Consider the following 288,358-nt stretch of genomic DNA (forward strand, 5'->3'; position numbering starts at 1 on the left):
ATCTGAATCCTCTCCAATTTATCACCATCCTTTTTGAATTGTGAACACCAGAACTGGATACAGCATTCCAGTAATGCTTTCACCAGTGCCAAATACAGAAATAAAATAACCTCTCTACTCCTACTGTTTATTCACCCCAGGATCATGTTAGCAGGCCACAGTGTCCCATTGAGAGCTCATAGTCAGCTGATTATCCACTATGACCCCCAAATATTTTTTAGAGTCACTGCTTCCCAGGATAGAGTCCTCAATCTTGTAAGTTTGGCTTACGTTCTTTGTTCTTAGATGTATACATTTACATTTAGCCATATTTTAAACTCCTATTGGTTGCTTGTGCTCAGTGTACCAAGTGATCCACATTGCTCTAAATCAGTGACTTGTCTTCATCATTATTTACCACTCCCCAATTTTTGTGTCATCTGCAAACTTTATTAGTGATGATTTTATGTTTTCTTGCAGGTCATGATAAAAATGTTAAATAGTGTAGGAACAAGAACCAATTCCTGTGTGACCCCACTGGAAACAAATGTTTCCCATGGAATGTTCTCCATTTACAATTATGTTTTGAGACCTATCAGTTAGCTAGTTTTTAACCTATTCAGTTTGTGCCATGTTAATGTTATAGCTTTATAGTGTTTTAATGAAAATGCTTTACAGAAGTCTAAGTATATTACATCAACGCTATTACCTTTATCAACCAAACTCATAATCTCACCAAAATATATCAAGTTAGTTTGACAGGATCTATTTTCCATAAACCCATGTTGATTTGCATTGATTACATTAATTACATTAATCTTTAAACTTCTAAGAATTTGCTGATTGCGGGGCAGCTGCCATCTTGTGAGGCTCAGCAGTAGTATGTGCAGAAGAGAGGAGCACTGCTTGCTTTCTTTCATGGAGACTTTGCATATCTTCATCTACCACACAGGGAAGGGGAAGAATGTACTTCACTGCAAAAGCCCTGGGCCTAATCCTGCACACTCTTGAAAATGTAGGCCAATGCTTTTACAAGTATTGATACGGATAATTACAAAGCATGATACATTTCTTAACCATTCATTTCTCTAAAAACGTAGCAACTCCAGTGCTGCATTAAATATTGTTCCTTTAAAGCTTTGACTGAAGTATCCAAATGTTGCTCATGTGTATTCCCCTCTGCATTGTGTCTGCCTCAGGGCAAATGGTGCTGGGAAATGGGAAATGTTGCTGGTCCACAGTCCTTCTTTACCCTCCCATATCAGGGCAGTAGGTTAAAGCCACCATTTAGCCATTCGTATGTCCAGTGCTAAACGTAGCACCTCATATTTTCAGAACTTAACAAGCATGGAAAATAATGGCAACTTAACAAACCTTCGCTCCATTCGAGAAAACTTTAAATAGTGTAATACATTTCCAGAAACCTCATTAAATAGTTATACTACTTCTGCATTGCCTTTCCTTTCCCATCATTGCTAAACAATTACCCATGAATTTGTGTGCAAGTGGGAGCATTATCCTTTCTATAATTATAGAATGCTATAATTATAAAAGCCTTAAATAGATTCTAATCAGCCCTGGGTAGCCAACTTTCATATCATCCCTGACAGGGGCAATAATTTATAGTACATTTCTGGGAGAGAAAGAGGGACATTCTTTTTTCTCTAATCAAATTAAATTTGAGATCATTTGCCCCCTAGTCTTGCAGGTCTTGGTGGAGTGTGGGGGGAAGACCTACAATGATCAGAATGAGTGGCAGCATGGCCTATGATTTATTTGGTGAAGCTACAATATTAGTGATGTCGCCTCATTTCCTGAAAAGAGGCAGCATTGTACACTGAATCACTGGGAATCAAGATACTTGGGGTCTATGCTTGGATCTGCCACTGACCTGCTGGGTGACTGCCGGCAAGCCACTGCACCTCTATGCCTCAGTTTCCCCGCCTCTAAAATGGGAATAATAATTCTTTCCCTTTCTTTCTTCTTTAACACCAGATTATGGATCACTGAGGAAGAGAAGAGGTGTTTAGGAACAAGAACTTGTATTTATAAACACTGTAAACACTACAAGAAAAATAAAACGCCAAAAAGGTAAATGACTGTTTAATGGGGTTTTGATAGAATATTATGTCCCAGAGTGTGGCTGGGATTCTTTTAAATCTAATTAAAATCTTGCACTTCTACTAGGCTGCCATAAGATGTTATAAAATCTCTATGCTCTTTTTTGGTAGCTGTGGCTGCGGCTGTTTGCCAGTGTGACATAAGCTAAGAAAATGAAAGATGTAAGTAATATCCTGAAGTAAAATGGAAACTTTCCACCAAAGACCATAGCAAAAAATTCCCCATTGCAAGTGCTTAATTAAACATCTTAAATGAAATGCAATTATCAGTGAAGAAAAGTGATCCATAGAAAAGATTTTTGTAAAAAAAGTTTAGTTTAAACCCACTAATGCAAAGAAATTTTTTCAGTAAATTTTGAAACTCTACTCCACAGAGACCCTATTGTGCCTAGCTTTTGCAACATACAGTGCATCCCACTTACAGTTGTCTGTGACTTAGTGACGCAGAATAAAAGTCCCATGTTTCAAAGCATTGCATTATACAAATTGAAATTCTTATTATGAGCTCAAATCCTGCTCTCTTTACTCCACTGTTCCCACTGAAGTCATGGGCCTTATTTTCGTACTCACTAGTACACTGCGGTGTGTAGTCTCAGACTCATAGACTTTAAGGCCCAAAGGGACCATCAGGATCATTTATTCTCACCACCTGCACATCACAGGCCACAGAACCTCACCTACCCACTCCTGTAGTAGGCCCATAACCTCTGGCTGAGTTACTGAAGTCCTCAAATCATGATTTAAAGACTTCAGGTTACAGAGAATCCACCATTTACTCTAGTTTAAACCAGCAAGTGACCTGTGCCCCATGCTGCCAAGGAATATGAAACCCCCCCACGGTCTCTGCTAATCTGACCCGGGGGGGGGATTTTTTCCTGATGCCAAATATGGCGATCAGTTAGACCCTGAGCATTTTGGCAAGACCCAACAGCCAGACACCTGGTAAAGAATTCTCTGCAGTAACTCAGAGCCCTCCCCATCACGTGCCCCATCTGCGGCTGTTAGGAATATTTGCTACTAGCACTTGCAGATGTGCCACATGCCATTGTAGCCAATCACATCATACCATCCCCTCCATAAATTTGTCAAGCTCAGTCTTGAAGTCCGTTATGTTTTTTGCCCCATTGATCCCATTGGAAGGCTTCACTCCTCCAAAACTTCACTCTTCTGATAGTTAGAAATGCTTGTCTATTGTCAAGTCTAAACTTCCTGATGGCCAGTTTATATGCATTTGTTCTTATGTCATTATTAGTGCTTAACTTAAATAACTCCTCTTCCTGGTATTTATCCCTCTGGTGTATTTATAGAGAGCAATCATATCTCCTCTCAGCCTTCCTTTGGTTAGGCTAAACAAGGAAAGCTCCTTGAGTCTCTTCTCATAAGGTAGGTTTTCCATTCCTCGGATAATACTAATAGCCCTTCTCTGCACCTGTTCTAGTTTTAATTCATCTTTCTTAAACATAGGACACCAGAATTGCACACGGTATTCCAGATGGGGTGCCTTGTATAAGGGCAATAACACTTCCCTATCTCTACTGGAAATACCTTGCTTGATGCATCCTAAGACTGCATTAACCTCTTTCACGGCCGCATCACATTGACGGCACATAGTCAGACATCAGGTCTTTCTCCTCCTCTGTCACTTCCAACTGATAAGTGCCCAATTTATAACAAAAATTGTAAGTCCACAACCTTGCACTTTGCACTCTTAAGTTTCATCCCAGGTCTTTTATTTCAGTTTTCAAAGTCTTCCAGATCTATTGTATGATATTCTGGTCCTCTGCCATTTTGGCAATACCTCTCAGCTTTGGTCATCAACAAATTTTATTAGCAAACTCCCACTTTTTGTACCAATATCATAAATTAAAATGTTAAATAAGATTGGTCCCAAGACCGATCCCTGAGGAACTCCACTAGTAACTTCCCTCTAGCCTGACAGTTCACCTTTCAGTATGACCCACTGTAGGTCTCCCCTTTAACCAGTTCCTTATCCATCTTTTAATTGTCATATTAATCCTGATATTCTCCAATTTAGCTAATAATTTCCCATGTGGACCTGTATTAAATGCCTTACTTTGTCTAAAAAATCAGTTATCTTCTCAAAAAAGAGATCCCATGATCTGGCACGATCTACCTTTTGTAAAACCATGTTGTATTTTATCCCTATTACCCTTTACCTCTGTGTCTTTAATTACTTTCTCTTTCAAAATTTGTTCCAAGACCTTGCGTACAATTGAGGTCAAACTAACAGGCCTGTAGTTTCCTGGATCACCTTTTCTCCCTTTCTTAAAAATAGGTTGTGATGGGGTGTATCAGCCCCGCACTGGTAGAGCAGGTGTTAACCGTTCTCTCTTAGCCGGGGAGGCCACCCTACCCGCAGCTCTACTGGGCATGCTCCAGCTGGAGCCAGGGTATAAAAGGCAGCAGAGCAGCTCAGTCTGGGCTGACTGCCGGCAGGGAAGGAGGTGTGTCTCTAGCTCCTGAGGGAGGACTGCCTGCACTCCAGGACACGGAGGGCAGCCAGTCAGAGACAGACCCTGACACACCGGCTTGGGACATCGCGGAGAGGGGAAAGACCAGAGAATCTGAGGCGGAGAACCCCAGAGGGTCAGGTAGGAAGTAACCCAGGAAAGCTTTGCGTGGAAACAGTTACAGAACTGAACCAAGGCTCAGTGTGTTTCAGTAGGAGCCCTGCCGAGCTGGTGGCAGGCAACCCCACCACCGATAGGGCCCTGGGTTGGGACCTGGTGGAGAGGGCGGGCCTGAGTCCCCCTATCCTGGCCACCCACCCCGGGGTGGTGGCCCCACTCCAGGATTATGGACTCTGGCCGCTAGGCTGCACTGCCCTGAAAGCAAGGGCTGTAGTACTGACTCTGGCCGGCAGGCCGCACTGTCCAGACAGGAAGGACCATATTCCTGACTCTGGCCATTGGGCCGCACTGCCCTGAGAGCAAGGGCCGTGTCGTTGACTCTGGCCATTGGGCCGCACTGCCCTGAGAGCAAGGGCCGTGTCGTTGACTCTGGCCATTGGGCCATGCTGCCCTGAGAGCAAGGCTTGTGTTAAGGACTAAAGCCACAAAGCCGTGCAGCCCCGAGACACAGGGCAGCCCTTCAGACCTGACCGCGGGGTTGTGACGCACCTCTGCCCCGCCCCCATGGGGTGACGGGATGTATCAGCCCCGCGACATAGGTACTATATTAGCAATTCTCCGATCAAGAGTTCGACCTCTGAGTTTATGGATTTGTTTAAAATCCTTGCTATTGGGCTTGCAATTTCATGTGCCAGTTCCTTTAATATTCTTGGATGGAGATTTTCCGGGGCCCCTGATTTGGTCCCATTAAGCTCTTTGAGTTTGGCTTCCCCCTCAGATGTGGCAATTTCTACTTCCATATTCTCATTTTCATTAGCCGCCCTGCCACTACCCCTAAGCTCCTCGTTACCCTTATTAAAAACTAAGGCAAAGTATCTGTTTAGGTGTTGGGCCATGCCTAGATTATCTTTAATCTCCACCCCATCTTCAGTGCTTAGTGGTCCCACTTCTTTCCTTGTTTTCTTTTTTCTTTGTATGGCTATAGAACCTCTTACTATTGGTTTTAATTTCTTTTGCAAGGTCGAACTCTGTTTAGCTTTTGAAAGTTCTCATTTTCCCCCTTCAAGAGGTAGCTTTCCCATCTTCCATTTCTTGTAGTCTTTCTCTTAATAATCTGTTTGAGATGCTTGCAGTTTGGTCTGCAACCTTCTCTACCATTTTTTTCCTATTGCTTGTGATGCAGGCTTCTGATAGCTTTTGCAACTTTGACTTAAAATAATTCCAAGCCTCCTCCGCATTCAGATCCTTGTTCTTCAGTCCAGTACACTTCCCTGGGCTTGGCCATCATCTCTTTAGATTTCTTGGCCCAAGTGGCCCCTGGAATTGCCTCTCCTGGGCAAGTTCCCTGCTCTGTGCAGGAGCTGGGCTCACTTCTGGGACCCTTTCTGAGTCTAATTATCTCCAGTCCCTGGCACTGTTTCTCATGTCCAGCTACTGAGCAATGACGGAAAGCAGATGTCCAGAGCCCCTCTCAGGGCTGCAGTGTCTGTCTGCCCTAAACAAAGTGGGGGAGAAGGAAAGGCTAATCATTGCCTTAGGCTTGGCTCCCCTGGCTGATGGACTTCCTCATGGTCTTCAGCAGCATCTTTTTTCAGGTAAATCTCCCCCACTCCCCATGGCCAGATTCACCTCGTATAAGCTCCCTTCTCCAGGCAGGGCATGCTCTATAGGTGCGCCTAATTGGCACTGCCTGAGTGCCAGGATGCTCGTAGGCTTGCTGTCCATGGGATGGGGGCGTGTCTCATCACAGGGCGTAAACTGCCGCCCACACTGCCACTTGGGGCCACTGCACTCAAGGGCACCCTGACGCTAATTTAAAATTGCCCTCCCCTGGCCAAACCAACAATGGGAGAAGTAGGGTTGGTTCTTGGTTTCCTGATGTCCACACTCAATCCAGGGAACATAGGCACTGACTCTGTGGGTGCTCTGGGGCTGGAGCACCCCTGGTAAAGAAATAGTGGATGCTCAGCACCTACCAGCAGCTCTGCCGATCAGCTCCTCCCCCTCTCCCCCAGCGCCTCCCGCCTGCCAGTGATTAGCTGTTCAGCGGCGTGCAGGAGGTGCTGGGGGAGAGGGGGAGGAACGGGGATAGGAAGAGGAGGGGGAGGAATAGGGTGAGAAGAGGCGGGCTGGGGGCTTTAGGGTAAGGGTGGAGTGGGGGTGAGGCCTGGGGCAGAGTGGGGGTTGAGCACCCCCAGGAACTCAAAGTTGGCATCTCTGCCAGGGAGTATTCATGGTTGAGTTTCGAAATAGCCACTGAAAAACCTGAGGTGGAAAGATAATACAAATTTTGTGCCATTTAGTCAGAGGCATTGTCCTCATAGATGTTGTAGTGTGTCAAGATGATGAGCCCTGAGAACTTCATCACCATGTCAGTCAGCATATCTTAGCTCCTCTGGCAGCATGTTATGTTTGGGGATCTGTAGGTGAACAGGGTAGTTAGTCTGCTCTCTGGACTGTCAGATCTAGTGGATGCCCTTAAGGGAATCTTTGGCCCAGCTGGGAATAGAATGCCTATTCCACCTCCAGACTTATCTTCACCCTGTTTGGTTCTGTGGTGTACACAGAGTAGCCTCAAGAGATGGAAGCCAGCTTGCACTGTCCATCAGATTTCTGTGATGCACAACAGGCTGGATGACTGGTCAGCAATCAGATCTTGAATGGTGAATACATATTGACCACTGATCATCTGATCAGCATGATGCTGTACTGTGTCAGTCTCTCTTCCTCCTCTGAGGACTAACTACTTGTTAATTGGATGCAGGGTACATGTTTTGTCTGTTTTAATTCTCCTTAAGACTTGCATTGAAGAGGGGATAGGTAGTGGTGGTCAGCAGGTGGAATGCTGGATAGTTAGAGGCAAGTTTGCTCATCTTGACCAGGAATTGTGTTTAGGCTGTGATGTGACTGTATGAAACCACTAGGGTTTGTCCACAGTGCCTTTATCTGTGGACTCCTTTAGTATGTGGGTTATGAGGGTGCTAACTCTATCTGTGCCAGAAATCCTTATATTTTTGTTGGAAAAAACTTGTGTGGAACTTCATTTCTAAACTGAATAACTCATTTACAGTATATTTAGATGAGCTGATATAATCACTTACTTTTATATAATCTTATCATAAAAAAGCTTATGTAAAAGCATCTCTTGTTACAGCATGGTAGAAAAATTTTCTCTTTAGCTGTGACCTTTTACATCAAGTTTCAAGCCAAAGGGAAGCGTGTGTGTATAAATACAAAAATATAAGGATTTCAGGTGTGTATATATATAAAATACACAGACATACAGCTGACTTACAAACTCCTGGAAACAGTGACTAGTAATGTTTTCATTATGAACCTTTGAAAATAGAAGCACTAATTGGTGCCACTTCTCTGAAAAAAGGGAGTTTTACGAGTGTCTATCAGACCAAACAAAAAATACCCAAACCACACAAGCTGTGTTTAAAGCATAACTGAAAGGAGGAAATGGTATTAAAGTTCTTTCTTTCAGGGGGAAAAGTTTTCTGAGGCTTGCTTCTAACACATTTTCAGTAAGATCAGATGTTTGTTAGGGAGGCAAGAAAACTGGCTTCAGAAAAGTGAACCGACTCATATCTTTCTTTTTAATCTTGGAACACTTCAACATATGTACAATACAATATTGAAGATATGGGAAAGGAGATGAGCCCTATACACAGTTTTGATGCTTTTGATATAACTTAAATGTATGCTTAACAAGGGGAAGAAAAACTAGTTGCAACATAATTGAACTGCAACAATACTCTAATATGACCTAAGCCAGGCAAACTAAAAGCTAAAACAATCCTTTCTCTCTTGCCAACAATTCACCACTTCCACAAAATTCACCCCCATTTTCAAAGGCTGGGGGAGGTGGGGTGGGAGAGTGAGCATTGCAGCATGCCCTCAAGAATCAGTTTTGAATCAGGAGTGGGTGAGAAAATTCCAAAGCTATGGGGGACTGCCCATGAGGCAGCAAGCCCAGGTCTGCCAGAGTCTGTGGCAATCAGCCAGATGGACTAACCCAGAGTAAAAGACTCCAAGGTATCTCCTTTCATGGAGAACTTCAAAATATGTGTGTGGGGGGGTTGCTGTTTCAAATAGGAACAAAATGAAATTGCAGAATATCAAACAAAACGAAATTGCAGAAAGATGTAATTACCTTTCTCAGTACAGCTCTAGTTAAAATCTCCTGGGTGTATGTAAATGATATCCTGCACCCCTTATATTCCTGAATTGTCCCACTGACTTAAATTTAGTTTGGTGCCTTTGAAGACCGCCCAGACTTAGTGAGGCTACCTTGTAACTAAGCACTAGACAATCAAATCCAGAGTACTCTGTGACTGAAACGTAGAGGGAAAGTCATATTAAATACTCACCCATATCTGACCACTGATGTCAGCAAATACAAATGGTCCATATGGCACTTTTATCCATCAGAGGTATTAAAAGCTGAAACATATTGTATATTATCTATTCTAACAAGGAAAATTTCTGTCAGTTTTGGGTTCGTGATTCATGTCTCATGTTTATTTACTACTTGTATTATGGTAGTGCCAACAGGCTTCAGCTAAGACCCAATTACACTATGCACTGTAAAAAGAAAAGGAGTACTTGTGGCACCTTAGAGACTAACAAATTTATTTGCGCATAAGCTTTCGTGAGCTGCAGCTCTCTTCATAAAAATGCATTGTCCTTTCCCCAAAGAGCATATGGTCTAAATAGACAAGATAGGCAAAGAGTAGGAGGGGAAATGGACATACGGCGGTGAAGTGATTTGCTCAGGGCCATACCAGAAGCTAGTGACAGAATGGGAATAGACTCCAGGTCTCCTAAATCTAGTCCAGTGCTGTTTCCACAGGAACATTCCATTTTTAAATATAAAAATGGGTGATAGTCCTCCAATATTGAACGACTATGTTCACGCAGGCACTGAAAAGACTTCAGAAACCAAAGTACCAAACATCCTATGGAGTGGGCTTTTTTGTGGGTGGCTGCAGCCTTTACGGGAGGTGGAATCAGTAGATCATAACTAATATTTTTGGAAGAGCTGGTGGAAACATGCAATTTTACTTCTGTGACAATTTCAAATGTTTAAAATTTTCATGAAAAACTTCAGTTTTTTGAGGTAAAAAAATTGGAAACAAATTTTCAAATAGAAACTTTGTTTTTCATAAAAAGAAAACATCAAATCAAACTGTTTCATGAAATATTTCAATTTGGACAAAACTGCTTTGTTCAACTGAAATTTTTTCCAACCTGTTATTTCTGATTTCCTTCTCTGGAAAACAGAATCCAAGGAAGAGCTTTTAAAAGCTGTATTGTGAACACTGTAGTATGTGCCGCAGAGGCTCAACCAAACCTGAAGCTTTTGTAATGACAATCAAGGTTACTTTCCTGGACCTCTGAGGAGAATCCAAATAGTTGATACAGAAGATTAAAAAAGCTTTCTATCTGATAATTTAGAGCAGGGGCACCCATGTTTATATTTTGTCATGGGTTCAAGGTCTGAACCTAACTTGTACACAGTGAAACAGAATATGGCTGCTCTCATCTCTCCTACAACAGCATGTGTTGCAGAAATTGCAGGCCCTATCAGGGAAGGCACTCTAGTTCGACACTGTGCATTGCATGGGAGGGCCTGTTGTCTCCCCAGGACACGTTTTTGAATTGGAGGAGGTTGGTTATCAGCCATATTTTAGGATGTGATGGACTGGATCTGGCCCATAGCCATACTCTGCTACCCTTGAATTTGGCAGACAAGTGATTAACGTTAGCAGAGCCTGAGGGGTGGTTATTTTAATTTTTGCTCTTAGCATTTCTCAGCTGTCAGCAGCAGTAGGCCATTATTATGTCACAAAGTTGCATTCTGTTAGTGTTATCACTTAACTGTAGCCTTTCCAATTTTGTTTAGGACTTAAAAACAAAACCAAACCAACCTCATTTGACTTTGCACTGCATTAATTTATTTGTAAACAAATGGAAACTGACACATGCTTCTTCAGAACACACTGCTATATGAACAAGTGTTGGTAACAAGGGCTGAAAGACAGTCTGGTGCCACCGGGCCCAGCTGTTTCTTCAGTAGTTACTATTGTGTTGTCTCTTTCATTTCAGCTTGGCAAGCACATTTTCAGCTAGCCCCACATTTTGCCTCCAGGGAACTCTATCTTTGGCATTGTTTGCAATAGATGAGTCTCTTTACCAGTGCTGAATGCAACTCTTTTGTGTAGACTTGATCTTTGGTAAAACAGGTTCTTCCCTGCTGCATACAAAATTCACTGCACTCCATGCCAACAAATATATCTGCTGTTGGCCTGGTAACTTTGTTCCATTGAAATAACACTTGTCTTCTGTCTCCACACTCTGCTGTGCTGACATGCTAAGCAGTGCAGTTTTGGAGAGAGGAATTTCTGTTTGTACTTTGTGAGGACAGAATACACTTAACCTGCTGAATGTACAGTCAATAGAAGACCACCTTGATTAGCTGACAAAGAACCATTCCTAATACAGGCTGAATGGTGCAGCCTGATTCACTGAAGGATGAGCATCCTGGGGGTGCTGAACTATGCTGTGGCGCATTAGAGTTTTGTAGCACTGCGACGGTACTAGGTTCTGAAGCAGCATGGAGCAAATAAGCAAATGACAAATGGGCTGAGCAAGCACATGCTGGAAATGTGCCTAATGGTATTAGATTTAACCCTGTAGCTGATGGATTTTTCAGACTGTGAGAGAGTTTCTAAAATCTGAATTTTAATGGGCTTTACTGGGGCTCTCTGATGACTATGGTATCTGAGAGTACGCCTACACAGCAAAGAAAAAACCCGATGGCAAGGAGTCTCAGAGCCTGGGGCAGCTGACTCTGTCTTGCGGGGTTCCTGCTCTAGGGCTGAAAATAGCAGTGTCGATGTTCAGGCTCAGGTTGGAGCCTGAGCTCTAAAACCCTGAGCCCATATGTCTACACTGCTATTTTTAGCCTCACAGTGTGAGCCCTGCAAGTCTGAGTCAGCAGACCTGGGCTCTGAGACTCGCTGCTGAGTTTTGGTTGGTTTGTTTATGGTTTTGCTGTGTAGACATACCCTGGGTGTCTTCCTGGGGAAGGCACATACTCCCCCATGCCATGTCATTTTAAGATGTACCCCTAAAAATGTATAAACCCTGGAATCAAATTAAGCCTCATTTGCTAATTGTCAGTTTGCATTACAAATAGCATTTAAAAACAACATGAAAGGGAGGGAAGCCTGCCTGCTATTCAGCTCTGGCTTGCAATCTACCGCATTCTCAGCAGCTGCATACCCACCCCACATCGTGCTTTGGAAGGATCATACCAAGGGGAAGCTTTTAGTATTTGGCTCTACTACCTGTTACCAGAGCAATCATTCTCTATGCTACTCACCAGCTAAATCAATGCTTAATCCTTTGCTGAAAGAGAAAGATAATAGTTGAGACACCCACCCACACCAAACTTTGTACCATGTCTTTCCCCTTTATTTAAAACATCCTCCACACACAAACTGTCAACATTTATGAGATTTCAGAGTAACAGCCGTGTTAGTCTGTATTCGTAAAAAGAAAAGGAGTACTTGTGGCACCTTAGAGACTAACCAGCTGTAGCTCACGAAAGCTCATGCTCAAATAAACTGGTTAGTCTCTAAGGTGCCACAAGTACTCCTTTTCTATTTATGAGATTGACACTGGCCAGTATGAAGCACAAAGAATAACCTTGGCTGTGAGTATGCTCTTAAAGCAAGCTCTTCTGAAGCAACGTTTTGAGTTTTCTTTCCTTTATTTCAGTCAGAACCAGAAATATGCAAGGTGTGGGCTGCATTTCAGTCTCTCAGTGTTGCAAAAGTAACAGACTACATTTCTAAAATAACACAAGTGAAAGAGAGAAAAGGCTGATTAGATCATCAAGTTCATTTCCCTGCTAGTGCAGAATTATTTCCTACAGTATATTGGCTAGTATCTTTTTATAGATCTGGCAGAATTAATTTTTTATCATTTTGACAGATAATATTAATGTTTGTTCTTAAGTATTTTTATATTTTTATTGATCTGAATTTTCACAATTGCACAAAATTATGGGGTGGTCATACAACGAGGGAGTGTCAAATAATCATTAAATAACAGTAGATGTTGAGATTCAAAAGTTAAAGCTTTATAACTGTTAAAACAAATTGTCAACATCACACATCAACATATAAAAGGAAATATCCTTACATCAAACTCTAAGCTCTCAAGCAGCATTTTTCTTTGCCTATCTGTAAATTTTTATTATTATTGTTGGAAATATGGTTTAGTCAACGTGTGTGTGTGTGTTGAAACTGACATTTACAAACATTTACTGATAAAAATCCTTCCAAGCGTACGTAGAGACTACTTAAAAAGTTCCTAACAATGTGGCTTCTGCCATTTCCCTTGGGAAACTAGCCCTCAGTTAACAAATCTCAAATCGGGAAGTTCTTGCTGATCATCCTGAACTTTCCATTTGTTGTTTTCATCTCACTTTTTTTTTTTTTCATACCCCAAAAGTTTTAGTAGTTTAAAACAAACGTGCATGTATGGCAAGTAATCAGTATTACTTCTTGCCTGAAAATGAAAGTGGGTTACTTTTGCCATTTACAATATAATCATGGCATTGCTGTTCCAAGCCTGGTTGAAGATGCCCTAGTGTTCAGTATGGGCCTGATTCAGAGCCCAATTGAAGTGAATAGATTTGGGATCAGTCTTTGACCACAGTCTCACTGTACAACAGATGAGCGTGATGCAAAACTGATTGCTCACTTGAAATTTTAAATAACTTTTTAATAACCCTGATCAATGGCTCTGCTTCTGAGAGAGCCAAATTATGGCTGCATTTATTGTGTCTGACTGCAATAAAGGAGAGTAAATGTCAGCTCATGCTTTAAGCCTTTTTATGGAAAAGTTGGCTTTGAAGGCATACTTGGAAACATCATTATCCAGGTTGTCACCACTTGTCCTCAAATTATTTTCCAGTCTGAATTATTTTTGAAATATTGCATTCTTCTTAACAATATATGGCAGACTTAAATTGTAGACCAGATTCGGCTCCCAGTCACATCAGTGGAAGTCTCAAATAGCCCTATTGACATTACTAGAGTAACTCTGTATTTACACTGGCAAAGGTGAGATCAGAATGTGCCTCTCCTCACTACAATCTCTTTTTAAAATAGTATGTAACTTTAAACATATCTTCCTTTTGTAACAAAGAGTTCTTGATCCTGAGCACCATGTACTTACTGTATTTCTCTTCCCTTCTTCAAATATCTCCTATGTTGCCTAATACAAATAACACAATTTTATATAAATCTTGTCCTCCTTCTCCTCATCCCCATGTCTGAAGCCACCATCTTCTATGTCATGCATATATTATTGTATCTCAGTTGTAAATTCTTTGGGATTTTGTTAGTTGTCTATAGAGTACCAAGTATATCTGTGGTGAAGTATATAAAAATGACCTCAGATACTCACCAACTTTCACGCTTGGGCCCTAAGTTTTGTGACATATCTCTGGATTCCCCCCTTTCAGTTGTGTGAGGAATAATCAGCTCTGAAGCTCCTGAGGTGCTGTGAGGAGCAACTAAATGGAGGAAAAACTTCAGGGCACCAGCAATTTTAAATAATGTCAGCTGACAAGAGGCTCTGAACTTTGCCATCTGCTCTCAACAGGTAGACAGTGGAATGTGGGATATCTTTCTGCTCTCGGAACATTAGTACTTGGTTTGGGAGTAGGGTTTTATGGGCAGGTTGAGATATTTAGGGTTAGGGATGTTTTTAGTGATAAATTATAGTGTAACACAGGACATTCTAACTAAAGGACCAGTTTACTCCACTACAGGAGTAGCTAACAGGACAGCCTGTGAGAGTACAGCCACAGATCATGGCTTCTTCAAGAGTTTGGTGACTTTCAGTACCAAAAGACTCGAATACCGCTCAGTGTCTAGGAACACTGAAAGCTTTGGGTCTATGGGATCAGTCCTGCTGTGATTACTCCGCGAAATCTCCAACTATGGGAGTTCTTTTCAACAGAGCAAGGATTGCAGGATTTGACCCTGATATAGCTTAACTCTTTACCATACTTACCCATTTCACGAAAAGCACATTAGTTTTTTGTCTCTGTTAATCTCCATTTTAAAGCTCTTTAAGTTTCTTTCTTGTATAGGTTGCGTGGTACATGATCAGGCTTACCCTTTGTGTTGGCACTGTTTTTCTTAAATTTGATTTAACTTCCACATACATGTTGTGGTGACTTAATACCAGTCAATAAGGCAAGCTGACAGCTTCAGATGACCTTGCCCAGAGCTGTTATACAAGTCCGCCAGTAGAGGGTACAATATGTGCAATAAATTCAGCTTCCATGTCCCGTGCTTTGGATCATGTCACCTCTTTCTGCATGACCATCCAAAGTGAGTCCAGAATCCATGCCTGAATAATGGCAGCACGAAGAGAGCTCACTATCGGGTTACTGGGCTGACAGAATGCTTCGACTATCAGATTTCAGCAACATTTTGCAGGTAGTGCACTGTATGTTCTCCCCACCATTAACATAGCATCATTCTTATACCACATCCTGTGGATACATTTGAGCTGCTGTAGAAAACTGATGTGTCTAAGTATATTCTCCCCAGTCCTAAACTATCCACATATATTTATTTACTTCTCTTGCTTTTGGCTCTGAGTCAATATCTTGAATCTACCCGTTCTTGGGTTTTGTTAATGTGTGATCATGAATTATTTATATACTGGCAAATGACGCAATGAAACAATCAGGCATTAACTACATACCGTAAATCAACCATGAATGTAGATATTTGCAAACTGAATATATTTCAAGAAGGTTTGTACATTCATGGATCGTGAGCATCTGGAAATTAGTTTGCTGACTGAAATAAAAATGAGTCCCATTGGTGATTCATGGTAAACGTTACAGGGGGTATCTGAGCCAGGCAGTGCCAGTCATCTTTCAGATGTTTCCATTGCACTTTGGCTCTTGGGTTAAACAATGCTACACTTAGGTAATCTGGCAGGTATATAGTAAAGGTTCATCCACTTAACTGGTAAGATTCTGGTTACTGTCTAGCTATAGCTTATAAATACCTGGGCCAGCTGGGAAACAACTAACGTTTCTTTATGCAAGATAGTGGGGTTGTGTTCTTATAGCAGCCATCTTTCAGACCAGGCACCTTGTCATAGGCCCATTTAGAAGGAACTGCTCAAGCCCATCTCTCCTGTGTTAACAGCCTTGAGTTGAGAGGGCCTAATGGAGGACAGGTGTCCCCTCTAAGATCAGTGGGAAGCTGGAGAGAGGGAGAGGCACTGCAGGAGGCTCCTATAAGAGTCCCTAACTGAGAGAACGGTTTGGGTCTGGAGACTAGAATCTGAGGTTTTGAAAAAGGCTGAGGGCTAGAACAGTAGAGGAACTTGAGTGCTGACCTCTCAAAGCTGGAGAAGAGACTGCCCTGGGAGTGAGTTGGACCCTTTCCTGGAGAAGATAGAACTCTGGGTTGGAAGACTGCAGAGTTCCTGCCAGGAAGAGTGGGAAAGGACTCCAGAAGGGGCTGAAGTAGCTGCTTGATAAAAAGCAGTCTGGGAGTGAAGAAAAGCCCTGGGATGGGCAGATCTGAATAGCTGTTGTGTTGATGTATTTTGGGACTTTGAAGATAGTTTGAATTGTTTGTTAATAAATCCAGACCCCACATGGGTGTATAATTGGCCACAAGAAAGCCTTTAGTGAAGTTCTTCTTTCAGCCTGAAGACTGAAAACAGAGGCAGGGCAATGGAGACCCAACCCTGACCACAAAGGGCTCTCAGGAGGTGACTGAGCCTGTTACACCCGTGAATGCATTTAGCTCCTTGAGGCTCCATTCAACCAATACTGGTACTGCAGTGTGGCCACATTTAATCCTTTTCTCTCCTTTCCCCTTTTTAGGTGGAGTGGCAGGGGAGGGTATAACTTCTGAAGTTTTGCGCAGCCTTTCAAAGGGATGCATTTTCTCTGACATTGGTCCCTTATGTTATGACACAGTTTGGGGCCAGGAAGAGTAATGATAATTCAAGCAGGAAAAGACTTGGCTCCTAAAATAGGGTGAGATGTGGGGGGGAAAGGGGCATGTTAGATGCTGCCCTACAAGGACTTTGGCCCAAGGGACTGTCATTATGGGGAAGTAAGAGATTGTAGGCCTGAGCAAACCTGGGTACCCCCAGAAGCAGATGCCAGGAGGCAAGCTTCAGGAGCAGAGGTTGGCCATGAGTTTTAGACTTCTCTCTCCCTCCCCCATGATCCTTGCCAGGGATGCCTTGACTCAGTCCTCAGCCTCAGAGCATGAGGGTGACAGGAGCTTAAGTAACCTGATACAGCAGCCTGAAAATGACCCAGTTAGCTTCTCTGAGGGGCAGCAAGGTTCCTGCACTGGGGGAACCAGGGCAAAGACTGACAGGAGGTCACAAGTTCCAGGCATCTTTGGGCACAGGTGTGATAAGGGCTTTGATGATGATATTGGACAGTTAGCCTGCATTTGGGTCTGCAAGTTATCTTTCTCACTGAAACTAGCTGAGTAACATGGAAAAAAAGCAGAACTAGAAGACAGGCAGAAAGAGCTGGTTGTAGAGAAAGAGAACCCACGTGGTTGTGACTAAGCTGAAGGAATGAAACAACACATTGGAAAATGAACATGCTGTCTTCAGGAGAAGATCCAGGTTAGCGTCCAAGAAGCCCCACAATTAAAGAAGCTCCAGCACCTGTGTGAGCAGATGTAGGCTGAAATGAACCAAATGTAGGAGAAACTTACAGCTGATAAATGTGGAAAGTGCCAGGCACTTCACAACAGGGATGGTCTGATGGTGGGACTACCAATTCTCAAGGTCAAGAGGCACTAAAGAAGAAGCAATGCCAGGCTCAGCTGGAGGAGGAGCAGAATAATGAGACAGCGAACAACCAGCTTGAGAAATATAAATCCTCATGTCAGCCAAGTAAAGACAGACTCAAAGGCCAAGATGCAGGAATTGGAAAGAACAGTGATATCAGTGATGTCATACAAGTACTAGTCTTTCCTGTGGCCTTGGAAATAAGGATAGCCCAATGGGAAAAGCCAATGGATTTGTAGTCCAAGAAATGCCAGGCTGCTTGCCACCAGGAAGCTGAGGGGGAAAAGGAGTTGTACAAGAGGAAATCTACCCAGGAGTTGGAACTGGAAGAGCTTAAACAAGCCCTACAGCTTGAGAAGGAGCAACTCCAGAATGAGCTGCAGGCCAGGAGTAGGGCAGTTAAAAGACTAGAAGAGTGTGTACGGAGACTTGCAAGCCTGAGGCTCTGATTAGAAGAAAGTAAGTAACCCAGAAACTATGAAAACCGAAGCAGGAAAAGACTTGGCTCCTGGAACAAGTTAAGGCATTGGAAGGACTAACAGTGACAACTCTGGAGAAGACACAGGTATACAACAAGAGCACTGGTACATGCAATATGGTGGAAAGCATGGCAATAACTCTATATGGTAGAGTGGAGTGATGACTTGTATATTCAAGAAGCCTGTTCAAGGGGAGGAGTGGATTGCCCATTGAAAGGCATCAACAGACACAAATATGGAGACTGTGACAATGGAAGCTGCAGTAACGGTGATACCATCTACAACTGCCTAGCAAAACTCATCCACTAATAAGCTGGAAAGAATTAGAAGAGAAGGTTATTGCAGCTGAGAGAATCTTGGCTGACATCCGTGCACAGATGAACACTCCACAGGCCCCAAAAGCAGAAGCCTGGCAGGAGCTGGAAGAGAGAGTCTCCTCCTGGGAAAGTGTCTTGGCTCAAGGCATAAAAAAGGAGCAGGAGTTGGCCCACCTGAAAGCCACCTGTTGGAGAGAGACCAGGAAGAGCTTTGTGAGAATCCTCCAGCAGTACTAGATCACTGATGCTCAGGATGAGAAGGTGGAACTACTGGAAGTGGAGAGGGCAGCCCTGAAGATATTCCCCAGACCTTAAATCTTTCAAGTGAAAGTTGGGCTGTGTGGTGAAGTGTTTCAGCCTACTGAAAGGAAAAACCACCATGTTATTAATGTAGCATCACCTGGCCATGAGAAAAATAAAGTAGATGAGAGAGACAAAGGTTTGCTCCCCACCTGGAGGCCTGGAGACAGCCGCATGGAGCCCTAACCGGAGTGGGACTTAAAAAAAATTCCATCCCCCCCGAAAAGATGTGCCAGCCTACAAGGGGAGGAGAGTAAAAGTGACTCTCCAGTTGTTAACACTACACACAACGTAGCCTGGGTGCAAGAGGATTGGAAATAGGCTCTCATATGTCCTTTACTAAAGACCACAGGAAAAAAGATAGTCAGACATAATTAGAAAACCAAAGTGGGAGTTGGATTGGATGAGAAACTAGTTTCACTCTGAAGTGTGCATCTATCCTGTGAGGCTGCTGTCAAAGAGACTGGGAAGCAGCCTCATGCCAGTTTATGAATGATGCAAGCCCAGTGCTTTTGATTACTTCCTGCTATGGCCAGAGGGCTCACCTTACAAGGTGTACAGTTTGTTTTGAATTATGATGTGCCAAAGAGGAGTTTGTTCATCAGATGAGCTACATAAGATGTTGGGGAACACCACTCCTGGTCTCTGTGTATGTCAGTAATGAGGATAAAAGTATGGCCAACAGTCTTGCAAACTTTCTTGGTGACGTTAAGCAGGAAGTGCTCCTTTGGCTGGAGGATAAGCTCAAAAGAAGGTGGCTAGGTCAGCAGCATAGTGAGGTCAAATTGATTGTCCTTATGGAGTGCAGAGATACTCCATGGACAGACAGTAGAACTTGCTCTAGGGCCAGACAAGATTCTAGGGGGCAGAGTCGTGTAGGAGTGCACTACCCTTTTAAGGGATAGGCTGGAGTGTAAACTGAGCAGGAGAAACTGAGCAGGGGTGGAAGCTTTGCAGGCTGCAGTGCATGGTGGTTGCCTCTCAGGCTCTCGAAAATGGGCCTAACTAGAGACTTTATGAACTTCAAGTTTGGGAGCTAACCTAGGGCCCTGAGGTGAGGCCCTTATAAACAGTGTATTGTACTTTCTTCTGTCCTGAAACCCTATTAAAAGGAGACATGCCATTTGTTAGTGTATGTTGGCTTCTCCTTGCTCCAGGCTGTTAGAGCAAATTTAGGCTGCCCCAGTGGGTGTGAGAAGGAGGGAACTAAGGTGGGGGCACGCCCACAGCACCACACCAGGCCACAAGGAGGTGTGCAAGCACTGCCCACACCTTTACAAAGATTCACAGGGAGATGAGCTGCCTCCTCTGGTAGGATTGACAGCAGATCAGAAGGGAGGGTGACTGTTGGAGAGGCTGAAGAACCACTGAGAGCAGGGTGCTGCAGAAATGGACTGGCAGGAAGCTGCCCAGGTAATTGGACCTCCAGAAGAAGAGGCTCACGGAACATGTGTCTGCGCAACAGTCTACAGGAGAGGTGAAGTTAGAAGCAGTAAGGGATTGGAAGGAACTGATTCCAGCTGCTTCACACAGGGTACCTGGATTGGAATCCAGATGAGTGGGAAGGCCTTGATTCCTCAGCCTCTATCAGAGGGGTTAGTACAGCCTGAAGAACAAAGGCTGGAGACTGACCCTTTGCTAGGGTTAGCAGTCTCCTGACCCATCAAACTCTTTCCTGCCTCAAGAGGAGAGAGACTACTAACAATCCAGCCAGAGGGCTGGAGCAAGAAATTACCAGCCATGGAACTAAATGGTGTTCCTCTAACAAAAGGGAAACTGAGGCAGGCTTGCCCTAACACCCTGTGAAATTGCAAGGGGGCCTAAAAGAAGCTCAGGAAGAATTCCTTGAGCAAATTGGGGGTTGACTAATCCTTCCTTTTGCCCTAGTTTGGAAGTAAAATATTGCTCCAGGTGTGCGTCACCTAAGGGCAGGAAAGACATGCCCCCTGCCCTGTGTGCTGCCTATGGTAATGGTATGACAGTCAACAAACAGACAAACATTAAGTACCTATCAATGTCCAAGCGATTGGAAGAACTTCCAGGATCCAAAACAAAACCCCCACCCAAGTCAGGTTGAAAGGAAGATAGAATAATTTGTGTGTAATTGTCTGCTTGCCTTTCCACTCTTTTGACAGTATTATGGGTTTTATCCTGCAAATGATCTGTATGTAAAACTCTCCTTGAAATCACTGGTGTGGCTGCATTGATTGCTGTAAGGTCAGGGCATGTGCTAGTTCATATACAGCTGGCAAAGCACAGTACTGAGTGATCACATGACCCAGCCTGAAGTGTCTGTGAAAGGAAAAAATCTGTACCCATGTCAACATACTGACCTCGTTCATGGCTTGCCAATATGAATTCACACCATGAGTATGTGTTCTGAAGACAAAAGAAATCACGATATATTAGACTTTGAACTGTTTTTTTGTTGTTTGTTTTTTTGAAACTCTACTTACCCAACAGGCAACTTTTGTTTCATGATAACATGAGTGCCCTGCCCCCAGTGTCTGTAAAATGGAAGAACTAGATATTTGGTGGCTTATAGAAGAGCTGATTGTATTTACACAAAGCTTGTTATAATGACCACGAGGTGCACCAAGGCCAAAGTCCTCTAAGTAGCAGGAAAAAAGGAAAGGAGGAGGATCCTGGGAACTACAGGCCAGTCAGCCTCACCTCAGTTCCTGGAAAAATCATGGAGCAGGTCCTCAAGGAATCAATTCTGAAGCACTTAGAGGAGAGGAAAGTGATCAGGAACAGTCAGCTTGGATTCACCAAGGGCAAGTCATGCCTGACTAACCTGATAGCCTTCTATGACGAGATAACTGGCTCTGTGGATGAAGGAAAAGCAGTGGACGTGGTGTTCCTTGACTTTAGCAAAGCTTTTGACACGGTCTCCCACAGTATTCTTGCCAGCGAGTTAAAGAAGTATGGGCTGGATGAATGGACTATAAGGTGGATAGAAAGCTGGCTAGATTGTCGGGCTCAACGGGTAGTGATCAATGGCTCCATGTCTAGTTGGCAGCCGGTATCAAGTGGAGTGCCCCAAGGGTCGGTCATGGGGCCGGTTTTGTTCAGTATCTTCATAAATGATCTGGAGGATGGTGTGGATTGCACCCTCAGCAAGTTTGCAGATGACACTAAACTGGGAGGAGAGGTAAATACGCTGGAGGGTAGGGAAAGGATACAGAGGGACCTAGACAAATTGGAGGATTGGGCCAAAAGAAATCTGATTAAGTTCAACAAGGACAAGTGCAGAGTCCTGCACTTAGGATGGAAGAATCCAATGCACTGCTACAGACTAGGGACCGAATGGCTCGGCAGCAGTTCTGCAGAAAAGGACCTAGGGGTTACAGTGGACGAGAAGCTGGATATGAGTCAACAGTGTGCCCTTGTTGCCAAGAAGGCCAATGGCATTTTGGGATGTATAAGTAGGGGCACTGCCAGCAAATCGAGGGACGTGATCGTTCCCCTCTATTCAACACTGGTGAGGCCTCATCTGGAGTACTGTGTCCAGTTTTGGGCCCCACACTACAAGAAGGATGTGGAAAAATTGGAAAGAGTCCAGCGGAGGGCAACAAAAATGATTAGGGGACTGGAACACATGAGTTATGAGGAGAGGCTGAGGGAACGGGGGATGTTTAGTCTGAGGAAGAGAAGAATGAGGGGGGATTTGATAGCTGCTTTCAACTGCCTGAAAGGGGGTTCCAAAGAGGATGGCTCTAGACTGTTCTCAGTGGTAGCAGATGACAGAACAAGGAGTAATGGTCTCAAGTTGCAGTGGGGGAGATTTAGGTTGGATATTAGGAAAAACTTTTTCACTAGGAGGGCGGTGAAACACTGGAATGCGTTACCTAGGGAGGTGGTGGAATCTCCTTCCTTAGAAGTTTTTAAGGTCAGGCTTGACAAAGCCCTGGCTGGGATGATTTAATTGGGGATCGGTCCTGCTTTGAGCAGGGGGTTGGACTAAATTACCTCCTGAGGTCCCTTCCAACCCTGATATTCTATGAAAGAGCAATAACTGTTCTCCCCAACCCCCCTGCCTCTAGTACTGCTTTGCCAGCTGCATAGATAGTTGTCATATTCCTAACCTCACGATCTGCTTAAACCATTTCAAAGCACACACCTTTCTTGTAACGATGAAGACAATGTCACACAGAAGAAAGGGTGATTGTTAGTGGCTATGGTAGTGTCCAAAAGCCTCAGTCAGGATTGGGGGCCCTATGGTACTGAGTGTGTACAAACATAGATCAGGACACAAGCCATGTCTTGGAGGATTTACAGTTTGAAAGGGACATTGTGCTGCAGCAGACCCACTTTGAATGCAAGTCTGTGGTTCTTCTGTTTTGTGGTGTTCGGAAACTTTTCTCGGGGAACTCTGGCTAACAAGGCAGTCATGTTGGGATTTCATGGCTAGGTTTGGCCATGGATACCCCAAAAGGAACAACAGTCTCTATACCACTAGCATGCTTTCATATGGTCTGTCCCAAGGGATACAAGTCTAGCATCATACAGCCATCCCCATTAAAGAGTCAACATTTGGCAACAGTTCCCACACAGTGGTATTTGAGATATTGCTATTAGTTCCTGCTCTACATAAAGAGTGAACGCTTGATAGAAATAGTGATGATTTTTTTTACCCTTCTTAATAATGATTGCTGTAGCAAGTTGTCTAAAATTTGTCACGTTGAGGTTTTCTCATGAGTTTGTGCATGGCCCAGTAGACAAAACAAGGTATTGGGAATAAGAAGACCTGGGTTATATTCCTGGTTCTGCCTCTGATTCACTGTATGGTCTCGGGTAAGTGCTTACCCTCTGTGCCTCGCTTTACCCATCTGTAAAATGAGGGTAATACTTGCCCATTATAAAATAGTGCAGCTATATTTCTCCTGTCTCTTTCTGTCCTGTAAAGCCTGAGTTCTCAGACAGGTGTCAAGGGTCATGACCACGCTGCCCATTCCATATTATTAAACATGGAGCTATGAGATTCCAGCTAGCCCCTGGTAGATGATAGGGGAGTCCCAATATTGTAAAGATTGAGAACCTTTGCTGTAAGGATCTCTTCTCCCTATTCCAGTATGATTCAGTATAGAATGAGAGGGCACTGCACTGTGAAATAGGTTAGGTGCAGCACTTGTTCATATACTTCTACAACTAGGGAACACATCCCCATGGGCGTCAGTGTACTGGTGGAATTTTATCATTCGTCAATGATGAGGCCAGTTTGAGACGTAACAAAGGTGGCCATGACACTCTGGCCTTTGTACGTGCTTATGTCAAAGTTGATTCTGTATCTTGAAATCTGCCAGATCTTGCTCATGGAGCCTCATTTTGCTTTTCTTTTAAATCAGTTTTTAAAGCCTCACCATCTAACAAAGATTTTGCTGTGTGTTTCAATAGCTCACTTATAATCTCCCTCATTTAAATTGTGACAACTGATCAGTCCTAGATGTACTGACACACCCAATTTGTAGCAGGAGAATGCTCCTCTTTTAAGCAGACCCTGTCATCTACAGTACATAATGGAGCCTGAGTTCCCTGGCAAGACCACTCTAACTAAAAAGACCCCAAAATTTCAGTGCCATCAGAGCTCTGACTGCCTCTACCAGAGCTGATGACCTGTGGTACCACACACCATGTGAACACACTGTTCCAGTTTTCCATTCTCTCTTTCAAGCTGCAGCCACCTGTACCCAGACACTGGGGGCAGGGAAGGCCACTAAAATATTTACCCATATCTACTAAAAACAGAGCACTCTTTGTGTAATGCTCTCTGATGACTAGACCAAAATTGTAATTGAAGGTGTATACACATTAGTCAGTTTTTTATGGGAGTGCTAAGGAGTCACAAAGATATTTGAATGACCTGTTTACAAAAGAGATTTTCAGGGTGCAGCCTATCACAGGCTCAAATGAAAAGCTATGCGTAATTTTACAAGGTAGTATAGGCTTCAACAACATAATTAGCTTTCTGAAACAATAATTATAGCTTATTCACTAATTGTAAGACGTCTTAAGGTAAGAGCAGGGTCACTTTACTTGTGTAAGGACAGTTATATGCATGTTCAGGTTTTTATCATGAGACACAGTGTGCTGGGGAAAACAATACATTTATGTGCTGGCTAGCCCATTGTTTAAAACTCTTCTTATAAGAGAGTTAACTTGGGCTTTTAATCAGGTGTTAAAAACATTAGAATGGCCATACTGGGTCAGACCACAAGTCCATCTAGCCTAGTATCCTGTCTACCGACAGTGGCCAGTGCCAGGTGCCCCAGAGGGAATGAACAGAACAGGTAATCATCAAGTGATCCATCCCGTTGCCCATTCCCAGCTTCTGGTAAACAGAGGCTAGGAACACCATCCCTGCCCATCTTGGCTAATAGCCATTGATGGACCTATCCTCCATGGACTTATGTAGTTCCTATTTTAACCCTGTTATAGTCTTGGCCTTCACAACATCCTCTAGGAACACGTTCCACAGGTTGACTGTACATTGTATGAAAAAATACTTCCTTTTGTTTGTTTTAAAATTGCTGCCTATTAATTTCATTTGGTGACCCCTAGTTCGTGTATTACGAGACCACCTTTTCAAAAGGCAAAAGTGGGAAACATGCAGGAGTCCTGACCCCTGGTCAGGCCACAAGCCAGAGCCAGGCCAAGGTAAGAGCCACTCAGGGATCCTGGGCTTCTGTGGGGAGCACCAGACCCTCCACCTGCCCTGGGTAGAGGACCAGGGTGCCCGAGAGCAGCCCCTGTCCCGTGTCCCCACCATCCAGGGCACACCGCCTAGGCCAGGTGAAGGGTTTGGGGCTCCCTGGGCAGCTTACTACTGCCTGGCTCCAGCTTCTGTCCTGGCCAGGGGGCTAGGACCTTGGGAGGGGTCGGAGTGGGGGAGAAGAGCTGGGCGGGGGGGCTAAGGCCCACCTCAGCCTCCCACCAGGAAGAGGCTAGCACCACCCCTGAGCCTTGGGCAGGCGCGGAGCTGCACCGGAGGGAATCCGGGACAAATGCAGTCCTGGAGTCATTCAGCATGGGACTGGGACTTGAACTCTGCATTTCGGGACTGTCCTACCCAGTTCGATATGGTAGTCACTCCACCCTCCATATACATACACACCCACACCCCTTTACTCAAGTTTGTTGCTTTCAACCCAGTTAAGCAGGCCTGGCAGTCGGTGTGAGTTAGTACTTGGGTTCTGCTTTCACTTTGACAGATAAACTGTTCACTTTGTAGTGATGACACAAACTAAAGCACTCAAGCGCTGATAGTCCTCCTCCACTGCCTTTGTGTGTCCAGAAGGACCAACAAGTTGTCCCATAATTCACAAAGAAAAAAATCAGAGTAGCTCAGTTTACTGCAGCACAAAGAACCAGGGAATATCCCCGCAGGAGGCCTAGTGACACACCTAATCTCTCAACTTAACTCTGCAGTGGAAATCTCCCAAGTGTCAAGGAACCTGCACCAGGTAAGCCCTGCAATGAGGCTGGACAGGGAACCCACTTCACCACAACCATATCACAGGCGTGTTTGTGCTAGCTCCAATTATGCAAGCAAGGAGGAAGCCATTTGCTGAGGCAGGGAGTATAGGATCCACTCCTATCTGAGTCCAGTTACTGAAAATCCTTACATCAAGGAGGGGAGGGGTGGTGGCTGCTGTTCCAACTTGTAGGCTTAGTTTTAAGCTCTTAACCTGGTTTTCAGAGCTGCCTGTAAAGTTCTTAACACGCTATTGCCACTACACACTTAATAAATAATTCGGGCTGTAAAAGGGCTGTGTTGCAGCCCTGTAACTTGAAGGGTGAATTCCACTCCTGGTCCCACTTGATTCACACACAGCTTGAATAACTTCACATTATGTGCTGGGGCAGTAGGAATCCTTCCTCAGAATTAGATGCTTTGATGGAGATCATTTTTTGTGTTGGGACAAGCTGGGGCTGGATGGATTTCCCTACACTTGGTTACTGCTTTATGAATAGCTGTATTGATAAAGCCTTTGTGTTTATGTGTAACTTCAAAGAATGCTCATTGCTATATGAATCCGGATCAGATTTCAGGGGCTGTGTTAGAATACAGTAAGAGCCAGATGTCTAACTGATTGAAGAAAATCTTTCATGTTTAGCTTAACCTCCCCCATCCCCAACCTAACAGCAACGTTAGACCAGCTTGTTCTTGGAACCATTGCTCCCTTTTCATTTTCTGTTCTGCCATGAAATGGCACTTCATGTAAATGAACAGAATTTGAATCCATCCCTTACAATTGAATTCCTGCAAGTGCTTTGCTCTTCTCTGTCAGTTCCTATATATTGTGTTCCCTTTCGATAATCTTTGGGTGGTATTGTTTACCTCTAGATGAGCCTAGGGCTATCCTCTCTCAAGTGGCAGGAAGAACCAGCAAATCTTGTTTGGCAGTTTTACTTAGTAAACAAATGATCCAAGCTGAATAGACAATTGTACTTTGACTGTAATTATAAGTCCCATGAGCACCACCAACACCCCTTTCCCCCCAGCCTTATCACCAGCACACATAACAACGCCACAAAAACAAACAAAAATCCTTTAAGAGCTCCTGTTGAGTCGCTCATCAATTTCAGGAAAAGTTCATCTTTTTAGAAACAACTAAATGGTGGTGGTGGGTGGGGAAGTCCCACTGCATTCTGTTTGTTTACTGGCACAATGCATTTAGTAAACTACTTGTTCATTTAGAAACCCCATAAAATCAGCTGAGGGTGGTTAAAGAATCTGGAACAGGCAGGAGAAGAAGTGAGGAACTGAAAGATTGATATTAGTTTTTTGGCGTTCTTTTGTAACGAGGAGGGGATGTCAGGGGAGGAGATAGTGATATTGTGGGTGTGGGGGGCCGTCGGGGGGGGGGGTATTCTCTTGTGGAAAAGTCCCACATAGAATTTAATAAGGATGAAGTCAATAGGCTTCCAAAAAAAAAATTAAGGGTGCAATAGACATTACTTTAAATGATATAACTTCCTTTTAAAAACAATTTTTGTAGAAAACTGTAGCAGGGTTATATATAATTCTCTATTAAATTGCGTGTGGCTTGTTACAAAAATTTCCTATACACCTGTTCCACAGGGGTTTCCATAAGGTTTTAAAAGCAAAGGGCAGAGAGATCACAAAGGTGGTTCTCGAAGATGCTGAGATTTAAGCATTTTGACACTTGTGCTGTTATCTTATTACAGCTGAGTGAATCATTTGCAATGAATAATTCATCAGATGCATCGAGCTGCTGCTGCTTCTTCCTTTTCAAAAAAATTTTTTTGGCTCATGGAATATCCATGAACAGATGCTAATTATTTTCCCCATAACATTTATTTATTTGATATGATTTTATAACCTTTAGGAAATTTTTTTCTCCTTTCACAGGGTGCAGGCCAGGAGAAGAACAATTTGTTAGAGATTTTCAAAGCAATCTAGTGGATTTAGATAAATATCTAATTTTAATAGAAGATATGTCTAAATGGCCTAGACGGCTTGGAGAATCTTCACTTACATAACATATGTTCCTGAAGACAAACATATGCAATTGGATTGGTGGAAATCCATCTCTAGTTCACAGGCATGTTATAAGGCTAAAATCCATTAATGATTGTGAAGGGCCATGTAAAAACCTCAGTTGTGTTGCAACACTTTTATCTTTGTTTCATATGAATTAAAATTTCTTTCAGTGACTTTAATTACTAGATATTTCCCCCACTGAATATTCAGAGGTGGTACTCCAGCTTTTGATGTACTTGGTTTGATTGTACCTTCAACTGAAAAAAAATCCAAATCATGTGTTCAGACCTTTGACTATCTTATATGTAAAGCACTGGGATAAAATCCATCAGTCGTAATGTGGTGTAATGTTGTTCACATCTACAGTTCAGAAGACTGAATAGGAAAATCTAAACTACTTCTTAGTTGTCAAATGATCTGTAATAAACTAGATCTTTTCACTGAGCACTGTACTTTAATCCTGCAATTTTTCATTACAAAAACTGACTCTGCTGTACTTGGCCACTGTTTTGTATCTTCACAAAAGAGCAGACTAACCAATCCAGCGTGTTGTTGTCAAACACAAGTTTTGAAGTAGGGTAGCAGCCTTGCTCAACCAACACACTCATTATTTGTCACGTTTAGGCAATTTACCAATCAGTCTGTGCGTTGTTTGGGTGACAAACCCAGAAGTTGTCGCCATTGAGTACTTGATGTGTTGCCTAATTTCTGGACTTCAGTTATTCTTGACCTGAACCACACATTTTGCAATTCTTTATGGACTTTTAAAACCATATATGCATCATGAGAAAATTGCATCTGTTTGCATCATGAGAAAATTGCATCTGTTTGCATCATGGTTAGAAACCTGATCTTTGGATGCTGATATCAAGCAGTGCAATAGGAATCGCTCTACACTGAACCGAATCATACCAGAGCCTGGCTGATGGTGCACAGTCCTGTGATTTACAGGCTGAAACAAGTTCCAGCTCTAACCTCTCCAGGCTTTCTGCTGCAAATGTAATCTCTATATCTCGCTGAAGTTGAGAAAGCACATTAATCAACAAGCTTTCCCTGAAGTGATGTGTTCTTGGGAAGAAAAAAATAGGAGTGTTGAAATCAGTTAGGTCAGTTAAAGGTTCCTAAATTTGTCACATGCCCAGTAAATCTACAGTGATTCAAACACACACATACTTAAGCATATGTGAACAAATTCCCCTACTCCCTCATTTGCATACATACAAGTATACATGCAACTTCTGGAATGGAAAGTTTTTATTAAATGATACTAAGCCGATAAACACAGACTTTGGGTATCAAATTGAATGCCAAAAAAGTATGTTCATGCAATGTTGTATGGTTTTTAAAAAGATCAGATCAGAAAATGAATGTGCCCTCCTGTATAGAAGTATTACCATAGTTAAGATTGCACATTTCCTGATTTTTGATTAACCATACAACCTAAATATTGCATGAACAGTGTTTTGGGGATTTAATTTAAAAATATTCAGGAAGCATTTTGTATATGAAAGGCTGCTGAATACTTTCAGTGAATTATATGCATGACTTGAGAAATAGCAGCTTATGTATTTAAAAACTTTGTAATGCTCAAGGGGGAGACACAAAGTCTCTAATTATATAATATATTATAAGAAATATAATTGAAAAGGTTCTGCAGCCTTTGACATATGTTGCTTGTCCCAATATTTTTCCTTGCTTTCTACTATTTCACTGCCATAACAGTCACTAATTACTAGACCAGTGTGACAGTGATGCTAATGTATATTTATAGACGTAGACATTGGCTGTGGAGGGAGGTGGTAGGTGCTCTGTGTTGACCACTGAATTAAGTGCCCAAATGTGGGTTCAGGGTCCAAGCCTCAGGGGCCCATCTTGGATAAACTTGGCTATTGTCTTGTAAAAACTCTTTTCCTTGTTATTTGTTTTGCTTATTTTGTCAGCATACCTTCATTCTAAACATTTCTCTTTTCAAACAGCATCCTGACCTTCCTAAGTTGCAATTGAGGGGATGAAGGAGTATTGTTAGATACTCATGACAACTTGTACACCTTGGCCATTTCAGCTGTAAGTCTGTTCCAATTAAGCCTTTATATTATATTACTCTTTATCAGTGGGAAAAGTGTATTTTTATTAACTGTTTCTTCTTGTTCAAATAGCAAAACCAGCTCAAATGCTTAAAAATAACTTTTTACCTTTATGGGTAGAGACCAATCCCAAGGCAATTGTTTCACGAAGTATGAGCATCTGAAAGTCAGGGGTTATAATGGAAAGTGGTTTGAACCTTAATTGTAGTGATTGTCACTTCTCCGGCTATAATTCTTATCGTGTCTTCAGACACACAACCCCAGAGTCAGTGGTGTGTCACATAAACTGGGAGGATAGCTTATACCTTCTTCTAGCCACCTTAGTGTGTAAATTCCACACACCTAGGCACAAAGTAGTCCAGTCTCACTGTTGTAAATTGGTATAGTGCTATTGAAATCAATGGAGCTATGCTAATTTATACCACCTGAAAAACCTGGCCCATTCACATGGCTGGATTCCCATATATTCTCACCAACTGGTAAAATTTACACTTCACTGATGTGGGGGGAGGGGAGAAGATTGTCATAGGAGACAGCTATACCAGCTCAAAGCTTTCACTATGCAGAGGGAATTCCTAGCTGGGGAGGTGTGGCCAATTTCTGCTTCTTGGGTGCTGGTGTGGCATAAAGGGAATAGAGCAGGGGTCAGAATCTGGACAAGATTTGTGGATTGAGGGGGAGCAAACTGACCTTGCTAACCCCTCAAACTGCAGGGGGCACAGGGTGGCAGCCAGCCACACCTCTTCCCTGGAAAGAGAGGTTTGCAAGGTATTTTTGGCTCTTTCCCCGCCCCCCCGAGAAGATGTGTCTCTTGAACGGTGTTCCTGGGGCCGTTCAGGAGCCAAAGGGTTTTGGAGGTTCAAAACTAGCCGAAACTGAGTGTCAAATTCTTCTAATTTTTCATTCTTGGGTTAACTGGAATCTAATACCTCATCAGCATTCAAAGCACATGAAATCACAAGAGGCAGATGAGGAAAAGACATGGCCAAACCTATTGCAAAGCAAAATCAACTTTTGTACGGCTTTCTGCTGAATTTAAATGGGAGTATGAGTAGCGGTGTGAACTATGTGTTTGACAGAATGCGTGGGTATAATAAGAAAACTTATGAAAAGCAGTTACTGTGCCTGCGCAGGATCTGCCCCCCGCCATTAAATAACACAGCTGGCTTAGCTTTTCATTGATAATACTTTCAGCTGGAATTTTCTCTTAGGATCATTCATGCTCTACCATCCAATGTTGTCCTTTTCCATTTTCCCCTCACCCTCTGTTTTCAGTGGAATTGAACTTAATGTGCCTCTTTCAGGTTTTGTTTTGGTTACACCTAGAAGGAGGTCAGCTGGTTTTGAAGTCACCAGGACCTAAAGGGAACCCTTGTCTACTCTTCACACAAACCCCAAACCTCTTCTGAGCTTTGAACATGTTTAGATTACATTTTTTTCCTCTGTGAGAGCTTTTATCCACCACTACATTTTCTGCTTTCAGCCAAACCACTGAGGGCAAGATATTAAAAAGAGAGGGCAGCTGCAAAGCAGCAGTTGCATAAGGGTCAAACCGGCAATGAAAGTGGAACCTCCTTTTGCTTCCCCCAAATACGTTCAAACCTGCAAAGTCAAATGTTTGGTGGCTTAAGGACTCGGTTTCTTTATTTTCTTGACCATCCCGCAGTAAAAGTGAGTTCATTTGGGTCTCTCTTTAAAGGATCCAAAGGGCAAAAAGTACCATTGATTTTTGGACAAGTCTGTGTGTCAACCAGGCTTTTGTTGGAATAATTTTGTCTTATTATGATGGTTCCAATAAAAGAAACCACTTGCACTTTCAGAGGGAGGAGGCTGTGCCTCGTGAATCAGAAAAAAATCTCATGTATATTGCCGCCAGTCCCCTGTATTCCACAACCAAGCCAGTGAACGGCCAGCCTTGTTTGCAGTAATAATTCATAGCATGTAGCACTTTACATCTTCAAAGCACCAGACAAAGATTAACCAATCAATTGTTACAACAGCTTTGTGAGGCAAAAGTTATTCTCCGTACATATAAAGAAATGAAGGGCTTGTCTACACTTAAAACGGTGCAGCTGCACTGCTCTAGTGCTTCCGTGACGATACTACCTATGCTGATGGGAAGGGTTCTGTCATCGCGGTGGGCAATCTACCACCCTGAGAGGTGGTTGCTAGGCCAACGGGAGCATCCTCCTGTGATCTAGCGCTGTCTACAGCAGGGGTTAGGTCCGTTTCATTGCATCACTTAGGGAGGTGGATTTTTCAAACCCCAGAGTGATACAGTTATATCAACCAAAAGTCCTAGTTTAGACCAGGCCAATGAAAAGGAGGTGAAGTTACTGGCTCCAGGCCATGCAGGGAGGCAAAGGCAGAGCTAAGGGGATTCCTGAGTTCCAAGTCTGTATCCAGCCCACTTGACTTTAAACATTTTTGGTACATGACAAGTCATAATTTTCCAAAGACCTACCATGTTATCAGCTATTTATAAGAAAATGTAAATAAAACGTATTGGGCATTTTTTCTTATTAGTTTTTTTTTCATGTCAATATTTGCAATCAGAACTGAAGGAACTGAAATTTATATTAAAATAAGATGGACTATATTGCTGTCACCAAGGATATGATACTAAAACTTACTTATTTGAGATCTATCTATATTCTCCATTCAGTACGGGACATACATCTTACCCATTCCTGCCCTTGTTCGTGTTACACTCAGATGCTGTGTAGTGTCTAAAATTAGGATACAGACTAACATGGCTGCTACTCTGAAACCTAAAATTAGGCTGTTACCTTTGAGAGAGGGGTCATATTATGCTTTCTTGATTTGCTCTGTAAAGTACATAACATGTCTTGGCACTGCATATAAATCATTTAAATCTGTTATTCTTTCTCTTGATGCCTTGGATGAAATCCTAGGCTCAGTGAAGTGAATGGTAAACACCTATTGATTTCAATAGGGTCTTATATTTAACGGAATTATTGCTAGGGGGACACTTTTCAAAAATACATAGATCCAAATCATAGCTGCTTTTTTATGTTTATTATAGATATACAAGGTGGGTGAGGTAATAGCTTTTACTGGACCAACTTCTGTTGGTGAGAAAGATATTACTTACCTACCTTGTCTGTGTAATAACCTGGGTCTGACACATCTACAGCCACACTGCATGTCATAGAAATGGCAGTCTGGACCAACCGTTCCACCTCGTACAATCAGAATGGTATTGCTACCTGCTTCCTGCTTGCACTCCTCCAGTTGAGAGGCTCTGCTTCAGATCTACCAGCTGCCCTTAGTAGCTGTTCTGTATTTCACTCTGTATGTGAATTGGGCCTTTATTGCTTTTAGGGAGAGCTGCCTGGCACCTAGTACTCCCCCTTGATTACACAGCTGTCAGCATCTTTTAGCAGAGGCTTTTATTTGGATTTTCTCCTAATTTATTTTGCTTTGATTGCTTTTCATAGTGTAGCTGAGCCAAGCCAAACCCCTCTTCAGAAAACATCAGGTCAAAATAAGGATGAATAGGTCATATTCATAATGTATTCCTTGAAATTCCAATCAATCCGACATCTACATTATCTGGTAAGTCTGATCTGTCCTGTGTTTAAAAAAACAAAACTCCTCTGCTTCTGTTGATTCTCCATCAGGCAAGAAATCAAGACTCTAATCCTCCTCCTCATGCACTGAGAGGATATGGGGTGGCTGCAGCAAGCAAAATATTTCCTCTACTTTTACAATCTGAAGGAAATGCAATCTGGGATTTTTTCCCTCTTCCTCCAGAAAAACATGGGAAAATTATCCACCAACAGAACAACTGGCAAAACATAACCAGTGTATGTTCTGGCTGGAACTGGCTCTCCAAATTTCCACAGGGAAAGGAATAAACACAGTTTAGATGTGTGACAAAAGAAACCAGATTTTTGGTGAAGAAACCATCTGACAGAATTCAGATTCAGAGAGGGATACAGGTGTAGGTTCCCCCAGAAGCACCAGAGCAGCGATCAGTGCAGGAGAAAGGAGGTAGAAAACAATGGTGGCTTTACACTGCATTTCTGCCCCTTGATCTGGAGGGATACTGTGGGCTGAGCCAGCCCCAGTGTAAGTAGGGTAACCCAAAGGCTGCTTTAAAATGTATTGCAGCGGATAGTGGCCTGCCAAGGGACTTCACTGCTGGCCTGGATGGCCAGAGCGCATCAGGCCATAGGATATTACAGTTAATAAATACCGTATTTGAAAATGTAGCAGTTAAAGTTTGATTTTAAGTAACTATTCTCTGTAAATGTTTCTATGGTCTACAAAAATGGGGTTGTTTAAAAAACTTGGCATTTCTACCTTCCATCCAAGATCTGAAATCCCTTTATAACCTTCAATGAAAGAAGCTTCACCATGTCTTTCTGAGATAGGTAGGTATCAGTCCCATTTTAGGGACAGGGAAATGTAGGCAGAGAGAGCTTGAGGCTTGCTGAGGCAGTCTGAGACTGGGCCCAGGAATAAAGCCCTGATCTGCTGACTCCCAGTCCAGTGCCTTAACTGGATTTTTCCTTCTTACACTAGTTTTCTCTAACAAAAAAATGATGCTAAAATCATGTTGCATGTTAACACATTAGTGTAATAGATTACATCTGAATCTGTCAACCATATGAGTCTAGCACAAAGCCTGAATAGGCCCAGACTGTCACTTGAGATTTCACATACTTTTAAACAATCAAGCTATGGCATTATTTAGTGCTAGGTTTAGTATTCCAATATCCTTGAAATCAACCTCATTTTAGGGAGGGCCAGGAAAAGTACCTAGCCCTTGCACAGATGCACATGTAGGGCACAAGGAGCCTTCCTTCTCCTTCTCCTTCATACCACCGGTGCAAGAGATAGGTGTGATATGAGTGCCTGCACTCAGGGAACACTGAGATTGTTGTTCCCTTCTTGTACTCCTGGGCTGTAAATCACCAGAAAGGGGGCAGGGAAGAGGCAGAACACAGCCCACGCTCTCTTCTCTGCAGTGGCCCACAGCACTGGCCAGGAGTGCTAATAAATTTGTTTAGTCTCTAAGGTGCCACAAGTACTCTTGTTCTTTTTGCGGATACAGACTAACATGGCTGTTACTCTGAAACCTTACATTTCAGTATATAGTGTGTAGAGCAGTATAAACAAGTCATTGTCTGTATGAAATTTTAGCTTGTACTGACTTCGCTAGTGCTTTTTATGTAGCCTGTTGTAAAACTAGGCAAATATCTAAATGAGTTGATGTAGCCCCTGGAAGACTTCTGCATACCCCCAGGGGTGCACATACCCCTGCTTGAGCACCACTGATGTAGAAGACACAGCAATCAAGCTCACACCCTCAGCCATCCCCTCCCCAAATGCCTGGGGAAATAGAAGGCACTTGCAGCACATTAAGGAGTTAACAAACTTGGGGTGGGGGCCAGTAAATTCCAAAGAAAGGGTCCCTCACAGAGACTGCCTGTAATGTGATGGTACCCAGCAGCTTGCCCCTACTTTCTGGTTTAGCCTATTCTTAGTCGCTAGCTAATCTTAATTTTTGGGTCTGATTGTGCTCCCTAATTAGGGTGAACACCCACCCTTTATTTTAAGGGACTGTCCCTTATTTTATTTGTCCCTTTGGGTGACCACCCACCCCTTATTTTAAGATGTATTCCATTGTATAAAATGGTACTTATCGGTTTTAAAACATTTCGTTGTATAGTTGAAGGCAGTAGAAATATACACTTGAGGGAAAAATACAGGATATGCTAAAGGAAATGGTGTTTCCCTAGAATGTCCCTTAAATAAAGAGTTGTCCCTTATTTTTCACATGGTTTTCCCTTATTTACAGCCAACAACAGTAATCACCCTATCCCTTATGGGGGTGGTGTGGAGTCACACTGCACCCAGGGGATCTCAGAGAGATTGGGCCTCACGCATGCCCATCCTCAAGTTCCCCAGCATGCAGACTGCACCATCATTTATTAGCGCATAAACTCCACGAAAGCTTATGGGCTCATAAATTTGTTAGTCTCTAAGGTGCCACAAGTACTCCTGTTCTTTTTACTGAAATGTAAGTACAATACTTATATTCCAATTGATTTGTTTTTTTATAATTCTATGGTAAAAATGAGAAAGTATGCAATTTTTCAGTGATAGTGTGCTGGGACACTTTTCTTATGTCTGATTTTGTAAGCAAGTAGTTTTAAAGTGAGGTGTAATTTGGGGGTACGCAAGATAAATCGGACTCCTGAAAGGGGTATAGTAGTCTGGAAAACTTGAGAGCCACTGTTCTACATAGCAGTCATTAGGGGTCTTGTTTTCAATAGATCTCTTTAGTGGGATGGGCAGTCCTTTGTGTACTACTCTGGAAAATTAAAGACCAGATTCACTGGTTTAAGCCAGGTTAATAGCTGCTTTGCATCATCATAGTTGTACAAAGTGGCTGGAGTTTATCAGTGAATCTAACCCTAGTTGCACAAAGTCAGTAGAGCCTGGCTGCATCTCTCTCTTACTCTAAAAAAAATCTAAAGAAATAAGTATAACATGAATGTTTATGGGGGTGAGCAGAGGGTGATGACGGACAATCTAACAGCTGTTTAGTGGACTATGTGAAATGAATTCATGATCCCCATCTGGTTTCTAGTGGACAGCTGGACACAGTAACTACTACAATCTGGCAACTGGAGCTGGGTGGGAAACGTTTTTCCCATTCCATTAATATTTTAAGAACATAAGAATGGCCATACTGGGCCAGACTATCTAGCCCAGTATCCTGTCTTCTGACAGTGGCCAATGCCAGGTGCTTCAGAGGGAAAGAGCAGAACAGATAATCATCAAGTGATCTATCCCCTGTCATCCACTCCCAACTTCTGGCAAACGGAGGCTAGGGATACATCCCTTCCCTCCTGGCTAATAGCCATTGATGGATCTATCCTCCATGGACATATGAAATTCTTTTTTTAACCCTGTTATAGTCTTGGCCCTCACAACATCCTCGGGCAAGGAGTGCCACAGGTTGATTGTGCGTTGTGTAAAGAAATACTTCCTTTTGTTTATTTTAAACCTGCTGCCTATTAATTTCATTTGGTGACCCCTAGTTCTTGTGATATGAGAAGGAGTAAATAACACTTCCTTATTTGCTTTCTCTACAGCGGTCATGATTTTATAGACTTCAATAATAGCCCCCCTTAGTCATCTCTTTTCCAAGTTGAAAAGTCCTAGTCTTTTTAAATCTCTCCTCGTACGGAAGCTATTCCATACCCCTAATCAATTTTGTTGCCTTTTTCTCTACATTTTCCAATTACAATATATCTTTTTTGAGATGGGGCGACCAGATCTGCACACAGTATTCAAGAAGTGGGTGTACCATGGATTTATATAGAGGCAATATGATATTATCTGATTTCTTATCTATCCCTTTCTTAATTATTCTCAACATTCTGTTAGCTTTTTTGACTGCTGTTGCACATTGAGTAGATGTTTTCAGAGAACTATCCACAATGACTCCAAGATCTCTTTCTTGAGTGGTAACAGCTAATTTAGACTCCATCATTTTATATATATAGTTGGGATTATGTTTTCCAATGTGCATTACTTTGCATTTATCAACATTGAGTTTCATCTGCCATTCATTTTGTTGCCCCGTCACCCAGTTTTGTGAGATCCCTTTGTAACTCTTCACAGTCTGCTTTGGACTTAACTATATTTAGTAGTTTTGTATCATCTGCAAAGTTTGCCACCTCACTGTTTACCCCTTTTTCCAGATCATTTATGAATCTGTCAAACTGTACTGGTCAGAGTACAGACCCCTGGGGGACACCACTATTTACCTCTCTCCATTCTGAAAACTGACCATTATTCCTACCCTTTGCTTCCTATCTTTTAACCAGTTACTGATCCATGAGAGGACCTTCCCTCTTATCCCATGCCAGCTTAATTTGCTTAAGAGCCTTTGGTGAGGGACCTTGTCAAAGGCTTTCTGAAAATCTAAGTACACTATATCCACTGGATCCCCTTGGTCCACATGCTTGTTGACCCTCTCAAAGAGGGATGGTTTCCCTTTGCAAAAACTATGTTGACTCTTTCCCAATAAATTGAGTTCATCTATGTGTCTGGTAATTCTGTTCTTTACTATAGTTTCAACCAATTTGCCTGGTACTGCAACCAGGCTTACTGGGCTGTAATTTCTGGGCTCACCTCTGGAGCCTCATTTAAAAATTGGCATAACATCAGTTATCCTCCAGTCATCTGGTACAGAAGCTGATTTAAATGATAGGTTACATACCACAGTTAATAGTTCTGCATTTCACATTTTAGTTCCTTCAGAACTTTTGGGTGAATACCATCTGGTCCTGGTGACTGATTACTGTTTAATTTATCAATTTGTTCCAAAACCACCTCTAATGAAACCTCAATCTGGGACAGTTCCTCAGATTTGTCACTTAAAAAGAATGGCTCAGTTTGGGGAATCTCCATCACATCCTCAGCCATGAAGACAGATGCAAATAATTCATTTATTTTTTCAGCAATGGTTTATCCTCCTGGAGTGCTTCTCAAGAGTTTGGTTGTTTTCCTGTTTTCCATCCAGACTGAACTGAGACCTTTTGAAATAATTTGAGAGCCAATTGCCTGGCGATTAGGCTATTCACCTGAGTTCAAGTCTCTGCTCTAAATCCAGCAGAGCAGGGATTCAAATCTGGGTCTCCCACGTCCCAGCTGAGTGCACTAACCACATGATTTTGGGCTCTTCTGGGGTTTTGGTCTCTGTCTCTGGTTTTGACCACAGATTCTGTTCTGGAACTGAGAAACCTTTCCTGATGAAAGTTTTCTCAAATCCCTGGTACGTTCCCATTAACAGTTTTGGTTTCAACAAATCAACATTTTCTGACAAAATTTTAATGTTTCAATGAATCTGACATTTTCTGTTGAAAAATTCCAAACCAGCTCTACAGGCAACCTTCTTGTCAGTCTCATCTCAAAAATGAGATGCCCCGTGAACGGGGCTGAAGTGGGGCACATGGTCTCTGTTTAAACAGCCAAATTCAGTTTCTGGTGCTGTCAACCCAACACTTTTCATCATTACTAAAGGTGTTCTAGTTTTCTTAAATCAGTTACACACTAAAAAAATACACAATTAACTTTAGGTCTTAAAGTAAACATATATAAAGTATGCAGTAGAAATCCTGACCACATTTTTGCTCTGTTACACTTGTAAAATCCCATGACTTGTAAAAGCAGGATTTGCCCGCTGTATGTTAGTTATGTATAATAAATAATCTGATTAATGAAAACACATTTTCCCATTTTACATCTTTAGGAAATATCAGATATAGGGCAGAATATGCACGATTCAGCAGAATAGTCACAGGTTCACCTTTAAAATGTGCCCTCAGAGCACGTTGGAGTTGAAGCAGACAGGATCTTGATTTACAGTTTCATCTTAAAGAAGTTATTTCCTGGCAGTCTTTCCCTGTGCACCCTATACTTCCATACATGGAAATGCTGTTAGCATAAGTCCAGACTCCCTCATGAAGGATTAGAGTCCTCTTTATCACAAAAAGAAAAGGAGTACTTGTGGCACCTTAGAGACTAACAAATTTAGTCTCTAAGGTGCCACAAGTACTCCTTTTGTTTTTGCGAATACAGACTAACACGGCTGCTACTCTGAAACCTCTCTTTATCACAGGAGGTCAGCACTACTTCTTAATGAGACTCCTCATTGAATGTTCAATTATTCAGGTGTTCATCAATATGATGAAATTAGTTTTTATGCTGAGAATACTCTGCAGTACCTTCGTGAACACATTAATGGTAGGGCACTAAAAGGAAGATTATACACTGAAATAAATTAAGTTAAATGACTGTTCGATATTTGTGCATAATGCTATTTGCATGTGTAGTGCTTTACAGAGAGAATCAAGAGACGGGTTACAATTTCAAAAGCACCTCTATGATTTAGGACCCTAAATCCAATGGGATTTACAATCCTAAATCATGGAGGTGCTTTTGAAAGCTTTACTTATGACCCTCTACGCTGAAGAGTTTGTAAGACTGGGCCTCTACATTGCAAATTCCTATTCACATAACTGGTCCCTAATTCAATGTGATGACTTGTGTAAATAATTTATGACCTATGTTAGATCGAACAACAGAGTTCACATCAGGCAACAGGGGAGGGAGGTTCACAAAAGCGAGGTTATGAGGTTTCTTTTTTTATGACAAATGTATTGCATTAGCTGTCTTTTGGTGTGGTATTAGTTTCAATATCCTCAGGTTGGTATTGTAACCATATGAAAGTGCTAGCAGACACTTTCAGGCAGCATACTGTTTCCTGGGGAGAACTAAATGGGAAGGGACACCTCCTGGGAAATGTCTGAGAAGCCATGAGGCTGAAGAAGCCACAATAAAGCTGGAGTTTGTTAATTAACCTTGTGTCAGGGTGAGATCTCATATGGCAGATGATCCAGACAGAACAAAGGGCTGTGGGTTACTGGTGGAGATATGGTGGAAGCTACTCTTGTTATAATCCCTCTTGCTGCATCACAGATGTGAAGTATTCACACATGAACATGTGTAAATGAGCTGGAACAATTCACCCTGTAACAAAGGGCAACTGACTAGCCCCAGGGTTACAAAATGGACAGGGTCCAGTACTCGCTGATACTCTTGCACGCCTAACTTTAGTAGTGTTATATACCACCATAGTGACCTATACAATCCAGCTGGACGGTGACAGAACTTCTTATTAAGAAGGTGCAGGTAGAGTTTGATCAGAGGGAAGCCGAGTTTCTAGCTCTGAAATGCTTTAATTATCTGGAAATTACTACAAATTTTTTTTAAAGAGTTGCATGGAGATGCTACTGCGGCCTGTTGGACACATCCTTCTCCTTGTTGAAACCAATGATTAAACGCTCCTTGACCCAACTGAACAGGACTGGGCTTCTGGCACTGCTCTATTGAAGTTATTGCTGTGTCCATCACCACTACTTTTTCTGTGAGATAAAAACTATTCACCTGTGAGCTGTTTGTAGTCCCCACACTCCTTGTTTTCGTTGTTGGAGTGAATTAAAACTATTGCCTTTTACACAATAAAGGACTATTTTTGCTCTCATTCACGCCAGTGTACGGGAGAGCAGAATTTGTGCTTACCAGTGTCCCTTACCCGCAAGACTTGGCTATCTGCTCAGAATCTTGTTTTTAAAAGTTCTTCACCTGTGTAGAAATGAATTCTGGTACAGAGCTGGGAAAATCACTTCAGTGGGCGTGATGCTGTTTTGCTCTGGACTAGGGACTCAGGTTTTATTAATGGGGTGCAGATGAGAAACACACACAGTTCAGTTTTGATGCATATTATACATGGTGCTAAGTTGACCCTTGGCATTTACAGTATCCGTATCATAGTCCTGAATCTTATGTCAATCACATACACCACTTCAAAGACTTGTGGCTTTGCCTTATAATTAACTTTGAACAGCGCTGGTTGCAATTTTGGATCTGCATAGAGGATTCAACACTGGATTTGTGAGCTTTCTGTGTCATTTTTTCCTCCATGTCTCTCAGCAGTTATCTCATTGTATCATCTTGTTATTTCATGACAATGATGCAGTTAAGAGCCTTGTGACTGGCTTTGGAAGGGGAAGAAAAAAAAATCACACTCCTGTTTCTGAAACTTCTGACGGGCAATATGGAAACTCCCATGAATTCTGCTGCATTTGCTTCAGAATGTATTTATTGGTCTGCTGTATTTAAGCTAGTATTTTATAACTCTCCATTAACACTTCAAAAATGTTACTGTTGCTTTAAGTTCTAAATTAGAATTGCTGAATGTTTCCTCACCCCCACTACGTGTCCCCCACTAGTCGAGATGAATCTTCATTTTCTTGATCTGATATTCCTTCCCTCACACATTGGCAGACTAGTCCTTTCCTAGGGTAAGTTTTGAGTACTCCTGCTATGTAATGGAGGTGCCAGGAAGTATACAACGGGCAGCCTGCCAATATGTTATCCACCACTTATTCTCAGGGTGCCTGGCACCACAGCTAAAGCAGGGCAAGACTGTGATCATGAGTGTGCATGAGAGTGGGGAAAGGGCACAAAAAGCCTGTCCCTCTCCTAGCAACCCTGCACAGGGACAGTGCCTGGAGCCCCTCCAAAAGACATGATGTTAGCAGCATGCTCAGCAGCATTGGCTTCTCCAAGGCCTTATCTTGACACCGAAATAGGTCGTGGTGCCTCCCAGAACTTTAACCGGGAATTGTTTAACACAATATCCACTGCAGCCTTTTTTCCGAGTCAAGCCTGGGCACACATGCGGGAGGGAAGGACAAAGACAGAGGTGTGCCCGTCCACTCCCTCCCTGCTCTTGCTGGCAGAGCTGGACCTAGGTGGGGAGTGCGCGTTTCACTCTTCGAAAGGGTGCAACAACAGTCATGCTCCCCCTGTGCACCTCAGAGCTCCGAGTGGGGCAGGGGAGACTTCTGTGCTTGCCTCAGACCTAGTGCCTCCAAATACTTCTGATGGGGTAATGAACGTCTATATAGCACCCCATTGAGTATCTGTGCTTTAAAAGCAAAATACCTTATAGTTGGTTGATAGTTGGCTAAATATAGCCATGTTCAGTTTAAAATATATAAATCTGCTGTTTCATTGCACTTGTGGGTTACCCATATTCCATGTCTTCTTCTAGCATTCTGCATCCACTGCGCTATTTGGAGCTACAAATCTTAGAAGTTTAAGATGCAGTTCTGGATGGAGGGAAATATCTCTCTAGATCTAGGAGTGAATTTTTTTTTTATCTACTCCAGTAACATATATGCCTTCTGGTCCATTTGAATTCTATGCCTAATTTATCCGGTGTCTTCAAATATTATCTCATTGATAGGAATGGACAAACCAGTTTATTTAGATAAAATAACCGGCCTGTACCTTCCTCCAAAAGTTGAACTGAGCACAAATCTCTTTTGAAAAGTGTTTCCCACCCCCTCATATATAACTGTTTTTCCTGATTTCGAGATGTAGGCTTGCAGCAGAAATACCTGAATTCTGCAACAAAGGTTATTCTTGTGGTGTTTCTGGCTAGGCTACAATCCAGGACGACTAGAAAACTTACATAAGATCCTGTTCTCAAGTTATTTCCAGCCTGGTTTTCAGACCAAGGAATGTCTGTTATATGGCCACATTTCTGGATGTTTATCTGAATCAAGGTCCTGGGTGTCTTGCTGTTGGCCAATATAATTCATAGTCCTACTAATTACATTCTCTTCAGCATAACGTCTGCTATTGCATGCATGCTCAATGTCCATGGCAAATTAGCCAGTCCAAAGAATGGTGCTGGTATCATTCTGGCCCCTCTTTTTTCCTTCCATAAGCCCTTTAGTCTTTGTTCAGCACAATCAGTCCGTGCTAGCACACTGTGGGTGTGTGACAAAGCAGAGTTGAGGCAGCAGTTCCAGCAGGAAATCACAGAGCTTGCTCTTCAATTTACTTACAGTAAATATAGGCGGAAGATTAATGTTGAGTAAGAGGTCAATGAGAGTAGTCAAAGATTTCAGATGTCTATCCCTTTCATCCCTCATGTTTGTTAACCTTGTTTTCTTTTAATCAAGGCTTCCATCAGCCTGTCTCCAGCTGGCTTGGTTCCAGAAGAACACCCAGTCCTAGCCTCTGAAAGGCATAATTTCCAGCCTTACAAACTTACATGCTACTTGATGGTACTTACATGCATTATGCCTTTGAAAAAAGTAAGTGGCACTGGAGACACATGCCAGAAGCAGCCCCTGTTCACCCTTGAAAAGGTGTAAGACAGCAGAGTCCGGCCAGAGCACAGGAGTGTGGGGAAATGTTTGTTTTAAAGTGTATTAAAGAATTTTTTTAAAGGAAAACTGGGAAATACTCATCCAGACTTTGCGAGCAGAGGCCAGAATAGCCCAGTATATTCAACTCTATTAACCTGGACACTGGAGAGCAGAAAGCAGAGGACAGCTTTGGAAAGGTGGGCACAAAGAGGGGTATGTACAAGGTGCAGCAGCTTTATGACTTGAGTGCCCCTCTCTCCATAATCCTTCAGAAGTAGAGGGACCATATTTCCCTATACTGAATATAGGACACCTGGTAAAATTACTCATATTCAAGTGAGTTCAATGGCAATCAGTCATACAAATGTTCATATTAACATCAAGTTGACTGAGCCCCTGTTAAAAAGAAATACTATGTAGTTGGATTCTTTTTATTTACCTTCTTATATATCACGTTGGGAGGGGTGACATATACACACACTCCCATACACCTCTCTCACACAGGGGGGTGAATGACCAACCCGATCCTCCCTGCCTGGCGCTCTCTGCCCTCCATGCCTGGCTGGGCCCTCGGAATGGACCCGCCTCTCCTGGTACCTGGGAATAGACCCACCTCTCCTGGTACCTGGCACCACATCTTCCCAAGGCAATACATGGGCAGGGGGCATGCAGGTTCACATGCCCCCCCTCCCCAGATTTCTGCCAGGGTTCACACCAGAATGTGGCCAGCAGCAGCCTTTCGGCACTGTGCAGGAGGGAAGGGACAGGTGGTGCTTCCAGCTGCAGGGGAGGAGGAGTGGGGAAGGGATGACCTGGCCCATGTCTTTGCAGAGCTTTTCTCTCTCTCTCTCTTGACACCGCCCCAACCCATGTGGCTGAAAACGGCTTGTCCCTTCATGCCTGCACAGTGTTGAACGGCAGCTGACACCTCCTGGCTGCTGCTGGCCACCGACATAACCCAGCTGCCTCCTGTCCCCTGGCTACAGCGTAGGCAGGAAGAAGTTAAGCCCTAAGGATGCATTGTGCTCTAGGGCCCAGGGAACCTCACTGCAGGAGCTTCAGCGAACCCAGCCAGAGAGGTGGCTCAGCAGAGGAGGGTTCCTAGGGGATGGAACAGTCCTGTCCCTCTGAAGGCAGGACCCAGGGCAAAGGGGGGCGTGAGAGGTGAAGAAGTTGCTAAGTCCATGCCACAGTGTCTGCTGTGGAGCCTGTAGGTTCAGGGTGTGAACAGGCAGGAAATCACTTCCCCTCCCCACCCTCACCACTCCAGAGCTTAGCTGAGGGGCAAGAGGTTTCCCCATGCCAGCGCTGTGAGGGGCTTTGGCACATACAGGGCTCAGCTCCTCCTGACCAGCGCCCCAGCCTAGAGGGTCTTGGGCTTTCCCAGGGCACCAGCCCAGCCAGTGGGGGAAGGAAGGAGCCTGCCGGCCAGGCTGTTGCTGAGCTGAGCGCTCCCACCAGGGGCTGGTTCTCCGCACAGCACTGGGAGTGGGACACACCCTGCCGGGGAGGGGGGGAGATAGAGGAGCAGTGGGGTTGTGGGGGTGAAGGGGCAAAGCAGGGAGAGGACAGCGAGCGGGGGAGCACGTAAAGGGCCAATGGGTGGGCAGCAGAGATGACACATAACTGGCTGCTGCCTGGCACCTGCCTACACTCCCCAGCCACTGCAGCTCGCAGCCAGAAATGGGATGGGGGGTGGGACCCTGCTGGCCGAAGGCTGGCACGCAGCGGGGGCTGTGCTGATGGACTGGCAGGTGGAGTGACTGGCCCTGCGCACTACATCTTCGCCCCACCACCAGCCTTGCACACCCACCCACATCGTCAGCCACTGGACCCGCCCTCCCACCCCAGGAGTGGGTGGGTGGCTGGTGAGCTGGTACTCAGCCAGCAGCAGGACCTGATGGGGGGTGAGACAGAAAATATGGGGCAATTTGCCCATTTTAAAGAAAAAGTCGGAGGGCTTAAATATGGGACTGTCCCTTTAAAAATGGGACGCTTGGACACCCTATTCAGAAGTCCCTGCACTCCATGCATGCAAAGATGGAGCTTTATAATGTGTGATGGAATGTGCTGGGGGGTAGAACCTGGCAGGGCTGGGGGAGCAGTCACACCAATTTGATGGTATCTGAGCCCAATGTATATCCAGGTGCCAGCTAATGCTACTCAAATGGACACTTATTCTCTACCTGCAGGGAAGCTTGTGTGTGGGTGCCTGGAGAGTCATTGTGAGCCTAGTGCTAGAGACTGGCACAGTAATGCAGCTGCTTTTCCCTGCAGGGCCCTGGAATCCTTGGGGCTTGGAGGTTTTGCCCTTCCACTTCTCCAAGGGGAACCTGGTGGTATTTCCTGGCCCCTTCCTTGGGATTTGCTCTAAGATGGTAGAATGCTCTGAGCTAGAGGAAGAAAGAAGATCACATTTCTAAATTTGACATATTCCCATTAAAATAAGAAGGGTAGGTCACATAGCAAGTAAAGAAATGGTCTTTTATTTATATTTTTAACTATTTATGTATGCTAAATCAGTTACTTCCCAGTAGTTTAATCAACAGTGCATGTAACTACCCCCTCGAAAGGGTGATATTTTTTTCTGTAACAAATGAATGTAGCTGTAACTACAGTTGCATTAAAAGCTTGGTTTGCAAAGGTACTAAGCACCCAGCGGCTCCTATATGCACCTCGAGCCTTTGAAAATCAGTCTGTATATTTCGATCTCTAAATATGTAGGTAGGCACTTAACTGGAAGCAGCCAGTTCTGAAAATCTTGGCCCTAAATCCCATGAGGGTATTTCCTAAGAAGATATCTAAGATTGGAAATTGAATTTCAGCTGGGTAGCAGCTCTTCTCGGAAGCCATTATACCCGTGCTTCAAAGTCACAGATAAACAAAGACTGCAATGGAAATAGAGATGCAAAGACTACAAGCTTTGGCCTTAAGATTTATAAGGTGGATTTATAGCAGCTGCCAGCCAAGTGAATTTAAGAGTCTCCTCAACCATATTGATAATTTTACTCAAGACACTCAAAGAATTATCGTGTGTTGCATGTATGTCAACATTCAATAAACTTGGTATCCAGACCATAAAAGGGAGGTTTTTTTCCTTCCAAGAAATAGGAAATCAAGCTCAAGTGGGACTGGTTCCAAATACTGACCAATTTTATCCATACTCCAATTTCACCTTGACCTTTTCTGACTAATACAAAATAAAGCTGGCTACATGGAGGAGTTTATGCGGTGTTTATACTGTATCAGACATGCTGACTCGAATTGATTGAGACTTGTGCTGTTCCATTGACCCACGTAATACAACAGATTCTTTGAGAGGATCAGTAGATGTAGTGTAAAAGGTCACTGAGTCAATTACTGTGTATGCCATGGGGATGTAGCCGAAAGGAGGGGTGAATTCATGCTAATCAAAAAATTATATTGCCAGATTCAAGAGGACGACTCAGAAAAAGGAAGAAGGGGCAAAAATCTGGGATTTCCTACAGGAAGACAAACATACTCAGGAAGCTCTAGGCACTTCTTTTTCTTTAATAATAAATGAATGTGTTTAAAGAACTGGTATTTTAAAAACCTTTGCGATCACTTGGGACCAGCCTGATCCATTTAGGGGACAAAATGTCAGAGCCTCCATCAGATATTTTCCTTAGGTTAGCAGGATTTGCACTATGTGGACTGCCCTGTGAGTTCATTCCCGAATACTATAATTTCCTTAAGAACCAAGTAGTTCTCCTGGGAGGTACTGGATACTGTCCTATGTTCACAACAGCGCAGCTCCCTCGGCCCTTTACTCTTCAGTGTTTCTCTCTTTCGCAGTGTGGAATCTCCCTTAATTAGCCACCAATGCTGCAGGGTCCCTAAGCATGTGTGTAACTTTAGGCATATGAGTAGTCCCATTGAAGTCAAGGGGACTATTCACATTCTTAAAAGTACATGTGGTTGACTACCTTGATGATTCAGTTAGCAGTAACTTGCATCTGTTCTTTTAGGGCTACTTGGGGACATAATGGTACAAAGAATAGCCATCTCCACAAGGCCTACCCACTCTTCATCTAAACTCCTGTGCAGCACCCATGGAGGGGTTCCGCTAGGTTTTAGGGGAAAGGAGTCAATATTGTGGAAATTTTATCCTGTACATAATAACAACAATTTGTATAGAGGTCAATCATGCACTTCTCTATACTTGGTAAAAGCAAAGGGAGCAACTGACTAAATTAAGAGACAATACATTTGCAAACAATAAATGAAAACCATATTTTATTTCACTGTATTATTAATCTGTAACGCTTGCTGCCACAGGATATATTTTAAGCAAATGTCTCAATAAGATTCAAAGAAAGATTAGACTTTTTTTAATAAATGATTTGCACTTATATGCACCCTTTTATATAAAGATCTCCACGTTTTATAAACAACAGTTAAGCCCTCACAACCCTGTGAGATAGCTAAGTATAAAAATAAGAAAGGAACAGCAGTTTAACTAACTAGAATAAAATTACAAGGGTTATTAATTCTCATGCTTCACATCATAAATTTACTTGCGAGGGCCAAGAACTTTTTTGCCCTGTGGTACAATATTCTTTGTAAAGTTTCCTACGCTGATGACAAGGATTTTTCACCTTCATTTGAAGCATTGGTTATAGGCCTGGGCAGTATCTAGTTAGCAGATTAAATTATATAATTAGTCTGTTCCGGTACGGTAGTTCTTCTCTTCCTAATCTGGTGTTTTAAGCAAACAATAAATTCACTTAAAAACAAACAAACAAACACATGCCTTTAAAGAATGAACCACTGACTTGCCTTTAAGTAATAATAATTACATTTTTCATCCCATAGGTCTCAAAGGGTGAAATCCTGACTCCAATGAAGTCTTTGGCAGTTTTGTCATTGACTTCAATGGGGCCAGGATTGTGTTCAAGTGCTTTGCACCAGAAGGTAATTATCACCCCCATTTTTTACATAGGGGAAAACTGAGGTGAAGAGACTTGTCCAAGGTCACGCAGCAGGTCAGTAGTAGAATTAGGAATAGAATTTGGATCTCTTGACTTCCAGTTCAGTGTAATAAATGGCTAACGAATCAGTCAGCCCCATTTTGGTCAAATAAAGTTCTTTGCATTTGTGTACTCTTGCAGATATTGAATGAAATGCTACCTCCACAATACTCACTTTATTTTATTAAAGCATCAACAAAACACGGTAGCTGCTGATAGTGGTCCTATCTTCCATAATGTAGCAAGCATTTCCCTTTCCGTGAATGGAGGTTTCCCCCAATTTGGACACAGTGCCTTTTAATATACTGGATCAGAGGTTCTCAAACTGTGGTCCATGGACCACCAGTAGTCCATGAGCTCCATTCAGGTAGTCCGCAGCTAGTTCCTTCTAAGGTGCATACCCAGGCGGCTGCATATGAGAGAATGAAGGGCTGCCCACCTAATTAGTGGAGCTGTGCAGGTGTGGCTCCACTAATGAGGTGCCTGGACCCTGGAGAAGATGCACATGTAAGGTGAGGTGGTGGCCTTGGGGGGGTATAGGCGGTAGGTGGGAGGGGGCAGTGGAATGAGAAGAGGGGGTAGGGAGAATTTGGGATGTGCAGGGCTGTGGTGGCCAGAGAAAGAAGCAACTTTCTCCAGCTCCAGGGCTGTGGCTGCCAGGGAGAGAACCCCCTCCTTCCCAACTCTGAGGCTGTCACAGTGGGGGAGAAACTACTGATATTAAAATATGAGTTGTGTGGTTTTATTTGTAGAACAAAAAAACATTAATCATTATTGCTTTTTTTTATATAGCACTTTTATCCAAAGCACTCTACAATAGTTAGTAATGGTACAAACAACATTTGGAAAGATCATTAAGTGGTCTGCCAAGACCCTCAGCAATTTTCAAGTGGTCCATGAAAAAAAAAAGTTTGAGAAGCCCTGTGCTAGATGACATAGAATCATAGAATATCAGGGTTGGAAGGGACCTCAGGAGGTCATCTAGTCCAGCCCCCTGCTCAAAGCAGGGCCAATCCCCAATTTTTGCCCCAATCCCTAAATGGCCCCCTCAAGGATTGAACTCACAACCCTGGGTTTAGCAGGCCAAGGCTCAAACCACTGAGCTATCTCTGCCCCTGTCCCTGAAAGTACTCAGCTCTGTTACAGAGAACAGAAGAGGCCTTGAACTCACAACCTTAATGCACCTAAGCTGCTTCTAACTCACTGCTCCCCCAGGCTGGGCCATGCACTTCTACATACACCGTTTGATATATTGTTTCATTACCAAGTGTAAATAAATCAAGAACTAAAATAATTTCACTTTGTAGGAAAGTGGCATGTTGCCTTGTGTTGACTACTGGATCTGTAACTTAAACTTGAAAAGAAACCTGTCAAGGTATTTTTCACAATTTTGAAAATCCTGTTTTTTTCTCACAGTTGTTTTTAATAACCTTTTGGAAGCCTGAAATGGAAAGTTGTTCCCGTCCTAGAATTTTTTTCTTTCTTTTTTCATGCATGCACACTGGGCTATTGTAGTTCCTGGCATTAATATGCTTATAGAAGAGAATTGACTTGTTTATTTCAGGAAATAAAACACCACCACATTATAAGTGTTAAGTGGATTTTTCAAACAAATGTACCGAAAGAGGAAAAAGGCAGGCGACCTTTTTGGCCAATCAACTTTGACAGCATCCTTTTAATATGCCATGTTTTTCTTTTGCTGCCCTAGGTTGAAGATTGAGTTAGAATTCTCTGTTGTGATGAGGAAAGCTTACAGGTTTGAGCAGCACTGAGTGTCAGTGTCAGGCTGGCACAAATTTAAAGTATCTCTTCTTACTCCTGCAGTGCCAGTGCACCAGCTTCATGAAATGGAACCCTACGGTTTCAATCCTCCCATGCAAGTGATGAGTCTGAACTCTTTCTGACCTTGGCATACGTTGAAGTCAGAAAGAGTTCAGAAGGACAGAATTAAGGAATTAAAGAAGAAGCAAAATCGCATAGTATCATGTCCTGGGTAATACTGTCTGCATTGCCATGCCAGTAAGGCCGAGTGTCAGCAGGTTCAAAGTTACCAAAGGACTTTGATGATTTAATAGTCTGATTCAGAAACCTTAAATACATGTTTTTGCTTTTCCTGAGGCTCAACAGGTTAGAACTGTTGCCTCTTCTGTTAAAGCTGAATACCAGGCACTCAGCCCTATCTCAATATCTCACAATGTGCTGACAGTGAATAACTTTAGCAGAGCCCTTAGACATGAGAATCTTTTTTTTCCAGGCTACCAATGCTGGCAAGAACTCTGGAAAAGGAAAGGCCGATAGGTTTCAATGTTTGTTCACTCCAGAGACAAATGGCTCTTCTGATAATGTTACCACACACCACTGGGGACTGACCTTAAACTGCCAAGCTCATTCCATTTAAGATATCAGTTGGATTAATGAGCATTCAGAGTCTGATCCCATGAGGTGTAAGGTGCCCTCAACTTCCCTGACGTCAGTGTGGGAGAAGGGCACTCAGGACAGTCCACTTCCAGGCTCTCTAGGAAGAATGACTCATATCTATGTTCAGAACATAGCAATTTGCAGCACTAGTTGAAGACAGTAAAATTACTGGTTCCCTTTTATTTATAGAAGAATCTTGGCCTTTTGAATACAAACAAGCCGATTAAACACACAAAAATCACTTGGCCAAATCAGATTTTAGCTTTTTCTCTGTCCTCGTACTTGCTTCGTTAGAGCCTGAAATGTTAGTTGATTCTGTGGGGGATGATTAATGATACATGGTGGGAACCCGTTGAACATTCCCCTCTCCTTTCCCAAGTAAAGCTCTTTAATGTATTAAATCAATATTTCTAAAAATAGAAATGAATGTGTAAGGGAAAAAAATGCAATTCTGGGGCAGAAAAAGGTTTTTAATCACTCTATACATATATATTTGCCAAATGTACAAGTATTTATCATTGAAACCTCCACTTATGAACTTTCCCCACATTCTAATAGGCTGTAGGAAGGATGTAGTAGGGAATAGAGGGTTCAGTGCTGCAAAGTGCTGAGTGCCCTCAACTCTCATTGACAGCAGTGAGCAGGAAAGGTGCTTTTCACTGGCAGAAGATGCTGAAAACCTCACAGTATCAGGACCTGTTAAGTTCACATTTTTTAAAGATATCATTGTCGCAGTCGCCCACCAACCTATTCAGAATCTCAGAGAAGAACAGACTGGTTATTCAAAATGTAATTAGGTAAATGGTAAATATAGCTGCTTGAATTATGAAAATCCTCTCGGCTGTTAAGAATTAACTACATAATTTTATTAAATAAAAGATTTAGTGGGATGATTAATTTATATTGCATCAGAGTTCTTATTTGCTGGTTCCTTTTTCCTTTTTGCTTGTGAGAGTTTAATGCAGGAACTTGGCCTTTTGATAGGGGCATTTGGAACTGCACCAATTTATAAAGAGGGGAGGTCTGTGAAAAAATGTTAGAATGGAAAGAAAAACAGATTGTCACACTGCTTCCGGTCTACATGTAAAATCATTAGCAAAGTCCTTAATGGATGGCATGGAGTCTCTAGCTCTTCTCCTGTTAAAACTCTGCTTAGGCTATGGGACTGAGGGGTGTGTGTGAGTGCGTGAGAGAGAGACAGAGCGAGCCACATGGCATCACACTAATATTTATTATCAGTACTGATATATTTAGCACCCGAATTGTGCTGGGCACTTTACAGAGAAGCAGAAAGGATTGGGCCAGATTCCCGAGTCTGGCCCAATTGCACTTGGTGCAGGACTGAGGGGGGAACTGGCTCCAAGCTCCCTTTCTGCTCTCCCAGTTCTGGGGCAGACTAAGGGCTGAACTGGGCTTTGGTCCAATCCTTTGGCTGCTGTGACTGACACCAAGTTACACTATGAGCCTCGGGACAGTCCCCTAGAGACCATTCCCCTGACTGAGGATCACCAGAGTGCAAAGTGCTTTGGCCATGCTCCTGACTGCTCCTGAAGCAAGGTGGAGGGCTGGGAGCAAGTGAAGTGGAGCTGGCTATGGTGGCTTCACACTACTGGGATAGTCCTCTATGCCAGGGGAATCTCTAGCTGCCTCATTAGGGCAGCTTTCTGGCTGCTTTGCTCTTCCTGAATAGAGTAAAGCAGCCAGATGAGGGGCCAGGGATCTGGCCCATTGTCCCTGCCCCAATAAGCTTACAATGTAATTTTAGACAAGATGCAAAATAGAAGAAATAAATGATGGGCAAATGAGGGGAAGTGAATACAAGGACGATAATAATGTCATATGACAACTTAGATTTGTTTATGTATTATGCATCTTCATTTAGATTAAATACAGATAGGGTAGTTTATGTCAGTTGTGTTGATGTAAAATAGTGGTTTTCAACCCTTTTTCATTTGAGGACCCCTAAAAAATTTAAAATGGAGGTGCGGACCCCTTTGAAAATCTTAGGTATACTCTGTGGACCTCCAGGGGGTTGAAAACCACAGTCCTATGATAACGACAACCTTTCGTGGACCCGTTAGATATAGTCTGTGGATGCCAAGGCGTCCGCGGACCACAGGTTGAAAACTATTGATATAGAACATGTCATGAGCCTGAGCCACCTCACACTGAATTCAACCAATTGACTTCCACTTCAGTGGAAGTAGAATCAGGTCCTCTATGTTTTCCCCCTCCAAAATAATACAGTGCATGAACAGATCTGATTCACTAAGTACCTGTATCATTTAAACATAGGCATACCTGATTCAAATCCCACTGAAATCAGCGAGTTTCTCTCTATTGGCTCTAATGGGTGCTGAGTCCAGGTTTTTGTGAACAGATGCTGTAGAATACTAGCCATTGTGGCAACAAATGGCTTCATTTTACTGAATCCCAGGCTCTTTGTTTCTTTTGATAAACAGCTTATTTTCAAATGCCACTGAGGGTGCCAGTACCTGACAATGGTACAATTTAAGTAAGATAAATGGGGACAGTTAAATATTTGATTGACTGCAAACATGAGAGCATCTTTTTAGTTTAATCTCCTGCCTAGAAACATATTAAGCTGAGTAGGGTTGGCAAATGAACAATTCACAGAACCAGTGTGCCCCCCCCCCCATCGCCTTCTGTGATGATATATGCCAGTAAGCCACGGGTGCCTAGAAATAGTAGGAGAAAGGGAGAGACAACAACATCTAAAACAGTATATATTTTTAATGCTGATTAGTTGTAAATTATTCTTTTGTTTACCTTCACCTGGACTAAAAGGGCGGCAGCTGTTCTGTCAAAGGAGTGAATGACAGGACAATTTTCAACAACCTTCCCAAGAGTCCCCCCTCCGCCCACACGAATGGAGAGCCCGACAGCTGTTTTAGGAAATACTGTCACTCAGGATTTAAATACTTTTACATAATCTGGAATGGAGCGGTGAATCCACGCTTTTCACTGGTCAAGTAGCAGGTGGGGAATTTAAGCTTTTATAATAGGACCACAGGCTCTGCTCCCACAGGAATTTTCTTTTACTGTCTGTTGACTTATTATAAGATCTGAAATAAAGACTGTGGGATTAAGAAGGGGGGCGATACAATCTGAAGGTCAGACTAGTGGAGATGGAAAGGAAAGTGGGTCTACTCAGCTGCAGCAGTCGCACCACCAGCAGAGAGTTCTGGATAGCCTTGTTTTAAAGTCTGCAATGAGGAAGAAAAACATTTAAGCTGTTAGAGTACCAAGAGGCGCAAGCAGAGCAGAAGAAGCAATAAAGTTCATTAGGGGATTTTTTAAATGAGTCTTTAAAAAAATTCTCTGTCCCTATTTTTTTTATAATGGACAATTTCATGCAATTTTAAAAACTTAAACTTGACTTCTAACGTCTCATTAGATTCAGCTATGTTCTATGACCTACCATGTCACCTGACTCTTAGATGAGCTAGGGCAGGTCCTCAGCTGGTGTAGCTCTATTGAAATCAAATGGAGTTACACTTATTTACCCAGCTGAGTATCTAATACAAATCTAAATCTAGTGAAAATGTCTCAATAGCTGCATAAGAGAAATCATGATTTAGAAATCGTAGCAGTAACTACACATGAAAGAGAATATTGAGTATGTAGTTTTATACATTTTATATGCTTGGTATATTCCAGATGCCTCTGAATAACAGCTCACTGACAGCTCAGAAATGTCAGCCTTGATCTAATATAATAGTACTTAATAGTCTTGGGATTAAAGGAAAAGAACACATTAGATTTCTTCTGCTTAGTTGGCCATCTCCTCTGTTTGCATTCACTGTGACAACAACCTTCAGGTGAAGGTATGTTTACATGTCAAAGCTAATGAAACTTGATTCCAATAGAGCTGCCCTTCATCCTTGCTCTTTCAACATATCACACTGGTTGTAGCTAGAATTAAATTGGGTTTTGCCTGTGTTTCAGACACATTAGTTATGAACTAGCTTTTACACAAAACAAACCTTCATTCACTGAGAACAGAAGCAAAATGTTATTTTGTGTCAACAGTGGGGAGAGCAGTAACCCTTTCATAGCTTCACTTACTTAGCTCTAGGCACTTTCTGCAATGCAAGTCATGAGGAAAAGAGTCTGCAGATTAAAAAAACTGTGTTTTCAAGCAACTCTGCAATCTACTTCCTCCTAGTCACACTATGAAACTTCTTTTATTTTAGATTAATATTGCTAATCTGCTTTTGTGGCTTGAGTGATCAAGTAGCTAGTTCATAATAATTCCTGATCTCCCACTGAGTAGACTATTTCATATATTTTTGTAATTTTCCTCGGAAATTCTTCTAATGATTACTGCCGCCTTGCAGAGGAACTGCAGGTACCTCCTTGCACCTGCTGCAGATGCTATCAGGTGTTCAGAAGATGGGAGGGCTATCTATGGGGAAGCACACAACCCAACTGGCCACACCCTGTCAGGGCTATGGAGTGCATTAGCTACCCTTCTCCCCATCGTACTCATGATATGCTAATCATATCCAACCCAATAAAGCATGTGCTTAAAGTTAAGTACATGAGTACTCCCACTGAATTCAAATAAAGATGTATGCTGAAACTTTCCAAAGGAACCTGGGAGAGAGCAGAGGGAGCTGCTGGCAGGAGACTTGAAGTCTGGAGCAGGCTTGCTAAATGAGCCAACCAGAGACACCTGGCACAGGGAGGGAACATCAGGTTGTTGCTTCCATGTGAGAGCTGAAGCAAGTCTGTGGGAAGTCTGCAAGAGAATCAGCTCTGAGCAGGGTAGTCACAAGCTGAACCTTAGGGTGGGTCACTGTCTAAGAACTGATAAAAGGACTCTTTGGCTCACCTAGGCTCTGAGGTAAGAACCAGGTCCTGGGACAGATTTTGGGGCCTTTGAGTTTCTTTTGTCTGTCTAAACCTAGACCCCCAATAAGGGGGTGATTGGATGAGCAAGTGTGTAGAGTCTATGTAAAAAGGAGAATGAAGAGCAGGGTAGTGAGGAGGCACCCTGGCCATGAGGAGGTGCATGGGGAGCAGCTAACTCATTTACTTCTGATACCTGATAGGGATGTAATCAGCAGTTCCAGTCTTTTGTGTGAGGGCTGCTGAGCAATCCAATGATGGTGTTCCCTACTGAGGGTCTCCCAGGGTCCACCCTAAACAAATTGACTAACTCCAATAACCCTGAATGTACCTGACAACATTTGAGTGGGTTGTGGCTGCCACTGGCTGGGAGAGGAGCTTCTGGGCCACCTAGTTTGCCCCTTATCTAACCTGAGAGGTCCATGCTGCTTACTGTGTCCTAAAGGCAAAGAAAGCCCAGTCCTATTCCACTCACTCTGAAGGCTGTTATATTGGTTTGACTTGGATTTTCCCCAGAGGTCTATTGGAGGAAGTTTCACGAGGAACTATTCCCAAAAGAGGGTTGCTCACTGGTCACCACCTAATGGTTCCATGATTTGGCCATTCATTGGCTGACCCTGGAAACCAAGACTGCGGGCAACCTTAGGGAGAACATTGTTCTGGAACAGTGTTTTAAAATTTTCCCTAGAGTAGCACAAGCCTGAGCCTGTGGGTTCTGCCCAATATCAGTCTTAGAGGCCACAGACGTGGTGGAGAGGTTTTTGGAGGCAGAGGCCTTGAGCATTGGGAGTGTCTCCCTGGTAATTCCAAGGTTGTTGGAGCTGGGACAGGTTTTGGTGCTCCTGAAACAAGGAGGTGCCTGCAGTACAGCCTACTTGAGGGACAGAACCCCTACCTTTCTGGAGATCTTCAGGGGTTGGTGCTCTGAGGTACCAGGCCCAAAGGAGTCTTTGTTGACCATTCAAAAGGGCTTAATCGTATGTTATCATTGTGGGCAGTCAACTATATGCCATGAAAGTGTGCCATGATGAAGTGACACCTGAGATAATTGCACTCCATCCAACAGGGTAAGAACTCAAACCCGCTAATGAGGGAGGCCATGTGACCCTTCCTGGTTCCCTCCAGATAGGACTAGGTAGAGGGGATAATGCATTCTGGCTGTGGCCAATGCTCCTGCACTGAGACTTCCTCCCACCCTAAGCCCTCAAATGTGACTGAATGGTCCAAATTTCCTGCATACCTGAGGAAGGGCATAATTACCCAACTGTTTCTGTTATCTTACAAATAGCCAACCAATTGAGGTGTCACAGGGTGGGGATAGCAGAACAACTTTCGTGGCCCGTAATCCTGGGTTGTGATTGGAAACGCCTCCCCTTGTTCCTGAATAGAAACTCTGTGCCTCTGTTCCCAGTCAACTCTCAAGGGCTGAGTCTGACTTGGGTCTAGGCTGGAGATGCCTCCACAGTTTGGGAAAGAACCCACCCCAAGAAGAGGATCCCTTGGAAGAGGCCTCCTGAAAGACTCCCTATCAACGTCTGCCCTCAAGTGAGACTGAGACTCTTCCCACCCTGGACTACCATCCTCTAGATTAATACAGTGTGTAGCCCAGTCAGTCCCAGAATATTAGAGAGACAAGGTTGGTGAGATAATATCTTTTATTGGACCAACTTCTGTTGGTGAGAGAGACTAGCTTTTGAGCCACACAGAGCTTGTCTTCAGGTCTGGGGAAAGGTATTCACCTTGCATTTTGCTGTGATAATGGGGATGCTGGGAATTTTTCCCCAGATCTGAAGACAAGCTCTGTGTGGCTCAAAAGCTTATCTCTCTCACCAATAGAAGTTGGTCCAATAGAAGATATTACCTCACCCACCTTGATCCTATAGATGATACCTTTGATCTTATTACTGCTCAGCACGAGGATCAGACCCTCAGAGTTTCAGCCAGGTAGCCATGATCAATGGGGAAACCACCTTGGGGAAACTCCCCCCCAATGACTTCCCCATTTTGAGTTATGCAACAAAAATTCTATACTGCATGGAGAAACAACCTCATACAGAAGAGCCAGATTCCCAAACTGACTCAGAGAGAACTGTTGAGACTAGCACCCTAGGTCCCAATGTCTGGACCTTTGGATAAGGCAAAGACACTTGAAAGACTACTGGCCCAATTTTTTTTTTTTTGGCTGGGTATATTTTGGGAAGTAGCAGACTTTTGTCTCCCCTTATGGGCTACCTTCTGGCAGTCCAGACAGGAATAAGGCTGGGGTCCCTTAATTCTCCCTCCCCCTCTTAACAACCCTGTCAGAAACAGTGCAGATTGACATTGTAGGCCTCCTAGAGAAATGCTCCAGCCACAAACTTACCCAGAGACCATTCCCTTGTGGGACACATTTGCTTGTACCCTCGTGCAGAAGCTACTGCAGATCTTTTCCAGGGTAGATATCCCCTCAGAAATGATCACTGATCAGGGGACAAATTTTATATTCCAAGTGCTTCAACAGATCTGGTCCCCCTTAGAGGTACGGTCACTCTGGACCTCGGTCGATCATCCTCAGACCAATGGCCTAGTTGAACAGTTTAATAAACCCCTTAAGTCTATGCTGAGAGGTTTTTTTGTTTTGTTTTTTGTTGGGATACAAGCCAGAAACTGGGATCAGTTGCTGCTATACCATTCATTTGAAGTATAAGAGGTACTGCCGCTGTCTACTGGCTTCTCCCCTTTCAAACTTTTCCATGGGAGACAACCCAAGGGTATTTAAGATCTAGTCAAGGAGTCATGAGGAAACCCAATCTACCTGCTCATCAACTGTCCTCCATTATGTTCCGCAAATGAGGGAGATGCTGGAGTGCCTCAGTCACTTTGAGTGGGCCAAACTAATCTGGTCGATTGAGGTTTACTACCCAGACTGTTAGATCTGCTTTGCTCATCTTCATGTGAATCTGCTAAAGCCCTAGAGGGCCCAGGAAAACCTCTTCTTCCATCCATTCAGAAGAAGGAGATGAGGATTTTGGACCTCAGCTCCCAGAACCTGTTGAGATAGTGGTTAAAGAGCTCCCCCTTGAGTTTGAGTTGTCTAGTGGCCAGACAGGGCAATTAGAGACTCTGGTGTGGGTGTAGCAGGATGTATCTTCCCCATTTCCTGGACAAACCTATAGTAACCCATCGGATTCATATACAACCTGGCACCCAGTCCAGTCAAAAGTTCTATCCAATCTCAAAGGGATTTAAGACCCAGTTAATACATGAAGTCCAGGAGACATTAAAGTTAGTTGTGGCTGAGGAACTGAGAAATCCCTGGTGTAGTCTGATGGTCCTTATCCCTACACAAGATGGGACTATGCGATTCTGCATTGACTTCTGCCAAATCACTGTGAACTCTGACTTCGATGCAGGTCCAATGCCCTAAGCTAATGACCTGCTCAATTGGCTTAGCCAAACCCAATACATCTCTTTGTTAGACTTAACTAAAGGCTATTGTCAGATCCTGCTCTCCTCTGATTCCCATGCCAAGATAGCCTTCTCAACACCTGTAGGCCTTTTTCAGTTTAATATGTCCTTTCAAAGACTAATGGACCAAGTGCTGCAGCCACATCAATCCTATGTGGCAGACCACCTGGATGACATGGTGGTCTACAGTCTGGATTGGCTGACCCACCTCAGGGACTTAGCCACAGTCCTTCAGTCCCTATGGGATGCCAATGTAACTGCAACCCTAAAGGAATGCACATTAGGGAAGCAGGAGACCACATATTTATGGTATCTGGTGGGAAATGGTAAAGGGTATGATAGGAGACTTGTACCCAGGTTTGCCTCTCTAGCAGCTCCCCTTATGGATCTCATTTTAAAACAAAACAGGTCCTCTGCAGGTCACTTGGTCTCCCCAGTGTGATGGGGGTGGGGGGAGAGGTGTTCCAAGAAATTAAATGGTTTCTCTGTAACAAGCCTGTACCATGTAGCCCTGAATTCTGTCAATAATTTATTTCACACACGGAGACTTCACTCTGAGTCCAGGGAGCGGCAAAGTCCCAGAAGTTCCATGGTCAGGAACATCCTATTCTGTAGACAAGTGAGAAACTCCTGGGCTATGAAACCCATTACACCTTTTCAAGGACTGAATATCTACCAATACAGTGGGTGGCGAAAGCCCCGCACTATTATTTGTTTGGGACTTCCCTTCTTCTTGTCACTGACCACACAGCGCTCTATTGGTTCCAGATGATGAAAAATTCAAATGCTTTGGTTACCTGTTGGTACCTCTCCTTACAGCCCCTTTGTTTTTGTATAGAGCCTCCCAGCAAAAATCACCACAATATGGATTTTCTGTCCAGGAAAGATGAAGATGGTGAGTCAAGCAGTTGGTGCCCCGACATGCCCACTCAAATTAAAAGCAATGGAGTGAGGGAGCTGCCTACAGGAGACCTGAAGCTTGAGCAGACCTGCTAAACCAGAGACACATGGCACGGGTAGGGAACCTCAAGCAGTTGGTTCCTCATATGAGAGCTGAAGCAGTTCTTGGGGTGCAGGTTGACTCGGTGAATTCTGTAAGGGGGTAAGCTCTGAGCAGGGTGTCATCCTAAGAACTGATAAAAGGACTCTGTGAAGGAACCCTTTAGTTCACTCAGACTCTGAGGTAGGAGCCAGGCCCTGGGACAGATTTTTTTGAGCCTTTGAGTTTTACTTTTGAGTTTATTTTGTCTGAATAAATCCAGACCCCAATAAGGGTGGTGATTGGATAAGCAAGCATGTAGAGTCTGGATAAAAAGTTCTGGGAGAGGGAGAATAGAGTGCACAGCCCCGCTGGTCACAAGGGAGTGCACAGAATCATAGGACTGGAAGGGACCTTGAGAGGTTATCTAGTCAGCCCCCTGCATGCAAGGCAGGACTAAGTATTATCTAGACCATTCCTGACAGATGTTTGTCTAACCCACTCTTAAAAATCTCTAATTATGGAGATTCCACAATCTCCTTAGACAATTTATTCTAGTGCTTAACCACCCTGACAGTTAGGAAGTTTTTTCCTAATGTCCAACCTAAACTGCACTTGCTGCAATTTAAGCCCATTGGTTCTTGTCCTATCCTTGGAGGTTAAGAAGAACAATTTTTCTCCCTCTTCCTTGTAACAACCTTTTATGTACTTGAAAACTGTTATCATGCCCCCCCCCCCCCGTCTTCTCTTTTTCAGACTAAACAAACCCTTTTTTTTTTTTTTTTTTTCAATCTTCCCTCATAGGTCATATTTTCTAGACCTCTAATAATTTTTGTTGCTCTTCTCTGGACTTTCTCTAGTTTGTTCACATCTTTCCTGAAATGTGGTGCCCAGAACTGGACACATTACTCCAGCTGAGGCCTAATCAGTGAAGTAGAGCAAAGAATTATTTCTTGTGTCTTGTTTACAACAGACCTGCTAATACATCCCAGAATGATGTTCGCTGCGCTTTTTTCTTTCTTTTTTTTTTTTTTCATGCAACAGTGTTACACTGACTTATATTTAACTTGTGGTCCACTATGACCTCAGGATCCCTTTCCGCTGTACTCCTTCCTAGGCAGTCATTTCCCATTTTGTATGTGTGCAACTGATTGTTCCTTACTAAATGAAATACTTTGCATTTGTCCTTTCTGAATTTCATCCAATTTACTTCAGACCATTTCTCCAGTTTGTCCAGATCATTTTGAATTTTAATCCTATCCTCCAAAGCACCTGCAACCCTGCCCATCTTGGTACCATCTGCAAACTATAAGTGTACACTCTATGCCATTATCTAACTCATTGATGAAGATATTGAACAGAACCAGACCCAGAACTGATCCTTATGGGACCCCACTAGTTATGCCCTTCCAGCATGACTGAGAACCACTGATAAATACTTCATGGGAATGGTTTTCCAACCAGTTACGCACCCACCTTATATTAGCAAAATCTAGGTTGCATTTCCCTAGTTTGTTTACGAGAAGGTCATGTGAGACTGTATCAAAAGTTTTACTATGATCAAGATATACACATCTACCGCTTCCCCCCTATCCACAATGCTTGTTACGCTGTCAAAGAAAGCTATCAGGTTGGTTTGACATGATTTGTTCTCGACAAATCCATGCTGTTACTTATCTCCTTATTATCTTCTAGATGTTTGCAAATAGATAGCTTAACTTCTGTACCCAGAAAGATAATGGAGCAACTAAATTAAGCAAACTGGTCTGTAGTTCCCTGGGTTGTCCTTATTTCCCTCTTGATAGATTGGCACTATATTTTCCCTTTTCCAGTCATCTGGAATCTCTCCCATCTTCCATGACTTTTCAAAGATAACAAGTAATGGCTCATATCTCCTCAGTCAGCTCCTTGAGTATTCTAGAATGCATTTCATCAGGCCCTAGTGACTTAAAGACATCTAATTTGTCCAAGTAATTTTTAACTTGTTCTTTCCCTATTTTAGTCTCTTCTGATTCTACCTCATTTTCACTAGCATTCACTATGTCACTAGCAGTCACTATGTTAGACATTCAGTCACTGCCAACCTTCTTGCTGAAAACCAAAACAAATAAGTCATTAAGCACCTATGACATTTCCACACTTTCTGTTATTCCCCGTCCCCTCCTCATTGAGTAATGGGGCTACCCTGTCCTTGGTCTTCCTCTTGCTTCTAATGTATTTGTAGAATGTTTTCTTGTTACCCTTTATGTCTCTAGCTAGTTTGATCTCATTTTGTGCCTTGGCCTTTCTAATTTTGTCCCTACAGACTTGTTTTATTTGTTTATAGTCATTCTTTGTAATTTGACCTAGCTTCCACTTCTTGTAGGACACTTTTGATTTTTAGATCATTGAAGATCTCCTGGTTAAGCCAGAATGGTCTCTTGCCATACTTCCTATCTTTCCTACCCAGTGGGGTAGTTTGCTCTTGTGCCCTTAATAATGTCTCTTTGAAAAACTGACAACTGTCTTCAACTGTTTTTCCCCTTAGGCTTGCTTCTCGTGGGATCTTACCTACCAACTCCCGGAGAATGTCTGCCTTCTTGAAATCCATTGTCTTTATTTCACTGTTCTCCCTCCAACCATTCCTTAGAATCATGAACTCTACCATTTTATGATCACTTTCACCCAAGTTGCCTTCCACTTTCAAATTCTCAACTAGTTCCTCACTATTTGTCAAAATCAAATCTAGAACAGTCTCTCCCCTGATAGCTGTCTTCACCTTCTGAAATAAACAATAGTCTCCAATACATTCCAAGAACTTGTTAGATAATCTATGTCCTGCTGTTGTTTTCCCAACAGATGTCTGAGTAGTTGAAGTCCCCCATCATCACCAAGTCCTGTGCTTTGGATGATTTTTAGTTGTTGTGTGTGGTGTTTGTGTGGTTTTTTTTTTTTTTTTTTTTTTTTTTTTAAAGCCTCATCCACTCCTTCTTCCTGGTTAGGTGGTCTATAGTAGACCCTACCATGACATCACCCTTGTTTTTTTTACCCCTTTTTTCCTTACCCAGAGACTTTCAACAAATCTATCTCCTATTTCCATCTCAAGCTGTACCCTTCTATACCAATATTCCAGTCAGGCGTATTATCCCACCATGTCATAGTTGTTTGTTTACTAGTATTTTGAGTTCTTCCTGCTTGTATTAGTATACAGACATTTAAGATACTGATTTGATTTTCCCCACCCCAGTTCTATCTTGTCTCTCCTTTATCCCTGCTATAACAGCCCAGGCTCCCTCCCATCCCCAAATTCTGACCTTTCTCCCAAGTCTCCCTGTTCTTGACTTACCTGTGGGCTTTGGTCACCTGCCCCCTTCTAACTTAGTTTAAAGCCCTCCTCACTAGGTTAGCCAGTCTGTATCCAAATATGCTCTTCCCCTCCTCGATAGGTGGACCTCATCTCTGCTTAGCAGTCTTTCTTCCTGGAACAGCATCCGATGGTCACGGAAGCCAAAGCCCTCTTGGCAACATCATCTTCGCAGCCAGGCATTCACCTCCAGGATGCATCTGTCTCTGCCTGGGCCCCTACCCTTGACTGGGAGGATCAAAGAGACCACCACCTGCGCTCACAACTCCTTCACCTGTACTCCCAGAGTCCTGTAGTCACTTCTGATCTGCTGACGGTCATACTTGCAGTATCATTAGTGCTCACATGAATGAGTAGCATGGGATAGTAGTCAGAGGGCCGGATGATCCTTGACAATCCCTCCATAATGTCTCATATACAGGCCCCTGGCAGGCAGCATACCTCCCAGGATGCCATGTCCCCCTCAAAAGAGTCACCAACCACCACTACCCTACATTTCCTCCTAGGAGTGGTGGCTGTGATCTTCCCAGCCTTGGGGGTACATGACTTCTCCTCCTCCGCCTCCACCTTTGGGGGTGATTCCTCATTGCCAGGGCAGCATATTGGTTTTCCATCACCATGGTGGGTGGGTGAGTTGGGAGTAGGAGTGGAGCATTGCTTGCTGACAGAAGTAACCAACAGCCAGTGTCCTCCCTGTGACAGAGCCATATCCTCCTCCCCCAGTGGTGTAACAGCAGTCCTCTGTAGCTGGATAGCTTCCTCAGCCTTGGATGCTTCCATATGAATACACTCAAGGAATTCCTCGTGGGCACGGATGCTCCTCAGCCTAGCTACCTCCTCCTGTAGCTCTCCCACCTGCTCCTGAGAGGTTCCACCAGCAGGCACAATTCACACTGGATGGTGTCTTCCTCCCCGCCCCGGCTTTCTTTGAGTGGGAAATGCAGGCTACAGTCTCTGCAAGTCCACACCAGGATCTGTGTAGAGGCATCCATGGTTAAGCTGTCTGTCTGGCTACAGGTGGAGGAGATAGGAGCAGCATTTGCACTGGCGATATGACCTGTTTGCGGTCCCCTGTTCACTAGCTCCCTTTGGTTGCTTAGCCTCTGACTTTTAAGGCCTTCTCTCCTAGGTCAGCCCTAGCCCGCCCATTAATCATACAGGGGGAGGGTGATGAGAAGGCTGATTTGAGGTTGATCAAAGATGATCAATTTGCAGACATAACTAATCACTTATTTTTCTTTGATGAAAGCTGCTTTCTTATTAGATACGATGAAACTTTTCTGCAGTGAATTACAGTCCTTACATTTAAGACAATTATAGGTGATGTATTACCCTAAATAGGAAGTAAGGCTGAATAATGCAAAGATAGGACAAGCACATTGTAGCTGCATACAAAAAATATACTATAGTTGGACAACTTATGGAATTTAATAGTGGAGCAAGCAGTGAATTATTGGTTCTGAAAGAGCAAAATATTATTTTTATGAGCGTCTGTCTATAACAATTCTGCTTGATACCTATAAAGCTACATAATTCCTGCTGAGAGTAGACACTGTAGTATCTTTAAAGTCTGAGGGTCCTTTAAGCTGACTGAAAAATCTTATTGAGAGCCATTCCAAGTCGTAAGCAATTGATCATACTACAGAGGTTTAAAATTAATGGACTCCCTCGTAGGCCAAGTGGATTATTGACTACTCTTATTGCTGCAATATGCTTGCTTATGAAGTGCTTTGCTGTAGGGCACAACAAGACAACAGATACATGTGCAAGTGTGCATATCAGAGTATGAATTAAATGATAGTACAATATGGTGTATGTCTGAGGGTACATCAGAATATGATGTAAATAGTGCCGGAAATTTGGGGAATAATACTTGCAACATGGATTTTAAAAAGCATTTGTCTGACAGTTGGAAACCTGGGAACCCTAACAAGTAAGAAATTCTCACATTTTTTTAACTAGAAATGTCTTGCAAATTATCTTCACAGTCGTTATTCACATTTGGCCAGGCCTTACCCAGACAAAATGCCCCTTAAAGTCCCGGGGAGTTGTGCCCAAATACGGCAATTTAAAGACACAGTGATTTGGCTTTGTGAATCCCATTATTCCAGGGGCCTCAGGGAAAAACTGAGTGTGTACTGAAGTAAATTTGCAGTTCAAACTAAGCGCTTCCAGATTGAGGGCTAAATTCTGTCTTTGGGTTAGAGGATGAGCATGCACAGCTCCCATTGACTGATGAGATTTGTAAGAGTGTGTGGGGGGAGTAAAATTCATCCCATATAGAACATCATTTTGACATTTATCTGGATGCTGATTGGTTTAAAAAAATTAAGTATTGAGATGAGACTAGAATAAACAATAAGGGTGGAATGGACTGGGGTTCAGAAAGCCAAGGTAGGGGCCCAAAGTGCACCCCTCTGGACTCCCTGGGTATCATGAAGGTCTCTATACTAGCCTTGTGTAGGTAGTATTTGGGATGCACCTAGGTGAGGCTTGGACCCGTCGTTCTATAGCTCCAGTGAAATTAATGTCTTGTACAGTGGTGGGGAGGGACTGTAGCTGTTGTTCTAGCTTTGTAGTTTTCAACAATTGTTTGTTGTAAATGTGCTTTGTAGTGGAGGAAGTTGGAAAAACAACCAAAATTTTAACAATAAACAATAGCCAACTTTTAACAGGCAGGATTTCATCAAAGTGTTGGTTTGGTTTTTCAAACTAACTTGCAAGAAATTTTTGATATTTTTACTGTTCTTCAAACAGCTCTAGGAAACATCTGTCAAATTTTAGAGTGCTTTGTCCTTGGAAGAACGTCAGAGCCCGGAAGAAGCCTACAAGGTTCTAAATTAACTATTGTAAGAATTTATTTTAACACTGGGAGTTGAATATATGGGCTTAGATCCTGTGAAGGGCTGAGTATCTCCTGCCATGTTGTCATTTGAAAGCAGGACCATTTTTGAGTGAAAATCAGCACCCTCTATTCAAGATAGGTCCTACTTTCAAATAGACAGGTTGTCTGTGAAATTAGGGCCATTTTCATGAATGTAAGGGAAGCAGGAAAACCTCTAAAATGAATTATAAAGAAATTTTCTTCTGCAAAATATAAGCTCCTGCTAAGATGGGTTTCATGGCCATTCATTCTCTGACAATACAGCAAAAAAGTATGTATCACTTGTAAAATATTATTTTACATATCTTCATTTTCCATAGCCATCAAACAGTACATTAATTTGTTTACTCCTATAAATATTTATATATGCTTAGGCTCACACATGGCTTTTGGCTTTTGTCATGTTTGACCTTTTCTAATTTAATACATCTGTTTGCCAAATTATCTCTCTCTGTCAACAAAGGTTATACGCTAAATGGAAAGACATTAGGGTTAACTGTACTTAGATAAATGGTTTAAGAGGAAATGCTTAGCATTTAAATTACATTCTTTATACATAACTACAGAAGTATTCTACTGGAACTGTACAGTCTTGTTAAACAAAGGCTGATTACAAGGATCTAAACTGGGATGAAGGGACCATTAAATTATTTTCCCAAAAACTACACTTTTTAGGACTTTATTTTAAAGAGAATTCTCATTGTGCCAGAACAAATTAGAGGATTGGGCCAAAAGCAATCTGATGAGGTTCAACAAGGACAAGTGCAGAGTCCTGCACTTAGGACGGAAGAATCCCATGCACCGCTACAGACTAGGGACCAGTTCTGCAGAAAAGGACCTAGGGGTTACAGTGGACGAGAAGCTGGATATGAGTCAACAGTGTGCCCTTGTTGCCAAGAAGGCCAATGGCATTTTGGGATGTATATGTAGGGGCATCACCAGCAGATCGAGGGATGTGATCGTTCCCCTCTGTTCGACATTGGTGAGGCCTCATTTGGAGTACTGTGTCCAGTTTTGGGCCCCACACTACAAGAAGGATGTGGAAAAATTGGAAAGAGTCCAGCGGAGGGCAACAAAAATGATTAGGGGACTGGAACACATGACTTATGAGGAGAGGCTGAGGGAACTGGGAATGGTTAGTCTGCGGAAGAGAAGAATGAGGGGGGATTTGGTAGCTGCTTTCAACTACCTGAAAGGGGGTTCCAAAGAGGATGGCTCTAGACTGTTCTCAGTGGTAGCTGATGACAGAACAAGGAGTAATGGTCTCAAGCTGCAGCAGGGGAGGTTTAGGTTGGATATTAGGCAAAACTTTTTCACTAGGAGGGTGGTGAAACACTGGAATGCGTTACCTAGGAGGTGGTGGAATCTCCTTCCTTAGATATTTTTAAGGTCAGGCTTGACAAAGCCCTGGCTGGGATGATTTAGTTGGGGACTGGTCCTGCTTTGAGCAGGGGGTTGGACTAGATGACCTCGTGAGGTCCCTTCCAACCCTGATATTCTATGATTCTATGAACAGAAATAAGTAATACAAAAAAAGTTGCAAAAGAGCTAGAGTGTAAGAAAAATAAGTGATTAAAGTAATTGGAAGCCAGTAATGTAAAGGGGAGTAATAGTGTGTCTGGAGCAGCACCCCCTTGGGGGACCTTCCAAATACCCCTTTGTGGCCAAAGGCCTTCCCAGGATGGGGAATATGTCTTTCTGTCTTTGGAGCTCACTGAGATGGGTAGGAGCCAGCCAGCTAATTGTCCCGTCAGTTTTACCCCTTTTCTGGATTCAGCTTCAAATGTTCCACAAAGAAAACCCAGCTGTAATTCAACACTTGTCTGTCCCTAGTCTTCTGGGAGTGGGATTGAGGGGGGCATCCTTGCCCTGTTGTTCAGGCTAGGTTCTCAGTCTCTGATTTGAGAGTGGCTAGCTCTTTGGGGTGTCTCAGTTCTTCCCCAGTGCCTGCTTCAGCTGGCACGCCTGCCTCTACAAGTGAAGCTCCCTCAGACAGAGCTTCTTCCTGGCCGGTCAGCTCTGAGCCAGCCTTTCTCCCTTATTTTTCCTTCCGGGCTTGGCATTGGCTGCAGGTATAGCAGGGAGGGGCTAGCTAGGCCCAAAGGCTCTCCTTAACCCCTTCTTTGCTGTTGTGGGGCCTCTCTGAACCACCACAAGGAGAAAATTAATGACTAAGCTAAGCAATGGAAGGGGGATCATATGGGACAGTTCACTTAACATGAACCTCCCAACACATGTCTTCACTTTAATACCCTATAAAGGGCAAAGAAATCCTTTTCAGGGAACACCTGGGAAAGGAAATGACCACAGTCCATCCAGTAACTTGGTGGCAGTGCTGTGTGGTGCCATCGGCAAGACAAAGGCACAGGTGCAATGCCAGGTTTTTCTCTCCTCACACTGAAGTGCAGACGTCACTCATTGTTTGGTGTGTTTTATGTGTCCTCCTGTGAGCCCTAGCCATGCGAGTCTGTTACAGGCCCAGCTTGAGAGCTTGACTCTTTAGCTCAAGTGTGCTGTTAACTCCTGAGGGCTTGTGTTCCAGTACTCAGTGTGGCTGCCAAGATAGAGGCAGTTAGAGGCCTACTGAGGAGATTAATACTTGATTTCCAGGAAAAGGTGACAACTGCTCTGCGTTTATATGTCAGGGGCTAGCTTCTGGATTATGATACAACATTGATGCCAGCATAATCTGCTGTCTTTGGGAGAGGAAGCACTGCAGCCCTCCAGATTTCAGAAGTGACTGTTCATCCAGTCCCCCAGTAGTTTGGTATATGATCTGGAGCAGGACACAGAACTGTTCATCTTCACAACATTGGGTCAAATCCACACCAGGTAAGGAGTGACCAAAAATAATTGTTGTACAGTGCTTAGCATAATGGGATCTCAAACGCTGATTGTTTACCCTATTGTTATCCAATACAAAAATAGGTTGTTACTCCCGGATGGCTGGACCACAGCCCTAACCAACCAGCTCACAGCTACCTTTAGACACAGGCCCTCCCTCTCAGTCATAGCTGCAAGTGTTGTGCAGCTGCATGTCTTAACTTACTGCTGCTTGGGACCAACTATAATTGTCCATAAATGTAAATTTATGGCACTTATGCAAATTATTTGCAAATAAGAAAATTAGTTCATCACATAGTCTGCATAAAATAGCTGCTCAAAACGCAGTAGCTACAGTTTTAAAGAAACTACATATATCCTCATATCTACTCTGTGTGTGTAAAAACATATATTTACACCTCTAAGTGGTGCAAAAATCTTGTAATACCCTACTTAATATCTGCTAGTTGGGTAATAACTTTGGGGTCCTGATTCTCCTCTCACTCACTCTTCTGTACATCAAAGTTTTGTATGTAATTTCCAAGGGTTTTATAAAACAAACTGAAAAAACAAGAAATTCCATCACGTGGAACTATATTGTTCCCTACACGGTCATAACCAAGATCCACAACTCAGACCTCTGTCACTGGAGTTAATGGAGTAACTGACTGAAACAGAAGGCTGTTATCCTCTATATGCACCAGCCACTAGTGGGGGATGACGCACACACTTTGCCAGTGGGTTTCACAATTATTTGCTAGGCACCAAAGGAATTTTGAGGTTGAGACTCAAAAATCCTGGGTTCTCTTCAAGGTTCTGGAAGGAAGTCTAAAATCTAGTAGCTATAGACCTTTCCTTCTCCATACACCCTGCCTGCCCCTGCTCTAGCATTTAGTCCTGTAGCCTGTATCTGTCTCCTGTGCCTATCACTCACATAGCTTATCCCTGCTCCTCAGCCCTCTGCTTTCTAGTCAGCCAGCTTTAGCCTTCTCCTGGGCATTCTCAGCATGAGCACTGAGAACACAGGATAGATAGTCTCCGTCCTCAGTACCAGTGCCTGGCGCCACAGTGGATGCTGACTGTAGAAGAAGCCATCACAGGCAAAGTCCCGATTAGCTGTTTAGCCCAGTTTGGATAGACTCTTCACAGGGAGGGGAAAAGGCATGTCCCTGATACTGTGGCAACATCCCTGCTTGAAAGGATGGAGGGATGACAGCTTCTTAATGAAACGTCTGTAAGAATTTAACAAGGGCAAAATGTTTTTCCTAACTTCAGCAAAAACTGTTTAGACATTTCTCAGAAAGAGATGTTTCAGAAAATGTCAATCTGAGGTAGACAAGTCAGCTTGGGACATTTCAGTCCAGATGGTTGAAGTTTAGTGAAGTTTTAAGCAGCTGAAAACTGTCTTATAATGGAGAGTGTTTGGAAATCTTAACTATAGACATTGCTACCAGCTCTGGATAAATAATGTGATGCTGCCTTCAGGATGTCTTTATAAACTGTGGCAATATTTAGTCAAAAAGACAGTATGCAAATTCTACACAGAAATATGTCTGAACAAATACAGCAAAAATAAAGTCTGAAGTGTTTTCCATGTACTGGTCTGTTTTCTTACAAAACTATTACCTTTCCATAATTGCATCATTCATGATGATGCTTTTGCTCTGAACAGAGCAGAAAGGAGTATGCAAACCAGGTCATTGATTCCAGAAAGAGCATTTATCTCACTTGTAGATATCAATTTTTCAGTGTGCTATCCAAGGGTGATGCGTCCTAGCTGTGTGTGGAGACAGGGCATAGGAGTGGGGTTCAGGAGGTCTGGGTTCCAACCCTAATTCTGACACTGAGTCATTGAGTGACCTTGAGTAAGTCATTAAGGTAAAGTGACCTTTAAGGGGATAGTGTTAACTTAAATATAATCCCTTCTGTCTGTAAATGTTTTAGCTGCCTTTGTTTCAGGTAAGACTTACGATGATTGTAGCTGGAAAAAAAAATTGCAGAGGGAAATTTTTCCCCCCCCCCTGTAGTTTGTTTTTTTGCTTTGTGCATTTGACAGCACTGTGCTGATAGGAAAAGTGATTATCTGCCTTGTGTGGTTGGTCAATTTCCCCTTTCTTTGTGTGGGTCTTTCACACAGCCACAGAGAGGGGAGAAACATTCTTTAAAATGTGAGTGTAAAAGTGCACGTGCGCGCGCACACACAAAGTAACAGGGGAACTTAGGGGCAGGTTTAGTGCTTGAAATTGCTTAATTTTTTTTTTATTTAACCAAATTTTGAACTGATGACGTCCCTTTAATTCTGATTTTTTTGATTGCCCAATTTGAGATACTTTAGGCATCAAAAATTGAAGCACTCAAAATTAAAGCCACTTCTGAAAATGTGTAACTTAGTGTTTTCAGAATGTAGCACTTCTGGTGTAGACTGGCCCTTAATTTGCATTGCTCCTAACTTGAGCCCCATCCACACACACGACCCCTTAACCTAAGCGGTAGTGCTCCTAGCAGGAGTTGGGTGGCCCGGGGTGCGGGGGGAGTGTGTTTGTGTTGATGAGTTGTGCTATTTCCCCTCACACATCTGTTAACATGACCATTCTGTGCAGCTGGAGTGTTGTTTCACTGTATAGACACTCTCACTGAGTTAGGTTAACTCAAGTGTAGAGAACTTGTGCTAACTCTGCAGTGAAGTGTGCCCACAGCAGTGATTAAAGCCAAATCTGAAGAAGAGGAAAAGTCACCATAACAAGGTTTACTGCCAGACTCTTCCTCTAGTGATGGATTTTGAAATTCTACTTTATGTCCTACTTTTCTGATAGTCTGGAGGTATGATACATGGCTTCACTATCATCCAGCTCTTCAAAGGCGTATCTGTCCCATTATCAGGGGAAAAACCCCAACCCAAACCATATGACAACATACTGACTTTTGCTAGTGGGATTTAAGGGCATGGTGCCCTTTGCAAAGGGCAAGTTCTTACTGTTTCTCTGAATGCAAAACTGTCAGGGACTGCAGGAAGTCATGCAACAGTGACAAATTTCAAATGATGTTATTTAAACAACGAATAACATTGAGCTGTACTGTATGTTCACAGGGCCCAGTCCTGCTCCAGTAGTACTTCAGAGAAGACACACTAGGCCTACAATGCTGTAAATATCAAAAGCAGACTTTTTCATGTAGCATGCTAAATAGCAGGGCTTCAAAAGCTCACTTGTGGAACCCGCAGAAGGTTTCGGTTCCTCCAAGCTGTATTCTTTCCCTCCTCCGTAGATCTACTATGTTAAAAGAATATTCTGGCATGACACTAGAAAAATATCCCCAAACCCTGCAATACCATTATTGACAGCTACTGTGCTTGGGGCTCATAGTATAAAGTATTACTGTGTATTTTATAAGAGCAAGGAATTTTACATTATCTCCAGTGAAATTGGCTGTGTATCAGAACCAACGCAGATGTTTACGCTAGAGCAAATCCTGCAAGACAAGAAGCATGTAGCTGCAACAGAGTACAGCTTATGGCCTGCAATAGTTCCAGTGACCCAGTGTGTATTCCTGCAGTTCATAAACTCCCTGGCTTACAACCTTGCCACTCCTCCAGTTTACCAACAACTTTCCCTATTCATTCAAGCTCAGCTGCTCAGTTCACCATATACATCCATTCCATACAATGTTTCTGCTGCATTATGTGCTTTCTGGGGTCCCTCTGCTGCCCAAGATTTCACACAAACCAGTTAACAGACACAATAGCTAATCTCCCTGCAAAGCACCAAGAATGCAGCAGTGTTCTGTGGAAAGCCCCTTACTTTCCCAATCCGTGAAAGTCAGTCATCACATGCACAGGCTTGTTGTACTACAACATGAGTCATCACTGGGAGTTTTCTATCATACACATCAGAGCAGTGGAAATAAGGGGATTTTCCTCTCCTCCAACACACTGTGTAGTAAAGTAATGGAAATATGTTACTCTTACAGGAACTATAGTGTTTAACTTATTTGCTTAAATGAACCTGGAACCTGACTTAAGGGGGAGCCCTTGTTGATCTCAAGGAATCAGTTAATATGTAGTGTCTAAGGAGGAGGAAAGAGTAACTTCCTTGTCAAACGTTAACCACTCAGGTTGTGATCCTAGTTAAGCAGAACTGAATCTTATCTTATAAATACTGCAATGTCTAGAATTGCAGTAACTGAACTCTGAAAGAAGGTTCATAATCATTTGCAACAATAAACATTGGTAAATGGTTACCAGAAAGCAAAGAACCAAGGGGAAGGAATATATTTCTTCTCCAGTTGCACAAAAGCTTCAACATATGAGGTGCCAGACAAAAACTGCAATACGTTGGAGGTAAGGAACATAGAATGTGTCAACACGTTAGGGTAAACTAGAGAAGAAACATTTTTCATCAGAAATTGCATATTTGTCTGACTTGAAATGTTTTGCAGAGCTGGCACAATTTTTAAGAATTTCCTATGGAAACCAGGCAGGATTCCGTCAGTATTCTGCCCGCCAGACAGATTTCCATTGGAAACTTGCTTGGTTTCCTGCCAGCTTGTCTGCCTCGTTCTTTGGCAGCCCACCTGGCAGGTTGCTGGGGAGCCTGGGTCACATCTCAATTCTGTCTTGTGGAGCATTTTGAAATTTTTTTTTGCGGGGGTTCCCAAACTGGAATGAAACCAAATTTTCAAATATCAAAATCTTCTGTGAAACAGAATTACTTTTCTCTGCACAGCTGTAGTAAACTGCACTGCAGGGATATTATAATTATCCCCAAACCAATCATCATAAACCGAGAAAATTTAGAATTAATTTCAGATTGGAAAGAAATCCAAATAGGTGAAACGATGGAAATGCACTCTAGGGCACCTGAGCAACCTTAACTCTGCCCTGTGGTGACACCATTCAGCTGGCTGAAAATTGGAATTTCCTTTCCATGGGAAAATCTGAGATTTGGTTTCATTTCAATTTGGGATGAAAAGGTAATCATTATTTCAAAATATTTTGTTTCAATCATATGAAAATATTTCATTATAATAAACATTGAAATGTTTCTACTATCATATAGCCTAGTGGGTAGAGTACTGGGCTGAAACTCTGGGTTCTGTTCCTGGCTCTGCCACTGGCCTGCTGACTTTGGGTAAGTCACTTTACCTCGCTGTGCCTCCATTTCCCCATATGTAAAATGGGGATAACATCCTGACTTCCTTTTGTAAATCACTGCTCTCTAAGGAGAAAAAGTGCTATATAAGAGCTAGCTATTATTTTATTAATAATTATGAGTGACACTTTAGTGTGTGTGGCCCTAGATTAGTCTAAATTGATTCTAAAAGACACTCATAAAATTTACAAAAATCCCTCATGTTATAACAGAGCAGAGTGGTTTGGGTGTCTTCAATTATTTCCATACCTTACCATGTGTGGATTTCTTTTAAGTTACGCCTTCGTTCTGAATTTCCTAGGTTTATAATACTTGTTTGGGAGACAATTACAACATCTGTGATGTAGTTTACCCTAAAATTATTGTTATGGACTCTCAACCTTAACTCTGTTTTTGTCTGGAAATATATATTTAGCAAAAGAGAAACAGAGAAATGCGTGTAAAAATACACACATCCTCAATCTTCAAATATGCATAAAAAGGCACATCCCAGGGGTTATATTTGAAATTCTGGTTGGTGTGTCAAACAGCTATCATTTTAATGACCATCCTGAATGTAGTACTTGACAACCCCAGGCATCTACAACCTCTGTTTATCCATATCTTCCTCCTCCTCAGAAACATTCAATCCTTTTATCTTCAGACCTGTTCAAACCCCAATTTGCACAAGCCTGTGCTATATATGGTAAATATTGTATCTGGAACTTATGGCAAAATCAGGGTAAACCATTCGCTGCCAGTGTTACTCATTAATACCTCTAGAACAACTTCCCCTCTGACAATAGTCTACAAATAACTGAAGGGTGTTAAACTCCAAGGGTGGACACTAGTGCGTTAGGATGTCATATGCAGGACTGTCTGAGAGGAAGGAGGCAAATTTATAGGGACAATTTTGGCTGAAACCCTTCCCAATGCTGTGATGCATGAGGTTGTGTACGAGTCTTCCTGAGAAAGTGTGGTGAAGCAGAGAAACTGTCCACCAGCACAGAAGGGGTTAAAGAGAGCCTTTGGGCCAGCTAGCCCTGTCCTGTTGTACCTGCAGCCAATGCCAGGCCTGGAGGGGAGAGAAAAGGAGGGAGCCTGCCTCAGTTTGGGGCTGACTGGTAAAGAGGCAAGAGATAGCTGATCACTAGCCTGCCAGTCGAGGCAGCCACCAGGAAGTAAGCCCCATCTTCCTGGCCAAAAGAGACAGTATGTAAGGGAGAAAGAGAAATTGCTAATACAATAGAGGGCTCTGCTTCTCGTCAAAAATACTTTCTAGTGTAGCACGCTTTTTCTATAATAGCTGACAGGAGCACCCGGCCTAAGAGGAACCCAGGTGACTGAAGCTTGGAGACCTTGTCGGGGTTTTGACCCTGCCAAATTTATGGTTGCCACATGTGGAGGAACCTGGGACTGCAGCAGGATGCCACCTAGGGTCCACTAGGGAGCACTACTAGAGACAAGTCACCACAGGAACTTGGACTTTTGGGCCATGCCCCAAACTGAAAGGGCAATAGTTGGAAGTAGCCCAGGGCAGTGGACACAGACTCCCTGCTGGGAGCTCCCCTACTCAGGGGTTGACTTACACAGAGCCTTGGGCTGGGACCTGGTGGAGGGGAGGGCCTGGGTTCCCCTATGGCCCCTGCCTTAAAGACTGAGGAACCTTGACCACAGAAGCAGGAGGCAGGAACACTCCAACAACTAGCGATGTGAGGCTTTGATAACTTGACAAAACACTAGCTAATGCGCTGTGGGGAATAATCTTGCATTAGCAAGGATGTAGAGGAAAAGCACTTCTTGACTTTCCACCTCTTTCCTGCTGTGTGAAAACGGGGGGGGGGGGGGGGGAATTAAAAAAGAGAGGTGAAGCAGGCAATATGAGAACATGTTCTTTTCTGATATTGCCATTAATTCCTAGTTCAGTCTGAGACAGCAAGTCTGCAAGAACAACCTTTCTAGTTCTATGTGACCTAGGGACCCCTTGGTGCCAACTGGCAGACATCTCCTGGTTCAGACATCTGCATAATAGTTCACTAAAGGATGGCATGTGAGGTCTGTACCAAGAGCTATAGCCCATTGGTCATTATAATCACTGTGAAACATATGTAGGGATAATATTTAAGGAGTTATGTATCTACATCTCTTGGTGACATGCCTTTATCTTGGAGAGGTTCCTTTCAGGCAGGAGGTAACTGACACTTATCTCCCTGTCTGGCCATCTGTGTCTGGTGTATTACATGCCTAGATGCATACTGAGTTAGGTGCCAATTGAGAGACTGTGAAATCTACAAGAGAGGAAACCTAGAGGAAGAAACAAACAGCAGGGGGATTTTCTGTTTAGGAATAAACGCACAGAATTGGTCTGGTATATCTTGGAGTGCAAAGGGACACACTGAATCCTTCACCCAGGAGGCAAACTGACTGCATGTCTGCATCATGAAAGGAGGGTCACAGCTAGCCTGTCTGTAAAGCACTACACGGATTCTGGGTTATCGGTCCTTTATTGGACATGAGAATATCCTGTTAATTAAGTCTAGGTTGTAGAAAGCATGTTATGATTTTATCTTATATGTAACCATTTGCTATTACCAGCAGGAGAGTGGGGTGGGGGGAGAGAAAACCTTTTGTAGTGGTAAACACCCATTTTTTCATGCTTTGTGTGTATAAAAAGATCTTCTGTACTTTCCACAGTATGCATCCGATGAAGTGAGCTGTAGCTCACGAAAGCTCATGCTCAAGTAAATTGGTTAGTCTCTAAGGTGCCACAAGTACTCCTTTTCTTTTTGCAAATACAGACTAACACGGCTGTTACTCTGAAACCTGTCATTTGTTTCCAGTACTACTACTAGTTGCTACTTGAATCACTATGCTCTGTTAAATTTAATTTATTCTTGATTTCACTATAAACATATCTAAGTGCTGTGTGTCAAGCTGAGCAGTGGTCTGAGGTAAAACTGGTAAACTGGGGTGTACTGCTTCTTTGGAAGTGGCAGATTGGTAAATACTGTGAGTATTCAGTGGGCCAGGGGCTGGACACTCCAGGGAGAGGGCTTGTGGGCTGGGGTGTGCCAATTGCTAATCTGTAGAGTGACAGCAGGGCCGGCCAGGCCTAGAGGAGAGTGCTTGTGTTGCCTGTGACCGGTGGAGTTGGGGAACTGAACCATGGCAGGCATAGACAAGAGTTCCTTATGCTAAGGGCAGGTAGTAGTGAGGAAGCATCACATGATGATATTGATGAAAAGCAGAAGTGTGTTCTCTTTCTTTCTCTCTTTTAAAGAAATCTCCAAGTTTCATATTAGATTCAAGGGTTATGTAAAGATCCTGTCTGTTTTCTTACTTTAGGCAAAACACTTTGGATATCCCTAATTGTTACTTGAATTTCTCAGTAGTTATTGGGTAAATGACACTGCATTGTGCTCCATTAAAGCAAATTAAATCAGTGGAAATATGTACTCTGGAAAGTTGGCAAACAGATCTCCTGTGTTTTATTAATAATCTTTTGACAGATTTCTAATGTGTTATTTGTTGAGCAGTTCTTTATTGTAACAATCCACTGTCAGGCTGAGGCCTGCATGTCAGGCATAATTCTGGGGATCAAGGACTACATGTTGTTGCAAGAGAAATTACTCTTGAATGAATTTTCGTCACTGAGGATGGCTCAATCTCATCACTTCATATTATTTTCCTATTTCTTTTACTTCCTTTTCTATGGTAACCTGATTCTCAGTTTCATCAGAATGAATAAAGTGAAGAGTAGGGCACTCAGCTGAGAATCCTGGAAACTCAGATTACAAGATTTACAAAATACATCAAGCCTGAATCTACTTAGTGAAATAGCAGTATGGCTGTAACCCCCGTCAGTGTGATCAGACACATGGGAGTGAGAACTGGATGAAACTTTTTGTTGTTGTTGCAAAAGTTTTTGTCGTGAAACTCAATTATTTGGTAATTTGACAATCAACTTTCCCTCCCACTGAGTAAGCATAAAAATAGAACCTAACCTGTATCTAACTTTTCCAATTAACCACCTCACTTTGGTGTTATTTTTTTGTGATCTTACATGGCAATTTTGAAGCATGTGTTGCAAAACTTAGATGCATATTTGCTTGCCTGCTAATGGAAAACCCCTGAGAAATGGCAATGGGCAAAATGGTTGTTTTCCCCCAGTTTTTCTCCTGGAATGGACACAAACGGAAGAAGGACTGTCATTTAAAACAAAGCTAATGAGGCTTTGTCAGGGAACGAAACTGACTGATACAAGTGTTGTTAAAAAAATCCCTGTTCTCTTCTGGATCAAGAACACACATGCTGAAAAAAAGTAATCTCTGTTTGCTGCTATACTGACTTGTCTTTTGCCTGCCTTTCTCCACTGGCCAGGCACACACACACACTAGTATATTTTGTGAATATTTAAAGGCCATCTTTATTTACAGTATGATACTCCAACATCATATCTTCTTGTTACTGGGTATTGGTTTTCTGGCGTACACTAGTTTAAATCCTAGGGCTACAATTTTCTTTTAAATTTAATTTAGTATTTTATTTTTTCACTTGATGCTGGAGCTGATGGGATGTTGGGTGACTGGATGATAGGGAAAACCCCAGATTGATACAACTTCAAGACCAATGTGCAATCAGTCCCCACTGATAGCTTCTATGCTGGGATTTCTTTGCTAGAAGAGGCAAATTTTACTTCCCAAGAAAAGAATATGTGCAAGCTAATTGTGTGTGACTGAGATCCTTGAAATGGGTTTGCAGACAAAGAATAATCATTTAAAGAAAATAACGAAAAAGGCAGAGGTCCTGATTTTCCTCTTACTAGGGTGACCAGATGTCCCGATTTTTGGAGCTTTTTCTTACATAGGCACCTATTACCCCACACCCCCTCCCAATTTTTATACTTGCCATCTGGTCACCCTACCTCTTACTTACATCAGGGTAACTCCCTGGACTCCTGATTTTCACTAGGATTGGTGAGAGGAGAATCAACTTCAGAATGGTCAGAGAATGTATTCAAAGACTAGCTGTTGTAGTTTTCGCTTGGTCCTCTGGGCATTTTGTTTCAGTTTTTTTGATACTGAGACGTAACAATAGCATAGTACACAAAAGAATCTATTATTATTTATTATTTTATTATTCAGAGATGTATTATTGTTAGTCTCTGTCACTTGTTCCTTAGCAACTAATAGCCTTAAAAGTTAAGTATAGCCCTCTGCTAGCTAATACAGAAAGAAGCCAATATTTTTGACTGGAAGCAGAACATTCTATTGTATGAACAATTACCCTTTCCCCCCTTACATATTGTCTCTTTCTTTATGTAATAGAAAACAACTGACTGATTCCTTCAACCCAGTATATTGGCCAAAGTGCTACTACCTTTCCAGTAAATTCTATGATCTTCAGAGAAAGAAGCTAAACACGAGTCATTTCACACTCCCCAGGCTCTTTATCCAGATAGCATGAAAGTTCAGTCATGCAAGCAAACCTTTATCTTTCCATTAAGTTAAGTGGTGTATCTCTTTGTGAGGATATATTTGGTGCAATACTTGATTGTACACTGCTAAGCAGCGCAGTGACGTGCTTCTAAAGTGTGGCTCATCCACATGCAGTGTATCTAGCAGATGCTATGCCAATGAACTGGGATAAGTATGGTTTATCATCAGGTCAGGTTTGGAAGTCTACAATTCCATGATAAATGAGATACATTTACTTCACTAATGCCAATTACTTCAACTCGATTTCAATCATGTTGTTTGTTAATTCTTTTACTTCCTTATTCCTCAAGTACCCATTCTTGCTCCAGCCTTTATGAGCTGAACATTTAATCCAGTTATAAACACAGAGAGCAAACAACTTTCTTTGGATCTTCTTGTATTCCCAAAACATCTTATTCATTGTTGGCAAGTTTCTCAATGTTATAAAGACTGAGGCAAAGCTAGTGGTTAAAGTTAATAAAATAGAATTCTCCTAATCCTTAACTTGTGATCTGACAAGTGGGCCCTAGGAAAAACTGGGTTTTCAAGCTATAACCAACAGAATAATTCACAAATAGCTGCAAGGTGTATTTGTACAGTCATTCTCTTTCTTTTATGCTCTACACTCTCTGGGATTTCACAGGGTTTTAACCCAAATACTGCCTTTTAATTTGGACAATTTGAATCCATCTGGGTGAGACTTTTACACAAATAGAGCAAGTTAGTTCAAGAAGGCGATGAAGCTCACCTCCTTTATACTTGGACATGGCTGACATCACAGAGCATACTTTATACAGATGCCTTTTTGTCTCCCGTTAGGCTGATCTGCTTTTGGCGATCAGTTCCTTTAGCTAAAAGTATTTGCACTACAGCCCTTTACCCTGCTGGCAGAATTCAGAAATATGGCTAATATAGACAATCAAGGCTAATCCATTTTTCCTCCTCCCTTCTTCTTTTCTTTTAACATCTTCATCTAAACTAATAACACAACTCCAGGATAGGATCCCATTGCGTATAAAGCTCTCAAGATTGAATTATTGATAGCTATAGATTTCATGGGGGCTATATTGCAATACCATCCGTTTATAATAGACACCGAGCAGTAATGGAAAACCCTTAACAAACATAGTTAATGTCCCATAAGACCCATATTTGATTCTCTCTCTCCTCTCTTTTCATTGATTTTAACCTAGAGAATCTTTGCCAGTGACTAACGTTTGCTGGAAGGTTACTGCTCTTGCTAGTGTTCTGTAGAGCAAAGGCTACTGAAGAGAATTAACTAGATTAGAAATAAAATAAAGGAGATGTTACAGAAGTTTAAAAATAAATGTCCAGAAGCTGTTGGAAGATGAGAGATCTTGTGCATAGTTACAGGTCTTACGGCTGACCTCTGCAGTCTTCACTAATTGTTATTGGTCTCTAACCCTAACCTTTTCTTGTGAGGGTACAGGCCAAACTAAATGTCAACTTCCTCTTTTTGTTTCCTAGGGAATTCCCCTCCCATCTGAAGTTTGAACGGAGACTTTGTTAACTGCTCAGAGATATGGATGAGTAATAGAAAGCTTTCAAAGCTGGAATTTTTCCCCTTTCACTTCCCACTCTCCATAAGAATCAGATAATTTTCACCTTTAGAAAATGACTTATCATAATATGTCCCATTCTGGGAAACTGAGGGGTGCTGATAAAACTCAGCAGCACTACACAGCATCAGGGCATATATGTTCACAATATAGTCTTATCACTTTGCCCATCAAAGATCTACAGTTACCTTCTGCAGCAAAACGTGGCAACTGTCTAAAGGTATGTCTACACTGCACATTATGGCCAGGATCTGACTCAGGTTTGAGCTGAAACTCACCTTTTGTCTACACACAAATCAGTTTGACTCAGGCCCTAGAACCCTGCTGGGCGTGGGGGTCAGAGCTGAGTCCCTCTGCAACTCAAGTCCAAGCCCTGTCATTTTGCAGTGTCAACACCGCTCAAGCCACAGACCCAAGTCAGAATGTCTGTGTAGTTCACTATGTATGCCTTAGCATGATTGTGAGATCTAAGTCCAGCAATTGTAAACCCAGGTTTACAATGCAGTCTGGAGGCTCAAGCGTGCGCTTTGAAACAGAGTCTATAAGCCCGGGTCCCACAGACCAAGGTTTACAATGCAGCGTAGACATACCTGTAAGAGCTTACAGCAGTACTGTATAATACATTTGGATGGAAAGTGGAGAATACTACCATGTGCAATTGAAGTAGGGGAACTTCTGATATTCAGAATGTAACTACTCAAAATGAACTTGGTATGCACATTGGGGTTAACGTCACAGCTCTTGCAAAAAGTGCCAGGAGAATTTCTGAACTTCAGTAGCTAAAATCCTAGTTCTACATGTGGTATCAAATTTACTAGTCATCATCTCTGGCCTGTATGCAGATTAATAAAGGCCAGCTGGGACTGATTTGATCAATTAGTCTGACCTCCTGCATAACACAGGTCATAGAACTTCTCCATTTGAACTCGAGCCTGTGTTTTTGAAAAACGTTAAATCTTGAATTTAAAATTGGCAGTGATGGAGAATTCACCACAACCCCTGGTAAACTATTGCAGTGGTTAATCACCCTCAGTGTTAAAGTCACACTGGAATTAAGCTGTACATCCGCTTCCAGCCATAGGATCGTGTCATATCTGCTAGACTGGAGAGCCCATTATCAAATATTTGTTCCCCATGTAGGTACTTATAGACTGTGGTCAAGTCACCCCTAAACCTTCTCTTTGTTAAGCTATATAGACTGAACTCCTTGAGTCAATCGCTATAAGGCATGTTTTCCAATCCTTTAATCATTCTCGTGACGCGTCTGTGAACCCTCTCCAATTTATCAACATTCTTCTTGAATTGTGGATGCCAGAATGGATGTAGTGTTCCAGCAGTGGTCACGCCAGTGCCAAATACAGAGGTAAGATAATCTCTTTACTCCTACTCAATATTTCTGTGTTTATGCATCCACGGATCACATTAGATCTTTTGGCTACAGCACCACCCGGGGAGCTCATATTCAGCTGATTATCCACCATGACCCCCAAAACTTTTTCAGAGTTACTGCTTCCCAGGATAAAATCCCCAATCCTGTATATATAGCCTGCATACTTTGTTCCTAGATGTATGACCTTACATTTGGCCATATTAAAATGCATATTGTTTCCTTGTGTCCAGTTTACTGAGCAATCCAGATCTCTCTGTACCAGTGACCTGTCCTCTTTATCATTTACCACTCCGCCAGTCTTTGTGTCTTCTGCAAACTTTATCAGTGATGATATTATGCTTTCTTCCTTGTCACATAGTGTAGGGCCAAGAACTGATCCCTAGGGAAGCCTTTAAAAACAAACCCACTAGATGATGATTCCCCATTTACAATTACCATTTGAAACCTATATAGTATCTAACAAGAAGAGATAATTATATTCTCCTGCCAGCTTCCTCTGATTCCCTGCAGGGAGAAAGGGTCACATGTGTTGAGTGGTGCATTGTGTGTTGCATCATTGGTCCTCAAAGTAAATAATTTGATGCTCATTTCAAAGTGAGGGCTTTGACAAATCCCTTTCAGAGCCCAATGTGTGAGGACACTCACTTACAGATACTGAAGAGTTAAAAAGAATAGGATGATTACTTGTAAAGTGAAATCTATCATAGGAAAACACTATACCAAGGTCCTTGTTTCAGCATGCAGGGATGCAAAATATGTAGATTTGGCAGAATTCAATTTTATTTTTTTATAACCTTGAAGAATAATATCACTGTTTATTTGTAAGCCTTCTAAATTTTTTAATCATTTAGAATTTTCACAGTTGCGGGATATTGTGGGGAGGTCAGACAACAATTATTAATGATAGTAGACATTCTGATTGAAAACATTAAATCTTTAAAACTTAAAACATCACATCTCAAAATATACAAAGTAAATATTCTTAAATCAAACTTGAACAAGTTCCCAACCAGCATTGTTCTTACTTTGCCTGCCCGTAAATTCTGATTATTTTTGAGGGAGATATTTTTGTTGGTTGTGTGTGTACAGAGCAGTCAATGTTCACTGACATTTACTGAAAAAAGACTAATCTTCACAAGCTTAAAAATATGCCAAAAAAAGAGGACAGGGAGAAGATGGGATCGTGGTCCCACCAGGACCAGCTCTAGGCAAAGCAAGCAGGTGCTTAGGGAGGCACAATTCCAGGGGCGGCATTCCGGCCACCCTCCCACCCCCTTTTTTTTTTTTTTGGCTTGGCCAGTTGCGCTCTCAGAGCTTGGGGCGGCAAATTGTTTGCTTGGGGTGGCAAAAAACCTAGAGCCGGCCCTGGGTCCTACCCACCTCTGTAATAGGTTGTGGAGTGGGGCCAGCACACAGGGACAAACAACTGCTTCATCCATTAGGAAGAATAAACCAGATTGTAGAACCCTTCTTTCAAAGAGCAGCATGGGGAAAGACTGCCTGCCTCAGGCACAATCTCTCTGGTCTTCCCTCTGGGATGACGCAGCTCTGTGCTGTGTTCTGCACAAGCCTGTGACCTGACTGCTATGATCCAGCCCTCAGCGTTCAACTTAAGAGGACAAAAGAAAAAGGGAAAAACGAAGAAGAATGCCACTCTGCTCATGCTTGAATATTGTGGGCTGTGTTTTCTCTGCTTGATGCACATCTTTTTTCTATCCCGACAGCAAGTGTAAGTTTGGCACAGGCAGTATGGAGACCAGGTGCATTTGCTCTATGGGAGCCTTGTGCTAGCCAAAAATATTGAAAGAGAGATTTGCTTCTGTCATTGTGGCTGTAATTGAGTCAGTCAATAGTGCTTTTATCTCCATAAAGGAGCTATCATTAAAACAATGAATTAATCCTAACCCAGGCATGGGGTCAAGAAGGCTAATCTTTCAATGTCAGACGTAACATGTTTTTGCCGTTTATATACTGTGACAAAGTTCCTGCTCTACCTTGGTGGGTCTTGCGCTTATTGGCGGATTTGCTCGCCTTGGAGCTTCACAGCAGCTTTCAGCTTGGCCGTTTTTCTGAATTCACAGTCCAGGTTGACTCCTCCTGTGTCCGACCAGGAGTTGGGAGGATTTGGGGGGAACCTGGGCCCGCCCTCTACTCCGGGTTTCAGCCCAGGGCCCTGTAGAATGCAGCTGTCTAGAGTGTCTCCTGGAACAGCTGTGTGACAGTTACAACTCCCTGGGCTACTTCCCCATGGCCTCCTCCCAACACCTTCTTTATCCTCACTATAGGACCTTCCTCCTGGCGTCTGATAATGCTTGTACACCTCAGTCCTCCAACAGTCCGCATTCTCACTCTCAGCTCCTAGTGCCTCTTGCTCCCAGCTCCTCACACGCACACCACAAACTGAAGTGAGCTCCTTTTTAAAACCCAGGTGCCCTGATTAGCCTGCCTTAATTGATTCTAGCAGTTTCTGGATTGGCTGCAGGTGTTCTAATAAGCCTGTCTTAATTGCCTCCAGAAGGTTCCTGATTGTTCTGGAACTTTCCCTGTTACCTTACCCAGGGAAAAGGGACCTACTTAGCCTGGGGCTAATATATCTGCCTTCTATTACTCTCCTATAGCCATCTGGCCCGACCCTGACACACTTCCTTTAGGCACTTTAATAAAAAGCACTATTTTAGCACTAAGTATTATTAAACATGGAGGAAATATCAAAGGAACAGATAAAAAAAGATGCCTGCAAAATTTGCATTAAAATTCAAACTCCTGAATAATGGAAAAAAAAAAAAAAAAAAAAAAACTTTCCCTGTTGCCTTACCCAGGGAAAAGGGACCTACTTAGCCTGCTCTCCTACTGCTGCCCTCTGGCCTGGGCTTTTCTTGCTTTTTGCCCCTGCTTTTGGCTTCCCCCCCGACCGGGCCAGACGCTCTCCCCCTTTCTTTTCTTTTTGTTGTTTTTTTTTTCTTTCTCTGCTGTTGCTAGAGTGCTGGCCAGCTGCCGGCTGGCTGTTAGCACCCCCCCCCCCCCGCCCGCCATCGGACGCTGCTGCCGCTCCAGCTGAACCCCCCCCCGAGAGAGGGGGGGCCTGCTTACCCGCTCCCCGGAGGGGGGGAGTGGAAGGACCCAGCCCACAGACCCAGACGCTTGCTGTTTGTCTGCGGACCCGTCTCCGGCTGCGAGAATTTCTTATCATCCACTCCGGCATCCCTGGAATGCGAAAAAGAAAGCCCGGAACAGACAGAGAAACAGTTGTCTACCGGAGGAACACCGCCAGGGGAATCTACAAATCGCCGTGGAGGGGGCCCAAGACTGAGTAACTTTCGAACTGTGCTCTCGTGTGGGGGGAGGCCTTGACTGCATCATGACTGTGTTTGTAGGGACACAGGGGGTGTGGCACGGAGCTGCCCCCAGATCCATCTGTGTCCCGTCCCCTGCACACTACTGTCCTCATCACTGCCCCCTCCATCGTCATTGCTGGCTGTTTAACATCTGCCTCTGGACTTAGCTGCTCACCCTGATTCCACCGTGTGGGCCAGAAGCACCAGCCAACCAAACAGGACTCTCTGGACAAGCGTATGGTGGTTCATGTGACCGCCCCAAACTGCCCATCCCACAGTCTGTGCCTTTTTACCTGACCCCAACTCCACTTAACCACCTGCCACTGCCCCCGCTGGGGCATCGGCAATGGAGGGCACCGGGGTGACCTCCGCTGCTGCTATGCCCACCGCCTCTCCAGACTCTCGGGGAGCCCCCCCCAGCCGGCAGGAAAAGCCAGGGCAAGAAGAAGGGGAAGGCCCCACTAAAACCACGAGGCCCTCCATGGCAGGGGCCACCCCCACTGCTGCGGACCCGCCACCAACCACGGCGTCCCTCCTCGCTGCCCCCTCCACCAGCTCTGCGGATGTCCCTCCCTCACCCCCTAGGATGTATGCCTGGGCGGCGGCAGCCCCCCCACCTGCTGCCTCGTCATCTCTCCCGCCCACCACCTCCACCACCATCAACAGCGGCCGGGGCCCCTTCCCCACCATGACAAGGAAGCATGGTGTCCGATGCCTCCTGGTGCCCACCTCACCTCACGTGGAGACCTACGTGCGGGCGTTGGTGAGGGTGATGGGGCCCTCGGCCATTGTGGCAGCCTCCAAAATGTATGGGAAGGTTGTCTTCTTCTTAGCATCAGAGGCTGCCGCCCAGAAGGCGGTGGAGAGGGGCCTGGCGTTGGGGGGGGGGGTTGTTTGTCCCCCTAGAGCCACTAGAGGACCTGGGCGTCTGCCTGGTCCTGACGTCTGTCCCTCCTTTTCTCCCCAATGCTGCCCTGTTACCCGTCCTTTCCACCCTGGGGAAACCTGTTTCTGTCATCAGCCCTCTCCCATTGGGCTGCAAGGACCCCACCCTCCATCACATCTTTTCCTTCCACCGGCAAGTGCAGCTTCTACTGCCATCGGCGGCGCATGACGGAGAGGCACTCGAGGGGTCCTTCCTAGTCCCCCACCAGGGGCCCCGTTACCGGATGTATTTCTCCATGGGGGAAGCCCGGTGCTACCTCTGCCAGGCGTCAGGGCATGTCCGGAGGGACTGCCCCTTAGCCCGGCAAGGAGGGGCACCTGGGACCCCCGAGACCTGGCAGGACATCGGCCCCATCATTGCCGACGCCCCTGGCCGCCCGATACCCGAACCCGCCCCCCCTCCTCTTCGGACCACCACTTCTCCCGCTCAGGCCCAAGGGGCACCTCCCCTACAATGCCCAGACGAGTGGGAGAGCCCCGTCCTCGCTGCTGACAATCTGGCGGGGCCTATGGAGGAGGGTGTGGCAGAGATACCACCAGGCATGGGAGAGAGCCTGCACCAGGGAGAATCCTCCCTCCCTTATGCCACCCCACCGTTCCCCCTCCCCCGCAAGCCCCTGAGCCATCGCCTTTACCCCCTGATATGACCCCTGCTAACCAGCCCCCAGATGATGCCATGGAGGGCTGGGCCCTAGTCCAGGGGAAGCGAGGCAAGCGGAAGGCTCGAGCTCCGCCTCATCTACCCGAGGCGGAGGTCCCCCGGAAGACCTGGAAGGGGGGCACCGATGCCGAACCTTCTGCTTTGCCCAAGAGTGCGTCCCATCCACCGGTGTCAGCTGGGAAAGATGTGGTAGCACCAGAAGGTAGTGTCTCCCCTCCACGGAAGACCCTCCCCTCCGAGACCCTTGAGGAAGCCCCTTCTGTCCTGACACTACCCGAAGCCCCCGTGAACCCCGAGGCAACCGTCGTGGCGGGTGCCAGGGGGGAGAACCCTGGGGTGACGGAAAGTGTCCTCTCCTCCATGTTCGAGGAGATCGAGGCCCTAGATCTGACCCTGGTCGCCCAGGGGGAGGATGACCTTTTGCCAGCAAACCTCGATTTGGGCAACCTCACTCCACCCCTCTTTTCCCCATGCTCCCTCCCCTTAACTGTTGCTTCCGCTCCCACCTCCGAGGAGCCCCTGGACTCCTCCATCGACCCGGCCGCTGATGGCACCCCGCTGACGACCACCGAGCCTGCTCAGGTGACAGCCGGCGCCATGCAGCTGGGACACGAGCTGCCAGGGGCACCCCCGTTGGTGCGGAGCAATCGATTTCCTTCCCGGGTGAGGGCCCAACAGAAGATAATCCACCTCCTGATGCTGTAGCTGCTAAATCCACCATAGAGCTCGCGCCCGGTATTACTGAGAGCTCCCTCCCCACCCCCTTAACCCTCAAGCCTGATCAGGAGGCGCCACCATCTAGCTACTTGCCTCCCGAAACCCAGAACCTCGCCTCTGCCCCTGCCCCTGCCCCTACCCCTATCCAGTCTACCTCCTGTGATGTTTTTCAAATCCTCCGGGCCACAAGGGCCCTCATGGGGGAAGGTTAAGGGATGGGGAAGCAGGATGTCGCGGCCTACTGGCGGGTCCGCGTCTTCCGTGACCAATTACTCACCTATGGGATAGGTCAAGGACTGTTGCGCAGCCCGCTGGGGGATGCAAGCGTCCCTGCCAGTGAGGATCCCCCCCCGGCCCTCCCCATGACACCTCTCACTATCGCAACATTGAACAGCCAAGGTTGTAGGATGGCTCTCCGCAGGTCCCAGGTGCTCTCCTTCCTTCGGGAGGGAGGGTACTCTGTGATTTTCCTGCAGGAGACCCATACGGATCCGACTGCCAAAGATAGTTGGCGGCTGGAGTGGGGGGACAGGGTCTACTTTAGCCATTCCACGATTCGGCAGGCTGGAGAGGCGACCCTGTTCTCCCCGACCTATGGCCTGAGGTGCTAGGGGTTGCCGAGGCCATGCAGGGTCGCCTGCTGCATCTCCGGGTCGGTATAGAGGGGCTTGTGGTTAACCTCGTTAACGTCTATGCCCCGACATCGCGCCCGGAGCGGCTGCAATTCTATCAGCAGGCGTCCGCCCTCCTCGGCACCTTAGATTCTCACGAGTGCCTGGTCCTGGGAGGGGATTTTAATACCACCCTCGAGGACCGAGACCACTCGGGGACCGAGCAGAGCCCAGCTCCCGCGGACACCCTCTGGGAGATAGTTGAACATCACTCCCTAGTGGACATCTGGCATGACCACCACCCGGATGACACTTCCACATTCACCTTTGTCCGGGTGGAAGTCCATCGGTCGAGCCACTCCCGGTTGGACCACATTTATCTATCACACTTCCATCTCTCACGAGCCCACTCCTCCAGCATTCGGCTGGCCCCATTTTCTGACCATCACCTAGCCACCGTGATAGCCTCCCTCTGTGCGGAGAGGCCGGGGCCGGCCTATTGGCATTTTAACAACAGCCTGTTGGAGGATGAGGGCTTTGTGACATCCTTCCGGGAATTCTGGCTGGCCTGGCGAGGGCAGCGGCGTGCCTTTCCCTCGGTGCGGCGATGGTGGGACCCGGGGAAGGTGCACACCCGGCTTTTCTGCTGCGACTACACCTGGGGCACCAGCCGACGGAGAAATGCGGCGACAGAGCAGTTGGAACGGGAGATCTTAGAGCTGGGGAGGTGTCTGGCCGCCAGCCCCGAGGACCTGCTCCTCTGTGGAGCGTGCCGGGAGAAGCGGGAGGAGCTCCGGGCCCTCGAGGACCATCAGGCCCGGGGTGCCTTTGTTAGATCCCACATCCGCCTCCTTCAGGAGATGGATCGCGGCTCCCGCTTCTTCTATGCCCTGGAGAAAACGAGGGGGGCCAAGAAACACGTCACCTGCCTCCTGGCAGAAGACGGCACCCCCCTCACGGAACTGGCAGAGATGTGCGGGAGGACCCGAGCCTTCTACGCAAGTCTTTTGTCCCCGGATCCGACCGACCCTAGCGCTTGCAGAGTGCTTTGGGAGGAGCTCCCTACGGTCAGCGCAAGCGACCGAAACCGGCTAGAGTTGCCTCTCATTCTGGCCGAGTTCTCAGAAGCCCTCCATCGTATACCCACTAATAAGTCTCCAGGCATGGACGGGATGACCGTGGAGTTCTACCGCGTGTTTTGGGACATCCTCAGCCCAGACCTAGTCACCGTCTGGGCCGAGTCTCTGCAGAGCGGGGTCCTCTCTCTCTCCTGCAGGCGAGCTGTGCTCGCCTTATTGCCGAAGAAGGGGGACCTCCGCGATTTATGAAATTGGCGTCCCGTCTCGCTCCTCAGCACAGACTACAAAATAGTAGCGAAAGCAATCTCACTGCGGCTAGGGTCTGTGCTGGTGGACGTGATCCACCCAGACCAGACCTACACTGTCCTGGACCGCAGTAGCTTTGATAACCTATTTATGGTTCGGGACCTTTTGGAACTTGGGCGTAGAGACGGTCTGTCGTTCACCCTCCTGTCCCTAGATCAGGAGAAGGCGTTCGATAGAGTGGACCACGGGTACCTCCCTGAGCACTCTGCAGGCGTTTGGCTTCTGACCCCAGTTTATGGGTTTTCTCTGGGTGCTGTACGCTTCCGCAGAGTGTCTGGTTAAGCTCAACTGGACCCGACCGAACCGGTCAGCTTCGGTTGAGGAGTATGGCAGGCTTGCCCCCTCTCGGGCCAGCTGTACACTCTGGTGATCAAGCCCTTTCTCTGTCTCCTCTGAAGGACGTTGACAGGGTTGGTGCTGTGGGAGCCGGAGCTGCGGCTGGTCCTGTTGGCGTATGCTGATGACGTGCTCCTCGTGGTCCAGGACTTGGGCGACTTGGCGCGGGTGGAGGCTTGCCAGGCCATCTATTCGGCAGCCTCCTGCACCCGGGTCAACTGGGTCAAGAGCTCTGGGTTGGCGGTAGGAGACTGGCGGCAGGCGAGCTCCCTCCCACCCGCGCTTCAGACCATCCGGTAGAGCGCGGGTCCACTGCTCTACCTCGGCGTTTACCTTTCTGCCACGCATCCCTCTCCGCCGGAGAACTGGGAAAATTTAGAGGGCGGGGTGATAGAGCGGCTCCGGAAATGGACGGGACTACCTCGATGTCTCTCCCTCCGAGGGAGAGCACTGGTGCTTAATCAACTATTCCTGTCCATGCTCTGGTACCGGTTCAACACCCTGGTCCCGGCCCCGGGTTTCCTGACCAACCTCCGGACATCGATTCTGGGGTTCTTTTGATCAGGAATGCACTGGGCCCCTGTAGGGGTCCTTCATCTATCCCTGAAGGAAGGAGGACAGGGCCTGAAGTGTTTACACACTCAGGTCCCTGTCTTCCGCCTCCAGGCCCTACAGAGGCTCCTCTACGGTGCAGGCAGTTCAGCGTGGAGCACACTGGCGCACGCCATCCTGCGCCACATCCGAGGGCTCCGATACGACCAGCAGCCTTTTATCTCCGTCCGGGAGGTCTTCCGCGAGACCTCTCCGGGTGCCGGTCTTCTACCAGGACCTCCTCCGGACTTGGAAACTGTTTTTAATGACCAGGTCCGTGGCAGCCACCGAGGGGGTAGATCTTCTCGCGGAGCCCCTGCTACACAACCCCCAGCTCCGTGTGCAGGTGCCGGAGTCCCGCTCGGTACGCCAGAGCTTAATCCTGGCAGAAGTCACGAGAGTCGGAGACCTCCTGGACTACAACTGGGGAGACTGGCTGGATCCCCTGACGCTCGCCTGGCGCATGGGGCTCTCCAGACCTCATACCCCCCAGTGCGTACTTCAGGAGGTGAAGGCCGATTTGCCGCCCGCTGCTCGAGCTTACCTCGACCGGGTCCTGCTCGAGGGCACGCCCCGCCCACCCTCTACCCCAGGCCTGCTGGACTTTTTAATTGGACCCCGGCCCCGCAGATCCAATCGACCCCCCCATCCCTTCACTGCGAGCCGGCTGCATGAACTGCAGCCGGTACACTTCCAAACCACGCCACGGAAACATCTATACACGCTCGCGCTCCACACCCTTCATGCCCTCACCCTAGTGTCCCGCCCCGACACAAAGTGGCGAGACCTTCTGCCACCCGATGGGCCAGCCTATATTCCACCTTGGTTCCGAGGCCAGTTGGGGACATCAGTTGGCGGCTCCTTCACAGAGCTCTGAGCATGGGCACGTACTTGGCACGGTTCACCCCCATCCCAGATACTTGTCCCTTTTGTGGTGTAAAGGAAACCCTGGCGCACATATATCTGGAGTGCGCCAGGCTGCAGCCCCTCTTCCAGCTCCTCACAAATCTCCTATGACATTTTTGGTTGCATTTTTCCCTCACCTTTTTATTTATGCACTCCCCATCCGTGGCCTCACAAAGTCGCAGGATCTCCTAGTTAACCTCCTCCTGGCCCTGGCTAAAACGGCCATCTATAAAACCAGAGAGAGGAGGTTGGCCGATGGAGTTTTCTGTGACTGTGGGGCCGTTTTCCGATCCTCGGTCTGTTCACGTATCCGGATGGAGTTCCTCTGGGCGGCGTCCACCGACTCCCTTGATGTTTTTGAGGAGCAGTGGGTGCTGTCCGAGGTTCTCTGCTCGGTGTCCCCGTCCGGGTCCCTTTGTCTGACCCTTTGATTGCGGTAGAGAGTAAGGGACCCCAGCCCCAGCCATTGCTGCTGCGGACACCACCACCCTAGAGGGGTCCTTTCACACGTGGGTGCATGTGCCCTCCCCCCCCCCCGGATTGTCCACCCCACGGCCTGCCCCTCTTGTTGGGTGCTTTCAGAGGAGGGAATTGTTGGTGACACTCGGGCGTGGTGCCAGGTAACTCGAGGGGGTGGCAGACCTTGAGAGTCGATGAAGCCCCCTCGCTCTGAACCACCAGATAACTCGGAAGGGTGGAAGACCACGAGAGTCGAGGAAACCCCCCGCTCTGGGCCTGGGCAAGCTTGAACTCTTCCCTCCCCTGAAGCTAATGAGAAAACAATTGTGATTGGTTGCTGTATTACACATTGCATATGCTGCTGTTTTTACTTTTAAGTGTGTTATGCAAATAAAAACATCTTTTGCTTCAAAAAAAAAATTACTCTCCTGTAGCCATCTGGCCCGACCCTGTCACAATACACACACACACTGAGTACATAAATTACTGTAGCTGGCTATTGCAGTAAAGCTACAGAAAGACATAGGTACCGTGCTTGTTACTGCACCCATACAACTTAGCTCCCCACCCCCATTCAAGACCCCTGCATGCTTATTTGTGGGTTTCATTCCCTGTGATGGGGGCTGCATTCATTAAGAAAAATCAAAATACTCACGCTTTAATGCATACTAGGACTGTGCTGCAGAGCATGCCTACTTCCAAATTCATAGGGCAAATGTGTAGGATGAGGAGCAGTGACACAGGGCAGGGTGAAAGGTTAGTGAGCTGAGTTATGATTCAGTTATGAACAAGAGCTAGCTAGCATAGAGTACTTTTTAATAAGGGACTGTGAAGGTATTCTAGATCTGACAGACTTAAACTGAAAACGGCATGTACCGTATCTGCAGGCATTTGACAATTTTCCTATGATGGCAATGATTATAGGATTTCAACATTTCCATTATAAACCAGTATTTTTAGGGGGTTCCCACAGGGGAACAGGATGCAGCCTGTCTCTTTAAATAGCACCAAAAGAAAACAAGTTGATTGCCCATAATTTTTGCTCATACTTATACACACATGGCAGGGAAGTAAACCACTCTGTCTTCTTGGTTTTGCAGATCAGCTGTTTGAAATCATTGTGTACCTAATTACCCACTAATCTGAGATCTCATAGCAACGTAAGTATCACTGTGGCCAAAAATAGTCCTGCCTTCATCAAACTTTTCACATCTTATCACTGAGCAAAAGCATGTGTAGGAAATGGTGTCTGTCAGATAAGAGCTGTTAATTATCAGAAAATGGGTGAATGCGTGATTGGCTTTCGTCAATGTCATCACATATAGTTAACACGTAGATTGTTTATATGTGTATATTGTTTGTACAGTTCATTGGACCCCATTAAACATTTTTTAAAATTGTTTCAGATGTGCTGAACCTACCTTACAGTGAAAAAGATAATCAGTACAGTTCCCAATTACTGTATATTTTCCTGTTCTTCACACTTCCTGTATCTGTCATATTTCACATAAACCAAACATTTGTAGGAAAAATTATACATTAGTGAAATTCCACACCTGTGAGTGTAAGGACACAGGCTCTGTAGATCTTCTCAGGCCAGAAAAAATGCCAAAAATATTCTGCTAGGAAACTTGCATCTGAAAAACGGAGTTTGAACACCCCATTACTTACTTTAGTTGTTAGTAAATTACTGAGAGATCCTGTAGGATTCTTCCAGACAGTAGTCTGTATGTAGTAGTTTATGTGCAAGCTGTGTAATACAGTTCCCTATGGATGAAGTCAATGGCAAAACTCCCATTGACTGACTTGAGCCTGAATTTCATCCTAGAACTACCACAACTTCTTATGCTTATACCTTTGTGTATAAAACATACAGAAAGCATCTGTTATTTTTAAGCACAGATATAATTTACTCATTTTGAAGTTGTCTTAATGCAATAATAATATTAATCAGTAGAATCATAACCCATAACTGATTGTTTTCGGCCCTACATTTATTAAAGCTTATTTGTTCATACAAGTTTGCACAGCTCAATGTAGCAAATCCACAAGATGCCAGTTAATACTAACCTAGTCTCAAAACTCTTGGGCTAGTAAACTCCCTGGTATATAGTCTTGCTCCCTTAAAATTCATCTTCCCTGAAGAAAGGGGATATCTTCTGTTACAGGAACTGATTGTTATTCTGTGGAACTCACCTTTCAAGTAAAGAAATCCCGTACCGCAGAGAATTTCGAAGGGATGGGGCTAGGTTCCAAAGGCCACTGAAATGCGGTAAGAGGAATAGAAAGTTCAGACAGAGAGTTGAATGCTGATTGCACAAAGAACCTAAAAATCTGTGGAGTACAACTGCATGGAACCAAAACTGAGGCTACTTTATTTAAAAAAAATAAAAGCAAGAAAGAAAAGAAACTAAGCCGCTGCCTTATTCTTTCTGTGAAATATAGACTAAATCTATTTTGTACATAAATATGTAGAAAATAGACCAGCTAAATCCCCTTCTGATGCGAAGCAACTGACCTAATGGAAATATGAGTTGACCTGGGCATCATGGAAGTAATGAACTACTGTAGAACACATATACAACCTAACAATTCAGTCTGTTTTCTGAAGCACGCTGTGGTTGCAAACCAAGAGTCTCTTTGACTTTTCATAGTCTGTATATGGCTTTTTAAACAACCAACCAAACAAATGATCCGCATTATATTGGGCCATCTTGAACAAAGTGTTCTTTGTGGTGTCAATGCTTTGGAGGAGACACACCGTCTATTAATAATGAAAAAACAAGTTGAGAAGGAAGAAAAGAGACAAATAAGGAAATGAACTAGATTTTCCAGGATGTAAAGCAACATGTGAACCAGAAGCACTGTGGGTCAATAACTGGCTGGCAATAAGAAGCAGTTTATTTATATACAATGGAAAGCACCAAATGATTTTTTAAAAGGGTACTTGCATGTTCTCTCAGTTATTGTAGTAACACTCTAATGGGCTTCTAAACGCTGAAGCTACGTCTCTATAGCTATTTCAAGAAGCACATGTCATTGCACTCTGAATGTCCATTCTAAGAGCTTGCGGTTAAAATTATTTTGCAGGAACTCAGCAAATTGCATGTCATCTGCCTGGTGCCTCTGGCTAGTCTTTTCAACATGGCTGGTGCCTCTGGCTATCTTTTAAACATGGCTGCCTGCAGCTCAGCAGCTGCCTAAGCAAATAGCTAGAAGTCTTTTGAAGACATAGTGTCACTATTCATGTATAATGCATTGGTCCAGATTTTCCTTTATTCACACATTTTTAAACCAGTGTACTTCCATTGACTTCAGAGATTCCACCGTGGTTATGAAGAGAGCTACCAGGCTTAGAGTATCACAAATTCTTTTCTTTGAATACATTATATGTGGGTCAGCATATTTGACTTTCCCATTTACTATCTACTATGTGGTCTATTGTATAAGGGTGAATTTCAAAATACACAATAAAATTCACAGTCCTACTACACTGTGTATGTAAAACTTTGCACGTGTAATTACCCATGTATAAGTACCTGTTTGTGTGTGTGTAATGGTCACCTATGCATTTTGGACTGGGCTTTGACAGTTGGTCTTATGTGCTAGCAGGTCCTGTCTGCTTTGAACTATGCTTTATCCGGTGAAGCAAGTCATAGATTTCAATTTTTTATTCAAAAATTTGCACTACAAAGCTGTCATATTCCTTCTGAAGAATATGTATTTCTGTGTGGTCTCGGTCTGGTTTCAGGAAGACCTGGGTCTATATAATATAAATGAGAGGGACACGGAGTGGGGGAAAATAATGCTGCAAAATCCAAATAATCTCTTGCTTGGAGAGACTTCCAAAATGTTCCAAACCCAGAACAAAAAACCTGCTGTCTGAAGTGGGGCAGTGCCTGACAGCCAGTGCACTATGAAGCAGTCCTATCCTCTACACATGGCACTGAGCTATGGATATGGGCCACCTGTCAGTGCAATGTCAAAGAGCTGCTCAGAGAAAGGAGGGCCATCAGTTCTGCTATCATAGGCAGAAATGTGAAGACAGGAGACGCAGCAAAAAGTCACACCAATTAGTTGGTGGTCAATGTGACAAGGGCAAATAGAATAAACAACCAATATATCTCCTGCTCTCTTTCTCTGTGTATTAAGAAAGAACCCAGATGTTTTAAAATTTGGGGTCTACAACTGCGTTTAGCCAAACTTTCATGTGCAAAAGAAGTCAGGAAATGACATAAAATGTCCTAAAATTCTCTGTTGGTAGGCCTGCTGTCTCCCTTCTCCTAAAATGCTTCTTCCCTAATTCTCTGTGGGATTCAGTGCTCCAGTGGCTGGTTCAGGCCTCTCTCTTGAGTTTAGGTCATCCAATCAAGGACCAGAAAATAATACTATATGACTTTATGTGTCCAGTCACACACAGTGACTAAGGAATAATCATAGGATTCTATTTACAGGTAATCCAGTGTCTGTAATTTGTTTGGATAAATGATTTGGTACATTATTGCAAATAAGAAATGTGGGAAAATTGGGTTAGTGAGAATAACTCATGATTTTATATAAATAGTCATTCACCGTGGTCTAGTATTTTCAGCACCTTCCCTTGTTTTTGTCTGAAGGTGATAGGTTTTTCTTTTTCAAATAATTCTTGCCTCTTGACCTTCAGAATCACAAATATTTAGAAAAAAAATTGCCTTCTGACAGACTACAAGCTTGAAAGCTTCATTTATCTTCCAAAAACATACTCAGTTAGATAAACATAACCCTCTTCGTGATTATTTTATATTAGTAACGCTATTTATACCTTGGCATCCTACCAAATGCATCTTGAGTCTGTTACGATGGCATGAGAACATTTCCAAAATAACACATTTCCAGTTTCCAGGAGAAAATATGCATCCCTTTCATAATCTTTTAATTCATTTATTAAAGCTCAGCCAATAAAAATAAATATTTAGCATGAACATGAAGGCCTTTTCATTTGCCTGGAACTCCTGAGAATATTAATAGCATTTCTAAGTGTAACTTGCATGTAAAATTTTAGGCCCTGATACTAGAAAGACAGGCACATCATGACATCAGACAGGCTCAACTTTCTACCTGTGAATAGTTGCTCTGATGCCAAAGAGACTACTCATGTACTAAAAGTTAAGCATGTCCATATGCTTTGTAGGAACAGGTCATTAGAACATTTTTGGTTTTTCCTTGTTCATGTATAATTACAGGTGGACCTAGAAGGTAAGTCCTCCAGTTACAAGCAAGTCTCCCTCTGCATTCTTAGAACCCTGCAAAGTTTGCTGTTGTGGTTTTTTTTAAGGCACTGTTTTGATACATCAAAGTAAATTATGATTAATTATTGATCTGGTTCATAACGATAGTTCTTAAAGACCAACCAAAAATGGGCCCCCATTATGCTAGGCCCTGTACAAACATGGTAGTAGATGGGTCCTGCCCTGAAGAGCTTACAGTCTAAACAGACAGTCTCCTTCCCCGACCCTAGCACACAAACTGAGTGAACAATGTGATTGCAGGAAATAGCATGTTAGTTCCATGATTTTTTTCTTGTTGCAGAGGATGAGGGGAGGTTTAGTCAGGAGGAGATAAGCTAACCAGAAAGAAAAAGGGAAGGAAGAAGCAATATGGAAGGGAAGAGGGCGAGGGGGAGAAGGACGGGGAGAGGAGGTTAAGAGAGGTAGGAGTGAAGTGAGGCTGAGGTGAAAAAGACTGAGAGAGATTGGAGCAAACAGCCCATCAGCACAAGGCAGAGAAAGTCCAGTCAAAACTGTAGAGAATTTTCTGAAATCATGGAAGTTTGAAGGGCTCTGCTTAGCCTTTGAGTTCTGCTTAGCTTCTGCTTGGCCTCCAGTTCTACTGACTGGCGTCTCAAGCTGGCTCCTTCCTGCAGTTTTTCCCCAATGGTGGGAGGAACACTGTTGCTTGAAACCTAGTATCCAAAGAGGAAACTGCATAGTTCTGAGTATGGGACATGCTGGAGGGCGGGGGGAAGAGGTTGCCTAAAGTGGGCCCCATTTCACATAGAATCATAGAACCATTGGGTTAGAAGGGACTGCAAGGATCATCTATTGTAACCCCCTGCCAAGATGCAGAAGGTTTGGCTGTGAACTTTCAGGGCAATATGAGCTATCTGACCAATACTGGAAGATGGGGAAAGAAGCAGAAAGTGTTGTGATGAATCTGCTAAGCAGGAAATTACTATTCCCATCAACCTCCTCCCCACTGATCTCTGTCTCTGCGAGACAGCCATGTGAGCACATCTCCATTCCCTGGCTGGTAGGGGGAGGGGCAAGCTGACCCTGACCCAGGCAGGAACCTGGCACTTGGGGAAATGGCAGCCACATGGCAAGCCAGAAGCTTCAGGGAATGTGGATGCAGGGAAAGCTGCTGGGGAACTGCGTGCACAGCAGGCTGCAGCAGGAGTGGGGAACTGCCTCTGGAACAGGGTGTGCCTGCCAGACATTGCTGCCAGACTCAGGTCTGTGCAGATCTCGTGGGGAAGCAGCAGAGACTGGCCAGGCAGCTAGTGCAGAGGGGCCCCAGTGAGACCCATCACTAACTGCTCCTGAGGTGGAAACCTGCAAGCTCCTATTTGTCTCTAGCAGAAGCTGGATTACGATTCCCAACCCTCCAGGATTGGCCTGGAGTCTCCATGAATTAAAGATTAATTTTTAATTAAAGATTATGTCACGTGATGAAATCTCTAGGAATACATCCAACCAAAACTGGCAACCCTATTGGAGAGGCATCCCAGACACTAGGTCAGAGGAGCCCTACGCCTCTCAGAGGACTGTCCTCCCTAGGGCCCAAATAGGAACTACAGTTGTTTTACATTAAATCGTAACTGTTTAAGCCCCTGTACCCAAAGTATTTGCAAACTTCCCCTATATGCCAGCCCTAGTAAAATGCCCCTGCATTTAGCATGTGTCCCAGTTGTTATTGAGACGCACCAGGTTGGACTTAGCATATGAATGCCTTCTGCTCCTGTCTCTGGACTAGTCTACACTAGAAGTGCTACAGGGGCATATTGAAAGAGATGTGATGTCTTTTGGGCTGATCTAGTAAACATTAGGAGGGAAATACAGATTGGTATTTAACATAGCATAAGTAACTGAATTAACTGGAATGAAAAAACTGTTTCACAATAGGCAAGAAAAAGAATAGATTGTTATTCACTAATCTGTAGTCCCCAGGAACAGGAAGCTCGGGACATTGGCCATTTTACAGATTGACAGAGTACAAAGGAGGCTTCCTGTAACTGATAGCTTAATGGTTTTATATTAAACTAAACAATCCAATACACTATCTACAGAAGACAACTGGCATAAAATCTAATAAACTGGATAATCAGTTATAGGTTAATCTACTGCACACAGTCTCCATTCGGGGTGGCCGAGGGAGGGCAACAGAGGCTTGTCAGACAGCTAGATAATGGGCTTGCCAATTCTCAGGCCAGTCGCTACCTCCATCTGTGTCACAGATTTGAGCAGCCTTAGGGCTACCTTAAACTGTATCCACTAATATATGACCCCAAACTGGGGACCGTTCACCCACTTAGAATTGTCAGAGCATTCTAGTCATTCCCTCACCTACCCGTGCCTACACTAGGGCTAGGAGAGGGCTTTGCGTAGAAGCTGGCTATGCAGGGCCTATGCCAGCTGAGGAATTCTCTGCTAGTAAGTTACTGCCAATATACAGCCCCTTTACACCAACAGAGCTTCATGAAGGGCCGGGATTGGATGAGAGAATCTTATCTAATATGCTTTGAGATAAGTAACGAGAATTGGTTTATAACTGGAGCACCATATATCAGAGGCCATAAGTGGCTACATTCATGGTGACAGATGCATTAGCAATATATGAGAGCAAAAAAGGGAGGGAGAGAACATGAGTGACGGTGATCTAAATTTCAGCCTGCCTATCAAGTAGTGATCATATGAAACCCCAGCCCCCTTCCTGCCTCCCCTGCGTAGTTTGTGGCCCTCTTCATTCTGCCATTGCATGAGACTAGACTGAAAATGCATCCGGACAGGGAACATATTTGCATATCTGAACTAGGAGGCACCAATCACACTGCTGAGTGCTATAAAATAATGCAAATAATACTAATATTACCCACACTTAATAATGGCAATGTCTAGTTTGTTTGGGTAAAGACTGCAGAATTAGGCTTGATATCAGTTTTCATCTGTCATATTTTTAATTATTCTCTGTGTGTATGTATATATAAAGTATATCAGTGAAAATGTATCAAACAATCTGCAGTTGCTGTTACAGTACAGTCAGAGCATGTATTAAGCATGCTGCAGTATTTGACATAGGGGCAAGGTAAAAGTATGTACATTGGTATCCAGAGCCTTATCTTTAAACACCTTGTGTTCAACATATGTGAAATGATTCTGAAGCTGGTGCCCTCCTGTCTGCCATATGCTATCACAATCAGACATAGATTAAAAACAGGGCATTTTAAAGGAGTCCCATGACTGATATACTGTACTTATCCATTGCATGAAAGAGAGTAGTGACTGATAATGACTGCTGGAACATCATCTTGTCAGATAATACTGGACCCAAAATATTAATCTTTCCTCGTTAGCTATAAAACATTTATTGCAAGGAGACTTGAAATTTGAACATTCAAAAAGCAAGCAAACAAACAAACCCACCAAGGAAATGCCAGTATTCTTTTACCCTGTTAAAATATAACTACAGTTGTGCGGCAAAGAAGTAAATGTTTGCTAGGGTACCGTTTGAATATGTTTATTATGGTTTGCATTGTAAATATAGGAAATACAAAGCCATGGTATTGAACAGTATTAGTTTACTCTTTAATGGCACCCATCGAGAAGAGGCTTGTGCCCCTGCCTTTTTAAATTATTTTTTTAATTTTGAAGAATTTAATTTAAAATCGGCTAAAAAAGTCTTCTAAAAGATACACTGCTGTTACAAAGTAATGATATTAGCCCAGGTTAATGTCTGGTGTAACGTCACTGGGTTTGACCCATTGTTTAGGTGGTTTTGTTATTTCCGTCGATAACAAAGCATGAAAGATAGTTTGATTGGGAACCAAAGCCGATGCCTTTATGTTGTTCGTGTCTTCATGTCTCTTTCTTCTCATTCTGAGTTTTCCTGTTGTCCTGTGCCTCCAGTTGAGTCTATCTGCATTCCTGTCTGTTGCTCTCCCCTCGCTATGAGGTGAAGACATTGCAAGTTGCCCGAGAAAGATTCCTCAGCCCTCAAGCCCTAGCAGTAATGCACTGTGAAAAGTGGTTCAGAAATGTGCTCTCCCCTCAATCATCATCCTCTTTATGTACATTCCATAGCAAAGATATTGTTCTCTTAGGGTGAAATTCACACCAGTGCACAGTAGGCACAAAAGGTAGTTTACATAGCGTGGTGGGCTTTGTACAGTGACATTACAGTAGCTTCCAGAAACCCACTATCTCTTGGCTGCAAATCTGGGCAAGAGCCAAAGTGGTTTCTGTTTTATAGATAGTGAACCAGAGAGGTAGGGAAAGCTCCTAAAGTGATTCACCAAAGGAGAAAACGGATGCAGTTTAGTATAAACAGGATTTATTTAAGATTTAAGCAGATATTTTTTTCTCCTTGGGGAAATAAGCTACCATTTAAATATCTATTTAAGGATATTTTACACATTGCTGCAATCACTTTCAAATGATTTAAACATATGCATAGTTATTGTTTATTCCGTCTGTCATCTCATACATTTTCATTCAGCTGCTGTTTATTTTGAAACTCCTTTGATGTATCTTGATTTTAGGTGTTGCCACACTGAGAACTCTTAGTCAAGGGAGCAAATACTTCAAAAAGACTTTTCAGCATTAAGTGTAGCCCTCCCTCTTCCTGCCCCTCTCCTCCTTAAGCAGAAGGGAAGGGAGAGGATTTAAATGCTGACCTCGCTTGTAGCAATATGTCAGCTTACCAAATATGGCTTTGCTTGCCAAATTTCTTTTAAGTACATATCTAAACCTTTCTGATCTCTGTACAGCTCACCACAAAGTTGTGGTCTTTTGCTTGGGGGTATTTCTTGCTGTCAGATACCATTACTTGTGTCTTGGGTAGGGCTCTTAGACATCCGCCCTTAGATGGTGTCGTTTTCTCAATTTGTCTAAACTAGGCAGCTCTGGCATTATTATTAGTATATTATTACAGTTATAATTTATTTTACAGGAGTTCTGGAGGCCCAAACTGAGATCAGGGCTCCATTTTGCTAGATGCTGTACAAACACAAAAATGAAACAGTCTCTTCTCTGAAAAGCCTGTAGTCTAAATGGGGAAGTGTGACAGAGTGGGAATTGTATGTCTGAATACTGTGTGTGCCTCAGTTTCCCCTATATGCTGCATGGTTAACTAGGTGGTGGGAAAAGGCTGTTTACTCTTGGGCAGACTACAACAAAGGTGTGAATGGTGCCTAGCTGCCTTAGGTTTGGGGTCCCAGGTCAGTGGAGGTCTATGAAGACAGTGGTAAATCCAATTACCAGGATATTTACTACCTAGCAACTCCCCACCATTGAGGGCCTACTCCCTCCTCAGGAAGCCAGCTGTGTTTGACCAGCTGGACAACAAAGGATTGAGGAGGGGCCAAGTGGGACTGGCCTGGGAATTGGAACTAAGAGGGACAGAGCAGGAATCAAGCGTGGACACTACTTGGCTGGAGCTCTGAGTAACCAGAATGGACTATTCTGTAACTTTCTTTTCTCGGTGCTAAGCAAGGACTTTCTATGCTATGTTCTAGACAGCTAGTAAACCCTACTGCTTTTACAACGCTGGGTAAGAGTCCATTGCAGATGCTGAAAGTGGGGATGCATTGCTCCCTTTGGGTGTACAAGTCTCCCTCAGGTGTCTAACTCAGGTGGACTTATTGATGGGAGCTCACAGTGTGAAGCAGGGGTGCTGAAGACTCCCAGGTTCAGTCCAGGGAGGCAGTGAAACCAAGTGGCTTACCCTAATGAAAGGGTCATACCCTAAGGGGGTCTGGCACCCTGAAGGGGTCCTCCCAGGCACTGTTCCAAAGCTGTCCCAGAGCACCAAGCCTGTGGATCCGTGACAGCAAGACAAACAAATTGTGGGAGGGAAAACAAAGAGGTGAAGAAACTTGTCCAAGGTCATACATACAGTAGGTCAGTGGCAGAACCAGGAATAGAACCCACGTTGCAAAGTCCCACTTCAGCACCCTACACTCTGGATGTGCAGCCTCTTGGAAGTGCTGGATGTCATAGGTTAAGGATATTTTTATTTCCAGTTTGTTTTCCTTTCCTCCATCTATGTTGTTTCCTGTCTGTTTCCTTTTGTGAAAGTTAAATGGTCAAATTTGAATTGCTGAATGAATAGTCACTAAAGAACAAGTCTGTCATAATTTGTGTCACCACAAAGAAGTGAACAGTTCTTAAACAGTTTGACAGATGTACCCCTTTTTTTGCTCATCAATAGACTAATTTTTTGCTAATTTGTATACTCTTTAAAACTGTTTGGCTGTTTAGGCTGAAATTTGGTTGCACAATGGATTGCTTGCTAACTGCATTCTGTGAGTATTCCTTTATTTGTTTTACGTATGATCTGTGTGATTGGTCACTTAGTTTGCGTAGTTTTATTTCTGTTCTGAGACTGGATGAACTAATGTTCATAAACTTCTTCTGCCTGCAGTGAATTTTATTTTGTGATTGAATATATTTCAGCTACAGACCCCAAATTCATGTTCTGTGAAAATTTTGTATGAACAAAACTTTACTCACACATATGACTAGAGAGGGGGTGCAAAGCAAAATTCTATTTAGAAATTAGCGTCGTGTTCCTGCATCATTTTTCTCAAAATTTCCTCAGGTCTAGTCACCACTCGTGATCTTGTTCTGGACTTCTTTGTAATTGGTGAAACAATGGTAAAGGTTCTGAGATATAGTTTTTTTTTTTCATGAGTTATTATTTTAAGATGAATTTCACTTAATGCAGGAACCTCTGCACTGGGATGAATTTCACCCCTAATGGTTCTTTTGTGCCTCTGGGGGTGGTGTTGGTACTGGAATAGTGCGTGATCTTTCACTTTTTTCATTTTATTCTTCTCTTCCATAGTTATCTTTGGAGAACCCCACACTTATCTGGCCTCTTACAGTTTTCAGAAAGTCACTTCTGAACGTTTTTATTGATGGTTTTTGTGTTGTTTGCAGTCTTGTTATAAAGTTGCGGAGACATCTCATTCTGCGAGCAATTTCTACATCTGCCTTGCTCAAAATGTAGCCCAATATTTTCTCCAGCACCTCAAATTTTATTCAGTACGACACTTTTCCTACTCATGCTGGAAAAATACATACTAGATATAGCTATTTCCTTTGACCTTCTAGCCTATGTTTGTGCCTTTCTCTTGTTTTCTTGTTGATGTCTCTCTTTCTGCGATTACTGTTCTTAATTATGACTTTCTTCACTATCTGGAATCTTTGAAATTCTTGCCATTGTTCATCATTATCTTATAAACTTCATAACATCGCCCAAAGAGCTAGTTAAATATTATAACTCCTCTCCTATGCACACACTAAATTATTGGTGTTGTCCACACAGAGGCCTAATCTTCATATAAAAGTTATATCAACATCACTATATTGCTCAGCAGTGTGGATTTTTCACACCTCTTACTGACACAGCTATGTGGACCTAACCCCCGGTGGAGACACAGCTGTGTTAATGGAAGAATGCTTTCATCAACATAGTTCCTGTCCTTCGGGGAGGTGGTGTTCCTACACTGGTGGGAGCTGCATCTGTGCTACAGGGTTATGTCAGCATAGCTACAGCAACACAGCTATGCTCGTATAGAATCCATAGCGTAGGCATATCCTCAGACACTTATCTTCATCAGCACCATGATCAGTTTTTTATGGGTGAGTCTTTACAGCAGAGTTAGCTTGGGTTTTAACTCCACTGTTACTGCTGATTTGAGTTCCATGCACACACAAAAATCTCCAGCTTGAGTTAAGTGGTACTTTAACCAGTGTGGGCTGAAGCTTGAGTGCTGCTGAAGTTTGAGCTAGTAATGCAAGAGTTCCAGCTGCAACAGCTCGAGTTACAACAACTCATCATCAGCTAATCCAATCACTCTGCTATAGCCGTATATTGAATCTTGAACAGAGTATGAGGCTGTTCCAGTGATGTTGGGGGAGAAGAATATTGAAGTCAAGATCCACTGTGAATATTGAGGAGTAAAATTTTGATTTTAGAAAGGAATTATTTGGCATAATGTGTGAGGAATGGTGGGTTCCCAGACAGTCTTCAGATACTACCACTCTGCAGCTAACTGGTACCAGCAGGAGACATGGAATGGGGGACCCTAGCTTACCAGAAGCACTGCCCACAAAGCTCCTGACTGGAAGAGAAATCCGGCCTCTCTAATTGGCTTGGACAGTGGTTCCCAAACTTGTTCCGCTGCTTGTGTAGGGAAAGCCCCTCGCGGGCCGGGCCAGTTTCTTTACCTGCCGCATCCGCAGGTTCGGCCGATCGCGGCTCCCAGTGGCTGCGGTTCGCTGCTCCAGGCAAATGGGAGCTGCTGGAAGTGGCGCGGGCCGAGGGACGTACTGGCCGCTGCTTTCAGCAGCTCCCATTGGCCTGGAGCAGCGAACCGCGGCCACTGAGAGCCACAATCGGCCGAACCTGCAGGCGCAGCAGGTAAACAAACTGGCCTGGCCCACCAGGGGCTTTCCCTACACAAGTGGCGGAACAAGTTTGGGAACCACTGGCTTAGACACACTATTTAAGCGAGAAGGAGTCACAGGAATTTGTCTGACCAACTAGGTGAATCCCTAGTTGGCTGGTACTTTGGACTTTGCCCTTTAGCCTGAATCCTGCCTTGTTGCTAATTCCTGTCTTCCTGTCCTATTCCTGGTTCCTGCCCTCCTGCCTTTTTCCATTTCCCTGCTTCTATGCCCTACCCTTAGCTACTGACTCTGGCTCCAACCCTTGGGTTCAGTCCTGCCTGTCTTTGGCTCTGATCCCAGTTCCTGACTCCCAACTCCTGCTCTGACTGCTAGGCCTGACCACCACTGCTCTGAGCACCAGGTCTGACCGCCTATGTTCCAGTCCATGACATAATATAGCTAATATGCCATTGTTTAGCTGTTAGGGAAGGACCTGGACTTGAATTTTCTTTGTATTCTAATGTCTTTCTCTATATTAATGAAATTTGGGTTGCAGAAAATGATTTCACTTCACTCTGCCAGTACCATGTACAAGGAAATAGTGACATTAAGGAATACAATTAAAGAAGTCGTTTGTGACTTTGCTTTGTAAAGTCGTATTTAAAAATAAAAATGATTTCTGTATTGTAACAGATTTAATTTCCATGATTCTTGTAACCTTTTGCTCCCATATTCTATTAGCTTAGTTGCTTAATATGCCCTCAGGCTCAAGTTGGTTATGTAAATGAGACCACAAGCTAGGACACCCGCACAGGGACTGTTAGCTACTAAAACCACATTTGCAATCAGTCTTTCATTATATTTAACCTTGGCCAAACACAGCTGGATGAGGTTCAGTCCTGAGTTATTAGACAAACAGAGTGAACAGACTGAATAAGTACGGCCCATTGTTCCGTTTTTATTAAGGTAACTATTTTTCATAACTTAATAGCTTCATGGACTGTACTTCAAAAGCCATTATTGCAGTTCAACTCATAAGTTAGTTTCAAACAAAGATTGTCAGTAGAATATAGTGAAATATAAAAAATGCCTTGGACCTCCCAGACCTAGCCAGATGATCCCAACTCAAGCTTCCACCAGTGACACTCATGCCTTTCTTGGACATTAGTCTGGTGTCCTAGAAAGCGGAACATCAGTGTTGCTTGCTTGGTTCAGAACTAAACTAGTGCCTAACAGCTCAAGGATCTGGAAGTCAAGCCACCTCTATCACCCTGCTGACAAATTGTACCAGGTGCCAAATGGCCAGTTCTGAAAATCTGGCCCAGTTCATCCCATAGACAAAATACCTGCAAAGATTTTGTTTTTTCCAAATATGTGGCTACTTACTGATCTATATTACAGGAAGGTTAATTGATACTTTGCTCTATATTTGGGAGCCTGTTTTTGAACCTCACTCCAAGAAGTGAATCCCATAAAAATCACTTCTGGCAATGAACTCTTAGAATGATAGAGTTCATGAGTGGGGGAACAGAGGGGCTTGAAAGTGTCTTTGAAGGGAGTAAATATTAGAATTTTCATACATTTATTCTAGTTTTAAATGTTCTTTTTCTTATAAAGGCTTTCAAGGAAGCTCTAGCATGTCTCATGTTCCAACATCTGCCTCCGATGTATTTGACACACTTCACTAAAGGATCTGAGCTCAACAGAATATTGAGACAATGCTGCCAAAGGCAACAGATGATATTTTAGGAGTTCTAAATTCCGGAATATTATCACTATTCATTGTGCTGTATGAGAGAGCAGCGATTAAACTTTCTGTCTCTTGATACAGTGTTTGAAGTCATCTGCTGATATCCCTGGAATAGTGTCAGATTGGATCTGCCGGACCCTGAGACACTAGTCTATGCTATTAGCCAGTTTCTCCACAGCTATTAGTGTGTTTCACACATTGTAGACTGTGTTCTGCATCTATCTGTCTACCTTGGGCGATTCGTTCTTAACATTTTTGTGCTGGTGACTTAAAGATTTAGTTCCACTTGCACCACTGCTGTGATTGTTATATTCTCTAAGAACTTAGAGAAAATGCAAATCTATTCAGCTGTTTAAAATACATTGAAATGTCATAAAGACTTTTATAACTCATATACATTTCTGCTTAGTTTTAGCTGAACTTGTTACAGGTCAGAATCTGAAGAATTATGGGGAAAATCTGGTAGCAACTCTTATATTTAGGTTGCCCAACACTTTCCTTTATAAAAGATTCGGGCAACTTTTTTTGAGGTCTATCATCTTCATTGTGTACCACAAACCTTTGAAATTTAGTAGGGAGAAAGCCCTCGGACTAAAGAAGTGCCTTTGTCCTTATCCCGTGTGATTCCATTCAGGTTTAGCTAAGATATAAATGGTTTAACATCACCATTTGCATTCTCTCACTGGTGTTCTTCAGGGAAATGTTGAGAGCCTGCCAGAATAATAACTGAACAAGAACATTAGAAAGTGCTGGGCTCATAATGCCCCCAAAGGTGCAGCCACAGCACGTGCGGCATTGGGAACTATAGGAACAGACAGCTTCTGTGGATGGAGGGAAGAGAGCACCTAAGCCTTTCTCCTGGCCTGCAGTCCTAGCACTTGGCCCTAGTAATCTAGGTGCCAAATACAGTTGGGCTTCTTGTATCAATGTGGCTGGAAAATAGAGAGGCTCTAACCCAGAGATCTAGTCCATGAGCAGTAGAACTGCAGTGTACCACCAGAGAGAAGTGAAAGAAGTGAAGCCCGCTACCTGAGGGGGGTGCATTTGAGCATAACTATTAAGAGGTCTGAGGTGCGCCCTGCATGGTAACTTGTTGCTTAAGTGGTGTAAGGCTGTGCTGAAGGTTCAGTGTTTGAACCATGGTGTGGAGGAGGAGTGTGACGCAGCAGGGAGGGGGGAGTGTTGACCTGGGAATGTGGCAGGGGAGTTTCAATGGGAGACCTGAGAGCCTGTAACCTGAGCCAGGAGGGGGAGGGGGAGGTGACACCTCTGCCCAGGAATGTGAACAGAGGCTGCAGGAGAGAGCCTGCTAAGCGGGGGCTTAGTTTCAGTTTGGTGCTGGGTGGTGGAACCCAGGGAACCCCAGGGCTGGGGTCTAAGCTCCCTGCTCCCCCAGAAGGACTTGACTGAGTGGTCCTGGTTGTACCCACAAGCTCTGTTTTAGACTGTGTTCCTGTTGTCCAATAAACCTTCTGTTTTACTGGCTGGCTGAGAGTCTCAGTGAATCCCAGGAAGAGGGGTGCAGGGCCTGGACTCCCCCACACTCCGTGACAAGGAGGTTTTTACAATTTCACATTACAGTTTGTTTTTTCCTTTTTATCTCTCTCCTCTCCCCACCACCATGAAATTGCATTTAAAACAAACAAACAAACAAACAAACAACCCTGTTATTTAGACTGTAAAGTCAAGCACTCAAAAACTGGGAAATGCCTGAATTTTTGTTTCTTCTGCAACTTTAACTCTGCCTCCTTGTGTGCCTTATTTTACTGTCTTTAATTACATGCTATTTTTTCCCACAGGACCCCTGCTCATTCAGTGCACAGGGTAATCATTATAACAAATAATTATTACCAAACAAAAATAATTTCCTTAAAAAAAAGAGTTAAAATTGAAAGTGCATTTCAATAGAATCCAGTTAATTCCCAAAAATCAGTACTATTTCCTTATAAAAATTTTGCGCCTTTAAAGAAACTTCAAGCATTTTTAAAATATATATATATATATATATATATTGCTGTCCAACAATACATATATTGGTTTGTTGAAGAAAAATGACACTGTGTGATATTGAAGAACTGGTAAAAGGACTTGCAATATATTCTTTCATTGGAAAAAGCTACACATAAAACAAGATCAAAACAGAGGGAATTTGAGTTCATTTGGGCTCCATTCATGGATTATGTGAAGGAATGACTGCAAACCCCAGATGTGCCACTTGAACTGCAATTTACTAAAAGCACCTTTTATGTTTACCTCATTAGATTGGGCTGCTTCCAAATTACTGTAAACCAAAGCTTCTTGACTGTGGTCTGTAGAATGCTGACTAGAACAGTTGCTCTGACTGGCCAGTCACATGATGTAGGCTTCTTCTCAGTTGCTAAATAGCTTTAGAAGAAGCTAAACACCATTAAATTCTTTCCTAATACCTCTTTTCCAAGTAAACAATTGCAAGGGGAAGTGGTCTGTGCCATTGTGAAAGGGTGAGTGAGGACGTGATTCACAAGGCAGGCTTTGTATTAAAATGTGGCCCACAAGATGGAAAAAATGTGGTAGTCCTGTGTCATAGGGTCTCTTAGCCCCTTTAAGAGGAGATGGGCCCAGTGCTGCCTGTCATAATCCCTGGGATTGTGTGCATTGAACACAAAATTGGCCAATAGTCAACTCCAAAACTCCATCCAGTTTCAAAATAGGACTGTGAGCACAGGGTCAGAAAAATGCATCCTATTACAACATGGAACGTGGAATGTAAACAGTGCAGAAAGGGTCCCTACACCATCTGAAATGTGGTATGGCAGGGAGGTGCAGGCCTCTTTATCATGTAGAACCCAATGAACAAATGGGGGAATAAAAGGACTCTTAGGGTATGTCTACACTGCAATTAGACACCCACGGCTGGCCTAACCTCAGGCTCTCGGGTTTAGACATTTAAATTGTTTAATTGTAGGGCAGACGTTTAGACTCGGGCTGCAGCTCTGGGATCTTCCCCCCTCGAAGGGTCCTAGTGCCTGGGCTCCAGCCTGAGCCCAAACATCTACACAGCAATTAAACAGCCAGTTGCGGGTTTTTGATTGCAGTGTAGACATGCCCTTAGACCATCCAGAACCCAGGAAACTGTAACCTAGAAATAGGTGGAGGGCAAGTCTCCTATTACAATCTGGAACACAATATGTGAACAGTGAAAGCACAGGCTCAGTGGAAGTCCCCTGTCAAATGCATATGGTATTGGTGGAAGCACAGGAAAACCCCAATTATAAGCTGAAACTCAGAATGTAAGTCGTGTGAATGCAGATTCAGTCAAAAAGCATTGATTCTAGCTTGGAAGGAACCTAGTAAATAAATGCCACCATCACAGCATCCCAATGTCTATAAGTAGAAAAAGGTCTTGTCAGGATTCAGAACTTTCTGGTTGATTTGTACGTGGAGCTTCAGATCTCAACACCTCCAAGATTCAGGGGTGTTTGGATCCAGAGTTTTGGTTCTGGCCCTATTCAAATATTTTTCTGATCTGTAGTGCTTGCTATGGGAAGGTTATGAACTATGCTGAGTAAAAAAATGTCTCATTTGGAAAAAGAGAATCACTGTTGTTAAATTGTTTCCATAAGTAGCAGTGGTAGAAACAGCATGTATTTTCCAATGTTCTAGTATTGTTACACTGCTACTCGCTTCTCTGAGCGTACACATCAGAATCTCAACCCACATCTCTGCCCATCACCATCTGTAGGAGTGATCCATGCTGATGAGGGATTACCAGGGGAGCACAGTGGTAGTGGGGAGCCTTCAGAGTCTGATTAAAAACAAATGGATTTACTAAAATCGTGGGCCTGACTTTCAACTGGTGTAATTGTCCTATACCCATATCCCTCAACTGTTCCTCATTTCCAGTGAGTTACTCATTTTAGTCACAATTACCTAAGACTCACGAACTTGGTGTCCCTCATATTTGCTGTTGAAATTTGTTGTAAATTACCATGAATCTGAGATTATAAAAAGAGTTTTTCATGCTTAAGCAATGAGTCCTACAGCATTTTGTTTCTTCCTGCATAATTTTTTTTTTTTTTGGTGTCCTTCATTTTGGGTCTTTATCACATACTATATTACACATTTGGATCTAGGCAAGTTGCGAGACATGGGTGTGCCAATTAATGCCAGCTGAGGATATGATCCAGTGTGCATACAAGGATACCAGTGGGACTGAATTGATCCTATTCAGGTCTAGTCCATACCTAGAAGAAAGGAGGCCTGTCTCTTTTGCACTTATTTATCAGTTTTCTTTGAGCAATCTACAATAAATCTCTGGCATAACAAATAGCTTCAAAATCCATTCTTTGTCTCTGCCTCAGAGGAAAATAACAAACAATACACAGTTATGTCCCTATGCTTGCTCAATCATTTTCCTGTACAATAAACAAGTTCTTACCAGGGCCAGGCTGATTAACTACCTTTTGGCCTCTCCTGTGTGTCTCATTGAAATGGTTTCTTCTTATACTCAGTGACTGAATGAGGTGCAGTCAAGGTTGAAAGGCATAGTTACAGTTATCAACGTGGTATGCAGGATTTGTGCTAGTCCATGCTAAACAAACAAACAAATCCAAACTATATATGGCCCCGGATGGGCTGATACCCACTCATCTTCCATTAAGGAATTTACCCTTCACCATGTCAGGCACTACTGAGCTGGGACAGAGAAATAATTTTCACATTCATTTTAACAGCTCTGAGCACCTGTGTAGGGCTTTTGCTACAGTTAACATCTGAGATATTATTATGATTTATTATGGTATTGTAGCACTTAGGAGACCTAGTCATGGACCATTGTGCTAGGAAAATGATTTTTGCAGCTGCTTTCTGCATGGATATGAGTGGGGGCAAGACTGCTCTTGTCAACACTAGAAAAAAAGAAGTTGCAATAATCAAGATTCATGATGATGAGAGCCTGGAGGAGAGTTTTAACTGTGTGGATTGATGGGAGAGGCTGTTTCTTAGAGACGTTGTGCAGAAAGAATCTGCAAGACTTAGATGTAGCCTGGATGTGATGACCTACAGAGAGTTCTGAGTCAAAAATGATACCCAGGTTACAGGCCTGAGTGACAGGCAGAAGAGTGGTGTTCTCTTCAAAGATCAAGAAAGGAGGTAGCGGGAAGGGCTTGGAGGAAGATGAAGAGCTCTTAGTTTTAGCCATGCCGAGCTTGAGCTGAAGGCTAGACATCCATGAGGAGATATCAAAAAGACAGGCTACGATTTTAGTCTGGATAGAAGGAGAGAGAAAAGCATGCTTGTATTGTGAGGGGGAAGAGCCGGAGGAGAGTGAAAAGTTAAGGAGACGAGTAAGGGAGGGGATGAGAATAGGTGTGAGGGAGATGAGGAGAAAGAATGGGGTCCCTGGGGCAAGTGGAGCAGTTAAAAGAGGAGAGCGGATGGGAATAATAATGATATGTAACATGTTTGTTAAGGCAGAAAGCCATGTAGCTTTAGATTTTAAAGATGATATATGCAGGGGAAACCAATTAATCACTATTGTTACAAAATAAAGCATAGTAGATCTTGATAATATTTAGACCTCATCAAATACTATCCCTAACCCCATCCTCCCTCCAAAAAGAAATATTTTGCAAACAGTAGAATTTCTAGTTGATTTGAGCACATTCAGGCTCTCTAGTGGCTGTGAATTCACAAATCTTCAGAACTGGTCTGCCCCACTTGAATGAATGCATGTGTTCAATGGGCAATACGTTTATTCAGCCACAAATGCTTGTCCTGGACGTAAAATATGTGTGTGCGTCCTACCCGCAAACATTCTTAGTTGATGAATTTTGAAGCTTGGAGTTTAAATACCAGCATCTGATACTTTGTTAAAAATCTAGTGTGCCATTTGTGCACTTGTGATATTCTTCCAGTATTTTTGAATACTGAATAGATAACGGGGCTAATATACAAATGCTCACCTAATTTTGTATCCAATGAATACTGTTCAGCTAGAACTAAAGCTAACAGTGCTACTGTATGAGAATGTATAAATAACTCATGTCGCTACTACCTGTGATGTCTGCTGTTCTAGCTACTAATTCGCATTTTTCAGTTCCTTTCTATAGATTATAAAGCATTGGATCTTCTGCAGTAGCTATCCTGTCAGCTAAAATGACAGCAACTACAGCTCAGGTTTCCGGTTCTGACTCATTATTTTCCACCTTAATCTGTGCTCTCTTAATGTAATATTAGAGGGAATTACCAGACAGTGATACTGCTGCTACTGATAGTCTTTTAAGTTCTGTTTAACTGAATGTACAGGCAGTTTCATCTTGGAGAAAGGCTTTTTGTTAGTGGTGTTTGTGACAACCGACTGGGGTTCCCAGAACTGTGACCCACTGTGTTACCCATCTCAGCCTCAGCAAATCAGCTGAGATGGGTAACATCTTTTGTTATTGCTAAGCTATGTGTCAGTTCCCTGACACACCAGCTTGTCTGCCTTGCCAGCAAACTTTTCAGGACTCTGCCTGTCCAAACCTGGCCTAGCAGGTAACAATCAGTGAACCGCAATTCCTGAGTTCCTCAGCAATGTCTATCTGCAATGCTCAGCCCCTCACACTGTAGCACCCACAAAACCTTACCAGATTTGCTGCTCTTTTAAAGAGACAGTACACAGCAGCTTATTAGCTCAACTGAGGTTGACAAACCTTCCACTTCAGACAAAGCACTAAGATGGTTTATGATAAAAGTAAAACAAATGTATTAACAAAAGGGCATAGGCATACGTGATACCAAATAGAAAGAATTAAGATAAAAATGTCTGTGGATAAAAAGAAAACATGCTTCTAAGACTAAAACGTAATTTAACCAGCTATAGTTTTGTTCAAGATGGTTTCCCAAGTTAGAGCAATGTCTCCAGTGTGACTGGCTGTTCCAGCCAGGATCCACTCTTAAAGAATCAAAGTGCTGCTTTCTTGTTTCCCCAAGAGATGGATAACTTAGGGGTTCCCTCCTTCTCTTTTTATAGTCCAGTTTATATTCTTCTGAAGGGTCTCTCCAGCTAAAGTTCCTTTCCCCTGCTGGGTATAAATACCATGCTGTCTGGTGTAGATTCCATGGTAGTTCCTCCCTCACTGGTGATTTTTACAAAGCAAATGATCTCTTCCTGCAACCTCTGATACAAATGAATATCCCATTGAATTTGGCCAACACCTCAAACCGGGTATGGCCTCTTTTTTTCTCTGGAGAAAAAAAATTGTTTTTTAACTCCCCCAGCATGCCTGGTTTAAACATATTTGAGTCACATATTTCCAGCCCATCTGTAAAGTTCTTTGTTGGTTAACCATTCCTACATCACACTAGAATATTAATGATATGTGAGTTATTAGTTTTCCAGTGATAAATTACATGCCACCTTTTGGGTAAATATCATGACATCGCTGTGCCATCTGGCACAGGGGTGCTTTTAAGGTCACAGTGGTGCAATTCTTTTTTTACATTAAATATAATACCAGCAAAACTGGATCTCTTTTTAGGTGCAGAACAAGGCTCATAGACAACCAAAAAGAAGTGGGATGGCTTCGGAGAGTTGGGGGAGAGAGAGCAGAGAAATAGTGGATGTGGGTCCAAGATTTCCCTCATGGAAAATTTTGAAATGACAGCTACAATTTCCTGCATTTTAGATGATTTTAAGGTAATTCAGGCTCTTGCATTGTCTCCACACATCTCACACACTCCTACACTTGCACTATCTCTAGTACACACAGCTGCTCACGTGCTTTCTTGTGCTTGTGCTCTCGCTCTCTTGTGATCCATTACACACATATGATGGGTAGGGAAAGAAAAAGCGAGCATGGGCGGTTTTGTATGTGTGAGAAGTCAGAGATAAATCATACAAGTGTGTGCGCGCACATGTATGATAGCTGGAGACAGCTTGAGGGTGTGTGGTGAGCGAAGAGAGTGAGAGAGCACGAATGTGACTTAATGCTGTGAATATCTGGATTCTGCTTTATTCTGTTTCAAGAAAGGGTTTTGTGCATGTTTGCTTTAGTATAGACTTGTCTGGCATTAATTTTATGGAGTGAATTCTTTGTAATGTCTCATTTAAATCCATACCATTTTTGTATATTTGAAGCCTACTGCCTCTCTTGCACAACAATGTACAGTGCAACACCATCACGTGTCCCTTTTTTGCTGGTTTTGCCCAGGTGTTGCTGGAATACTTATTGTGTAATGCCAGCCCACAGCCAGTCACCACAGTACAAAGAGATCAGTGGGTGGTACACTACTTTTACTTTTTGAGGCCATATCTTGTTTACATGTATTGCGAGAAAATGTGGGGGTTTTCAGTGACAAAATTCAGGTGTAGCATACTATACTGGACAAGTGCGGTGTGGTTAATACTGAGGTGGGCAGCTTAACTTTTTGAATGGCCTGGACCTGATTCTTATTTACACTAAGGCGGCCCCTTTATACCACATTGGCAGCCAACCAACCTTAGACAATGAGGGCTTGACTTCAAATGCAGGTGTGGGTGCTCAAATGCTCTTGTAGTGTAAATGAGTGTACAGCAAAAACTGAAATTCAAAAGCAATGTAGCCTAACTATAATGTTTAAATATTCCTTCTGGTTGTTAAATTGGTCTTAAAGCAGTTTTAAACTGTTTTACCTTTAACTCTCATGCCTTTCATGTCCTTTTTCAGCAAGATGTTGGCAGCCATCCACTGTGCTTGGAAATGCCAAATGCATTTCAATAACATTCAATTTTAGATATGTTTCATTGTGAGAGAAGAAAAGGAGTACTTGTGGCACCTTAGAAACTAACAAATTTATTTGAGCATAAGCTTTCGTGAGCTACAGCTCACTTCATTGGATGCATTCAGTGGAAAATACAGTGGGGAGATTTATATACACAGAGAACATGAAACAATGGGTGTTATCATACACACTGTAATGAGAGTGATCACTTAAGGTGAGCTATTACCAGCAGGAGAGCGGGGCGAGGGGGCACTACCTTTTGTAGTGATAATCAAGTTGGGCCATTTCCAGCAGTTGACAAGAACCTCTGAGGAACAGTGGGGGCTGGGATGGGGGGGGAATAAACATGGGGAAATAGTTTTACTTTGTGTAATGACACATCCACTCCCAGTCTCTATTCAAGCCTAAGTTAATTGTATCCAGTTTGCAAATTAATTCCAATTCAGCAGTCTCTCGTTGGAGTCTGTTTTTGAAGTTTTTTTGTTGAAGAATTGCCACTTTTAGGTCTGTAATCGAGTGACTAAAGAGACTGAAGTGTTCTCCGACTGGTTTATGAATGTTATAATGTTATAATTCTTGACGTCTGATTTGTGTCCACATGGCAGAGGGGCATTGCTGGCACATGATGGCATATATCACATTGGTAGATGCGCAGGTAAACGAGCCTCTGATAGTGTGGCTGATATGATTAGGCCCTATGATGATGTCCCCGAATAGTTATGTGGCCACTGTTGGCAACAGGCTTTGTTGCAAGCATAGGTTCCTGGGTGAGTGTTTTTGGTGTGTGGTTGCTGGTGAGTATTTGCTTCAGGTTGGGGGGCTGTCTGTAAGCAAGAACTGGCCTGTCTCCCAAGATCTGTGAGAGTGATGGGTCGTCCTTCAGGATAGGTTGTAGATCCTTGATGATGCATTGGAGAGGTTTTAGTTGGGGGCTGAAGGTGATGGCTAGTGGCGTTCTGTTATTTTCTTTGTTGGGCCTGTCCTGTAGTAGGTAACTTCTGGGTACTCTTCTGGCTCTGTCAATCTGTTTCTTCACTTCAGCAGGTGGGTATTGTAGTTGTAAGAACGCTTGATAGAGATCTTGTAGGTGTTTGTCTCTGTCTGAGGGGTTGGAGCAAATGCGGTTTTATCGTAGAGATTGGCTGTAGACAATGGATCATGTGGTGTGGTCTGGATGAAAGCTGGAGGCATGTAGGTAAGTATAGTGGTCAGTAGGTTTCGCGTATAGGATGGTCTTTATGTGACCATCGCTTATTAGCACTGTAGTGTCCAGGAAGTGGATCTCTTGTGTGGACTGGTCCAGTCTGAGGCTGACGGTGGCATGGAAATTGTTGAAATCATGGTGGAATTCCTCAAGGGCTTCTTTTCCATGGGTCCAGAGGATGAAGATGTCATCAGTGTAGCGAACTGGACAGTCTCTACGTAAAAGAATAAATGGACACAAATCAGACGTCAAGAATTGTAACTTTCAAAAACCAGTCGGAGAACACTTCAATCTCTTTGGTCACTCAATTACAGACCTAAAAGTGGCAATTCTTCAACAAAAAAACTTCAGAAACAAACTCCAACGAGAGACTGCTGAATTGGAATTAATTTGCAAACTGGATACAATTAACTTAGGCTTGAATACAGACTGGGAGTGGATGTGTCATTACACAAAGTAAAACTATTTCTTCTTGTTTATTTCCTCTCATACTGTTTTTGTAAAGTGCTGGAAATGGCCCACCTTGATTATCACTACAAAAGGTTTCCTCCCCCCTCCCCCCTCCTCCCCGCGCTCTCCTGCTGGTAATAGCTCACCTTTCCTGATCACTCTTGTTACAGTCTGTATGGTAACACCCATTGTTTCATGTTCTCTGTGTATATAAAATCTCCCCACTATATTTTCCACTTTACGCATCCGATGAAGTGAGCTGTAGCTCACGAAAGCTTATGCTCTAATATTAGTCTCTACGGTGCCACAAGTCCTCCTTTTCTTTTTGCGGATGCAGACTAACACGGCTGCTACTCTGAAACCTGTCGTGAGAGAAGTGACTTCCTCTATCTTGAATTTTCAGATTGCGGGGCTGAGCAAAATGGGTGGAGTTTTTTGTTAGTGTTACACAAACTCTATACAAATACATGTCAGAACACTTTTGGGATGTTTCCCCTGCTTGGAATATGTGTAGAGATACATTCATCAATGCACATTCCATAGTACATTGGAATATGTTCAGTAGGACATTCTTAAATGCGCTTCCTCTACTAGAAATCTGACAAATAACAGGTGTTTTTGATTAATCATCTCAGCTGAAATAATAAAAATGCTTTAAATTGTGAATACCAAGCAGTCTTTTAACAAGCAGACATTAAATATTCCTAGTGCCCGTCTGTTCATTTTGAGTGAAATAAAATGAAATTGCTGTGATCATTAGACATTGTGGGGCACAATCCAAATATGCTACAGTTAGTGCAAAACATAATGAAGCATTTTCTTTTCCAGGAATTGCACAAACTAAAAGGAAACAAAAGTCACCCTGGCATGGTACATGATTTTGGCAATAACAAGATAGAATCCTTGATGAAAGACCAGCATATTTAGTCCAGGCTTATTTATTACGGTTGAATTTTTCTATTCTTTTTACTCATTATATTCCTCCTACTCAATTAAATAAGAAAAAAAATCTGAATGTTGGTTTTCTTCTCTGTAGGCCACTATTGCAATTTATCACCTTACCCCCAGTCATGAGATTGTTTGATCCAGGTTCTACTGGGCAATTCCACTTCAGCTGAAGGACTTGGGAAGGCTTTGCAGCCAGCATGGAACCTTCTGGGCTGGGAATAGGCCAAGACTGGGAGACGTTAAGGTAGGGTAGAGCAATTGAATGAAAAAAATCTGAAAACCAGGAGGTCAATTTTGCATGGGATTTGGAGATAGGACACTAATGACAGTGATGGAGGTAATGATAATTATCATTGCAATAATACTTAGTGCTTCTAGTGCTTTTTATCCAGGATCCCTCTTCTTGGAGCAAGAGTCTCCACAGCTGTGTGGAATCCCTGATTTTTAGAAAGAAGGCCTTTTTATTCAGACAGTTGGGTGTCCCCTTTAGAGATGTCATGGGTACTGGAGATTATGGCTTTCTCCTAGTTCAAAGTTTCCTGCCAACTCAAAGGTTGAATAGGTATTGTGCTTCCTACTCTAATAAATACCTGTTGAAAGCATATGCTGTTATTTGCTATAGAAGTACAGTCCTCTCTGGTGGAGTGCTTTCAGCAATAATATTTCATCACTGGAAAAATTTATTCTGAGAGAAGAGGCACTAGCTACAGAAATGAAACTGATTTCATCTCATGAAGATAAGAGGAGCTACCTGTGGCTAGGTCGGGAGAGTGCACTTCACTATTGATTCTTGATCTTAAAGTCTTCTCCTGAAAATCACAAGACAGAACCAAGTGAGCAGACATAGTTTCTTGGAAAAGAAAGCTCTTAATCTATATGAGTTTTGTTGAGTAGGGTATTGTTGGAGTTACTGTAAGACTGCTGAATGACACATCAATTTCCTTATCTTTCACAGAGGTTGCTGTACAGAAAATAGCCCAGCCAGAATCTAAATCAACACACTGGAATTCATCAGAACTTGCATGGACTCCAGCGTCTACCTGGATGAAACTGCAGTGCTGGAAAAAGATTGAAATTGGTTCACACACAAAGCTAACTTTGGGGGTTTGTGAAGTCCATGACCAGGAACCTCCAAGTTTTTGGAAGGTCCTGACAACTTTATCTGCAAGAGGTCTGTTGTGGTCACCATTACTAGGGATTAGGCCATCTGGCAGTTCCTTCTGTCTCTCAGCAAGCTGGCTGCATCTGCAGTCTCCCGCGCTGAGCTGCCATTGCAGCCTCAAGCCAACAGAGCTAACACAGCCGGGGAGCGGTGTGCATCACAGCCAGTACAGCAGGCCCAGCTCAGATAGTTGAGTTCCATGGTGAGGTGGAAATAAGGGGCCCTGAATGTTATCTCAGCACTGAGTTTCAGGAGCTCATCTCTGGTGCAGGAGCAACAGAGACTAGGAGAGTCCAGCCCCCCACTGAGATCTCCTAAGAAACGTAGCACAGTTAGAAGACAGAGAAATCTGGGAAGATGAAGACCCCTTTTCCCTTCACCAGTGGTGTGTGGGTAATGAGGAAGGCAACAGAGAGGGATGCAGGTGGGTGAAGGGTGGCAAACAGATAATAGGAACAGAGGGAGAGTCGCAAAATCTGGGGGAATGAGACCGAGTAATAGGATGGATGGGGTATTCAGGAGAGGAAGTGAATGAGAGATGTGAGGAGAATTAGGGACCCAGGCAAAAAGGAAAACATGGTTGAGGTGGGTTGGAAAAACTCAGGGGCACCCAGGAAGGAGGGAAAGAGAGAAAAAGTCATGGAGGAACTTGCGGGTTAAGTTGTGTCCATATGTGGTGAGTCTGTGTGCTGGCACATTGAAGCAATGTCATATGTAGAGCCAAGTTCAATAGATATAGGGTCCCTCTTGAAGAATAAAACTGACCCAGAATTCTGGGAAAAATAAATAAATCCTCCTTTGGTTGCCCTAGCATGCAGAAATCCTCCCTTTTCCCCCCTCCATCCCCCGCCGCCCTCCGCAAGCACTCTGAGGCTATATGCAAGACAAGGGAATCTTTATTAGGGAAAACAGGGACATAGAATCTGTGAAAATTCAGCAATAATCTAACATTCAAATAAAGATTGAAGCAATCAGTCATTCTCCAGTAGTCCATTCAACTCCCTCCCCAGACAGTCTCTGTGAATGCCCAACACACAAGAGTTCCCTGGCCATCTTACTCCACTCACCACAAGCCCCACTCACAGTTCGGGTCAGTGGCAGTGGTCCAGGTGCTCTCTGAAGATCTGTCTTTGGTCCTATTGAAGCAGCTCACCAAGTCCCACCTTGAGGTGCCATCACCTGACCCAGCTTTGTGATTCAGTGCAATCACAAAGGGGGGGCTGAGGTTGCCTCAGTTCTGCTACCACCTCACTGGTCTCTGCCGAGAACTCCTCTGTGCCATCTCTGTGAGGCATCCTCTCTACACTGCAGGATCTTCAGCAGGGGAAGCCAAGATGCTGGGGTGGAATCCTTACCACTTGGACATAGGTGCCTTACCACAAGGAGATAGCCCTGTCCCGCTTCCTCTCTCAGAGTTCAAACTTCACCTCTCTGCCAATGTAGAAGTCTGGTGCAGTTTGTGTGGTCTCCACAGGTAGCTGGTGGAAGTGTGAGTATTAGAACTGGTCAAACATTTTCAGACAGAGCAATGTTTAGTTGAAAAATACTGATTGGATGGAATCAAAACATTCTGTGGGATGTGTTGATTCCATTGAAACTTTCATTGGAAACCAGGCAGGCTAGACTAGCCTGGAATGCCAGGCACTAGACTAGCCTGGAATGCCCAACTCCTGAGATCCCTGGTTCCCAGGCTTTGCTGGTTCCCAGACTAGCTGTCTCCTGAGTGGCCTAGAATTTTTTGCAAATTCCTTTTTTACATAACATTTCAGTTTTCACAAAAAGAAATTTCGGATGAGGACCCCTTGCAGCATTGTAGTCTGCCACAAAGGGGTGGTGAGTACATGACCTTACAGGACCTCTCAGACTAACTTCACTCAAGCGCCTCCAAATCCTAAAACCAGCTCTGATCAGATTTTCCCACAGAACTGCTAATTCAATCCCTTTGTCTCTGGTAGTGCATATAAATAGGGATACTATTTTGGAAAATGTCCAGCAGTTCTTGCAAACAGGGCTTAATGGCATATGCCATCTTAATGCTTTCTCAGGGTTTGTCTACACTTGACACAGCTGCAGCTCTGCCACTCTAGCACTTTAATGAAGTCACTCACTACAGTGATGGGAGGGGTTCTCCCATCAGCATAGTTAATCCACCTCCCTAAGAGGTGGTAGCTAACTCAGTGGCAGAATTCTTCTATTGACCTAGCACTGTCGACAGTGGGGCATGCGCAGCGGGTAGCAGAGGCAGGGGAAGGCTGTGCCTCCTCAAACATCCCCATGCTCTGCCCGCAGGCCTCCTCCTGTCTGCTTCCCACGCTTCTGTGGCTGAGAGGCTGGGGCAGGCAGGTGCACACAAGGTGGGGGCCCTGGGGCTACGGCCATGCCACACCGCCCGTCCGTCCACCCAGCACTGGGGCTGGGGATGTTCGGGGGCTGGGGGCGTTCCGGCTGCACCACCCGCCCGCCGTGCTGGAGCTGGAGGTGCTCCGGTTGCGCCACCTGCCCAGAGTGCTGGGGCTAGGGGTGCACAGGGGGGCCGGCGACTGCAGGGGGAGTGTGCTGCATGCTCCAGCGGGGGAAGGGGGGGATGGAAGGGGAGGGGAGGGGAGGGGAGGGGATAGGGCGTTGGGCAGAAGGGACGGGGGCTAGCCTCCCCCAGTGGTGCATTCACCCGCCACCCATGCAGTGGGGGTTAGGTCAGCTTAACTATGTCAGTCAGGTGTGTGGATTTTGCACACCTCTGAGTGATGTAGCTGGGTCGACTTAATTTTTGGCCTAAAAGTAAAGAATCAACAGAATACTACCCTTCTTCCACAGCACAGTGGTGGAGCCAGGCCCCCATGCTCTCATATTGGTGGAGCACGGGCACCACGGGCCCATACAACTCGCCGCCCCTGGTAGTACACTCATAAATCCCATCTAAAATACTCCCATTGTAGCAGGGGCCTTGGTCTGTACCAGCAGCAGAACTGGCTTTGCAGCAGCTCCAAGAAGGGGGTGTTCTGGGGCAGGCTGGAGACAAAGTAAAGGAAGAGGAAGGAGGGGACAGATCTGGAGCAGGAGCATGGCTTGATATTTTCACGTTCTATGTGTAAGGGGACTGTTGCCCCCTTACTAACATTCAGTGGGGGTGTTTTGGTTGGCTAGCTCCCAGTACTAAAAAGGGGGAAGGGTGGATGGGGAATCAGGACCCAGGAAGAATGGGGAGAGGCCAATGCTCCAGGTCAGCCTGAATGACAGGGTGAGCAGGCTAATCAGGGAACCAGGAGGCCAGGGAGGTCCCGTCCTCCGTGTGAGCGGGAATTGCCTGGGTCAGACAGAGTGGGGCCGAGTTAAGGAGAAAGCAGGGGCCTGAGCTGAGCTGGGCCAGATCCAGAGGGACCAGAACAGCAGCCCAGAGAGAGCAGACCCTGTCCTGGGAGCAGAGCTGCAGCCCCAAAGCCAGAGGCACAGCCCAGAGAGAGCAGACTTGCCCTGTGAGCAGAGCTGCAGCAACCAGAGCCAGAGGGGCCAGAAAAACAGCCCAGGAAGCAGGTCAGTGCTGGGAGCAGAGTCACACAAGCAGCCTGCAGAGCAGAGCTGTTCTGGGAACAGAGCTGCAGCAACCAGAGCCAGAGGGGCCAGAGAAGCAGCCCAGGGAGCTGGAGGCAAAGCAGCAGCAGTGCAGAGACAGAGTGGTGCAGCTGGGGCTGGAGCAGTCTGGAGCTGGGTGCGGTGAGCAGCTGGGGAGAGCGAGGGGGATCCTGGGCAGTGGGCCCAGCACAAGGAGACGCCTCAGCCAAGAGGCTTTGCAGGCCAGGCTTGGATTGTAACCCCGACAGGGCGGGGGCGACACTGGGAAGAAGGGTCCTACCACTTAGAGCCTGAGAGTGTGTGGCCACCACCAGAGCAAATGTCTAACCCCCAGCATCCCTGCAGCACAGCCAGGGACTGAGAAGGAGGCCTGGGACTTACAAGGAACAGCCTGTGAACTGCCCTGACATTCCAGAGACACTGTTTGTGAAGTTCCCTGCCACAGAGTGGGGTGATATGTTTCCTTTAACCTTTCCCATTTTTCCTTATTCTTTTTAAAATTAATTGTTGATTAAATAACTTGCATTTGCTTTAACTTGTATGTAATGATCAGTGGGTCAGAGAAGTGCCCAGTGTAGAGAGAGTACCCCGGAGTGGGGACACCCTAGCCCCTGTCCTAGGTGACCACAGCAGGGTTGGGGGTCGAGCCCCCCAGGAATCCTGGGCCTAGCCTTGTTGGGGTTACGAGGACTCTGCCAGACAGGAGAGTGGAAGGGGAGTCCTCAAGGGCAGGGAGGCCACTGGGTAAAGGAAGTGGGAGCGAGGACTCAGATCCTTTCACTAGCCCACTTCACCAAGGTAGTGCAGAAGCCAGGAAAGTTCCCCACAAAAGTGGGACTATTCCCCCGCTTACATATGCACCTCTGCAGTGGCCCATGTGATCCATTACAATAGTAGTGCAAGTTCAGGCAGCTTTCAGCACGTAGGTTCAAACCAGCCCTGGGAGTCCTGAATGGGGAAGGTGCAAGCTGCTACCCCTCCAGTCCTGTGAATCTGTCATTGTGTATCTTCAAGACAGATCCCCTTAATTTACAGACCAAACTCAGGTTTAAACATTGGAACTAAATAGGTTTTAAAAAATGGAAATGCATTTGCAAAAAAATCTATAGTCAGAAATCATTATTATTTCTTTTGGGGGGTGGTCTTTATGTCAGGGATGTGTTTGTTGCCACCCATATGAAAATCTGCCTAAATTTGGCCAAGACTTTGAAAAATCACAGTTCACACATGCTCAGCAGAGACTTGCTAGAGTTTAATATCTAAAATTTCTGGAGATTCTATCTACCCTGAGCAGGGCTGCAGGGAGGTGAGCAGGCCTTTCCCTGCAGTTGTTACTGTGGGCCATGCCTGGGCACCAGACCTGAGAGCAGAGAGCCTGTGCTCCTCTGCCGGTGCCCAGCCAATGCAGAGGAAGAAGCCGCCTGACTGGAATTTAGAGGGGAGAAGGCCAGACCTGGTGCCAGCTTTGGGGCGGGGGAGCAGATTAGGGCAAGGAGCCTTGGTGGGAGACTCAGATTGGAGGCAGTCAGAGAGTGGGGGGAGAGGGAAACTGGGAGTGGGGACTGGGAGCTGAGAGAGAAAGGGGACAGTGGGGACTGGAACTTGACCTGGATGGGCAAGCAGATTGGGACAGGGGGATAGGGAGGGAAAACAAGAGGGACTAGGAGCCAATATATGGGGGGAAACTGAGATCAGAGGAAGAACCCAGGACAACTGGGGCTGGGTGGGCAAGGAGACTGGGAACCAGTGTTACAAGGGAGGGGAGATGGGAGGGGAGTGAAGGGGAGACAGAGATGATGAAGAGCTAAAGTGTGGAGGGAGACCATGATAAGGAGCCAGTCTCAGGGGGAATTGAGAATGGCTGGGAAAGGAGACTGGGATGAGAAGCCTAAGGAGTGGAGACGGGGGCTGACTAGGGGACCAGAATGGAACTGAGACCTGTGTGCTGAAAGTGGCAGGGGTCCTGTGGAAAAAAAAGAGTATGTGATCATGCAATTAAAAACTGTATCACAATACATGTACATAAAGGTTACGAATTAAGGTTGCATAGGGAACCTTTCCTGGCATTTCCTAACTTTTCAGTGCTAGACTTTGCAACCTTAATAATGTTCTTTTAATAACATTTTTGTAGGAATATAATACGTATAAAAGGTTAACAAGCTGTCTGCTGTTTCCTATGAGACTGACTACAGCACTCAGACGTCAGGCTCTGAGGATGTCTCATGTCACATATGTACAGCCACAAGCCTAATTTGTTAGGTAGCACCGGTTAGACTGTTAAGAATTTCGACATCATCTCCACAATCTTCCCTGCCCGGAGTAGTTTTCCAGGAGACAGAACATCCTTGGGATGATCTAATATGAAGTGCTTTTCCTGCTCTAATTTCCACGTGTGTACTTTTCCTGGCTCAGAGTCAGTGACCCAATTCTTTTCTTTTCCCTTTTGATCTGATACTGTTTCCAAGTTTTCCTTGTGCCCTTTTCTGCTCCCTGGCCTCTGCGTTTTATTTACTTTCTATTTTAGCAATGTTGGATGTTCACAGTAACTACCATTGCTCCTCTAATGTGCAGCAATTCAGGGACTGCGGATTGAGCTGGCAGGGGACAGGAGGCAAAGAAGGGGAGCTGGGGACCAAGAACACTTCTTCTGAACTACCTCCAAGCCTCAGCTGGATCTGCAAAGATGCATTCCTGCGTCCATGCAGAGCCCCAGTGAAGTCTTGGGCATAAAAGCTTGGGAAAAAAAGTAGCTCTCTCTTCTCCTGGAGTGGAGAGAGGGCTAATCTAGAATGGTGTCTGTGCGTATCTTCTTTCCCTGCTAAAGTAAAGAAGGACTTGGTCAAAACCTCTCCTGACAAGTGGGAGGGTGCTGTGTTTGGGTAAATAAAATACCACAATCATTAAGCTAAAACTCCTTTTTTTTTTTTTTTTTCCCAGTTGGGAAATTCCCAAACTAGTATGTGCATGTTTCCCAAGTTCCCAACCTAAAGTGAGACATGCTTAGGCCAGTTAAAAGGCTCAGTGAGCAGACTCAGCAGTTTCTCTGCCTTTAATTTTAGTTTTTATTCCTTTATTCCAATACATATATGAGGTCGACAAAAGGCTACCCTGGCCTTTCAAGGCCTCTTGTCTTTTTTGATCCACTCCATTGCCCTTCTGGGATTGCATTGGCTTCAGGACTGCACTTTTCTCAGTTGGTAGATAAGGTTTTGCACAAAACCTTTATCTTTTGCATTATCTTTTGCATATCACAGTGTCACTAATAGGCCTGCTGTATTAAAGTGCATGTGGACCATTAGAAACACTATTTCCTGGAGTTACTACTGCCTTTGTAGTCACTATTTTCTGAGGGTCAGTAGTTCTTGCATATTTTTTAAAAAAGCCCCCTTTAAGCAGGATTTAATCAGTCTTCAGAGAAACCAAGTTAGCCAATTTTAATTATATAAATTTTTTAAAAAAATTTGTCCCATTTGGGGCCTGCTCCAACACAAGCTATCAGCAGCCATGTGAACTGTACAAGTCCTGTAAGGATGCCTATCATGACTCCATAATAGGCTGACCTCTTCAGGAAAAGGCCCGGCTGTTGCACATCCCTACAAACATAAAAGAGCAAATAAGCTGTCTGCCATACATGCTTTACAACAGCGTGTTCTCAAACCTTTCAGTCAGCCTGTGGTACTCTTAATCTTCAGTAACTTCTCTGCATGATCTTTGTTGGGATGATGCTAGGTTCAGGGTTCAATCTTCTGGCTGATACTTATTGTTGGTTTTTAAAATTAATGCTGGCAGAAATCTCCCAGGTTTCTCACCAAGGAGAGCTCTGGGGAAGCTCCACCTCTATGGATATTTTATTTTAAAGGGAATTCTTTAGAGACCTCAGGAGTTCCTGTCTCCCAGCACTGAGTTTAGAGCACTAGGCCCTTCCTTTCCCTTTTGTCATTGCAGGAAACTGGAGAAAAGGTTGAGTTGTTTTCATTGAAATAAAACTCTGGGAGCACATGGAACGTTCTGGGTTTGTTTGTTTTTTCATTTCTGAATGGTGGAATGACTCAGAGTCTATACAGGTATAAACGCCTTCTCATGTTACTCACAGAACTAAAAGTGACCCAGTCATTGGCTTGTAACAAGAAGAAAAAACTTGAGATGAAAGAGTTACATGTTGCGTCAGTCATACCATCATGATTTTTCTTTCAAGTGAACTCTTGGAAAAACCACAATTTTATGTCAGGACACGTTGGTTCATATCACAGTGCTAATTTTATTAAGCAGTAAGACCAGACAAGGCTGAAATTATTGTGAAACAATTTATGCCTAGGTGCATTCTCGGGCATGAACTGATGGCTGAGTGGTAGCACAGCCGCAGTACCTAGATACCAATTATTTCGCTATCGATCAGGCACTGGAGTGTCTCATGGGCAGGGCACTAATTCAATTTTTTAAAAAAGAAGGCCAGGGGGACCTCAGATTGTTTAGATTGAGGCCAGACTCCATCTGGATCAGTATCCAGTAGCTCATTGGCACTGCCGCATGCCATCCTTTCCCAAACGCCCCTCCCTGCAATGAAAGAAATCAATCGCCCCCAAAAATAAAAAAAAATAAAACCCCCCAAACCCCATCCCAAGCAGAGTTTTAACCCTGAAAAGGGAAAAAATCCACAGACTCCATATCAAGTAGAGATTTTTCTATTGCTATCTGTTTTATATGGAAGGTGCTCAGATACCAGGATGCTGGCGGCAATATAAAATCCTTAGAAAGAAAGATAGATCTTGAGATCAAAAAGTCAGGGATGAGTAAGTGTCCAGTGTGTATGTACATGTTCTGTTTGAAGGGGCAGATTCTTATGCCCTTATTTACACTGAATAGTAAGTGCCTTATGCTCTGAGCAGTCCCTTTGATATAAAGGGGACTATTTGTGGAATAAGGTGCTAATCAACTGGCGTGAGTCTATCAGAATTTCACCTTAACCAAACTGTTTTGCCTTAGTACTTGGCCAAATTGTTCAAAATTGAATTAAAGACTTTTTTTTTAAATAAAAGGCAACAATCAGTTTTTCAAAACAGAGCAAGAGAACCCAGTAACACAGGGAACAACCCTAACATAGGGTGGCTGGCCCTTTAAGGGGAGGGGCCCAGCCTTATCTGTGACTGATCAGCTACCTCTCAGCTGAGAGGGATGGAATGATTATAAAAACCAGGAGCCCCTCAGTTGGAGGAAAGCTGATGAGTCACAAGTGAGGCTGAGTCCAATTCCTCTTAAAGGGATAATCCCCCAAACATGGCTACTTTTCATTATATATTTATTTCATTTGAAGCTAATGTGAATAACCTTAGACCCTACAAGAGCCTAGAGTCTGTAGCCATTCTTCTGACTCCAGCAACTTAAATCGTATTCCATAAAAGCAGCTTTTCAAGGACATTCCCCCTCCCCTCCCAATTGCTGATGTCTTTTAGAATCATAGCATCATAGAAGATTAGGGTTGGAAGAGACCTCAGGAGGTCATCTAGTCCACCCCCTGCTCAAAGCAGGACCAACCCCAACTAAAGCATCCCAGCCAGGGCTTTGTCAAGCCGGGCCTTAAAAACCTCTATGGATGGAGATTCCACCACCTCCCTAGGTAACCAATTCCAGTGCTTCACCACCCTCCTAGTGAAATAGTTTTTCCTAATATCCAACCTAGACCTCCCACACTGCAACTTGAGACCATTGCTCCTTGTTCTGTCATCTGCCACCACTGAGAACAGCTGGGCTCCATCCTCTTTGGAACCCCCCTTTAGGTAGTTGAAGGCTGCTATCAAATCCCCCCCCCCCCCGACACGCATCTCTTTTGCAGACTAAATAAGCCCAGTTCCCTCAGCCGCCCCTCATAAATCATGTGCCCCAGCCCCCTAATCATTTTCGTAGCCCTCCTCTGGACTCTCTTCAATTTGTCCACAATCCTTCTGTAGTGGGGGCCCCAAAACTGGATGCAGTACTCCAGGTATGGCCTCACCAATGCCAAACACAGGAGAATAATCACTTCCCTTGATTTGCTGGCAATGCTCGTACTAATGCCACCCAATATGCCTTTAGCCTTCTTGGCAACAAGGGCACATTCATATCCAGCTTCTCGTCCACTGTAATCCCCAGGTCCTTTTCTGCAGAACTGCCACTTACCCAGTCAGTCCCCAGCCTGTAGCAGTGCATGGGATTTTTCCGTCCTAAGTGCAGGACTCTGCACTTGTTCTTCTTGAACCTCATCAGATTTCTCATCAGAAATCCTCCAACTTTTCTAGGTCACTATGGACCCTATCCCTACCCTCCAGTCTATCTACCTCTCCCCCCAGCTTAGTGTCATCCACAAACTTGCTGAGGGTGCAGTCCATCCCATCATCCAGATAATTAATTAGGATGTTGAACAAAACCGGCCCCAGGACAAACTCCTGGGGCACTCTGCTCGATACTGGCTGCCAACTACACATTGAGCCATTGATCATTACCGTTTGAGCCAGACGATCTAGCCAGCTTTCTATCCACTTTATAGTCCATTCATACTATGGGAGACTGTATCAAAAGCTTTGCTAAAGTCAAGATATATCGCGTCCACTGCTTTCCCCATATCCACAGAGCCAGTTATCTCATCATAGAAGGCTATCAGGTTGGTCAGGCATGACTTGCCCTTGGTGAATCCATGGTGACTGTTCCTGATCACCTTCCTTTCCTCCAAGTTCTTCGAAATGGATTCCTCTAGAACCTGCTCCATGATTTTGCCAGGGACTGAGGTGAGGCTGACCGGTCTGTAGTTCCCCAGATTTTCCTTCTTCCCTTTATTAAAGACAGGCATTATATTTGCCTTTCTCCAATCATCCGGGACCTCCCCTGATCACCACGAGTTTTCAAAGCTAATGGCCAATGGCTCTGCAATCACATTAGCCAACTCCTTCAGCACCCTCGGATGCATTAGATCTGGCCCCATGGACTTGTGCACGTCCAGCTTTTCTAAGTAGTCCTTAACCTGTTCTTTCACCACTGAGGGGTGCTCACCTCCTCCCCTTAGTGTGCTGCCCAGTGCAGCAGTCTGGGAGCTGACCTTGTCTGTGAAGATCCAGGCAAAAAAAGCATTGAGTAAAAATAAGCATTCAGCTTTTTCCACACCATCTGTCACTAGGTTGCCTCCTCCATTCACTAAGGGTCCCACACTTTCCCTGACCTTCTTCTTATTGCTAACAAACCTGTAGAAACCCTTCTTGTTACCCTTCACATCCCTTGCTAGCTGCAACTCCAGTTGTGCTTTGGCCTTCCTGATTACACCACTGCATGTTTGAGCAATATTTTTATACTCCTCCCTAGTAATCTGTCCAAGTTTCCACTTCTTGTAAGCTTCCTTTTTGTGTTTAAGCTCACCGAAGATTTCTCTGTTAAGCCAAGCTGGTCTCCTGCCATATTTGTTATACTCCCTGCACATTGGAAGGGTTTGTTCCTGTGCCCTCAATAAGGCTTCTTTAAAACACAGCCAGCTCTCCTGGACTCCTTTCCCTCTCATATTAGCCTCCCAGGGGATCCTGCCCATGAGTTCCCTGAGGAAGTCAAAGTCTTCTTTTCTGAAGTCCAGGGTCCATATTCTGCTGCTCTCCTTTCTTCCTTTTGTCAGGATCCTGAACTCGACCACCTCATGATTGCCCAGGTTGCCACCCACTTCTACTTCCCCTACCAATTCTTCTCTGTTTGTGAGCAGCAGGTCAAGAGGAGCACGATCCCTAGTTGGTTCCTCCAGCACTTGCACCAGGAAGTTGTCCCCAACACTCTCCAAAAACTTCCTGGATTGTCTGTGCACTACTGTATTGCTCTCCTAGCAGATGTCAGGGTGATTGAAATCCCCCATGAGAACCGGTGCCTGTGATCTGGAAACTTCTGTTAGTTGTCTGAAGAAAGCCTTGTCTACCTCATCCTCCTGGTCTGGTGGTCTATAGCCAATGCCTACCACGACATCACTCTTGTTGCTCTCGCCTCTAAACTTAACCCAGAGATTCTCAACAGGCTTTTCTCCAGTTTCATATTGGAGCTCTGAGCAATCATACTGCTGCCTTACATACAGGGCAACTCCTCCACCTTTTCTCCCATACCTGTCCTTCCTGAACAGTTTATACCCATCCATGACAGTGCTCCAATCATGTGAGCAATAATCTCTGTTATTCCAGTCACATCATAGTTCCTTGACTGTGCCAGGACTTCCAATTCTTCCTGCTTGTTTCCCAGGCTTCTTGCGTTCATGTACAGACACCTAAGATAACTAGCTGATTGCCCTACTTTCTCAGTATGAATCAGGAGGCCTCCCCTGTTGCACCCTGCTCCTTATGTTTCCTCCCAGTATCCCACTTCCCCACTTACCTCCGGTATTAGGTCACCATCCCCTGGTGAACGTAGTTTAAAGCCCTCCTCACTAAGATAGCAAGCCTGCCCGCGAAGATGCTCTTCCCTCTCTTTGTTAGGTGGATCCCATCTCATCTTAGCAATCCTTCTTCCTGGAACATCCCATGCTCGAAGAATTCAACGCCCTTTCTCTGACACCACCTGCTCAACCACGGATTTACCTCCACAATTCGATGGTCTGTACCTGGGCCTTTTCCTTCAACAGGGAGGATGGATGAGAACACGACTTGCGCCTCAAACTCCTTTATCCTTCTTCCCAGAGCCATGTAGTCTGCAGTGACCTGCTCAAGGTCATTCTTGGCAGTTTTATTAGTGCCCGTGTGGAGAAGCAGGAAGGGGTAGGGGTCCGAGGACTTGATCAGTCTCAGCAGACACTCCGTCACATCCTGAATTCTAGCTCCAGGCAAGCAGCACACTTCTCGAGTCTCTCGGTCTGGTCAGCAGATGGATGATTCCGTCCCCCTTTGGAGGGAGTCCCCAACCACGACCACCCGTCTCTTCCTTTTGGGAGTGGTGGTCGTGGAATATCCATCCCTAGGATAATGCATCCCATGCCTTCCAGTTGATGGGATCTCCTTCTGATCCCTTCCCTCAGATGACTCTTCCAAACCATTCTTCACCATAGTACCTGTGCAGAGAGCCTGAAAACAGTTTCTTACCTCTTTCTGCATTGAGGCTACATGGGTTCTCCTCTTTCTTCTTCTGGAGGTCACATGATGCCAATTTACTTCCCCGTTCTGCACTGCCCTCTTCAGATTCTTCAGCATGCTGTGCCTGCGGTACCAAACGCTGATTTCTATCCAGAAAATCTTCATTTTCTCTGATGCAACGCAGGGTTGATACTTGGGTCTCTAGTCCTTTAACCTTCTCTTCCAATATGGAGACCAGCTTGCTCTTTGTACAGATGAAGTCCCTTCTATCCTCTGGGGGAAAGACAAACATGGCATATCCTGTGCAGGTCACAACAGCTGATCGCTCACTATCCATAATGTCTTCCTTCTAAGAGCCGCTTCAGATGTTGTATTTACTGCCCACAGAAGCCTGAAAGGCAAAAACAAAGTTGTAAAGCTTTCAGAATTCAGTCATGAGCAGAGGAAAAACGTTGCTGCCCTGAAATCTGCTTTTCTGAAATGTCTCAATTCTTCCTAGGTCACTGCAACTTCAAAGGGCTGCCTTTTTAGTAAACATAAGAGCATTTCAGGGTTAAGCCAGAAGTATCATGAGGGAAAGCAGGAATGGGAAAGGGGCTTCAAGGAGGGAAACAATAAGGATGGAAAATAAATATTTTTAAAGTTATGTAGTATGGAATTGATATTAAAATCATCGTGTGTCCTCTCATTACATAGGGCCTGCAGGATCTGATATCAATGTGTGGGTGGTATTCCTGTTGGAGAGGAAGTGTTAATTTTCAGGAATATTTTTGTATTTTGGAACAACATAAGGGAAAATAACAAGGGTAGAAAAAGAACTGTGGGGGCCAGGCAGGGAGGATGATGACTGCAGTAACAGCTACCACAGAATTTGAAGAATAGCAGCAGATGTAGGGAGGCAGCTTGGTCCAGAAGAATGAATACTGTGTTGGGAGCTCTAATGGAAACACCAAAATTCTAATCCTAGCTCTGCCACTGACTTACTGTGTGGCCTTATGCAAGTCAATTTCTTTTCTGCCTCAGTTTCCCTATCTATTAAACAGGGCTGGTAATTCCTATTCACTTAGTAATGGCGGTAGGAAGATAAGTTAATGTTCATGCATTGTTTTGTCTCCTGTCTTTGAACAGCCAGAACAGAGACCCACTGTCCGTCCTCCCATTCTTGTGGCAACAGTCTTGTGGGGGAAACACTTCCCATCCATTTCCCTCCCATTCAGCAGCAGTGGGTCAGGAGTGACTCTTGCTGTTGCCTCCTCACACAGCCCTAGAACGAGGTAGGGTCTGAGGTATCCCCAGCTGCATCATGCAGTAACAAGGGGCACTTCAATGTGAGTTATCATAGGTGGGGCAGCTCAAGGCCTAGGCTATGAGAAAGCTAGCAGGGGTATTCCTGAACCCCCTCACCCTGAAAATGTTGCCAGGGGGATTTCAAGAGCAGGGGCCTATTTCTACTTCCTTCCCCCGGAAGATGCAGATAGAAGGGCCCCCAAAAATCTCAGAATGGGAGAGGGCTGTAACTAGCCACTGTGCCTTACCCCTCAAGGAAAATGGCTACAGGTAAGTGCTACTGGGTTGTGCTGAAAGGAAGGGCTAATGCTCACTGTGATAGCCTACAATAATTTGCTTTTCTGATTTATTTTGCTTCTTTAACTATAAAATCTGCTTCAGGTTAAAACGTACTAGATGATCACACTGTGGAGAACAGCAAAGAGAGGCCCAGACTTCCTATCCATAAGGCATGTTTGGGTTTCTATTTATTTATTTTTGGTCTCTTAAAGCACTTGCTGCAGACATATAGCCACCGTATTTCCAAGCTTGTCAGTAATGAAAAGATCTGTTTTTTCTCTTTTCATTTCAGCTTGTAATTTTCCAGTTCAGCCTTTTCATGGCAAATTAATTGCTGGCTTTTTTTTTTTTCCAGGGAGCTTTATTAGAGCCCTTGGTGCCAGCTCAGCTTTTTAGAAAGCAGTGGGGTGAGGTGGCTCCAATAATTACATTAGTGGAATGGGCACAGGCTTGCCGTTAAGATTTTAGCTTCCATTTAATCAAATCTGTTTCTTGGCACTTCACAGTTCAAATAATGAATTTCTTGCCCATTTTCCTACGCGGTAACGTAAAGTGACTTTTCATCTGTGCCTCTCTCCCCTTGCCTCCCTGGTACAAGTTGTTTACTGAGCAGTATGCTGCGCTGCACTGAATGCATGGTAACTTCCATAGAAACCAGGGTTACTTCAGAGTATTTGTGATAACATGGCTCATAATTTGGGTCGCTCCAGCGCATGGAGAAACCACGGCTGCTGGCAGCCACCAGCTGTGATGCACTCATTGATCTATTGTAATTGCTGTGAACGGCAGCATATCAATAGTATTTTATTTGTAAAAGAGTTTAGCAAGAGTGGATGAAGGGGGTACAGCGCAGTAGCCTTGCAATATACTTTTGCTCATTGTCTTTTGTGTTAACCCCTTGGAAGCCGGAACTTTGCTTCTGGCTTTACTTTTTGGCAGTGTGGCCTACTGGAGAGAACACTGGCCTGGAACTCAGGAAACCTGGGTTCTATAACTGGCTCTACCACTAGTCTGCTGGCTAACCTTGGGTAAGTCACTGCCCCACACTGTGCCTCAGTTTCCCCACCTATAATGTGTGGATAATGATGCTAACCTCCTTTCTGTGAGCACTGTAGATGAAAAATGCTAGGTATGACTATTATTATTGTTAGGATAACCATACGTCCTGTTTTGGCCAGGACAGTCCCTTTTTTAAGCCCTGTCCCAGCTGTCCCGACTTTTTTGGCAAAAGTGGGCATTTGTCCTGTTTGCTGTTGCCAGCTTGGTTGGTAGGAAAGAGCAAATGGGACAAATGCCCACTTTTGTCAAAAATGTGGGGTGCAGTGCAGAGGAACATGGGTCGGGGGGTGAGTGGCGATGCCGGCCCCGTTCCGGGGGGGGGTGGGGGGAGGCAGAACTCAGGTGGGGGTCAGGTGAGGCTCCAGCAAGCAGCAATGCCAGCCCCAGCCTCGCGCAGGGGGTAGTCAGGGCTCGGGCGAGCAGCGACGCCAGCCCCAGCCTCGTGCAGGGGGGCATACAGGGCTCAAGTGAGCAGTGACACCAGCCCCAGCCTTGCATGGGAATAGTCAGGGCTCGGGCGAGCGGCGACGCCAGCCCCAGCCTCGCGCAGGGGGTAGTCAGGGCTCGGGCGAGCGGCGACGCCAGCCCCAGCCTCGCGCAGGGGGTAGTCAGGGCTCGGGCGAGCGGCGACGCCAGCCCCAGCCTCGCGCAGGGGGTAGTCAGGGCTCGGGCGAGCGGCGACGCCAGCCCCAGCCTCGCGCAGGGGGTAGTCAGGGCTCGGGCGAGCGGCGACGCCAGCCCCAGCCTCGCGCAGGGGGTAGTCAGGGCTCGGGCGAGCGGCGACGCCAGCCCCAGCCTCGCGCAGGGGGTAGTCAGGGCTCGGGCGAGCGGCGACGCCAGCCCCAGCCTCGCGCAGGGGGTAGTCAGGGCTCGGGCGAGCGGCGACGCCAGCCCCAGCCTCGCGCAGGGGGTAGTCAGGGCTCGGGCGAGCGGCGACGCCAGCCCCAGCCTCGCGCAGGGGGTAGTCAGGGCTCGGGCGAGCGGCGACGCCAGCCCCAGCCTCGCGCAGGGGGTAGTCAGGGCTCGGGCGAGCGGCGACGCCAGCCCCAGCCTCGCGCAGGGGGTAGTCAGGGCTCGGGCGAGCGGCGACGCCAGCCCCAGCCTCGCGCAGGGCGTAGTCAGGGCTCGGGCGAGCGGCGACGCCAGCCCCAGCCTCGCGCAGGGGGTAGTCAGGGCTCGGGCGAGCGGCGACGCCAGCCCCAGCCTCGCGCAGGGGGTAGTCAGGGCTCGGGCGAGCGGCGACGCCAGCCCCAGCCTCGCGCAGGGGGTAGTCAGGGCTCGGGCGAGCGGCGACGCCAGCCCCAGCCTCGCGCAGGGGGTAGTCAGGGCTCGGGCGAGCGGCGACGCCAGCCCCAGCCTCGCGCAGGGGGTAGTCAGGGCTCGGGCGAGCGGCGACGCCAGCCCCAGCCTCGCGCAGGGGGTAGTCAGGGCTCGGGCGAGCGGCGACGCCAGCCCCAGCCTCGCGCAGGGGGTAGTCAGGGCTCGGGCGAGCGGCGACGCCAGCCCCAGCCTCGCGCAGGGGGGTAGTCAGGGCTCGGGCGAGCGGCGACGCCAGCCCCAGCCTCGCGCAGGGGGTAGTCAGGGCTCGGGCGAGCGGCGACGCCAGCCCCAGCCTCGCGCAGGGGGTAGTCAGGGCTCGGGCGAGCGGCGACGCCAGCCCCAGCCTCGCGCAGGGGGTAGTCAGGGCTCGGGCGAGCGGCGACGCCAGCCCCAGCCTCGCGCAGGGGGTAGTCAGGGCTCGGGCGAGCGGCGACGCCAGCCCCAGCCTCGCGCAGGGGGTAGTCAGGGCTCGGGCGAGCGGCGACGCCAGCCCCAGCCTCGCGCAGGGGGTAGTCAGGGCTCGGGCGAGCGGCGACGCCAGCCCCAGCCTCGCGCAGGGGGTAGTCAGGGCTCGGGCGAGCGGCGACGCCAGCCCCAGCCTCGCGCAGGGGGTAGTCAGGGCTCGGGCGAGCGGCGACGCCAGCCCCAGCCTCGCGCAGGGGGTAGTCAGGGCTCGGGCGAGCGGCGACGCCAGCCCCAGCCTCGCGCAGGGGGTAGTCAGGGCTCGGGCGAGCGGCGACGCCAGCCCCAGCCTCGCGCAGGGGTAGTCAGGGCTCGGGCGAGCGGCGACGCCAGCCCCAGCCTCGCGCAGGGGGTAGTCAGGGCTCGGGCGAGCGGCGACGCCAGCCCCAGCCTCGCGCAGGGGGTAGTCAGGGCTCGGGCGAGCGGCGACGCCAGCCCCAGCCTCGCGCAGGGGGTAGTCAGGGCTCGGGCGAGCGGCGACGCCAGCCCCAGCCTCGCGCAGGGGGTAGTCAGGGCTCGGGCGAGCGGCGACGCCAGCCCCAGCCTCGCGCAGGGGGTAGTCAGGGCTCGGGCGAGCGGCGACGCCAGCCCCAGCCTCGCGCAGGGGGTAGTCAGGGCTCGGGCGAGCGGCGACGCCAGCCCCAGCCTCGCGCAGGGGGTAGTCAGGGCTCGGGCGAGCGGCGACGCCAGCCCCAGCCTCGCGCAGGGGGTAGTCAGGGCTCGGGCGAGCGGCGACGCCAGCCCCAGCCTCGCGCAGGGGGTAGTCAGGGCTCGGGCGAGCGGCGACGCCAGCCCCAGCCTCGCGCAGGGGGTAGTCAGGGCTCGGGCGAGCGGCGACGCCAGCCCCAGCCTCGCGCAGGGGGTAGTCAGGGCTCGGGCGAGCGGCGACGCCAGCCCCAGCCTCGCGCAGGGGGTAGTCAGGGCTCGGGCGAGCGGCGACGCCAGCCCCAGCCTCGCGCAGGGGGTAGTCAGGGCTCGGGCGAGCGGCGACGCCAGCCCCAGCCTCGCGCAGGGGGTAGTCAGGGCTCGGGCGAGCGGCGACGCCAGCCCCAGCCTCGCGCAGGGGGTAGTCAGGGCTCGGGCGAGCGGCGACGCCAGCCCCAGCCTCGCGCAGGGGGTAGTCAGGGCTCGGGCGAGCGGCGACGCCAGCCCCAGCCTCGCGCAGGGGGTAGTCAGGGCTCGGGCGAGCGGCGACGCCAGCCCCAGCCTCGCGCAGGGGGTAGTCAGGGCTCGGGCGAGCGGCGACGCCAGCCCCAGCCTCGCGCAGGGGGTAGTCAGGGCTCGGGCGAGCGGCGACGCCAGCCCCAGCCTCGCGCAGGGGGTAGTCAGGGCTCGGGCGAGCGGCGACGCCAGCCCCAGCCTCGCGCAGGGGGTAGTCAGGGCTCGGGCGAGCGGCGACGCCAGCCCCAGCCTCGCGCAGGGGGTAGTCAGGGCTCGGGCGAGCGGCGACGCCAGCCCCAGCCTCGCGCAGGGGGTAGTCAGGGCTCGGGCGAGCGGCGACGCCAGCCCCAGCCTCGCGCAGGGGGTAGTCAGGGCTCGGGCGAGCGGCGACGCCAGCCCCAGCCTCGCGCAGGGGGTAGTCAGGGCTCGGGCGAGCGGCGACGCCAGCCCCAGCCTCGCGCAGGGGGTAGTCAGGGCTCGGGCGAGCGGCGACGCCAGCCCCAGCCTCGCGCAGGGGGTAGTCAGGGCTCGGGCGAGCGGCGACGCCAGCCCCAGCCTCGCGCAGGGGGTAGTCAGGGCTCGGGCGAGCGGCGACGCCAGCCCCAGCCTCGCGCAGGGGGTAGTCAGGGCTCGGGCGAGCGGCGACGCCAGCCCCAGCCTCGCGCAGGGGGTAGTCAGGGCTCGGGCGAGCGGCGACGCCAGCCCCAGCCTCGCGCAGGGGGTAGTCAGGGCTCGGGCGAGCGGCGACGCCAGCCCCAGCCTCGCGCAGGGGGTAGTCAGGGCTCGGGCGAGCGGCGACGCCAGCCCCAGCCTCGCGCAGGGGGTAGTCAGGGCTCGGGCGAGCGGCGACGCCAGCCCCAGCCTCGCGCAGGGGGTAGTCAGGGCTCGGGCGAGCGGCGACGCCAGCCCCAGCCTCGCGCAGGGGGTAGTCAGGGCTCGGGCGAGCGGCGACGCCAGCCCCAGCCTCGCGCAGGGGGTAGCCAGGGCTCGGGCGAGCGGCGACGCCAGCCCCAGCCTCGCGCAGGGGGTAGTCAGGGCTCGGGCGAGCGGCGACGCCAGCCCCAGCCTCGCGCAGGGGGTAGTCAGGGCTCGGGCGAGCGGCGACCCCAGCCCCAGCCTCGCGCAGGGGGTAGTCAGGGCTCGGGCGAGCGGCGACCCCAGCCCCAGCCTCGCGCAGGGGGTAGTCAGGGCTCGGGCGAGCGGCGACCCCAGCCCCAGCCTCGCGCAGGGGGTAGTCAGGGCTCGGGCGAGCGGCGACCCCAGCCCCAGCCTCGCGCAGGGGGTAGTCAGGGCTCGGGCGAGCGGCGACCCCAGCCCCAGCCTCGCGCAGGGGGTAGTCAGGGCTCGGGCGAGCGGCGACCCCAGCCCCAGCCTCGCGCAGGGGGTAGTCAGGGCTCGGGCGAGCGGCGACCCCAGCCCCAGCCTCGCGCAGGGGGTAGTCAGGGCTCGGGCGAGCGGCGACCCCAGCCCCAGCCTCGCGCAGGGGGTAGTCAGGGCTCGGGCGAGCGGCGACCCCAGCCCCAGCCTCGCGCAGGGGGTAGTCAGGGCTCGGGCGAGCGGCGACGCCAGCCCCAGCCTCGCGCAGGGGGTAGTCAGGGCTCGGGCGAGCGGCGACGCCAGCCCCAGCCTCGCGCAGGGGGTAGTCAGGGCTCCGGCGAGCGGCGACGCCAGCCCCAGCCTCGCGCAGGGGGTAGTCAGGGCTCCGGCGAGCGGCGACGCCAGCCCCAGCCTCGCGCAGGGGGTAGTCAGGGCTCCGGCGAGCGGCGACGCCAGCCCCAGCCCCGCGCAGGGGGTAGTCAGGGCTCCGGCGAGCGGCGACGCCAGCCCCAGCCTCGCGCAGGGGGTAGTCAGGGCTCCGGCGAGCGGCGACGCCAGCCCCAGCCTCGCGCAGGGGGTAGTCAGGGCTTGGATGAGCAGTGACACCAGCCCCAGCCTCACGTGGGGGGGCAGGCAGGGCTCGGGCGAGCAGTGACACCAGCCCTATGTGGGGCAGGGGGGCAGGACTTAGGCGAGCAGCTCAGGCTAGCCCCACGCGGTGTCCTGTTTTCCCTTTGGGAAATATGCTCACCCTAATTATTGTAATGTTTGTATAAATTACATTGCTTGAGATAGTTATACTAGGGCACATAAAGCACACACAGAAAACACATATAGCAGGGAACAGTCCTGCAGTGGCAGGGAAGTGAACTAGAGATGAGCGAGCAAGTCTTTTCTCTCAGTTCTGTGAATGAATGTGCCTGATCATGGCAAATCATCAGTTTGCGCATCCCAGCGCACTCATGAGAACACTTCTGAGTTACCAAGAGCAGAAGAGGGAGCACACACATTCTTAACAAAATTCATGTGATGAGGTTGGAAATGAATAAAAACCAGCTAAAGAAAATATTATGGATTCTAATGATCAATTGTAACAATTCTAAGGTATGTCAGATTTTGGGGCCTAAAAACCTTGATAGTGCCTCTTTTAAATTTGTGTTATTTCACTACACTAGACTATAATCATCATTTCATTGGTTGATGAGTCCATCATGACTAGGGAGGAGTGAAATGGTTGCACCAGTCAGAAATAAACAGCCCAGGCAAGGTCAAAATGGTGGAGCACTTCACTGTATTTCTTGAAAGATATGAGGTATTAAATGTCAGATGCACTCTTTGTCAAGAAAATGAAGTACCAAGGCACTAGTGTAACCTTCTTCTTTGACAGGTTTCAGAGTAACAGCCGTGTTAGTCTGTATTCGTAAAAAGAAAAGGAGTACTTGTGGCACCTTAGAGACTAACCAGTTTATTTGAGCATGAGCTTTCGTGAGCTACAGCTCACTTCATCGGATGCATAGTTTCCACGATATGCTATGCATCCGATGAAGTGAGCTGTAGCTCACGAAAGCTCATGCTCAAATAAACTGGTTAGTCTCTAAGGTGCCACAAGTACTCCTTTTCTTCTTCTTTGAATGACAGTCTTGTCACTTTCTTCTACTGCCCTGTTACTAGGCTCAAATTGATGGAGAACGCTGCTCATTTTGTTAATTTGTTTAAATAAAGAAATAGGATTAGGAAATAGAGAGAAGAGGCAGGGGGAAAATACACAACCCCCGTCTCCTCCCACCCAGATTTCCCATTGTTAAACATTTACCTTTCAAGCCCTGCCTGTTGCAATGTAATTTGTAGTATGGATAAATAGATACTAGGAGTGCAATAGATGCAGCTAGCATTAATGTTTTATTGAAGGGTTTTCTATTCTTTGCCTCCATGCATGGCTACTCCTGTCTCTTCAGCAGCAGCAACAGACTTTGCAGCATCTGAAAACAGACACTTCGGACTAATAGGTGGGCCCAAGAAAATTGTTATTGAGAGAGGGATTTGCTAACCTTTAAAAAGGAAAGACTGACTCCCATTCCAAATGTATAAACCTTCTGCAGTGCTCAGCAGCTTTAACTCCCAGGAGAGCAGGCCTTACTCCTGTGGTCATACTGCTCAGAGCCCTTTTTCTGCCAGTCTCGTAAGCATTCCTGAAGATGATGGGACCTGACTCTTCAAGGCCCAGCACCGCTGATTTGATAGTGTCATACATTCGCTTTGCGCTGGTGTCAATGGCTGCGCACGGTTAAGGCAGCTGAGGATCAGGCAGAGTCTAGGTTCTGACCTGTCTTTATGGCACTCCCCTCCTACCCCCACATAAAAAGTCCCAAGCTCATGAGGGCACAGTGAGACAAGTATATTCTGGAGACGTTTCATTGTTGTTATCCACTTTAAGCGATATAGCCCTGTGTTTTATTAGCAGTGGTGCACAGGGGTGTAATGTGAATAGCTCCTTTGTAGAGAGTCAGATTTGCAAAAGCTCTTTTAAAAGCTGCTGTCTTTTCATACATGCAGAAACTAGACACAGCTAGGAAAAGAAGCACAGTGGTCTATTTTGTACAGGTGTTTCTCTTATGATATATTGGGCTTGGGGAGGTGGGGGGGCAGGATAATATCTAGTATCAATGAATCCTTTGTCCCCCATTTCCCATTTAATACTGATGATGTGGGATAAGTGAGTGTGTGACAGCTGCCATCTTGATTGACACACCAGTGACCTCCGGAGCTAAAAGCATGAGTCTCACTTTGCAGCTTGAGCCCTGGGTCTCTAGCTGGGCCATAACAGACTGATATCCTCTGCCCTTTTGCAGGCTTGCCCCAAAATGCTCAGGCTAGCTCTGCTTGTTACCATTTCAGCCCTCCCTGAGGCCTCCTCTACATTACAAAATTGTCTCATTATTGACAAAATTGAGTGGCTGAAGCTGAAGTGGTGCTGATCACAATTGAATTGCTAATGTAGACAAGGACAAACTGTATTCAGCTCTGTTTCAGCTGAGGTTTAATCACAATTACCTGACATAGTGCAGGAAACAGTTTGTCCTTGTCTGTAGCTGCAGCTAACCCATATTCCATTGGTACAGTTATGCAGAATAGACACATTGTGCCACAAGTGTGCCTGCCATTCCAGTAACCATGACAGCTGTTGCAAATGGAGCTTCCCCGCCAGCCTGGGAGGAGTGCCTGGGGCACACACCTTGTTAGTCCCCACAACCCCTGCCCTTGCTGCTGCACTGAGTGGGAGCTCTGCAGCCATGTTAGTCTGTCCCTCCTGTTGGTATTTGCCTTCCCAGCCCAGAGCTAGAGGAAGCGATACTAGAAAGGAGCCTTTTTCCTCCCCAGCCAACTCACAATCCAGGTGAAAACCACCCCATGCACCTTCTCCACCCTCACTCCAGCTATGGGACACCTTGCCAACAGTCAGGGAAGACCCGCCCACCTCAGGTACCAAAGGGAAACCCTTTCCCAGCTGACCATGCAGATCGTTGTCAGAAGGGACCCATAAAACTAACTCATTAACAGTTCTTAGGTTGTGTGGGTGGCCAGATACTCACCAGCTAGCTCTTTATTTTGGATGGGACAGAAGGAAGGAAACTGAACTTTTCAGAACCAATCTGACCCATCTCAAACTGATTCTGTCAAAATGTTTCCACTTCAGGCCACTGCGCTCAACTGTAAGTGGCTGCAGTTTTACTGAATTTCAGAGGCTCTGAGTTCCAGCCCTTACTTGCTTATTGCTGAGAATTCCTTGCCACTGCAAAAGTATTTGTTTAATGAGAACCAGATTTGGATCATAAACCTTAAGCCTTTCGAGCTTTTTGTTAGCTAATAGTTACCTTATTGTGACTTTTTTTCCCTGCAGTAAAAGGGCATCGCTATAAAGGGAATGCATGCAAGCAAATAAAGCAAGGAAATCAGAAAATACTATGAACTGCATGTGACTTGCAGCTGCAGGGTTTCCCACAATATAGAGCAGTGCACCAACAAAGTGGCTTATGTGCTCTAACAAATATCAGCTGTTCGTTTGGGGTGTAATGAACAAACTAGAGCCAGAGTGACAACTGCTTCAAGTAATTATGAAGACAGCTTGCAAACTATAGCCCCACTTGTTTCAGACTCCAAATGATGACAGTCAGACGGCTGAGCCTGTCAGCTTGATTTCAGAGCACTTTTATTTCCATATTTCAAAGGTCAGTGCATGTGTGGTGGTGACCAAAGAAAGACTGTTTGTGTGAGAGAGAGACACACACAAAGGAAAGTATTTTAGCTTTTCCAGTAATCTGATATATTAATGGTGATAATCAGATATCAGTGATTATTTGCATTATAGTAGCACTTAGAGGCCCCAACTGTGAATGGGATCACATTGTGCTAAACACTGTATGTACACATCGTAAAAGAGAGGTGCTGCCCTGAAGAGCTTATAATCTAAATACAGCAGGCAGAGAGGATGGTTGAAAGTAAGTACTATTTATCCACATTTTACAGGTGGGAAATTGAGGCACAGAGGGTTTAAATGACTTGCCCAAGGTCACACAAGAAGTCTGTTGCAGAGCTGAGAATTGAATCCAGATCTTTTGAGTCCCTGTCTACTGCCTTAACTGCATCCTTCCTCTCCTATAATAATAATAATACTAGTTCATGGTTAGAGCTCTGGGTGGATACAAAATTTGTCTCTGCACCCGATCCGCAATCGGCAAACCTGGTCCCTGGATATCCACATGCACGGCTGCGGATATCTGCAGATTTGCAGGGCTCTATTCATGTTTATACAGCAGCATAGGCATGCATGGCATGTGATAAACAGATAAGACACAGTCCTTGTGCTGAAGGGCCTTCAATCTAGGTCAGACAAAGCATAGCTTTACGGAAGGAGAGGTGAGTTAGAAGTTTGGGATGGGGATGGAGATGGAGGGAATTTTACCCAGGAAAATGTCATGAGGTTACAAATCTTCTTTGTGTGCTTCATGTTTTAGTTTTTAAAATGTATTCATTTATTTTGTTGCCTTCAGTATTTACAACTTGCAAAAGATGTGGCCAAGGATGGAGAGAGAGCTGTAAGGAACATTTTCTAGCAGGGACTTGAAAGCCGGGAGGCTGCATGGCACCCAGAATCAGGGAAATCATTCCGAGCATAGGGGTGTATGGAAGAAAGGAGGCACTGTAAGAGAAATGTGAAAGGGAGCAGAATTGGCAGAGCACAGGGTTATTATTATTATTATTATTATTAGATGCTCTCATGCCTTGTGATGCATGAGGCAACCCAGCGTTTCCATCTCCATCTGTCTAATGACAGGTTTCTTGTTCTATTGTTGCCTGTTTCTATGACAGCGACATCTCTTCTAATGGTTTTCTGAGGTGTCGTCCTTGCTTCCCTCTTACAGAAAGTGGTATCCAGTCAAATGATTGTCTAGGAATATTCATTCCTAGACAATAAATAAAATATATAAATAAAAATATTTTACATCTGTACAGCATACCCAAACCACTTGAGCCTGGGAGGGGAAGGAAACCAAGCAATCTCTCTTTCCACTGTAAGTGTCTTCCCAGTGCATTTCTCTGCCCTGACCAATGTATGAGGAATCAGGAATTTCTTCAGCCTGATTTTCCCCCCCCTCCATTTCCCTTCCCCCCCCTCAAAAAAAGTACAAAATGAGTAACAAATGAGGGCTTGCTTCCCCAGGGGAAGACAAACCATCCTTAAGTTTATTGTAAATGGTTTATTCCTTCCCTGTAAGTAAATCAGTCAGTTTCTCAGTCTCTCCTTGCTTCCTGGTGCAATCTGAGTCTGGGAGCTCCCTGAGCTTGTTTTCTCATTAGTTTGAAAGAGGAGAGAAGGAGGAGATTGTTTCTTCTTTTCTTGGGCACTTTCCCCTTTATGCCATTGCTTTAGTAACACTTTTAAGCCCCACCGATTTCATTTCTTTAATGAGACTACTCTTGTGCTTAAAGTTAGGCACATACTTCAGTACCTTGCTTAAGAGCTACCTCTGTAGAACCATATGAAGATTTTGATAGTTTTCTGCAAGTTTTTCTGTCTTGGCATCCCCATTCCTTCATAGTGAATGGCCTCCTCCAGAATGTATCACATGTAAGATAGGTGGATATAGAGTTTATATTCCTTGTAGGGAAAGCTAGGCAATCTGTGCCAAGGGAACAGAGCACCACGACTGCAGAAAAAGCTGATGAAAGATCTAAAAGTGCTGAATTATCTGGCATTAGCTCAAATGCTGCTTGCAGTGTGTAAAGTGCACCTGATCTAAAAGACTTTCAGCTTTGAAAGAGCTCAGAATAGTTCTTACTGGCTCAGATAGAGAAGCGCTAACCATGTCGACCCACAAGAGTCCCATTTTGAGGCTAGGACAAAGGAAGGTACATATCACATGCGCTCTGGATCTGATCCACCTCTTATTTAGTCAAGGAATAACTTTCCTGAAGTAAATGGAGTTACAGTGGTATAACTAAGACCAAAATCAGACCCAGAGATCTAGGTACTGGATTGTTGTCTCGCTAAGTTCATTTGCAGCATTTGATAGATTGAATGCAGATAAAATATGATACCTGTGTTAGGGCCTGTTTCTTAGCACCTTTTTTGGAGACTGCTTGGTGGTCACTGATTTTTCCCCTGGCAGGTTTCCCAGCATGCTTTTTGTGGGGATGCCCCTTACATTTGGCAGAGATTAGCGACTGCAGCCCTTAAGTGTCTGCTTTGTAATGTGTTGCTACATTTCTCTTTTAGCTCATAAGTACTGTTAGTTCCTGTTATGTTTTCATTGTCAATTCAAGAAGAGATGGCCCATTCTCTGACAGGCTTCCCTGAGAATGTGACGAGTAGATCTATCTGAACCAAGACCATACTGCTAAAATTAGGATGGCTGGGAACTATTAACTCTGGTTATTTCTTGTGGTCAAATCATTTATGGGTCTTTTTCCAGTCACAGCCCACTGTCTTCCTACTTGCTAACAGGCTGATACACTGCACCATTTCCCTCGTTCTAGTCTATAAATTCTCGTGTTTGAAAATTGAGATGTGGATTTCGATCTCAGTAAAAATGCCAACTAGAAAAAAATCCGCACCCGAACAGAATCCTGAAAACCAAGCTGACTTTTCCTGTTAACATGGAGAGTGATTTAAATTTGTTTAAAATTAAATTTCTCTGGGCTGTAAGTTTAGATGGCAGCAAACATTTGATATTACAAAGGGGATACATAGCATATTGTGAGCTCAAATGTTTTCTAATATCTGCCAGAATAATGTTGCAAAAGAAGCCTAAAAGAAGTAAATACAATTTACTAAAATTTAACAGCTGTGTGGAGTAGTTTTCAGGATGGGGGCATAGGTTAGGAACATATTGCATATGCTGTGAAGATGGCTGTTTTTCTCTTTAAGTAGTCGCTATCTTTATACTTCTATGACAGGCAGCTTAGGCTTTCATGCCAAGAAACACAATGAAAAAGAATGGCTTTGCTCTAAACCATTATCTTCTTCATTGTTGAACCTGTGAATGTACTTATTTATTTCTATCAGAGGTGAATACAAGACTCAGTTAGCTCCTTTTTCTTTTTCCCTTATTTTCTTGGCTCAGATTTCTATTTTGTGATGGTATATGTGGATTTTTTGAGCGCTTTGTAAGACTGGGTCCAAAAAAAAAAAGGGGGGAAAAAAAGATGAAAAAAACAATTATCATGCCAGTTTTATCAGGAAAGTGCTATATATGTCATTCTTGTAACATAGCAGATCATTTGTCTTCATTTTTGTACCAGCAGCAGTTCCCCTTATTATCGGCTGCATTTCTCTTTGTTACTAGCTGCAATGGTATGGGTAATGAACACCGTATAGATGTGGAGACCAAACAGAAAATATTAGGGTTCTATTACCAAAAATTTAACAAGGGTGTCTCTCAAAAATGTCTACTCCTAGTCCCCAAACCTGCAAATCCCAACGGTTGTGAATAATTTTAGTTGCATGCATAAATTTACTCTCAAGTGTACATCTGCAGGACTGGTTCCTTAGTTTGTATTGAACCCCATGGAAATGTGCTTGCAAAGAGGATAGCCGGAGGAATCTATATTTGCTTTCCCGTTTAAACAAACAAGTATTTCTCATAATCGTGACCGAGCTGGAAGGCAATGGCACTCTGTAAACAAACTTACATTATGGGAGCTTTTGGGAAAGATTTATGCTTTGCTCCTGTAAATTGAACAGAATATATTGGTGGTGCAGCACAGTCTTCAATTTATCTCATTTCATATGGTGTGTGATGACCTAGAGAGGCTGGTAGATCCTCTGCTAGGAAATGGTTTTGAAAATTCCTGACACTTGGTGCAATGGGTACATTTCAAAAGCAAAATATTTGCTCCTCTGGAGTATTTTTTTAAAAAATCTTATTGAATTTTCTGTCACTTCTTTGCTGACTGATAGTATTTTTTGAGATGCCCTAATAAGTCATTTCTCACATCATCTCCTGCAGAAATAGTTGAGCGGTACTCAGACGAGTAAGTTACATCAGACACAGGGAAATCACCCCAAGCTTCCCTTCTGTTTGTGGCAGAATTTTAACTAGAGGCTCCAGCACATTGGTCAAAATGTGGATAAAAGGGCTGTGATCAAAACTCATGAGCACGTACAGCCAAATGCCTTCCCCGCTGCTGAATCCAAGTTGAGTTAGTGGGAGAGACAGTGCGATGCCCTGGGCTTAGCTGCCAACAGTATGCTGATGACACTCAATTATTTATCTCCTACTCAGCCAATGCAGCCACCATAACCACTAAAATGTCAGAATGCCTACATGTAATCAGGTCTTGGGTGAAGAGCAGCTGGCTTAAGCTGAACCCAGGCAAGACTGAGTTGATGCTGGTTGGAAAGGGGAAATGCTGCAAAGAGCTAGCTCTGCCTTCCATTGGAGGCTCACAGCCCTCATTTATCAGAGCAGTGTGAAGGCTTGGGGTCCTCTTTGACTCTTTGTTCAGCTTGGATGAACAGGTAGCATTGCTTTCCAAAAGTGCCACGTTTTGTCTCCAGTTTGCTAGGAAACTTCATCCCTTCCTCCTGGATGAGGACCTGGCCACGGTGATCCCTGCATTTATCAGCTCCGAGCTGGATTTTTGCAACTCTTTGTATCTGAAGCTGAATGTGAAGACACTGCAGAAGCTTCAGCTACCGTGGGATGCAGCTGCCTACCTTCTCCATGGCTCATGCCACCGTGAGCATATCAGACCTGTGCTCGAGTCTCTCCACTGGCTCCCAGTCAGTTTCCAATGCCAGTTTAAGGCCTTGGTCCTAGTTTTCAAAGCAATTAATGGATCAAGCCTGAATTTCGATCTAAAAACCTCTATGACAGCTGTGTTCCTCTCAGACAATGCAGATCACAAAACCTGGGATGAAGCGCATGAGAGCTGGGGACAAAGCATTCTCTGGGGGGCTCCAGCTTTGCAACAATTTTCCAGAGATCATGAGAATGTGGAGTCTGACCATCTTTAGGAAACATTGCGAAGCCTTCCTCTTTGAGAAAACCTTCCCACCGTAAATGATGCTCCCAATTCAAACACCTCTTATTCTCAAACCTCTCCCAACTTCTCTACCCCAAGCAGAGTTCTGGCCCTGTAAAGGTAGAGGTGCCCGTGACTCCCTGAAGTCTCCTAGGGATTTTCCTATTGATTTTATATGAAAGGGGCTCAAATACTCCAAAGATGAGTGGCAACATAAAACCCATTAGATAGATAGATAGAAATAAAGAGGTTGAATACCAGGTAAGTGTCTGGAGGCAAAAGGGAGGAATCTAGATGTGAGACAAATGTTTGTTCCAGGACACAAATGTTTTTGATCCTGCTGGCAGTTCAACCTAAACTGGGGGAAAAGGTTTGTGGGTGCTTGCCATCCAATGGGAGTAGGGTGACCAGCACAATAATTTCCTTTGTGCCTTGGTTTCGCTATAATAAGTAATTAAGAGTCTGTATGTAGTATTGTTGTAGCTGTGTTGGTCCCAGGATATTAGAGAGAGACAGAGGGTGAGGTATTATCTTTTATTGGATATTAGAAATTGGTCCAGTAAAAGATATTACCTCGCCCACCTTGTCTTTCTCAGAGTGTGTAGGTCAGCTCTTAACGCTCGATCCTGATATCTTTGAAGTCAAAGGCAAAATGATTGGGCCCTTTCAGAGCTTATGAAGTCTCCCTCAGGCAGATACAAACTTCCAGAACTGCTCCGAAGTGCCACATGAGCCTTAAGAACGCTGAAAGATACGGCTGTCCTCATGCACGCCTCAGCAAGCCTGAATCAGAGCAGCTGCACCATGTGGCATTTCTAAGAGGCATTTAGTATCACGAGCAGTTTGGGAAGCTTACATCCAGTCTGATCAGGGTTCGTAAACACTGTACAGAAAAGAGAGAGGGCTGTGCCCTTGCAGAAGCTACTCACTATAGAGGAAAGGAGCACAATGCTGGAACAAAAGACTTCTGAGTTCTAATCCTACCTGTGCCACAGATTAATCTTTGTACTTACACAGCACTTTGCAAACATTTAATTAGGCACCGTAATACCCCTGTGAGGTGAGTAAATATCACACACCCTCATTTTGCAGATGGGTAAACGGAGGTCTGTTGGCTCAGATCCAGCCCTTATTTAAGCAGATCCACTGTTGCGTTCAACTTACTTATACTAGGGATGAACTTGTCCCTAAGATGTTTGAGCTCAACAACTGGGTCAGCTTTAGGGGAGGAAGGGTACACAGGGAAAAGGTGAGGGATCAGTGCTGCAGCAGCATTGATCAAGATGACACATTGTGCCTCTGCAACTTCCAAAATTCACCAACGATGTGCAACCTCTTACATAACTTGAAGGCTGTGATAGGTCAGTCTCTCTCCCCATGATTTCGGACAATGGGTCCTCTATGGTGTATATGGCATGTGACTGGTATAGGAAAACTGAGCTACACTGAGGTTGGTAGACTGCCTGGGAATCACTGTTGTTTAGTGGGTTAGGCATAGGGCTGTGAGAGTGGAGATGTATGTTCTAATTGTGTCTGCAACAGTGCCTTGCTCTGTAGCCTGTTTAACTTCTTTTAACCTCTCCCTGCTGTTTTCCCATCTGTAAAAAGGGGATATTTACTTAAATACCTCTGGCGTGAGGTGATTTATACAGTGCTTGTAAAGTGCAATACTGTATATGTACTGTTACATATTCCCTGCAGCTCGAAGGAGCAGGGGGTAACAGTGGAGAACAAACATCTCCCTCAGAATCCTCTCTTTCACAGAGCTCCAAGTGAGACTGTAGACAAGGAGTCAGGGGCTAGACACAGAAGAAGATTTGGGGAAGGGGAATGGTTGGGGTGGGGGAAGCATTTTCTGCAGAGCAAGAGAAAATTTACAAATAAAAAGGGAGGAAAGATCCAGAACAGCAGCCTTGTTTTCAGGCTTTGCAGAAGGGGATGGCAAACTGCTGAAAATATCTAATCTCTCTTGAGCCACAAGTTCAAATCTAGGCAGATTTGGCTACGCCTTTTGCCCTCATAGTTTTCACTGCCAGGGTTTTGGGTCAGTGTTCATTAACACTCACTAAATCAAGGCCAAGTATGTGTAGGCTTGATTCTCGTTGTGACTGTTTCCTGTTGGTCTGCTCAAGAGTGTATGTGGAGGAGTTACTGTCTGGATATTCCACAGCACTATGACATTGGTCACCACCAGATTCTTATCTTTGAGAATATAGATCTGTAATCAATCTGTCTTTTTTAAATGTTTAGATTTAAGTCAAAACTCTTTCATCACCATGAACAAAGAATGAAATCACAAAACTGTATCACATATGTCATTTGTTTTTGCCCTTTGCATCTCCTTGTAAGAGAAAATATATATAATCTGACTTTTTCAACAGTCTGGGTTTTGATTGTCCATCTGTTTCTCTTCTTCCCCGAGTTTCTGAGCCTGTCTGTAGAGAACAATAAGAAAGGCCAGTGATTTAGATGACACAACATCAAAAAGGTTAGAGCAGCACAGTTTGCTACCAGCTTTCAGAGAATGGTAGTCAAATCTGGTTCATCTGAATCAGTTGGCAAGGTCACTTTTTACTTGAATTCAGACAAAATTAAGATGAGTAAATCAGTGGTACATCTGTTGTTCAGATTAGTTACCACTTAAATCTCTCAGCTAGCCAGCCATATGGATAAACTAAGCACAGATTAAGCAGGTCTGAGTTGGCATTAAAATCCGGATGTCTCATTCTTTGATAAATATTGTAATATAAACAAGAATGGGGCAAATGGAATCGCCTATTTTCATTTTCACAGTGTTGCTGGTTTGGCCCCACTGGAGTGCCATATGGACCGAGACTTGATTCAGGATTTGTTAAGAGATGACTATAGAAAATAAAATAAACGCAAGTGATCATTCTCTTAATTTTCTTTATTGCTGCTGAGGTATTTTATGACCTCATGCCCCCAAAACCCCTATGGCCTAAATTTTTGAAAGTGACATGATATTAGGGACCTGCTTTTCAGAAAGTGCTGAGTATTCGCGCTCTGAAAATCAGAGTCTTTTAAAGGTATCTCAAGTTAAGCACCAAAAATGGAGGCATCTAAAATTGCATGTAACTTTTGAAAAGTTTAGGCTGGGATTTTCAAAGGATAACATTGGAATTCCATCTGAGCTTGGTGCCTAACTCCCTTAGTCTTCTTTGGAAACCCCCCCATCCACCCCACCTTAAATCCTATGTCCCTGTTTCAGTGTAATATGAATCTGTACTATATTACCACTTGGTCTTTCCTGAAGCATGGGATCAAGTAAAGGGTTAATCATCCTGCAGGCTAATTAACTCAAAGCCAACCTTTAGAGGCATGTTAGAAAACGTGCGAATGGTAATTAGGGCCATTCCATGCTAGATAGGCTAGAACTTTGAAGTGCAAACCTGTATTGTTAGAGAATTAGAAGTGATACTAATTGTGTATAAAAAGAAAAGGAGTACTTGTGGCACCTTAGAGACTAACAAATTTATTTGAGCATAAGCTTTCGTGAGCTACAGCTTACTTCATCAGATGTGTTTTTGTGTGTGTTTACTTATATCTTAGATGCTAGCCTTGTAAACAGACAGTTCTTGTCTGTCACTATAGCTATTGATTCAGAGATCAAAAGGGAATATTAACATTTAGATGAATCTTGGGTGCAATAATGTAATTGTCTATATGTCTCTTTAAAGTTTGTGATAAACTGTTTAATGGATAAATTATCTTACGTTAATCCATTTAGTTAATTACTGGTGAGGTTTGGGAAACAGAAGGTTACATCAAAGGCCTATTGTTCACCCAAGACTGCATGGTCAAGAGGCTGCTTAAGAACTGTATAAAAGACCCTTGGGTCCTGATCCTGTCATCTCAGATCTGCTTGAGGCTTCATGCCGGGGAAGCTTAAGTCGTAACACCCTGAATATGAACACTGGACTACAACCCATGGACTAATTATGAAAGAACGCTTTGCAACTACAAAGCTCACCATCTCTGCTATGAATCTGAAGCTCAAGAATTGTACTCATATCTGTATGTATACTGATCTTTTAACCAATACTCCCTCTCTTTTCTTTTTAAATACATTTTAGTTTAGTTAATAAGAATTGGCTGTAAGCATGTACTTGGGTTAGATCTGGAATAGTCATTAATCTGGAAGGTAATGTGTCCAGTCCTTTGAGATTGGTAGAACTTTTTAATATGATTAATAAGATTTTCAGTAATCCTCATCATATTTGACTTGGGTGTCTGAGTGGAGGCCTAAGGCTAGGTTACTTCAAGGGAAGTGTGTTGGCATCTGGGTAACCAGTGAGGTATTATAGAAGCTGTTTTGTGCTGGCTTGGTAAATCTAAGGATTGGAATATCCACCAGCTTTGGGGATTGCTTGCCCCATTCTTTGCAGTTCACCCTAATTGAGTGACCTCAGCTGGCTCGCCTGGGACCCCGGTCACAGCCTGGCTTTAGCTAATGCCATTAGTTTCACACTTACATGAACACTAAGTCGCAAATATATAGATATAAAACTTAGATCTACATTTTTCCAAGGTGACATTGAGCTACTTATACTTACTTTAAGCATTTGTAAACTAAAGGATGGCGTATTGCAATGTATTACCTTATTGGTCTTGCCCCGTCTTTGAGATTACTTCAACCCAAACAAAAAAATTAGCAAAAATTCTTACAAAATCCAAGCCCTACAGAATCCAACAGAGTATCAGTCCAATTACAAAGTGTTTACATGTGCTGTTAGCAAAATTTAGAACTGATTTCAAGATTTTGCTTTCAGTTTGCGAGGTGCTGCACAGATTTTCTTATATCTAATGCTTCATTCCCTATTGCTTCTGTTCATATTTTGTGATGCCAGGATAATGTATTTTGACTGTCTCCTATAGTCGGCTCAGGGTAAGGACTTCTGAGTATTATGCTCCAGGCGCTTAAAATTCTTTCCCCTGGGACTTACGGAGGGCAGCAAGTTTGTCATTAACTGCAGTGGCCAAAGATGTCAATTACTTTTAAAGAGACACAGTGAGTAAGGTAATGTCTTTTATTGGACATTCTTCTGCTGGTGAAAGAGACAAACTTTTGAGATACTCAGAGATCTTCTTCACGTCAGAAATATGCTTCAGAACGTCTGAAGAAGAGCTCTGTGTGAAAGTTTGTCTCTCACCAACAGAAGATGGTCCAATAAAAGATACACACCTTTAAATAGGGCTCTACAGAGAACATCAAGTCTGCTTGGTTGACCATGAAAACACCAAAAGTCGTATCTGTTTGTTGATGGGATGCTTGGAGAAATTGTGGGTTCTGAATAATCAGTCTGCTACAGCATTTATCTTTTTTGTTACCAAAGCAGTAGCACTTAATGACTTTCAGAGAAATTGTAGAAAGTTTCAGAGAAATTGTAGAAAACTTGCAAGGACAAAATCAAAGTAATAATTAGGGGAAACTGGTGATGTACTAAAGGGAACCTCCAGACAACAGACACGAGCTATGTGCTTGTATACCTTAGGTCTTCGTTCTAAACAGGAAGTGGTGATTGTATAGTTGCTATTTGGTTTTGTTTCCAGTAATTCTGTAACATTTTTACCATAAAACAATATGGGGTTCAAATATTTATAATACAAACATATAATGCATTCACAAGCATCTCTCTTTTTCCACAGAAATGATTTTGTTGTAACCCCAAATAATGGCAACAGTCAAAATACTTGAGAGAGAGAATGGAAGAAGAAAAATCATTATTACAGATTTTGCTGGCAATTGTTTGCAACTTGCATCATTATTTCAATAAAGATTGTTTTACAGTGGAGTTAATTTTTAACAGTATTATAAATGTGGTGTGGATAAACAGGATGTATTTTCTAAACAGTATTTGCTATAGCTCTGTGGTACTCTTTTTGTAGAATAAAGAAGAGCTGTGTAGAATTAATACATTTATTAGGCAAGTGGAGTCTGGGACCAGAAATTGTAATGCCTACTCTAGGGGAAGGAACATAGAAGCTAATTCAAAACCTTTTGAGGTCAATAGGAGTCTTTCCACTGATTTTGTGTCAGGCCAGTAGTGCTGCATGGCTCCCTGTAGCCGGAAGTGAGGAACAGTGGTTGCAGAACTTAGTGTACATGTGTGTGAATAGGGAAAAGTAGGCAGTGGTATTTGAAATAAAATATGTTGTAAACAGCCAGAGTGCCTGGGTTATTGAAATACAGTGATTGAAGGTAAAGGGTACTGTGACAGCGGAGAATAGGGTAGCATAAAAAAGAAACTAATGCAGTAATAAAGTTAAGCAAATAAGCTGTAAAATCAAAACAGAACTATAAATTGTTAAGGAAAATGAGTTCCAGTTTATTAGATTTTTGCAGTAAATTTAGTCTGTAATTTATAAGCTCACCTGCTACACTTTCAAAATACTGAGTTATGTTACTGTATCTAGTTGGAAAAGTACTTCGCATAATATGATTCTCTAGCCAGTTCAACTATAAACCTGATTAAAATAATATCTTGGAGGGAAAAATAAATTCCTGCTTACCTTTATTCTGCAAATTTGCTGTATTTGATAGCACTCATAAATATACAGTGAGCAATGTTGTCTTTCATTTACTTGCTCATTTGTACTGTCTTTTCTTTATATATTTTAAATATGTTGGCTTTGCTTATGTCACACAGCTAGAAGCCTATTTCTATTGCATTGCTCCCTAAATAGGTTTTAGTGACTTAAAAACATATTTTCTCTGGCTACAAATAAATTTTTACTAATCAAAATGATTTCTACTTCTTAACTGCAAAGCTGATGTTAACCTGCTGCTGCTGGAGAAAAATGACTTTAATCTCAGAGACGACATTAAACATAGGGAAAAAAAAAAACCCAAATCAATAAAGGTGAAGGTCATGGAAACAGATTATTAGAATGTGCAGCAATGCTTCCTGCTAAAGAACAAGGTTATAAAATAAATTGAAACAAAAAGCTTATTAGAATATATCAAATGTGAGCTTTATGAAGAGGTTCCTCTTTAGAGTGCTGAATAGGCAGATTTATCCCCATACCTCTTTTTCAGTGTGAATTGCAATGATATAAGCTAAATGAAAACTCAGAGAAACCTGAATCACTAGTGTGCCATGCTTTGATTGTCCACAAATACCTGTACCTCCATGCACAAGATGTGAAGCACATGTGCAGCTACCACAGAGAGGGGCAACCTAGGATTGCCAGGTGTCCAGTTTTCGATTGGAACGTTCAGTTGAAAAGGGACCCTGGCGGCTCTGGTCAGCACCATTGACTGGGCCGTTAAAAATCCAGTTGGCAGGGCTGGCAGGCTCCCTTCTTGGATTCACGCAGCTCCCTGGAAGCAGCAATATGTCCCTCGGCTCCTAGGCAGAGGCACAGCCAGGAAGGCTCCGCATGCTGCTCCTGCCCCGAGCGCTGGCTCTGCAGCTCCCTTTGGCCAGGAATGGCAGCCAATAGGAGCTGCAGGGGCGATGCTAGTGGGCAGAGGCAGCGTGCAGAGCCACTTGGCTGCCCCTGAGCCTAGGAGCCGGACATGCCGGTCGCTTCCGGGAGCCACCCGAGATAAACGCCACCCAGAGCCTGCACTCCTCACCCTCTCCCACACCTCAACCCCCTGCCCCAGCTCTGAGCCCCCTCCTGCAACCAAACTCCCTCCCAGAGCCTGCACCCCAGCCCTCTGCCACAGCCCTGAGCCCCCTCCCAGAGCCCGCACCCCACACCCCCTCCCACATCCCAACTCCCTGCCTCAGCCCAGAGCCCCTTCCCGGACCCTGAACCCCTCATTTCTGGCCCCACTCCGGAGCCCGCACCACCAGCCTGGAGTCCACACTCCTTCCCACACCCCAACCCCCTTCCTCAGCCTGGAGCTGCCTCCCACACTCTGAACCCCTTGACTCCACCCCCTCCAGCACCCAAACTCCTCATCCCTGGCCCATCCAGAGCCCACACTCCAACACTCTGCCCCAGCCCAGAGCCTCCTCCTGCACCATGAACCCCTCATTTCTGGCCCTACCCCAGAGCCCGCATCCCCAGCTGGAGTCCTCACCCCCCTCCTGCACCCCAACCCTCTGCCCAAGCCTGGTGAAAATGAATGAGTGAATGAGGGTGGGGAAGAGCAAACAATGGGGGGTGGGATGGAATGAGCGGGGGGTGGCACCTCAGAGAAGGGGAAGGGTGGGGGGGGGGGCCTAGGGGAAGGGATAGGGCAGAGGTGAGCAAAGGTTTTGTGCCATTAGAAAGTTGGCAACCCTAGGGCAACCTTATGTAGACCTATACAGAGCTAGACACGTACAAGCTCAGAAGATGAATAACAAAAAATACCTATCCAAAAAGTTTTCTGGTTTATTTTTTGGGGGAAATGTTTATAGTAGCCATAATGATTTAGGGCTCAGTGTATATCCTGGGCTTAATAAACAGTTGGGGTTAATGGCTTGAGGTGATTAACTGCTCCTGCCCAGTCATTAATCCCCAGGAAATATCCTGAACCCTGATCATTATTGATTAAAAATGACATCCTAGCATGCTGCATTTTAACTTGGTTCATTTAGTTTCAGAATCATTTGTCAGTGGCAGACATCAGTGCATCAGAATGAAAACAAACAGCAAGGCGTCACTTTTCTACTGCTAGCATCGTATAAATGATCTGAGAAAGAAGCTGGCTGTGATTTTCAAACATGGGTGCTTGAAGTTAGGCTCCTAATTCCATATTTAGGTGTATAAATAAGATCTTCAAGGGTCCTGAGCACCCAGTAACTCTCAGCACTTCTGAAAATCAGGCCACTCACTGGACACCTAAATGCTGATTTAGAAGCCTTACTCTCGAAACCCATTTTTGAAAATCTTGGCCCCTACATTTTACCTAGGCCCCAAATCTGATAGCAAACTTCAGAGGGATGCCACCTGGTTGGACTGCTCCCAGCACATTCAGCAACAGGGTGCTGAAATCAGTAGGAGCAGGGGTTGATTGTAGGTGTTTTCATCACAGCAACCGCACAGGCCTAAACAGGGTAAAAATCTGGACCATCTGCTTCAGAAGTAGCGTCAAGAGCAGTATTGGAGGTTTCACCCTGCAATGGACCAAGAGCAGTTGATAACAATGAACAAAACGATTAAATTAGAGCCAGAGGCATCAATCACAGTGTAAGGAAAGGATCTGATTCTTTCTTCAGAGTCCCATTTGGCCTGACATCAGCTTGACAACATCCTTTCATTCTGTAGAAATCCATCACAATCCTACATCACTAATAAGGCAGCAACAGAAAAATGGGAAAAGAAATCCTTGTTAAAATACACATGTAAACTTGCTTTGCTGTCGAGATTCTGTTTGTGATAGGTGCAGAGGCACATGAATGGACTGACTGGTGCCTGCAATTACTTGTCAAGATAAATATGGAAGAAAGGACTCAGCATCTTGCATTTGAAATGCCAGTTCTGCCTCCCACCCCTTTTTTAACAGCTAGTGATGTAGAAGAAGACGGCTTTTATTCGTGGCCAAAAGCAGGAAGAAATCTGAGGAAACTGAGGTGTAGACAAAGCTTCTGTAACTCTGCAGTTACAAAGAATTTCAAGGATAAGGAATTCTAGCTATGTAGGTTACTGTGACTGCAGAATTTAATTAGACTTGCTGCAAAATGTACTTACCTTTGCTGCAGGATTTGGACCTGAAATGCTGTCTAATACTAAGGTATGGGTTATGCTGTTTTCTTGGATTGAACTGTGATTCTAATGGTCTGGTCAGTGAAATTACTACATTCCACATACATGCTTTGGCAAGAACATATTTTTTTAATTGCATTATAAAACCAGCATTGACGGTGATGTATATTGAATTCACAGAATATGGAGCCAAGTGGGACATCAAGAAATAGTTACAAAAAGATAAACAGTTGAGAGAAGTTTATAAAAATGGTGAGATCTAACAGCAAGTTCAAAGGTGTAAGACCCATAATTGTGTTCATAAAACCTGCCTGGTATTTGGATTAAGGATTTATGGTATAAATAACAATGCCAAAGATGTCACAGTAGACAGAGTCTTAGCAAATAAGAAACCACTGCATGCAGAGAGCTAGATTCTCAGCTGGTGTAAATTGTAGCTCCTTTAGTTTGATCTAGCATAGTATTTTGTGTGTCTCATACACCTGTGGTTAGAATGGCTATTCACCCTGTTAATTCCAGGCTCTAGTTCATTGTCCAATGCAAATTTTCAGTAAACTAAACTATTTTGTTAGTCCCATAATCTCTCATATTAGTATTTACAGCTGTTGTGTTCTGTTGACAGTTCCTGATAGACAGCTTCTCCGTCATTGGCATATAGTGGTCATATGATCCAGGATAAGAGTTTCTGATGTTTTTTTGGATATCTGCTATCAGTTTGTATTGATAGATTTTATATATATATATCTGAATCAATGGGAGTCTGTTTCTCTCACAAAACATTTTGGCACAAGCAGTTTGAACTGCTCCAGTATCAAATTCATCCTCTGGCCTACACTGTTGCATCTCTCAGTGTTACCTCGTGGAGACTGGTTTTTCTCTTGGCATAGCCAGAACACTAGCTCTGGTTCCATCTGTGATTATGGCTTCTCCTACCACCACGCATTTTTAGAAGGAATGGTGACAGCAAAAATAGCTATACACACTGTCTCTGAATTTGGGCCACTGAGTCTAAGGGACCTTTGCTTCTACTGTAGCATTCCTCATGCATTCCAGACTAGAAGGCATGGCAGTGATGACTTTGTAGATTTCTGAACACATCAGTATGAGGCAGAGGCAGGCTCCGTGTTAAGGATAAAGGCAGAGGCCGCTCTAGCTCTAGACAAACTAAGCAGCTGCCTAGGGCTGCAGAGTCTGTGCAATGCGACAGGGTGGCCAGGCCAAAGATGAGTGCTGCTTCAACCCCATGTGCCAGGTCACAATGCTACTCACTCAAATTTGGCCTGGGTGGAGGGGTGGTTGGGCCAAACTGTAGTGAGTAGTGCTGTGACCTGGCGCTTGGCATTCCCACTTCTACCATCACCACCAAACCATCAGAAGGCTTACCGTACCCCTCAGAAAGTCCGATATGCTTCCCCAAGAGGGCCCTGTGCCCCATTTAGAACCTCTCTTCTATTGGGTAGGGGAATGAAGTTTTGCCTAGGATAGCAGATTGTCTTGAGTGGCACCTGGGCACTCAAATCAAGGCATTTTTGATCCATTGTCTCTTTCATCGTCTCATCTTTCGACTGCTGTCCTTTCCACCCCATTACTAACTTTGCGAGCATCCTTTTATCAGCTTAAAGGCCTTAATATATTTCAAATGTGGATTAAGGGCAATGTATGGCCCTAAATAACTCCTGTTGATGAATTCTACTTTTGATTGCTTGGCTTTTCTGAGTTGCTTACAGAAAAATTGGATAAAGAGGATATAATTTGTCAAGAACCTACTGTAGTGATATATTTCTGCCTGGTATAGTATGTTCTGTATAGTTTTTAAAGTACATTTGTTTACATTCAATGTAAGAAACTAGAAATGTATTTACTCCAGCCTTTATAATGAAATCTATGACAATTTATTTTGTCTGAAAAGTTAAATGACTTAATAATGGCCTTCTCTCAACATTTTAATATTTTCTGGGTATGTTGTAAATGAAGTACATTTATTTCCTCCTACATAGGAAAAATACATCGTTATCCTCTTGCTTTATGTAAATGACCTTACAGATAAATGAAAATGGATAGTTCAAAGCTATCTTTTATTATAGCCTGATGGCATGTTAGCCTTATCATTCAAGACAGTGTTTAACTTTGAATAATACATTATGCTAACTCTCTGAAATTGTTGTTATGAGATTTTAATACATCATAAAACAGGCCTTACGATCTCCAGCTTGCTGAGATATCAGTCTCACATTAATTTAACATATATCTTGGAAAGCAGTAGTTTGGCAAAATTTGCATGCACACAGATATTAATTTCTCTCACTATATTTCAAGAAGAAGTTGATTTTTTGTGAAGGATGCAACATTTGAATATATGGACTGTCTTTTTGTCTGTGAACAGTGCCTAGCAAAATGGCTTCTTAGTCCACGGCGGGAGCTGCTAGGCACTACCACAATACAAATAATAAACAATAATAATGTTGGTGGCACCCTCTATAATTAAGGTTCCAAAACCATTCCAGTGAGTACCCCCTGTTCTCACACACAGAACTTGTCTAAATGTTCTCCTTTGGGGTAAAAATATCTGCTTGGCCTCTACCCAAGGGTGATTGATTGTATTTATTTTTCAAATCTGAGGAAAATCATTTTAGCCAATGTTTAGTTTGAAGATTTAACACCTTTCCCTCTCTCCCCCGCCCGGCACACCTTTTAGGCTCACTCTCGTACTGCACTGAATTTACACTGAAGACAGCAGGTAGGGGACAGAGGGCAGCCATTTCCCCACTCGTGAGTGGGCTGCAGGGTTAGACTTCCACAAGTGATGTCATACACTCCCAGCACGATGCTCTGATCAATAAGTGAGCTGCTGCATTTTGTCTCCCAATTGTTTTAAGGTTTAGCCTCATGTAGGGCACATTAGAATAGTCTAAACATGCTGAATCCAGGGGATTTCATAAAGATGCACAAGATGCATACGGGAAACTTTACAAGCGCCACTGGAAACAACAGTGAAATCTGTAAACTGTGCAATAGGAACTGGGGTGAAGTAAGAAAATCACAAATTTCTGCTTTTGAAGCCAGTGGAGATTGTAAACTACACAAGTCAATTTCTTTAGTATTTTTTAAAATCTTCTGTGGGTTTTTTTAAAAGAAAATAAATTAGGAAATCATGTAAAATTTAGTGTTAATGCAGTACTAGCATTCTGAGATAAAGCCCTCAGAAGTCAGGAAGTACCAAAGGGAAAGCTCTGATAATATAAACTCATCTATATTTCATAGAAGTAGTATTTTCTCATTTCCCCCCACCTTTTTAAATGTAACCTGGTAATTGTGTGTATCTAATCTATCAAAGGTTCCTATACCACACATAATGTGGTTGTAGTATGAGTGCGAAAAAATAATATACTACTCTTCGTTTTTAATGAATGCCATAAAATATATGTGATGTGGAAAATAGCTGAACTGAGAAGAAAGCTTAACTTTTGGCATGTATGTTGAAAGTTGGATACTCGACTTCACAATCTGAGCATTGCAGTAATGCTAGGTTATTATCGTGTTTTAGAGGTTTACACAATTTGGTAAGCAAATAGTGGGCCAGATGCTCAGCTATGACTGATGCTTGGCTCAGCTGGGGAAGCTGGGCATGAAGTCAACATTTTGCTTTCAATGCTGGGACCATCAGGGCACTAGTGCAGTTAGAGCAACCTGAAGGGCTGTTCTGGCTGTTGTTGGGACCTAAGGTCACCCCACCTATGAACCCTTTTCTCCTACGGGCAAAAGGGGGTGGCGTAGAAGTTGCTATGGTGAGTCCAGGTATTTTAACATATAGCAGCTCCAACCAGAGGAGTATTCCCCAAGTGTTAGGGATAGTTAGTGCCCTGGGGGCAATGCAAAACATCTAGCAAAGCATGGGACTAAGGCCATTCATGACTGTTCTGGGGAATAATAGGGTTTATTGACCTGAGCGCTGAAGTGAAACAGAGATAAATACTTACATCAAAGGAAAATTAATTTCAATTTTTAGCAAAATCAGAGATGGGCAAAGCCTTATCATTTAGGAATTGGTTTGACAAAACCAAATCCTAAATAAGGAATGGTTCAGAACCAGTTTCCATTTTAGCTAAGTGCCCAAAGTTCAGTGAGGCTGCATAAAAAGGATGCCTTTTTCCCCACCACTTCCAAAATGAAGCATGAAGTCAATATGTTACTGTACTTATATTCTGAATGTTATCGTCTTAAATATCTGGAAATCCTGTAATTATGTAATCCATCCATTTCAGATGTGTAACAAGTTTTTTAACTGAATAACTAGACAAGAGAAAAAACATTTTTATTTACCTTTTATAAGCTCAGTGTAACTGGGTGAAATGGAATGGTCTATGTTATACAGGAGGTCAGACTAGATGATCTAATAGTCTCGTCTGGCCTTAAACTCCATGAATAATGAAGAAATAGGATTTGGATCTGCTATTTGACAAGCTTAACAGTGGTGAATGATTTTCATCTGTACTCAGCTGCTTATTGTCAATTGCCTGATTTTGTTCTAACTATGGACTAGATCAAATATATTAACATGGCACCCGTGTCTCTTTATATGCCTATGAAATCAAAATGTAGTAAAGACTTATTTTTCCTTGTTGATGAAAATACACATACCTTGTCTCATTCAAGCAAAAACCATTCATGCTGCCATAGTTCTTATTTATTTTTTGTTAGCTGTATCACTGTATTCAATGCCTTAACAGGGACTGAGTAAGCTAAAAATGCAGGTAAGAAGCATCTATGGACACACACATATATTTTCAAAGATGCATGCCTAATAATAAAATCCTTTCAGTAGAATAAATGATCTAATCTATGTTTTCTCCATTAAACTGCTCTGCTTTCTAACATTTATCACTGCAGCACAAGGAATTGCTTTTTGCTGAAGATCCTGATCAAATTGCCTTGTATACTAGTGACCCAAGAGAGGGAAACTTTTTATTGTCTTATTTGTGTAGCTAGGGAGGTTGATGATGCTCAAAGAGATGTCATTCTCAGATTTTTGAGAAATAAGGGGCGGGGGGAGAAAGAGAAGAATGATAAGCTAAAATGCTACAGAAAGAACCATTGAAAGGAAGAACAGTATTTCTTACTAAATATTGCAAGTGGCATGGAGGTTATGCATTCTGTAAGGAATGGTTACAAGCCCTATTTCAGTTCAGGGGTCAGCAGTGGCTACTGGCAGAGTAGGGAGGATGGTGGTGAGGGAGAGGAAACAAGAACTACAGTGCATAGATAATGGACTTGCAAAAGGGAGGAGTGTACGAAAAGGGCAGTAGGTGACATCCCAGCACTACTGCATTATTTGTTACGGGTGTGACACAGCAAGCTGCTATTATGCTCCTTTGTGTAACAGAGAATCCATAAAATGAAATGAAGGAGAAGTCAATGAGGGAGTATGTGGAATTTATAGAAATTAAACTGTGTTGTGCACACTTTGTTGATAGCACAATGGCTTTTCTGCTCAAAAAATAATCTTTAGAAAAAAGATTTTCTTTTTGTATATCTGCGTTCACAAACTAAAACTCCACTTAGTCTTTTCTAATGAGGATTTTAGAAGAATGTTCTTATTTTCCTTCTCTTGCAAGTTGCTTGACAGACATAATGGAAGACCACAGCTCTCCACAGAATAGCTACAGAGTGGGCAGAAGCAGTGAAGGCTTCTCTAATCCTAGGTCTGATTTGCTAAAGTACATGTAATGATTGTATGCGTACAGGTAAGGAAGACAGACATGCTCAGATATGCGTATGCAAATCCTCAAATTGTGTGTGCACATTGGACCTTACACCTGCTAGTCAGATGCATGCAAATTGGGCTCACTTATGAAAATCTCGGCCTAATCAAATAGTTCAGTATGAGAGAGACAAGGTGGGTGAGGTAATATCTCTTACTGGACTAACTTCTACTGGTGAAAGAGACGAGCTTCTGAGCTACACAGAGCTCTTCTTCAGGTTGTCTTCTGAGCTCTGTGTAGCTCAGAAGCTCATCTCTTTCACCAACAGAAGCTGATCCAGTAAGAGATATTACCTCACCCACCTTGTCTCTCTAATATCCTGTGACCAACATGGCTACAACTGCACTGCAAAGAACAATATTCAATACAATTTATTCAAGCTGGATTACAGTAATCTCTAGGAGTTGCGGTATATATTGCAGTCAAAAAATAAAACCAGTGAATTCCTGGACCAAATTCTCTGCTCTCTTTAAAGTCTCATTTAGCCTCAGTATGAAGTATTTTAACTGATTAAACTCTGGTAAAAAAATATCCGAGTAAATCTTCTATTCAGAAGCATATTTCAGTGGTGGAATAACCAAAAAATGTTTTCGGTCTTGGATTGCAATAGTTAGAAGCAAAGTAGCCTTTGGGATTGTAATAAAGGAGCAAAATGAATCACCATATTTTAGTCGAGAAGTTGTTGACAGTTTGAAGAAGGAATAGTATTCCTTTCTGGAATAGGATAGAATTCCTTTCTGAGGAATAGTAGAAGAGAGGGGATATGCAGGACCGGCTCTAGGTACCAGCTTGGGTGGCATTCCGGCCACCCTTTTTTTTTTTTTTTTTTGCTTGGGCAGTTGCGCTCTCAGAGCTTGGGACGGCAAATTTTTTTGCTTGGTGGGGCAAAAAAAATAGAGCCGGCCCTGGGGATGTGCCAAATACAATAGGAGAGAGAAAACACCTCTCAGCTTGGCAAGGTTGTGTCGCAAGTGCGGGGGACAACCTCAGACAGAGATCCATAATGAGGTGAATAAGAAGAGTAAGAGTGTAGGAAGATTAAAATGATGAAGATTGTATCATTAGCATGAATAACATTTTGTATAACATTTGTCTCGTGTGAAAATGTCTAAGATAAATAAAACAATAAAAAAGTGAAGCTATTTATGGGAGGAGCAGAGGTGAATTTGAGCCTAAAATGAGGCACTTGCTTTGTACTAAGGGACAGGTGAATGCCATGTAATGGAGCCTTCCATATATACAGGAATGAGGGGGAGAAAAATGTCTCAAGTTTACAAACCAAACTGTGTGGTAGCTTAACTTTTTAAAGTTTATCCACGCCCGCATGCTCTCTCTCACAATATTTATATATACAAAGTGTAGTGTGGTGGTTGTGAAAATATGATATAGCCAGGTCCACAGCTGGTGTAAATTAGCAAAGTTTCACTGAAGTCAATGAAACTATGCCAATATACACCAGCAGAAGATTTGAGCCATAGTGTATTTGTGGGTAATATGTAGGGCCCTACCAAATTCACAGTCCATTTTGGTCAATTTCATGGTCATATGATTTTAAAAATCGTAAATTTAATTATTTCAGCTATTTAAATCTGAAATTTCACGGTATTATAATTGTAGGGATCCTGACCCAAAAAGGAGCCGTAGTGTAGTCGCAAGGTTATTGTAGGTGGGGTTGTGTTACTGCTGCTGGCAACAGCGCTGCCTTCGGAGCTGGAGAGCGGTGGCTGCCGGCCAGAAGCCCAGGTCTGAAGGCAGAGCCGCTGTCAGCAGCAGCGCAGAAGTAAGGATGGCCTGGTATGGTATTGCCACCTTTACTTCTGTGCTGCTGCCTGCAGAGCTGGGCCCTCAGTCAGCAGCCACCACTCGCCGGCCACCCAGCTCTAAAGGCAGCAGCGCAGAAATAAGGATGCATGGTACGGTATTGCCACCCTTACTTCTGCACTGCTGCTGGAGGGGCGCTGCCTTCAGAGCTGGGCACCTGGCTAACACCCGCTGCTCTCTGGCCACCCAGCTCTGAACACAGCGCAGAAGTAAGGGTGGCAAAACCGCAACCCCCCTAAAATAACCTTGCAACCCCCCTGCAACTCCCTTTTGGGTCAGGACCCCCAGTTTGAAAAACGCTGGTCTCCCCCATGAAATCTGTATAGTATAGGGTAAAAGCATACAAAAGACCAGATTTCACTGGGCGGGGGGAGAGAACCAGATTTCATGGTCCATTAGGTGTTTTTCATGGCCACGAATTTGGTAGGGCCTAGTAATATGGCTAAAAGAGTGTCCTGTGACTGGCCTTGGCACATCGGTACACAACTGCACATAGATACATGTTTGAACAGTTACTGTGATTGTGCATGTAAATGAGGACAGCTCATACTGTGGGCCTCCCTTTTTGAAAATGTAGCTGATAATGTGCTGAGATTGCAGCTTCAGTATATGAGCTTGGACTGTGTAATCTTCTTAAAGCACACTAAGGTCAGGCCTGATTAAAGGGGAAAACCTTTAAGGAACTCCTATGTAGGACTAGTGGTTTGTGTTGGTCATTCGGTAATTGTCACTCTTCCTGATTGACTAATATGGTGTTATGGGACATTATGCTTTCGATGTTGCCATAAAATGGAAATGGTAAAAAGTGCCAAGGACTCTTTAACAAAAGCAGAGATGTTAGGCTCCGTATTCTGGCTAAAATGCAAGCTGAGTAATTAAATTACTCTGAAGTTTACATTGGGGACAGTAGGAAGTCATCCCCCCTGCTCCACAACTTCTTGTTCTACACTGTTTTAGTATTGCTGTGCAGTGGTAAATAGCCACCACATTCCATACAAGAGATGGTGTGACCAGTAATGACTATTTCTATATATAGTTTAAGAACCTGTTAAGTGGTTTTGTGATACTTTATAGGCCAAATTCTCAGCCACAAACACAAAACTATGCATATGAAAGTATTTACTCATTGGTGAAATACTTAAACCTTTCTGTCTATGTAATTATTCTCTGTACATGTGTGTGGAGATTATGGTTGTGTGAGCATTTAGGGTCCCCATCAGCAACTTCTGTTGGCTGGAAAACTTAGCTATGTAAATGTAAGATTTTTAGTTTTACTTTTTTTTTTTTTTAATCATCTGTTTGTCAGGGGCCAATCTGGAAAACTTCAGTGCTGGAAATGAAAATTTCTTTCATATTTAGCAATTGTATACTGAAATAGGATGAACACCACTGTGATCATGAACTCTTAAATGTAGAGCATTAGGCAGAAATCAAAGAGAAAGGACTTAATTTTACCTTCAAATGTGCAGCACGCAGTGAAGCTTTCCTTGCACATTACGCAAGACAACCAGGGAAATCACTTCTCTTGCTTAAGGCACTATAACAATGATGACACTTCTGACACTTCTAATTGAGGATCCTATCCTGTTACTCCATACTCATGAGGGTAGTCCCATTGTCTTCCATCATCTTTGTGAGATTAGGGAATGCTCATCTCTACAGGTTGCAGGATTGGATTCATGTTCTGTAATGCCCAGTGGCCGAGAGTCAGTTTAGAGCAGTAGTCAAGTGTGTGTAGGTGGTCAGGTAACCAGCAAAAAATTTAATGGGAGGGATAGCTCAGTGGTTTGAGCAATGGCCTGCTAAACCCAGGGTTGTGAGTTCACTCCTTGAGGGGGCCATTTAGGGATCTGGGGCAAAAATAGGGGATTGGTCCGGCTTTGAGCAGGGGGTTGGGCTAGATGACCTCCTGAGATCCCTTCCAACCCTGATATTCTATGATTCTATGATCAGAGGCAGTCTGGGCCAATGGTTAGAGTTCTTGCACAGGTCAATAGCCGGGAGATCCAATCCGAGGGTCTGAGTCAGTGGGTAGGAGAGGCGAGGTTGGACAAGGTGGCTAAGCCAAGATCAAGTGAGACAGCAGGGCAAGGCAGGCTGGAGAAGCAACTAGCTGGTTTCACTCTGCTCAGACAGCATCCTCTTTGTGTTGGGACCCTTACATAGTCCAGGCAGCCAATGAGAGTGCTGCCTGCCATCCAATCTGAAGCCTGGGACATGGCTGCTTTGGGCCTGTAGACCTTTAACACTAACATTGTTGGTTAGGGGCATCAGGTGATTGTATTGCCATGGTGCAGCAGCTAAAGGTTGCCACCTAATGACCTGCTGGGCCTAGGTTCAATACTGGGGTCCTGCCATCCTTATTTCATATCTAGAATTTTAAGGCCTTTTTGATATAGTATCCACTTTAGACATTCAAAACTGAGTAGTGATTTATGAGTGCCATAAAAGGGGGCTAATTTTCAGAGGATAAGATGCTCACTACTTTCTGATCATCAGGCCCCTCTAAAGTGTCTCAAACTGGGCACTCAAAATAATTAGTCATGTTTAAAAATGTAGGACAAAATGTTAGTGGTGTACACACAATCTACATGAGGGGTTATATCCACAGGTTTTGAGTTAATCTTCTTTGAAAATGCTCGTGTACACATCATAGCACACAGACTCCACATTTACGGTGAACTCTGGAGTCCCGTTTCAAAGAGAACTAACTTTGCTGGGAAGCAGGTGAGTGGAGCCTGCTGGCTGCCTTCTCTCCACCCCACTCCATGTCCCCCTTCCCCCACTCATGAAGGATGAACAGCAAGACTCATCAGAGGATGAGCACAAGGAAGCCAGTGAAGAAATCCTCCCCAAAAGCCAGGATCTGTTCAGGACTCAGGACCCTAATGCCAGCCAGGTAGCAGGTAAGCCCAATTCCTGCTCTGTAGCAAGCAGCCCCAAATCCCAGGCGGAAACCCAAACCAGGACTAGGACTGAGACTGATCCTATAGAGGGAACATTGGCATGTAAGGGTTTTTGATTATTTTTTAAATAATTTACTATTTAACTTGTTGTGGTAATGCTACACTGCCCTACTGTTGTAGATACCCTGTGGCTGCTGCCATTGCAGGCATGTGAGCGAGAAAACTTTCCGAGGCTGAGGCCTGTGCTAAAGCCACAACTGTTTTCAAGCATACGCCATGGAAGTCATATGCCTATGTAGCTGATTTCCTTTCCCTTTCCCTCAGTTGTCCTGCCTGACCAATACTGGAGTCCCCTCCCCCCACCCCCCACAAGCCCGCTCACCATCTCAAAATGGCAGCCTCAACCTTCCCCCTTCCAGTGGCAGATTCAGATAAGGAAAACATGCTTTTTGTGTGCATGCCATAGCTAATTGAGAGAGTGGTTGGTGCTCTTACTTTACATGGGGTAGACGTGGACATTGCATGCCCGCAGAGCCACAAAGAGAACAGTTCCCTGTAAATGCTCTGTAACATGCATGCTTCCTGACTGGGAACAGTGAATGCTTCAGGCAGTCATTGCAGAACCCCATCGATTTTTTTCTCTGCCTTTCAGCATGTCTGCAAAGGGGAGAGAGCGAAATCTAAAGCTGAGAAATTGCTTAATTTTTGTTCGGTGATTATAAGGAATAGCTGCATGGCCGTCCCTCCACTGTAGCTCGCGACTCCCTTCCACTCCTGCGACACTTCTGTAGGGCCCATCTTGATGAATAATTTCACAGTACATCTTGCTGGTCTGCCCTTTGCCTTTTTGAATAAGACCATTTTCTACTTCCTATCCTCCTGCCTCACTGTAATATCACAAGACTCAGGACAAGCCTAAAGGGGATGGAGAGAGGATTACTATCCATCTTGCCCCCAGATTCACCCTGCTGACCTCTCTGACACCATATAAGCACCGCCAAGGCACAGTGTGATAGGGCCGAGAGGACCCACACTGGCAGTTAAGCGGCTAGGGAGGCTAGGAGTAGATTCACACCCCAACTTACTGCAAACTAAATATTTGTGGAGACAAGATTTTGCTTACATGAATAGAAATCTGGAGTATTTCCACTGATGTCACTAGATCTACACCAGAATGAAACTTCTGTAAATGGTATCTAAATCAGGGCCACTACTGCAAGTCATGATAAAGAAATCAAAGACCAAGTTTTTGATTGGTGCATATTTTCAGAAGTTCACTTAGTTTGTCTGTCTTGTTTTCTGGAGACTCCATAACTAGAACTTTTATGACAAAAGTGTCAGGTCCCTGATTTTGTTTTACTATTAGATTTATCATTACTCATTCCTGTGATAGTGTGAACTTTTAAAAAATCCCTGCTGTGATTCACTTCTGCCACTTCACTAACAAAGCAAAGACGATTCAGTGCACAGAAACATTCAGGCAAGCCTTTTCAGTTTATTCCTGCAGCTCAGGGGTCCTAAAGGCAGCCTATCGTAAGCTGTGAGGTTGACCTCCCGATGCAAACAAGGCAAGGGAGGTGGGGAATGCTTCCCCCTCCCTCCATTGCACGTTAATTTTCATATAAACCTTAAGAAGAGCAGAACCCTTTTTACGCAAATATCCAACAGAGTGTTCTGGTTTTGCAGGATCCTAAATAAAAATGAGCAGGGAAGAAGAAGAAAATATGAAGATTGCCTTGTGTTTTAAAATATATTTCTTAAAAGTATCATTGTTTTTTAAACGCAGGGAGAAAATCCTCAGACCTCTCTTTAAGAAATGTTTACCACAGAGGAGGCAAACGTATCATTGCCTCAGGTACAGAAAAAAGCTAGGCCTAAGCCTGAGAACTCCTCTGTTATTAGAGCAAAACACAGCCCATGGGCTGGAAGAGCACAGTGTGTCTGATAGAATGGGGCACATGAACAATCATCCTTTGCTTTCCAAAATCCTTGCTGCTGTACAATAAAGGTCAAGCAGAACAGCTATTTATCTACTGGTATTCATGGATAAGGACATGCATGATAATCTTCCTCAGCAGTGAGCCACGTTTCCAAGCCCACATCATTCATATTTATGCACTAAAGCCTAATGGTGCAGCTGCTTCGTAAATTCGCAATAGGAAGACAATTAAGGTCCCTGTGATTATTGTACTGTGCACAGACCTCTTGGCGTTCTTGTGCAAAGATACTCAAATGGATTGCTAGGTGTCAGTGATGAAAAGTGTGTGAGATGACCGTTTGAGTGGCAAGCTGACAGCAGTAATTAGTTCTACTATTATGGCAGAGATGCCGAGAGAATTCTGCGCCAGCGGGACTTTAGAAAGTCATGAATCCCTTTACTCTGCTACAAAGTTCTCTCTTTATCTTCCTTGTCTTCTCGCTTTACTCCACTCACCTTCTCTCTCCCCCTCTTTTTATAACTCTCTCCCTTCTCTGTTTGGCTGCCCATCGGTCTTTTATTTATTTTTCTCTCTTTCCCTGGCCCTCTTTTCCCTCTCAGCCCTCCCTCTTTCTGGCTCTTTCTCCCTCCCTCTATAATTCATGGGTGCTTTGCCACTGGTATTGTTGCCAGGTTCAGTAATATCGCCAGGATGCTGCTGAGCCTGGCTCACTGTGCTCATTAAATCCTCCTCCTGCTCTGTACCATGACACATGGAGTGCACGCAGAGCAGAGAGAGTAGCTCACATGATGGGAGTGCAATAGGCCAGGCCCTGTAAGTGGTATCAACACTCTTTAAAGCCTTTCTTATTTTCAGTGCCTCCCTTGTCCATGGAATTTCACCCTGGAGAGGTCAAATGTACATGGATACTTAAATTATCTCTGTACCACGCTAACAGCCTTGCAATGTTGCATGCTAGGTGCATAATTTAACTACCTAGATTTGTGGTAGTAATTTGTAAGGTTGCTTTCTCTTGTATTCTGTAACAGCTGTGTCACGCAGCAGCTGTCTTGCAAGGGCACCCTTAAAAATGAGATCTTCCAGCCTCTATTGTGCAATTCGACTCTTGTAAAATAAATAAAAGCAAAATTATCTCATTGTGGATGTGCTGAAAGCTGGCTGGACTCGCTAGCACAGCACAACATTCTTGTCAAGCTTAGGTGAAGCAGAACTTATGCTTCCCGCTAATAATGGAAAAGGCGGTGTAGGTAAAACAGGGACAGATGGGGGAGTATTGGGAGAGGCTGCCAGCCTGCCAAACCCATAGCCATAGAGGATGCTAAGCTGGAGGAGAGTGGTGGTAGTGGCTTCTCTCCATAGGGTCTGCACATGGTCTGATTGATGTTACGTTTATAATTGGGATCCAGGCAACATTAGCTATTCCAGGACCCCCCGTAAATCCAAAGGATTGATGACGCTTCATAGATGTAAAAACGATTAGCCCCACTGCATGAGACATGCCTCCCCCTCCTCTCCAGCCTGTGTTCCCATGAGATGTCATGTCCTTGAATATATACATACACAAGTATATGAATATATGCATACACAAGTGCATGGTATCTTAAGGCTGCAGAGCCCCTTCCAAAGTTGCTGCATAATGACAGTTTTTCCTGGATTGGGTGTGAAGAAATTGTGCTGAGCTCCCAAATGTAATATTTTATTAGCTTTTGTGCAGAAAATAAACTTGATATGTGTGCAGAAATCCAAATGTGGAGTTGCAAGCAAAATTTGACAAAATCAGAGTTTTGGTCATAAATCAACTTCATTTATGCTAATGTGCATGAATGCTATTTATCATTAACAATTACAGTTTTAGCATCTACATTTGCAGTGCACACCATGTACCTGATTTATAGAAAGCAATTTACCTGAGTTTGTACGCTGTCCAGCTGCCAGTAATTTGATTTGAAATTTAGACTCTGTCATGTCTGTGGCACCATAGTTGAGGGATGTGTGCAGTATGGGATATGTATAGCTAGATGGCCTACATTTTCAAATGTGGCTAGTGGTTTTGGGGGCCCCAACCTGAGATACTGTTTAAGGGGGGCCTGATTTCCAAAAAGTGGTAAACAGCATCCTCTGAAAAGTAAGGTCTCTTTATGATAGCTAAAGCTGGGCACCTAAATTCACTTTTGAAAATGTAGGCCATATGTGTATTATATAAAATGTACATCTATAATATATACATTAATATATGCACTGTATATTTCCATAATTATACAAATACACCAGTGTATTTTTCCTCATAGGCTATGTCTACACTTGGATTCTTGGATGTGATTCCCAGCTCTCACAGACATACTTGTACTAGCTCTCCTCAAGTTGGGATACTGAAAATAATAGTGTAGCTGTGGTACCATCAGCAGCAATGGCACAGACTAGCCTCCCCAAATTCAAACTCAGCTGGACCCTCTGGCAGGGTGACCAGAGAGAAAGTGTGAAAAATCAGAACAGGAAGTGTGTGTGTGTGGGGGGGGTAATAGGCACCTATATAAGAAAAAGCCCCAAATATGGGGACTGTCCCTATAACATCGGGACATCTGGTCACCCTCCCCTCTGGAAATGTACTCAGGCTGGCAAGCCTGTGCTGCCACTGGCCGCTGCCCATGCTACTGTGGCTACTCTACTATCTTTAGCGCAGTCGCTGGACGAGTGCTAGTGCAAGTGTGTCTGCTAGAGCTGGGAATCGCACTCTGAGTTCCAAGAGTAGATGTAGCCATAGTGACGGAGATTAATTTCACCTGTTTTACTCTAATTTCTTCAGTTACTTTCTGAGAAGTATTCATTGGGGGCAAACTCGACAAACTGGGGTTAGTCCTGCTTTGAACAGGGGGTTGGACTAGATGAGCTCCTGAGGTCTCTCCCAATCCTCATCTTCTAGGATTCTATGAAACTGGCAATGACAGTTTCTGTATATCCCATTCTATGTGGGCTACAAAGGAAATTGCCAAATTACCACAACAAATCCCGAGTACTGAGAGACTTCCTTGACCCCTTTCATTGTGGCCTCGATGTTCTCAGACTCTGTAGGCTCTTGAACAGGATTATTAAGGAAAAATGGAACTAGGTTATTCCACGATACAGAAGAGTGTCATAGACCACTGATTATCCATCCTATTCATTCTTATCATTCCTATAGGTAATATAGCACTTAGCTACTTTTTTGTATATGTCAATGTATGCCTTTGCAATAAGAGCACTTTCCCCATGTTTGTCGAGTTAGAATAAGTACGTTATATTTTATCCATCTCATTGAAGAAGCATGTTATTTTTCTGTTCCTGTAGGGACACTTACTGTGGAGGGCAGAACTAATCAGTGGTAGGTTTTTATTCTACTAATCAACCAAATCTGTAAATTGTACAAGAGTCTAACTCCTCATTTCTGCAATAAAGAGCTCTTGGAATAATGCAGGTCAAGGACAAAGACACGTCCTGTGTAAGCAGACAGACTGACTCCTGCCAGCATAATCTGTAAGTGGAAAATTGACACTTGGCTCTGTGAACAAGTTCTGACCTGACCAGCAACATAAGCATCTCATAAGGGGGTCACGAAGACTAGAGGGGCTAAGAAATTAATTAACTCATCTGTTGAGCCTATATGGGTTGAGTGATGTTTTGCATGCCATTATCCCTCCCGTTCCCACTCCAAAAAACAAAACACCAACAAAAGTTCAAGGAGCTTTTATGAAATATGTTTTCATTCTGATACTAAATAAAGCTCAAAAATACTTAAAAAGCTATGTTGATTCAATGTCAATGTAGTAACAATTACATCTCTTGACTTTTTCTTTTCAGTGAGTGTTTTTTCCCTTTTAAATCAAAAGAAATTGGCAGCAGCTTTTCCCTTTGAAAAGAAAAAAAAAACAACAAAAAACAAAATAGACACGTATTTTAAATGTTGGCTGCTGGGCCTAATCAGGCAACCCTGAGAGGGGAAGTCCGTCCCCATTAGCTTCTATGCCACGTGAATCCGGGCTGCAGGATCATGCCCTACCCCTCTAGATTTAAATTGAAATGCTCTGAGGGAATTATTCTAACCAGGGAGAGTTAAAATCCCTGTGAACAGGAAAGGTTCATCCAAATTGAGTCACAAGCCAGAACTGTGCTCCTCCCTGCCCAATACAGCAATCCCAAGAGCACTTTTCTGGTGACTTTTAAACTTGCAAGTAACAGAGTGTCAGTCTGTTTACTTCAAAGCCTATTAGTGAGAAGGAACTTGTTTTGCCTTATTCTGTGGGTGTGCAGTCAGCGTCTCTTGGAAGAGTCACTAGAGATTCCCTCTCTCATGCGTTCAGAGACCCTGTCTGCACTGGGGATCAGACTGTGCTAGCCACAGCATATATGAACACAACTCTTTTGAGCAGGATGAACTACTCTACTATAAATCTGTTTACAAATTCATTTGGTAGACAGGGGGGAGGGGTTCTGTGATGGGATGTACAAACCCCACGCTGGAGAACAAGGGGCTAAGGAGCGACTTTGGACCCAGGCAGCCACACCCGCCGAGCCGCACCTGCAAAGCCTGAACAAGCTGGAGGCGGAGTTTAAAAGGGGAGCAAGCAGTGGAAGGATAAACCTCTTCTCTGGGGAACCTCTAGGTGCTCCTGTTGAGACCTGATCGTGCTGACCTGACCAAGCCTGCAAAAAAGGGACTGGTGACTGTCTGGGGAAGTCAGAAACTTTATTACTGGTTCAGTTCTTTAATTTACCCTGTGGGGAAATAGGGGAACTCAGGTAGAAAGTGATACAGGGAGGCAGCTATTTAGCAACCCAAAGTGCAGGACTTAGCTGCCTGCCATTGAGCCCTGGATTGGAACCTGCTGGAGAGGGTGGGCCTGGGCCCCCTACCACCCTCTAAAGGTGGGACAACAATAGGAGTCTTCCCAGATGGGGAAGGCCCTGAATACGTAAGGGTAGACCCTATGTTCCAAAACTTAGGAGAAAGCCCTGAAGCCCTAGAAGACTTCTCTGTTATTAAATTTCTTTTTGTATACCGCACAAGAATAACCCAGCTGCAGGGCTGAGTTGCAAAAGAAGGGGCAGATCCCACAGGATGGAGTTATAGAGAAAAGGGGAGATGCCAGGGAGGGGTACTATCTCCCACATCCCTGCCTGACCACTAGGCAACCCTGCTAGTGAAAGTCACCCTTCACAGGTTCCTGTTATTTATTATTCCTGCGTAAAATCACACTTTGTAAAATGGTTCATAACATGCCTCATCCCTTTCTACATTGGCCAGGGAGACCATACGATTGTCCTGCTAGCAGGAACTGTGTGTAAATATAGGGCTGGATTGTGTCTCTGGGACTCACGCTGCTGACACCCAGGAGACCCATTCATAGGGAAAAGAGGGATGGAGCCGGAGTATACCCTCAGCAATCTCAGGGGAAATCCAAGCCCCTCCTCACTGTCGAACTACCCATCAAGAGGGGTATTTGCTGGCAAGGATGTGGAACTGTGTTGATGGGACTGAGGGAGGGCTGCAGGGAGCCACAATATCTCCATGTAGATGGACCTGCGACAGGGTTTAGGAGCTGAATCCACTGTCCATTCTGTAGGGATAAATCTGTCTGTTCCCCCCCACCTCCCAATCACCACCCACCTACACACACACAATGGAATTTTATATGGGGAAAACTGACTGGAACCTGCCCCTCTCTTCTCCAGTTTTACCCTGTGGGGTTTTCCAAATCAAGGCTGATGTGGCCTAAAACTCTAGCTCAGTGGTTCTCAAACTTTTTTTTTTGTGGACCACTTGAAAATTGCTGAGGGTCTTGGTGGACCACTTAATGATCTTTCCAAATGGTGTTTGTACCGTTAGCTAACTATTGTAAAGCGCTTTGGAGAAAAGCGCTATATAAAAAACCAACAATAATAATTAAAGTTTTTTTGTTCTACAAATAAAACCACACAACTCATATTTTAATATCAGTAGTCTTACCTGTCTAGTGCGATGGATGTGCCCTCTCTTCCCCAACACGGCAGCCCCCGATCTTGGGCTGGGAAGGAGGGGGTGTCTCTCCCTCAACACAGCAGCCACAGAGCTGAGGTTGGGAAGGAGGGCCGTCTCTCCCCAGCAGCTGCAGCCCTGGAGCTGGGGAAGGTCGCCTCTTTCTCTGCCCGCTGCAGCCGTGCACGTCCCAAATTCCCTCCACCCCCATCTTCTTACCCCACTACCCTCTCCCACCTACCCACTATTCCCCACAAGGCCACCACCTCACCTTACATGTGGGTCTTCTCCAGGGTTCAGGCACCTAATTAGTGGAGCCACGTCTGTGCAGCTCCACTAATTAGATGGGTGGCTCTTCATTCTCTCATGTGCGGCCGTCCAGGCGTGCACTTTAGAGGGAACTATCCGTGGACCACCTGAATGGCGCTCATGGACCACTGCTCTAGTTAACATGGTTTGAGTTTAGTATGTGGACCTAAATGGCCCTTCTTCAGATTCTGAATTTCTGAGGTCTTATTCAGCCAAGCTGACTTAGCAATACCATGTAGCCTAAACTATGGACAGGTCAGATCAGGCCAGGCAGCTATTCTGGCATCCTTCCACTTTGATATTAAATTCCTCTTCCTTTTGGACTAGGCCGGGCTGAATTACTAACTACAAACAACCACCCCTCTTTATGTTAGCTAGTGAACAACACATGTAAATATCTGTGAATTTATTGATTTCCAATTATTCAGTATATGGTTATATTGACATGTTTCAGCCAACGGATTACTTCCCAACTATTTGCTGCAGCTAATGCTATGAACGTTCAGTAATTTGCATGGTGCAACTAGGCATCTAAGTAGCAGGATAATAACTCTGCTAACTGATTTGGGTGACTCCCTTACACTCACACAGCTTTCCAGATGGCCTTGTTTATATTACTGGCACAAGTACTTGGGTAGATATATATTTAAATTAGTATTCACACCACAAATATGTATTTTCAACAATTTCCCTAGCCATCAACTGTGCTGCAAACAAAATTTTGCTCACTTGGATGTTCACAAAAAACAAATAAACCCAGGGCACAAATGCTGCTGATGTGCACTTTCAGTTTTTAATCGAGTAAATGTTTGTGGATGCTCTTTGCTGGTTTTGCTGTGCTGTAAGTGGAGCACCCTGGTACAGCTTTTTGTCAAAAAAACAACCACCCCAAAACAACCACAAACAAACAAACAAAACACCCCACAAAACACTGCCCTGGCTACGGGAAGAGGTAATTCAAAATGATTTATAAATAAATTATTATAGCTAATATATCTTTTAAATTATTTGCCCAGATCTAGAACTGGACTGATAATTGGCTGAATACATTTGTGAATAACTTAGTGGGTGAAGTTGGTGTGATTTAAAAACAAAAACTCAATTATTTGAAGAAATAACATACAATTTCTTGCCCAGCTGTAGTCAGAAACCATAAGTATTCCCTTTATTCACTTGGACTGGGATAGTGTGACTGGAAGGCTTGAACTTGAAGTAGCATGGTTTTAAGTTGCCCTCTCTGAACTGAAATAAGTGTTCTGAGTGTGCTCATTTGACTTGGCATGTCAGATAGCTGAGTTGCTCTCAATCTAGTGATGTGAGGGGGCATAACATGCCATTTCCTGCTATTTCTAGTGGACTTAGAACTTATTAAAGCTTGAGACTGAAACTCTGAGCTCCTGCATTGGTCACATTCTTCTCTCCACATCATTCTAGTTCTTGAAGACCGTAGAGTGATCCAGAACCAAAACAACATACGTCAGTTTTCTTGTTAGCTAGAGCCCTGGGAATGAAATTCTGGCCCCATTCAAATCAAAAGGAGTTTTGCCATCAACTTCAATTGAGCCAGGATTTCACCCCCTATAATCAAGACCTGGAGTAACTCCAGAATTCCCACTACACTACCTTTTAGTCAGGAAATAAAAGGGAGTATGAGCTTAATCTAATGAAAGAATAGGGTTTTTATTTTATGTATGGATCAGCTAAAACATTATCAACCTTTGTAAAAAGATAATCACTGCTTCTGGTTTTGCCTCTAGGCATCTTGTGATTGTCTGTGGTTCATCTGGAATAAGACTATCTGAATCCATTCTTCAGACAGTACCTGAGGATTAAGATGATCTGCTCTTTTAGCGTCTGTGTCCATGATGCCCTGAAAAGAGGCGCAGGAAGAACATAGTCTAAATGTATAATCAAGTAATGGAAAAAGATTAACAAACAACAGCTGTCCTTTGTAATAAGCATTTGAAACAATAATTCTCACTTTCTTTGTGACTGACATGACATATTCAGTATTTGAGCCAAGATGATGGGATGCACACATGAACAGCTCAAAACGCTAGTGTTCAAATGGCAACATCTATAAACAGAGATGATAATCGGACTTGTCGCCCATCCTCATCCCCTCTCTACCATGCATTGAGCAGAGATCCCTCGCTCATCTAAACCTTCTTTCTGCCATTGCACAGAGAGCAATGCTCACAGACGGCAGCAAAACTGCAAATCCTAGTCAAAGGTGATGGTGGGTAACCCAACTGGCACTACGTCTAGACTATCTCCTTGGTCAGTCTGTAGACCTGTTAAAACTACTTCCTTGAACCAGAGGCCCACCCTTTTAGGGTCAGTCTTCCTTTAATATCCAATCATACTCACAAAGGGAGCAATCTGATTCTGCCTGTCTATTTATTTATACAACACCTGTCATAAATATAAAGGGAAGGGTAAACACCTTTAAAATCCCTCCTGGCTAGAGGAAAAACCCTTTCACCTGTAAAGGGTTAAGAAGCTACGATAACCTTGCTGGCATCTGACCAAAATGACCAATGAGGAGACAAGATATTTTCAAATCTGGAGGGGGGGGAGAAACAAAGGCTCTCTCTGTCTGTGTGATGCTTTTGCCAGGAACAGAAAGGAATGGAGTCTTAGAGTTTAGTAAGTAATCTAGCTAGATATGCGTTAGATTCTGTTTTGTTTAAATGGCTGAGAAAATAAGCTGTGCTGAATGGAATGTATATTCCTGTTTTTGTGTCTTTTTGTAACTTAAGGTTTTGCCTAGAGGGATTCTCTATGTTTTGAATCTGATTACCCTGTAAGGTATTTACCATCCTGATTTTACAGAGGTGATTCTTTTACTTTTCTTCTATTAAGATTCTTCTTTTAAGAATCTGATTGCTTTTTTCATTGTTCTTGAGATCCAAGGGTTTGGGTCTGTGTTCACCTATGCAAATTGGTGAGGATTTTTATCAATCCTTCCCCAGGAAAGGGGGTGTAGGGTTTCGGAGGATTTTGGGGGGAAAGACATTTCCAAGCGGGCTCTTTCCTGGTTATATATAATTGTTAGACGCTTGGTGGTGGCAGCAAAAAAGTCCAAGGGCAAAAGGTAAAATAGTTTGTACCTTGGGGAAGTTTTAACCTAAGCTGGTAAAAATAAGCTTAGGGGGTTTTCATGCAGGTCCCCACATCTGTACCCTAGAGTTCAGAGTGGGGAAGGAACCTTGACAACACCATCAACCAAGTATTTGGAAAAGATTAGAGTTACGGAACAGCTTCCATACCAAGAGAGATTGAAAAGACTGACAGTTCATTTTAGGAATGAGACAACTAATCGGGGATTATAATAGAAATCTATAAAATCATGACTGGTGTGGAAAATGTGAATAGAGAAACGTTATTTACCCCTTCATGTAACACAAGAACTAGGGGTCACCCAATGACATTAATAGGCAGTCAGTTCACAACAAACAAAAGGAAGTACTTCTTCACACTGTCAACCTGTGGAACTCGTTGCCATGGGATGTTGAGAAGGCCAAAGGTATAACTGAATTTAAAAAAGAATTAGATGAGTTCATGGAGGATAGGTCCATCAATGACTATTCACTAAGAGAGTCGGGGACAAAACCCCATGCTCTGGGTGTCCCTAAATCTCTGACTGCCAGAAGCTGGGGCTGAATGACAGGGGATGGATCACTTGAAATTGCCCTGTTATGTTCATTCCCTCTGAAGCATTTGGCACAGCCCACTGTCAAAACAGGATACTGGGCTGTATGGACCATTGGTCTGACCCAGTATGGCCATTCTTATGTTTTTATTTGAGTGGCTGTGAAGCCCATAGATCTTATTCAACAATTAATAGGTCTTCTTCAAGTGCCAAATTCAGCCCTACTACAATCAGAGGCAACCCCCCTTAACTCAATGGGAGTTGCACCTACTAGAGCCAGGGCTGAATTTAGTCCAACATAGTTAAATCAAAAGCAATTCTGCAGGAAGACTGAGTAGAATATGACTAATTAATATTAATATTTCTAGACACTGCACTCATTTTTGATTGACTGACCTGCTCTGATGACACTGGGTTAAAGCATTTTGCACAGTGGATTAGAAATCCCACTGAAACAACACATAGCAGGTCAGATGCTCAAGAAAAAAATCCATGTAAAAATATCCATACCATGTACAATAATGTACAGTTGTCCTGCATGCACAGCCAATTACTTCTAGAGTTCTGATGACATTTGGGTGACAGCAGTGTAATACAAATTCCATATATTTGTAGATCAACATGCTACAAACATTGATCAAAGATTTGGATTTTTAATTAAAAGACTATTTTAAGGCATTTTCACAGAAAAAGGATAAGAGTGGCATGCAAGTACTAAAGTAATCTGTACTGTGTTGCACAGATTACACTGGCATCACAGTTCCATCATGGAACATACAGTGTAAAAAGCAGAAGCAGTCTCGGGATTGGATCAAGCTGAAAGATACAACAGCAGCATTACATCAATGGAGCAAGGCAGTGGGCAAGTGGCAGATATGTTTTTTTGGTAGGAAAATGGCTAAATGTAGAAATTACAAAGATTACGAATTTGTCAATTGAATTGAAGCTTTTCCTACCCGCCCTGCACATGGAAGATGGAGGCACCGGAATCTGGAAAATGAACCAGCATCAGTAATGGCCAAAGCCCCAAACTGTAAATAGACTCTTGTTCAAAATGAGAAATGGCTGTAAACCCAGCTCCTGGAGCCACAGAGCGCCAAGCTCTATGAGGAGTTTGCAGTGTGAATTTGGATTCAGGTCCAAATTTTGCTGTTGGGGGCAGGGACCTCACTTTTTTACATGTTTGTACAGTGGCTAGCACATTGTGAGCACCACTGCAATATAAATCACAGATTATTTGTACAGAGCTATAGCTTGATTCTTATTAAATTTATAATTGCTGGCAGCGGTTGTATTCTGTGACCAAAGTTCAAGCGGCTTCAATTGCCCTAATGCACATTTTCCTTATGCCCTTGGCACCCAGCCACTGCTCTCCAAAACTGAGCAGTTATCCTCTCACTTATCACAACTCTGCTACTTTTTATGCAATCAAGGACTGAAAGTAACATATTTTCATGCAGTGTAAGAAAAATGCATGAAGCTGACTTGAAACGTCACCTGCTTAAACCTACACCTACTTAAATTACACATTTTTGAAAAAGGGAATTTAGTCCTTGTGAAAGGTGTTAGAACTGTTAGAATTGGGTGTGAAGATTTTCCAATTCTATAAATCCAAGTTCTGTTCAGTGAACGTTATCTACGATCTAGAAACTGAAAAGATGCAGTTTGTGAGGCTTCTCTACATATTTATAGCATTTCTGGCTGAAAAATAGGGAGCCTTATGAGAATGATAGTATTTGCTTTGCATGGTATACGTCGGCCTTCTTCTATTTATACAAATGAGGCCTGTTTTCATCTTCCCTGCAAAGCATGTCGGAACTAATACATAGCTGGATGACATTTGTGCTTATTTATGTTATACTCGTTCTTGACATGTTAAATTAAATTTAGGAAACGTAAAAGAGGAGTTATAGAAGGAAGAGCATATTTTGACATATAGGTTATGTAGGTCAGGTTTTAAATAGACAAGGTGGATGAGGTAATATTTTTCACTGGACCAATAAAAGACATTACCTCACCCCCCTTGTCTCTCTAATATCCTAGGGTCGACATGGGTACAACTACACTACATGCAGCAGGCTTTAAATAGGCAGCCTTTCTTTTACTTACTGAATCTAAGAAGAAAGGAAGAATGTCAAGTTCACTGCAGTAAATATATGATTCTAATTGCTAAATAACCAGCCAATGGTTTTTTTAAATATAATCTAAAGTGAAAAATTAAATGTGTTATCATGTAACTTTAGTTGCTGAACTCTTCTTTTGAACAAAGTTCCTTTGTGTATTCTGCTCTGTTATTTGGGTGTGACCCCCCCTTCCCCTGACTGCAGTAAGAATTTCACCCATGCAACTAAGGGCAGAGTGTGGCTCGAAGCTTTTATCTTTTGGGTGTAGGCATGCTAGCAGTTGAGTCAACATGTTTCAATATATACATGGTTTAACGATGTATTGCTCACTCTTTCATTTACACACACTTCACTTCACATTTACACACACTTCATTTACACACACTCCTACACAGAGTCAAGGCAGGAAATAAGTAACAGACATGCTTACAGATAGTTCTCCAAAGATAAACTCTCTGACCTGCATGAAGCAATAACATGCAATGTTTTACATAAAAATATTTTTATAGATTACCGTAAAGTCATCACTCTGACCACATCTGGAATAATCTATAAAGTTGTTTTTGACATAATCAGGGTCTAGACTGAGGAAAGGTTCATTAAGGGGTTCCTTCCCCAATTCTACCTGGGCTGCGTGAACATCTAAACACACGTTTCTTTAAATGAGGTTATAACGAAACCCTGCTGAATTGCAATTGCTATAAATACTATGAAATGTATACTTGAAAAGTCAGCATGAAAATGTATCCTGACAATTACCTCCTATCCATGATGCTTAGATTAATGAACCTTTACAGTATTCACCAGAAAAATCTGCATTAGCAACCTTTTTGCCAGAAAAGCTGTGACAGTACCATTGCCCTTCTGTAGTTTCAAGTGAATATGGTATTCCTGCCTTGAATAGCTGTGCGAGGTGGTTGTGTAACAAATTACATATGTTGCCAAAAGTAAATTGCTTAACAGTCGTGCAAGTTGCCACGTTACAATACAGATGTTGCTTCACTTCAGTTCTGCATAAAATAATCTGTATACTGTAATCTGGTATATCTGTAAAGTGCTTCTAGATGCTTTGAGATACAGGCACTATATATGTGTCACACAAGTTTGCATAAGTGGTGCGTCTCTTGAGGTAAACTCAGCAAAAGAAGTGTGCAATGAGTATTCAGGTTTACAGAGACAAGTTTTGGGTGTATTTCCATGCTGGCCCAATTACACAGCGCTTATGATATTTTTTGGACATCATCTTGTGGGTGAATACCTTTAATTGTCCCACAAGGATTTGTTGGGATGGTAAAAGTGTCAGATAGTGGACACCACCACTTAACCTGCAATCGAATGACAGGGTCTAACTTGGACTCTGCGGGCTGCATTACAAGTGGACTATGGACTTCCTTATTCTGTGTTATAGCCTAATCAGCCTCAAGTTAGGCAAACAATAGTTGCAGTGGGCCTCAGCCTCCACTACCTCAGTACAACATAACAGCCACAGCTAATTCTTAACATAATTCTGGCAGTCTACTGCTTTCACCATGCAAGATGGCTTCTTTCCTGTCCTGAATCGAGGATTGGTTCTCCTTCATTATGACATTGCCTCCACCTAGTACTATGTGCCTACGTTAGCAGTAGTTGGCAGTTAGAGGATTCATGCAGTTCCTTTAGAGCCTACGTCCCATAAACTAAGGGTATAAAAACCATCACCCCCAACACTTTCTCAGTTCCACCTTACACCCAGAAGCTATGTTTAAGAGCTGAGAGCTGAAGTGGAGACGAAAAGGTGGATAGAAAACATTTGGGAAGTGAGTTGTTGGTAAATAATCTGAATTCTCTTTCCTGATGCTGCCTCCACAGAGTCCAACTGTAGGCAATTAGAAGAGGGCAGTGGAGAAGTACCAATAGCTGAATGGTGACTGAAGCACTACACCCCCCAAAGCAGCATCTGCTCTTGCTACTGATTCAGGAGCTCTTTGAAGGCAATATGCTCAGAGATAAAAGAGTTGTTGTTGATAAGTACCCATCCTGTTGCAACTCTTCCCTCCTGATTTTGATGCCTCCGTGGTTCAGAGGCAAAGCCAGATTTACAATATATTCGTAATTTGTAGGACCCCAGGATGATAACTTGTTGCCATAAAACAATTTAAAACAATTTCTTAGACCTTCACCTCTGGCAAGGCCACCACCTAAATATTACCCTTTTGTCTCTCTTTCAGAAACACACTGTGCTGCTTTCCCAATAGTTTTCCTCCTTGCATACAGTCTAGCCATTGCCATTGGGCTGATATCTATTTCCTCACAATGGTGCTCGTCTCCTTATCAGGGGTTACAGCAACTGTTTTGCTGGAGCGCCTTTTGTAGTCTGCGAGGGAGGGTATGAAGCCCATAGGGTTTTCCTGTGTTTTTTCCCTGGGCATGTATAATGGCCACAGTGAGGGAGCGTTTGGAGGGCGGGGGGAGGGAAGCAGGGCTGAAAGGTCAGTCGCAAGCTTGCTTTTTTATATCATGAGTCTCTGTATAAGTGGGAGAGCCCTGTCCTGCTTTAGGAAGACTGTGATGGTTGGTTCTAAGACTCTTTTCAGTGACTTAAATGCTGTGCCACACGTTACCTTCTCTTGCATGTATAAATAGAGTGGAAAAGCATTCAGACACCAAAGTGTTGGGTGCACTCTAAATGCCTAGATAGATGAGGCAGATATACATTAAAAGAGCCTCAGGCAGCTTTCAAATATGCTAATGGAAAGTGCATAGCACAGTCCCCATGAAATACTACATTAATGAGGTCAGGAAGTGTATACATCCCGAGGAGGAACCGTCAATGGTCAGATTCGAGGTGAGACACTTCCCATGAGGAGCCTATCAGAAATGCCTACTTATATCGCAGGACCAGGAACCCAGTCCACAGGAGCATGTCAGAACAACAAGCTCTCCCACTAACATCCGGCTGACAAATGGATGGGTTCAGATGTGCACTGAGACTTTACAGTACATTGCGTTCATGGAGGGATTTCCTGTTTTCAAGGCTTCAAGGTGGTGCCTGACATAGGGGGAGGGATAGCTCAGTGGGTTGAACATTGGCCTGCTAAAGCCAGGGTTGTGAGTTCAATCCTTGAGGGGGCCATTTAGGGATCTGGGGCAAAAATTGGGGATTAGTCCTGCTCTGAGCAGGGGATTGGACTAGATGACCTCCTGAGGTCTCTTCCATCTATGATAGGCACTTTGGTGGTGAAGCTGGTTGTTAACCACCCACTCTCTGTGCCATGTTTTTTTGGGAACTCTTTCATCATCTTGTGCTCCAGCAGCATTCTGTGGGAGTGTTTGTTCTCATTCACCATTATTTCCCTTGTTCAACACTCCCATGGAAACATGTCGGTATGCAGCAGAACCTATGCTTGCGTGATGGGAGATTGCAGCTAGAACTTCTATTTGTAAACTAAATACATTCTCATACTGGGAGCTGAGACTTTGACACCTTTGTGGCTTAATCCAGTTTCCTGGGATGCACTCTATCCCATGGCTTGTTTGCCATTCTCGTCCATATTCCTGCCTGGTTTGACCCATGCACTTGCCTTAAATGAACATTGTTGCATACCTGGTGACTTCTCCCTATCTTGTAGACAAGTATCTGAGCATCTTTGATGACGATCGGGTTCAGCTCACACTGGGTGCACGTTCATGTTCTTTTCCTTAGGCACATTCTTCCATGCATTTCTGCATGCATGCACGCACACACACACTCAGAATGGTGTAGAATTATCTACCCACATATTTACCTCGTATGCTATTGCCTTTGCATTTTCTAATTATGAAAGGTGTTATTCTGTTCCAGTATTGCCTGACTTTTGTTTTTTAGAATGACTTATCAAAAGCTATAATCTTCTGAAGGATCAAAATCTGTTCCTTGGTCCTGCCCTTTAACCTGTTCATGATTTTCATCTTAGGTTCCTTCTTTTCAAATAGCTCTTACTTTGACTAGACAGGAAAATGTATGGTTGACACTCTATGTGACTTCTTGCAATTCCTTCAGAATGTGTTTGACAAACTTGCTGAAAGCAGTCTCAGAATGCCATCTAAATCAATCCATTATGGTGCCTTCATTTGTTTCTAGGCCACAGATGTATACTGTTGATCTATTTCGATCACACAGAGCTATTTAGATCTAATTACCTATTTGTGACTTAAGGCCCTTAAAGCAAAGTTTGGGAAAATGGGTCATGGAGTTCATCATTTTGTCCTGTCCAGCAGGCAGACTGTCCTGTGTCTACAGCAGAATAGCTAATTTAATTTGTATGCATGTCACTCTAATCACGGGTATTTTTAGCTGTTACACTATCTATAGCAATGGCGGAGCTTACTCCTGCTAGCTTTGTTGCTTTAGGGTAGGACCATTAATGGAATTAAGGGGTAAGAGCATCACAAACGTAACTCTGCCACAGCACCCCTTTGTGTAGCCTCTTTATGCTAGAACGACACTCAATGCATAGGATGAATTTTTCCCTTTGCAATCACCATTTGCATGTATATTTTTGAAGAAGATAAGGCAACATGATAATCATCTTGGATGATAAAATCAGGGCTAGTTTTACTATATCAGCAGAGCAGGTTGTTGCCTCAAGCAGCCAAGTGTTAGGAATACTACAGCGTTTTGTGACTGTGTATGGTGTATTTGTGAATGCCTGAGGGGATATGAGAGGAGTCCAGTTTGACTAGACAGGAAAAATGTTAGATCCAGCTTTGGATAGACTTGCCAATGGCGATAATGAAATGGCTTGTTCAGAAAGTTATTACCTGTCTGTCATACAGATTTCAAGAGGAAGAATTTGGTAACTCATGCATTTTCATGAGAAGCAGCATTATAACAAAATAATGTATCCCTCAAATTACTGTAGTGATGATGAAATCAAATGTTTGTTTCTAAGCAGTTTGCTTCTGAAGCAGCTTTTAGCAAAGGCTTTGGCAGAAAAAATGAATGATTTGGAAGGCATACTTACCAGCACCCAAATCATTAAATGGCTGATATCATGCTTATACAGCCTTCTCAATGTTAAAGAGAAAAGTGGAATTTTATGAAGACCTGGGAACTCCTCCCAGAGAAAGGAATAACAGAGTTGTTGTGGGTCCACTACATGGCTTGTTTTAAAGCAAAGGTTTAGAAAATGGGTCATGGAGTTCATCGCTTTGTCCTGTCAACAGGCAAACTGTTCTGTCTCAGAAGGGGGACATATAGCAGAGAATGGTCAATATATGACACCCTAATCATGGATATTCTTAATCAATATATGACACCCTAATCATGGATATTCTTAGGCACTCACATTATCAGTAGCAAGTGGATCTGACTCCCGCTAGTAGCCCAGATCCTCAATTGTGCCAGAGCTCTGCTTGTCACAGTTCATGAGGGTAGGAGGCAAAAATGGCTAGAATAGTCCTCTGTATAGTCCTCTGATCCCAGAGTTGCCTATAGCTGGATACACACTTGGAGCCATTGAGAACATGTTTAGGACTACACACTATTTACATCAAGAGCTGCAATGTGGTAGAGATCTAGAGAGAGAGCCACAGTCCCACTTCTTCTATTCCTTTGGGGTGTCTTGCATGGAGGAAGCAGTCCCTGTGCTCCTAGGAGTGCAGGGACTTTAATTTCATCCCACCCCTCCACAGGGACACAAGGGGAAAGGGGGCTCCTGCAACCTCTTTCACTCACCCACACTGTGTTGGGTACAATCTGGCCCTATAGCAACAACTGGCTCCCTTTCATAGGCTGCTTTAATGGATAGAGCACCTGACTGGGAGTCAAAAGGTCTATAATATATTATCTCTTTTGCTTTTGACTGACATTTAGGCCAAAATCTTCAGAGGTAGCCAGTGGTTTTGATTTCAGTTGGAGTTGTAGGTACTCTGCACTTCTGAAAAGTAGGCCCAATGAATCACAAGTTGGACAACAGCATCACTGGCCCACTTTTAAAAATATGAATCTTAACTTTTCTAAGGCTTAATTTCCTCATATGCCAAATGGGAATAATAATGGTTATCAAACTTTGTAAAGTTCTCTGAGAGCTATAGATGACATAGCTATAAAAGTGCTATGTACTGTTAGTATTTATACGTTATTATCTATTCACTTATCTATGTTGTTATTTATTCAAGTGTGTTACAATTTTTCTCCAAAATGTACCACAGTTTTCCTAGTGTTTTTATCTGGTTCCCTCAAGAGTACTCTTTAAAATGTCGTGTAATTTTAAATTGAAAATAGAATTGGACAATGGACATTTTCCCCCAATTGAACTTTTTTTATGTTTTCAAATTGCTCACAAATATGTTGTGAAATTCTGAAATTTGTTATTTGAAAGAATTGACAAATTTCTTCAGAATGGAATTCCTGGTTTGCAGATTATTTGCAAATCTTCTGTGAAGAAGATTGACAATTTGCAGTTTGCACTGGGTTAATTAGTGACATAAGTGATAGTGATATTATTTCTCTTCTTCACTAACCAACACAGAGCAAACTATTTATTTTACAATTGAATATGCCATTCAAAATTCTCTTTAATTGAATAACTGAGCATACAGTTTGAAAACCTGTGTTTTGTTTTGTTTTTGGCCAGTATCTGTGCTGGTAAAAATCAAATGGCCGCATGTTTGTACAAAGTGACTGCAATGGGGTTGGGCATATGGTCTAATTAGAATTCAGATGAATATTTATGGATGATATTCTCCACTATTTGCTCAGTTAGACATGTGAATGAGAAATAGTGGACTTGATTACTCTAGAAACAAAAGCCATGTTGTGGAAAAAGGAACTTCCTCTTGGGCCCTTATGTCTGATTTTCTATGAAGTGAAACCACTGAATTTCTAATGTCCAGGAAACTAAAGGGCAGGAGCTGATTTACATTCCCAAGTCCATGACCCTTGAGAACTGGATGCTAAAGGGCCGCTGTGAAGAGGCAGTTGTTGAAGAGAATTCTATTGACTCTGTCTCTTTCCATGATGCCTGATCTCATACTTTAGCATTGGCCATCGCTCAAGGAGGAGCCATTTATTCCCAGTGGCTGCGTGACTGGAGAAGGGGGAGCATGAAAGGGAGAGGGGGATCAATAGGGTGAACATCAGGGTGGAGAACAAGCTTCTAAATGATTCAACATAGTGAAAAATATATTAAGCCTGATACTACTCACACTGAAATCAGTGGCAAAAGTCCCACTGACATCAGTGCAAGCAGGATAGGGCCTATTGCCTCTGGTAAATATACATAAAAGCCAACAGGCCACATTTACACATAAAAATGAGCTGACTTCATGCTTTGGTAACAGGACGATTTTGATAGATAGGTTGCCTGTTTTTAAAAAGAATTCTCACTTCTGATTATTTTACAACAAAGGCACAAGCTCTTTAAAGGTGATTAACCATTCCCTGCCCCCAAACACACACAAATTTTCTGGAGAGGACCCATGTCACTTACAAAATAGCAGTGCTCCACTGTCTTTTATTTTTCTGTTAATTCACTTAAAGTGAGCATAGAAAAAAGATTATTTTCCCCCTCTAAAATATATGCTTGATCTCCAATCTTTGAAATTAATGAACAATACTATATTACATTTATTTTATGCAAGCAATTGGCTTGATATATGATTTGTATTTATTGCAGGTAATCTTTCTATGGGGTTATTCTCAGAGATGAGAGTGCTCTATTTACTTTTATTCAGAGCGGTAAAATGCCTATTGTTCTAATTCAAAAAATGGCCACTGATGACAGGCATTTTGGCAGCCAGGAGTTTGCAAAATTGAAGCCAGTGTAGCTAATTTATGGAAGGAGTCGGAAGGGTATGGTGTGTTTTTTGGCAAATGGTTAGAGTTGAAGTCATTTAAGATTATTGGATTCAAAGTGAAATGAAATCAACAATTACCAAATGAGCTTTACAAATTGGCATTAGATTATCATCAGAACTTCAAGGGACAAATCTTTAAGTCCCAACTCAGTCTAAACTTTCAAGGAGCCAAATTTTGAGAGATATTGAGAACTTTTAAATCCACAAGAGCTGTTGAGTGCTCATCACTCTCAAGATTTGTCTCACTGCAAGCAATTGGAGTCTTGCTTGAGTAGAAACTGAAAGTCAAATTTTGATTGGTCATTGAGCAAGGGTGCACTGGGAGGGGGGAAAAGACACGAGGCTTTCTACATCTTGCACTTCTCTGAGTGCAGGGACCGTCTAGTACCCCGCTACTCTAACCACCCCAGGCGATGTGGTCCTTCTCCTTCCTCCTGGCCAACAAAGGTGAAGAACAGTCCCACTTGGAGCTCACCATCACCACCAGCATGGACCAATGCCTATCAGACACTGTCTGGCTATGTGTTCACGGTTTCAGGATTTCGTCCATTATTTGTTATCCTATGTATTTCTAAGACACCCACTCCCCTAGTGTCTGGGAACCTCTACAGTCATATAGATGCATCAATTTTGTGAGAGGAGTAACAAAATGAAGTCAAAATTTTGCCCTACACCTGTACATCCTGGCTGACTTAAATGGGATTTCATGGATGAAACAGGAGATTCTTAAAATGATATATATTTAAAATACTGGGTAGTCTGCAGATTTAAATATACACACATTTATAGACTCCAGTTCCCAAGCATTATCCATTACGAGAGAATTCATTGCATTGAAATGAGACCTCTTTTCTCTGAAAAGTCGTGTATTAGTATGTCTTCTTCAGATAAACTGATGAGTCTGCATTTAAACACAACGTAGGAAATTACATAATATTGGGCCAGATCATTTCCTCCTGAGGCAAACCACTAGGAGGAAATCTGTGAGCAACCCTCACAACGATCCCCCACATCATTTCCTCATACCATGTTGTTCATAGGGAAGATGCCAAGGGACACGCACCCAAACCTGGAGATGGTCTCCAGCAGATCTCCTGGGATTTACCAGATTTGGGGGCTGGCCCCCAGCCTTTTCTGATGTGGGAGAAGCAAACATGTCTCTTTGTTAGCTCTGTCTCCTGGCATCATCCTGTCTGGTTCCCTGGCAGCATGGCTCTGTCAGAGCCTGGCTATCACACACTGCAGCTGGCTGTGACTAGGAGAGGACAAAGGAGAGGACAAGGAGAGGAAAAAGAGGAAAAAGAGCTCTGCAGAAAAGACCATACAGCTCCAGTCTAACTCAACTATGTGGGGCCAGAAACAAGGTGTGTCTCTCTAACCCCACCCCCAAGTCTCGATCCACTCCCTCAGCAATGACCCTGACACATGGAGTGCTCTCTGCAGGATTCTTGGTGGGTGAGAACATAAGAACATAAGAATTTCCCTACTAGATCACACCAAAGGTCCATCTAGCCCAGTATCCTGTCTTCTGACAGTGGCCAGTGCCAGGTGACCCAGAGAGAATGAACAGAACAGGTAATCATCAAGTGATCCATCTCCTGTCGCTCATTCCCAGTTTCTGGCAAACAGAGGCTAGGGACACCATTCCTGGCCATCCTGGCTAATAGCCATTGATGGACCTATCCTCCATGAATTTATCTAGTTCTTTTTTGAACCCTGTTATGGTCTTGGCCTTCACAACATCCTCTGGCAAGGAGTTCCACAGGTTGACTGTGCGTTGTGTGAAGAAATACTTCCTTTTAAACCTGCTGCCTATTAATTTCATTTGGTGACCCCTAGTTCTTGTGTTATGAGAAGCAGTAAACAACACTTCCTTATCTATTTTCTCTACACCAGTCATGATTTTATAGACCTCAATCAAATCCCAACCCTTAGTCGTCTCTTTCCCAAGCTGAAAAGTCCTAGTCTTATTAATCTCTCTTCATATGGAAGCCGTTCCATACCCCTAATCATTTTTGTTGCCCTTTTCTGAACCTTTTCCAATTCCAGTATATCTTTTTTGAGACAGGGTGACCACATCTGCACACAGTATTCAAGATGTGGGCATACCATGGATTTATATAGAGGCAACATGATATTTTCTGTCCTATTAGCTATCTCTTTCTTAATTATTCCCAGCATTCTGTTCTCTTTTTTGACTGCCACTGCACATTGAGTGGATGTTTTCAGAGAACTATCCCCAATGACTCCAAGATCTCTTTCTTGAGTGGTAACAGCTAATTTAGACCCCGTCATTTTAATATATAGTTGGGATTATGCTTTCCAATGTACATTGCTCTGCATTTATCAACATTAAATTTCATCTGCCTTTGTGTTGCCCAGTCACCCAGTTTTGAGAGATCATTTTGTAGCTCTTCACAGTCTGCCTGGGTCTTAACTATCTGTAGTAATTTTCTATCATCTGAGTGGTGGGGGGGTGTGGGGAGGGGGGAATGCTGATACAAGGACATTGCATGAAGGCCATTGAGACAGGTTATGCACCTTTTTATAATTGGGTCTTTACCAATTTAATGTGGCAATGACCTTACAACAAATTATGCCTCATATTTTTTTAAAAAAAGACTTGCTTGAAGATTTTAAAGAATCACAAAACAAGTTAAAGTGCAGAATATTGTACTAAAATGTTAGGATCATCCTCTGCAGGCTCAGGCTCTCGCATTAATGTACTGCTCAGTTCTAAAAGAGCAGCTTACTGTCTTTGCTTTTATGTTGGATCCTGCTAAGCAGAACACTCTGTTCCCTGCCGTGAGGAACTCTTATGCAGCTCCTCAGGATGTGTACCCAGCATTACATCTAAGAACCAAGTGACCCCTCCCACAAAGCTAGTCACATCTTCTCCTCTCTATTGTACGCAGCACATCAGGTCAGGGTTTCTTGTTTGTTTGTCTGTTTGTTTGCTTCTGTCTGTAAATACATCTGAGACAAACTGAGAAAACTGGTCACTGTTTGATCAGGGGTGGGAGGAGAGACGTAAATCACAAGGCTGCACTTTTTTTAGATTAGTAAACTGATCATCTAAAAAAGCAGAGATTTGTTTTTCTCATTCTTCATCACAAGCATGTTTGAGACATCTGATTAATTTAAAGACACACCACTGGCCTAATTTTTCACATGTATATTCATTGTTGTGATTTCTGTTTTCAGTCTTTTAGTTGTGCTCATTCTGCATTCTCCAAAATCAGTGGGGGGAAGCCTCTCTCCCCGAGTCTTGGTGAGATTATGTTAAAATATTGCTTCTGTTTGTATTTAGATTCTTCTATTTCTGGTGTTATCAGGCATGCACGTGTAGAACACTTGGACTAACATTCAGCTATCCATCCTCTTCTGGGGGAAAATGGTACCATAATAAATCAGGTTTTGCCTTCTCTTTTCATGGGAATACTAAAAGTTTTAAAAAATCAAAGCAGGTACCTACATTTATGACATTGTCCTTCTCAGAAACGAGAAAAAGTACCCAAGTGTGAATTACAATATGTAACATCTTGGATTATGTACAGAGAGGTCATTGTGATCCTGCAATCTCTTTTTACATGAATAGTCCACAGACTCTTCTAAAGTTCTTTAATCTCTTATGCATCATAGTGCACACTTGGCATATTTCTGGGAGGCAGGTGTACATGTGCTATACACCCGTCTTGATAAGTAAGGGCTCTATGTACTTCTTTGTGGTGCACCTGGGTTTAAAATTTCAAGAGTGACTAGTGATTCTAGGTGTCTCAATATTTGGGTGTTTATTTTGAGATGCCTTTAAAGGGAGCTGATTTTCAGAGGGTGTGGACTGAGCATTTTTAGAAAATCAGGCCCCGAGCGGCCACATTGTGCAAATCAGGCCACAGTCTCCAAATCCACAAGCACAGCACAATTGGCTCATGGACTTTCCTGACAAACCACAAAATTAAACAAAAGATTTCTTCTAGAGCCAAAGGAGTTCCAGAAATGGTTTGCCTAGCCTTCTTTACAATGTGGTAAAGTGAGGTATTCTAACCAGAAAGGCTGGTTACACAAATTAGTTGCAGGGTCCTGATATTTGCTGGATTCTGAATTTTAGCATACTGTGGTCCTAACATTTAGTGCAGATATGGAAACCTATATTTTCCCTGAGTAATGATGATAGTAAAGTTCAATTCTTTCGATTTTTTTTTAATTTTTACACCCTTGAGGCAAAGATGGGAAAATAATATTTAAAAATATTGCAAAAAAGCAAGGATACAAGCCATTGGACCAATTTATCAAGATACGTATAGATATGGTGGATTCTCCATACATCAAGACTGGATGGCTTTCTAAAAGATATGCTATAGCTTAAACAGAAGTTAAGGGCTCAATGCAGAAATTACTGGGTGAGGTTCTATGTCCTGTGTTATGTGGGATATCAAATTAAATTATCATAATGGTTCCTTCTGGCCTTACAATCAATGCATCAATCCTAGAGTGCTTTTTTGAAGAAAAAACTCCAATTGAAATCAGTAAGGACCAAATCCTTTACGCAGGCCTGTCCCATAGTGCCGCTTCAGCGCCACAAAGGGTTTTTAAAACTGCTCTAAATGGGCACTGAAGTATTCTCTTAGACCTCAACATATCCCTGCTTGCCCCTCCCTACCATCCCCAGACATGAGGGGGCACAATGTGTCGTAAGGAAACATAGCAGGAATACACTGCTCTGGAAATCCCTACGAGGCCATGATAAACTGGGATAGCTTAGATCACCCTCAGGCCTTCTCTGAAGTTATGCTGGAGGCCAAAAAGACTCCTGCCAACTCTGGGAACCAGAGAAGCACAAGGCCATTTTTGCCCTCCTCCCTTCCCAGCTGCACCAAATGGAGCTCTAGAGCAGCTGAGGATAAAGGCTTATTAGTTAAGATACACTATTTGCAGAGTGCAACAACAAAAGGTTAAGTATGTCTTTATAATCAGTAATGTAGCTTTAAAATTATCTTGATAATAAATTTACATTACCATGCAGGATGCGGTTTCTGACCATTTTTTTTATCTGTACCTGTCTTGCCCAGTTTTGCTCATAACTGAAAATAAGTGAAAAACAAATCACGTTGAAAGAGTAAGAAGAATGATAATGGTTATGTCTAACTATTTGTTGCACACAAGCCTCTATTATCCATGACAAAGCTTTAAAATAAGCAGCTCATGCTGTACTTTCCACTCTCTACATTTTTTGTTATTTCAATAATGCAAAGATAATTTTGATCTAAGTACCACACTTGCTCCAGACATCTGCTACTTTTCCATTGGAAATATATATATTCTTAACAACAACAAATTTCTACTTTTTTTTCTGAATCTGCTTTTAGCTGCCACATGTGGATGCTACCATCCCATTCTTGAGCATATGGAGAAAGCAAAGAAACAACACAGAAACCTTCAATTTAATCCCTCTGGGTTAGATTCTGCCACCCTTACTCACAATGAGCAGCCCCTTCTCCATGAGTAGCCCCTTTGAAATCAATGGGTATGTCTACATTTGGACCTGCGGATGTGATTACAACTTGATGAGACATATTCATGCTAGCTCTCATCGAGCCAGTGCACTAAAACAGCGCACAGCATGATGGGCTAGCTGCCCCAACTACATGCCTGACAGACCTTGGGCACGTACTCGGGGAGGCTAGCTTATCCCACAACTCATGTGCCACAGCTACACTCTAGTTTTAGGGCACTAGCTCGATGAGAGCTAGCACAAGTATGTCTCCTCAAGCTGGAAATCACACCTCTGCCTCCAAGGGTAGACATATCCTATATATGTGGTGGGTGAAATTCTGGGGCCTGCGTTGTGCAGGAGGTCAGACTAGATTATCATAATGGTCCCTTCTGACCTAAATATCTATGATTACTCACGGAACAAAATACTACTCTGAAATAAGGCAGGCAGAATTTGTCATCCTATGATTTCATGAGCTCGATCTAATGGAATTAGTTTTGCAGAATAGTTTTAACCTGTCCTGATAACTTCTCTCTTGCAGCTCATGGATTTCCCATTCCTTCTCTTCACCTTTCTGTTAACGTAGTGATGTGTTTTATATTATTAGAGCTTATTTGTCAACCTCTTGCTCATGCAAATTCAATGGGATTATCATATGAATGTTTGCAGTATCTGGTGCTTCATGACACACTAATCTAGAGAGCTGGGATTTTTGAGTTTGATACTGAGTTCAGTTTCTCTCAGACTACCACATGCTTTCAAAGCGAGACTTCTCGAGCTTGGGAGAACCTGTGGGGGTGGAGCAATCAACCATTATTCCAATGTAAACTAAACACTGATTAACAATTACAGTGTTGTATTTCATAGTGTGATACTAGGTTGAGAGAAAGGCCTATAACCCAGGCTGAAGAGCCCTTACCTCCACCTCATTGCACAGATGCTGATTAAATGTGCTCTTCCCTATTAATGCAAGGATTAAGATAACTCAAAAATGCATTTCGTACACATCATACAAAACAAGCTATTCTATTTTGGGAGAAATAAGACCTTGCCATAGGTTTAAAAATGCTTATCATAGAATCATAGAATATCTGGGTTGGAAGGGACCTCAGGAGGTCATCTAGTCCAACCCCCTGCTCAAAGCAGGACCAATCCCCAACAAAATAATCCCAGCCAGGGCTTTGTCAAGCTTGACCTTAAAAACCTCAAAGGAAGGAGATTCTACCACCTCCCTAGGTAACGCATTCCAGTGCTTCACCACCCTCCTAGTTGAAAAGTTTTTCCTAGTATCCAACCTAAACCTCTTCTACTGCAACTTGAGACCATTACTCCTTGTTCTGTCGTCTGCTACCACTGAGAACAGTCTAGATCCATCCTCTTTGGAACCCCCTTTCAGGAGTTGAAAGCAGCTATCAAATCCCCCCTCATTCTTCTCTTCTGCAGACTAAACAATCCCAGTTCCCTCAGCCTCTCCTCATAAGTCATGTGTTCCAGTCCCCTAATCATTTTTGTTGCCCTCTGCTGGACGCTTTCCAATTTTTCCACATCCTGCTTGTAGTGTGGGACCCAAAACTGGACACAGTACTTCAGATGAGGCCTCACCAATGTCGAATAGAGGGGAACGATCATGTCTCTCGATCTGCTGGCAATGCTTCTACTTATACAGCCCAAAATACCATTAGCCTTCTTGGCGACAAGGGCACACTGTTGACTCATATCCAGCTTCTCATCCGCTGTAACCCCTCAGTCCTTTTCTGCTGAACTTCTGCCTAGCCATTCGGTCCCTAGTCTGTAGCGGTGCATGGGATTCTTCCGTCCTAAGTGCAGGACTCTGCACTTGTCCTTGTTGAACCTCATCAGATTTCTTTTGGCCCAATCCTCTAACTTGTCTAGGTCCCTCTGTAACCTATCCCTACCCTCCAGGGTATCTACCACTCCTCCCAGTTTAGTGTCATCTGCAAACTTGCTGAGGGTGCAGTCCATGCCATCCTCCAGATCATTAATGAAGATATTGAACAAAACCGGCCCCAGGACCAACCCTTAGGGCACTCCGCTTGATACTGGCTGTCAACTAGACATGGAGCCATTGATCACTACCCATTGAGCCCGACGATCTAGCCAGCTTTCTATTCACCTTATAGTCCATTCATCCAGCCCATACTTCTTTAATTTGCTGGCAAGAATTCTGTGGGAGACTGTATCAAAAGCTTTGCTAAAGTCAAGGAATAACACATCCACTGCTTTCCCCTCATCCACAGAGGGAGTTATCTCGTCACAGAAGGCAATTATATTAGTCAGACATGACTTGCCCTTGGTGAATCCATGCTGACTGTTCCTGATTACTTTCCTCTCCTCTAAGTGCTTCAGAATTGATTCCTTGAGGACCTGATCCATGATTTTTCCAGGGACTGAGGTGAGGCTGACTGGCCTGTAGTTCCCCGGATCCTCCATCTTCCCTTTTTTAAAGATGGGCACTACATTAGCCTTTTTCCAGTCGTCCGGGACCTCCACTGATCACCATGAGTTTTCAAAGATAATGGCCAATGGCTCTGCAATCACATCCACCAACTGCTTTAGCAGTCTCAGATGCAGCGCATCTGGCCCCATGGACTTGTGCTCGTCTTGATTAATAACACTAGTATTATAAGATTCACAACCTACACTAAAAATATCTTTTTCGATAATAAGAATGGATTGCTAACATATATTGTTTTTTACATGTAGCACACAATACATCTGAGAAAAGGCACCCTTTCATGAATCTCAGGAATAAATGTAATTTTTCAGTAACAATCACCAGTGATTTTTCAACTCCTGTTTCTTTATGAGGTCAATGCCAAATACAATAAAAATCATAGACACAACTGTGATGGTATTAATATAGGGAGAATATCCTTAATTGTTCACTACTCTGAAAGGTTTTAACAAGATACTGCATAAAAACAGTAACGCAACAGCACTTCCTTATTCTGGTAGAAATTATTTCCTAAACAAAATATAACTTGTAAGAAAAATGATTTATGCCTCTTATTTATTTCCTTCAACAGACATGCATTAATCCAAAGACTCTAGGCACATAACAATAAAATGAAATAAAATCACATAATTCCAACCAATCTATTTTCAGCTCTAGAATCTTGGCCTTCATCAGAAAGGCCTGGGTAAGCAGATAGGCTTTGCAATGCTTAGGTTACATAATATTGCCTAGATAAAAGTAGTCACATTTTATTATTTATTTCTATGATGGTAGAACCTGCAATGAGCAAGGCAGTCCCCAAACCAAGAGGGAGAGACAGTTCCTACCAAAACAACATGAAAAGAATGTTGCAAAGTCAAGTACTCAAAAGTTAGAAATGCCAGAATTAGGGTTGCCTAGACAAGCTTAATTCACCCCTTCTCCCCCTTGTGTGTATGCATTAGGATACAGTCCTTAATTACAGGGTTATGTACTGTTTTCCTACAGGACGCCTATCTCAGTCAGTGCAAGGTGGACTGTACTTAGAGAATGGCTTAGCTGTTCAATATTAATTTTTACCCTTCTCATCCAAAGGATGGTCCAATGTATTGATGCAGACCTGAGAAACCCTCCCAAGTTACGGATGATCACGCAGGCCAGTGCAGGAGGAACAGTGCCCTGCCACCGCAGTTGAGTCACTAGCTTGCAGCCTGACTGTGCCAAAGTCTTTGCATCTGGAGCTGCTAAGGAAGGAGGAGACAGCTGAAGGAGCATGGAAAGGAAGTAGTACCGCAGATTCCCAAAGATCTACTGCCTTTCCGATTAGCTCGGAGCAAAGGTAGTTCAGCAGGCTGCTACTATGAGCACAGAGGCAGCAGACTAGAGCTGTGACACAGCTACCAACCCCATGTATGGTCAGCTGGTCAGGTGTCAAGCATTTGGACAAATGAGCTCACTTTGCAGTTCTGTGTAAGTAGAGTCCACCCAAGAAGTCATATACCTCAGTTCATCTCCTCTATGTATGTCTTTTATATATATATATATATATATTAGAGATGGTGGAAACACTCTGAATTTCAAAGTTTCTAGCCCTGATCCCTCTCCCCCCTTCCAAACCACTCGGTCCCCGCCCGGAGCACCCTCCTACACCCCTAACCCTTCATCTGCAGCCCAACCCCAGAGCCCACAATTCCAGCCGTAGCCCTCACCCCAGCCAGAGCTCTCAACTCCCCACACACCCCAACCTCCTGCCCTGATCCCCTGAGCAGAGCGTGGGGCCTCAGAGAAGGGGTGGAGAAGGGGTGGGGCCTCAGAGGAGGGAAGGGGAGGGGCAGGGCAGCAGGTGGGGCAAGGGTGTTCATTTTTGTGCATATAGAAAGTTGGCAACCCTAGAAAGTACCCAAATTCCTTTTTTTTAAATCATGATTTTTAAGATAATCTCATATTTTTAGGGGAGAGGGAGGGCTGACTCATAATTATTGAATACTTGGCAATACTGTTGATGGAAGTACTAGTTGCAGTGACTGCAATTGATTATGGGCCTTAAAACTACCATGCCAACAAGGAAACTTAAACTATGTATCCATAAACTTAACAAATCTTCTGATTTTAACAAAACTGCCATCTCTGGTAGGTTGGAAGGCCATTTGGAGCTGCTCTCCCTTTTTCAACTCCTCCCTCTCTGCCCCAGGAAGGAGGGAGGCCCAATATGCAAAGTCCCCAGGCCCTTATCCTTCCTGGGTCACTCCAACTGTGACTAAAACTTGTCAATCTCCCTTTCCCTCTTGTTTTAAAAAAAAGAACATGGAAGCAGTGGGTACTGTTGGGAACAAGGATAAATGGGGAAAGCATCTCATAGTGCCATGTGAGTGTCTAGAAGTAGGGCTGTGCAGGGTGGTAGAACACAGAAATGTTGACTCCCATCTCTGGCTGGCCAGTGATGCCAGCCACCATCATTCAACTATTAAATTTTCAAACAAGCACCTTCATACTATCACTTGTGCTGCCCCACATGCTTGGGAGGAGCTCCCCATTAACACTGAACTGCCATCTCATTGTCCGCCTTCAAAACTTTCCTTGAAACTCTCCTTTGCCATGATGCCTACAAAAAAAAAAATCAAGAACTGTTATGCTGAGACCACTGCCTCTCATACCGACCAGTATTGTCTCATTGTTTCCCTGTATTCCCTTGTCTGCCTGTTTCCATCAATTGTCTCTTTTCTTATAAGATTATAAACTCTTTGGGGCAGGAGATCATCATTTTCTTCTGTGTTTGTACAGCACCTAGCACAATAGTGTCCTGGGTCATGCCCAGGGATCCTAGGTGCTTGGGAATGCCACTACTCTCTATTAAATAATAGTCCAGACGTGTGGGTGGAGAACTGGGGACTTGAGGAAGAGTATATTTCTGCAGGGGCCAGAAGAGGGGCTCTAGGGGACATTGGAATGGGAGTTTGCTGGGCCTCCGCAAGAAAGCAATCAGAAATAATCCATATCAACCTTAACAGTTATCCATGTGAGTAAATATTGGCACTGGTACATATTTATTTAAAAAGCTGGGAAATCCCCAAACAAAATAGAATTAATTTTGGTTTCAGGTTGCTAGACTGCATATTCCTCCAACGGTCCAGCACAAACTGGAAAAAGGACAAAATAAACATTTAAGTCATTCAACTGCCTGTATATACTACACTAACCGGTTCCCCTTTTTACCTCAACTACCTCTCTTTTACCACCCACAGCCAACATATCTCTGGTCTCATCCTAAAGAAACAATAGGCAGCCTTAACTCTAACCAAAAATATAATACAAAACACAGATATGCATACATAAACTCTGTAATTTCTATATTCTATTACTACCAATCCTTACAACACAGTTCACTCATTCACATAACTTTTCCGAAACATTATAGGATCTCAAAGCAGTCTTTGCAGTCTTACACCCAAGCTAATTTACAGTGTTTTGTACTGGTATATAGTTCATGACTTGCGCATACGATGTAAATTAGAAAAGCCACACCAACCATTATTAATGATCAAAACACAGGAACATACAACCAATAAACATGGCCACAGTTCAAGGGTGTGTGTATATGCATATATTTTTAACTCTCTAGATGTCTATTTGTTCACTATCGAAATACATACCTCTCTCTGTACATATATTAAATATATGCTTATGTGTCTGTGCAAACAGATGTTTCTCTAGATACATGTAAATTATCTGTATATATGCAAACACCTCTTTGGGTACATGTATTGAATCTATATTGCCTGGGTAGATATTTACATTGCTAAATATGGATATATTAATAGACATGCGGACTCTACATAGATAATGTAGAGTCCACATGTGTTAGCAAATATATCTTTGTGCATATCTGTATACAGAGATTGTATCTTTCTATGTACATATCCTCTATATGTACAGATTTATTTTTGCATACAGGTAGTGAATGTATACTGTTATACTGATATTTCTCTTACTAGTTTCAGAGTAGCAGCCGTGTTAGTCTGTATCCGTAAAAAGAACAGGCGTACTTGTGGCACCTTAGAGACTAACAAATTTATTGGAGCATAAGCTTTCATGGGCTACAGCCCACTTCATCGGATGCATAGAATGGAACTAGATACAGCAGAGCTATAGATAAATATTGAGCTCCCTGTCTACGTATGAATTCTTTATTGGCCATGGACAGAGGATTTTCCGTGTAGGCATACTTATACTCGATTGGTATAAGCCTGCCTGTAGAAGTAGTAACGTGTGTGTGGATAGTTCTCACTTTGTATACAGCATTCATTATTTATACACGCGTGCACCCTAATGTGCATGCTCAGATACGTTTTGTCTCTCTTCATAACCCCTTCTCTCGAAGTACAAGTCCTGACATGTCTATGCCTCTCCTATATTTCACTGAGCTATAGCTTATATATCTATATATGTATGTATTGCACAAGCCCTTCCCCCAGGCGCCGCATCCGCCGCTCTCAGCCCCAGACGTTCTGTCCCAGGCAGCTGCCGCCTCCCAGCGCCTCTCGCCTCCCCGCTCTATTTGTTTACAATCAGATTACGTCACCCCTCCCCGGACCCCGCCCTCCCGAACACACGTCACAATGGTGCGATCGCGGGATTGGTGGCTGAGGGTTCCCGGCCCCGGCCATCCCCGACGCCATTTCCGTCCGGCGGCGGCTATAAGAGGCGGCGCACGGAGGCGGCTCTCCTTGTCCCTCGCAGCAGGAGATGCTCGCTGTTTTGCCGGTGTCGCCGCCGCCGCTGCTGTTGCCGCCGCCCCCCTGTCTGAGGAGGGGGCCCCCGCCCCCCCGGGATGTGAGCAGGGGTGCGCTGCTCTCTTGACCCCGCGTTAGAGCCGCGCCCGCCGCCCCCATGCATCCCGCCCTGTACACCCGGGCCAGCATGATACGCGAGATCGCCGCGGCCGTGGGCTTCATCTCCAAGTTCCTGCGCACCAAGGGGCTGATGAACGAGCGGCAGCTGCAGACTTTCAGCCAGAGCCTGCAGGAGCTGCTGGCAGGTGAGGGGCGGCGCCGCGCGGCCCGGGGCTGCTGTGGCGAGCGGGGCGCCGTCCTCCGCCCGTGCTGCCCGCGTCCGCCGGGCCTGGGCGGTGCGGGGGAGTCACCCTGCCTCCCGCTCGGAGGTGGTCGCTGGACGCTGGGCCCCACAGGAGCCGCCCCCGTACCTGTTGGGGCGCAGTGCCGCCTCCCCCCCGGGATGGCTCCCCACACGGGATCCCTTCTCCCCCCCCGGGCTGTTGGGGCGCAGTGTGCGTCCCGTGGGGGCTCCCCACACGGGATCCCTTCTCCCCCCCCCCCCGGGCTGTTGGGGCGCAGTGTGCGTCCCGTGGGGGCTCCCCACACGGGATCCCTTCTCCCCCCCCCCCGGGCTGTTGGGGCGCAGTGTGCGTCCCGTGGGGGCTCCCCACACGGGATCCCTTCTCCCCCCCCCCGGGCTGTTGGGGCGCAGTGTGCGTCCCGTGGGGGCTCCCCACACGGGATCCCTTCTCCCCCCCCCCCCCCCGGCGGTTGGGGCGCAGTGTGCGTCCCGTGGGGGCTCCCCACACGGGATCCCTTCTCCCCCCCCCCCGGGCGGTTGGGGCGCAGTGTGCGTCCCGTGGGGGCTCCCCACACGGGATCCCTTCTCCCCCCCCCCCCCCCGGGCTGTTGGGGCGCAGTGTGCGTCCCGTGGGGGCTCCCCACACGGGATCCCTTCTCCCCCCCCCGGGCTGTTGGGGCGCAGTGTGCGTCCCGTGGGGGCTCCCCACACGGGATCCCTTCTCCCCCCCCCCCCGGGCTGTTGGGGCGCAGTGTGCGTCCCGTGGGGGCTCCCCACACGGGATCCCTTCTCCCCCCCCCCCGGGCTGTTGGGGCGCAGTGTGCGTCCCGTGGGGGCTCCCCACACGGGATCCCTTCTCCCCCCCCCCCGGGCTGTTGGGGCGCAGTGTGCGTCCCGTGGGGGCTCCCCACACGGGATCCCTTCTCCCCCCCCGGGCTGTTGGGGCGCAGTGTGCGTCCCGTGGACTCCGCACACGGGATCCCTTCCCCCCCCGGGCTGTTGGCCCGCCTTGGATCCCTTTATTTCCCCATCCCCGAAGCTCCATTTGCCCCAAGTGTTCTTACAAGCCCTAGTTATTCTGCTTGCCTCTTTCCCGGTACCTAACACAACCGCCCTTCCTCCTTGCCCTTTTGTCACTTTCCAGTTCCTAAACCAGGCCTCTAATCTGTATCTTTGTCCTGAGACAAAGACACACAACTGGCTTCTGGGAAGAAACCTCTCCAGCGTTTTAAAACTCTGCAGTTTTATACAGTGCCTGAGTTTGTTTGAGACAGGAATGTTTTTTAGAAAGCCACAATATCTGATAGTGTAGTCAACCAACATCATGTATCTTGTTTTGGTTTCTAGTATTATAATACAATAAAATAGTTTTTACATATGGAAAATCAGGGTCCCTTCCTGGCTGCTTACCAAGGTGGTGGAGAAGGGGGAGGGATTTAAAGGGAAGCATCTTAAGTTTTACAAAAGTCTGTTTGGAGAAAGACAGATAACAAAAGGAAAAGGAGTACTAGTGGCACCTTAGAGACTAACTAATTTATTTGAGCATAAGCTTTCGTGAACTACAGCTCACTTCATCGGATGCATTCAGTTTCCATGCTGAATGCATCCAATGAAATGAGCTGTAGTTCACGAAAGCTTATGCTCAAATAAATTGGTTAGTCTCTAAGTTGCCACTAGTACTCCTTTTCTTTTTGTGAATACAGACTAACAGGGCTGCTACTCTGAAACCAGACAGATAACAGAATCTCTGAAAGCAATCTGCACTTTGTGATGTGCCGAAAACCCCATTCAGTTACAAGCGTAAAATGTATTTAAATTGTTTTTATATCTGAAAATATATTATGGAAATGGGAGTCTGGTTTCTTCAGGACCTGTTTTCTAGAAAATGCACTATAGAAATCTTTCTGTTGTGGTAGCCTTCAAAGGCACCATTCAGGGTCCTTTGTCCTAGGTGCTATACAACTCCATAGGAAAATGTGATTCTTTCCCTATACAGTTTCTGATCCAAGGGCCAGGTTCTGATATATTTCAGTGGCCTTACCCAGCTACTTGGGTAACTATGGTGAGTAGAGGTATCAGAATTTAGACCTAGGACAACAAGCCCTATAGAGAGGTATGCAGTAAGATGAACATTCAAAATACATAAGGTCTTTATTTTAAATTGCCAGTCTGTTTTCCCTTTTATAGTTTTCATTAGCAGTACTTGCAATGGGAAAACAACGCTGAAATGTATCAACATGCTATTTAACTGTATTTTTCCTCTAAAAGTTGAAAATATTAATAATTTGGGATAACTGAAGCCCATAAACTTCTTACTGCTTCACAGCTTGATACTCTGGTTTTGTAATGTGTCATGCTTATAGTATAGGTGCATGTTATACGGAGTATTTGAATCATTTTTAAAAACGTGTTGAGTAAAAGTAATGACTTAGTTGTAGTTAACTCTTGAAAAATACTTGCCACATGAGATCACAGTAGGTAGTGTAAATTACCTCCCAAATATTTAAGAGCTCATCTTGAGTTTTTCCACTGTCTTTCAGGTGTACAGTTTATAATAATGTTAGATGTTCTAACAATGTTAGTCACTTACTGAGCTGGAAAAATCAAATCTCCTGACACTGTCAGGTGTGAAATGGGTAAAAAATTAGTGAACATGACAATCCTAGTACGTCTTTCTGACTCTGTTATCTAGAGCTAAGCAGCAAAATCTTTTTTTTTCCCCCTTATTCTGTAGAGCATTATAAACATCACTGGTTCCCAGAAAAGCCGTGCAAAGGATCAGGTTACCGTTGTATCCGGATCAACCATAAAATGGATCCTCTGATTGGACAGGCAGCACAACGGATTGGACTGAGCGGTCAGGAACTGTTCCGGCTTCTTCCAAGTGAACTCACTCTATGGGTTGACCCCTATGAAGTCTCCTATCGTATTGGAGAGGATGGCTCGATCTGTGTGCTGTATGAAGCTGCACCAGCAGGAGGTAGCCAAAATAACACCAACATGCAAATGGTAGACAGCAGAATAAGCTGTAAGGAGGAACTTCTCTTGGGCAGAACCAGCCCTTCCAAAAACTACAATATGATGACTGTATCAGGTTAAGATATAGTCTATGGATGGATCACCTTAAAATGGATGGATAAAATTGGTTTTTACTTTGGGTGGGCTCCTCTGGGGATGGATTATGGAATTTAAACCATGTCACAGCTGTGAAGATCTGGCACACAATAGAGTGGTAAACTTTCAAGTGACAGTGCCGTAGTTTGGACAGTACCTTTTCAGTGATTTAATAGCCTGTGAGTCAGAACGATCACTTTATTTGCTAGGGAGTGAAGAAGTCCAAGGAAGGTTTCAGTTTCTCCCAGACATCTTACTTTTTACACAAATTATTTCAATCCAAATCTGTATTTATAAAGTTACTCTCTGCAGTTGGTCTTGCAGAGGAAATTTGCACTATTACATTTACAAATTGTTACATTTTTGGCAGCTCAGTAACAAGACTTGTTATAAACATGATAGTACTGGAAATTTTCTGACTTTTACCTAGCACTTACAATATGTATAAATGTACATAAAACAAACTGGTAAGCATGACCTGGGGAAATGGTCAGATCTTCATATTGTGTATTGGCCTTGAAAGTAACAAGTGACCAGAATCTGCCATGGCAACAGGCTTTAAAAAAAGACCATATAAAGACACTGTCTGAACTGTGGTGTTAGCACCAGCCAGCTATCTGTACATTTGCTAGCTTGTAGTTTTCTAAGACTGAGTAAACTTCTTATTTTTAGAAAGTGGAGGTCTGGTTTGTAATTTCCTTGTATGTAATTGGGTAAAAGTTTTTTCCACAAACCACCATCTATTTTGTGAACTTTGTTAGTCATCTTTTATTTGGTAAATTATGAACTGGTGTAAATTTGTACAGTTCATGTATATTGATTGTGGCAAAGTTGTACAGATTTCTATATTTTGGATGAGAAATTTTTCTTCTCTCTATAATAAATTGTTTCCTATCTTGGCATTTTAATTAATCTCTTGTCGTGATTATATAGGATCAGGCAAACGATTTATTCTCCCAGTAGATGTAAAATAGGTACTGTTCTCTAAAGGATAAGACCATCAATGGCATGCTGTTGGGAAACACTTGATACAGCCATGGATTAATGAAGATCACTTGTATACAAACATTTGGGAAGTCTAGGCAAACACAGTATTTTAACATGTCACTTTCATACCTTTTTAAAATCAGTCATAATATGGAAATAACTTCAGGGCCAATAATTCCAGGATATGAGGAAAAGGGACAAATAACATTCACCAAAGATGACTTGAATAAATCCAGAGGATTAAAGTTTACATGGCTTCCTGATGAAGTGAGGATATAGCAAACTTAAGTGTCCATTTTGATCCACCTTTGGGGAAGAAAAGTTCTCAATTCTTTCCTGATGGATTCATTGCTCTATTAGGTGTTCCTGGGACAAATGTCCCGTAGCCTTAAGAGCAGGTAACCACTTGGCAGAAAGGTTGGTTGCCTTTCACTTTTCTTCAGATGCAAGCAAGACTTTCACTTATAAATCAGTATGATGGGATTCAGCAAACTAAAGGTACGTTGTTTTTTTCTTTCCCAGATTTAAAAAGATGACTGATACACTTTTCAATATGTGCATATCAATTTAGTATTTTTCCAAGTTAATGAATGGTTAGATGGTTCAATTAAACACCCCACTAAAGGCAAAATCTTACAAAGGTTAGTTACACTTGAGAAGAAGTTCTATACTACTTTACTGCCATTTATTAAAATACTGAGATGAGACATGATTTTCAGATCCATGATCTAATATGCACATTATGTTTTCATGAGCATGAAATAAAAGGCCTACACAACTCAGTTCCCTTCCACTAATGTGTCACTCTTACATAAAGGTGTAACTGATAAGCAAGTGCATGGCAGAATCATTACTCTGATCTAAATAAGTTATTGTCAAAAGAAGTTTGTCAAATTAATTGGAGACTTTCCACCTATCATGACAAACTTTGCTGATGACTGGCTTTAATTTACATGTAGTCATATTGGTTTAATCACAATATTTTAGTTATTTAATAGATGCCAATACAGGGCTGACAGCCCAAATCTAGGCCTTCCTGTTAGTTGATGACTGTAAGCACAGCACTGGTCTAATAGTCTGTTGCTGAGTAGTGAGGCAGAGCACAACTCCTTTCTGTCTTGGAAGCTCAGTTTTACATGTAAGTTTGGATCATGGTAAAACTAAGAATTGCTTTAAAAATTACCTTTTTTCCCCAACACATTAATCTACCATTATGTGCCAACATTACTTTATGCTTGGGCTTTCCTCAGTTAAGTCATGCAAATTATTGGTCAGGTAGTGGATCTTGAGAAGCTTTCAGTTTACTTTTGATTCTGACAGTAGCAGTTTCATCACAGATTTTAAGTTGCAGATGTGCTTTAAAATGCTGCTGTTAATCTTTAATTTTGCATCTCAAATTTAAACTGTAGTATTCATTTAAAAAAGATCCATGTGCTTAAAATTTGGAAGATTAAAGTGAAGTATTAAAATATAAAGACAAAGTTATGTTCCACTTCTGTGGACAGCATGAATACATCTGAATAGATGAGGCAATATAAATGTTGCAGGTGGTTTCCTGTGAATCTAAGGTTAAAAAAAAAAAAACACTCGTCTGAAACTTGCTATCTTTACACCACAGAGCAGTAAATGGAACTGTGCTTTGTGTACTGGGCAGGTGCTTCTGTAAACGGTCTTCTCTTCAGCTAGCAAGAAGAGGATGAGGAAGAGTTAGCTATATAGCTTGCCTTTATGACATTAATTATGCAAATTGTGAAAGCATGATCAGACTTTAGATGTGATCTTTGTCTTGCTGATAAGTTAGGCGTAGCTTTGCAAACAAATATTTCAGCTGTGAGGTTGATGTGACATTATCTTAGAATGAGTATACTGCCCCAGATGGCTAACCTTTTAATCCTTTTAAGGTAGGGTTGCTTCATTATGACATAGATTAGATATAGCTGCAGCTACAATTAGTAATTCATGTCTGCATTCAGAAAAGTTGATTTTTCCTATTGGAATTGTTCAGTATATACCATCCAACACAACTGCCCCTTCTGTGCTCAAAATAGCTACATGAGCAGTAGCAACAGCATAGGAAGCTTTAATATTGAAGGGCTTTGAGTTAACCCTGGCTACAAGAGGCCATTAAAACTTAAGTTTCAGTGCAAACAGGATAAATGTTGCAGATAAACTTTTATAATGGCATCTTGCATTCAAAGGAAGATAAACTGTCCAGGCTTAAGTTGCAGTAACAAAAACATACCAATAGACAAATGTGAGTAGCACATACTCAAGGATGGCTTGCATGAGTAAGCTAGCTAAATTATTAGGCCTTGCATATTCAGTATTGAATAACTTTTTTCTGTTCCTCAGTGTTGTGAGGGTCGTGAGTTTCACTGTACCTAGAAGCTTTAATGTTAAGCTATCTGCCTGGCTTTAATTTCTAAACAGGTTAAAATCTACTGAGGTTATCATGGGGTAAATTTCTAGCAAAAGTGCCTTGTAGTGTGTACCTGGCATAACAAATGTGTTTGGTTCTTATGCATCCTTCCCGCTACCGCCTTTTGTGTAGTTCCACACAGCTGAGACTCCTTTTTTCAGTTTCTATCTCCTAGCCATCTTCCCTGTAGACATTTTCAGAGCTGTCAGTGCTGTAGTTTAGTGGCCAGAGGAGCATTAATAAACATAATTATTTTTCCTTTGTCTCCTTTGTTACCCCAGAGCTGAATATCCTACTTTAGTATTTGAACCAAGACTTAAAAAATGAGGTCTTTGCATTAATGCTAACACTTAAGCAACTAAAGAGGGATTTAGGGGCCTTAATGTTAGGCAGCCATTTAAAAAACAATCTTGGCAGTTGCTTTCTAAATCTCCATTTTTCTACTGGATTTTTTTAAATAGGGGTTTCCCTAGATGCTGTCTGTGTGACAGGACTCAACTGGCCAGTTTTTATCAGAAGTGGCTAGTTCTCTCATGTAGCCTAACATAGTTTGTAAATAACCTTGTGCTTAAAGTACAGTGTTACAGCAAAAAGTTACTATAAATATGTGTGGTTCCTTCCACATTTACTGTGCCTCAATGATTCTATATCAAATTGGCTGAGTAAACAAGTAGGAAAAAAATCTTCACTACCAGCACTATATATTCTTCTGGGATCTGGAAATGAAGCTGTTTTGGGTAATGCATCATTACTAGAAGTAATTATTCTGAAAGTTAAATGGTATTTTTAAACCTGTGCACTCCTAATCTTCAATGAAAATCTGCAGGTGTAACTTGAGACATAATTTGGAGACAGTGAAACTGCAAGGGGGTACTGCTAAGGGAACTTAAACAGCTCTGTTGATGTGCAAGCTGTAAAGAATCAAATTCACTCCTAGTGTGGTTAGTTTTTCTGTGACGTGGTTAATAAACATTTGCCACTGTGTTAAGCAGTTATTGCTGAACAGCTGAGAAAGAAGGTCCCTTTTTTTTAACATGGTTACTTTCTTGAGTACATATGCATTTAAAATCTGTGCTCTTTTTCTTTTTAATGCATAACAAGCTGTTCTCTACAGCAAAATGGTATATCGCTTCTATTTTTGCACATCTATGTTGAGTTTACTGCTGAACACTCATAAATCAAGTGGCAGGTTTTTTCAGTTTTCTCTAGTACATAGACTTGAAGGGAAAATGGTTTGTGTATATGGCAAAAGCTGCCATTTGACTAAACTTTAAAGATGTTTTTAATTTAAGGAGTGGAATATGTATAGACTAGAGATAAACATTTGGATTAAAAAGGAATGTATATTTACATCAATTCTTGGGGTAACAAGTTATTTTTACATGTGTTTTACATTTACATTCCAGTGTGGCATAAAGTGAACATTGTGAAGCGGGATGTTAATTCAGTGGCTTTCAAAGGGTGGAAAAGCGAGTCAAACTTAGACAGTAAATGTTGTATTAAGAGTTAGCAGTGACACTTAATTTCCTCAACATAGAAATTGCTGGGTATAATTAACATCCGGTGCTTTGACACTGCACTTCAATGTATGGTTTCACAATTTCTTTTGGCTGGAGTTGGAAAATATGCTGTGGTAAACTATGTATTGTTGATATAAAGTAGGTCAACAGTAAAATGGCTGACTTACCATACATGGACAAACCTGAAATACTCTAACACATCAGAGCTTTCTATACAGTGGATTTTCATAAGGAGTAGAAACTTATGCCTGTGAGACCCTAAAGCATAACCTTCTGTACCTTTTGCTAATTCTTTGCTTTATCACATTTGCTAATTACTGAAAATGTCTTTGAACAAGGGCATTGCTCCCTCCCAGATTCTGGTCTACTGAAGCCTGCACACAAGTCATAATGCTGCATCTGACCCATCAGTCTTGCTATGGAAATGCTGTCATAAGGCTGTTTGTGACTTGACAGCAGAATAGGCCAAATGGGGCTGGAAGTGGTATTCAAATTCAATAGTAAAGGGAGAGTAATTACCACATTTTTTTTCAACAGACATTTGTTTTATTTCAGAGAACTACTTCATGATACCCTTAAGAGACAGGGAAATCCAGCATAAATCAAAGCTGCACTACAGGGATCAAGTCCTAGGTTGGGGAAGACTTCTGGAGATTTTTTTTTTTTTAAAAAAAACCTAAGGAATGGCGGTTCTGTCTTGAAGTTCTAGCAATCGGCCACTTGATTTCTAATCATGGCTTATCACAATAACACTTTAAAGCATTTTTGGGTGGTGTGGTGGTTGTATTTGACACTTCAGCTTCTTGGATACCAGCCTTTGGCCTTGCAGTTCCCCTGAGACATGGTAGAATCCAGTGCAACTTTGTTTTGTGTGTTAGCACTTGTATTCACTTATTAAAAGCAAACATTCAAACACTGGGAGTTTAAAGTGGGGGAAGGAAATAACGTTTAATGTTCTTGGAGCAGCCGTACATACACACAAGGAGTTGCAGCATCTAACAAAATGGCGGACAACTGGGGGGTGGCTGGGGCTGGGGCAGGACTGCTTTCACACTAGGGTTTAAGACCACAGCAAGGAGAAGTGGCTAAGGGTGTGAAGTAAGAAAAGGGTATGATTTCTCCTTAAGTTACATAAAAATAGATTGGGCATCTAGTAGTAAGTGTATCAGCTCCTGACAGCTGCACTAGGAAAATACTTTGTGTGCGCTTGGTACTTTGTGAGGCCTAGGCATTATTTTTGTACTTGAAAATTAATGTTTAGCTAGTTTTTTCCATTTTTTTTCTAGATGTTAACTGTGTATTGAGAGCATTCTCACACCTTAGTGGGTGAATATTTATTAAAGGCAACATTCCTCCCAAGTGTTGGACATTGGAGGTTTGTAATCTGTTTAAAATCAAAGTGTTTTAAACCATCTGACTAGAATAATTTCACCTCTCCCTTGATTATCTTTCATGCCATAGTGATGTCATTATTTCACTGGTTCTCAAGTCACCAGAGAGATTTCTAAGGCTGGCAAGTCATGTATTTCTTAATGTAAAAAAGACAAGCAGAAAAAAAACCCTAATCTGCCCCTGCCCCTTCCCTCCAACCACCCCACACTCTCCATGACTTTTGTACATTAGAATTAAAAATCCATCTCTTCCCCCATTTGTGAACTTTACAGAAGAATTATAAATTAGGAACAGGTGCTAGTTTGGTTACTGGGTAGGTTCCCTCCCAACACAAATGTAATTAAAACTTTTATTTTAAAGGCAATTGCAGTTTTTCCACATTAGATATTTAATATCACTTAAATTTTTAATCTGTTTTAATATCAAGCTAAAAATTAAATTGAAAATAAAACTAAGATACTCTACTTGCAACATGGAAGATCTTATTTCCTATTTACCACACAGGAAATACCTTTCTACTTTCCAGCAGGCAGTCTTGTCTGAAACATCAGTAAAATGTCAGTTTGAGTCAAGGCTAGCTTCATTCACTGAGTAGATATACTGAGAGACTAATTTCTATTAAAGTTCAAATACAATCATCCATACTTGTAATTTTCCAGTGGTGAGACCTTTCTTAGATCATCACAAAGTCAAGCTATCAAAAAGATTTAACTTTTCTAATTACAATTGTGACGTGCACTACAGTGCACTTTTCCTTTAAACCCCAGACATAACTCCTTCCCTTCCTTTAGCATTTCCATTTTTCAAACTCACTCCCTAGCCAGCAATCACTATAAGACCAGTGTGTTCCTGAGTTTCAAAATAGGAGGGAAGGTTGTGTGGTAGAAATGACAGTGCCACTATTTATAAATGAGTCAGGATGACATTAAAGTGAATGCTAAGTCTGGTGCCAAGTGTTAAAGGAACTAGGTTTGGAAGAATACAGGAAAGTGCTCTTAATTTGGATCTTATTTTGATGCATTTTATTTGTACCTGAGTTTTTCTTTCCAAGTGGTGAGAAAACAGTGTAACATACTTGTGTAAATATTCTGCAGAAGAACACTTGAGGCAAAAAGGTATATGCATGAATGTTCACACCAGGGTGTTTGTGTGGCCATCTTGAAAGCTTTACATTTGGCAGACAGCTAATCATTGAACAATAACAATCATGTGAGGGGTGACTTCACACAGCATGAACAACAGAATACTAATAGTGAATAGTCAAAGCAATAGTTATAACGCATACTTGGAGTAATTGATAGAAATATATTTGCAAATACCATTTATCTAAACTATTTCAAATCACTATTAGTTAAACTCACTGGATAATTTGACGAGAAAGGGGAGCTCAATTAACTGAATAGACTATTGCTTGTGGTTAGTGTACCTTATTCTGATATGGGCATTATCTATACCTAAGTATGCCCTAAATTTCTCCTAATTTATGAATTCCACATAATCCTGTGACAGGTTTTTTAACACAAACGCCCCAGTGAACTTTGTCCCTCTTTTATATCTATTCCAACATATATGAGCAACCTTTTATAATCTGCTTACAAAGGCCATGCAGGGAAGACAGATGTGTTTCAGATTTCCAAGAGACTATAGCTTCTTAAAATCTTAGGCCCCAGCCCTACAAATATTTATGTACATGCTAAATTTTATTCACTTGAAGAGTCCCGTTGAAGCCTGTGGGACTATTCAGATGAGTATATATCACGTGCTTCAGTGTTTAAGGATGGGGATGTATCTGAAATGCTTTTCCAGTGAGGCAAAGAGGGTATTTTCTATTTACAGGTACACTGTAGTGAACCCTAAAATCCTTGCCATTGATCAAGGAGAAACTTCCAACTTTATTCTTACACATTGGAGGCAGTGGTGAGCTGGAGCTGGTTCGCGCGAACCTGTGGTTAAATTTTGAAGCAGTTTTAGAACCGGTTGTTAACCCGCTTCCCTGCAGGGGGCGCTGAGGCTTTGATGGGCTCCGGCCGGGAAGTGATGTAATTCCTCCTCCGGCCGCTGCGCTGCGGGAGCCATGTGGGCTGCCGCCTGGCCCTGGGCACGAGCCCTGTTGCTGCTGCTGCTCCCCCGACCCCTGGCCTGAGGCTCCCGCTGCTGCCTGGTGGGTCCCCGGCTGCTCTGCTGGGCCTGGGCTGCATCCTGCTGCTCGGGCTGCTCCGAGCTGCTCCCCCCGTGAGTACCCACCACCCTGTCCGCAGCCAGCCCCTGCCTGCAGTCTCCCCCGCACCCCCTGCCTGCAGCCAGCCCCCGTCTCCAGCTGCCCCCTCACTCCCTGCCCGCAGCCAGCCCCTGCCTCCAGCCACCCCCGCACTCCCTGCCGGCACCAGCCCCCGTCTCCAGCCGCCCCCTGCCCGCACCCCCTGCCCTGCCCGCAGCCAGCCCCTGCCACAACCCCTGCCGCACCCCTTGCCTGCAGCCAGCCCCTGTCTCCAGCCACCCCCGCACTCCCTGCCTGCAGCCAGCCCCTGCCTCCAGCCACCCCCGCATGCCCTGCCCTGCCTGCACCAGCCCCTGCTGCACCACCTGCCCGCAGCCAGCCCCTGTCTCCAGCCAGCCCTGCACCCCCCTGCCCTGCCTGCAGCCAGGCCCTATCTCCAGTCAGCCCCTGCCCTGTCTCCAGCCAGCCCCACGCCCATTTGTCTCCAGCCAACCCTGCACCCTCCTGTCTCCAGCCAGCTCCGCACCCCCTGCCCTGCCCGTAGCCAGCCCTGCACCCCCTGCCTCCAGCTAGCCCTGCCCCACGCCCCTGTCTGCAGCTGTCCCCACGTCCACTGGTGCCCTGCAGTTCCCAGGGCAGTAACCCTGCACACCTGCTTCAATGAGGGGGGCAGGGAGCAGCCGGGACCCACACATGTGCACACCCTAGGGTGACCAGATAGCAAGTGTGAAAAATCAGAACGGGGGTGGGGCATAATAAGAGCCTATATAAGAAAAAGACCCCAAAATCGGGACTGTCCCTATAAAATCGGGACATCTGGTCACCCTACCACACCCCCAGGGAGTGGCGGGGACCCACACATGTGAAACGGAGCTCATTTCTAGTTCAGGCCCATCTTTTTAAAAAAGAACTTTAGGCAGGGTTAACATACATCCGTATTTTCCCAGACAGGTCAGGCTTTTGGTTCTTAAATCGCCATCCGGGAGGAATTTTTAAAATTTAAATATTTTAAATTAAATTAAAATTAAATAAAAAATAAATTAAATTAAATTAAAATTAAATAAAAATACGGACGTATGGTAACCCTGTTGGTACAAAAAATACATACTGGGGCACATCCCTTAAATCAGAACTTTTTATAGGGAAGCGGTTGTTAAGATTTTGGCAGCTCATCACTGGGCACATCCCTTAAATCAGAACTTTTTATAGAGAACCGGTTGTTAAGATTTTGGCAGCTCATCACTGATTGCAGGTATGGTATGTGCTGAAATGAATGATTGGTGCACACCCCTGCATCATGATCTCACTCTAAACATGATTGTTTTAGTTTTGCTCACTCCAAATGCCCCAGAATCACTAGTCAGAACCCAAAATAGGGCTTAAACATAAGTGTTTAAAAACCCATACATTCCCAGACCTTTATTTGCCTTCTGTTTTTTTTAACCTTTAGGGGGTCATGTTTTCAAGGTTTTCTCTGCAACTGTGATGAAGCTTACTTTCTTGTTTTCTTTTATTAAAATGCAAGTTGAGATTCTCATATCATGATCCCAGGAGCTCTGGGGCTTTAAGGAAAATACCAAATATGAAACTTGTGATAAAAATTTGCAGGAATTGGCCTCAGGGGGATTTGGGAGATGAGTCATGACCAGACAAATAATCCTGCTCGTAAGAGACAGCAGAGCATCATGTAAGCCTCATTAATGAATAGCAGTTTCTTTGTTTTTAGCTCTTGGGATAGTGTTTGACCATCCACCACATTCACACACTCCAGTGAGGGCTGGTGCAGAGTCTGCCCTATTACTTTATGTTGTACTTCGGATGTATTTGGAATGGGATAAGTCAGAGGTTCCCATCCCTTTTTTTGCTGTGCCCACCTTTGGAGATTCATGTCCCAGGCATGACCCCCCTTTTTCTCCCCAGCTCTTCCCCCAAACACCCTTCTCAGCTCCCTCCAGCCCCATTGCTCTCATTCTCCCAGACTGCCATCCCTCCTGCAGCCCCAGCCAGCTCCTCTCAGTCAGTCGAGATCCCTACCAGTCTGCACCTGGTGACTGCTTGCTGGCTCCAGACACTTCCTCCATGTTGCTGCCCAGACCCAATGCCACAGCCTGTTGCCACCAGCTCAACATCACATACGAGGAGGGTGACCAGATGTCCCAGTTTTAGGGGCTTTGTCTTATATAAGCAACTATAACCCCCTCCTCCCCCCAAAAAAGTGTCCCAATTTTTCACACTTGCTATCTGGTCACCCTGTATGCGGGGTGGGGTGTAGATGGCAGGGCAGTAACAGACACTGCGGGGGGGCAGGCTTGCTCTCCAATCCCTTCCTCGGCAACCTTTGGGCACGTCTTCTCTAGCAATGACAGCGCTTTAAAGTAGCTCTGTAGTCGCGGCGCCAGCGCTATGAAAAAAACACCTCAATGAGAGCAGTAGCTACCAGCACTGGTGCACTGTCTACACTGCCACTTTACAGGGCTGAAACCTGCAGCTTTCAGCGGGGTGTTTTTTCACCCCTCTGAGTGAGAAAGTTGCAGCGCTGTAAAGTGGCAGTGTAGACAAGGCCTTCCAGCGTATACCAGCTGACGCCATTGCTCCTGCCCGCAGAGAGGCACTACCTTGGCCAGCTCCACAGAAAGTAGCCTGGATGTGTGAATGTTCTACTTTGCACCAGGTCCTCACGTCCCCTGATAATCACATTGTGCCCCAGAAACATTACCTCCAGAAGGCACACCCCACAGTTTGAAAATCTCTGAGTTGTCTCCCTCTCATTCTTGTCTGTTGACAGTTTCCATTTACGGTTAGCAATGTTGCCTCAGGCTCCTAAACTAATGAGCCTGATAAATTTTAGTTTTGAAGTAAGTGTACTCTCTAGGAGTCTTTCAAGCTTCACATTTCTGCTCCAAACTACGTATTCGAATGTGGAGCTCTGTTTGCAATATTCAGGCTATATAATTGTTAAATAGGACATTAGTGGTAGTTTGTGCAACTGATTTTACACATTCATAGTTCAGGTTTCAGAGTAGCAGCCGTGTTAGTCTGTATTCGCAAAAAGAAAAGGAGTACTTGTGGCACCTTAGAGACTAACCAATTTATTCGAGCATAAGCTTTTCGTGAGCTACAGCTCACCTCATAGTTCAGTGGTTAATCCCACTTTATGCCCCTTGAATTTGGTATGTGTTTGACTGCATCCACTGTTACTATATGTCAATCAAGTCAGAGAGAAATCCCAGTGCTGATTTGTTGGCATTAGATTCTTGAGTGATTGGATTCTCCACAGTCTGCTTTCCAGATGTAGATGCAGACAGTATGGATCGAATGTAGGGCTGCAAACAACACAAGGTCAATATATAGAACAAGAGATGAGCTGCAGTGATTTACAAGGTAGCAATTCCATCTGAGCGCTTTGATATAAATTGAAGCAAAGGGTCTCATGGCTAATGATTTCAACAAAAGAACCCCCTGGAATGGAAATTATTCTGGGCAATTCATTATAGTTGATTTTGCTTTTAAATAATGTGTCGATCCACCAGTGTGCTAACATTTCAAAACCTTTCAGGCTACTTAAACTACTGAACAATACAATACTTTAAAGAGCTTCCTATAAAAAAGAAAGGATTTTAGCAGTGTAAAATTTCTGAGAAACTTCTCCGAATGTCCTTGTCTCAGTATTCTGAATTCAGCAATTGTTCTCATGTAACATTAATTTTAAAAGTCCTGAAAACACCAAAAGAAGGGAAACATTGCAGCTCTGCCTGTTTCCCTCTCCCTTGGAGCTTATGGAGCCTGTTTAGTGTGAAAACCTCCCCGCCCAGGACTCTGTGGGTTTGGAGGGACATTAGATGGATAAAAGAAACTGAGGAACAGCTTGCTCTGCTCAGTATAACTCCTCATGCAACCCAGTGGAAATACAGTGGGTGTAGTAGGGGGAATTACTAGCAACATGTTTTCTGAGTTAGCCCTGTGTATGAGAGTGGGATGAGGCCAGAAAACACTGTGGAAAGTAGCTGGTTATTTCTGTGCACGCTCTCAGGGTCAGCAGTGGAATTCTCCACAGATTGTCATGGTCTATGCAGTTTGTAGGCTACCCATCCTGTCCCTCTGAAAGGAGAATATAGTGGGACACTCCCCAGGGAAAGATTGATTTGGCCTTAGGTACTAACTTATACTTAACCAAACCTTCAAGAAAACTCACTGTATTAGATCTTTTATTTAGAATGAGAAATTTGTCTTCTATGCTTTGATTCAGATGCAACTCTGACATTGGACATCATCAAAGGTAATTGGAAAATGGTAGGAAACAGCTGATAACACTCTGTACAACTTATGCATGAGAACATTAATTCTTAGATTGGCACTTGCCATTTGGCAAGCAAATGAACACAGTCGGATGATGTCTGGAGATGTTAGTTGACCCAGGAGTAAAAAAGGTAAAATGAACACTTAATAGCATGAGTTGACTTACTACTGAGTGTGGTCCATAGGGGAATAGTTAGGGTTGGAAATAGTTTAAACCTACTTTGTAATCTTACAGGCAGTAAAATGGTTGTTGCAAGGAAATGAACATTTCTTTCAATAATCAGTGCTTTCTTTAGTTTTTTTTCCATAGTCAATATAATGTAAATAAAAGCAATCTAAACAGAATGAACCAAATTCTGCTTGTCTGGTGTAAATCTGAAGTGACTCAGATGAAGTCATTGGATTATATATGGATTTACACCAGTCCATTTGCCAGCAGATTTTGGCTCAGTGAGGAGAAAACTAAACATTTTAAAGTGCAGCTTTACTCTGAAAAAGGACTGCATAAATGGTTAAATGTATCGGATTAAATATATTGAATTTACTGTTGTTTTTTTTAAACTGTCAGACCTGAAAATGCTACTTAGGCTTTGAATGGACTCTCTTCATCTCATGTATCATCATGACTAGTAATAATTGTTCTGCAAGGCAAGTTAGGCCCTGAGTCACACCTGTGCAACCATTCAGTGGGGCTTTCACAGGTGTGGCTGATAGACAATTCTGCTGATGATGCACTAGGTGAAAGAGACTCTTGGTTGCTTTCAGTTGGCCCTGCAGGCCTTGAGGAGTAAAAAACAACTGAAAACATATTGTAGTCACTAAAACCAATGGCTATGACTCTGAATACACACACGGACCAGACTTGTTGAGTAAGTAGCTGCCATTTTTACAGTCATTTTCAGAGCAGAATCACACATTTACATACTGAAAAGATAGTGTCTAGAGTGCTCTGCAGTCCTCTGGATAACTTGCTGCACTAGGAGACTTGGGTTCTATTCCCGTTCTGCCATTGATATGCTCTGTGGTCTTCAGTAAATCATGTAACATTAGTTTCCCTAGCTGTAAAATGGAAATAATATTTACCCATATTTTGTAAAGCACTTTGAGATCCACTACTGAAGACAGTTATTTAAATGTTAAGTGATGTTATCGGTGGATTGGGAGACATTTAAATTGTTTTGGTAAGAAACATATCACAATCATTGTCCTCTTTTAATTTACATATATCCTGTGCACACAAGAATGTTATATTCTTCCTATACTATAGGATTCTGAAAAGTAGGGTTGCAAAAGCTGCTGCAGCACTGAAGTTTCAGATGAGAAATAGGGTAACAAGTACCTGAAGTGACAGGGTGGGTCCACATTTTTTCAGACTTACTCTGATAGTCTTTCAATATGTTTAAATTCTTTTCAGTGTTACTAATCCAGGATGCTTGCCCATGCTAAATTGTCACCTCCTGCAACAAGACTCTCTCATGGAACTGCAGAAATGTTAATTCAGTGTATCAGAGAACAGGCAGACTCACAGGAACGGGAGGAGGGCAATAGATAGTATATTAAATGTGTCCTTTTAGGTGTGGTGAACTCCCTTTTACCTTAGTTTTAATATACTATATATTGAAGTTTCCTCTTATTGCTACTGATCTGACTACTTAATGGTGGGCAGAACTTTAAGATCAGTGATGATGGAGTGTCAGTATGTTTCAGGAAAATGCTGTGAGCTCAACTTGACACTTAAATATGTGGCAGTTATCAGTACTGTTTCACACCTAAACATTTAATTGGGGCAACATTGGTCTTTTCCATTTCCTTTGTTTATTTCATCTGTTCTTTAGCTTGTCTGCAGCACACCCTATGCTGCAAATTTTATTGCAAAATGAAATGTTAAATATCACACTTCACTTGAGCCTGTACTGTGGATAAGTCAGGACAGTACCTGCACAAAAAACATTTATACAATCTCCTTCTCTACATTGGAGCTTTTATAAATAATCGTCTCTCGGCCCACGCCGCTTCCAGCAGCTCCCATTGCCCTGGAGCAGCGAACTGCGGCCAGTGGAAACCGTGATCGGCCAAACCTGCGGATGCGGCAGGCAAACAAACCAGCCCGGCCCACCAGGGGCTTTCCCTGCACAAGCGGCGGAACAAGTTTGGGAACCACTGAACTACATGGTCGTTTCTGAGCTTAAGCTCTATGAATCGATGACTACGAATCCATAGTATTTCAGTATTTTTAGTGTGTTCTCACTTTGACTGCACACTGTGAGTGTTCACGTGCTTTGCTATGCTGAGTCTTGGTCAGCCCTGGTTGTATGTTCCTTTTGTGATCATGTGATTTCCCCTCCCTTCCCCATTCCTCACTACATGTGCCTGGTGCAGTTAACCCAGGGAACAACATTTTAAACAAAGCCTAGGGATATTACAGGATCTATTATCTTCTTAGGGAGGGAGAACTCGTATGTTCACGTGAGTGCTGCATGCACATTTAGAAACTCTCCCTCAATCCATTAAAGTGGGAATGCTTCCAATGCTGTTTCTGTATAATCAGGCACCTACCAGAAAAAATACAGTTTTAAAATAGGGGTGACCAGCATTTCTTTAAGAAATATTTCCACAGACTTCTTAGTATATGGAACTGGCACCTCTTTTCAGTATCTGTGCAGAATGATTATTTATAAAAGCTCCAGTGTAGAGAAGGAGATTATATAAAGGTATTATTAAAAAATGAAATGGTTATGTCCACCCACCTGAACTCAAGTAGATGTCACATGGGAAGAAAAAGGCAGCCCAACTTTGATAAACACAATATACAGAGCTGGACTGGGATTTGAGTGAAGAAGGTGGATAACCTGGCCCTTTCTAAAATGGACTAAAGTTACATTATGCAAACATTGAGGTCCTTGAAGGCAAGAAATTTGGGATCTGAAAACTTGTGATCTTGATCCTAAAATATATATTTGTAGTTCTACCACAGAACTACATTCACCTTAGAGATGGCTCTGAGACAGAGGCGTTGGAGCCATTACCCAACTTCATACCACCAGAGGACTCTTGTACATTGGACTGTACATCCTTCTGTGACTGGTTACTTAGGATTCAGAACTACTTCGTGATAGAGGTGAGATACGAAGTAGCTGACACGCCGGGGAGAATCTGAGCCTTCTTTGTAAATGCTTTGCAAGTGTTCTGGTATGTGGTTAGTATCTCAAATGACATAACAATATCACTACAAATATTGGAGAATCACAAAGCCAACATCGTTCCACAAATGATAGTTTCCCCCTAAGGAAATGAGGACTATTAATGTGACCAAACAGGAGAGATCTTTTGGACTGCTTTAAAATGCTTAAGGAGGGTATAATCTTGGTTCCACCGAAGTCACTAGAAGTCTTGCCATTGTTTTCATTCTCTGTGATGTATCGTGAATGTTTTAATTTCTATGAGCTCGTTTCTGCTCAGTGTTGAGCGTGCTCTGAGATTAATATAATGGCAGCAAATCTTGTGCAAAAGTAAATAAAGGGACTTTCTATCTCCTTCTATCTGAATAACCAAAAAAGTATCAATCCCGCCCAATCATGATATCTCAAGGATTGTACTGTTGCTAATACTTCACTGCCCTGTTAAATTGTAGTATGCTTGATATTGCAATTGTTGTGGATGTATTGTTGATTCAAAATAAGATAAATTATTATCCTGTTTAAACTTGGAAATATTACTGCATACAAGTGGGGGAACTCAGAATAATTTATTGACAATTAAACACATGAACTTAGTGACAATTAGAAGTAATTTCTAACAACTCAATTTGTATAACACAAAGCAAAAATGCACAGTAGACATAATTAATATTAACTTGGAATGGGGCGTGTATGTGAGTGCAGCGCTTAGATATATGTCCTGCAAAAGCAATCTGCCGAGGGAAGTGCCAACATCCAACTAACACAAACATCATCCTGCATGTGATTGGACGGGGGTCTTAAAACAGCTATTACTTTTTGCATTAATTTGATCTCTCATGTCTGTGGAGAAAGTAAGTCCAGATCCTCAGCTGTGAACACTAGAAAAAAAAACATAATTGCCATATTAAATGTTGTGGGCCAGATCCTTATCTGGTATAAATCTGTGTAGCTTTGTTGAATTTAGTATACTGATGCAGATTCATGCCAGCTGAGGATCTGGCCCATAGTTAAATGAGGCAGGGTGGCAAAGTGGATAGAGTACTGTGATTTAAGAGACCTGTGTTCTAGACCTATCTTGGCCATTGCGTTGCTGGGTGATCTTAGGCAAATCACATTGCTTCTCTGTGCCTCAGTGTCCCAATTTGTAAAATGTGTATAATGATGCTTACTTGCTTTTGTAAAACACTTGGAAATCTACAGATGAAAAGCATTATAGCAGAGTGTTGTTATATAGTGTCTATATTTTATACTCACAGCAAGCTAGGTTTTTGCTAATTACAAAAATACTAAGAGTCAAAATTTCCCACACAGTTGTTGTTTTTCTTTATATTTGTTCTTCGGATGTTGAGCTCAAGCCCAGCAGTATTTAGAAGGGGAAGGTAGTGTTGCCTTCTCTTGCTGTAAATAGGACCTCAGTCCAAACTGCAGTATTTGCCATTTTTCTTCTGTCCTGAAAATGGCAGAACTTAGCCTGGAACTGGTCTCGTATTACAAAACAGGCATTTGGTACGGGGGGAGGCACAGAAAATGAACATGGATCTATTGAACAGATTTAGAAAAGATTTCATGTATAGTCTAGAGTACCATCATGCCACTGTCTCACTCCCTCAGTCTTGCCCTTGGTATCAATGATAAACTTGTAAAAACCCTTCTTTGACACTGTGGTCCATATCCTCAACTGCCATAAATCAATAGAGCGCTGACAATTTTAATGGTGCTCTGTTGATTTACACCAGTGAGGATCTAGTCTCATTATTTCCACACTCCTCCTAAGCACTTAGGGCGACACTAAAGATGTGGTTGATCCCAGTGCAACAGGCCTTTAAGGATTGTGGCAAGTGGTGCATAGGGCTTTATATGGGCCCAGAACACCTAGGTAAATTTCACCTATAATTTTTCTTCCAATACATATTTAGTGGTGTCTTATTATACCCACTCTTTCCAATATTTTAAGTGTCTTTATCATATCTAATAAAATGAATAAATAAATGTGTCATTTTGATGCCATTATGGAACAGCTTTAAATTAATTCATGTCAAAGGAATATATTCTATATCGGTAGAGATTATTTTTTTTTAAAATACACTGTTTTATAGGTGAAAAGGTTGTATTTTCCTCCAGGCACAGGTAGCATAGCTTTTAAGTGTTAATTAATCTGTCTCAAACAAAGCAGGTTAAAGTGATATCCTGCAGCTCTGTGTTGTTTACGTGTATTAGTACAGGGAAATACTATTTTTTCAGTTTGATAAATAAAGCCCTCCTTGTCTCTTGTCTGTAGGCTATTGTGTATGTGGCTAAAGCCATGTGTGACTTGAGCAAATGTTTCAATAAGTTCTTGTGCAATAGAGCTGAGTAAACAGTTAGACATACCCCTTTAGCTTTATGATGAAAACATTGATGCAAATGTGCTGGCACAAAACAAAGTAAAACTGTTTTTGTGAGAGCAGCATAAATTGCTGGCTAATCTTGTTTCTGCCTTTGATTTTTATAGTTGATGTGTTTTATATGCTACTCTTAGATATCTATCTATTTTAATATGCAAGTATGAGAAATTAGGGGTGAACATTAGATTAGGAGGTCAAAAACAAAGAGTATAGTATAATCTGTCCTCCATTCTAAAGTATGAAATCCCTATGATGGAGTCATTACTGTGACTGGAACTCTGTAATACTATCATTTGCACATTAGGCTATTAATTAGTCCCTTAAAAAACAGTAGCTAGTATTTTTTTTCCTTTATACATGTGAATCTTTCACAAGTTAACTATTTTTTCTCTTCTCTGTATATACAACATGGAATACTGGGGATTTGGAATGTGCCAGACATGGTAACCTGCTGTCTGCCAAGCTGTTTCCTTAACGGTCCACCTTATTTACTGCCAAATCAATGCACTGTCATTCATAGTTATGTGGCATAGCAATCACATGAGGTCAGTCAATTGAATCCTAGGTATGTATTCCCTGTGGGTAGCAGCTATTCAATTCTGTTTAACATTGTCAAACTAAATGTAGCTTGCTACTAAGCATCTTCTACTGTATAACACTAATTTACTAAACTATCTTTGAGTTTGGTTAACTATGTTTGAATTTGTATCCAATTTGTGTGCTTCTTGAAAGAAAAGAAATAAACACATTTTGTGTACAGGATTCAGTCTTCAAATACTTTATCATTAATATCTTTATCCACCTGTGGAAGGCCATGCTCTTTCATATCGGCCACAGAAAGTGTGTTTTACATTCAGGATTCACTTTAAAATGTATACTGTAAATAATATTCTCACATAGGAAAATGGCCCCTCTCTGCATATCCTGAAAAACTTGGAGCTTACTGATATTTCAGAAAATATGAAAAGTAAGACATTTTGTTAGACCAGGAGAACTGAAATTTAAAAAATAGCATATTCAGGAATCTCCTCATTCCTAAATCAAAGGAGATTTATAGTCCTCATTAGACAAGGTAATGATCCAGACTGTTAAATTACAAAGAAATAGTCTGACATCTTGCAAATACACCAGAATTCTAGTTATCCCAATTCCATTTATCTGAAAATCCTACTTATCTGAATCCACAGTATCTCCTATGTTAGCTAATAGCACTTCTGTTTATCTGATTGCCTGGTTATCCAAAACTTTTGGCTGTCCCATAGACCATTTGGATAAATGGTAGTGTACTGTATGTGTTGTGTATATATAATATATGCCAGTGTAACATGATTTTCAGCTATGGTCTGTGCCTTATATTGTAGGATGCAGTCGTTTATAATATGTTAGTTTGGTCCAGAACCTTAAACAGGGGTGTATGTGTTTTTACATATTGAAATATGTACACATTTTGAAACAAATGAAAGAGAAAAGGCTGATGAGAAGAAATTTAGATAATGAAGAAATAGATGGCTAGGATTGAGCCTGACTAAAAAATAAGAAAAAAAAATCTTATCAGAAATGCAGGCACCTTGATGAGAAGAAAAAGACCTTAACATATTCTTAAATTGTTTTAAGAAAATCTTGTTTCTATCAATATGTTGTCTTGCTGAAGATGGACTAAGCACTTTCATTTTCTGGGAAATGTACTATCATAATGTAACTTTATACTGTAATTTTCATTCTTTCAGTGACCTGGTCTGGTCTTTTAAAATGTCTTTAAAAAAATTAAAACCACAGAAACTAAAAGAAATAGACATCTAATGCTACTGCAAGTTGGTATAAACAGAACATGAAGGTGGAATATGAGCTAGTATCCTAATCTCCTAGCGAGAAATAATTTGTAGCAGAGTTTATGAAGTTGTTATATAGTTTGAGGAAACTGGAGCATCCCACCCACAGTGTGTTCCCCATAGAATTCATATCCTTTCATTTTATTTTTGTTTCCTTGAATTGTGCCATCACAAATCATTGTTATTACTCATTAACTGCTGATGTTAAGAGCAGTCTTCTAATGGTGACATTGCCTGAAAACAGCTTGGAAGTTTACAAGAAAGGTTAGAAACTCACAATCACTGTGACATTTAGTGAAATGGAAAGGGGGCAGAGCTGGAGAATGACTCTTACTTGACACCATCAAAAACAACAAAAGAGCCATTATTTTTCTTAGTCCTCTCTTTCCTGGTATTTTGCAGCATTCTGATAAACTGGGGATATACCTGCATGTGGGATGCTGTTTTATGATTCGTTTGTGAACGAGATGGGTTGAATGCAGGAATGGACGTACCATGAAACAAACTGTGTGGTGGCACGGGGCCCCCAATGACAGAGGGGCCCCCAAAATGCAGGACAAATATCTGACAACCTGCCCCTGAGTCCCGGCGCTGCTGGCATGCCCCTGGTGGGGGAAGCCCTGGGCAGCGCACGGAGACCCGCTGCCCTTCTTCCCTCAAGGGGCGTGCAGAGACATGTCAGCAGCAGGGCTGAGGCGACTCCCTGCCCACTCTGCCTCTCTCCCTCTGCACCGCTTCGCTCCCGGAAGCGGCCAGCATGTCCCAGCAGCCCCTGGGGGGTTTATATCTCTGCACGCTGCCTCCACCCCAAGCACCTACTTCACAGCTCCCATTGGCCGGGAACTGCGGCCAATGGGAGCTGCGGGGGCAGTGCCTGCAGGCAGCAGCACCCAGAGACTGCCTGGCCCCCCGCCCCCACACCTAGGAGCCGCTGCCGGAGGGGTGTGTGTGCCGGTCGCTTTGGGAGCCACGCTGCCCAAGGTAAGTGCTGCCCCCTCCTGTACCCCAACCCCTAGCCCAGAGCCTGCACCCAAACTTCCTCCCAGAGCCTGCACCCCTCACCCCCTCCCACACCCCAACCCCCTGCCCCAATCAAGGTATCTCACTTTATTTTCATTTACTTCCCATTACTTATAATATAGGAGGAGGATGAAGGAAAAGAAGAATGTTCTTTTTCTTGGTTGGGTCTCGAGGGGGGGGCCCCTGAAAATGAAGCTGCTCACAGGGTCCCACTAAATCTAAATCCGCCACTGGTTGAATGGATTCTCTGTCTGTGTGCTTCAAATTAAGGGCTCGATTGAGCCATAAGGCTCAGCTCTGAGCTAGAGATCGTGAGTAGCTAGGCCAGTGACTCCGAGAGCCACAATTTCTTCCCAACTCCCCTCTTTGTTCATGGAGAGAAATAATTTATTGCAGCCCCGAAAAGGATGCAGCTTACTTTCTCTGAATCCACAACTGGCTTAACTACCTGCTGGCAGGGAGGAAGTATTGGGCCCACAGTCCTAGCTCTCGCTCCCACCATCTAGGGCCAAGCTACTATAGTAGTCTGACTGTTATGAACAGGCAGCAAATGAGAAGTATCCCTAAAACAGCCATGGTGGGTGGAGGAGATCTTACTCCCCTGTGCAGGTGCAGTCAGGTAAGCCACAATCTAGCTCTAAGCATGAAGTTGCCAGTAATGTTGAACTAAAATATTCAGTTCCATGTTCTCTCAGCTGGACTGAAAACTCTGAGGGAGAGGTCCTCAGCTGTCATTACATGGCATAGCTCCACTGAAATCAGTAGAGCTACCCTGATTTATGCCAGCTGAGGTTCTACCCCAGAATACTATTAACTTGTAGAGTTGCCTCCTAATACTTCCTGGTGGAGGATGGCTTTTGCCTCTCCCACCTGGTTTTAAATCGGCAGGGGGTTCACCCCACCCCCAAAGGAATGCATGTCACCATAGCCAGTGCTTCTAGGTAGCTAGCTTACAGTGCTCTCCTCCCCTGAGCAGTATACTCCCCTTCTGGAATAAGGCTGCTCTTGGCTCCCTTCCCTAGGCTGCGCAGTAGCAGCCACAAAGGGGTCTCTGAGATTTAATATTAATATATTTTTTCCCTTGTGAATCTTCTGTACTGCAGAACAGGCATGTTGGCTGCCCAGTTTTCTGCCCTGCTATCCTCCAAAATATACAGTTGTATGCTCTCCCTGAGGTGGGCTATGGCCTGGTGATAACAGCCAAATGGAGCTGTACTGAACCGGATCCTCAACTGGTGAAAATCTGAAGTACTGAACTGCTGTACTGAAGTCAACTGAACTGGGCTGGCTTACACCAGCTGAGGATCTCGCTCTGCACATGGAACAGAGGGAAGCTCAAGCTGTAACATTTTCCTTGTAACCCAGGAATAAATGCTCATTGAGGAGACATCATTCACTCTATTTTTATCTGGTTTCCTCAAGTTGAAGGAAAGCCTGTTTGCATTCATCGTACTGCTCTTGAACAATTTGTCCAGGTCATTCATGTAAAAACGTGTCCCCCAGAAGTCTAATGCTACCATATCTACTTACAACTCGGGTGATCTGCTACGGAAGTGCCAGGCCTGCTGGCACAAATCTGCCGGTGGATGTGTTGACTGCACAAACCTAATTGTCCATGATGTCTTAAAATAAATAAACAAAACAGAATGAAGAGCTTATTAACCTTTGGACCAGGGTACTCTGACATCTACCCACCAAAGCATGCCCACCACATTCGAAAAGGGAGAAGAATATCATTTGCATGCAGTTTGAACAACAAAGCAGAGAGATTGTAAGAGTCAGTTTAATTTTTAAATGGAATTAACAATTTACAGCCACAAGTATTTGTTTTCTTCTGATATGGAGAAGTAAGGCAAGGGGAACACGTTTCTCAGGAAAACTGGAAAAGCTCAGGAAATTCTCTGTCCCTTCTTTATTCTCCATGCTATACAGGAGAAAGAAGAGGGCCTATTCAATATAAATCAAGTTCTTATGCATTTTTCCAGCAGTAGCCTCCTGTCTTCATACTTGATTAAAATTTTGCATAATAATAAAACATATATATTTTTATCCTTATAGTAGAATGTGTCTGTCCTATTTTTTGCTACCCTCTCTTCTTCCCCCCTCCCTCTCCGTTCCACCCACTGCTGCTCAGAAAACAGCAGGAAAAGAGCTATTGTACTGAGAACAGTCAAGGTCAGGGATTTGTTTTTAATGTTAGCTGCCAGCGGCTTCATTTCTCTGAGCACAATTTCTAAATAAGTCTGAGATAGCAATCTAGTTAGCTTACCGCAAGTTATATTGCAGCTACAGGTAGTTACAGTAAGTACAAAACAGCAGGAGATAACAGGACCAGTTCAAAGGCCCAATGCTGCTGCAACCCTTATTCACACGAATCTCAAGTGAAGTCAGTGGAGATTTTTGCCTTACTAAGGGCTTCAGAATTGGACCCTGAGGTCCTGATATTGTAAACAGATCTGCAGAGACAGACCCCCTGTTGGAATCTGTGTGAGTACAGAGGTTTGTCCATGTGGATTGGCTTGCAAGATCAGGGCCTTATAAATTAGTACCCACAACCACAAAGGTGTACTCTCTGTAACAAGCAATTTTTAAAACCCTGAACATTTCACTAAAAAAGCTGGAATCTATGCATCATATTTTGTAGGTGATGTTGCAGGTTGGTGCATTTTTCAAGACAGGTTCTTTGGCATGTGATTCTCTTTTCCATTTTATTCATATAACAATCCAAAGATTCTTGTTGTTTTTAAAGCCTTGAGTTAATTGAATAAGGGAAAGTGGTAATAAAATAATCTATTGGCCAAAGAATATACCACAGTATTTAGCTGTGGCAGTTCAGAGCCCTTCTTGCCAGGAAAAGAGGCTTGAAAATGCTGCATTTTGGTGGTTAGAAAACACAGTAAATTGGAAGTTAGAAAATGTGCTGGAGTTTATTTTCTGATCTGCAAACAACTTTGAAATACAAAAAAGCTCAGTTCTAATAATCCCAGTACAGACATTCATTGATATTCTGTAACATTCAGTGAGGTTTTCTTTTTTCCTTAATGTAAGACTCAGAGTTTTACAAAATCATTAATTAGACATTTCTGTTAATGGAAACCAGGTTCCAAGTGCTTTTGGACAAGCATAGATGAGAATTGCAAAAGCATATTGAATTTTGTAATTAACTATAATTATTAAGAGTGGGACAAAAGATGAAGTATATTGAAAGAGATGAACAATGGTTCTAGACAGTGTTGTGCAAAGCCCATTACCTATTTTGGTTTGCAAGCAGCTTTTTTAGAAGGGAATACTTTTTCAGCTCTCTTTCTTTTTGTCACAGCCAAGAAATAAAGCAAACAAAAAGCCAACTAAAGGCTGTTTTTCATGGTCTACTTACTTTGTTTTACATGAAATCCTGTGCCCTACCTTTGTTTCTCCCTAGCTCTTTACAGTTCTCCTGAAAAACAATAGATATGCACAACAAGAGCAGGCAGTTGCTCCATGGCCTTGCTGTTTATCAGGATTAACTGTTACACCAATAAACAAAGTAGGGGAAGCAGGTTTTTTTTTGTTTTTTTTTTTTTAATCTACCACTGGCCTTTGCAGTTAGTGTACCAGATGGCATCATATGTGTGTGACCCCTCCTCCAAAAAACCAACAAAACTTTGCAATTTACAATGTTGACCAGGCTCAGTTACTTCCACACCATCAGGCTGTTTGGAACCTCCTTTGATGTATATGCCACACACCCGCCCCCGCCCCTTGCCTGCACCCCTCCTGCCTAAGATAATGAAATGCAGTGGCAGCTGGCTAATGGCTGGGAAAGTGCAAACCCTGCATTGAACTCTTCCCACCAGACTATTCAGCACCAAGGCAATGTCAGTCTCAAGGAGACAGGGAAGAAACAGAGGCTTGTTGCTGTGCAGCTTCTGGGCAAGCTGCTGTAGGTGGGGTATTATTTTCTCTGCTGAATGGAAGTGGTGTGCCCAAGGCAAAGGGAAAGTAGATTCATCAAATTTTATGGTCTTAACATGTTCACCTTCTACATTCTGTCCTAGGAAGGCTTCATTTAGAAGCAAAAGGGCAAAATTGTTAGATGCACCATACTTAGGCAAACTTTTAAACAAAAATATATTTGCCAGAAATCCCACTGGTCATGTCATTTTCATTGGTTTCCTTTTCCGTGATGACTAGCGTGAGGCCTGACTCAGTAAAAACAAAAATATATGTCCAGACTTCCTTTGCAGTCTGCCAAGGCGCAGTCGTGGGACACAATGAAAAACGAAGCTCCAAAATGGGAGGAGAACACTCAGACCAAACACATACACCCCCTATTCATTCTGGACGTTTATAATGACGTGGGATTTATTCCTTTAGCAGAAATACACATTTCTATTCTCAGTTAAATGATTAACATGTATCATGTTAATAATTTAGGCCATGATCCTGCAAACACTTAGTGAAATGTGCTGTTCTTCATGCACGTTAGTAGTTCTGTTAACTTCAGTAGGACTGCTTATCTGTGTGAGGTTACGCACGTGTATAGTGTTTGCAGGATTGGGGCTTGAGACAACAGCACACTTGTGCAGAATAGATGTCAGTTAGGGATATCTGTCATAGTAAAGAACAGTGAAGAGGTACAATTATAGTCCATGCCATGCAAAACATTGGGGGGTTTTGGGAAGCAGGAAATGACAGCTTTTGTTACTTTGCAGACATTGGTTGTTTGCTTTTTTTACAGCTGAATCAAATCCTTAAATATTAGTGTGTAACTATAAGCTTCTGACTTTTCAGTCACGCTGTTCCTACTGCTGGGTTAGTTCAATGATGTTACTATCCACTACCTTGCTCTACTATCCACTATGTAAGCATAGCTATTCGACCAAGGTTACATGCAAGTGAGACACGCCCTAGGTGTGCCGTGAAGCTTCAGCCCAAAGATTGCCTAAGAATTGTATTTACAGTAAAGCCTCACTAATTTGGATGAATGATTAGGCCACTCATTGCAAAATGGTGAATTTTGCCAATTAGGCAGTAAGCAAACATACACACGCAAGGATATGGCATCACAATGAGTACTTTAACCATTTAGATGACAAGTTCAGTTTATTTTTAGTTATTTATGGTAATGTTTAATATTATCCCATTGGAATTTTGTGGTATATTTTCTAAAGAGTGATGAGACTTCAGTACAACACCGCAATAACAAAACTTTACTGACAAGCGGAAATGGCCATATTTGGTATGCAAATTAGGGGAGAGGATGGGCAGCAAAATTTTTATGTATTTGCTAGGACCTGCCATTCTGGAAATGTGTAGTTAGTTGCTTTTATGAAATTGACACTTACTAACAAATCCCATCCAGCATGGATCTATGGCTGTCATTGTCAGTCAGTTGAATCCTTTCATAATCCTTGTTTTCTAAATCTTCTTCCTAGAGTGTTTGGTTGGTTGCCGGACTGTTTCAAAGACTTAAAGCTGTTTGTTACTTGCACTTCTTGGTTGCTCTGCTAATCTCTAGACTTTGGCCTTGAAGATACTATTTATATTGTATTTGTATTGGTGGTTGCTGTTTTTAAACTTTTTTGTTTGTATGTTTTCAGATTTGCTGCCAATTTCAAAACCGCTTTTCTCTTTGTATCCTGGTGTTGGGGTGGTTATTCTGATTTGCATTTCTGGAGGTTTTTTTATGTGTCCTCCTCTCTCTCGTCCTGCAGAGAACAGAGTTGCAACCCCATACCTCCCTTTCATTTGTTTCTTCTGCTTTGATATGATTTCTGGTAGAAGTGGCAGCTGCTTTGGCTTTTGGATCCTCTATAAGATCTCTACGACAGGTTTAGACAAAACAATAATGACCCCTTGCTCAATTCTCTCCCCAAACTCAAAATGCATTGAAACAGAATATTTTCCCAAGGTTTAGATGAATTCTTAGGATCCTCTGCCCCCTTCTTATTTTTGTGTGTCTAAGCACTTCTGGGATCATGATCTTCTCAGTACCAGAGCCAGGCTTTGTGACTAAGGGGAAGGAAGAGTCAGCAATGAGTCATCGGTGTCCAATTTTCAATTAAAAAAATGCTTGAAAAGGTAGACCTAAAAGGTGCCGGGGGTGTGACTGCCCCCTCTGTCCACCTATTGGCTCCACCACTGCGTCTTCATTCTGATGGCAACTTAAAAAGCAATATTAAAGGTCCATGTTCCAGTTTGTCATCCACTCTACGGCTGCCGATGACATGGAAGGAATCAAGGCTGTCCTCCAGAAAAAGAATTGAGAGGGCACTAGATGTTTTATGGTTTGGATGTCTTCTCCTTATTTACATATTGGGCTGTCCTTCATTTTTCTGTTTGTGCAATAGGTAATGGCAATGCCTGTCTGAGGTTCTGATGCAGTCTGCTGTGATCCATAACTTGTGTGACTTGATGAAAGCAGGTGGCTAGTCTGTAGGATCCATGATTAAGGCTACGATTTTGTCACGGAGGTCGCAGAAGTCATGGAATCCGTGACTTCCAAAGACCTCCATGACTTCACCCCTGGTGGCTGGGAGCTGCAGAGTCCCACCACCTCCTACAGCGTCAGGGAGTTGTGAGGTACCCCCGCCGCCTGAGGCAGCAGGGCCCCCAAGCTCTGAGTTCCCATGGATGGCAGGGATACCCCGCAGCTCCCCGCCAACATGGGTGACAGGGGGACCCAGGAGCTCTGAGCCCTAAGGGTGGTGGGGGTCCTTGGAGCTCCCAGCCACCCCACAGCTGCCCAGCCCCTTCCTATTTTATCATGGATATTTTGAGTAAAAGTCAGGGACAGATCACGGCTTCTATGAATTTTTCTTTATTGCCCGTGACCTGTCCCTGACTTTTTTACTAAAAATATCTGGGACAAAATCTTAGCCTTACCCATGATCAGATGTTGATTCTTGACCCTGCTGTTTTCTCACAGCCTCTGCCACTTGTCTTTTGGTGACAGTCCTGAGGTTTTGAGAACTATGGCTGTTAACCAGAAGGAGTTCCTGGACTTAAGGCACCATCTTGGGGGGTGAGAGATCTTCAGAGATGGGCAAATCTGGATTCATTAGTGCCCAGTCGTATTCTCGTATTATTGCTGCTTATCTTACCACCATCCTTTTGAAGAGATGTGTGAGGACAGAGAGTCAAACTGTTGGTGCTGAGCACCCCTGTGGTAATTCTCATAGCAGTGTGCAATTGCATGTCAACAAATTTTGTACACGAGTTACCTGCTTTAATGGTGCACAATATTCAGCTGTGGAAAAGACGAGAGCCAAGGTGGCTGTCTGCAGAGTGTTGGCATCAGGTCCCCAACTGCTCCTGGCTATCTTGTGGATTATATTGTTCCTAGCCTTTATCTTGGCAGCAGTCTCTGTCAGATGTTCCCGATGGGGAAAAAGCTACACAGAGCCTAGATTTCACCCACTCAAGCAGGCACCCACTCCTCAATCTTGGTGGTGCTAACCCTCTGTGGCACTCTGTACCTAGAAGCAGCACCCTGGAAACCCCATATTCATCACTGTCATCTAATTATGATATATACAAAGCATGCCATGTAGGATATCATATGAAAGGTCATGATTTGCTGATACCCACTGTTCTGTCCGAATAGGTATATTGTTAGTGTATATCAAGTTAAGAGATTTTGCTATATGGTTGTTACAGAAATATGTTGTAAATTTGCTAGTTATATACAAAGGACCCCTGCCCAGGATGGTGTTCAATGACCATTAATCAGCAGGGGAGTTATAATCAAGGGATTTACATTTCAGTGACAGCTGCCCAAGCACTACTCAGTGGGGCCTGCTCAACTCTGACTGAGTTGCACAAGACCACACCATGGGGATTGCCTAGCGCAGTGACTCAGCAAAGCCCACCAGGACATATCTGGGCAAGTGTCTTCTAGGCACATGGACTAAGGATATACAACAGGGAACACTGGCAGCATGCCTTTGCCATTCTCCTCCCCCACCTATGCTAGAAGCAATAAGAGCACTAAGAAGAAGAAAACTTCACCTGAGGAGTCTGGTCCAGGTTTAAGAGAGGCCTGTGTATTAGGAACTGTAATATCCAGTGGGGTGAGAATATTGCTTGATCTAAATACTGCCTAAAATAAGGTTTAAGATTTAGATTGTTTCTTTTATTTTCTGTGGTAACTCTTTCTGACCTTTTATGCCTACCACTTATAATCACTTAAAAAATCTATCTTTCCAAAGTTAATAAATCTGTTTTATACTTTACCCAAAACAGTGTATTTTGCTTGAAGTGCTTGAGAAATCCTAACTCAATTTACAAAGGCTGGTGCATGTCTTCTCCATATTGAGGGAGGGGCGGATTAGGTAATAAACTTACACTGGTCAGGCTGCTGACTAGGGCAGGACAGTACAGCTCTGGGGTATAAGGCTGGGGAGCTGGGGGAAAATTGGCTGGTGCCTTTCTGTGTGTGATTCGTGAGTGGCGTCAGGAGCATTCATGCAATCTAGCTGGGTGTGGGGCTCCACATGGTGTTGTGCTGAGTGATAACAGCTCCTGGAGGGGTGTGCTGCTTGTCACTAGCAAAGCATTGTGAGAGACTTCCCAGACTGAGGAGTTAACAGGGCACAGCGGTACCCTATTTTCAGCTTGTATCCCAGGGATCTCCTCACACCCTCCCCAATGCAGAATGCCAACATATCACAGTTGGTACATACCCTGGACTTCAGAAAAGCAGACTTTGACTCCCTCAGGGAACTGAGGGCAGGATACCCTGGGAGAATAACATGAGGGGGAAAGGAGTCCAGGAGAGCTGGCTGTATTTTAAAGAATCCTTATTGAAGTTACAGGAACAAACCATCCTGATGTGTAGTAAGAATAGTAAATATGGCAGGTGACCAGCTTGGCTTAACAGTGAAATCCTTGCTGATCTTAAACACAAAAAAGAAGCTCACAAGAAGTGGAAGATTGGACAAATGACCAGGGAGGAGTATAAAAATATTGCTCAGGCATGCAGGAGTGAAATCAGGAAGGCCAAATCACACTTGGAGTTGCAGCTAGCAAGAGATGTTCAGAGTAACAAGAAGGGTTTCTTCAGGTATGTTAGGAACAAGAAGAAGGTCAAGGAAAGTGTGGGCCTCTTACTGAATGGAGGAGGCAACCTAGTGACAGAGGATGTGGAAAAGGCTAATGTACTCAGTGCTTTTTTTGCCTCTGTCTTCACGAACAAGGTCAGCTCCCAGACTACTGCACTGGGCAGCACAGCATGGGGAGGAGGTGACCAGCCCTCTGTGGAGAAAGAAGTGGTTCAGACTATTTAGAAAAGGATGTGGAAAAATTGGAAAGTGTCCAGCGGAGAGCAACAAAAATGATTAGGGGACTGGAACACATGACTTATGAGGCGAGACTGAGGGAACTGGGATTGTTTAGTCTGCAGAAGAGAAGAACGAGGGGGGATTTGATAGCTGCTTTCAACTACCTGAAAGGGGGTTCCAAAGAGGATGGATCTAGACTGTTCTCAGTGGTAGCAGATGACAGAACAAGGAGTAATGGTCTCAAGTTGCAGTGGGGGTGGTTTAGGTTGGATATTAGGAAAAACTTTTTCACTGGGAGGGTGGTGAAGCACTGGAAATCGTTACCTAGGGAGGTGGTGGAATCTCCTTCCTTAGATATTTTTAAGGTCAGGCTTGACAAAGCGCTGTCTGGGATGATTTAGTTGGGGATTGGTCCTGCTTTGAGCAGGGGGTTGGACTAGATGACCTCCTGAGGTCCCTTCCAACCCTGATATTCTATGATGCCATCACTTCTGAAATTCCAAGGCCCAAATGGAGTGTCATCAGAAAAGAAAAGTGAAGAAAGAGCTTCATTGCTCCCTATCTTACTGCCCAGCAACATCAAATCTATCAAAGCCATTCATCAGAGAAGTAGACAAGGTGATAAGTTACCAAACTCAGATGGCATCTTCCCAAAATGTCTGTAAAACCTAGGTCAGTATGGCCACGACTGGCTAATGCACTTCTTTATCAACAAGCGTGAAACTGGCCAAATACCCAAGCTATGGCAACAGGCAAAGGTCTCCACCATCTTCAAGTTAGGGAAAGCAGCTGATGACACACAAAACAACTGGGCAATATCTCTACTGTGTGTAACATACAATCTCTTGGAAAGGATGCCATTCCAGAGACTTATTCGTATCATTGTGGACTACATCCCTAAAAAGCAATCCGGATCAGACTGGGATGAAGCACATGCAATCAGGTAATCGCACTGATGATTCACATCAAAGCCAGCTATCAAAATGGGCTCAAAACACAAGCAGCCTTTGTGGACCTGTCCGTATCCAACATGTATTGATGGCATGGCCTGTTACTAAAAGTGTTGAAAACAGCATGCTGCAGAACAACATTGTGCCTACTGACAATTATGCTCATGAACTGCAAGTTTTGCATATGCCTAATGGAACAGAGCAGCAGACTTCATCTACTGAACAACAGGCTCCCACAGGGATCTATCCTGGCACCATCACTCTTTAATATTTCTATCAGTGATATGCCATTGACCCAGTAGTGGAAATTTGGATATGTGGATGATCTTGCACTTGCCATCCGAGCAAGCACTTTCACCCAAGTGGAATTCATCCTAACAGAAGATCTGAAAAAAATGGAGGAGTACTATCATTATGGCAACTCTGACTGTGAACCCTCAAAAACCAGCTGTCTCCACATTACACATGAGTAACCACCATGCAAAAGAAGGGTCTGAATGTCACCATACCTGTCTGACATACCAAATTCCAGCATAAGGATTTCTCAAAATATCTGAGTGGTTCTGGATTGTAGCCTTGCATATCACCATGGTTGCAGTAACAGGGTTACCTGTTGGTCTGTACTCCTTTAAGAGTGCCCCCATGTCTGCTAACCAGCAGAAAGTACAGGTCTCCTTTAATCCCAGGGGATGTTCTTTTCACAGCCACTTTGTGGAGACGGATGAACATATCGTAGTTGGCTACATTCCTCTTAGTGATGAGAGTTTTTGTGCGTTGTCCTAGTTACCTAATTCATTTTTTATTAAGACTTATTCTGTTGTTTCAGCCACTCTTATGTCTGTGTTGATGGAGATGTGGTCAGCTCTTGGCCATTTCATTCCCAGTGTATTGAGGAAAAAATAACCACCAGCTTCATATTCCCTTAAGCTGTAGGGCAGCAGTGATGGATTTAGCTTTTTTCCATGTTCCTGGCCTGGTGCTTTAATGTCATTTGTGTGCAGTTTGGTATCAGTATTTTCATCACATTTTTCAAAGACTCATTGTCATTCATCGTTCTCCTGATTCACTAGCTAACTTCCTGGCTGAACGGCTTTCTGGGTTCGTCTCCATTGCTTGTCCTTTGTGGATTTTTGGCCATTTCAATTTGCATTTTTATCAGTCCTCTCAACCTTCAATCCTTAACTTTATTAATGCAATAATTGATTCTTTTAACATCCTGAGTTGCTGAGGCAACACACTCAGTGACTGTGTTCTTTGGAGTTCTATCAGAAACCAGTTTCCCATTTCTGGATGATAACTTGATCTCATTCAAAGTTCCATTTTGTTGAACTCCAGGTTCCAATGCTGCAACTTTGAAGTTATTTATATTAATAATTCGATAGATGAAAATACTGACTTGGTTGCCTCACATTCCTTTGCTACTAACTCTACATTACTTTTTAATTTTTTTTAATAAGATTGACTGAATAAAATTGATCTCCTATGGCCAGAATGCATTTACCTCAGTGGATGAGGCCCCTGGTTTCTAGAAAGAAAGAATTATTTCTTTCAGCTATGGTTCATTTGAGCTATATAGCCTATAATAGCTGCTTTCCCATTATGAGGGGTGGGAGTGGAAATCTACTAAAGGGCTCAGTGAAGAAACTAAGTGTTTCTTCCAATATAACCTGTATAGAAAGTTTTAGCTCATTCTGTCCAACAATTTCATGTTCAGTTAAATTACATTCTTATTCCTTGGAGGCCCTGAAATGTTAGATTATCTATGTTAAGTGCCTTCTTCCTAGCCCTCTGGTTCACATCCAGGGAAAACAAAATTAATGACTAGTAAAACAAGCTGAAAAACTAGGATAATTTTTCATGGGATTTTTGTCCTCAAAATTTCATGTATAATAAAAGTAAATATGTAATTGAACAAGTTTTGGTTTTTGATTTTAAAAAAGGTTTAGTTTAACCATTTTTTTTTTTTTACCAATGTCCCCAAATTTTTTTAGTTTCCAGTTTGTTTGGGTTTTTTGGGAATTTTTAATGTTTTTCCATGAACGTTTTCATTTTGCTTGAAAGGCCTTTTCCCCTCAGGGTTAAAAAAAGTTTTTTGATCCTCCAGCTCTAATGACTAGTTGTTCTTTTACAAGAAGATCAGTAAGATTTAGGATGCTCTTTCTTCTTGCGGTGTGGATGCCATTCAGCATTCTGCTTCTTCCCAGTCTGACTTGTTGTCATATCTTGTCTCATTCTGTTCATGTTCTCTCTGTTTCTTCTGCTGATATTGCTGTCATGATTTCAACAAGATGAATTAGCTATTTTCTTAACTGATCCTGCTCTCTTCTGAATATCTGATCAGTTTGGTGAGCCCAGTTACTATTAATGCTTGTCCTTGGATCTCCCCCCACCCCCAGCTATTATTTCCTTATTCTAATTTAGGACTTCACACTATTAGGGTGAGATTGTGGCTGGTCCTGTGTGATTGCACAAAGAGATGGTGAGGATGTAAAATGCTCTCCTTCCCCTTGTACACTGGGCATGGGAAGCTCAAGTGCTGCCAGCAATACAAGTCTCTCCACAGGAATGACACTTGTAAGGGAGGGGAGCACACAGTATGCCTTCCAAAAGGGAGGTTTAGGAACTACACCTGAGCATACTCCCTTCTCTGCTGCCAAAGGCATTCTCTCTGGCTGTATACGCCAAAGGCACAATGTCTCCAGGAACTGCTCATGGTGCATTAGCTTTCTCTAACCTCCTCTCTACAGCCTGGCCTGGACCTGTGAAGCCATGATAGAACTCTTAGGTTAAGTCTCCACTGCAGCTTCCCAGCATGGGTAGATAGACACATGCTAGCTCTGCTTGAGCCAGTGTGCTAAAAATAGCAGCGTGGCGGTTACAGCATGGGCAGCGGCATGAGCTAGCCACCCAAGTATAAGCCTCCCCTACTGCTGGGTACGTCTGGTGGGTGGCTAGTCTGAGCCACAGGCCATGTTGCCATTTTTAGCACACTAGCTTGAGCAGACGTAGCATGTATCTGGGCTGGGGGAGACAATCCCATCTGCAGCATAGACATGCTCTCAGTGATTTTTCCTTCACTTTGTATCCAGGAATCAGCATAGTGGACAAGAGCTAGACGTGCAGGTGCTGGGGTGATGGAGGGAATACGTTGGGACAAGGAGCTGATGTGGGGATACTGGGACAGAGAGACAAGGTTGTGGTGGGAAGACTGATTGGATGAGGGGTTGGGGGAGTGCAAAGAGATTGGTACAAGACTGGGGATGGGGCATGTTGAGCTTGGGTGAAGAGCATGGGGGAGACCTAGGACTGGGATAGAGAGTGGAGGGAAGACTGGGACCTAGACAGGGATCCTACAGTGGGAGACTGGGCCTGCCTAGTTAAGGAGACTGGGATGAGGAACAAATGGGGACAAGGAACAGACAGGACTAGGAAAGGGGCAGGCTGGATGGGAGGGGGCAGAAATGGTCATGCTTGGGAGAAACAGGTGCAGGAGGGTCTGTGACCACAATAGAATACAGTCTGGAATGGAACCCAAGATTCTTGCATCCCACCATTCCTCTGCCATCAGCAAATATATCTTTGAAACCCACTGGCAAAGTGTGTGTGCCACATTGCTTTCTAGTGGCTGATCTGTAAAGTAAATAAGGCAGGAGGCTTTGAACGATGAGGCTAAAATGAAATATTGAATACTCACTAGAGCACCATGCATCCTGTGCACTGAATGTGGCAAGGGTCCTGTGGAAAAAATAGCCTGTAATCATGTAGTTAAAGACTGTATAATAATGCATACTCACAAGGGACTGAATTAAGGTTGCACAGGCACATTGCCAAGTTTTTGAGTGATTGAGTTTGCACGAATGTCCTTTGAACCTAGGTTTTCGTATGTGTATATATTGACCAGAACATGTTAGGAATATGGCCCAATAGAGCAAAAGGCTGGTCATAATTATGTCCACATTTGGTGTCAAACTTCATGTCTACTGAGATTCTGTGGTACGCTTCCCCCCTCGCCCCAAACCCTTGCTACTTCATTTATTGGTACAAGCAGGATGAGTAGCTGACTAGTTTCCAAACTACTGATGTAATCTGACAATAAGAAACGCAAAACATTTAAAAAGAAGTGGGAGGAAAGAGAGGTTTTCATACTCCTTTCTTTTGGTTTTTTCATTGCCTGACAAACTCTTCGAAAGTTTTGCTGTCAGGATACATGATTGTGTACTATACACAGTGCATTTATATTACCACCTCAGGTTTGAACTTTTTAGCTGTATATTTCTTATGTGTCTGAGGTTGCTTGAGAAAGCAAACCTGCACAATCTGCCATTGTTCTGCTTCCTGAGTAAATTCAATGCACCTTCTGTCAGGTTGTTGGAAACTAAGAAATAAACTCAGTGCCTTACAGCAAGCTGCTAATGGGCCCTGTTTATAATGGAACTGCAGAGATTTGGAATGGAACACTAACTATTTTTTGCTAGAGAAAATGACATAAAAGTCAGAAAAAGCGATCAGAGTATGTTGATTCAGTTGTAGAATTTGGCCTTCAAACTACTAAACATAGGTTACAGTTAACTAGAGTAAATATTTCTGTTAGACTGCTTCCCCCTCCCCCCGATAGCAGGGGTAGGGGAGGGATAAGGCCCAGTTCTTAGATCCAGATGATAAAATGATGTTTTCATTTTCACTTTGTGAAAATAAACTATTTTTGGAGCAGGGCTGTACTGAAACCAAACCGAACCTCCTTTTTGTGGAGACCGGATGGTAAAATTATGCTCTCATCTAGGTCTGGTGCAAATAGTGAGGTCCCAGGTAGCAGCAGCCCTGGGGCACAATGTTTAATGGGCAGTCTCTTAAATGCAATTTCTCAAGGGCCCTTCATTTTAAGCTTTTATTTTATTTAATTTTTCCTGGAAATTTATCTGTGTTTATTACCACCGCAACAAAAACAGGTGAAAATTAGTGAGAAAAAGTATTAATAATTTTTCTGCGTAAACATTGGGGTTTATTTTGGTAGACAGAAAGGCGGGGGGAAAGTATTCAGTAGATTAATGCTTTGAATTCCATTCATCAGTGTGGTTTCTGCAGAACTAAAACAGAACTCAAAACACAATGCCACCTCTGAGTTTTAGAACACAATATCTCTGTAATCCCCAAATAAAACTTTTTACGTGAATAAGCAGTTTACCGTTGTAGACTTAGAACTATTAGCCTATGAATATTTACATTTAAAAATTGGGCCACATCATTTGAGGTGCATATACTCAACTTCATCCTTTTCTCCTGTTTTTGCTTTTTTTAAACTTTAAAGGATATGAACCATGCCTTTGAGTCTGGCTGTGCAGTTCTGAATCATACTGTAAACATGCCAGGGCAAGGATTTAGCCATATGGGACTGAGCCAAAGCTCACTGAACTCAGTGGAACAAGTCCCATTGTCTTCAGTGGGCTTTGGCATGGGCCCTATATGAATGAGCACCTCTTCAAGACTTGCCTATAATGTCTCATTTTCAGTTTGCACTTTTTCCATTTGTTCCAGTACTTTTGCTGCTTGCATGTGCCCAGTTGACCTAGAGTGAGGTAGTTGGATTAGAAAGATACAAGTGAGCCTCCTTCACGGTCCCCAGCTGAGACCCAGGCAAATGGATAGAAAAATATATTTGGATTGTGCATATCACGTTGCAGATCCAATTATGTTTGCTTTTCAGTTCTGAATGCATCTACTATTTTGAAACATCTCAAGTATTGTTGGACTTTTAGCTATTTTGGATACAAACAGGTCATTTCCTCTCCCTCTGCTGCAATCACAGTTGGATCCTGAAAGCATTTCCCAAAACAGGCCTCAGTTATCAACTGCAGTAGTTTCAGAATATTTTCCTTTACAAAGATTTTTTTGCCAGGTGGGAGTTGCTGGCTGCTTATATCAGGCTATGAGTAATGCCCTTTTGCTAGCACAGTACACAATGGTTTTTCCCCCCCTGACATTTATTCCTTCTGTTATTATCCAATGCTGGCTGTGCAAGTTTTAAAGAAGAAACCTGTTTCCTCAAGTATCCTCTTCTGAGCCTTTTGCTGTGTTCCAGACATTTTATTTTCTGATTTTTAAAGGTAAAATTAATTTTTAAAAATAACAAAAGCTCTCTGGGCTCCTCTACTACTTACTCACTGCTGTCAATGGGCTCTGAATACATCTCTTATATTTCAGTTTTGCCTCTCCGCTTTCAGGTCACCCAAATTCCACTCTCAAATTCCCTTAAAAGGTCCATCTTGTCCCATGGCATGAAAGGCCTGGGTGCAGCCAAGATTTCACCAGCTGACTCTGTGGGTTTCTTTAGATGCAGAGAATTTTCCTGCCCCCTCCACAATTTTCTGCAGGGGCCTTATCTTATGAGGCCCTGACCACGTCCTGTGAGGTGCTGAGTACCCTTAACCAGGGGCGGCTCTACCAATTTTGCCATCCCAAGCAGTCACCACCGAATTGCCACCACCGCAAGACCGGTGGAGCTACTGCCCAAAAGCCACCGCAGAGGGAAGAGCAGCAGGGCTGTTGCCCGAATTGCTGCTGCGGGACACAGACTGCCACCTCGTTTTGAATGCCTCCCCAAGCACCTGTCTGGAAAGCTGGTGCCTGGAGCCGGCCCTTCCCTTAACTCCCATTTTTTACAGTGAGCACTCAGCCCCTCACAGTGTTAGGGCTTTAAGCCTGAAATAAAATCTTGGCAGGCTTTTCAGTTCACCTTCAACATCCTTTACTTTCATTTTACTGAGAAAATGTGTATATCCTCCTATCTGCTTGTTCCCCACTTTTCCTCCTTTCTAATTACTATGCCATTTACTCAAGACTAAAGTCTGTGTAAGGCACTGTACATGTTCTGCGATAGCGTAGAAACAATAAATATTAAGAGACAGATTGTGGCATTTGTGCCATTGCTCTGTAGAGTGCGTAGTACAAATGTGCACGACCCTAGGAGGAGATCTGGAGAGACTGTGTTTCAGGCAGGCATAGTCTTGCTCCCCTATGTAACCCATGCGAACACGCCCTCCCCTCTAGTGGCTAGACCAGAGGTCGGCAACCTTTGGCACCCAGCCCATCAGGGTAAAGCCACTGGCGGGCCGGGCCAGTTTGTTTATCTGGAGCATCCACAGGCACGGAGCCCCACAGCTCCCACTGGCCGCGGTTCGCTGTTCCCAGCCAATGGGAACTGTGGGAAGTGGTGCGGGCTGAAGGACATGCTAGCCACTGCTTCTCACTGCTCTCCTTGGCCAGGAACCGCAGCCTGCGGACGCTCCAGATAAACAAACCGGCCTGGCCCGCCAGCGGCTTTACCCTGATGGGCCAGGTGCCAAAGGTTGCTAACCCCTGGGCTAGACCATGTGTAGAAGTTTAATGAGTCTGCTACTTCCTCTGAGTTAAAGGAACTGGGTTCAAGCTTTTGGATCCAGAGGTTCAGGGTTCAGTCCCCACAGATGACATGAGCTGCAGCAACTGGGGGTAACATCTGCATTGCCCAAATGCACAGGGGCTGCTATTTTGAGAAGCTTTTGCAGAGCTGCTCTAGTGGAGGAAGGCTTCTTAGCACACACATAAGGGCTGTTCATGATCTGGCTCTTACGAGTGTCCTTTTCCCTAATTAAAAGTCTCCCTCCACTTAGTATTGTGGAAGAACATCTAGGAATGTACAAGATAATAAAACTTTCAGTAGGCTTCTACCTTCTCTCCTCAGTATAGACAAGTTCAAAGTACTTCACTTAGGAAAAAATCAATTGCACAACTACAAAATGGGGGATAACTGTCTAGGTGGTAGCACTACTGAAGAGGCTCTGGGGGTTATAGAAGACCACAAAATGAACGTGAGTCATCAATGTGATGCAGCTGCAAAAAAGGCTAATGTGATTCTGGGGTGTATTAACTGGAGTGTTGTATGTAAGGCAAAGGAGGTAATTGGCCTGCTCTTCTCGGCACTGGTGAGGCCCCAGCTGGAGTTGTGTACCCAATTCTGCACACCACAATTTAGGAAGGATGTGGACAAATTAGAAAGAGACTAGAGGAGAGCAACAAAAAGGTTTTAAAAATTTGACCTATGAGGAACAGTTACAAAAACTTGGGCATGTTTAGTCTTGAGAAAAGAAGATTGAGGTGGGATAAGTCTTGCAGTATGTGAAGGGCTGTTATAAAGAAGATGGTGATCAGTTATTCTCCATTACCGCTGAAGGTAGGACAAGAAGCAATGGGCTTAATCTACAGCAAAGGAAAATTAGGTTAGATATTAGGAAAAACTTTCTAACTATAAGGGTAGTTAAGCTCTGGAATAGGTTTCCAAGGGAGGTTGTGGAGTCCCCATCATTGGAAGGTTTTAAGAACAGGCTGGACAAACACCTCTTGGGGATGGTCTAGGTTTACTTAGTCCTGCCACAGTGCAGGGGGCTGGACTTGATGACTTCTCGAGGTCCCTTCCAGCCCTACATTTCTGTGATTCTCTTTAGCACAAACTTAGCTGTGGATAAAAATAAAGGGAAAATGTAACTCTCCGTTACGCCTGGCTCCCACTGAAATTGATAAATGCACATCCTATGGAAGTATTTGGCTGTAAATACATAGTTCAGTTTAGCCTCATTCCTCAAGGTTATCTAGTTGCTGGTCTTGATTTGCACTTGATAACAAGTGAAAAACAAGTTTTATCACTGGAATTCTGTTGTTGCAAGTGAAAACATTATGCAAGATCAAGAAAAGGTAACAAAATTTGTTGCCAGCTGGAACTGCGGATAACAGGCTGCTGCTGGTTTTCCCTGTAGAGAACACTGAAGAACACATTTTTATGTCAAAGTAATTGCACTAACAGGTGCTGTTGAGCAACTGTATTTTGGTTGCGACACTGTTGTGGCTCAATGCTTACCACAAATGTTTATATAAAAAATATTCAGTTCTGCTTTTATAATCCTGTCCAAACTGACAGAAGAGAACAGTATAAACAAGGATGAAGCAATAACTAAGTATAAAAAGCTAGAAACTCATTTGTGTTGCTGTTTGATGGGTGAATTTCACCATCTAATAACATAAGTAATATTTATTTGTTTTTATGACAGTTGTCAGGAACAGATTAAGCACTAGGCATTTAAGGACCTTTAAGACCCAGGCCTACACCCTTGCAGGAGAACATGGGTTTGTGATTGTGTCACATGTTTATATAATGATGTTGTTGTCACAAATCCACAACATGAGACCCTGAATAGTCTCAGTTCAGTGGACCCTTTTCCTGTCCCCACTGAAATCAACGGCAAAACTCCCACTTACCTTAGCATGAGAAAGATCAGCCCCTGGAGTGTACAGTGAAAAGTGTGCAGATAATGAAGTACTTATGGATCGCAACACTCACCTGCTTCACAAATTCCATTAAGTTTGGCGAATATCTATTAGCAGCTCCATAATGTCAACCTGCAATACACAAGCAAAAAAAAAAGTCACCAATCCTGGTCCAGATCCTCAGCTACATTGAGTTTAGTCTCAGCAAAGGTAGGAATTGGGAGATGACAGCACTCAGGGTATGTCTACACTGCAATTAAAAACCATGTTTGTCCCCTGCCAGCTGAATCAAGATGCTCAGCCTGCAGGGCTGTTTAATTGCGGTGCAGACGTCAGTGCTCAGGTTGGAACCTGGGCTCTAAGACCCTGTGAGGTGGGAAGGTAGCTGGAGTCAGCTGGCACAGGCCAGATGTGGGTTTTTAATTGCAGTGTAGACAAAAGTGACAGGCTTGGTCTGAAATGGCCCCTGCCATAATTTAGAACCTCATATGTGCTGCTTTAAGGGCCTGTTTACTACAGTTGGTCAGGATTTTTGTCAGAAAATGCTGATACATGTCAACCAAAACTGTTCACAAGAAAGGGTTGATTATGACAAATTTCCCATTTTGGAAAAAATTGGAAAAAATTTATCTGTTTTGACACTTTAAAAACAAAAATTCCATCTTTTTGACTCAAAAGAACTTATTTTCCAAAATGAAAAGTTAATTTAAGGTTTTAAAAAAGTGTGTGGGGGAAGGAGTTGAAATTAAAAAAAAAATCCTAATTGAAATTATTGAAATGAAATATTTTGACTTGATGTAATATCTTTTGGATTTTCACTTTGCCAAAATTTGAGATTTTGACTTTTCATCTCTATTTTGGACAATAATTTTTTTCAAAATCTCAACAATTCTTATGGGATGGGAAAACAGAGCTGGGCAAGAGACAGTCTACCTTGTTGCCCCGCATCCCCCACTCTCCTGCTAGTAATAGCTCACCTTACCTGATCACTCTCGTTACAGTGTGTATGGTAACACACATTGTTTCATGTTCTCTGTGTATATAAATCTCCCCACTGTATTTTCCACTGAATGCATCCGATGAAGTGAGCTGTAGCTCACGAAAGCTTATGCTCAAATAAATTTGTTAGTCTCTAAGGTGCCACAAGTACTCCTTTTCTTTCTATCTTGTTGTGTTTTTTGCATCAGTATAGCTACATAGTGTACCCTGATGTAAATCTCTACTGTGGATGTAAATCCTCTACAGTGGATGTGCTGCACTGGTATAAGATGTGAATTGCATGGTACAGCTTACTGTAAGTCTTATGTGAGGAACAGCTTGGAAGTGGGTGAGCTGCACAGGTACAGTAGGAATTTGCACTGATGCAACTACATCAGTGAAAAACACCCACTGTTTACTAGCCCTCAGTTGTGCCAGTCATCTGCTCAGGAAACATAAATGCACTGTATGATCTGTGTCCAATCAAAAGGTAATGACCGCTCCCAAAAAACTCCTTGTGAGCTGCTGTGGAGGAAATGCTGAGTCCAAATGGCTTTCCTTCACTATAAATATGTATACTCTCCTCATTCAGCTCTGCAGTCTTCATTGCCTAGCACTGCTACTTCTTCCACACCTTAAGTCTCTGGCTTGCAACCACCATCACTTGTTGGCCTCCTTTGGGTCCCTTCTAAGACCTTCTCCCTTCCTGCAGCTCCCTTCCTCTTTGCAAAGGGTCAGCAAGACCCTTTGCAAAGACAGACTAGCTCCATTGAAAAAAGAACGAGGAGTACTTGTGGCACCTTAGAGATTAACAAATTTATTTGGGCATAAGCTTTTGTGGGCCAAAACCCACTTCATCAGATGCATGCAGCAGAAAATACAGTAGGAAGATATATATATATAGATATAGATAGATATATACACAGAGAACTTGAAAAAATGGGTGTTGCCATACCAACTATAACAAGACTAATCAATTAAGGTGGGCTATTATCAGCAGGAGAAAAAAAACTTTTGTAGTGATAATCAGGATAGCCCATTTCCAACAGTTGACAAGAAGGTGTGAGTAACAGTAGGGGAAAAATTAGCATGGGGAAATAGTTTTTACTTTGTGTAATGACCCATCCACTCCCAGTTTTTATTCAAGTGTGAAGGTGACGGCTGAAGGTGATGGCTAGTGGCGTCCTGTTACTTTCTTTGTTGGGCCTGTCCTGGAGTAGATGACTTTTGGGTATTCTTCTGGCTCTGTCAATCTGTTTCTTCACTTCAGCAGGTGGGTATTGTAGTTTTAAAGAATGCTTGATAGAGATGTTGTAGGTGTTTGTCTCTGTCTGAGGAATTGGAGCAAATGCGGTTGTAGAGCTTAGAGCTTGGCTGTAGACAACGGATCATGTGATGTGGTCTGGATGAAAACTGGAGGCATGTAGGTAAGTATAGTGGTCAGTAGGTTTCCGGTATAGGGTGGTGTCTATGTGACCATCCCTTATTAGCACTGTAGTGTATTACACTACAATATACTACAGTACTAACAGCCACCTGATGAAGTGAAGAAACAGATTGACAGAGCCAGAAGACTACCCAGAAGTCATCTACTCCAGGACAGGCCCAACAAAGAAAGTAACAGAACACCACTAGCCGTCACCTTCAGCCCCCAACTAAAACCTCTCCAGCGCATCATCAAGGATCTACAACTTATCCTGAAGGACGATCCCTCACTCTCACAGATCTTGGGAGACAGGCCAGTCCTTGCTTACAGACAGCACCCCAACCTCAAGCAAATACTCACCAGCAACCACAAACCACACAACAAAAACATTAACCCAGGAGCCTATCCTTGCAACAAAGCCTGTTGCCAGCTCTGTCCACATATCTATTTAACGGACACCATCATAGTACCTAATCACATCAGCCACACCATCAGAGGCTTGTTCACCTGCACATCTACCAATGTGATATATGCCATCATGTGCCAGCAATGCCCCTCTGCCATGTCTATTGGCCAAACTGGACAGTCTCTACGCAAAAGAATAAATGGACACAAATCAAACGTCCATATAAGAATTATAACATTCAAAAAACAGTCGGAGAACACTTCAACCTCCCTGGTCACTCAATTACAGACCTAAAAGTCACAATACTTCAACAAAAAAACATCAAAAACAGACTCCAATGAGAAACTGCAGAATTGGAATTAATTTGCAAACTGGACAGCATAAAATTAGGCTTGAATAAAAACTGGGCTCTGGCCACAGTGGTAAAAATGTCCATGTCCTTTCTGTACTACAGTTTTCCACCATTGAAAGCACCAGTCGAACTATGCCAGTGCAGAAAAATGCTTACGACTTTTTCTAGTGTAGACATACCCCTCTCATACATACTTTGCTCTCACAAAGATTTCTAATGACATCATACTAATTCTTAATTTCAGGGCCCTGTGAAATTTGCCACTGAATCCACTTCTTAACTCAGAAACTAGTGTCTCCACCATTTTTGCTTGCTGCTGTCCCTATGTGTGGATGCACAGTGCTCTACTTGGTCTGGTCTGCCAATCTACTTCACTCCTACTATAGCTTCTCCTGGAAAATTCACCTCTTCCACAATGCCTGCGCTCTGTGCCTCCATAATCCTCTCAATCTTCTCTCTTAATCTTCCTTTATTCATTTATATGTTAATTAGTTATAGCTCAACTAAACCACCATGATTGGCACATACTTAAACTGAATAACCACATGATCACCGGGCTGTGTAACCCTCATCCTTCCCCATCCTCTCCCCTTCCCACATTTGTCACATCCACTTGCATTGTCATGCCTAAAACTTAGGTGATGAGAGCTTTCAGGCAGGGTCTGTGGGCCACATTCTCAAATAAGATCCAACACCTTTGCACTGCTCAGGAAGCTCCACAATGCTGCATTCTGGCTGCAAATGGCCAGCTGGGAATTCCCCGTTATAGGGAAACTTTGTGCTGATGGAAAGATGCTGTAACCAGCTCTGGTGTCACTCACCTCCCCCTTCTCAGTGTGTTGGGATGGGGAAGATTATTGTGCAGTAGAACTCTGCAGTGGCTAATCTACACTGACAAACAGTCCATTAAGGATCCTGCACTGGTGGCATTACTTAGAGCAGCCTCTCAGCCGGGGCTGGCCCTTTGAATCAGGAAATTTTAACTGGCTCCCTCACATAATCCCTGTGCTGAGCTCTCTCTCGGTTGCAGGAGAGAATTTGGCCTTGTTCCTTTTTGGGGTACTTGACTTTGCAACCTTAATACTGTTCTTTTAATGTAGAGTTTTTTGTGTGTAATGAACACTGATACAAATAACATGCTAGTGAAATCTTTCTAAGCTTGTAAAGTGCTACTTGCTTTCAACCCCACATGGGCAGTTCGACACCTTAAATCAGGATATTTTGTTGAACAAAACATACTCCTAATATTTTCATGCTAGAATTCAGTCTTTTACCAAGTAGACAGAGGTGCACTTTTGCTATCTACTGTTTATCAGCCGGTAAGGGTTGGGGTGTTCTATGATTCTGATGGATGTTTCCTAGAATGACAGTGCTACATAGAAAGTGGGCATGACCAGGAACAAGGTTAAACTAGAGCTGTGCTCAGGGTTCATAATGAAATCTGAAACCACGCATGTTCATTATGAATCTAAAACTCAGGCCAGATTTATTGAAAAGCTCGCAAAACCTTTGCGCAAAACTGGTGCCTAGGAGCAATTCATGGAACCACATGGGGGGAAAAAATGCCAAACTCGGTGACATAATCTAAATTTCATTTTGAGTTTTGCGGGCTTGTCTGAGTGTGAAACTCAAACTGAAACTGATGGCATGTGAACCCACGTGAACATTTAAAAAGAAAATTGAACACCTGGAGGGGGGCAAATAGCTTGATTCTATTATGATTACTTATTTCTCCACTGCACCTAAAAAGGGGGAGGCATTAGTTTCCCTGCTGCAGAGGGAAGGCAGCTGCCATTTTGGTTCATAGTGAAACAGACTGTGTTCTCTCTCATGGTGATATACTTTTGCCATTCTCTTGCTGTGGCATGAAGGGCATTCTGATGGAAGGTGTGTGTGTTTTGTTCTTGATCCACTGAACCCTACCTTTTCCCCACAACCTGGGCAAATTGTAATTGTTGAATTTCTCACAGCTGTAGTCAAAGAATTAAGACCTAGATTGTCACAGCCCTCACCTGGCAACGTAGGGCCCCTTCTTTATTTCTCTGCTCAGATTGTGACTTCATTCATGAGGCTTGGTTCAGGTGCTGCTCTCCTGCTATTCCCCACTGCAAGCTAGTGGGCAGGAAGGGAGTGGGAAGAGACCTGGTTCCATCCCACTTGTCAGTCAGAGCAGCTGGCTGGGCATAGGGAAGGTGATCTGTGGGGGAAAAAGGGAGAAGTAGTTAGCTCCTCCCCACAGAATAAGTGGGGAGCAGGGGAGGAATTGTGTGTCTCTGCAGATGTGGTGCAGTTGTACATTGTCCCTTACTTAGGGCAGGCCATCAGGTTCTGGTCTAGCCCTGGTAGTTTGGATAATTTACCTGGGTTGAAGGGACATAGATCATACAAACCTTATTCCACTTTAAAGGACCTTTGTTATAGGTTCAACAAGGACAAGTGCAGAGTCCTGCACTTAGGAAGGGAGAATCCCATGCACTGCTACAGGCTGGGGACCGACTGGCTAAGCGGCAGTTCTGCAGAAAAGGACCTGGGGATTACCGTGGACGAGAAGCTGGATATGAGTCAGCAGTGTGCCCTCCTTGCCAAGAAGGCCAACGGCATATTGGGCTGTATTAGTAAGAGCTTTGCCAGCAGATGGAGAGAAGTGATTATTCCCCTGTATTCGGCACTGGTGAGGCCACACCTGGAGTATTGCGTCCAGTTTTGGTCCCCCCATTACAGAAGGGATGTGGACAAATTGGAGAGAGTCCAGCGGAGGGCAATGAAAATGATTAGGGGGCTGGGGCACATGACTTACGAGGAGAGATTGAGGGAACTGGGTTATTTAGTCTGCAGATGAGAAGAGTGAGGGGGGATTTGATAGCATCCTTCAACTACCTGAAGGGGGGTGCCAAAGAAGATGGAGCTCGGCTGTTCTCAGTGGTGGCAGATGACAGAACAAGGAGCAATGGTCTCAAGTTGCAGTGGGGAAGGTCTAGGTTGGATATTAGGAAACACTATTTCACTAGCAGGGTGGTGAAGCACTGGAATGGGTTACCTAGGGCAATGGTGGAATCTCCATCCTTAGAGGTTTGACAAAGCCTTTGCTGGGATGATTTAGTTGGTGTTGGTCCTGCTTTGAGCAGAGGATTGGACTCCTGAGGTCTCTTCCTACCCTAATATTCTATGATTCTATAAGGCTAAACCGATGTAGAGATGTGATTCCTTCACTACATTCCAGGTCAATAGTCCATAATTTTCTTTCAGCGTTAAGGCACTCTGCACTGGAACTAGTTTCACGTTGGCTTCTTTGAAAAAGACTAAGAGGAAAAAGCACTGCCTTTCGTTTTATGTTTGGTGAAAAGCTACTCGCAAACCACTTCTTTTCTTGCTCACATCAACAGGGAGATTAACTGTCCATAGCAACTCCATCCAAAATAATAATAATAAAAAGGCCAAGAAGTTGTGATCTCTGCAGAACAAGCTTTGTTGCCAAGACTTTTTTTTTTATCATGTTGAGTCAAGGACTGTAAGCGGATTGCTTAACATATGAATGATACCTCCCCGGCTGCATTTAATTATTTTTCATATTTATTTATGGATTGATTGTGTATTTTGAAAAAATTGATGTCTGCAAAGTCTATGGTCTGATTCAGTCACACTTCTGTGCTGTTTTACTACTCTGTATTATATAATTTTGCTATCAAGGATATATATATAATATATATATATATACACACACACATATAAAACCTCCCTGGTGGAAAATTTATTTATATTTTTATAGCCTGTAGGCTACATTCTTGGTGGTGGGGGAATTATGGTCTGTGGAGGATGAATGTACTTTTCTAACCAGAACAGCTGGTAATTCTCCAGTGACTGGTGTTTGTTTTAAAGTCATGTGGTGAGGGGGGGTTCAGCCTCTAAAATTTACTATTTAACTCTACAAGAGCTCAGCTACAGCACATGTTCACACAAGAAGTCTATTCTTCCCCCAGGTTATACTGCAAGAAAGGGGAAGTCTCTACTCATACTGAAAATCTCGGTCTAAATAGAGAATGAATGCTTGGCGCTACCACTGGTGTTTCTCTCTGTCTAGAGCAGCTGTTTAGATAAGTGCCAAGGAGATGTGATCACATTTAGGACATGTCAAACACAACTAGTACTGCACTTAGGGGCATATCTTGGTTTTCAGGGAGTCAGTGTCAAAACTCCCCCGGGAATAGGATTTGTCCATTAATTGTGGCCAGTCAGTGGAAAGGTTTAGTGTTAATCAAAAGGAGACATGTTGGGCCATGTTCCATAGAAACTGTTGCTGACAGAGTTTTGAAAATGGTTGCACTTTACCAAAAAGAAAGGCTTTTTCCTTTCAAGAGACACAGAAGCGGACTACATGGCTAACAGGTTTACCTACAGAGGAATATCCCAGAATACTTTCAAAGTTTTGCCCAGGCCTCCCCAAAATCTCAACTCTGAAAATATGTTTAAAAAGTAATAGAAAGCCTTGAACTAATCTAATATCCATTCTGTTATTTTAATACTTGCCTTTCTTCCAGTGTGTCGTCCCATTGCTTCTCTGTTTACATGTTATTCCCACATACTGTCATTATTATTATGTTTTTACTGTTGTGTTTGGAAAAAGAGCACAACAGGAGTGTCAGTATATTGCTTGTAAAATACAAAGCAGAGTAGTGTAACATCCGTGTAACCTCTGCAATGAGTGTAAAGTAGTTGTAAAAAGAAAAGGAGTACTTGTGGCACCTTAGAGACTAACCAGTTTATTTGAGCATGAGCTTTCGTGAGCTACAGCTCACTTCATCGGATGCATAGCATATCGTGGAAACTGCAGAAGACATTATATACACACAGAGACCATGAAACAAAACTTCCTCCCACCTCACTCCCCCGCTGGCAACAGCTTATCTAAAGTGATCCTCAAGTAGAGCCATTTCCAGCACAAATCCAGGTTTTCTCACCCTTCCCCCCCCCTCCCCCCCCACACACATACAAACTCACTCTCCTGCTGGCAACAGCCCATCCCCCTTTGAAACCCCTCTTTATAATGCGCATGATAATCAAGGTGGGTCACCTCCAGCACTAATCCAGGTTTTCTCACCCCCCCCCCCACACCCCCCTTTTTTCCAAAAACCACACACACAAACTCATTCTCCTGCTGGCAACAGCTCATCTTACAATGTGCACAGCAATAATCCAAGTTTAACCAGAACGTCTTGGAGGGGGTTTTGCAGGAAAAAAACAAGGGGAGACAGGCTACCTTGCATAATGACTTAGCCACTCCCAGTCTCTATTCAAGCCCAAATTAATAGTATCCAATTTGCAAATGAATTCCAATTCAGCAGTTTCTCGCTGGAGTCTGGATTTGAAGTTTTTTTGCTTTAAGATAGCGACCCTCATGTCTGTGATTGCGTGACCAGAGAGATTGAAGTGTTCTCCGACTGGTTTATGAATGTTATAATTCTTGACATCTGATTTGTGTCCATTTATTCTTTTACGTAGAGACTGTCCAGTTTGACCAATGTACATGGCAGAGGGGCATTGCTGGCACATGATGGCATATATCACATTGGTGGATGTGCAGGTGAACGAGCCTCTGATAGTGTGGCTGATGTTGTTAGGCCCTGTGATGGTGTCCCCTGAATAGATATGTGGGCACAGTTGGCAACGGGCTTTGTTGCAAGGATAGGTTCCTGGGCTAGTGGTTCTGTTGTGTGGTATGTGGTTGTTGGTGAGTATTCGCTTCAGGTTGGGGGGCTGTCTGTAGGCAAGGACTGGCCTTTCTCCCAAGATTTGTGAGAGTGTTGGGTCATCCTTCAGGATAGGTTGTAGATCCTTAATAATGCGTTGGAGGGGTTTTAGTTGGGGGCTGAAGGTGACGGCTAGTGGCGTTCTGTTATTTTCTTTGTTAGGCCTGTCCTGTAGTAGGTGACTTCCGGGAACTCTTCTGGCTCTATCAATCTGTTTCTTCACTTCTGCAGGTGGGTATTGTAGTTGTAAGAATGCTTGATAGAGATCTTGTAGGTGTTTGTCTCTGTCTGAGGGGTTGGAGCAAATGCGGTTGTATCGCAGAGCTTGGCTGTAGACGATGGATCGTGTGGTGTGGTCAGGGTGAAAGCTGGAGGCATGTAGGTAGGAATAGCGGTCAGTAGGTTTCCGGTATAGGGTGGTGTTGATGTGACCATCGTTTATTAGCACTGTAGTGTCCAGGAAGTGGATCTCTTGTGTGGACTGGACCAGGCTGAGGTTGATGGTGGGATGGAAATTGTTGAAATCATGGTGGAATTCCTCAAGGGCTTCTTTTCCATGGGTCCAGATGATGAAGATGTCATCAATATAGCGCAAGTAAAGTAGGGGCGTTAGGGGACGAGAGCTGAGGAAGCGTTGTTCTAAATCAGCCATAAAAATGTTGGCATACTGTGGGGCCATGCGGGTACCCATAGCAGTGCCGCTGATCTGAAGGTATACATTGTCCCCAAATGTAAAATAGTTATGGGTAAGGACAAAGTCACAAGTTGTCACAACTAGACATGGAGCCATTGATCACTACCCGTTGAGCCCGACAATCTAGCCAGCTTTCTACCCACCGTATAGTGCATTCATCCAGCCCATACTTCCTTAACTTGCTGACAAGAATACTGTGGGAGACCGTGTCAAAAGCTTTGCTAAAGTCAAGAAACAATACATCCACTGCTTTCCCTTCATCCACAGAACCAGTAATCTCATCATAAAAGGCGATTAGATTAGTCAGGCATGACCTTCCCTTGGTGAATCCATGCTGACTGTTCCTGATCACTTTCCTCTCATGTAAGTGCTTCAGGATTGATTCTTTGAGGACCTGCTCCATGATTTTTCCAGGGACTGAGGTGAGGCTGACTGGCCTGTAGTTCCCAGGATCCTCCTTCTTCCCTTTTTTAAAGATTGGCACTACATTAGCCTTTTTCCAGTCATCCGGGACTTCCCCCGTTCACCACGAGTTTTCAAAGATAATGGCCAAGGGCTCTGCAATCACATCCGCCAACTCCTTCAGCACTCTCGGATGCAACTCGTCCGGCCCCATGGACTTGTGCACGTCCAGCTTTTCTAAATAGTCCCTAACCACCTCTATCTCCACAGAGGGCTGGCCATCTCTTCCCCATTCTGTGATGCCCAGCGCAGCAGTCTGGGAGCTGACCTTGTTAGTGAAAACAGAGGCAAAAAAAGCAAAAAAAAGTCAAGGATAGACAAGAAGTATAATTTTTCCTGGCTCATATCACTACAATCTCTCCACACCTCCCTCCTGATCACCCCTCTCCAGAACCAAATGACAGGTAACAAAACACGATTGACACCTCTAGGTTTGATTCTGCTCTCACATACACTGGTTTATGTTAAGAGTAGCTCTGCTGGAGTGTAAGGAGCTGCACCAGTGTGAAAATGAGTCGGGGGCCCTATAATTTTAATTGGATTGTAGTTTGAAAATATTTTTCCCTTTTGTAAAATAAATAGTGGGCTTGTTTGAAATTTATTTAAAATAAACCAAATCTTTCTTGCCTTGCTCATGCATATTTTCTTGCTGAAGTCAGTGGGGTTATATGGGCATGGTGAGCAGGAATTACACCAGTATGTCCCCAGTTTAATTTGATAAAGTTCACGTGTTCCTATTTGTTCATAACAAAATATCTTAATATGATACAGTTTTTTAAAAAGAGCCTACATTTAAAAAAACAGCAGTAAAACACTGTAGTGTGGTACGAATAGTCAATACAGCTGTCACTTATATAGAGCAGTTGTAAACCATTCTTGATTTGATACATCTTTCCCACCATTGACACAAATGGGAACTGCCAGTGAAATCTTGCTATGACTCTGGCTCTCATTTAGCACTAATTGTTTTAAGCACAGTGTTTTGGAAATGCAACCATGTAAATTTACCTAACTATTCAGCTTTGATAGTGAGAGCACTTTGACAAAACTTCCCTTTACCTGGATCAAGTCAATTTCCCATAAAGATGGTTGAGCTTAAAAGTGCTACAGGTTCCTGCATGGACCACAAGGGCACAGCAGTGATCTCAGATTTCGTAGCTCTTTATAGTATGGCTAATATCAGGTCCTTTAGCCAGCACAACACACAAGTTCAAAACTCAGAGGACTAGAAAATTACTTTGCTTGATTCACTTTAAACGGGTATGTCTGAAAACATCAAACGAGAATCTGTCTGCCTTTAAAACTTTCCAGTTATGGAAAATTGCCTCCTTGATGCCTGGCATATACTGCTCCTGACTCAAAAGAGCTAAATTCTTCTCTCAAATTCATAACCTTGTCCTCAGACTGGAAGGCATTATTGGGAGCCCCTTGTTAAAATCCTCTCCCCAAAGTAAAGGGCAAGTCAAGATGATCCTGCTGCTGCTGATGGAGTCCTCCCCCCACTCTGCTTACTGCTAAACCATTCCTGCCAGTGGTGACTTATCCCAGGGGCCCATAACAATACTTCAGAAGAGCAGCATTCTTTTGCCTTTGGAATGGTCCAGATTGCACTAGAAGACAGGAATGTTCCAAACAGATTCCCAGAAGAGGATATCCCAGTCCGTCCTGCAAAGTCTTCACTCCCCACCCCCAATCATTAAATGAAACAAGTTGAACTCTCTGGTGTACTATCCATATCGGGCTATACTGGGGCTTTGACCCAAGCCCCAAATAAGGGGCAGAGCAGTGTTCTGCTGCCCCAGAAGCAGCCTGGAAACCAAACAAGGACTCACAGTCACAGTCTACTTCCTGGTTCCCCACCACCTGCTCAGGGAGGCAACAATCCACACCAAGCCTATCCATGGTACAGATTACTGTCCTGTGCACAATGGCATAGCTATGCTGGCTTGCTCAATCCCTGACCAACTGCAGGGTAGCAGTAGCTGTGCTGAAGCTGCTCCTACTCAGGTGCTGCTCCCCATGATGTGTTGGTCTTCAATGAGTCACAATTTGGTCCATACTTTTTATATTATCCCTGAAAATTATACTAACGTGCAGCTAAGTGTCTTCAGTTTTTGTTTTGGTTCCCCAGTGACATTGGCTTCTTGCTTGGTTATAGGCATCAAAAAAGCCCTTTTGTTGAAATGGGAATACAAATGAATAGATTACCCACTCTCTCACCCTTCCTCTCTGCTGCATACACAACGCAGGGGCACAGAGCTTATCGGGTGCTGTGGTGGAAAATATTATGGGACTCCCTTGTCAACATATTGCTAGCAGGTCAGGGCACTCCAGGATTCCAACGGGAGTGCAGCCGTGTGTACAATCAGGAGAACAGTCCTTAGGTGCTGGAACTAGGGGTTCTGCCACACCCCTGGCTTGAAGTGGTGTCCATCATATACAGAGTTTACAGTTTTGTTCAATGGCTCTCAGCACCCACACTATACAGATTGTTCCAGCACCCCTGGAATAGTATGATGATACTGAGTTCTACCAGACTGATTTGACAGGAGGATTTTGCCTAGAACGATGATGTTCACTCCAGTTTTCCTATTATCATTTCATTGCTTGTTCTGCTGTTGAATGACTCTTTGGAAATAGAATCACAGAGGGAATTGTAAATTATTCTTAGTGTGGCAAAGCAATCTGATCCTAGGGTATCAAATACATATATTTACCATATCTGATTTACTTCCTAGACATAGTATGTTGGGTACTAATGGAGACTAAATGTTGCTAGTCCTAAAATTAGACCTACTAGCTTTTTTTGTGGGCATGCTTATGGATGTAATTCTCTCCCTCCCCTTTGCCTTCCTGCTCTATTCTTGCACGATTGAAATGATTCCATTTTTGTGACAGCAGGAATCTTGTAAGCCGGGTTGTGTGCACTATACTTCCAAAGGGACCCAGTGCTCTGACTTTGTGGCTTTTAGGTTTCTCAGCTGAGAAACTGGGATTTCATTTGTTGCTGCTACCTGCCTTTAGAAAGTGTTGAGGGTTTTTGTTTTCCCCAAGGTTAGGAAAAAATGCAAATACAAATGCTGTACTTTACCTTTGGGGCCTGTAAATTTTGACAATGTTACTTTTAAACTGGGCAACACGTTCTCCAGCATCTTCAACAGTTTACAGCTGGTGATGTTTCATTATCCATTCCATAATATCACTAGACTGAATTCATATTAACAGGCCAAGCTCTGAGACATAACATAAAGTTTGCACAATGTAAAACAAGTATCCAGTGTTGTTTACAGTGGTTATTCTGTGTATTTATTTTTCCTTCCCAGTGGCAAAAGAGTCAATGAACCTGATTTTAAAGTCAAGCCATTCATGTACTTCTCTTCCTGATACTTTGGGCAGATATCAGAGTATCAGTTGCAATCAGTGCAGCCAGGTCAATTGCTTTTGGCACAAAGGCCTAAACTTAGTTTTTCTGCCTGCTAACTGCTGTTTTTATAGCAATCAGTGGGACTACTGTCTAGTCCACTTCCAAGACATCCTAATGGAAAACAAACCAGATTTAGCAAAACAGACAAGATTTCTTGGATCATAAACAACAATTTGAGGTAGGTGCTTCCCGTTGTATAGGTTTCTAGTAGAAAAACAATGATGATGATAATACCAGCTGCTGTTCACAATAGGTGAAATTCTGACCGGTGCAGAGGCTTAGCGGTGGGACCAGTGGAACACAGATCTGTGTGAGCCCTCTGCACATAGGTAAACTTTGTCCACTGACTGCTTCTCTCAGGTGCTTTCCCTATAATTTATCCGCTAAAACCTCAGCTAGAAAGTCTGCTACTTAACCTGATGGAAACAAACTGATTACATTTCCTGTCCCATTATCGCCAGTGCAATGCATCATGCGATCATTTGTAATTAAAGTGATCATTACAAAAATGAATAGGAATGGGAGAGCCCACAATGATTTGGGTGTTTGTCAGCTTGAACTTCTACAGCTTATGGTCCTGATTCAATTAATTTCAGAGTTGTCTTGTTAATTTCAATGGGGCTACTTACATGCTAAAAGTGAGGCTTGGGCTAGAGTACCTTGCTGAACTGGGGCCTACAGAAATGTGTGTGAGATTTCCAAAGTGCTCTTGGAAAAATGTTGTTGTTTTAAAGCAATTACTTAGATTTCATGTGATAAAAGCGATCAAAGGGTGAAATTCACCCTTGTGCAAAGGGCCAGGAAAAGGCCTGACCTCCATCTGAATCCCATGTAATCCCTCAAAATAGGTTCTATAAGTGGTGCATGTGCCTGGCTGCGGCTGTCTGCACAGGGGTGAATTTCACCTCGGACTACACAACCCTTCTCTCCGTATGAAACGGGTTAGAGAACAAAGCTCCGTGGCAGGCTTACCAACTGGCAAGGAAAACATGGCTGGTCCAGGAAATGCTCAAACGGTTTTACTGACATTTTACACTTTTTTTCCCCTTCATCACAATAAGATTTGGTTTTAAATAGTTTTCATTGGCAGGTGATAGTCTTTGTTTTTGTTAGTCTGTAAACATGCCAAGTACTGGCAACGCAGCTCTGTTATCTTATCAGACAGGAAAATCTGGGCACTGGCATAGGAGATCCAGAGCAGGACCCTCATTGACGCTAAATAATCAACAGCTATGCGGATGGATATTATGGAACCATGAGTTATTTTGATACGTATTTGTGTTTGCAAGGGGATGATCTGTATGATGTTGTTGTTTGTTTTTTCTATTACTCCATTTCATTTTCTCTCTCTCTGATCTTAGGCCTAGTCTAAATTGTACCAGTATAATGAGAGATGTGGTTTCATACCAGTGGAGTTAAACTTGGAGGGGAGGGGCTGTCTCATCAGTTTAAACCTTGTATTGATTTAGCTGTTTTATCAGTTTTAGTCTAGGCACAAGTTAAACCAGTGTAACTAATTTTAAAACTGATAAGAGAATCCTTCCCACCCCCACTCCCCAAGAGGTACTCCTTTAATTGGTCCCTCCTGTTCTCTCTTTCCACATCCAGTCTCCCTCTGTCTTTTAGCAGGTCATTTACTTCTTATCATCAAGACTCTTTCTCAGCAGCCACATCCTCTAAGAATTACTCCAATCTCCTTCTCTTGAGAATCACAGCAGGAGGGATGCAGGATTATCACCCAAACCTCACTATACAATTCTGAGTAACATAGATGGTGAGCTGGCTTGGCTTACAATAATCTTTTCTTTTGTTTCTCACGATCGCCTTTCCAGGCATCTTCCCTTGCACTTCAGATGATGGAATTTAAGAGACAATAACTCAATTGTTTCTGCACAAATAAATTAATGCTATCTTTGTGCATAAATCTTATAAACAACCTTTCAGCAGCCAGAGCATGAATTGTTTGCTTATAAACTTAAGTAGTGGAGGTGTGCATGGGCTTTCCATGTTTTTCTCTTGCGCACACAGCACTGTTTTCTAAATAAAGGTCAGTCATCCTAGAAGTCTCTCCCAGCTCTTCTCTAAATAATGTATAATAAGCAAAGCCACGTGAGGCTGGCCATGAAGAATATTGGTGATTTGTAATAAATCTTTCAAGGAGTAGGCAGACATCTCCTGCCAGCTGTAATGTAGTTTATTAGGCAGGTTTTATGGTTGCCTCAATGGATATTTTTTTTGGCTCATAGAGTTCAGCTAGGATGAGGTGTAATGTGGTTCTGCCTCTACCTAATTTTACAGGTGCATTGACTGATGCTCAAGATAATCGTCATAGGCAACAAAGTGAGATAATGATGCTCCCTTCTGGCTCTCTGGCTTTTGCTGTAATCTCTAGGCTACATGGCCTCCTATTAGCAGCACTGTGCTGAGTTCTGCTCCTAGATTTCTCTCTATAGAGACCCACAGCTACAACCCTCTCATAAAATTGTTTGATAGATGCTAAATAATCTATTTCAATGTTCTGCTTCTGCTCTAATTTATCTGACTTTGGAGACTGCACAGTACTAGCTGCATTGGTTACAATGAGCCAGCTTCAGCTCTGGTGTAAGAGGGTACACTTCCATTAGAATGCACCTTCTGCTTCTACCAGGACTATATAGAACCCAGGATCATATATCTGGTGCAGCATATTTCCAGTGTCGTCTTTTGCCATAACTGACAGAGAATAGGAATTGGACTCTATGGTATGTCCATGACTGACAGAAGCTTCGAAAGTTTTGTCACGTGTTGCACATCTACTTTCGTATCATGTTCAGTGGAACTGGAGTCAGAGGGCTCATGTTCCCTAGAGGGACTGTTATTTAGGGTATGCCAGAAGAATAGGAAATAGATGGAATTAAGCTGGAAGCAACTCAGTCACATGGACAGAGAAATGCACAGAGTTTACTAAAGTTCCATTTGTTCAACTTAAGCTGCATTCAGCTTCACTATTTGCTGATGAACTACGCTTGGTGGTCTTATATCATGAACCAATCATGAATGCAGAGCTGGCTGGAAAATCTTTTGTCATTAAAGAAATAATCCTGCTCTGCTTTGTAAAATCACGTGCCCAACAAGGGGGAAGGAATGCAAGCCAAAATAGAGAAAGAATGGGTTAAAGAATATTTAAGTAAGTTAGATGTATTCAAGTCAGCAGCGCCTGATGAAATGCAGCCTAAGGTACTTAAGAAACTAGCTGAAGCAGTCTTTGAACAATTAGCAATTATCTTTGACAACTCTTGGAAGACAGGTGAGGTTCCAGAAGACTAGAGAAGGCAAATGTAATACCTGCCTTTAAAAAGGGGAACAAAGAGGACCTGGGAACCTGTAGACCAATCAGTCTAACTTTGATATCTGGAAAGATATTGGAACAAATTATTAAACAATTTGTAAGCACCTGGAGGATAATAGGCTTATAAGGAAAAGCTAGCATGGATTTGTCAAAAACAAATCATGCCAAACCAACCTGATTTCCTTCTTTGACAGGTTTACTGGCGTAGTGGTTAGTGGGGAAACAGTAGATGTGATTATATCTTAGTTTTAGTAAGGCTTTTGACACAGTCCCAAGTGACATTCTCATAAGCAGACTACGGAATGAAATTACTATGAGGTGGGTGCACAACTGGTTGAGAGTCCTACTCAAAGAATAGTTATGGTTTGCTATCAAACTGAGAGGGCGTATCTAGTGTGGTTCCTCAGGAGTCCGTCTTGGGTCTGGTACTATTCAATATTTTCATGAATGACTTAGATAATAGAATTAGAATTCAAAATGCCCTTGACAAATTAGAGAATAGTTTGAAACCTACAAGAAGAAATTCAATAAAGACAAGCACAAAGTACTTCACTTAGAAAGGAAAAATCAAATGCACAGCTATGAACCGGGGAATAACTGTCTAGGTGGTGGTACTGCTGAAAAGGATCCGAGGGTTAATGGTGGATGACAAATTGAATAGGAATCGATGTGATGCAACTGCAAAAAAGGCTAATATCATTCTGGGGTATATTAACAAGAGTGTTGTATGTAAGACATGGGAGGTAATTGTCCCACAGTACTTGGCACTGGGGAGGCCTCAGCTGGAGTATTGTGGGCGCCACACTTTAGAAAAGACGTTGACAAATTGGAGAGTCTAGAGGAGAAATAAAAATAACAAAAATTTTAGAAAACCTGATGTTTGAGGAAAGGTTGAAAAAACTGGGCATGTTTAGTCTTGAGAACAGAAGATTGCAGGAGGAGGACACCTGATAACAGACTTCCAATATGTTAAGGGCTGTTATAAAGAATATGATCAATTGTTCTGCATGTCCACTGAAGGTAGGCCATAAGTAGTGGGCTTAATCTGCAGCAATGGAGATTTAGGATAGATATTAGGAAAAACTTTCTAACCATAAGGATAGTTAAACTCTGGAACAGGCTTCCAAGGGAGGTTGTGGAATCCCATCACTGGATGTTTTTAAAAACAGATTGGACAAATGCCTGCCAGTGATGTTCTAGGTTTACTTGTTCCTGCCACAGCACCGAGGGCTGGACTTAATGATTTCTCAAGGTCCATTATAGAAATGGGCTAGGATTTGAAGTTGTAGTAGGCCTGGTCATGGGATTTCTGAATGGAAGTGGGACACTGGGTGGAATTATATACAAAACACTATCCATAATGCCCGTCCAGCTATTTCATAGTTGTATCTTTATCTGAATGCAAGGAACAAATATCAAGGAGTAAGTGTGGCATCGGCTTGTGTGCAAACTGAGTTCTTGTCTACTTCTTCCTTTTGGATGTGCCAGTGTCACTTTCTCTTGTTAACTGCAATGGAAACAGTGTGGATCCATCTCAAGAGAGAATTTGGTTGTATGATCATTGAAGGTGAAATTCAACCCCTGTCCCAAGGGCCAAGAAAAGACCTGTGCACAAATTTTCGGTCTTGCTTAAGCCCTTGTGACACTTTCTTGGGGTGCCCAGGATGGAGTCATCTTGTTACCTCCCTGCCTCCAGTATGAGGAAGTCTTTCTTGTAGGAGTCGAGTGTCGGAGAGTGTACAGCATCGGCCTTCCAACCACGCAAGCACTCTCCTCAGGATTCTACATGTCCTAGTTTGCGGTGAAGATTAACAATAGGTGCACCCAGTCACTGAGCCCCCTTGAAGAGCATTCCCCTGCAGTATCCAGCCCTTGTGACTGGACATTCACAGTAATTACCTGGTTCACTACTCCCAAGGGAATAGTATATACACACCACCTTGTTTGATTCAACTGAGCATCAGCTCCAATATACCACAGTACTATAATCTGTTTATAGTGAAAACAAATAGTTTTCATTAACAAAGGTTAAGGGTTAAGAGATAGTAAGCAAGGGTAATAAGAACAACAGGTTACAAATAAAACAAAAGTGTAGTCTTTCTAGAGACTAAACATTAACTTTACAGGCTACAATCCTTATCTAAAGCAGTCTTATCTCACCAAAGCCTTTTCTGCAACGTTTCAATCCAGGTCAGTTGAGAACTTGTTTTCATGGATGTAACTGCACTACCCAGTTACCCCTCAAGTAGAGGATAAAAGAGGGGTCCTGGTGCTGCCTTCTTATACCTCCAAAGTTAATTGTCTTTGTCTCCAGAAGCAGGATGACCCTGAGGAGTTCAGATTCTGGTGAGCTCTCCCCTGTTGAGTTCACATTCCCCCATCAATCTGTTTCTCCTGTTGACTTTACATGGAAATGGGTCTTGCTTTGTGTTGACTTTACAATGCTTAATTCACATTGGAGACCTAAACAGACATGTGATTCCACATCCTTTTGCCTGGCAAAAACCTGCCTGTGACACAGATTCTAAACATATTTTCAATACGTACGTGCAACTTCTCCAGTATCATCTGTACATACATCACACAATTATTAGGAGGATCATTACGATGTAAGCTTTCATTAGACACCTTGCACAACCCTTTTTGGGTAAATATTAAGAAAGCAGTGTGTTAGGTGTTAGCAGTTGCTGTTACAGTGCAGTGAACTCTTTGCCAGTTGGCACTGAGGGTTTCTTAGGATTACAGCCCTATTTTGAGTAGTTAAATGAGACTTAAATGTTGCATAGGCCTTATGCTGGCTGCCTGCACAAGGGTTAATTTCCCCCGAAGGGAGCAACGTGGGTTAACTATAAATAAACTGTAGAAGGATCTTGCAACTTTTAGGCTTCATTCCCCTTTTGAGCTTGAGTTTCATCACTGATGAGAGAGGTTATGTGTTTATTTCCTCTTTAGTTTTTGTCCTTAACAACTAAATACAGTCATTTCAGTGAAATGGGTCATCGCGCGCACGCGCGCGCGTGCGCGTGTGTAGTATAGACTGCAGTGGAGTAAGACTCTAGAGAACTAGGTACAATTTCCTGTGTGACCTTGGGCAACTCACTTGATCGACCCTGTTCCTCATTTTCCACCTGAAAAAGATACTATTTCCCCACCTCAGAGGGGTGTTCTGAGGATAAAATCCATTAATGATCGTGCGCACTCCACTATTATGGTGCTGAGGGTCATAAATGTATCTGGGTACTTTTATTTATAAAAAAAAAAAAGTAAGTGGGGGCTATATAAAATCTCCAGCAGTCTCTGGATGACAGTCAGAGCCAAGTTTACAACTATATAAGAAGCTGTACAAATCTAATAGCTAGTTTTTTGGAAGCTGTAACAAATAAAGAATTTCTTCCCTGAATTGATCTATACCACCTAGCAGCCTGAGGGTTGAGTCATAAAATCTGGGTAGTTTCTCTCTATCCTTGCCAAGATCAAAGAGATGTGAATCTTAAAAAATCTTTCCAAGAGCTTTTACTCACCATGTCAGCAATAAACAGCAATTTACTAGGAGAAGCATGAATTGCATAGACAGTGAGACATTTGGGGCTACATTACTTGGAATGTAAAAGCGGTAATGCCGTAGAAGAGATAAGGCAGTAAGGGACTAGAGGACATTAAGGGCACCAGTAACAAATATCTGTAATGGCTGGTGCAAAGAGCCATGTGTTTATTCCAGGAGCCTCTCTTTAAAGTGACCAGATGCCTCAGTTTAGATGGGCCCACTTCTGATTTTTAAAAACGTCAGTGCTGTCCCCATTCAGCACTGTTCCCATATAGCTTCTCTCTCTTGTTTGTGGGCTGTCCTCTGTTCTCTCCTCACTGCTTTTTCCCCCAGCAACAAGGGCTGGATCATTATTGCATAGCTTGTCTGTCACATTCATTTCAGTGGGAGCTGGATCACGTTCTCAGCGGGTACCACTCAAAACAACACTTCTTCTCAGTTGCTGAAAGGAAGCGCTGCTGTCTCCAGATGGGAGGTTTGGAATGGTGGGGCAGGAGATGAGTGACAGAGTGCTGGCAGCAGGGCAAACAGGAAGCCAGCTTTTTAAATATAACAAATAAAAAAGCCCCTTATTCCCACCACACCCCCACATCTGAATTCTGGGCTGCTCTTGTGTTGATTTGGAGCTGGATTCTGCACAGTGAAGTCAATGGGGGTCCAGTCTGTGGCTTAATTGGAAACAAGATTGGGCCCAGAGTACCTAGGTCAACCTACCTACCTATAAAATATCATAAGGGTTTTCAGCCCACCCCAAGTTCTTTAACATGATGAATCTGCAAAAAGGGCCAGAGCCTGCTTTTCTTGGGGGGAGGAGGAGGGCAGTCCTCAATTTTATAAAGGAATTCTTTATTCAAGGGAATTCTTTTGGGGTGACTTTCTGGCTATAGAATAATAATTAATACATAGCTCTTAGCACTTTTCATCAGTAGATCTAAAAGCACTTTAGAAAGGACTTCAGTATCATCATTCCCACTTTACAGATGGGGGGGGGTGGGGGATACTGAGTTAGGGAGGTCACCGAGCAGGCCAATAGCAGAGCTAAGGCTAGAACTGAGGTGTTCTGAATCTCAGGCCAATGCATTCACCACCAGGCTCTCATACAGTATGGTCTTAGGTACCACCATACGTCCACCAGACCTTGTAAAATCATTCTTTTGAGAGTGGTGATTTCAGTTTATTTAGCAGCCCACATTTTCAGAAGCGACTAGTGATTTGGGAGGGAATGGGGGGGGGGGGGTAGGAAGGCTCAGTTTTTGGGTGCCCAACCTGAGATTCCTTAACGGAGCCTGAATTTCAGAAAGCGCTCAGGACCCCCTCTGGAAGTCAGCCCCTTTTATGGCATGTAATATTGGATTCCCAAAAACATAGGTACCCAAATTCACTAGTCACACGTGAACACTGAGGCCAAATCAAACTTTTAGTAGGACAAGATGGAGGGAGCAGCTGCTGTTTGTTTTTATGTTCTAATAGTACTCAAGCTGGGGATCTAGCTAATGATTTGCGGTCACACACTCTCCCCTGTTGCTACCCTCAACCCAGTTCACAGAATCCTTGTTTGTCAGGACAGACGTGGATATTACTGGCAGATATGATCACTAACCCAGCAAATGCAGCTTAGATAGTGATCGAGCAATCTTTTTATAAGAGATTTGTTGACTGATTAAAACAACAACCCTGCCTGTACAGCGTGAGAAATATTTCCCCAGGAAATTTAAAAATTGCATGCAACTGCAAGTGCTAATCTTCCCCCTCAGATTCTGTGAAGAGACTTGTGAGTTTCCCATTGGCAGAACTTCAGCTTTTGGAACAAACATTTGTGTTTTGTGAAATGAGTCACCAGACTCTGCTGCCACAGAATCATGTGTTGTTCTGCCAAGTCTGTACCTGCTTCAGTGTCAGAGCAGAAATATAAACAAAATAAGACCCTGTTACTTTAGGGGTGGAGAAGATCTCTTCAAATCAGCTCAAAAAGGAAATGAGAACAGTAATTTTTGCGTCTGTCTTCTGTCACTAAGCTTTGTGTGTGTGCATGTGGTGTAGGGGAAGAAGGAAGTCATATTTTTGCAGCCCCAAATTGTGAACTTGAGAACAAAGAACATGCTCATGACTCATAGAAATGAACCCAGAATACACAAAGCAAAGGTTTAAACTGCAGAAGTGCTATTAATTCACTATGCGGAAAAGATAGCTGTAGTGGTCCTTGAGGAAAAAGGAGGCAAGGTTGATCATGGGAGCCTGAGATCACAGGTGTTTTGTTTTATTTAGCAAGGCAAATAAAAGCTATCACATTCTGTACCCTGTACATGAATAGATACGTAAGTGTCAGATAATGTAGCTTAGAGCAGAACACAGCATCCCAGTTGTACTTTAGCGTATTAAAAATGTGTTTACCATCTCTGTAAATTCACTGAAATCCCCCCACTGCAAATGTTTTAATTTTTGTTTATTTCTGTTAATCTTGTTCTCACTTTCTGTTTGCAGTGTGTTCTAATAGTCAGAGAAAGGCATTGAAATCAGGACCCTGAGTTCCATTTCTAGCGCTGGTCACTGAAACCTTGGAAAAGTCTCATAAACTCCCTACACCTCAGTTTGCCAATAATTAAACATGGGGATAATTAGGGGTGTAATGAGGCTTTATTAATTCATGTTTGTAAAACACTGAGAGAGTCAATCAGATGAACAGTTCTGTAGAAGTGCACAAGATTATTACCTAGCATAAGGGCCAGTTCTTTAAAGGTATTTAGGCACCTATTGGGATTTTCAAAAGCACCTAACAGTCATTGAAATCAATACATTTTAAATGCCTAGGTGCTTTTGAAAATCCCAGTGGGTGCCTAAATACCTTTAAAGATCTGGCCCAGAGTAGATTCCACTTTTGGAAGATGATTACCAGAATACCTGCAGCCAGCTTCTACTTCACAGTCCTGGACCGGTGCATCTAGCTTTTTGGTGAGAGGTACTTGCCAGTTTTTATTAGTTCAGAGGGTTCAGTCCTGCATGCAATTAAGTCAGTGGCAAATTTCCCCCTGACTTCTATGAGTGCAGGATCAAGGGCCTGATCCTGTAAGATCACATGTGCTTAACTGTACTGCCATGGGTAGTCTCACTGAAGTCACTGGGAGTTTTGCCACTGACTTATATGCAAGCAGGTGCAACCCCCTCTCCCATTCCCTCCCACACCCCGTACTAACAAAAGCTAGGAAGTACCTGTAGTAGTAAAGTTAAGCACATGCATGAGTGTTTGAAAGTTTGGTGCTCAAGTCATCAGTGTACAACTTCAGAGACCCTTATTTTAACTGGGGGAAAAAAACATTGGATTTGTTTCTTTAATACTATGATATCTGGAGAGGTTATTTAATTACTGTGTAAGGTGGATAACAGTTCTTGTGCCTTCTAAAATAGATTCCATGAAATGTCTGTTAGAATTCTGTTAACAAATTGACAGCAAGCACAGTGTGGTTTAGTGACAGCTGAGTAAAGGATCATATTGTACTAATAACATCCTGTACCTCTGTGGCAGTGATGTGGTGAATGCACACGTACTCCTCTGCAGTCAATAACCGCTTGTCAGATTTTCATAGTGGCTGATTTTGCTGATATTTAACAAATGCACTTTGCTGTTCCTTGCTTGGTTTATTTTTGTTGTTGTAGAGAAACGCTCTTTGTGGTTCTAAGAAATTCTTTTTTGCACTGCTAACCAATTGCCTTATATTTTTGTAAGTACATTTTACTGGGTTTGAAAATGTCAAATCTGTTCTCAACTGCATTTATGCAACAGGTATATATAGGAACCCTGGGTTGAATTCAGCACCTGTGCACATATAAACCAGATACAATGTTGCACATGCTGTCAGGTACACAGAGAATTTAAACAAACAAACAAAAAAGTGTATCTCCGCTTTCAAAAGCAGAAAGGTATGCAGCTGTGGAAACACGAGAGGAAGTAGGGCAGTGGTAGCTTCCCAGGCACATGATGGATAGGCAGCCAATCCCTGGTGTAGAAAATAGCCTTAAATTAAGTCAAGTGGATAAAGAACATCTGTAAGGACCTACGACAGTGCAGCACATGCTAGCATACCTTGTGAATGGATGGTACCCCATCCATATCGCTCACCATGGTACAATAGGGCAGGACGTGGCATCAACTGTGTAAAGAGCCTGTTGCCCTCATCCAGCCATAGTGGGTGTGTGTGTTTGTGTCTGCCTTGTGGTAAGCTCACACAAGTGCACACACTTGGTAATCATCTGTATGGAATGGACTGATGTCCCATGCTAGGTAATGGGTCTGGAGATTGCTATCACAGATTCACTGTTGTCCTTTAGTTCCATGTGGCCTGTGCTATGCCCAGGAGTCAACATTTTCAAATTTGGGTGTTTTAAAATTTGACACTTACGTAAGAGTGGACTGATTTTCCCAGGGGTTGCTCCTGTTGTCTGAAGTAGGAGTAGCATGGCTTTTTCAGGAAAGGGTAGACTATCATGCTTTTCACTGGTTGGAGGTTTTCCCTTCACATTTTTTTACTTTCTAGTGAAAAAAAGTGGGGGAAAAGAGAGTGTTGTTTGTGGTTTTTTTTGTTTTTGTTTTTAAAAAGGGAGAGAGAATTGGATTTCCCCCACAATTTAAAAAAAATGTTTTTTTTTAATCAATTTTGTTCAAAGAATTTCAGTGAAAATAATATTTTTCCACATAAAATTTAATTGCGGTCAAACCTCACTATTGATGACTCTTAAAAAAAAAAAAAAAAAGATTTGACCAGCTATAGCTGTGAGATTTGTCCATGTGAGGTGGTGGTAAGAATGGAAAGGGATTTGTCATGTTCCTGCTGTCTTCAGCTACGCTGAAGTTCAGGTCCAACTTGTGTCTGGTTGAGGTGTGAGGGTCTGTAGATGGTCCGAATGTGGCTTTCAGTAAAGACCTGAGATCAGATGCTGGTATGTTCTTGGCATTATTTAGACTGAAACCGAGGTCACCAAGAATGATGAACCTTTGGAATTCCAGCACTTTGCTGGGCAGCAGGTTCATTTGTTTCCCTAGGGAGGTGGCAGTGTCTTAATCTAGAGATCTATATAACATCAGGAGTCGTAGGTTCTGTTTGTCCTTAGTCTAGCAGACCCTGTAGATTCATTCAAACACTTGTATGTATGGAATTCTGCCCCTATCTTTTGAAGGGACCAAGACCATTATTCCATCTTTCCTTCTTCTTTTCCCCGCTCCCGCCGTTTTTTTTAGGTTAGGGCTTATTTTTGTGTGGTGCACTGAGTTGTGTGAATAGACTAGCTGGGCTAGAATAGAGCTAGAGGTGGCATTATGCCAAGTCTCAGTGATACTGGCAAGGTGTCTTGTCCTAATTTGATTCACAAGTGACCTTGTGTTCATCATCAAAATGAGAACTTGTGAGAGAGAAACCTTCCATTGATAAAGACTGAAGATCAGCTGAAATGTCCTTGGTGATATCTAGATTAAAGTAAACATTTTTCTACATTTTTCTACAAAAAACAAACATGCTCTCCCACATCCTACTCAGTTTTTGGCTCATTGTTTGTAAAGAGTAAACTTGCAATTTGAGCTGGTCAAAATTTAGAATTTCCGCTCCACAGGAAATTCCGACACTTCAAAATTTGTTTTAATTCCAAATTGGATCAAAAAAATTCAAAATCTCCCACAACAAAAATTTAGTTTTGCGTGAATCAAAATGTTTCACTTTTCAATTTTAATTTGATCTTTTTCATGTTTTATATACTTTATATTTTTATATTATTTAATAACATAAAAATACTATACAATATATGAAATGAAGCCTTTTCAAAATGAAAAATCAAAACATTCCACCCTTATCGTAACATTTCATTTCTATTTTTTCAATTTTTTTTTTCAAAATCAACTTGTTTCTGTAGAATTTTTTTATTTTTGATGAATCGGCATTTTCCAGTAGAAAAATGTTCCAGCTGTTCCACTTGCTGGAGCGTGCGGAATATAAGCATAAAGCTCAGCAACATTCATGGAAAGCTTTTTTTCCTTTCTTTCTTAAATTTTTTTTATTTAGTGAGGTTTCCAAACATGCTGTCAGCAGACATATAATAAAAACAAAATGAACCTGACACACCGTGATTTTTTTTTTTAAAGGCCAAAATTAAGATTCTCTTTAGGGACCCGCCCTATCATGCAAAAGCTTAAGGCAAGTCATGTGAAAAATGACAATGAGCCAAAAAATCTGAAGAAAGCGTTTGCTTAAATATGCTTGGTGATTTAAATCCCTGAAAGTATTGGAACTGTAAATCATATAACCTAAAATCAGGGGAATGTCTCAAATTTGCCTGGACAGAGTGTAATTTAAAGAGATACTGTCAACAAGTCTGGTAGGCCTCAAAATGAGCCTATTTTCAAAAAATAAGCATGCAGCATACCACCAACAGATGCTGGTTTGGTTTTGTTTGCAGATGCTTGTCACAGTGTCCCTCCACTATTTCGGCATCCTGTTTTCTTGTAACTGGCAAGAACTGTTCTCTCCTACATTATTATATTACACACTAGAGTTATGTTAAAAGAACATTAAAGTTTCAAGTCCAGCACTCCAAAGTGAGAAAAGGACAGATTTAATGTTCACTTAACAATGGATTTCTCCCTAATCTCATTCTTGAAGATAGGTAAGAAAATAAATAAAAGGCTAAAGCAGACATCTGACATAGAAAACTTCAGCCAGAATAGGTAACATATGACAAAATTATAACCAACTCAAAACAGGATCTTTTAATGGGAAGTGCGAGGCAGCATTAAGTATACAGGTGGTGCTGCCAGCTCCATCTATTATTATTATTATTATTATTCAGCACTTATTTATACTATGATAGTGTGAAAGGCCATAATCAGGTTGGCCCCTATTGTACCGGGAACTGTGGAAGCAGATAATAATGGCTGTCCCTGCCCCTAAAAGCCTGGATGCTTGCCAACTAACAAGATTAGGAGAACTTGTGACTTTAGGAAAATTAGGACTTGTGTGTAATTCAACACAGTTCCATCTGTGGTAGAGGAGCCAGTGTTGACAAGGCTTGAGCTTTTGTATCGCTGCGTCATCAGATTCTGCACGGAATGAGGCTAGGCCACATGGTGATAAAAACCTGAGCCCTGTGGATTCTATAGCCTCCGCAGTTCACCAGTGGGGAAGTGTGGATTTTCCTAGCAGCACAAAGCTGAAGAGCAAAGGGTAGCAGATAGGAAGTGTGCATTGTGACTGTCCATGCTTGCAGCACATGGATTCTGTAAGAAACTCAGCAGCTTGGTTTGTTTCTGGAGGGATGCCCAGTTGAGGAGCATACAGCCATCCTTTAAGAAGCCTGATTGTTTTTCTGCTTTGTGGGATAAAGAACAAGCAGACTCACCACAACCTATTTTTAGGCTGATTTTTAATGTATAGGCCTTTTAACCATGAGAGTGTTCCTTTCATAGAAGGGGTGGCATTTTCCAGTATGTATGGGCATGATGAGAATATTGGTGAATCACAAAACTGGTGCAAAGCCCAGAAGTATAGTCATGGTGCTGTTTTCATCTTGCAACCTGACTGAGCCAATAAGAACAAAAAGAAGCCAGGAAAGAAAGGTAAAGACACTAATGCAAGGGTTAGAAATAGAAAGATTGACTCAGGAATAACTACAGAAATTCAAATAGCACCATTATGAAAGAAATGAGAACATTACACAAAAGCAAACCATGGGAAAACTGGTTTCACTACATGTTTTTTATGATAATATTGTACGTTTTACGACATATCTTTTCAAAGGCATATCCACCTACACTCGCTTTTCCCAGCACTACAATCAGGATCTAGTTTGTCATTTAATACAGTTTTGCAGTGTAGGGACTTGATTCTGCTCTCACTAAAATCAAGGGCAAAACATCCTTTGACTTCAACTGAAACAGGGTCAGACCCTAAAATGGCTGTTTTTGGGTGCTTATGATTCTTTCCCTCTGAACATCTTCCTAATTAAAGTCATAGGGCCTGGTTCACCACTCCACATGCAGCAGTGCAGCACCATCAACTTCAGGGGAGTTATACACATGTATAACTGGTATGACAGAATAGCCAATCAGGCCCATAGAGTCCAGTACTACAACCATTACTTATGTGAGTAATCCTTGTCCATACGAAAATCCCATTGGTTGGGTCCATAGATCTTGGCTGTTTCATCTATGGAAAATAGTCTGGAAACATATGTACACAAAAGTAGGCAGGAAGTCTACCAGACTTAGCAGGTGACTGTACAGTTCATCATACATCAATAGTGTGAGTTCTGCTGGCAGAAACTTCAGCCAGAAGATGATGACAGCATGTTCAGTCTGAAAGCATCCAGTCCCATGGTACACTTTGTTAATTCAGTAACCCTGAGTATTCATAGACAAATGCTTAATTACAGGGTAGAAAACCTAAGAAGCTTTGAAATGTCTTACTGCTGCAAATCTGAACCATTTTTCTTTGGTTAGGTAAACAGCGTATTGTTAGGGATGAAATAGGACTTTACATGTTAAGGTTTAAATATTATGTTTTATTTTTGATAAATTATCCCATGGCTTTAGGATCTTGGACTAGATATTAAAACAAACAGCTCACCCCTTTATGTCACCATGGTCCCCATCCTCGGACCCTCCCTAGATAGACATCTGTACAATCATTTTAAAAAAGTAAATACTATTCAGCTTTGTAACAAGGGGATTAGTGAGTGGGACACTCCTTTGTGTTTTAAAAATTCTTTCCCTTATTAATCATTACATTGATTCTGGCTAATGCCAAAATACTTCAGGGCCAGATCTTCAGCTGGCAAAAAACAGTGTAGCAAAGTTGATGGAGCTATGCTGATTTACATCAGCCAGGATCTGGGCTTGTTTATCCCCCAACTTGTTTAACTTGTTTATCCCCCAACGATGGATGCAGTGGCAGGTATTTGGGTGGGGTGCAGTTGGGCAGCTGGTTGCTGTTGAAGGTGGCTATGATGGGGAACGAGTTGTTCCAGCTCGCACAAACACATGCATATACTTTCCTAAATTTGGTCACCTCTTCCCCTACCCACATAGAGGAGGGAAAGGTGATGCACTCCACTTCCATTGCCAAAAATCCCACCTGCTTCTCTGGGTGGGTGAGCCCAGTGCCTGCACTATCCCCTACTCAGCAACTAGGGTGACCAGATGTCCCAATTTTATAGGGACAGTCCCGATTTTGGGGTCTTTTTCTTATATAGGTTCCTATTACCCCCCTACCCCCGTCCTGATTTTTCACACTTGCTGTCTGGTCACCCTATTGGCAACATAGAGCAGTAAGTGAAAAAGAGTATTGACCCTCCACGGGGAATTTAGGCAGGTAAAATGTAAGGACTGAGGTGGAAATTTGATCAGGAAACTTTGCACCCTACTTTGGCCAAAACATGCCATAGGATCTTTAATGAGCACAGGTAGTAAAGCTCTTGGCTTTATGTCTCAATCCAAGTCCGCATCTCCGGCAGCACACTTCCCCAGAATACTGTGCTGGGGCACTGGTTCAGCACTGACTCAAAGGGAAGGGTGCCACCTGCTGCCTTGTCATCTCTCCTGCTCACAGCAGAGGGCCCTTAATTATTTTTGTTTTGTTGGAGCCCCACTGGGAGAGACTGCCACATGGGCAACCCCGGTGTTCCTTTACACCATGTCCTCAGACAGTTGCTTTTATCTCCTTTCTCTCCCCCCCCCTTTTTTCCCCATTCTTCTTCTTCTTCTTTTGTTTGCTGACTCTTCAGCTCCCTCTTCTTCACTATGGTATCTCAGATGCTGTTCCTCACTCCCCCACTACTTGGTGCTGGGGAAGCAGGGAGAACAAGGTGTCCTTTGGTGCTGGGTAAGGTGGAGCTGAGTGCCAGAGGAGCAGAGAAGGAAGGCATGGGCTAATAGGCTGCTGCTTGGTTCAGCAGTCCTGTGCCTGTGAGCAACTCCCTTCCCCGGCTACAAGAGCGCTCACCATGGGAGCAAGGAAGGGAAGGGAGATGGCTTTCAAGGAGTCACCTGCCACATCACCTGCAGACTCTGCCCACGCATTTGCAGTGTTTGTGGGAACTGCAGTTTTCCCTGCCAACAGTGATCCTTTCCTCTGCGCCACGCCTTTCCTGAATCAGTCTAGCTCTTCCTACCTCCAAGAGGGCAAGTCTCAGATTGGGAAACACTGTCCAGTAGCACCTCTGTCAACCAGCCAGTACGTGTTTACCTTGAGAGCTCCGATAGGGTTGTACGCAATCATACCAGTTTGCATCACAAAAAGATGCTTACATAGAAAAAGAATAGTAAAAAAGCAACTATGTTTAACATATATTTCCAGGGTACTAGAAAAAGGCAGTGTAGCATAGACCATTATCAGAGTCATAAGATCTATGCTTCTGTAGAGCTGGTTAGGACTCCTAACTGCACAAAGTACAACGAATATATGAAATCAACACCCAAAGCCTGATGTTGCTGCACTGTAAGATGTTTTTCTTTCCTTGTTTTTTTCAGTATCAGGAACTTGCAAGGATAAAATCCCATCCTGACCTCTGACTGGTGGGAATAGTGTCTCTCCTCTTTCTCTGAGAACAATTTCCCAGTTTAATTGTCAACACAGAGCAGCCAAAATAAGATCGTACAAAAGAAAGCATAGAAAGAATAGTTGACTCTGCAATAATCTGAGGGCAAGGTAAAAAACCCATAAACCTCAGGTACGTTTATTTAGACTCCCATTCTTAGATGCTATCACATTGAAAATTGCTGATCTGGGAAAAAAGCCATGATCAAAAGACCAATGAAGTCAATAGTAAGACTTCCATTGACTTCAATGGCCTCTGAATCTGTTCTACCCTAAGATTAAAACCATAATCTGCACAAGTAGACTCCAGTCCCATGGACCAAAATCTGAGGGCAGAATTTAGCTGTGTTCCCATTTATTCTGCTGGATTAGGCTTTAAGATGATGACATTTATTTTTAGAAATATATATCTCCACATCATTACGGATCATAACCACATTTCACACAATCTTAAAAAAAAAAGGAAAGGCATGGACATTTCTCAGTTAAATATACTGGAGGTCTTATTTATTTTATTTATTTTTTGACACTTGTCAGTATTCCAAAATAAAACATTTCCTTTTTTATATTCCGTTTTATCAATCATCCGGCTTAGTGCTTATCTGTCATAGTAAATTACCTTACAAGAATCCTATTTCTAGGTCACATAAATGCCTATTAATAAAATATGATAATATACTCTATCTAGGCCAGGCGTCACAACTATGTAGGCACATATCCACATGATGTAACATAGGAATACTTCTTATTTAAAACCATATATACTTAAATATGCTGCTTATATGAAAAGTCAATAAAATATTAATCAGGCCAGACAAAGCAGCATGTGGCCAAAACTATTGACAAGGCCCATGTCTGTATAACATGAACATTTCTATGTAAACAGGAAGGGCACCCCTGTGGTATGGCTAAATATATCCTCTTACAAAAACAGACCAAACTACTCCACATGTTACTGGGCAAAGCTGTTGTTGTTTTAGTCTAAAATTTTATATATGAACACAAGTAGCTACATTTTCTATATATCCTATCTAGGGGCTGATCCTGCTCTCCTTATGGAGACAAAATACCCCTTGATGTCAGTGAAGTTTAACTCTGCATAGACATAGCAGGATTGGCTCCTTAGAAGTGCTTGCTACGGAAGGAGAAAGATCAGTTTGTGCCCGTTTTTGCATCTTTTCTTTATATATAATATATAAAGAAGGCCTCACAAAGTGTTTTCCTCTGTTTTGGACCTTAGAAATATTCCAGATGCCGAGTCTGCCTCAACCCGTCTTTATGGGTTTGTTTATTTATTGTTTAATTCTGCTTCTGAAATCGGTATGCGGTTACAGAAACAAATGGAAAGATTACAAATGCCAAAGCTGAATAAAATGTGAAGTATTTTTATTCCACTTCTGTAGGTACATTAATCAACCCAGTCTGGTTAGTAACCATAGAGGTTTGTGTGATTAATAAGTCAAATGCACTTATCAATGTCCCGTGGAATAAAATCTATCTAGAAGTCAATTGGCTTTGAGCTAGGAGGGTTTCTTTGTAGGCTCATCTGTTTTTGTTTACAAACCCTTTCTTGTGTGATGTGGGCTCCCTTCCTACTCCCCCTCACAAATTACATTTTTGGATCCGTTTTTATTATCCCCCCAGTGTCCTCGATTAAAATAAAGTTGGAATAAGTTGCACCTAGCAATAGCCACAAGCTAGCTGGGTACACTGTCTCCTCTAGTTAGATACCTACAAAACTGCTTCAGAACCAGTTAATCTCAAAACTAAATAAACACACTAACCAATAAAAGAGCCAAAACCTGAGACTGGTGTCATTGTATTGTAGAAATACCTCATTGGGTGAGATAATGTCTTTTATTAGACCAACTTCTGTTGGTGAGAAAGACAAGCTTTCTAGCTACCAAGAGCTCTTCTTCAGGTCCTGTTTAAGTTCAAAAGCTTGTCTCTCTCACCAACAGAATTTGGTCCTATAAAAGATATTACCTAACCCACCTGTTTTCTCTAACAGCCTGTAGCCGACACAGCTACAATACTGTATATAATCATAGCATTGTGACATATAACCTATCTACTTTTGCCCATGTGGTAACTGGTATCTAGCACTCTCCGAAGACACCAGGAGAGCTGTTACTTGTGACAACAGTTGAGTAATGGGCCACTAGCATGAGCTGGGAAGATGTAATGAGAGCAATAGTCCTGAGGCAGTGGTAGTGGTGTATAGATTCAGTCTGCAGTCAACGTGTCAAAACAATATATCCGCTCCTGCTTATGATAATTACTCTGCATTGGTAATAAAGGTATTTTTTTCCAGTTTAGTTTGTTCTCTTTGAATATGGAAATGTGCCACATGAAGGGTGAATCAGGTTTTTATATATGGGCCTCCCACTTCCCACTCAATGTAAAACGTGCTCTGGGCAATCATCCTGTTCTCACACATCCATTTCAAACTGCTTGTGTTGTCCTGTCAAATGCCACACAAAGACTTTTCAATCCATGCTCCTTCATCCAGTGATCTAAATGTGAAATAAGAATGAAATTTGCCCCTGTGCAAGGCCAATGAGCCATGGAAGACCTATTCTGAGGGTTTAGGGGTGTTTGTGTGTGTGTGTGTGCGTGTACCTTTTTCTGACTTCTTCAAGGGGGTGAATGTCACTCTAAATAATTTTTTGGATGAGAGATGCATGTTGGAAACCACATCAGCAACATGTACAAGGAAAACTACTGTTCAATGATTCATCCTTATGGTGCAAACTCCAAAAGAGAGAGCAAGCATTTGTACATATTTCATAGTCACTATCCACAAGATTACATTTTACTGTCACTAGTCCAAACAGCTTCTCACCAAATGCATTGAAACCTTCCATTCATTCCAGGCTAGATTCTGCTCCCTTGCTCACGCTGAGTGGCACCTTTAGTCCATGAGTGATTCCACTGAAATAAATCAGTCTGTTTACATAGTAATGTGCTACTCTATAGGAGTGTGAATGGCAGAATTGGGCCCTTAGGAACCAGATTAATGGATAGAATAATTAGTACACTTACAAATATATTGGCCATATAGAAGACACAAATAGTTCAACCTGTTTTGTGCCAGCTTAAAAAAAACGAAGTTGTCTTTGGGCTGAGACTAAACATTACAGGCATGGCTTTTATAAACTTAAGAACAACCAAAGAAGGGGAGTTAGACTCTAACAAACTGGTCCTCCCCTTCACTACAGTGTTTGCTGGCTTCACTGCTGTAATGTGGGCCTGCTGATTACCACAATGTGTCTGGAATTTGCCTCAGTACTCAGAGCTGGCTGGAAAAGGGGTTGCGAGGTGAGGATTGGGAGGCCAGTCAGGAGATGGGAATTGTTAGGGAGAACAGTTGCCATTTGGACAGAAAAGAGGACAAACACTATACATATGAGCCTCTTGTTTACAATCTAAATAGATTGTAAACTCACTTGGCCAGGGACTATTTTTGTTCTGTGTTTGTACAGCACCTAGCACAATGGGTCCCTGGTCCAAGGTGAAGCCTCCTAGGTACAGTGGTAGTACACATAATTATTAATAATTGACCACACTGAGTCCCAAGAATCTGCATTTGGATGGGACCCTCCCTACATGGAAATTCCCCCACCCCACCAAAACTCTCAGCTACCTCTGTGGAAATACCACCCCCCCTTCTCTGAGGCCCACCAACCTAGATCTGGATTACTTTTTTTGTGCTCCCTCATCCTCTCCCCATCAAACACTGTGAGAATCCCCCTCCAACTTCGGCCCCTGCAGCAGCTGGTGCCAAGGGAGCCTCTGTCCTGCTACAACTGAATTTGCATCAGAAGACCTGTTGATTTCAAAGTGATGAGGCCAGGCCTATTGGCTTGATGGACCAAATCCTTGTTTCACTGAAATCAAAACCAAAAATCTCATTGATTTAAGTAAGATCAGATGCGGCAAAGCTAAGAGCTGGCAGTGGTGTTGCTCATGGCAGATTTTGGCCTTGAGTGTGCTCGAAGTCCTAAATGCATGCGCGAGGAGCATCCACTTTAGTACAGAGCTTTGGATGTTCTCATCCTGCTTCCGTAACCCCTAATGAAGGGGCTCATCTGGAACATGAAACCTCATTGGACACTTTCAGCTGAAGTGTAGTCCAGCTACAATTTCAGTTTTGGCAGATTATTCAAAGACCTACAGGATGAGTACATCAATAAGCTAGAGCAGAAGCTGATTCATTCATGTATTGAATCATGCATGGTTTATCTTCATGCGTTATGGAAAAACCAAAACCAAAACACTGTTATAGCGTATATGCTATAAAACGTAAAAGTGGGAGAGATGATTTGGGGCCTGAAAAAGCAGTATATGAAGCAACAACTGTATATTAGTACCATTCTAATGTGCATTGCTTTATATGCTGCTTACTTACGTGTGATCAAAATGTAAAAAATAATAAAGCTCATTGCTACCTTGAAAGCCCCAAGAAATTCAATCTTCATTTTATTTACTTGAACGTACCAGAAATTATATTTAATGCTGCCTTGTTTGCTCAGTGCCATAATTTTTCCCCTGCATCAGAAGACCACAATTGGGAACATTCTCCATTGTTCTCTGAAACCTCTCTTGACAATACACTTTTTTCCTTAGCCACAACTGGTATGAATTCAGATTTACAGGCTTTGGCTGGACAAAGTGAGGTAACCAAAGAAACAGAACATTCAAATCTCCTAAGAATAAAAAGGAGGAAGAAAATTAATCTAGCTACCAGTCTCTTGTAATCATCAGCCAATCAGGATGTGGCAATGATATATAATTTTCTTTCACGCGTAGGCAAGTAAGCTGCAATTCTGCACTCCCATTATCTTTGATGATATAATGTTATAGATATAAGAGGTAATTATTTGTTTCCCCCTGAGAAGTATTTAAGAAATAAAGTATCACGCAAATAGCTGCTAGACAATATGCAATGGCATTTTCTTGATTCATGAACAGTTTATCTCAAAGCTTAGATATGAACATACTTTAAAAGCAAACAACATCATCTTGGATCTCTCCTGCATCTATCAAATTCTGTTTTCATCAGCCAATCAGGATGAAAGTGCTCAGCAAGCTATGCAATTTCTGTGGGTAATGATGGTTAGACATCAGCCTTTTTTTTTTTTGCATTTTGATTGGCTAGAGATGAGGTAAAGATAAACTGTATACTAGTTACACATAGGAAAAGTACATTTAACGCTATACGGTGGATAAGTTTGCTTTTATCCTATCTTCATCTCTGCCACCCCCATGTCATTAAGTTGTAAGTTTTTTGTACTTTTTGTTGAAGAGTTTAAAGCACAGCATTAGTAATACTTTAAAGTACACGTTTTATTCTGTAGGTTGATCCCTGGTAGAATTCCATTTATTTCAGTGATATTACACCAGGCATGACTTTGACCCAATATGTAAACATGCTATGTCAAACTGTACTCAGTTGTTAAAATTGCATGTAATCTATTTTTCAAAATTTAACTGGCAAATTTCAATAAAAGGGAAACATATTTTAAAGGCAAAAAAGTGTACCCATGTTTAAAACACTTACAAAGCTTTTCATCATTTTTATTGCTTGTCATTGGTAAGGTTATGGTGAATTTAATTGACAAACACATGAAGAGCTCATATCCACCACTCTCACTAGGAATGATGCACTGTTACAGGTGCTATTGTTTAGAGGAGGTATAAAGTGAGGTCTCTAATGTCAGTCACCAGGTACAATCTACATATCCCATGTCCCTCTTTGAAAAGCATATGGCAGCCTTTCAAAATTCTACCTGTCCCCTCACCCAATACATATAATTTTTTGATGGGTAAGTAAAATATCCTATTATCTTCATCCCTGCATATGGTGGATGATCAGATTATGTGCCTGAGTTGGATTGTTTTATCACCTTCTGTGAGGTTAGAATTAGGCACAGTTGTAGTGTCTGGACCAACATTCCCTTTTCCAATAACACAGCTTCTCTAGGGAGTGCTTTGTACGTGCTATTGCTGAGTACATATCTAACTCTTCACATGATAAAGTGCAAGGTATCAAATATGAAATGAGTTAAGACAAAATTCAAATATTCCCCTCCACAATGTATTGCCTTTTTCTCCATTTTCATAAGCAGACCAATTCATCGGTTCTGTGTTGAGTAATTTCACAAATTTTCCCTTAGGAGAGATGGAAAATTATGTGTCTGAGGAACAAATCATCAAAATTTTAAAACCGAGGCCCTTGATTTGAAGCTAACTGATATGATTAGCAGTTTTGCTTGTCACAACAAGGGGAGCCTGATGAACAAAGGAAAAGGGATGATCAAATCAAAAGAAAGATGTAAAAATTGTGTCCCAGCCATCTTTGTATTCATAGAAACTCTAAAAATTGAGGGTCTGATTGCACAGTTCCTTCCAGATTTTTGTCCTAGGAGGTGGAGTTTAAAGCCCCACTGTCAGAGAGTCCATCTTCAAGGGGGTTCCCAACATAGAAGGAAGACTTTAAGAAAGTTAATACAGGTTCTGGTTGTGTTTTTAATTTGCATTTTTTCCCATGGCCATCCAAACACATTTCTAGTTAATGAAAAATGTCAAGAGTCTGGAATTAGTTTTTATTTCAATGTGGACCTGTCATAAATATAAAGGGAAGGGTAAATACCTTTAAAATCCCTCCTGGCCAGAGGAAAAACCCTTTCACCTGTAAAGGGTTAAGAAGCTAGGATAACCTCGCTGGCACCTGACCAAAATGACCAATGAGGAGACAAGATACTTTCAAAGCTCGAGGGGGGGGGCGGGGGAGAAACAAAGGGTCTCTCTGTGTGATGCTTTTGCCGGGAACAGTAAAGGAATGGAGTCTTAGAACTTAGTAAGTAATCTAGCTAGATATGCATCAGATTCTGTTTTGTTTAAATGGCTGATAAAATAAGTTGTGCTGAATGGAATGTATATTCCTGTTTTTGTGTCTTTTTGTAACTTAAGGTTTTGCCTAGAGGGATTCTCTATGCTTTGAATCTGATTACCCTGTAAGGTATTTACCATCCTGATTTTACAGAGGTGATTCTTTTACTTTTTTTCTTCAATTAAAATTCTTCTTTTAAGAACCTGATTGCTTTTTCATTGTTCTTAAGATCCAAGGGTTTGGGTCTGTGTTCACCTATGCAAATTGGTGAGGATTTTTATCAAGCCTTCCCCAGGAAAGGGGGTGTAGGTTTTGGGGAGCATCTTTGGGGGAAAGACGTTTCCAAGTGGGCTCTTTCCCGGTTATATATTTCTTAGACGCTTGGTGGTGGCAGCAATAAAGTCCAAGGGCAAAAGGTAAAATAGTTTGTACCTTGGGGAAGTTTTAACCTAAGCTGGTAAAAATAAGCTTAGGGGGTTTTCATGCAGGTCCCCACATCTGTACCCTAGAGTTCAGAGTGGGGAAGGAACCTTGACAGGACCGAAGATGAGACCTTTTGAAAGTTTTTGTGGAAAAATGAGAAAGGCAAAGAGAGGGAGAGAGCTAGTGTCCCGCCCCCCACCCCAAAATAGCTCATAGCCTGGAGGTACAGGAACTCTTGTAGGATGTGGGAGAGCTACATTCAAGGCCCTGCACTGCCTGGTTTGGAGGGTGTAGACGCAGTCTATTCTGTTGGAGCTATTTCACTTTGTATAATGAAATGGATATTTTTTCCCAGCCAGCTCTAGTTGGTGGGCTGAAGTGATACATATGTCCCCAGCCTAGCCTTTGGTCGCTATTTCCAATATGCACAGCCCTAGACCCACAAGGGATCTTTGGGGACAGGGGATCGAGTCCAAGGGTGAGATAGTGTCATGGAAGTGGTTTAAAACTCTTCCTCTCTACAAATATGCAAGATCCACACACCGAGGGACCCTCTGTATGATGAGCAAGGTGTAACTATCTCCTTTCCCCCTTTGGTTTTATTTTTGTTTTTGCTGGGGAAAGAGGGTGGGGACTGTGGGAAGGAAACCATGGGGGTAGCCACAGCCTGCCTATGAGAAAAATAATGAGTGGATGGACCACAGAGCACAAAACTAGCTTCTTATTTTGAACTAACATTAAAAAATCTAGATATTTTGGAACTTACTAAGAGCCTTGTAGTCCCTCTCCTCAAAATAGGTATCCATATAAATGTGGGCAAGGAGACCAGGTTAAAACATGGAAATTAACACAAATAAGGATAGGAAAAGCAGCTACACTAGTTAATAATGGTTCAGAGAAAATAGAGAACCTGCACATATGAACAGAGCCCCACCATTTCCATGACAAAATGGAGAAAGGAAGAGGTGGGGTTGGATGTGGCAGCATCTTTCTCCTATAATGCATCT

The 288,358-nt window shown here is 43.5% G+C and overlaps 1 protein-coding gene and 2 long non-coding RNA genes across 4 annotated transcripts; all 3 read left to right on the top strand.

Moving 5' to 3' along the window:
* The first annotated feature begins 4,541 nt into the window (after positions 1-4,541).
* On the top strand, positions 4,542-44,146 carry LOC114019373. Its single transcript, XR_005223897.2, has 3 exons — positions 4,542-4,711; positions 30,153-30,240; positions 43,847-44,146. It is a non-coding gene; the product is annotated as an uncharacterized LOC114019373 (long non-coding RNA).
* An 11,937-nt stretch (positions 44,147-56,083) lies between these two features.
* LOC119565271 lies at positions 56,084-122,153 on the top strand. Of its 2 annotated transcripts, XR_006290784.1 has the most exons (6): positions 56,084-56,314; positions 60,605-60,782; positions 116,213-116,370; positions 119,917-120,034; positions 120,125-120,280; positions 120,992-122,153. It is a non-coding gene; the product is annotated as an uncharacterized LOC119565271 (long non-coding RNA). The 2 variants fall into 2 exon arrangements; XR_005223898.2 differs by lacking the exons at positions 56,084-56,314; positions 60,605-60,782 and adding an exon at positions 74,032-74,131 and having other exon boundaries at positions 119,917-120,280.
* An 82,652-nt stretch (positions 122,154-204,805) lies between these two features.
* On the top strand, positions 204,806-209,261 carry BTG1 (BTG anti-proliferation factor 1). Its single transcript, XM_037885263.2, has 2 exons — positions 204,806-205,201; positions 207,974-209,261. Exons 1-2 carry the CDS (start codon positions 205,054-205,056, stop codon positions 208,336-208,338), a joined length of 513 nt encoding a protein of 170 aa, XP_037741191.1. The 5' UTR covers positions 204,806-205,053; the 3' UTR covers positions 208,339-209,261.
* Positions 209,262-288,358: the final 79,097 nt, after the last annotated feature.

Source organism: Chelonia mydas, chromosome 1, assembly GCF_015237465.2.
Source record: "Chelonia mydas isolate rCheMyd1 chromosome 1, rCheMyd1.pri.v2, whole genome shotgun sequence".
Classification (NCBI taxonomy): domain Eukaryota; kingdom Metazoa; phylum Chordata; order Testudines; family Cheloniidae; genus Chelonia; species Chelonia mydas.

Excerpts from the sequence above, each read along its gene's own strand:
- BTG1 (XM_037885263.2), top strand. The coding sequence starts at position 205,054 with ATGCATCCCGCCCTGTACACCCGGGCCAGCATGATACGCGAGATCGCC. Across the intron at positions 205,202-207,973 it reads CCTGCAGGAGCTGCTGGCAG|AGCATTATAAACATCACTGG; the intron begins GTGAGGGGCGGC and ends CTTATTCTGTAG.